The sequence below is a fragment of the Mastigoproctus giganteus genome, chromosome 5, assembly GCF_048544385.1.
Source record: "Mastigoproctus giganteus isolate SK-2022 chromosome 5, ASM4854438v1, whole genome shotgun sequence".
Taxonomy (NCBI): Eukaryota; Metazoa; Arthropoda; class Arachnida; order Uropygi; family Thelyphonidae; genus Mastigoproctus; species Mastigoproctus giganteus.
In genome coordinates, this window is record NC_143579.1 from 226,170,547 (window position 1) to 226,382,144 (window position 211,598).

The window sequence follows — 211,598 nt, forward strand, 5'->3', positions numbered from 1 at the left end:
CCCTTTCTATTTAAGTGTATCCCATCCCTGTAGAAGCAATCTCTCCTGTTAACAAGTACAGTCCAGGCTGAAAAAAATTCTACCCCTTTAGCCTTGCACAATCTTTCCAGGGCCGAATTGATTGACAAGGCTCTCATCATATACTCCCTCCTATCGTGTCTGGGCAGAATTGCAGACACTTTCAAATTCAACCCTAATTCTCGGCTTTTGTTCAACAGTGACCTGTACTTGTTAAGTAATTCTGCCGGTCTCCTACTCTTAATATTATTAGTGCCAACGTGTACAACTATATCACCTTTTGTGCCCTTAAAAGATGATATTCGCTCTACAACGTCATCAACCTTTGCCCCTGGCAGACATACCCTGGTCCTGTTCCACCTATCTTTTTTACAAAGCATATTCCCCGTTTCCCTGACAGTAGAGTCACCAACAACTACTAGTTCCTTCGGGACCAGCGCATTTTGCCTTGGGGGTTGTCTCTGTGTCACGCGATACCGAAGTGCAAGCTCTGGCGTTGATGTGGGCAGCTGAGAGCTTGATGGGCCCCTCAATTTAGTTTCTTCGAGGGCATCCACCCTGTCCTTCAAGCTCTCATATAGGTCCACAAGAACGCCGAGTTGTTGCCTGATATCGATACACTCCTTGCATCGTGCACACACACAAAGACATCCCCCTTGGCAGTATCATGTCCCGTACCCGATTGCTCAGCAAACATCAAGCAAACAGTGCATTTTATAAGGCTGTGAGTCAGAGGACAACTGCCCCCCTCAGTTCTGCTCTGAGCCACAGCGCTTCCATTAGCTTGAGCCTTTTGCTTTGCTGCTCTGGTCTGAGTCATGATTCTATTAATTTATTAATTAATTATGTTATGTTATTAATTATGTTAAATATAATTAATTATATTACGTTTGTAATCTAAGTCGTTATATGTATTTATTTAAATGTACAATTTAACTGCTAACGAAGTTCAACTAACGCTATCTAGTACGGCATACAACTATCGTATCACAATGGCGGGAAAATTTTAACAATAAGCTTACCTTTAACTTACTCGATTTTATAACTTCTATTTTATTTAGAAAAATAGATTTCATGATGAAAAAGTGGCAGGCATAATCCTTTCCCATTCCCCATGAAATGATCTTTACATAGTGTAAACTAATTACCATTTTTGATGTGTGATTAGATGCAATATTGAAGCATATCATTCCTTAGATTTAAAATTATGAAAAAATTTTTTGTGAGCAATACTATCACTACATACCACCTATTGTAGTTATAAATAAATATAAAACTTCAATAGGCACTTAACGTTTTTCTTAATATGAGATTATTTCCTATATCTACAAAAGGTGCTAAGAAAGAAGACATAAACAAGTAATAAGATTACGTTTAATGAAACAATTCATTCTTGTGTAACATTTGAAGCTTTTTTGTTTGTGAGGTAGGAAAGTGGCTTAAATTTCAATGTCCTAATTGTATTTGTACACTGACTGAAAAGAAGGATCTAAAAGTTAACATTTATTCTCATTTGGCAGGCTCTGATGTTGTTGCAGTAATATACAAACTGTTTATAGATGTAAATTGTTAACAGATTTTACATTTTTATTTCTAATATTTTACAAGCTGATTAATAAAAGAGTTATACTTATAATGAATTCATGATGTAGGCTGTAAGTTTTGGAACATTAAATTTTAAAGTCTAAGCTCAAAAGCTTTCACAATAAAAAATATATAAATTTCTTTGAAAGAAAAAAGCATCCTTATATAAAAAGGAAACTAACAGTAAAATTAGTCACAATATTAACAATTAGAAGTTAAAAAAAATTCTTATATTCTTTAGCATATCCTGTATGCATGTTTTACAAAGCTTGAAGCAAGTTTAGAGGGAAAACATTGAATTAAGTATTGCTGACTATTTATAGGAGTTTCCAGGTCCTCAGTTTATTACAGGAAGAACAATGTAAAAAATACACTTTAATCTCCTGTTGTTTCTCATTCTCAGATAGTTGATCGTATTCTAAATAAGGCTGTTTCGGCTGCTCTGGCACACAGTAGTCAATATCACAAGGGGTCACTGACCTTCAGGAAGTTCGACTAGTTCTAAATAATACGACATTCAATGCTAAAAACTAAGAACCATCGCTGTAGGCCTCCATTGGAAGACAAGTACACACCAAGTGAGTATCACCATAAATATCATCAATACGACCTACGGTTGGCCACACTTTGGTCTCTGGTTTCACAAAATTCTGAAATAAAAAACATGATTAATCTAAAAATTCCTTTGTATAAGATTTATTCAATTATACTATAACTGTTTTAACATTTGTGATTTTTTAACAAACTTGATTATTAGAGCAATCAATTCAAAATAATTTGTATTGGTATGGACAAGTGATGAACACAATGTCATTCATACTTTTCACACTGTTAAAAAATTATTACCAAATTCTGCTTTGAACTTTATCCAACTTCTGACATAGCCACCTTGAGAAAAAATTTATTACAATGATGTACAATAAGCTGTCTGATAGTAAACTTCATAAGATCCAGCTTTCTGTTGCTCCCAAACATTTTACATTTTACTCCTTTGATACTCATTGCTTCTGCCAATGAGAATATACCTCCCAGTCATTTTTCATGAGTTTGCCCACTCTTAGTAGGAACAGTTAGTACTCGTCACCAGTGTGGTTGCACTTCTTTGAACTCTAGAAGCTTTAGGTGTGGCCTCCAGGCCTGAATACAATATTCCAATATGGTCTTCCCATTGCCTAATATAAAGGAACAATGGTCTTCATCCTATTTGCAAATGTTCAATATATCAGTAGAACACCATCTGCAATAAAAAAATAAACAGGCAGATCAAGGTCACTCATAATCCTCTTCCACAGCGTTAGTAAAGGGTAGGAAGCTACCTGTGGTTTTATCTATATGAGTCATGCAGCTGATGAGCTATATGAACTAGTTATAACGGTGGCATGAACCTTGGTAGCGTGGTATTAGACATATTGTTGGTGCACATCAGTAAGTTAAATGTTTATGGAAGGGATTAACCAGAGATTTAATGAAGCACAGATTTTTCCAGCTGCACCCAATACAGCACATTTTTTTTACTCTCTTTTTATTCTCAGCTTTCTAAAGTGATAAAACTGGTCACCAGTTAAAAAAAAAAGTCATATGATGGCCACATAACTGTAATTTGCATGAGTAAGTTACGTTCACTGAATAAGAAATAGCACTAGAAGAGAGAAATTAAAAGTTATAATATAACTAAATCTATATGGCCTCAGAGAAATAAGCTGGGTTTGCAGGACTATTTTGTCTTTTCACCTATTTTAAATTGCATTGATAATGCAATGGTCTCAGCTTACATGGATGGACAAACTTACCTTTGCAATGAGTTGCCCTGGTATTGCTGTATTTTTAAACATCTTAATTACATTAATATGTAATCTTATTACATATTAATGTGATTAAGATAATTGAATTAACTTGAAAACAATAAATATAATAAACATTAGTTATATTTTAACTTTGAAATATAACTAATAAACTGATTTTGTATACTGCACAATAGCTTACTTGAACAACTTATCTTTTACATCAAATGAGCGGGGTGTGGGAGATAGGGAAACAAGCTTGAATAACACTGTCTTAACTGTGTCTAAAGTAATGTCAGGAGTGTTGTCAATAAAATGGATGAATTTGAACCCCTAGTTAGGACAACTAATGCTGATATAATAGGGCTAACAGAAATATGGTGCCACCCAGAAATTGGAGATGATGAGTTCCACTATGGTATGTATAATGTATTTAGGAAAGAGAGAGATGATAGGAGGGGCGGCAGTGTCATGCTTCTTATCAAAAGCAGCCTGAGTTCAAAAAGAGCATTTGCTGAGCCTGAAGTTACATCTGCCAGCATTGAATCTGTGTGGTGTGAGGTAATTGGAAGCCAAGGTATAATGAGAGTGCAAGTAATCTACAGACCAGAGGATTGTGAAAAGTATGATGTGAGTCTTTACATGCAAATTTCAAAATTCACAAGTGGATTCCCCAAGGATTGGTTCTTGAACCACTGTTGTTTCTGATTTTCATAAACGACATCCATGATGGGATATAAGGATTGATGTCAAAATTTGCAGATGACGTAAAGATTGGTAAAATAGTTAATGATCAGTACCAAGCAGCACCCCTTCAGGATGATCTGAAGAGGCTGCAAGAATGGTCAGAAAAGTGGCAGCTATGTTTTAATGCATCAAAATGCAAGGTCTTACACTTGGGGAATAGCAACCCCAAAATACATTATACACTTGGTGAGGTTGAATTAAAAACAGTAGAAGAAGAAAGGGATCTGGGAGTTATAATATGGGCAGACAGATATGAAGTTTTCTGAGCACTGTAAACAGGCAGCCTAGAAAGCCCATGGTGTCCTATCGATAATTTATCAAGGGGTGCAGAGCATGGCAACCAGGTACCTCAGAGGTGACCTGATTGAGGTTTATAAGGCTCTGAGAGGGGTTAGTAAAATGGATGAATGTGGAATTTTCACAGTTATAGAGAATTCCAGAACTCAAGGGCATAAATTCAAATTATAGGGGACAAGGTTTAGAAGTTTAGACAAGATTGTAGGAAGTTTTCTTTTAGCCAGTGAGTCGTTGATTGCTGGAACAGGTTGCCTTCACAGTTGGTTGAGGCTGACAGTTTGAATAAATAAAAAGGTCAAATGGATAGTTACCTAAGCAAGGAGAGAATCAAATAATTGGCATTTTCTTATCTGCTTGTTCCCCTAATTTAGCTTCATTAAGTTAAAATATTAATATTTATAGGAAAATGAAAAGGAAGACTGGATAAAGTAAACATTGATAATGATAAAAGCAGGATTAATAGTCTTTATTTATTTCTTATGAAGTAAATAATTACTTACAGCTGGAAAAGCTGCTAATTCACGAGAATATGGTCTTTTCCAATTCGAATCACAAATAACTCTCTGAGTGTGTGGTGCCATCTGAAATAAAAATTAAATTACATTTTAAATTTTCAGAAACATTCAATGTGACACAAAGCTAGTTATGTAACTTGAAATAGGTACCATTCATTATTACAAAACACTGCGTCATAATGTGGTAACAGGCACATTGATGCTACCTGCTTTACTCAGCATGATTGTCACATTTATGGGAATTATGCTGAGTATTCTTTAAGTATTCCACAGTATTGCATGTACTGGATGGGATTAAAATGAAACTGAGTGGTGATATATAAAATGCCAAGTACATTTTCTGTTATCTGGTTAGCCTGATTCATTATAAAATAAATCGAAATAATAAATAATTGAGTTAATTTTTAGTACTTAATATTTTTAATCACTGGGCTTATGATAATGTAATAATCAAGCAAAGAGGTAAGGCACTATTTCAACACAGGAATTAAATAGTTCAAGAAATAACATTCATACTCCATTTCTCAACACAGTGTGAGTATTATTTCTCAAAATGACATAATAAGCAATATGCTGAAAATTATGATTCTAATTGGAGTATATATCACATGCTTATGAATCTTATTATTTCTTTCTCAGTGAAGCCTGGATTTTTTATTTTTTTTTTTAGGAGCATTAGCAACTAAGGCCATATTACTCCGGGGATGTGCGGTGATCATTCCCTGACCTTTCCGTATCCTCCGTATTTGGTAGTCATGGGCTCGAACCCCGGTATAATCAAGAAGCGTGTGCTATGCACTGCTGCTCCTGCCCATCTGGCTACGGAGGCACCAAGCCTGGATTATATTAAAGGTGTAATCTGGATATTGCACATGCACACACACACACAATATTAGTGTTAGTCACTTGGACTAAGTTTCTAAGTAATACTGCATATTTACATTCCATCAATAACCAGAGGTTTTTTTTTTATTTTACCTCAAAAGTAGTACAGTTCCTCCACAAAGAAAGCTGTTTTCAGCAGACAGAACAGACAAACCTTTTGAGCAATACAATTTATAGATACAGTATATAAAATGGTCAATGTCCTTTAGTTGATTTTGCACTAATTGGCACTTAATCAACCAACCAACTCAGCACTTACAGTGTTAACAGCATACTTTATTCCGTGGATTTAGAAATATTATGTAGGTCAGTATTAAAAGAAGGTTGAAACCAGTGAACTAAAGTAACTTAAAATCTGAACTAACAATGAAAATTCACAAGAAGCTTGTTATGTCATTAGTACACAATACCAAAGTTCTAAACAGTTTTTTAATGCCAAGTGATAGGCAGACAAGTTTATAAGTAGTAGTTCTAGAAGAGTAGTTTATTTGCTATGACTTAAAGCTCAATAAAACCAAAAAAGGCAATAGCAAAATCTCAGCACTTCAATATGCTTTGTTTGACAAATAAAACCAAATTTCTCTAAGCTAGATATAACAGAAGCAAAATATATGAAGTTGAAAAGGATGTAATATTGAAAGCAAAGTATATTAATGGATATAACAGTGACATAGAATTACAGGATTCTGTGCAGTCTCATTGGTAGCACATTAGATTTCAATTGAAAATCAATCTATTTACAGCAGAAAGTTGCATGTTCAGTTTTTATGTGGGCCTTGGAAATTTTCCCAGTTTCTTTTGTTAAAATTTTTTTTGGTAAGTTCAAGTTACTTAACCCGAAACCAGTCTTCAGATTTTCCTACTGAAAATCAATCAACAAGAATAATTGCAAAAAGCTTAGGTATCAATTGGGGTGGAGGAACACCTGTGTACATGCAATATGAATTCATATAGCTACATAATCATATTTATTACTGAAATGCCATCTTGCAATATGCTTCCTCTGCAATCATCTAGCATACAATACCTTTGTGAGTATAGTGGCTTCACCACTTGTTGCTCATTTGAAAAGGTCTGGATTTAATTCCCATTTTTGACTAAAATAATTTCTTAAGTCATCTTCTTTAATTGAGGCTGTAGTTATCCAATCTCAGAAGGAGTAGGGTTTTTTCTGCAAGTTATATTGGGTTTTTCAGCCTATACAAAATACAAATTGACCTGTGAACACCATAACATTTCACATATACAGACAATACACAACAGAGTAATATGGTGTAAGTTGCTGACTTGCCTAAAAACCTTACATCTTTGGGAATCAAATACCAGAAAAAAAGATCGTGATCGGAGTTAAACTTAAAGCTGATAATAGTCTAAGAGAAATTAACCAAAAAAAAAAAAAAAAAGTACCTTTCAATAATCATAACAAAAATGACCAAAAAAAAATTAACTTATAATCTTTCAATCCTTTTTAAAAGATATTTCTAGACAGCGGTTCAATTCATATTCCAGATTACAATCAGCTCCAGTTCAAGTGGGCTATTATTTTCCATAAGATTAAAGGGATGGAGACTACAGATCATCTTAAAAAAAAAAAAAAAGAGAAAGAAAAACTTGAATCCTGTATGTGAGCTACCCTGAAACAAGCCTGCTTGTGGTAAATGGCAAGTTCCAATCAGCTGATTTACTATACCATGTATGGCAGGCAGATGAAACTGTGCAATGGTCTCTTTGGGTCAGATCTGGGTTTCCTGACACCTTTTGTTATAACTATTTTTGTAGCTATTAACAGAATGGCATAAGCTGCTTACAAGAGTTTTTGCTATTCATATTTAACATGAATTAAAATTAATGCTCTCAGTGATGCTGCTAAACAATTATGGCTGTTTTACTCAAAAACTCACGTACAGTTGTAAAAAGCTAAGAAAATCAAAACTTATTTCTTTCCAATGTTCTAGCACTAACATAAATAATTTAATATTTGCTAATAACAAAAAGCAGAAGCTTCCAATTTTGTATACTTAGTAAATTAAAAACTTAGCACAGGACTAAAGGTCCTGTGCTAAGTTTACAATTCTTTTCTCTGCTAAGTATTTTGCTTTGTGAAGTAAAAATTCAAAACTGGATATTAAACCCCACATTAAAATGCACCCTTTTTTTTAAAAAAAAAGCACACCAAAGCACAATGTTTTGCAAGTTTCTTCAAAATAAATGAAAGTAGGCATTTTAATATGAATGATAAATGTAAACTATCTCATGATGAGAATGGAAAAATGAAGGATACTGTCTATGCTCGTGGGAATAAGCAAGTTATAAAAACATATCAAACAATTATGGTATAATTGTACATACTCTTTTCAGAAAGGAAATGCTTAAATATGTGAATGAACACTTAAATTATGATGCTAATTAAAAATGTTTGTCTTGCTTTTTTTTGGTATTATAGTTATATAAACAGCTTGTTGCAGAGGTTATCTTGATCAAATCACTTGAAATGAAAGCACTTCACCTGTGTAGGGTTTAGAATCTATTTATTACTAATAGAGTCTAATCATATGTTTTGCAGATGTTTTCTCCTCCACTTCTTCAGTGGTTATAATCCTGCATTGTACCATCAACACCAAAGTACCAAACTGAGTTTGTTAGTTTGGTGTTTCTGTGATAGTGCAACTGCATGATTACAGTTACTGCAGAAGTGGAGGAGAAAACATCAATAAAATGTGCAATTGTTAGATTATTAGTAATAAATAGATTCTAAACCCTACACAGGTGAAGTGCTTTCAACTGAAGTGATTTTTTTTTTTTTTTTTTGGTATTGCTTAATTATTTAATAAACAATACAGTAGTGGCTATTTTTCACACTCTTGTCCTCAGCAAACTATTCTTTTAAGTATTCTTTATAAGAAAAGGAAAAATACTGCTGATGTAATATACCTTTAGAGGATTAATTTCATTATTTAGTTTTCCTTCTTCTATGTCAGCTATCTCCTGCCTGATACCTAAAATTAAAAATTTCCTTTAGAGCCAATCAAATTTATTCAGCATTTTATTAGAATAACCTGCTCAGTGCAGGAGGGGGGATAGATTACATAAAACTATAATTTTAAAAGACAGTTTATTTTATTATGTAAAAAATAAATTTGGGAAGCAAAATAATGTTGTATAATGTAGTAATTCTTGCAGTTACTATAATTATATACAGTTACAAAGTCTAATAAAATGAATTAAAATACTAACATATATATATATATATATATAAATAAATTAGAATGATGATTAAAAAAATAAAAATAATGCCAGCAGCATGGCAAGACAGAAGAGCGAAAATAGTCAAAATCAAGCATAACAATCAAACCAACAGGGAGGGAAGAGAAGGGTAACAAGAGTAAAAATACTGCAGCAGAAACTCTCCAAGGTAATAAATGCAAAGATAATAAAATAATAATCAATGAAATTTTGAATTTAGCAGCACCACCTCTGATGGGCACTAAGTCCAAATTTATGTGAAATATCACCCTGACCATTATTGGCCTTGTGGTGCTCTGTTGAGATCGGGCATAATGGTCAGTCTATTTTTGGTTTATTTTTGTTTTATTTTATTGTAGTTGGTTTACATCTCTGTTGGTGATATTTCACATAAATTTGGACTTGGTGCCCGTCAGAGGGGGTACCACTAAATTTCTATTTAATTGGCATTCAAAATTTAATTGATTATTATTTTATTATCTTTGCATTTAGATTTTCTAAATTATCTTGGAGAGTTTCTGCTGCAATATTTTTACTCTTGTTAACCCTTCTCTTTCCTCCCTGTTGGTTTGATCGTTATGTTTAATTTTGACTATTTTCGCTTTTCTGTCTTGCCATGCTGCTGGCATTATTTTTTTAATCATCATTCTAATTTATATTTATATTTCACATCCTGTAGAGGAATATGCTTTTTGCTGTCTCTGATGTTTGCTTTACCTTTTTATTATTTTTTATTATGAAAGATTCAGTTTTCAACTATTTCAAACATTATTCAAATATATGTATAATTGAAAGGGTGTCTCAAAAATACACGGCATAACTTCAGGAATGAGTTCCTCATATGTAGACAATAAAAATATTTTATATCAACATAGTTCCGGAAATGCTTGGTTCCCGAGTTATTAAAAAAAAAAACCACCTGACAGAATTTGGTGGTTTTTGGTTTTCCATTCCAACCATGTACTCAAATAAGGAGCAAGCAGATATGCACTTTATGTACGGTTTGGCGGACGGCAATGCTCCGGAGACTCGTCATTTGTACCATGAAAGGTTCCCAGAATGAAGATGTCCAGACAGGAAAACATTTGAAGGTATCCATCACTGCCTTTGTGAACATAGGACCTTTACACTTCGTGCTACCGACAGAGGATGACCAAGTTTTGACTCCTGAAGTAGAGGAGGAGATTTTGGATGTTGTGCATGCCACTCCTGGAATCAGCACACGCAAAATAGCAATGCAACTGGCTGTTCAACGTTCAACTATTTGGAGAGTGTTGCGAGAACACTAACTGTATCCTTACCATCTGCAATGGGTACAGGCCTTGTCACTAGCAGATTACCCTGTGCGAGTAATGTTCTGCCAGTGGTTCTTGCAGCAGTGTAGTACAACTCCTCACTTTCCTGCCTTAGTGATATTCACAGATGAAGCATATTTCACACGAGACAGAATCCAAAACTTTCACAATCAGCATATATGGGCTGAGGAAAACCCACATGCAATTCTTCCATCACATCACATCATCAACAGCGGTTCAGCCTCAACATCTGGGTGGGTGTTTTTGGTGATAAGTTATTTGGGCACCACGTACTTCTAAACAAACTCACAGGGCAGGCGTACAGAAACTTTCTGGAAAACAACATGCCTGATTTCTTGGATGACACGTCACTGATCATTCGTCAACAAGCACACTTCATGCACATGCTGCTCCTGCACATTTCAGCCACCTAGCCCACAATTACCTGAATCGAAGGTTTCCTAGTCAGTGGATGGGTAGAGGTGGACCAACTGCCTGGCCTCCATGCTCACTAATTTAAACCCACTAGATTTCTTCTTGTGGGACCATTTAAAGTCATTGGTGTATTCAACTCCGATAGCTGATGTGGAAACTCTCCACAATTGAATTGTGGCAGGTTGTGAGACAATACGAAACATGCCAGGAATTTGGCATCATCTTTGCGAGTCCATGAGACATCGATGTGAGGCCCGTATTCAGGCAGAAGGTGGACATTTTGAACAATTACTATACGGTGATGTGAACAGTTAAGTTTCATAGACAGACCTTCAAAACTCGGAAACCAAGCATTTCCGGAACTATGTTGGTATAAAATATTTTTATTGTCTCCATATGAGGAACTCATTCCTGAAGTTATGCCGTGTATTTTTGAGACACCCTGTATATTAGTAGTCTAAGAGACTTCAGATAAATAATGAAAGAGTTACTCTTTATCAGCAATTCCTTCGATCAATAAGAATTTATACATTTAAAATATTTTAATATAAAGAAAAGAATGTCACTTTATTTCAATTTTATTGAAGTAAAGTTGAACATTTTATTTAATCAGCTACTATAATACAAATCAGTTCCATAGCATTAGTAGGGCATATGATGCAAGAAAGCAAGCTTATATAGCATCAGCCAAAAAAAAAAACCAAAAAAAACACCCTTCACATTTCACCAATCCATTCACTCCAAATGTCTGCCTTGAACTTATTTAAGTTGCTGACTTCCACCACAACAGATGGAAGTTTGTTCCAACTGTCAACCACCCGCTGGCTAAAGGCAAATTTCCGCACATCTATTCTACAATTGTCTTTTCTCAATTTCAATTTATGCCTCCTCAGGTGAGTAATCTGAGCAAGAGGAAGAATCCCATTAGCATTGAGCTTACTCAATCCATTCAAGGACTTATACGCTAGATCACCTCGCAGGTGCCTAGTCTCCAGAAGCTGCAATTTGCAGAACTTAAGCCTTTCTTGATGAGAGCAGCCCTTCGTTCCCCTCACCAATCTTGTTGCCCTTCTCTGTACTTGTTCCAGCAGCTCTACATCTTTCCTAAAATAAGGCCTCCAGACCTATATACAGTACTCAAGGTGTGGCCTGACCATTGCCTTATACAAGGGGACAATTCACCCCTTATCCCTGCTAGCAAAATTCCTGTATATCATTGACAAGACACCATGAGCTACTCTTGAAGTCTTTTTGACCTCCTCAGAAAACTTCATATCTGACTGCACAATTAATCCCAGATCCTTTTCTTTCTCCACTACCCTGAGTGTAGTACCACCCAGTTGATACATTATTCTGGGGAATAGTATTTGAGTATCAATTATTATGTATTCCTTTGTGTCAGTATAGTAGTTTTGCCACTTGTATTTAGTTGTTTGGAGAGGTTTGAATATGAATCCCATCATTGAATGGAGGATTGCTTCACCATTTTTTCAATTGTAATTAAAGTAAGTTGATCTCAGGTGAAATAAATAGGGTTTGACTCACCACTTATAGAATTACTGATGTGTTGTAAAAACCAACGCATAACAGTTACCATGTAATCTTTTATACTCAAATATATAATATAGAGTCACGTTACTTATCGCGCAGCTAACTCTATGATTTTTTTAATAATACAGTGACTTAAAGAATTATAATTCAAACACCAAGAAATGAGAATGTATTATATATTTATTGTATTTAAAAATGTCAAAACTTACCAATCATAGCATCACAAAAATTGTCTAGTTGTACCTTGTCTTCAGATTCTGTGGGTTCTATCATCAATGATCCTGTTACAGGCCAAGACACTGTAGGAGCATGGAAACCTAAAAAAAAAAAAAAAAAAAAAGTTTTTGAGCAAATTTATTCTACAGGTATAACAAGGTATTTTAAAAATATGTATTATGGCATCATATATTCATATAAATGCTTTCTAATATTTTAATTACTATTAAGTTATAAATAGAAGATTCCTTTACCATAATCCTGTAATCTCTTTGCAATATCCATTGCTTCAATATTAGCAGTTCTCTTGAAATCTCTAACATCTATAATGAATTCATGTGCGACCATGTCTGGATGGAATTTAAAAAAAAAAAAAAAAAATCTCAAATATCTAATAATACAGTCTTAAAAATATTTTCAGAATAATGCAACAAATTATATAGATAAATATAAAATCCATTTCAAATATATAACAGAAAAACATGATATGAAATAAATTTGTATAGGGAGACATCTTGTTCTACAAATTCAGCAGCAAGCAGAATTTCACTGCCATAATAATGCTACGGTATTAGCAGGCAAAACAGAATGAACTTTCTTAACCATGAATTTCCAGTATTTTGCAATAATATGTCCAATGCCAAGGGTGGCCACAATGTCTTGTTATCTCTTGTAGAAATGGTAGGGTTTTCCTCATGAGTTATGCTGGAATTTTCAGCCTTTACAATATGCAAATTCTGTATAATAAAACCTTAAATAGTCCAGTCGGTCTACTTGTAACCAGTGATTCTCATTACAGAGAATCACACACACACACACACACACACACACACACACACACACACACACACACACACACACACACACACACACACACACACCTGGAATTAAAGAAAGGAAGGTAACATGACATGCTGGGTAACAAAGGCTTGACATATTTTATTACACATTGTAATATGCATGACAGAGAACTACCATTATATGGTAACCATTTATACAACAGAGCAAAAAGAACATTGCAGTCATCCTGTATACAGTAAAAAATTTTAATACATTTAAGTCATCTTTACAATTACAAAGCTAATTTGAAACTGATTAAAATAAGATAAAATCCTTTTTCTTTATATTGAAAATAAAAAAATCTGGCTTTTGAGTGATTCTACTAATCTTTATCAGTAATTTCTTATGGGAAGGGAGTGTTAGTATTTTAATCCATTTTACCTGACTAGATGTATAATAACAGTAATTACATAAGTTGAAGATAATTGCCATGTATAAGGTGCAAGCAAAAAGTTTCCGAACTGGTTGAGTGGAGCACTAACACACATAGTATAGCAGCACACTGTTAAATTATAATGAACTAATTCATTGGGAGTTAGTGTGACAAGTTTTGCGCCAACAGGATGTTGGGCTTTTATGCAATTAGTGTTGAAGTGTTTCTGTTGAGAGTGCATGTCTTGTGATTTTTGTAGCCAAATGAGATGGCAGATGCTAATGAACAGTGAATTCACATCAAATTTTATCACAAACTCGGAAAAACAGCTTTTTTTTTTTTTTTTTTGGAGACACGAAATACTTAAACAAGCATCTGGTGATGATGCTATGGGTTGAACAAATTTTTAAATGGTATTCGTCTTTCCAACACGACCAAACTTTGGTTGAGGATTTTTAACACTTAAGTTGTCCGCCATCAAAGTTGGACCTGAAAATGTTGAAAAAAGTGCATTATGTGTCACCTGAGAAAGAGTAAATATGCCATCAGCATTCAGTTTACTCAATCCATTCAAAGCTTTACACATTTCAATTAGATTTCCTTGATGCAATTTACAGCACTGAAGCCTTTCTTGGCCATAACTAACCCTTCTGCTCTTCTCTGTACCTGTTCAACAAGATCATCCTTCCTACAATGAGACCTCCAAACTGTATGCAGTATCCATGATAGGGCCTTATCATACAGTGGGATTAGCATTAGCATTAGCATTAGTAGAGGCATTTGATGCAAGAAAGCAAGCTTATGCAGCATCAGCCAAAAAAAAAAAAAAAAAAACCCACTTCCACTTCACCCCTCTGTTCGTTCAAAATACCTGTCCAGCTGAGCCTTAAACTTATTTAGGCTATCAACCTCCACCACAAGGGATGGAAGTCTGTTCCACCAACCAACCACCCGCTGGCTAAAGGCAAATTTCCGCACGTCTATCCTACATCTGTCTTTCCTCAATTTGAATTTATGCCCTCTCAGGTGATTTTTCTGAGCTAGAGGAAGAATCCCATCAGCATTGAGCATGCTTAAACCATTCAAGGCTTTATACACCTCTATCAGATCACCTCGCTGGTGCCTAGTCTCCAGACACTGTAATTTGCAAAACTTAAGCCTTTCTTCGTAAGAGCACCCCTTTGTTCCATTCACTAATCTTGTTGCCCTTCTCTGTACTCGTTCCAGCAGCTCTACATCTTTCTTGAAATGAGGCCTCCAGACCTGTATACAGTACTCTAGGTGTGGCCTGACCATTGCCTTATACAATGGAATAATCACCTCCTTATCCCTGCTGGAAAAATTCCTGTATATCATTGACAATACTCCATGAGCTACTCTTGCAGCCCATCTGCACTGCTCAGAGAACTTCATATCTGCCTGCACAACCACCCCCAAGTCCCTTTCATTCTCTACCACTGTCAGTGTAGTACCACAGAGTTGATACGTTGCCCTGGGGTTGCTGTTTCCCATGTGTAGTACTTTACATTTGTCAATGTTAAACTTCATTTGCCACCTCTCAGCCCATCTGCTCAACCTTTCCAGATCCTGTTGCAGCAGCATAGTGTCAGTAGTGTCCTTGACAACCCTGCCAACCTTTGTATCGTCTGCAAACTTGGACATTAAGCTTGATATACCATCATCAATATCATTTATAAATACAGTAAACAATAATGGACCCAACACTGAGCCCTGAGGGACTCCACTAATAACATTAGTCCACGATGAGCAGTGTCCATTGATTACCACTCTCTGTCTTCTCCCCCTCAACCACCCCTTTATCCATAGCAGCAATTTGCCTCCAATGTCACACTGCTCCAATTTGTGTAGCAGTCTTCCATGTGCAACAGTATCAAAAGCCTTTCTAAGAACCAAGTATATAATATCAAAGTTATTCCCTGCATCCAGTTCTTTTGTGACTGCATCATAGTATCCAATCAAGTTGGTCAGGCAAGACTTCCCCTTAACAAAACCATGCTGTGTCTGAGCTATAACTGAAGTCTTGTCTAAATGATCCTGCAGTGCTTCTTTAACCAGTGCCTCCATTAATTTTCCTGGAACAGAAGTTAAGCTCACAGGTCTATAATTACTTGTGTCAGCCTTTGATCCTCCTTTGTGAATTGGGGTCACATTTGCACATTTCCAGTCTATGGGTACCTCCCCTGAGTCCAAGGAAGCTCTCATAATTATGGCTAAGGGTTTGCTTACTTCCTTTGCTGCCTCCTTTAATATAACTGGATAGATCCCATCCACCCCGGGTGCCTTTCTTGTGTTTATCTTCAACAGTTTCTCCTCCACTTTACTCCCAGTTATTTCAAGATTCTGTAGCTTACTGCTAGAGTTGAATACACCTCTGGCATTCCCCTTGCTGAATAACTCCTCATGTGTGAATGTCGATGCAAAATATTCATTTAGTTTGTTAGCTACCTGAGCAGGATCATCAACAGTTGACCCATCAATATCAAGTGGACCAATCTGATTCATCCCCTTCCTTCTAGAGTTTACATAAGTAAAGAACTCTTTGCTGTTTTTCTTTGCGTCCCTTGCCAAGGATTTCTCGTAATCTGCCTTCGCCTGCCTAACCTCCTTTGTAACTTGGTTGCATATCAACTTGTATCTATCATAGGCTTCTGTGTCATGTGTTAATTTGTAAGTATCCCATGCATTTTTCTTCTCTGCCATATGCCTCATTAGTTCATCTGACATCCATTTTGGCCTAAACCTTGAACAATATTTCTTAGTTGGTATGTAAAGCCTAGTAGCTTCCAAGATAAGTTCTTTGAATGCTTCCCATTTTGAATTTGCTGTTGGTAACATCATCAGTTGGTCCCACTGTATAGAATTTAAATACTGTCTCAGTCCATCGTAGTCGCCTTTACGGAAGCAATAACCCTTCCCTTTACCCCTAATGGTAGTTATCTCTTTGAGTAAATCCCACTTCAGCACACTGTGATCACTGCCACCTAGTGGTTCATTTATCTGCAGATTCTTAATGCATGAAGAATCACTGCTGATAATCAAATCAAGAATATTACTCCCTCTAGTTGCCTCCCTAACATGCTGATGTAGAAAACAATCATCCAATAAATCCACAAAAGCCCTGCTAGTGCGTGAGTAACCAGCCCCCAAATTCCAGTCAATATCTGGGAAATTAAAATCTCCCATTATAAGACTCTCTGATTTACTGGCCCACTCTATTTCCCTGTACAGTTCCTTATTATACTCATCAGAGTCATTAGGCCTATAGCACACTCCTACTCTCAATTTTGATCTCCCAATGCTTATGTCACACCAAATTGACTCAACACTGCACTGTCCAGCGATGTCGACTGGCTTCACTTCCTTGGATTTTATGTATTTCTTAACTAATAGCATAACCCCTCCCCCTTTCCTATCCTGTCTATCCTTTCTGTAGACGTTGTACTCCCCAAATTGCAGTTCTGCATCCCTTATATCTGTGTGACACCACGTCTCTGATATCCCAACAATATCTGCCTTTGATGTTTTGAGCAATACCTCAAATTCATCAAATTTATTTACTAAACTCCTAGCATTGGTGTACACACAAGTATACCTGCACCTGTTTCTATTCTTAGCTACCCTAACACAACCCATGTGTTTACTTGTACCGCAATGGCTCCCAGCAGTCTCTGAAATACCATGCATCTTGTTTTTCAGGCTTCTGCTCATTCTAATAGAAGCAGTGCAAGAATCTCTTTCACCTCTGCCAGTGGCTACTGTCAATCTATTGGTCTTTGTCTCCCCCCAAGCTAGCAGTTTTCCGACCCACCTAACACTGCCTCGATAGCATCAGCAAATATTCTTGCACCCTTTCTATTTAAGTGTATCCCATCCCTGTAGAAGCAATCTCTCCTGTTAACAAGTACAGTCCAGGCTGAAAAAAATTCTACCCCTTGAGCCTTACACAATCTTTCCAGGGCCGAATTGATCGACAAGGCTCTCATCATATACTCCCTCCTATCGTGTCTGGGCAGAATTGCAGACACTTTCAAATTCAACCCTAATTCTCGGCTTTTGTTCAGCAGGTGACCTGTACTTGTTAAGTAATTCTGCCGGTCTCCTACTCTTAATATTATTAGTGCCAACATGTACAACTATATTACCTTTTGTGCCCTTAAAAGATGATACTCGCTCTACAACGTCATCAACCTTTGCCCCTGGCAGACATACCCTGGTCCTGTTCCACCTATCTTTTTTACAAAGCATATTCCCCGTTTCCCTGACAATAGAGTCACCAACAACTACTAGTTCCTTCGGGACCAGCGCATTCTGCCTTGGGGGTTGCCTCTGTGTCACGCGATGCCCAAGTGCAAGCTCTGGCGTTGATGTGGGCAGCTGAGAGCTTGATGGGCCCCTCAATTTAGTTTCTTCGAGGGCATCCACCCTGTCCTTCAAGCTCTCATATAGGCCCACAAGAACGCCGAGTTGTTGCCTGATATCGATACACTCCTTGCATCGCGCACACACAAAGACATCCCCCATGGCAGTATCATGTCCCGTACCCGATTGCTCAGCAAACATCAAGCAAACAGTGCATTTTATAAGGCTGTGAGTCAGAGGACAACTGCCCCCCTCAGTTCTGCTCTGAGCCACAGCACTTCCATTAGCTTGAGCCTTTTGCTTTGCTGCTCTGGTATGAGTCATGATTCTATTAATTTATTAATTAATTATAATTAATTATGTTATGTTATTAATTATGTTAAATATAATTAATTATATTACGTTTGTAATCTAAGTTGTTATATGTATTTATTTAAACGTACAATTTAACTGCTAACGAAGTTCAACTAACGCTATCTAGTACGGTATATAATTATCGTATCACAATGGCGGGAAATTTACGAACGGTAGCGGAGTTGAAACACGTGGAAACCCTTACTGATACTTTTATGCAATTACAAGGCCGAGTAAAGAATAAATACACCAAATTAATCAGAAAATCACAAAATAATGTTATACTACTAAATTTAAATCAAAAGTTTTAGAAAAACAATAATTTCAAATCAATAAATAAGAAAAATCCACTTAGCGGCTTTGAACACGACCGTCTCTAGTAGCCTCGTCAGCAGGACAAAGAGGGATAATCACCTCTTTGTCCTGCTGGCAAAATTCCTGTATATCACTGAAACCCATAAGCTGTTCTAGCAGCCTGCCTGCATGATTTAAAGAATTTAATGCAAAACTGTACAATTACCTTAGGTCTTTTTCATTCTCCACTACCTTTAGTATGATCCACCAAAATGGAAAGTTATTCTGGGATTATTGCTATTCAAATGAAATATCTCGCATTTATTGATGCTAAACCTCAAGTGCCATTTTTAAGCTGATTTCCTTAATTTATTTGGGTATTATTGATGCAGCACATCTTGATTTCTGTCATTATGAAGCAGGGACATCCCTGCTCACCCTTGAATCATCAGCAAACTTAGATATTAAACTTGATATGCCTGCATCAATATAGTTAATAAGAACATAAACAGTAGTGGGCAAAGCAGTGGCCATTAACCATTCCCTACCACTCAGCCATCCCTTTATTGAGAGCAGTAACTTGTCCTCAATGGCACACTGCTACAGTTTGTACAGCAGTCATTCATAAAGACAGTATCAATAGTTTTACTGAAATCTAGGTGTATGATATCAAAATTATTTTTATCCAGTTCCTTTGTGACTACCTCACAGTAACTAATTAGATTAGTCAGACAAGATCTCCCCTTAACAAAACAATATTGTGATTTCCATGCAACTGCATTCCTGTCATGATGAGTCAGCTGCAGTTGTGTGGTTAGTGAGTGTGGTCACAAGTAAGGAGGTAAAGGTTCAAACCCTTAACACTGCCAGCAAAAATGCATAGCACAATGTGAACTGTGGCAGTAAAAATTCTGCTGCCCTTAGTAATTCAATAAGTATGCAATACCAATGAAATTTGTAAACTCTTTAGCTCTTAGCTGTATAGAGAATAAAGGAAACTTATGATCCTTTATCATTACTTCTTTAACCACTAACTATTATTTTTCCTGACAATCCATACTTACAGGTCTGCAATTACTCACTTTTTCTTTTAAGGGTGAATGGGAGAGACATTTGCATATCACCAGTCTGCAGGGACATCCCTGAATCCAAGGATGCTCTCAAAATTGATGGTTAATGGTTTCCTTACCATTAATCAGTAACAAATTGGTAATGATAACTGGCAACAACATTGTTACCAATTAGTAATACAGCTTATATTATTTTAGCATTAGCATTAACAAAGGCACATGATGCAAGAAAGCAAGCTTATGTAGCATCAACCAAAAAAAAAAAAAAAAAAATCTTTTAATTTCACCCATCCACTCGCTCCAAATGTTTATCTAGTTAGTCTTTTATGAACTAATTTATGATCATTTCCTACCTTCTTCCATTTTTAGTCTTGGTCACTACATTGCTATCTTTCCATTCTTTTCACAGGTACATATTTCATTTTTAAATTACGAAAAAGACTTCAGGGCAAACAGGTTTGGAACTGCAAAATACGTGCAATAGCCTTAATTCTCGCAGCAGTATGAACTTACTGTTTCAAGCTGCCTTAGTATTTTACTAGTTTTAAACATGTAGTGATGGAAGAGGTTTAAAGTCACCATGACAGTAATATTTTATTGTCATCATTTTTCTTGTTATAATAATGCTTTCAAAACAAATAATGCACAGTTGATAAACTGAGAAATATTATCATTTAAAATGTAATTAATGCAATAAAAGAAACTTTACCATGTTTCCCCCTAAATAGCACCTTATAATGATTTTCAAGTCTCTTGCTCATATAATTTGCATTCAGAATAGCTACTTCAGTGGCACGTCGCAATCCTTCAGGACCCATCATTTTTATATATGCCCAGGAGATGGGAAGAATTGCAGAGGATCCCCATGGGGCAGCACTGACAACTCCAAATGACTGGGCTTCCTTACCAAGTCCTGCCAATGGATTTACAATGGGATGTGAGGGCAAGAAAGGTGCAAGATGTGCCTTCCTAAAGCAACAGTAAATGAGAAAAAAAAACACTACACTTAGTGTGTTTCTTAGTTTTATTATTCTTTATTAATTTCAACAAAAAGGAATATTTAAAGGAATTTTAGTTTTTGTATAAAACTTAAATAAAATATTATAGGATTATAATTTATTACTAGTACCACTGACAAATCCTTGGATTAGAATCACACCCTGATTTATTTAAAATGGATATACAACTAATAGAAAATGCATTTGGATGAAGATGGCTAAAGATAATATTATAGGTTCACCACCTGTGAATAAATCAGAAACCTTGAAAAGCATCAAGCACTTTTGTAAGCATTACTTCTCAAATGTTTCGGATGTAAGGTATGTTCCAAACTATGAACAAAGTATAGGTGAATTCAGTTCAGTTCCAACAGAAGACTGCAAGAATCAATTTCACCTCTGCTTGCAACTACCATTAATCTATCAGTCTATGTATTTCCCCGCCCCAAACTGGCAGTTTTCCAATCCACCTAACACTGCCTCTATAACATCAGAAAATATTCTTGAAAATATCCCCCTGTAAAAACAGTACTTCCTCTTAACAAGCAGTCCATGCTGAGAAAAATTATACTCCTGAATCTTGCACAATCTCTTCAGAGCTAAATTAATTGACAAAGGCTGAAATCATGTTCTTCCACCTATCATGCCTGGGCAATGAAGGCATATCAAACTTATTATTTTATTATGAAGCTTACAGATGATACAAAGATTGACAGGGTGGTTAATGATAGGAATCAAAGAAAACTACTGTAACAAGACCTAGAAAAATTGGATATATGGGTTGAGAAGTGGTAATTGAGATTTAACATTGATAAATGCAAGGTGCTTCCTAAGGGTAGCAGTAATACCAGAATAACATACCAACTGGGTGGCATCATACTCAATGTGGAGAATGAAGAAGTAGGGGTAATTGTACAGTCTGATGTGATGTTCTCTGAGCAGTGCAGACAGGCTGCTAGGACAGCTCACAGGGTTTTGTAAATGATATAAAGGAAATTTTCGAGGGACAAGGAGGTGATTACTCTTTTGTATAAGGCAACAGTTAGGCAGCATTTTGAGTACTGTATACAGGTCTGGAATCTCTGGAAGAATTGGCTCCATTGAAACAGGACAAAACAGAAGAAAAAGAAACAAGGATAAAAAAGGGTACTCTTCTCAAGAAAGACTTGAATCCTTTAAACCATAGCATCTGGAAACTGGGTAGCTGTGAGGAGACCTGACTCGAGGCTTTAAATGGATTGGGTAAACTAAATGCTGTTGGCATCCTTACTATCCTTGGAAGATGCATAAGGAGAAAAATTTAAACTGAAAAAGAATGGTTGCAGGATACATGTGTGAAAATATACTTTTAGCCAGAGAGCAACTGATTATTCGAATAAACCTTCAAACATAAATTTAAGAAGAAATTAGACAATATTAGAGGATATAGACAGATTAGGCGGATAGGTTTTTTTTTTTTTTTTAATTAATGCTGTATAAGCTTTCTTCCTTGCATTGTCTGCCACTACTAATACTAAAATATCAGATGCTTTTTAACTCCTGGCTCTTGCTCAACATTTTCTTATACCTGTTAAGTAAATTCTCAGATAATCTATTGTTAATATCATTACTACCAATCTGTACAACAATATCATCCTCTGTGCTCTTAACAGATAAGTATTGACCCTGGCAGACATAAAGGAAACTCCTGTTCCCATCTATCCTTTTTGAATAGTGAATTTTCCTACCAACAATAACTACTTCCTGTGGGACCAGCACCTTTGCCATTGGAGATTCCACTGTGCCATCTCAGTTGGGCAGTTGGGGGATGTTTAATGGGTTCCTTGTTTTAATTCCTTTGAGTGCATCAACCATTTTCCTCAAACACTCAAATTTGCCTGTCAGAACTGAATTTTTGCTTAATCTCCTCACTCTTTACATTTAAAGTAGCACACAATGGCATCTTTCTTGGCCCTGCAAACATGCCACAAGCAGTATGACCAATAAAATCCTGATTCATACAACATGCCTTGCAGTTCCACTTGGCACTTCACAATTTGTCACAGAATGAGAAAAAAAAATTTAATTTTCACCATAGCTTCTATTGGGCATGCAACAAAAGAAATTTTGTACAGCTCTTAGAAGAAGCTATGGCTTAAAATTTTGGACAACAAACATGACAGAAGACAGTGGAGCTCAATAATAGTAGTAGAAGTACTTCTGAGGTCATAATGTTGCTCCAGAAATAAATCCAATTAAAGTTGTAAAAAAATGAGATAAGAATGACTGTAGACAAAAATACAGCAGTTATGCTAATCAAATACAGTGTGCTTAAACCAATACAAATATCAGTATATTAATTTATAAGTATATACAACTTTATGCACGTTTAAATTAAGCAATTTAAAATAACGCGTGGCAACCATATTTACAGAAAACACCACTGGAGGGGGAGTACATATAATCAGATATTCAACTTTGATGAAACAGGTTTATATTAGGAAAAAATGCTTGATTGCACTTATATTTCCATTGCTGAAAAGACTGCACCTGGCTTTAAGGTGGCAAAAGATCGGCTAACGCTTCTATTTGGTGCTAATATGGAGGGTCAAACTGAATCCTGTGTGCATTTACCACTATGAAAGCCCTCATGAACTTAAAGGTTATGAAAGTCGTACATGCTCATGTACTGGTACTCAAACCCTAAAGGGTGGATGACTGCTGTTATTTTTAGATGTTATCTTGAATTTCAGTTACAACCAGAATTGGAAGTGTATTGCAAGACAGAAGGAATTCCATGCTACATCTTAATTATTCTTGATAATGACGCAAGCCATCCACCCAGTATTATTGTTGTCTGTTCCGATATCAAGATTGTTTTTTTCCCAGCAAATACAACTTCAGTACTCCAGCCTATGGACCAAAATGCGATTAAATCTTTTAAGGCTCAGCATTTAAAGTGCATTCTGGCTGATCTAATTGACAAGCCTGACCACAAAGAGATGAGTGTGCAGCAATATTTGCAGCCTTCAATATAAAAGATGCTTTAAAATTCATTGATGCTGCATAGCGTGAAGTTCCACATAACTGTATTCAAAGTTTGTGGCATAAGTTATATCCAGATCTTAGCAACTCCTTCAAAGGCCCAGATTCTGATGAAGATTATGCATAAACTAAAGACAAATGTGTGAAACTCTCTAAAAAGATAGGGTTCACTGAAGTGGAGGCAACTGATATCGATGATTTAATTGATTTGCATCATCAAGAATTGTCAAATAAAGATCTGTTTGCACTGGAGCAGCATCGCAATCAAGAGGAGGAGGCAGCAGCAGAAAGTGAAAGTCCAGAGATTAAAAGACGGATCCCTGGCAGTGAAAGGAATGTCAAAAGCATTAAATCTTATAGATGAAGGCCCTAATCTTGAAAAAAGCTCTAAAGTGCAACATAAAGTTATGCTAGAACTTGGTTGCTACTATGAGTTGTTGTGTGAGAAGAGGCAACGTGCAAAGCAACTAACTCTGGATTCCTTTTTCAAGTGCTCAAGGGATCAGTCAAGTGAACCCTCCACCTCCCGGGTTAGCATAACACCCTCACCTAACTGGTCTAAATCAGAGAGAACAGACTCTGACCATGACAATCCCTCTCATCAATATGCCTAAGGCCACCCTCCTCCCCAATCTCTCTCAATTGTTGTTTGTGTAACATCCCCACCTATCTGGTCCAAATCCGAGAGAACAGACTCTGACCATGACAATCCCTCTCATCAATGTGTCTAAGGCCACCCTCCACCCCAATCTCTCTCTCTTAATTGTTGTTTGTGTTGTACTGTATATGTTGGTAATAGTGAACATACTTTTATTTACTGTACAAAAAAAAAGTAAATCAATAAAGATGAATGAATCTCTTTGGTTGCTCATCATTTTCTTTAGAGTGCCCAGTCTTCTAACCAAAGAAGACGAATGGTATGTACTGGTACTGGTAGCTAGATGCGAGAGTTACTCGCATATGCCTTTTATCGCATATTTTGGTGATTGTTTACATTACGCATGAATTTAAATTGCACAAGACATTCTGGAATGTAACCCTCATGTAAATTAAGAAGTCACTGAATAAAATAATTAGTATAATAATTTTTATATTTTGATTACACACACACAATGGCAAGGTGGTATAGTACTACCTCTTGTTGAGCTAAAAATCTGCAGTAAAATAAGTATATTAGATTTCCTTATACTTACACCCCAATTGGGCCCATTCCAGGGCCACCACCACCATGTGGAATACAAAATGTTTTGTGAAGATTAAGGTGGGACACATCTGATCCATAATCACCAGGTCGACAAATTCCCACTTGAGCATTCATGTTTGCACCATCCAGATATACTTGGCCTCCATACTGGTGCACTAAGTCACAGATATCTCTGAAATGAGAAAAAAGTCAATTAAGAAGAGAAAAAAAAAGAAAACAGTATAGCACTAACATTATTTAAACTATTAATATTTAATAAAAATACTAGCTAGTCACAATGATTTATTTATTTTTTTTTTTTTTTTGCTTTGAACAATTTAAATAAACAATCTACATAATCAGAATTTCATCTAGATATAGAAAGATGGCTAAGCCAGCAATCAAGGCGAAACCAGTAACACTAAGGGAGAAAAAGTGAAAAATTAATTTCATGCAAAAAAAAAAAGAAAAATTGAAGGATCCCTAAGGCCATTGAGATGAAAAATATGATTATAGGATGTGACAAAAAGGTTTCTGTTTTTTACAGATTTAAAAAAAAAAATTTTTTAACCCAAATTTCTTTAACCTTTTTTTTTTAAATTTCAACCCCCTAGGAATTATTACACTTTGATATAGTAATAGAGGCATGTGATGCAAGAAAGCAAGCATTATGAGCTTATGTAGCATCAGCCAAAAAAAAAAAAAAAAATTCACACAACCATTCTCTCTAAAAGTTTGTCCAGTTCCTCCTTGAATTTATTTAAGCTATCAACTTCCATCAGTTGTTGTGGAACTTTGTCTCTTAAACCTATATGCATAGATTTAAGCATCAACATTTATGAAAATTAAGTTGTTTATTTTCCTGTTAATAATACTATCATGTTGTTTACAAAACAAATATCTTAGTAATAATCACAATAGTTACTTAAAAAAAAAAAAAACACTTGAAGCTGGTAAATAGTTACTTAAAAAAACCAAACATTTGAAGCTGGTTTTTGGAAGTTCATAACACAGCCTCTAATAGAAAATTTTCATTTGAACTTTGTTATTAAGTCAAATAATATATCAAAAAATGGTTGTATAATAATACAAACTTACACACACACACACACACACACACACACACACACACACACACACACACACACATTTTTACAAAAAATTGTTACAATATATATTATAACAATAAAGTGGTGAGATATCCATCTGGATGCCATGTAATATTTATAAAAAAAATAAATAAACAAATTAGCAATCTTACTTTATTTCTTCTTCAAAAATTCCATTTGTGGATGGATAAGTTATCATGAGGCAAGCAACTCTATTCTTGAACTGTTCTAGCTGAAATAATAATTTAAGAATTATTTCAACTGAATTATAAATAACTGCACAGATATCACAGGGGGAAAAAAATAACAAAATGGCCTTACTGCTCTGCCAGAATGCAGACAGCAAAACAAGTAAGTATATACAAGATGTCCGTAATTGTTATCTTGTGTATATGTATACAAGAGTACTATTGCAGTTATTTTGTTATGCTCATCATACTAAGCAAATTGGCTGTAAATTAATTTATTTTCAGTGGATCCAGATGATGTTTATTTAACATCAAGTAATCGTTAAAATGTGAAACAATACTTTACTAGATAAATAACAGATTAAGAAATGCTGAAAGTTACATTAGTTTAGTAAAAACATAATAATAATAAATGAGAAATCATTAATGTAATCACCAGTGTAGCCAGGGATTTTGAACTGGAGGTTGTGGAGCTAAAATTACAGTGGCCAATGGTGGGGAGGTAAAATAGTTAAAACTATGTATCCTTTAACATGATTGTTAATGTGTTAAAATACTTTACTTGAAAAAGGAAAATTATTCCACTTCATATTAAACAGGCAAATTATAAAACCATTAAAATATGCAAGAAATAATTTATTGCTTAATTTTTTCAGCAGCTTAATAATAAACTTAACCTGTTGGCAAGTGTGTGAAATCACATACAAGACATGACCAATTTTGTAGCACATTTTAATGATTTTTTTCTCTATTAAACAGTGAACTCAAATTTTTAATAAGAAATTGTGCATAAAATTAAAAGCAATTAATTTACTCCAGAGAAAACAACAGTTTGAATGAAGTGACAGCAAAATTGAGGGGGAATAAAAAGGTCAAAATTATCCCTATGACCAACAGTGGATTAGAATGCATATTTCAGGGACAGGATTTGCTATTGGTTCTGCCATGTCATTAATTTTGGCATTCTTGTGAAATTTAACTGTTTTCTTAGTTTGTGAGAGATTAAAATTGCTCCTTTTTTCAGTGATTAAGTTAAATTCTGTAGCCGAGTGGTCAGGAGCGGGAGTGCAGTAGCACACGCTCCTTGAGTCGGCCGGGGGTTCAAGCCCCTGACTGCTAAATATGGTCAATCTGCCAACCTGCACTGGATCAGCATGATTATGGTCCATTTCCCTCAACATGAATTGTTGAGGAGGCTTCCACCCTGCAGTGGGTTGATAATAGCTACAATTTACCTTTTTTAACTTCATCACCAAAAGGGAATATTTTTGGTATGTGGATAATCTGGGTAGTTTTCAATGATCTCTAATAGGTGAAAATTTCTGAACATGCAGGATACTAAATCCCAATGGTGATTTTTGGGCATAAAATGTGTCAATTATTTTAAAAAACAATTTATGTCAACTCTCCACATAAGTAGTATGTAGCATCTTGGTTTTCTCTTGTCATCAACTATGGTGTACTATTGAGATACTGTCCCAGCAGTACCCCAGCCTAATATGGAGAATTGATGTCATTTATTTTTATTTATTTTTTTAATGACAAAACTGTATCACAAAAAATCTGTCATCATTTTCCAGTTTCATCACTTCATCTTCATCACTCCAGGTCTTAACTGTGTTTTTGCACTTAGCAAAGAACAGAGGCTTGTATGAATAAGATCACTGTGCCAGTTATGTTTATGTAAAAAGTGATACATTTACTAGGAAGATGTTTTTTATATCATGGGTGAAACTTCACTGAAGTTACATTAGGAAATCTTAATTGTTCAAAAGAGCAAGGTGCACTGTGCTTATTCTAATCTGATGAAATTTGCTATTTGTTGTTTACATTATGTGCACACTTTAACTACCATCAAAACTCATAATTACTAGTCACCTTCTAACCATTTTGTACCAAAACCTCATTTATACAAAACACATACTTATTAGAGCAATAGCCTGTTCATGTAGTCAAGTGATTTTTTTTTTTTTTTAATGAATATAAATCCAATGGATAGAGTTTACACCTGAACCACTCATTTCCATGTCATTCTTCATTTAAAACTTATACTAACAGAACTTTACATTTTTAAGATTACTGAAACTATTATGGATATATTCAGCTACTAAGCCAACTAATGTTTTGATTTTCAAGGGCTGATTTTCAAATGAATTACCATTGAATTATTCAATTTCCTGAATTGTTAAATGACCACTGGATTTCTTTTGGAACTCCACATATTACAACTTTACAGTCCTTTATTTTCAATAAACCTTTCTGTTATTGCTTACCTCAAAAGCTAATATTTAAATGTCTACAATATAACATTCTTTATAGACTTAATTTTTGCCAGTTATGCAATTTTCTGGATTTTTTATTCTTAAAATGACTATTAGTTGAAATTATATACATATATATATATATATATATACACATACACACACAATCAATAACTTGTATACTATGCAATACCATTTTTTCTTCTTCAAATAAATAAATTAAAACAGCTTAAGTAAAAAGTTAAAAAGTTAACCTTAGCTTTCAGGTGTCCAATATCTACATTGCCATATTTGTCAATTTTTATAGCCTGCACAATCATGCCTGCCATTTGAGCACTTGCAGGATTTGTACCATGGGCTGAAACGGGTATTAAACACACCTAATGGAAAAAAAGGAGAGTAGGGATTCATTAATAGATAAAAAAAAAATTCATCTGTAAAATATAAATGAATGAAAATTAAAAATTTTATTCAGAAAATTTTAATCAAAAAGAGTGTCTACAATTACTTGAAAATGCATATATGGGGGTCATCTGTTTGAAGATTTTTAGAAAATTTGTGCATAAATGGGCACATTATTTGATACCTTGAAATGTATATATACTTGACTGAAAACATATGCATTCATACCACACACACAACACAATTAAGAAACCCTTACATTTCTCTTTTCTTCTCCTTTACTTTTGAGATAAGCCATAATTGCTCTCAGTCCAGCATATTCTCCTTGGGCTCCACTAAAAGAAAAAAAGATCTTTGACAAAAAAGCATCCCCACCTTTAGAATTAAAGGGAAGGACTAAAGAAATAGTCAAATTATGTTCCTCTTTTTGTATAAGCAGCATGTCTTAATTTTATTTTTAATCAAAGAGTTGTAGTAAATGCAGTTAAGCAATACGTACATAACAAAATCTTTTCATAAATTTAAAATGACAATTTAGAATACCTCTCAACCTTCTGAAGGATAAGGTGAACCACTGATATATCATTTTTATTTTAAATTTTGTAGAAAGTTATAAACTTGTCCTGTTCTTGCTGTTACTCTAATGAAAATTTAGAGAGCATTCAAGTATATAAATTTAAACGAAAGGGGTGTTTGTGTTGTAATATCATTCCTCATTTGTCAAGATAGTATTTGTACATCCAAGCAGTACAGACACCTACAATAAGATCATGAGAAACAATCATTGCAGAAAATCAACAAAATTCAAAGTTGATTTACAACCCTCAGCTGAAAGCAGTATTAGCAAACCATGAAACAATTTCTGACTTAAACTATAAATTCCCGATTGTTGGGGTTGGGCATTTATAATTACATATGCTATTCTTGCCAACAATGACCAAAGAGGAAGTGAAACTTGAAAAGTCAAGCAAGATGGTATGTCTCTCTAAGTCAACTTCAAGTTTGGAAGCCATTCAAAACTTCTAATAATGCCAATTTTTAGAGAAGTAAAATAAAATCTACCTAATTTATGTAAAAAGTATGTAGAATGATAGGAATAAAAAGGTAAATAAAAAAGTATGCAGAATGAATGAAATAAAAAGGTAAATTAAAGTCTTTGCAAAATTAAGCAGAGAGTTGCCTAGTGGTAATGAACAGGCCCATTGACAGAGCAATGCTAATCTTGTTGAGTGTTCCTCTCCTGAGAGGAAGACTATACCATCTTGATTGACTTTTCAACTTCCTTTCTTGTTTGGTCAGCACTGGAAAGAATATCACATGAAAGTGATATTCTTTCTGATGCCAGTAAAAATCTTCATGAAGATTTTTACCTGTGGCTATATAAAATTAAACTGTTCAGAAACTTGAGAATGCAAATTTGGAAAATGGCTGCTTTTGCAAAATGGGATGTGGTAAATAAGGATGTGAGTAGATGCTTAGGGACAGTAGCTATTATCAAATGCAAGCACTTGTAGCATGAATGTTTAGGGATATTTATATTCAATTTTTCTTCCTAAATAGTAATGAAATGATAACAATGTTTTTATTTATTTATTAATTGCAGTTTTTAATTCTTAAACTTTCATAACAATGAAAGTTTTATTATTTGAAATTACCATTCCATATGCACTGGCATATTATTATACTGTTACAAAGTTACATTATTCTGTAGTTATTAATAAAAATCAAATATAAAATATGTTTGAAAACTCATGAGCAATAAATTAAGTCCTTGTCCTGAAAAAAAAAAAAAAAAGTGAAGAAATTTCATCATGCATGTTATCTGCACTCAATTTCAAATACTGCATTGAAATACCCGAGGAATCCTATAGTATTTTTAAAAAAAATGTGAAAAGATATTAAGAATGAACTTAAGCTATGCTAATGTATATACTAATTAACATTTAAGATATTGCAAGAACTACATAAAATAACTGTTAAACTATTAAAACACTATTTATAGGACTCCCAACTTTGAAATAAAATTAACAGCTATAACTGAAAAATGTATAGGTTATTGATAAAATTCAATTCATTTGCAAAATATTCTGACCTATTGGGCTGAAATGAAATTTTGTCATAGCCAGTGATCTCACACAAATCCCTCTCCAGTTCTTGAAAGAGTTGATGATATCCTTCAGCTTGATCCAAAGATACAAAAGGATGTATATCTGAAAAATAGTGCCAGGAACAGGGCTACCAAAAGAAACAAAAAAATAAATAAATAAACTTTATACCCCAATGTAACCCCCCCACCAAGTTAAATATAACAGAAAGCCTTAATTAGTTTTCTCTAATGGTAAATTCCAACATATAAATTAACATAAATAAAGAGCTAAATTCATATAGCACTTAGTATTAGTAAAATTATGTATGGAAGCAAAGCTTAAACACCAGCAAAAAAAAAAATGTTAAGTTTATTCAAACTACCCACTTCCATAACATTAGCACTGGATGGAAGCTTATTCCAACAATCAATTACTCTTTGGTGAAAAGCACATATTCATACATCTAATCTGTCTTTTTTCAATTTATCTTTTTTTTTTTTTCTTTTTCAATCTTTTTTTGATCTAGGTCTCCTTGTGTGTGTGTCATCTGAGGAAAATTATGTCCTTCCTAATATGAGGTTTACAAATGTGCGTGCTATATTCCAGGCATGGCCCAAATATTAGAAGTATTAATAGTAGTAATGGCAAATGATGCAAGAATATATAGCATCAGCCATATATATTCTGAGCTTATATAGCATCAGCCAAAAAAAAAAAAACCTACACAGTTCACTGATCTGTGCCCTCCAAGAATTTGCCTAGTTCTTCCTTGAATTTATTCAACTCATCCACTTCCACAACAACAGATAGAAACACGGATGGGATCTATCCAGTTATATTGAAGGAGGTGGCAAAGCAACTAAGCAAACCCTTAGCCATAATTATTAGAGCATCCTTGGACTCAGGGGGAGGTCCCCATGGACTGCAGATGTGCAAATGTATCCCCAATTCACAAAGAGGGATCGAAGGGTGACACAAGTAATTACAGACCAGTTAGTTTAACTTCTGTTCTGGGTAAAATAATGGAGTCACTGGTTAAAGATGCATTGCAAGATCATCTTGACAAGACTGCAACAATAATTCAGACACAGCATGGGTTTGTTAAGGGAAAGTCTTGTCTGACAAATTTGACAGGATATTATGATGTGGTTACAAAGGAACTGGATGCAAAAAATAATTTCGATATCATATATTTGGATTTCAGGAAAGCTTTTGATACTGTTGCGTATGGAAAACTATTATACAAATTGGAGCAGAATGGTATTAAGGACAAGTTGCTGCAATGAATAAAAGGTGGTTGAGTGGAAGGAGACAGAAAGTGGAAATTAATGGACACTGGTCTTCATGGACTAATGTTATTAGTAGAGTTCCCCAGGGTTTAGTGTTGGGCCCATTGTTGTTTTGTATATTTATCAATGATATTGATGAAGGTATATCAAGCTTAATTTCCAAGTTTGCAGATGATACAAAGGTTGGCAGGGCTGTTAATGACAGTACAGCAGTCTTTTATGTACAACAGTATCAAAAGCCTTCCTGAAATTCAATTATATAATACCAAAATTATTTTTTTCATCCAGATCTTTGGTCACTGCATCATGATAACCTACCAGATTGGTCACACAAGACCACCCCTTGACAAATCCGTGCTGTGATTGCAGTATAATTGCATGCCTGTATTACTTCTTTAACAAGTGATTACATTATTTTCCAGGAAACAGACATTAAGCTAAGGTCTGTAATTACTCATGTTGCCTTTTGATCCTCCTTTATGAAATGGGGATACATTCACACATCTCCCGTCAATAGGGACCTCTCCTGAATCAAGGATGGTCTCATAATTATGGCTAAGGGTTTGCTTACCTCTTTTTGCAAACATCCAATGCATTTTTTTTCTCTGCCAGTCTAATCAGCTCAACTGACATCGACATAGGTCTGAACCTTGAACAATATCTCTTTAGTTTGTATAAAAAGCTTAGCAGCTTCTATGATTACTTCCCTGAACATTTCTCATTTGGCATTTTAATTTCAGTTGATCTCACTGAAAAGAGTTTAATAAATATCTTCTGAGACATTATAATTGGCAAAAAAAAAAATTAGCTCTCTTTACCTCTGGCAGTAGTTATCTTTGAAACCTTTGAATACACTATGACCACTGTTGCCTTGTGGTTCATTCCTCTATCTGAAGACTCATTTTCATCTAAGTATTCAAATTTCAAAATTAAAAATACACAGTCTATTAAGAAATTTTCTTGCATGATGTTCCTTTCACATATATATAAATATTTTGTTGGCAGATTGGTCTGCTCTACAGTAAGCAAATGGATTAAAGCATTCAATGTTGAATATATTTTAACCCCAGGGGCTCACATCTGGTGAGTATGGGCTTGGCAAACCCAGGGTCCTGAGCCAGATATCATCATTCTTCTCTTTCTTGGTGATTCCTTTCTACTTCTCTCTCTCTCTCTCTCTGGGTAGCTCGGGAATTTTTTTTTTTTTTTTTTTTTTGGCTGGTGCAGTATAAGCCTCAGGCTTCCTTGTACCATATGGCTAATAATAATAATAATAATAATATGGGCATGATCCAAGGGGGCAACTTTCAATTTGAGTTTATTAGTAGTAATTAGCCAAATATGGTTTAATGTATGCATTAAACCATAATGTATGCAGTTTATGCAGTTTATTATAAACTGATGAAAAACTTCACAACATCTAAAATAATGACAGCTACTTGCTTCTAGGATGAAAAATCTCAATACTTCAGTCTGCTGAACCACTATAGCTGATCACATATACAGAGTGAAGTTTAAATCAAAGAGATATTTCAAATCAAAGTTGAAAATTATTAAACAAATGCAATGAAACATGGGCAGTTAAAAAACTAAACCCTTACAAAAAGTTAAACTCTTACCCATGATTTTTTTTATTTTTCGGAAAAAGGGTCAACTTTCCTAAACTTTTCACAAAGTCTTTAAAAAATCAAAACATTTTCTTTGTAATAATTTGTGAATTGTACATATTTAAATTTCCATCTTGGAAATTTAAACTTGTGTACTTCGTTCGCTAAGGCATGATCCTTTTAAAAAAAAGGAAATTTGAGTCATTTTCATCCCTCCAGTGAGTGAGACTTTTGGCCTTTCAGCATTTATACTCACATTGGAAAAGAACACATTATTCACAAGTTGGAATAAAAAAAAAGTACATTATATTTTTCCTCAAGTTGTCTCAGGGAAGACAGTTTTATTGCTAAAATAAATGAATTTTATTTTAGCAATTGAAGACATTATTATTGCTAAAATAATAGAATTGAAGACATTACTGAAGACATTATTATTGCTAAAATAATAGAATTGAAGACATTACTGAAGACATTATTATTGCTAAAATAAAATAGTAAAGTAATTATCGAACAATCTGCTATTTATTTAAACTCATGGTACAGTTGTTTCAAGATTTACAGGTCTTTTGCCATATGACGAGTAGCCTCTATTTGCAACTTATGCAGACCTACAAATAATGTACAACATCTCCAGAATAATGTGATAAGCTAAGTGGTACATGGAAGAAATATCCAATTAAATACATATGTTTAATTGGATATTTCTTCTCTAATAACCTCTAATAGTGGGGCCAAGTTTGGCCTAAGCAGCAAAGCTAGAGTGATTAGATTTAAATACAGGTATTAAAATTTGATAATTATGCACTTCTGTGTTTAATCAAAAGTTTCTTCTGTATAATACTTGCCTATTTGTGTAGAAACTGTGCATTATTCACAAATTGCTGTATGAAGTGTTATCAAGAAGTTCAGGGACTAACTGATATTTGGGAAATAACAAAGAATACTGGCTATTTGGATGGATCTAATTCAAAGTAATCTCCTTGGCAGTATATACATAGATTCCTATGCTTTTACAACTTCTGGAATCAATCCTGCCAGGCTTCTTTTGGAATTGCTAATAGTTCCATGTTGCATTCAGAATAATTTCTTCAGTTATTGCAAGTCTGGGTCCTTTCAAGGTGGCTTTAAACATAGGAAATAAAAAACATGAGCTAAATCCAGTGAGTACACTGTTCTCCCCAAACTGCATATCACAATCATAGCAGAACTATTTTTTAGTATTACTGGTAGAAATGGCACTAGCATTTGTGATGCCCGAAGCAAAACCTTGTCACAGTGCATAATTCATATTGTATCTTAACATGCATATATAATGCAAGATAAATTCATAACAAATGATGTCCTGAAAGTCAAAAAAATACAATAAGTATGATTTTCGCATTAGAGAGAGAGAGAGAGAGAGATTGTCTTGCTGTTGTGTGGCTTAGAAAAGACAGTCCTCCATATGTGAGCAGAAAGAAAAAAGACTGTCACCAGAAGAAACAACTGGAGTCTAGTGCGAGTTCGGCCCCCTCATCCAATGTCATTTAGAAAATACTCAGTTGTATGTCTGGAAAATGACCAAAGCAGAAACAGATGCCTATGATTTAAATTATTTCAGTACCTATATTGAAATACAACTTACACCTATTATAACTTTGCATTTTCTTTACTTTTTTTTTAAATTCAGATACCTATATGAATTTAGTTAATAACCTAGGACCAGAGGCAGACTGGCTCATAGCAAATTTGGGTCATCAAATAGACATGACATAAGTGATTCAGAAAGGGCCGTAATTGTTGAGAGCTGCCAAGGAAATTGCATGTGCTTATAGACTAGTCTGTCTGCTAGAGGAAGATCTAAAATATATATTGGGGTGGGGGGGAATAAAACAGGTGACATTAGCATTAGCATTAGCATTAGTAGAGGCATTTGATGCAAGAAAGCAAGCTTATGCAGCATCAGCCAAAAAAAAAAAAAAAAAAAAACCACTTCCACTTCACCCCTCTGTTCGTTCAAAATACCTGTCCAGCTGAGCCTTAAACTTATTTAGGCTATCAACCTCCACCACAAGGGATGGAAGTCTGTTCCACCAACCAACCACCCGCTGGCTAAAGGCAAATTTCCGCACGTCTATCCTACATCTGTCTTTCCTCAATTTGAATTTATGCCCTCTCAGGTGATTATTCTGAGCTAGAGGAAGAATCCCATCAGCATTGAGCATGCTTAAACCATTCAAGGCTTTATACACCTCTATCAGATCACCTCGCTGGTGCCTAGTCTCCAGACACTGTAATTTGCAAAACTTAAGCCTTTCTTCGTAAGAGCACCCCTTTGTTCCATTCACTAATCTTGTTGCCCTTCTCTGTACTCGTTCCAGCAGCTCTACATCCTTCTTGAAATGAGGCCTCCAGACCTGTATACAGTACTCTAGGTGTGGCCTGACCATCGCCTTATACAATGGAATAATCACCTCCTTATCCCTGCTGAAAAAATTCCTGTATATCATTGACAATACTCCATGAGCTACTCTTGCAGCCCGTCTGCACTGCTCAGAGAACTTCATATCTGCCTGCACAACCACCCCCAAGTCCCTTTCATTCTCTACCACTGTCAGTGTTGTACCATAGAGTTGATACGTTGCTCTGGGGTTGCTGTTTCCCATGTGTAGTACTTTACATTTGTCAATGTTAAACTTCATTTGCCACCTCTCAGCCCATCTGCTCAACCTTTCCAGATCCTGTTGCAGAAGCATAGTGTCAGTAGTGTCCTTGACAACCCTGCCAACCTTTGTATCGTCTGCAAACTTGGACATTAATCCCGATATACCATAATCAATATCATTTATAAATACAGAAAACAATAATGGACCCAACACTGAGCCCTGAGGGACTCCACTAATAACATCAGTCCACGATGAGCAGTGTCCATTGATTACCACTCTCTGTCTTCTCCCCCTCAACCACCCCTTTATCCATAGCAGCAATTTGCCTCCAATGTCACACTGCTCCAATTTGTGTAGCAGTCTTCCATGTGCAACAGTATCAAAAGCTTTTCTAAGATCCAAGTATATAATATCAAAGTTATTCCCTGCATCCAGTTCTTTTGTGACTGCATCATAGTATCCAATCAAGTTGGTCAGGCAAGACTTCCCCTTAACAAAACCATGCTGTGTCTGAGCTATAACTGAAGTCTTGTCTAAATGATCCTGCAGTGCGTCTTTAACCAGTGCCTCCATTAATTTTCCTGGAACAGAAGTCAAGCTCACAGGTCTATAATTACTTGTGTCAGCCTTTGATCCTCCTTTGTGAATTGGGGTCACATTTGCACATTTCCAGTCTATGGGTACCTCCCCTGAGTCCAAGAAAGCTCTCATAATTATGGCTAAGGGTTTGCTTACTTCCTTTGCTGCCTCCTTTAATATAACTGGATAGATCCCATCCACCCCGGGTGCCTTTCTTGTGTTTATCTTCAACAGTTTCTCCTCCACTTTACTCCCAGTTATTTCAAGATTCTGTAACTTACTGCTAGAGTTGAATACACCTCTGGCATTCCCCTCACTGAATAACTCCTCATGTGTGAATGTCGATGCAAAATATTCATTTAGTTTGTTAGCCACCTGAGCAGGATCATCAACACTTGACCCATCAATATCAAGTGGACCAATCTGATTCATCCCTTTCCTTCTAGAGTTTACATAAGTAAAGAACTCTTTGCTGTTTTTCTTTGCATCCCTTGCCAAGGATTTCTCGTAATCTGCCTTCGCCTGCCTAACCTCCTTTGTAACTTGGTTGCATATCAACTTGTATCTATCATAGGCTTCTGTGTCATGTGTTAATTTGTAAGTATCCCATGCATTTTTCTTCTCTGCCATATGCCTCATTAGTTCATCTGACATCCATTTTGGCCTAAACCTTGAACAATATTTTTAGTTGGTATGTAAAGCCTAGTAGCTTCCAAGATAAGTTCTTTGAATGCTTCCCATTTTGAATTTGCTGTTGGTAACATCATCAGTTGGTCCCACTGTATAGAATTTAAGTACTGTCTCAGTCCATCGTAGTCGCCTTTACGGAAGCAATAACCCTTCCCTTTACCCCTAATGGTAGTTACCTCTTTGAGTAAATCCCACTTCAGCACACTGTGATCACTGCCACCTAGTGGTTCGTTTATCTGCAGATTCTTAATGCATGAAGAATCACTGCTGATAATCAAATCAAGAGTATTACTCCCTCTAGTTGCCTCCCGAACATGCTGATGTAGAAAACAATCATCCAATAAATCCACAAAAGCCCTGCTAGTGTGTGAGTATCCAGCCCCCAAATTCCAGTCAATATCTGGGAAATTAAAATCTCCCATTATAAGACACTCTGATTTACTGGCCCACTCTATTTCTCTGTACAGTTCCTTATTATACTCATCAGAGTCATTAGGCCTATAGCACACTCCTACTCTCAATTTTGATCTCCCAATGCTTATGTCACACCAAACTGACTCCACACTGCACTGTCCAGCGATGTCGACTGGCTTCACTTCCTTGGTTTTTATGTGTTTCTTAACTAATAGCATAACACCTCCCCCCTTCCTATCCTGTCTATCCTTTCTGTAGACGTTGTACTCCCCAAATTGCAGTTCTGCATCCCTTATATCTGTGTGACACCACGTCTCTGATATCCCAACAATATCTGCCTTCGATGTTTTGAGCAATACCTCAAATTCATCAAATTTATTTACTAAACTCCTAGCATTGGTGTACACGCAAGTATACCTGCACCTGTTTCTATTCTTAGCTACCCTAACACAACCCATGTGTTTACTTGTACCACAATGGCTCCCAGCAGTCTCTGAAATACCATGCATCTTGTTTTTCAGGCTTCTGCTCATTCTAATAGAAGCAGTGCAAGAATCTCTTTCACCTCTGCCAGTGGCTACTGTCAATCTATTGGTCTTTGTCATGCCCAATGACAAAGTAGATAAAACAAAGAGTATAAAGGCCAATAGAAATTCCTTTGGTGGTCAGCAACAAGAAACTGAATTCAGACCTTTTTTAAACAGATAAGTACCATATAGTTAATATGCTGCTACAAACAGGTGGACTTAAAAATTTTAAAATACATAGTTACAAACATAATTTCATAATAAATATTAATGTTTATATATTATATTTATAGTATAAGTAGAAATTAGAAGGGTACACATTTATAGCAATACTCAAACATAAAAGATCATAAAATATTTATTACATTTATTTGCTTGGTAAAAATGAATAAAGGAAATTTTGGAAAGGAATACTAGAAATGAAAAAGTTTCAATGCATAAATTCAAAATGAATGATACATAAGCAAAAAACTTACCATCATTTCTGTAGTACTGTTGAGTTTCATGGTGCAAGAACCCTAGTTAGAGATTAATAAAGAAATTTTAACTGAAGTTCTGAGAACAAACTGTTGTTTAAAATATGGTGAACATTCCTTATAATAACAAGGAAAAATCTCTCCTCATATACTAGTATTTTAAATCATTTTAAGTTATTTGTCAGTTGTTTCCTATGAACATCAAGGAATTAATGCCAAAGAGAACTGCTGTTGTCACTGCTTTTAGCAGCAATGATAGCAGTACTGACCAACTTGTTATTAACTGCATTCCATAATATTTTGAAAAGAACCCATTAAACTTAAACAGCAGCCTAATGAAGTATATTTTATTCTTTATACATTCAATAAAGAGATCTAACTTAATTATTACACCTTAACAAATTAATCTGGCTTACCAGCGGTATCATGGAATGAACAAGTGAGATATCCTTGTTTTCTAAAACTTTCATGTAGCGGACTAGTCTTGTCTCTGAGTGGTGACTGTAACAAAAAATACTGCATTTTAAAATAAACTCAAAATGTACTTGTACGCACGCACGCACACACACCATGGTTACAACATGAAACAACTGGCAAACAAGGAGTTGCTTCTTCACTCATAGGTAACTCTACATGAGTTAGTGGAAACAATTAGGATTAAAAAGTTAACTCTAAGAACAATTCTGCATACTGACTGATTTGTAAATAAGATATATACATAGCTTAACATATCAGAAGCTACTTCAATTCCTTCTTTGGAGGCAGAAATAAAGTTCAAACTTAACTATTTCTTCTTACAAATAAGGAAATAAAGTAGCTTCCGATATGTTAGGCTATGCGGAATTACTTAGCAAGTACAGGTCACTGTTGAAAAAAAGCCGTGAATTAGGGTTGAATTTGAAAGTGTCTGCAATTCTGCCCAGACACGATAGGAGGGAGTATATGATGAGAGCCTTGTCAATCAATTCGGCCCTGGAGGGATTGTGCAAGGCTCAAGGGGTAGAATTTTTTTCAGCCTGGACTGTACTTGTTAACAGGAGAGATTGCTTCTACAGGGATAGGATACACTTAAATAGAAAGGGTGCAAGAATTTTTGCTGATGCTGTCGAGGCAGAGTTAGGTGGGTCGGAAAACTGCTAGTTGGGGAGGATACAAGGACTAATAGATTAACAGTAGCCACTGGCAGAGGTGGAAGTGATTCTTGCACTGCTTCTATTGAAATGAGCAGAAGCCTGAAAAACAAGATGCAGGATATTTCAGAGACTGCTGGGAGTCATTGCGGTACAAGTAAACACATGGCTTGTGTTAGGGTAGCCAAGAATAGAAATAGGTGCATGTATACCTGCGTGTACACTAATGCTAGGAGTTTGGTAAATAAATTTGAAGAATTTGAGGTATTGCTCAAAACATCAAAGGCAGATATTGTTGGGATATCGGAGACGTGGTGTCACACAGATATAAGGAATGTGGAACTGGAATTTGGGGAATACAATGTGTATAGAAAGGATAGACAGGACAGGAGGGGAGGAGGGGTTATGCTATTAGTTAAGAAACACATAAAGTCCAAGGAAGTGAAGCCAGTTGACATCGATGGACAGGGCAGTGTCGAGTCAGTTTGGTGTGACATAAGCATAGGGAAATCAAAATTGAGAGTAGGAGTGTGCTATAGGCCTAATGACGACTCTGATGAGTATAATAAGATATTGTACAGGGAAATAGAGTGGGCCAGTAAATCAGAGAATCTTATAATGGGGGATTTTAATTTCCCAGATATTGACTGGAATTTGTGGGTTGGTCATTCGCACACTACCAAGGATTTTGTGGATTTATTGGATGATTGTTTTCTACATCAGCATGTTCGTGAGGCAACAAGAGGGTTATTTGTTATTTGTTGTTATTTGGTTTTTAGGAGCATTAGCAACTAAGGCCATATTGCTCTGGGAATATGCGGTGGTCATTCCCTGACCTTTCTGCATCCTCCGTATTTGGTGGTGACGGGCTCGAACCCCGGTCTACTCAAGAAGCGTGTGCTACGCACTGCTGCTCCTTCCTACCTGGCTACGGAGGCGCCAGGCAACAAGAGGGAGCAATACTCTTGATCTGATTATCAGTAGTGATTCTTCATGCATTAAGAATCTGCAGATAAATGAACCACTAGGTGGCAGTGATCACAGTGTGTTGAAGTGGGATTTACTCAAGGAAGTAACTACCATCAGAGGTAAAGGGAAGGGTTTTTGTTTTCGTAAAGGTGACTATGATGGTCTGAGACAGTATTTAAATTCTATACAGTGGGACCAACTGATGATGTTACCAACAGCAAACTCAAAATGGGAAGCATTCAAGGAACTAATCTTGGAGGCTACCAGGCTTTACATACCAACTAAGAAATATTGTTCAAGGTTTAGGCCTAAATGGTTGTCAGATGAACTAATGAGACATGTGGCAGAGAAGAAAAATGCATGGGATACATACAAATTAATGGGTGACATGGAAGCCTATGATAGATATAAGTTGGTCTGTAACCAAGTCACAAAGGAGATTAGGCAGGCAAAGGCAGACTATGAAAACTCCTTGGCAAAGGATGCAAAGAAAAACAGAAAAGAGTTCTTTACCTATTTAAACTCAAGAAGGAAAGGGATGAATCAGATTGGTCCACTGGATATTGATGGTTCAACAGTTGAGGATCCTGCTCAGGTGGCTAACAATCTAAACGAGTATTTTGCATCTACATTCACGCATGAGGAGTTATTCAGGAAGGAGAATGATGTAGGTAAAGTAAACATTGGCAGTGAGCTGGATGATTTTGTAATAACTGAGAGGAAAGTGGAGGAGAGATTGTTGAGGATAAACATAAAAAAAGCACCTGGGGTGGATGGGATCTATCCAGTTATATTAAAGGAGGCAGCAAAGGAAGTAAGCAAACCCCTGGCCATAATTATGAGAGCTTCTTTGGACTCTGGGGAGGTACCCATAGACTGGAGATGTGCAAATGTAACCCCAATTCACAAAGGAGGATCAAAGGCTGACACAAGTAATTATAGACCTGTGAGCTTAACTTCTGTTCCAGGAAAATTAATGGAGGCACTGGTTAAAGAAGCACTGCAGGATCATTTAGACAAGACTTCAGTTATAGCTCAGACACAGCATGGTTTTGTTAAGGGGAAGTCTTGCCTGACCAACTTGATTGGATACTATGATGTAGTCACAAAAGAACTGGATGCAGGGAATAACTTTGATATTATATATTTGGATCTTAGAAAGGCTTTTGATACTGTTGCACATGGAAGACTGTTGCACATGGAAGACTGCTGCACAAATTGGAGCAGTGTGGCACTGGAGGCAAATTGCTGCTATGGATAAGGGGATGGTTGAGTGGCAGAAGACAGAGAGTGGTAATCAATGGACACTGCTCAACGTGGACTAATGTTATTAGTGGAGTTCCTCAGGGTTCAGTGTTGGGTCTGTTGTTGTTTTCGGTGTTTATCAATGATATTGATGATGGTATATCAAGTTTAATGTCCAAGTTTGCAGATGATACAAAGGTTGGCAGGGTTGTTAAGGACACCACTGATGCTATGCTGCTGCAACAGGATCTGGAAAGGTTGAACAGATGGGCTGAGAGGTGGCAAATGAAGTTTAACATTGACAAATGTAAAGTACTACATATGGGAAACAGTAACCCCAGAGCAACGTATCAACTCTGCGGTACTACACTGACAGTGGTGGAGAATGAAAAGGACCTGGGGGTAATTGTGTAGGCAGATATGAAGTTCTCTGAGCAGTGCAGACGAGCTGCAAGAGTAGCTCATGGTGTCTTGTCAATGATATACAGGAATTTTTCTAGCAGGGATAAGGAGGTGATTATTCCCTTGTATAAGGCAATGGTTAGGCCACATCTTGAGTACTGTATACAGGTCTGGAGGCCTCATTTCAAGAAGGATGTAGAGCTGCTGGAACGGGTACAGAGAAGGGCAACAAGATTAGTGAATGGAACAAAGGGTTGCTCTTACGAAGAAAGGCTTAACTTTTGCAAATTACAGAGTCTGGAGACTAGGCACCGGTGAGGTGATCTGATAGAGGTGTATAAGGCTTTGAATGGTTTGATCATGCTCAATGCCAATGGGATTCATCATCTTGCTCAGAATAATCAGCTCAGAGGGCATAAATTCAAATTGAGGAAGGACGGATGTCAGATAGATGTGCAGAAATTTGCCTTTGGCCAGCGGGTGGTTGGTTGGTGGAACCAACTTCCATCACTTGTTGTAGTTGATAGCCTAAACAAATTTAAGGCTCAACTGGACAGGTATTTCGAGCGAACGGAGGGGTGAAATGGGAGTGGTGTTTTTTTTTTTTTTTTTTTTTAGGCTGATGCTGAATAAGCTTGCTTTCTTGCATCATATGCCTCTACTAATGCTAATGCTATGTAAAAATCTTATTTCCTGATTATAAGTTAATAAATCCTGTTCAGTTGGCATGCAGAATTATGTAATTTTCAGCTTTAATACCTTCATTATCTTGGAACAATGTCCTTTTGCTCTTTACCACAATGTCAACTAGTCCACACTAGTCCATTTGGTTGTTAGGTGCCGAATAAACAACCGAAAATGAATACAGATTGAGCAAAACCACTCCTGAGCAAAAGTTATCATAAGCTGTCATTTTATTAACAGTAATGATGATATCAATTGCAGTCAGGTGTGATGAAAATTGAAAGTGATCATAACAAAAAAGATTGTGTAAGTTCTGTGAATAATGATTGATGTTGTTGTTGTTATTTGGTTTTTTAGGAGCATTAGCAACTAAGGCCATATTGCTCCGGGAATATGCGGTGGTCATTCCCTGACCTTTCCGCATCCTCCGTATTTGGTGGTCACGGGCTCGAACCCCGGTCTAATCAAGAAGTGTGTGCTACGCACTGCCGCTTCTACCCACCTGGCTACGGAGGCGCCACGTGTGAATAATGAAAAGGCCATAATGTACCAAGTCCTTATTTATAAAGAATAATTAAGGTAAATGTAATGCTATGAAGTGGGTGCCAAGCAAAGACAAAACTACAGATTCTAACCCCATCTCCAGATCTTATTGGCCATTCTATATGAGCTATATGTTCCCTCTCCTTCTGATGGTATTTGTTCACTAGGGGGAGCTCAGCAAAGGCACACATTACCAGCTGTTAAAAGAATTTGGACCATCTGCTCCTACAAAAGTGCAAGCACAAGGATCTTATTTCAATACCTTAATCTGTAACCATTTGTACAGCAATTAACAGTTATTCCAGTTCACATCATAAAATTAATGCCACCAAATGCCTCCTTCTGTGATATTTAAAACTACCTTCACTACACAGCAAAGAAGACTACAGTCCAATGCTCCTAGATCCGGTCAACATGCTATTAGCACTAATTCAAACATGATGTAAGGGTCAAGGAAACACAGCTGGTGTGCATAAGATACCTGTCATGACACTTTCTACAGGCAGAATGCATGGATATAAACCCTCTTGTAGATAGGGGAAACTCTAAAGAAAATTTCTGTCATGATAGATATTCAAGAGAATCCGAATGTTTTGGAACTGTTCCAATCTGTTTACAATACTGTGAAGTGTTCAACCATTTGTGGCCACTTCAGCTTGACTCTATCGAGCTTTCATTCCTCCTATTACTCCAGCTCAAAGATCATCCCAAAGGTGTTTTGTAACACTTCACAATGATGGATATCTTGATAATGATAATGCAAGCAATATGAAATACTTCTAGTAACAGGTTGTTTTTTGCTGTTACCCAATTTGAACATTGTAATAAGTTATGTGAGAATTTTTTTGGTTGGAAATCTCTTTTAAAAAATGATGAATATTCAGTGTTTGTGTCTTTTTTTTTTTTTATTTAAAAATGTATTTGTTTCTGTTTTTGTTCCTCTTTTGAGTATCAGTAATGTCAAAATACTGTTGTTGATTTTATACATCTGGAAGTGAAAATGAAAATCTCAGCATAAGACATTCTCACAGACTACCACTTGAAATTTTGAAAAAGAATTTGCTTATAGAATCTGTGTTGAAATGGGAAGTTTGAAAGGGCAGGTTAATGGGATTGAAATGTTTGGTACAATGCTACCATAGTTTTATTCCTCTCAGTGTTCTCCACACTAAACTACAACCTTCACTTCTCACTCAAGCTACTGATAATTTATTCAATTTCACCTTTTCCATTAAGAAAGATTTTGCAAATTTTCAGATTCTATACCATGAATTAGAAAAATTTGCCAAAAGTATTAAACAGATGTATCCTAAGATCAGATATCTATCTTAACAATGACTATTGGAAACTTTCTTTCAAAAGGAAAGAATCTAAGAATGAAGGACATTCTCAAAGAAGACAAAAATATGTGAAACTGTAACTTGACACTTACCTATTAAATATAGGATGTGTTAGGTATGGGGATTTTCTGTGGAATAAAGAGCCAATCAAGCTTCCTTCCAAATGCCCAGAAAACATGTTAGCTAGATCTGCCTGCAAAAAATAAAAAAAATAAAACTGCAACTTTAGAAGTGAGAAATGAAAGACAAATTGCTTTTCAGTCCAAAAATAAAGGAGAGAGCAATCCATCAATATCCTCTCACTATTAATAAAAATATCATGGTTTTGAGTATGGCTATCAATTTGTATAAACCTCTAATTTTATGCCTTGCACAGTAATAAAAAATAACAGCAACATTTTAGGATGGATAGCAATGAATAAAAATGTGGTTAAAAATTCCAACTTCATTTTTAGGCAGAATGATTTTCAGAAATGCCATTATTTAATTATTCTGATATCAGTGACACTATTTCTCTGCACTCAGCACATTAGCAATTTGGTTGTGGTTGCTCTTCTTCCACTTCTCATAATGTGCCCACTATATGGGATTTATTTAAAGATGTAACTACTGTCAGGGGCAAAGAGAAGGGCTATTGTTTTCATTAAGCAGTGTGTGGTACTACTCAGGATAGTGGAGAATGAAAAGACCTGGGGGATAACTGTACAGTCAGATATGAAGTTCTCTGAGCAGCACAAACAGACTGCGAAGACAGCTCATGGGGTTTTGTCAATGATGTACAGGAATTTTGCCAGCAAGAATAAGGGGCTAATTATTTCATTGTATAAGGCAACAGTTTTTCCACATCTTGAATACTTGCATACATATCTGGAGGCCTCATTTTAGGAACAACGTAGAGCTGCTGGAATGAGTACAGAGAAGGGCAATGAAATTAGTGATGGGAATAAAGGGGTGTTCTGCAAATTTAAGCATCTGGGCACTGGGCACTTTCATGATGATTGAAGGTGTCTTAGTCTCCTTCAATCATCTTGAAGATGCCTCAATCACACCACCAAGAAAGCACTTTCATGGTGGTCTGATTGAGGTGCTTAAGGCTTTGAATGGATTGCACAATTTCAATACTGACAGGATTCTACTAGTTGCTTAGACTACACATATGAGGGGGCATAAATTTAAATTGAGGAAGGATGGTTGTGGAATAGATGTGTGTAAATTTGCTTTCAGTCAGCTGGTGGTTGACGGAACAAACTACCATCTGCTGTTGTGAAAGTGGATAGTTTGAATAAGTTCAGGAAGAACTAGACAAACTATTAGAGGGGGGGATGGACAGGTGATGTGGGAATTTTTTTTTTTCTGTATAAACTTGCTTTCTTGTATCATTTGCCACTACTAATACTAATACAGTGGTCTCAGAAAGTTTTTAAAATCTATTCTGTAGTACCAACTGATGTTAGCATTACCATTAGCATTAGTTGAGGCATATTATGCAAGAAAGTAAGCTTATACAGCATCAGCCAAAAAAAAACAAAAAAAAAAAAAAACTCTTCCCATTTCGCCCATCCAGTCACTCCAAATATGTTAAATTTTTAATTTAGAATTCATCATTAAACTGATGTTAACAATGAATTCTAAATGGGAAGCATTCAGTGTAGTAATTTTAGAAACCACCAGGCTTTTTATACTAACTAAGAGACTGTTCCTAAATGGATACCAGATGAACTGATGGACTTGTGGCAGGGAAGAAAAATACATGGAATTGATATAAATTATCAGGTGATAACAAAAGCCCACAGTAGATAGAAAGTAGTCTGCAAAGAGGTCACGAAGGAGGCAAACTAAGGCAGATTATGAGATGTCTCTGGCAAAAAAATACAAAGAAAAGCAGCAAAGATTTCTTTACTTATGTAAACAGCAGAAGGATGGGGATGAATCACACTGGGCCATTATATATATATAAATGGTTTAACTGTTGATGATCCTGCTCAGGTTGCTGACAAACTGAATAAATATTTTTAATCTACATTCACACATATAAGGAAGTCTGGGGATGCTAGAAGTGCATCAAATTCTAATAAGGAACTAAACAATCTTGTGATAACTGAGAGGAAGGTGAAATTATTGAAGATAGAAGATAAACATAAAAAAAGCACCAGGTGTGGATCAGATCTATCCAATTATATTAAGGGAGGCAGCAACAAAAGAGGAAACCTTTAGCCATAATTATAAGAGCATCCATGGATTCAAGGAGGTCCCGCTAGAGACAGGAGATGTTCAAATCTGTCTCCTATTTACAAAGGGAGATCATAGGGTCACATGATCAATTGTAATCTTGACTTCTGTTTCAGTGAAAATAATGAAATCACTGAGTAAAGTATTGCAGAACAAGAATGCAGTTATACTGCAGTCACAGCTTGGATTTGTTAAGGGGCAATCTTGTCTGAACAATCTGACTGGGTACTATGATGAAGTAACAAAGGAATTGGATGCAATAAATAATTTTGACATTATGTACTTAGATTTCAGAAAAGCTTTTGATACCACTTTGCATAAAAGAATGCTGTACAAATTGGAGCATTATGGAATTTGGAGGCAAGTTACTGCTATGGATAAAGGGATGGTTGACTGGGAGAAGATAAATAGTGGTTATCAGTGGGCACTGCTCTTTTTGAACTATTGTTATTAGTGGAGTCACCCAGGGTTCAGTAGTGGGCCCAATGTTGTTTTCTATATTTATTAATGATATTGTTGAAGGTATGTCAGGCTTAATATCTAAGTTTGCAGATAATACAAAGGTTGGCAGGGTAGTTAACAACAGTCATCAGAGTGAGCTGCTGCACTGCAACAAGATCTAGAAAAATTAGATGTTGTTGTTGTTGTTGTTATTTGGTTTTTAGGAGCATTAGCAACTAAGGCCATATTGCTCTGGGGATATGCGGTGTTCATTCCCTGACCTCTCTGCATCCTCCGTATTTGGTGGTCACGGGCTCGAACCCCGGTCTAATCAAGAAGTGTGTACTACACATTGCCGCTCCTGCCCACCTGGCTACGGATGTGCCTAGAAAAATTAGACAGATGGGCTGAAAAGTGGTAATCAAAATTTAACAATGACAAATGCAAGGTACTGCATATGGGTGGCAGTAATCCCAGAATAACATACAAACTGTGTGGTAGTACCACACTCAGGGTAATAGAGAATAAAAAAGACCTGGGGATAATTGTGCAGTCAGATATGAAGTTCCTTAAGCAGCGCAGATTGGAAACTAGGACAGCTCATGGAATTTTGTCAATGATATACGGAAATTTTGCCAGCAAGGATAAGAAGGCAATTTTTCCACTATATAAGATAATGGTTAGGTAAAATCTTCAGTACTGCATACAGGCCTGGAAGCATCATTTTAGGAAGAATGCAGATCTGTTGGAAGGGGTGCAGAGAAGAGCAAATGAGATTAGTGAGGGGAAACAAAGCTGCTTTTACCAAGAAAGTCTTCAGTTCTGCAGACTGCGGAATATTAAGAATAGGCACCTGTGAGGAGATTTGACTGAGGTGTTTAAGGCTTTCAATGGATTGAGTAAGCTCAATGCTGATGGTATCCATCCTCTTGCTCAAACTACACACATGAGGGCTTCTTGATCAGACCGGGGTTCGAGCCCGTGACCACCAAATATGGAGGATGCAGAAAGGTCAGGAAATGACCACCGCATATCCCCGGAGCAATATGGCCTTAGTTGCTAATGCTCCTAAAAACCAAATAACAACAACACATGAGGGCAGATAAATTCAAATTGAGGAAAGATGATTGCAGAATAGATGTCTGGAAGTTTTCCTTTAGTCAATGGAGTAGATGATTGTAGGAACAGGTTTCCATCTAGTGTTGTGCAAGTGAGTACTCTGAATAAATTCAAGGAAGTATTAGACAAACCTTTAGAGGGGGATGGACAGGTGGTGTAGTAAGAGCAAAGTTTCCGGCATCCCCCTCCCCCCATACTTCTCCTCCAACCCATGCATGGTACTAAGTACTATAGGTTTTGATACCTTTCGTGTTTTGGGTTTTCATAAAAAAAAAAAAAAAAAGTGTTATTATTGTTTTTTTTTTTGACTGATGCTGCATTTGCTTGCATCATTTGCCATTCCTAATACTAATCTTAAGTGACACTTACTATCCAGCATTTATAGAAATTTTAATTTTCTGCTTTCTGTTTCCTAAGTAGAGTTAACTTTTTTTGTTAACTTGACAGTCTAGCTCAAGCATTCTGTGGGTGTGTGATAAATGAATTTTTAAAAAATAAAAGATGGAATGATTTTAAAAAAATATTGTAAAAGAAGAGCATATTCTCATTTTATACAAAATGAGGCAAATACCCTACCTGGAAAATGTTCTAATAGATCATGAGGTCCTTGCCCTCAATTTATTTAAATTTAAATAACTTACTATTTCATTTATAAAAACGAATTTTGTACTTGTAAAACCAATAAAAAAGATTTTTTTCTGCAAACATTTAAAAAAAAAAAAAAAAACACTCAAAAACACTATAGTTACTTATATGATATTTCAATTTCCATTACAATCCAGCAAAAACAAACAATAAATATCTACTTACAGCTGCACTGCAATAATTAAAAAGGTGTTCTATTTAGAGTCACTTAGGTTAAATTTTTTTTTTTTAACTACTAGGAATATGATAATGATATTTTAGATTTTGAATCTATATGGTAAAAAAAAAAGGGGTAAGCAGCAGCCATTATCAATCCACTGAAGGATGGAAGCCTCCTCAACAATTCATGCTGAGGGAAATGGACCGCAATTTGCCACACTGTTCCAGTACGGGTTGGCAAATCGACCATATTTAGCAGTCAAGAGCTTGAACTCTAGTCTACTCCAAGAGCGTGTACTATTACACTCCTGCTCTTGACCACTCGGCTATGGAGGCATATGGTATTGTTGACCAATTAAAAAAAGTGAAAAATACTCAAGATTGACCATGCTTTAACCAATTGAGCTACTAAACTGGAGGGCAAATATTATGCAAAAGACTTTTTCACATTTGTAGTATACAATAAAAAAAATAAATAAATACTGGCATTCTAAACAAAACAGTGAATTTTCTTCAAGCCAAAGCATAGCCACATACAACATATCTAGCAAAAGAGATGTAAGTAACCATCAGTGGAACACCCATCCTACTGGATAATTCAACATTTTGAATTAATGTTGAATTATCCAATTTCTCTATTAATCAGATTTAAGTTTTTTTTTTAATTCCATTACTTATTTGAAAGTAAGTCAACTTAAAAAAAATTACCACTGTTTTCTTTGTTTCAAATATCCAAAGAAGATCATCTATATCCTTTGCTTCCACTGTTTCATCAAGTGATATTCCCACCTAAAATGTAAAAAAAAAAAAACAGTAAGAAAGATAACAACACAATATCTAATTTAAATAAAGTATAAAGATCAAACCCATCTATCACATATCTATAGAAATTTCACATCTATTAAAAGGATGACAGGGCACAGTTTCTTATTTTACACACTAATTTTCTTCTTTCTACCAGTTGGTGTCCAAGATTCTGAGATTTGTTGACACTAATCAGAGCTGAGCTTTACAGCCAAATTCCTTTCTAGATACCAACCTTGATATGGTTCCTGAAAATAATTTTAATCTATCATATATTATGTACTGTCTGATAAGAATACACAGATTTTTTGTTGGAATGTGCAAAAGACAGTAGTAACCTGGAACCAACTTGCAGGTTTACACAACTAGCAGTTTTACTTTTAGTTGAAGTTTATATATAATTATATATTTTAATTATATGGTACTCTAATATAATCTGTTAAAAGCAATATTAGTTACTCCCACACACAAGTGAACTGGCAGACATGGTGCACTGAGCATGGAGACCTATGATATACCATGCGTGCACAGAAATCCAAGCAGGCGTCAGAGCTATGTAACATGGTTCAGTAGAGTGTTTGCAACTCAGCTCATTAAAAGTTCTATTAAACATTTTTTGAAAATAAAAATGTTTCAAAAATCAAAACCCAAGTTACAACCTCCACTTTTTAATACCATGAGCTGCCAAATGAAAAAAAATAAATATAAATAAAAATAAAAAATGAGCAGCCTCACAGAAAAATTATGCTACATTTTTCATCAAGGCAATATCAGGTCATTACCACACTCTTGTTAGTCTTTTATTGAAACACAGCAATAGTTTGTAGTGAAGACAGTAGTGGGGCACCTGACAAGTGTCCATTTTATTTTTAAAATATGGAAAATGTTTTGAGTTTTTTTGAATTCTGCTTAAACAATATCAATATTTCATTTCTTCTTAATGGATTTCAATACTTATTGTGTGTAACTAAGTGTTAATAAAAATTAATTTTAATTAAAATAAACAAAGATTAATTCTGCTGGAAATTACGAAAAAAAAGCATTTTAAACATAAAACAGATATATATCAGTTGATTAGTTCCTTCCATTTTCTAGTGTTTAAAAGACCATTAAATGAATGGAATTTCAAACATGTATATATATTTCTGCACTTTATGTATATAAATATTATTAAAATTTTAAAAATCATATATATTAGATACTATTAGTTATTTCTATTTTCAGGTTTATTTCAAATTTGGCATACTACATAGTGCCTCCCCCACCGATGGTAGTCAGACTATATTTAGGAGGGTATAAAAAGCTTTAGATTTTTAATCATCGATTAATGGTTAAGATGGGAATATTAATTTTAGTGATAGTCAGGTAACCCATCACTACTGCCAAGTTAAGGTGTCATTATTTTCATGACCATTATTCTTAATCCAGTCATATCATTTAGTACATTTAGTATAATCTCTTAATCAGAAATGACAAAGCCTTAACTGCTTCTAGTAAGATGTTATCTTAGTGACATTATCAACCTTAGTATTTGTAATCTTGTGGAAAGTTTATTTCATTTGTTATTCCTAAATGTTTTTATATCTTATTTGCTATTCATGTACATTTATGAACTCTTTACAGAGTATATTTCATTTGTTATTCCTAAACGTTTTTATATCTTATTTGCTATTCATGTACATTTATGAACTGTTTACATTCTGTTATCTGAGACTGTTGCATTTCTAGAAATAGTTTCCATAGTTTCCAATTTTTATACCATACACTTGTAGAAAAAAATAAGTTTCTAGAGGACACTATGGTTCCCAAATCTGTGCATACCCAAGGGAGCATTCATTCACTGGAGCGTATTTCTTTTTAAACTATGATATTGTGTTGTTTGATCTATCTACATATCATTTTATGTTATTTACTTAATATTACATGATTATGTGTTAATACTGGCCTCTATGTGTGACACTATAGTGGTTTCATTGCTTGTTGTTCATTTTGAGAGGTCACAGTTTGATTCCAATCTATCACCGGAGGAATTTCTAAAGCCCTCTTCAATTGAGCTGATCCCAGGTGGATCGAGTAGGGTTTTCCCCTGTGAGTTATTCCAAGTTTTCCAGCCCACACAACATGAAAATCAGTCCCTATGTGTGTGCACAAGCACACGCACGCAAACACACACACACACGTACGCGCGCATGCACACACTTGTACAGACATAATATACAATGCTGCAATATCTAAGTTATTGATGCACCTAAAACCCTACAAAAACAAGTTTATAGTGAAGATAACATAGCTAAAATGTATTTTGAATGATATTTTTACTGCTAATTGCCAGCACTGTTGGAGTAAAATACCACTTAAATGATTGTGTGCATAACACTAGAGGCACAAGACTGGAGAGAGAGGGAAGAGAATATGTTCTGGTATAGTTGTTTCTAAAGTAAGGCTGGCTTTAACATATAGTCTAATTGAATCATCAGAAGGATTGGATTTAATTAATTGATAAAGAAAAGGCATCTTTTAGACCTTTTTTTTTTTTTTTTTAAAGTTGATTCTTTTCAAAGTCTGCTAAAATTTGGAATACTTTGTAATAATTTATGTATTTTTTCTGAATTTTTCTCTAGAAATGGGATGCAGTTTTGTGATACAAATGAAAAGGAAAGCAAGTTGGATAAATTGTCATGTTCTTATGATTAAGAAATCAGGATCTAAAGATGAAGCCAATTTTTTTTTAGCCAATATGAAGCCAATTAGCCAATATTTATTTAGCCAATATGAATAGATGAAGCCAATATTTTAATGTAAGGAGAATTATTTAATTCTCCTTACATTAAAATAGAATTGAAAATATGTTACCAAAACCAAACAGGATAACAAATCATACTAATTAAACAATTTCACAATGTATACAGTTGTATCCCTGTAATCTTTCAAGACTACAGAGATATAACTTTGGTTGTTTGTTTTCATTGTCCCAGTTTGTTCCTTTATCTGGTAATATGCAGATGGTTTTGCTGCAGCTAGCAAGTAACTTAATCATTATAGGGTTTATAATCAGTTTCTTTGTTATAATTACGCATCTTAATTTTTTAATCATTTAGAATTTAATTTTTTTTTTGATTTCAAAGAACTTTTTTTTTGGACTGAAGATAAAATTATGCAGATGATCCAGAAATGTAGTCTTTTATTGTGGATAAAAGTTTTCCCTTACTTACATATATTCTTCAATATGGAAAGACAACTGAAGCTATACATTTATCTGAGCTTTACCTATTGAGGCAACTTAAGTGATGAATCTAAAAAAAAAAAAAAATTTTGGAAATTAATAGGTGATGAACAAATTCATCATAATTTATTAATCCACTCTTCTTCTAGTAAGAAAGCTCAACTTTACTTAGAAAGGAGTTGGAAGCTTTTTTCATCTTAACTGAAATATTCCAATATTTCTGCACAGAGATAACCCAAGAATTATTTTGCATGTCTCATCTTTATTATTCTTTATATTATTTAATTCTATAATAATTATTATTGTTTATAATGAATGATATAAAAATTAACATATATTGATTTTTAAAATCAGTAATCACAGACAAAAAGAAAACTCTCCCATAAATTGGTATGTCTATACTTACACATCCATCCTCATAATACCGAAGATTTATCTCCTTCTCTACCGCTCTTTGCCTGATACTATCTTGGCCAGTGGATGGTTTCACTTTAAGAGTATCAAAAAATATATTATGTTGAAGTTCATGACCAGAATTTTTGAGACCTGGAAAACAAAATGAAACAATAAAGAATCTGATCAAATTCTTTCTTTAACATATGTAGAATGCTAATAAACAAAAATAAAGTATTTAATGCATTAACATGTTTGCTGCTGCTTGATGTACATATCCTGTCTAACTTGGTCACATTATGAACCTCCCCACATCTAAATGAGATTAACCAAGGCTTCTTCTAGAGTTAAAGAACAACAATTATAGGCAGCAGTAAACATGTTAAATTTAGAATTTAACAATATATTTTTTCAAATTTAACTTAACTATATCAATTTTGACAAATTTTTACTTCTTTGCAGTGAATTATTTTATCAAGGTTAACTAGTAAAGGAAACAATTTTAATATGGTGAATGCTAATTACTTCAAATTTAATATATGCTTTGAATTGGAGCAATTTCAACTGAAGCCTATCAGGCATGCTATCAGAAGTTGCAGAAGCATTGGAATCTGTGTATACAGCATGAAGGAGATCCATCTGAATAGTTGGTCAGCTTCATTTCACAAATATTAGTTCAGTCCCTGAACTTTTTGATCCAACTGTGAACATTCTTAGTAGAGCATGTGATATCAGGATACTGCTGCCAATTAAATTTGAATCTAATTTATATACAATGCTATACTAGTAGCACTTATATTTAAGCATACTTTACTCTGGTTCATACTGTTAACCAGTAATCAAATTTACTGAAATTTTCTTCATGACATTGTAGTTAACATTATTATTTGATTTTATTAATTCTTTAATCTGCCTGGTACTTATTGCAGAATGTTCATATTTTTTAATTTTATAAGCTAATGATGATGGAACAACATTATCACAATAGCATTTCAATGAATTTTTTGGAAACATTTAGAATTAATTTTCAAAAAAAAAAAGTTTTTTGTTGAAGATTTTCAATAAACTTTTGTTTTTCAGTAGTATATAAAACTTTCTTTCATAACTTTCTCATATCATTCATTAATGATTAATTTGATTTATCTACTCCAAATATTAATATAAATCAATATTTAGTAAATGAAATTAATTAACTTAGTTTATAATCATACCATGACTAAGCAGCAATGTGGCATTGTGTATTCGTGTGGCAATATCTTTAAGTCCCTCAGGTCCATGATAAACCGCATACATTGCAGACATATTGGCAAGCAGAGCCTAGAAAAATAAGAATTCAAAATACATGCTCAAAAAAATTAATGGTTAAAGAAATTTTAAATAATAATGAAAACATTTTCAATCATTTATTTAAAAGATAATTTAGATCATTGACAAAAAACATTGATGTAATTTAAGTGTATATAGATCAAGTCTAATAGTCTCTTAATTTAGAGCAAATCATTTCATTGATCAATTTTATATTTTTTTAAAAATATAATATATATTTTTTTAACTTTCCACATGAACTGGTGCCAGTGAGTGGCATAGTATTACCCATATACTGCAAGGACACCAGAGACTTTTACTGCACCAGCCAAAAAATAAAATAAGATAAAATAATAATACAAAATAAACAATAAATGTTAAACCAGTGTTCAAAAACCTGCAACAATGAAAAGCTTTCATTATTTCCATAAATATGGGGCATCCCACATGGAATATAAAATACACATTCTAACATTTGTGGAGTATCCTCAAATTATAAAAACTAGCTTGAGGCCAATTCAACAATGTTAAGTATAACACTGGCTGTTCACAATAAAAAAAAAAGAAAAGAAAAAATTAATTCCACATTTTGACAACTAGATTATCTGAAGATGTAGCAGCAGAAATAAAATATTCCATAGATATTAATGAACATATTTAATGTTCTAAATTCAAGAAGGCAATGTCAACAAAAATACAAACCTGTGCTGTGCAAATATTACTTGTGGCCTTATCTCGCCTAATGTGTTGTTCTCTGGTTTGAAGGGCTAAACGATAAGCATGATTTCCAGAAGAGTCCCTAAAGGGAAAAGTTTATATATTAAGTTTACTATATGTAATAACATAAATATCTGCTCAGTGATCATAAAATAATTAAATTAATGAACTTTGGAGTTAAGCAAATTAAGGTAGAATTCATACTGGATTTAAAATATGTTTAGTTTCAGTAATGCATACAACTGGACCTTCATATCATTGGACTACTGGAATAATTGTTTATAAACATATGCACAGAAATTAAGAATTAATGGTAAAGGGGACCAGCTCATTTGATTTAGAATTTAAGAATATATATATAATACAGTGCAACCTTTCATCAACCGGTGAAATACCACCACTTTGCTTATTGGAGGCTTGAAGTGGTGAAACCCATGTTTAGTCTCTAGAGCAAAGTTTCCGGCATCCCCCTCCCCCCCATACTTCTCCTTCAACCCTAACCCAAGCACGGTACTAAGTACTATGGTTCTAATACCTCTCGTGTTTGGGGTTCACATAAAAAAAAAAAAAAAAAAAAAAAAACCTTAATATGCTGTGTTTTACACCATAGTTTTGGATAAATATCAAGTATACAAGAAGTATGATTGTCTCCTGAGAGAAACTATGGCAAAACAATTTCACAAAAGAAACTTGCATAAGTAAATATCTATACAGTATCTCTTTTAGAGGGAAACTAGCTACTAAACTGGTTTCAAAGCATTGGGCATATCTCCCCATCTGGGGGAGGAGCCATGTATGTTCACATTAACAAATTCAATCACTGTGAGCCATCAAAGTTTGGTTTTCAAACTTTGATGGCTCACAATGAGCTACTGCACTATTTTGTGAAGTACATTCATTTAACAAAAACTTATGTGAAACTGCATTTGAAAATTTCTCCTCTACCTGCATCTCCTCAAGAGGTGCAATAAAAAAATGCATCAATGAAACACAGTTATTGTTGTAAATTTACTGTGCATGAATATTTATTTCAGAGGGAAGCTAGTTATTTGTGGTATATTCAGTTAAAGTATTGTGGTATATTCAGCTAAAGTAAGTTTTTTTTTTTTTTTTTTTTTTAAATAACAGCACATGGCATCCTTTTTCAAGGATGCCATGTGCTGTAAACATATTTAGAATAAGAAAGACTGCTAATGATCCAAGCACACAACGTATTCACAAACTGATAGTGGTACATTTATTTTAGTTTCTGTAATTACAGTTTATTGTGATATTAGTTTGTTACTCAAACTGAACAAGGGGGAAAAAAGTGAAGTACATCTGCAAGAAAGTACATCTGCAAGGGGGAAAAAAGTGACATCTGATCTGGAACATAACTTGACCTTGCTTTATTTTCTAAGGAAAGTGAATAGCATAACTTGAGGGACACCTACCAGGAAAAAAAAAAAGTGTTTTCCTGTGATATCTTTGCGAATTTGAGAAGCATACGTCTTTTTATTCTTTCTTTTATAGTTATAACTCAATTTTACACAGCTGTTCATAAGGAATAGCTGTTCATATTAATGAACAGCTGTGTAATATTACACAGCTCTTTATTAATACGGTGCTTCCTGAAATTCCTTTATGGAAGCACCATATTAATGTTAAATAGTCTGACTATTTAACATTAATATACTAAAACAGTAGTGTTCAACCTATGGCCCATAAGCAAAGGCTAGGCCAAAACTCTTAATAAAGAGTTTTGCTATGGTCTCGTGACCATCTTGAGGAGCCTTTCTTTCAGACTTCTCTTCACATCCACAGCAGTAATGGGTAGATGTATATCAGTATTTGTTCTGAAATTACTGTGTGTGTGTGTGTGTGTGTGTGTGTGTGTGTGTGTGTGTGTGTGTGTGTGTGTGTGTGTGTGTGTTGTTTCTAGATACATAAAAAGATATAAATTTCTGTACAAATTCCCATGTTCATGCTTATCAACCTATGACTTTTATCTAATCCCATTCCCATATGCATATACAGCCTACTCCAATTTAAATGTTTCAATAAAATTATGATTCACAAAAAGGCTGGCCATCACTGCAACATAATTCATTTTAAGAATATAACAGTGTTTTTTGAAAGAAAGAACCACAGTATTGAATACTGACATTTCATTCTTATTAAACTTTATCGGTATGCAGTAAAAAGCACAGATAAGCTTAGTCTGTGTTTAGTTATGCTAAACATAAATTAAAATATCTACCTTATAATTACATAGAGAGATTTTTAACAGCAATGCACTGCTAAAAATAAATTGTTTATGTGGGCTCTGCTATAACCCCAGTGGATCAGAGAAGTAACTGTAAAGAAAGTGCCAAGAGTAATGAAGTCGCCATACTTCTTTATGAAGCCTATGGAAATGAAAACCTACAGGAATGGAACCACGTAACATGATTCTTATTAATGCTACATACATACATATGTGCAAGACTTTATATAGCTGAGTCATTCCTTGTTGCCTGTTTATAACACTAATGTAAAGTGGTTTTCCTAAAAACGTCACATTTTCAGCTATGACACCGTTAGCTTATAACGTGAGTACTAAAACTATTCATTAAATAAAATCAGCATTATATACAAAAATACAAATTAGTCCTGATGAAATGGACATATTTTAATTACATTTATATGAAATGCATACCTTGTAACGCCTACCATTCGTCCTGGCATTAACCTTGTTAAGGGACTGCGAACAGCAAAAAATCCAGCATGGGGCCCACCATAGTTCAAAGGAACACCCAGCCTTTGACTAGTACCCACTGCTATATCCACTCCAAACTCTCCAGGAGGTTTAAGAATTGCAAGAGGTAAAAGATCAGTTGCACAGATTGCCAAGGTCTGTCAAAATGAAAGATAATGATGAGCTTTGTTATATTCAAGGCAAAATTAAATCTCACTTTATAATAAGAATTCCTTTCATTGAAGACTACATATTTCCTATGTGAAATGTGTTTGTTGTTGTTTGTTATTTGGTTTTTAGAAGCATTAGCAACTAAGGCCATACTGCTCCAGGAAATGCGGTGGTCATTCCCTGACCTTTCCGCATCCTCCGTATTTGGTGGTGACGGGCTCGAACCCCGGTCTAATCAAGAAGCGTGTGCTATGCACTGCTGCTCCTTCCCACCTGGCTACAGAGGCACTTCCTATGTGAAATATAGATATGATATAGACTAGAGACACTGGTGTCTATAATAAGCAGGATTAACTATAACAGTGCTTTTATAGCAGTGCTAGTCATGAAATTTGAAAAATTCTTAGTTTCTTTCTAAAATTAATATAATATTTATATATAAACTTACATTGTGCTGCCACTTTATTAGGTACACCTACCTAGTAGCGTGTTGAGCCTCCTTTAGCCTTCAAAACAGCCTGAATTAGTCTAGGCATGGATTGAACAAGATGCTGAAAACGTTGGGCAGGAGTGGAGTACCATGCAGATATGAGTGTGTCGTGCAGTTCCTTGAAATTCGACAGAGGTATAGGCCTGCAGCGAACAGCCCTTTCCAGCTCATCCCAAAGATGTTCAATAGGATTGAGATCCGCATACTGAGCAGGCCACTGCAGCAAAGAAAAGTCATTATCATGTTCCTGGAACCATTCCATAGTGATTCGAGCTTTGTGCACCGCCACATTATCCTGCTAGAAGTAACCATCTGATTGAAGATAAACTGTCAACATGAATGGATGCACTTGGTCAGCAACGATGTGGCATTCAGACGTGAATCTGTGGGTATCAATGGACCCAACATGTGCCAAGAAAACATTCCCCACACCATAACATTGCCCCCACAACCTTGCACAGTAGTCGTCAGACATGACGGGTCCATAGATTCATGTTGTTTTCGCCAAATTCTGAGCCTTCCATCAACATGATGCACTAAGAACTTCGACTCGTCAGACCACACAACTGTTTTCCAATCCTCGATAGTCCACTGCTGGTGTTGCTGTGCCCACAGGAGGCATGCTCTCTTGTTCTTCATTGATAACAAATATACGCGATGTGGTTGTTGTAGCCCATTCGCGACAAAATGCGACTAGTGGTCCGTTGTGATATTTTGTTCTGCACACCAAGATTGTATTCTGATGTGATGTGCGATATTGTGGCCCATCTGTTTGCTTGCACAATTCTAGCCATCCTCCTCTGACCTCTCTCATCAACAAGCGATTTTCTTCCACAGGAGTGCCGTTGAGAGAATGTTTTCTGTTTGTTGCGCCATTCTTGATACACCCTTGAAACTGTGGTTCGTGAAAAGTTCAGGAGAACTGCCGTTTCAGAGATGCTTTGTCCAGCAAGTCTTGCACCTACTATCATGCCATCTTCCTCAGTTAAACTGACAGTTAAGAATGGAGCATGAGGGCATGTACATTGTTATACAATACAATGTAATAATTATATGATTAAAGAGGCCTGTGTGCTCTGGATTCATTATTAATATCAAATTACTGTTGCTCAGAGCGAAATGGATACAAAAATAGATTGTGACAAGTTTAATAATAGGAAATATACATATATTAGATTGGATACATACAAATAAAAGCTTTCGGTTGTTTTGTCAACCTTCCTCAGTTAAACTGACAGTTAAGAATGGAGCACGAGGGCGTGTACTGCCAATCTTGTACGTGAAGTGCGTGATTGATTGTTGGATGTTGAAGCCTGTGGCTGTGATGTATGCGGACGTTTCCAGCATTTGTCAATGGACAGGATTGCTGTTTCAGTGATAGGGTGGACTTAACATCCACTGTTCCTGTTCACTGAGGTATTGGAGCATTTGATGTATTTTTGCATCCGTTTTGCTCTGAGCAACAGTAATTTGATATTAATAATGTAATAATTATTTTTACAATAGCCAATTATTGTGAGACAAGTGAAATTAGTGCACTCCCTACCCTATCCCTTAAGATTTTCTTTCTATTAGTCTCTTTAGGTTTAATATTTTCTTTAAAAACTGAGACCGATTACTTTAGGTCTATATGTCCTAATCATTATAAATTATGGTATAAATCAGTGTTTCTCAACCTTTTTTTTGCTTGTGGCCCATTTCTGAGTTTCATTCACCTCTGTGGCCCACTCCTCATATTGTTTAATTATAATAAATGTAATATTTATAATAAATATGCACTTTATCAACTGCACTTTTTATTTATAACATGTATTATTTGTTTATAATATAAGGAATACTAATAATAAAAAGGGGATTATTAACTACTATTGTGAGATCTTTATTTATAATAGAATTTTTACTCATATAATATTTTGTTTATTCACAATATACAATTATGATGCTAACAGAAAATATTACAATAATATTACTGTCTCTTAGTTTAGTGAGATTCTTGCAGATCTCACTAATTTCGTTTTTATATTAGTAATAATTTTATTTTAGAAGTGAACTTTTTGTGGCCCACTTAAAAGTTTCCATGGCCCCCAATTTTATGACTTTTACCTAAGGCCCCTCAGAAATACGGCCCCTATTGAGAACCACTGGTATAAATAGCGGGGGAAAAAATCAGTGCCTGTTGACTGGATAATAACATATAATTTGTGACCTTCATTAAAAGTTAAATTTGCATATATGAAATACATAACCTTGCAACAGAAATTAGAAATTAAGTTAATTTTAACTGACAGCACATTCTTTGTAAATAACATAAGTATCGTTCTACACTCCTCCATTAACTTTCAGTTGGAGTTTTTTTTTTTTAATCAACTAAAACTAATAAAAATCTTTTTAGTTTATTTGAAGTTAATTTTGGCCAAAAGTCTATTGCAAATTTGCAATAATTATATAGTAGAATATATATTCTGCTACAAAAAATGCACAGCTCATTTAGTTGTGGTGCTAGTTTATCAATTTCATATGTAATTACAATGAAAATACAAACTCCTCTAGCCCCTGATGGGCCATACTGAAGTATAAAAAGAAACATGATTAATTACAATAATTCAATAAAGGAACAGTATAACTAATTTCTGCTCCCCAACAGATATCTAAGTCATCATACTGAAATCTTCTGGCTGGGACATAATATTACCCCTTGAAACAACAAGGTCCTTATAGTATAGGGTTGTGCAGTACAACAGTTACTGCTTACATGACATGAAAGTCAAGTATACTTTATGGTTAAATCTAAACAGTCCAACAAACTAGAAATCTATTCACTAATAAATATGACTGGATGCTCAAATGTTTAAAATTGTTATTATAATAATGCTGAAATATTTTGATGAAATGCTTGGAATCAATTAGCAATACAGTCAAACCTACAAAATCAAGCAATCCATTATCTAGCACCATCCATTTTCTGCCAATGTTTAGAAAAATGAATGAATCTGACAAGCTACCAAAGAATCAGCAAATTTAGTTCTTGAATTGCCTATTCACAATAACAGTAGGTTAGAATTGATTGTGCTGGGTGAAGATTTAAAAGTTAAAAATATTTTTAACACTTCAGAGTTAAAAATATTTTTTTTACACTCTAATGGCATGGAGAGGAGAAATTTGTTAAATCAAGGAATTGCATAATTCCTATTTAAACAAGATTGGCAACTCACTGATAATAAGCAGTAGATTATCCAGTCTGAATGTGTCACAATTTGTATGCAAGTCTGATTTCATGATTTGTATAGAAGCATTAGACTGAAAATTTATAAAACATGTTGACTGTTAGGGAATATTTTTAAAAACTTTTAGATTGATGTTTGTAAACAACAAAACAACTTGCAACCATTTTTATTTGCCTGTATGCCACCTAAAAAAAATTAAGTAACTCAGAGGATTTTGGCTATTGAACACACAAACACGTGCACACACAAAAATGATTGTGATAATTTACATTAGGCATAAGATTAAATCATTACTCATTTGCTTGAATCACTTTTTTTTCTTTTTTTTTAAACTAATTCTTTTCCTTGCTTGTTTTTTTTTTGGTGGTTGTTGGCGCATAGGCTTCTGTGGCCATAATGCACCTCCCAAGGTTTTTGTAGTACTTTGATCCAAGCCCAAGGCAGGAATTGAACCCGCAACCTTTGGGTTGCCAGGCAGGCACTTTACCCACCCGGCTAGCCCGGTCGGCTCCTTGCTTGTACAGCTGAGAGTCAGTTGGTGTCTCCCCTTTGTGAATAGGGTAGACATTTGCACATATTTAATCTGTAAGAACCCACCCTGAACCCAAGTATACTCTCATAATGACTGCTAAAGGTTTGCTTATCTCTTTGCTGCTTCTTTTAATATAATTTGACAGATTCTGTGAATCTTGGGTGGCTTATTCATTTTCAGCTTCAACAATTTCTCTTCCAATTTCCCTTAGTTATCACAAAATCATTTAACACGAACTTTGTGTGTGTGTGTGTGTGTGCGCGTGTGTGTGCGCGTGTGTGTCTTCAGTTTCAATATATGGTATATTGATAGCCTATGTGATATATACAGGGAATGGGAGGATAACAGATTTCTGTTGGTCCAATTTAAATTAAATTCAGAATGGCTAGACAAATCTTTCTAAAAAAAATTTCATGAAAATTCATTCACTGAGATGGAGTTATTACATGCAGATGGACAGACAGGAAATAATTGCTGGATTTCTATTGGTCTGATTTTAAAGAAGTTTGAGATGGCTTGACAAATCATTCTAAAAGTGCTGAATATAAAATTTTATGAAAATCCATCCACTAGGAGTCAAGTTGTTACATTCAGACAGATGGAGAGACATTGTGAAGATAAAATGAGCTTTGTGCATATATGCTAATGTACTTAAATAATTTATGATGTGATCAGTTACAATATATGCATGTATCAGTTATAGTTTTCAATGATGACACAGTGGTTTGCCACTTGTCACTCATTTGGAAAGATTTGAGTTCAAAATCTGGAAGGAATTCTTAAAAGGAGTCTTAAATCATTAGTTAGACCAGCCTTGATCGAAGGAGTAGAAGCAGCAAGGTTTCCAGGTGTTCCAGACACACAACATGCAAAACAAACCCAACACACTCATATGAACATAATACACAGTACACATTGCAATTGACATATATTTCAATATATCAACTGCAGCACATACAGTATCAACCAAAACTAAGGACAAATAATTGATCATGTCTAACATTCTTTGAGAGCCTCTTATTTCTTCATTGGTGTGCATGCACAACTATAGCATGACTAACTTGTGAAATAAACATGTACTTCTCTTTCCTTCTACTGTTAACATAAAAATAATTCTTTGACACTTTTCTTCACATTCTTTGCAAAAGACTTCTCAGTCTGCTTTAGCTTGCCAAACCCCCGTAGGGACTTGATTGCAGATTAGTTTATACTTACTATAGGCTTCTGTGTTCTGTAATAATTTATAATCATCCCATGCATTTCTCTTCTCTGCCACTAGTCTCATCAGTTTGTCTGACCTCCCTTTAGGTCTAATAAACCTTGAACAATATCTCTTAGTTATAAAAAAACTTAGCTTCTACAATTACCTCCCATTTGGCATTGGGAAGTTAATGAATTTAAAAACTGTCTAGACCACTAGTCACTTTTTAGAAGCAAAATCCTTCCCTTTACACTTGACAATAGTTATATCTTTAAGTAAATCCCACATAAATATAATATGATAACTGCCTCCTTTATCTGGAGATCTGATTGCATGAAAAGTCACTACAAAATTATGATAATATTATTTTTTTAATAAGAAACAGTTTTACAATCATTGCAGTGTTACAGAAAATTCATATGAAATTTCATATCAACCAGACCATTTTGTTTAAAGTTACTTTGTTCTTCATAGGCCTCTCCTTTTTTTTTTTTTACTACTCCACAGAAAAAGTATGGAAAATTTATAATCTAGAAATATGAACATACCCCATATTTGTGGGATTCCTTAACTAGTTCAGTAAAATCTTGAATACTACCCTCTGTATCAGGATATTGGAAGAGAATTCCAGAAATTTCTTCTTTACTCAAATCAACTTCTGCCAGATCAGTGACGACCACAGATATGCCCATTGCACTGGAAGGAGAAAAACTCAAATTAATAAGAATCCTAATGTACCTATAAACTGAATCTAGACTTTCCCTTTAGTTGCCAAAAACACACAGCAAAATATTTCCATTTATAAAACAAAATAGCTACAAATTTGTTTAACATTAATTTGTGTCAAACTACTTCTTAAAACCATTCATGCTTTAAAAGTTCAGAAGATGATTACATTCTTTTGAGGACTTTGTGCATTTCAACCTTTAACTTCTTTATACCACATGACAACTCAAATAAACTGCTTCATAAGTAACATGTGAGGCCACTCACTATATAATGAGAAAACCAGAAGCCATTGAAACAGATTGTCATAGTAGAATCTGATATTTTAAACAAACAGAACAGCCTTTCAGTAATATTGTTTTAAACAGTAAATTTAAGAGGCCACTCATGGATACAGAAAGCTGTTCTATTATGAGCATTGTAAAAAAAAAAAAAAAAAGTATTTATTTACAGGAGTCTAAACTCAGCCAGCTGCAAAACAGAGTGAGATGATCCTCAATTTATTTTCTAAGGCCATATAGATTTGCTATATTAAATACTTTATATCTAATGGTAATTTTTGTGCTAAAATATACATTGCATGACCAATACACATTAAAAATAATTTATTTCAGTTCTATCACTTATTTTTAATATGCATGAAAAAGATATTAGTACATTTTATGTATTAAAATTTGACATTCATTAATGTAAAAATGTGAGGGTATTACAAATGACATTTTTTTCAATTTAATTTTCAGCTAAAATATTATAATTATACATCTATTTTACATATTTTTTTAAAATAAACTAACCTTGCTCTTGTTTCAACTACAGCAAGAGTCTGTGGGTGCACTTTATTTGAGCAACAAAATATTTTCCGTTTATTCTGCCTGAAAAAATAAATATTTTCAAATTTGATAAATATTTCTATAGCTCAAAATAATAGTGGATAAATTACTTTAAAGATATGAATTTAAATAGTTTCACAATATTATCTCATTTAAAAATACTATGCATCTGTGTTCAGTGCTTTGATCCTTCCATTGACATAGGTCAACATTCAACTATCAAGGAGACTGAGCTTACACTCAACATTAGAGATGACACCATTATCAACAAGTCTACCTGGCGCCTCCATAGCCAAGTGGGCAGGAGCAACAGTGTGTAGCACATGCTTCTTGACTAGACCGGGGTTCGAGCCCGTGACCACCAAATAGGAGCATGTATGCTTGCATGTATACCAATGCTAGAAGTATAGTAAATAAATTTGATGAATTTGAAGTGTTGGTCAAGACATCAAAGGCGGATATTGTTGGGATAGCAGAGACGTGGTGTCACAAAGATATAAGGAATGCAGAACTGGAATTTGGGGAGTACAATGTGTACAGAAAGGATAGACAGGACAGAAAGGGAGGAGGTGTTATGCTGTTAATTAAGAAAAACATAAAATCAAAAGAAGTGCATCCAGTTGATATAGATGGACAGTGCACTGTTGAGTCAGTTTGGTGTGACATAAGCACTGCGAAAGCAAAAATAAGAGTAGGAGTGTGTTATAGGCCTAATGACTCGAATGAGTACAATGAACAATTGTACAGAGAAATAGAGTGGGCCAGTAAATCAGAATGTCTTATAATGGGGGATTTTAACTTCCCAGATATTGACTGGAACTTGTGGGTTGGTCACTCACACACTAGTCAGACTTTTGTGGATTTATTGGATGATTGTTTTCTGCAGCAGCATGTTCGAGAGGCAACCAGAGAAAGTAATACTCTTGATCTGGTTATCAGCAGTGACCATTCGTGTATTAAGAATTTGCAGATAAAGGAACCACTAGGTGGCAGTGATCACAGTGTGCTGAAGTGGGATTTACTCAAAGAGGTAACTACCGTCAGGGGTAAAGGAAAGGGTTTTTGCTTCCGTAAAGGGGAGTACAGTGGTCTCAGACAGTTTTTAAATTCTGTACAGTGGGATCGCCTGACGATGTTACAAACAGTAAATTCTAAGTGGGAAGCATTCAAGGAATTAATCGTGGAAGCTACTAGACTTTTCATACCGATGAAGAAATATTGTTCAAGGTTTAGGCCTAAATGGTTATCAAATGAACTAATGAGACTCGTGACAGAGAAGAAAAATGCATGGGATGCATATAAATTATCAGGCGACGCAGAAGCCTGTAGCAGATATAAGCTAGTCTGTAATCAGGTCACAAAGGAGGTTTGGCAGGCAAAGGCGGATTACGAGAAATCTTTGGCAAAAGATGCTAAGAAAAACAGCAAGGATTTCTTTACTTATATAAACTCTAAAAGGAAGGGGCTGAATATGATTGGTCCACTTGACATCGATGGTTCGACTGTTGATGATCCTGCTCAGATAGCAAACAAACTGAATGAGTATTTTGCATCTACATTCACACGTGAGGAATCATTACAGTTTGAAAATGGAAGAAGGTTATCAAATTGTAGCAGTGTGCTTAATGATTTTGTAATAACTGAGAGCAAAGTGGAGGAGAAATTGTTGAAGTTAAACATAAGAAAGGCACCTGGGGCGGATGGGATCTATCCAGTTATATTAAAGGAGGCGGCAAAGCAACTAAGCAAACCCTTAGCCATAATTATGAGAGCATCCTTGGATTCAGGGGAGGTTCCCACGGACTGGAGATGTGCAAATGTATCCCCAATTCACAAAGGAGGTTCGAAGGGTGACACGAATAATTACAGACCAGTTAGTTTAACTTCTGTTCCAGGTAAAATAATGGAGTCACTGGTTAAAGATGCATTGCAGGATCATCTAGACAAGACTGCAGCAATAATTCAGACACAGCATGGGTTTGTTAAGGGAAAGTCTTGTCTGACAAATTTGATTGGTTATTATGATGTGGTCACAAAGGAACTGGATGCAAAAAATAATTTTGATATCATATACTTGGATTTCAGGAAAGCTTTTGACACTGTTGCGCATGGAAGACTACTGTACAAATTGGAGCAGAATGGTATTAAGGGTAAGTTGCTACAATGGATAAAAGGATGGTTAAGTGGGAGAAGACAGAGGGTGGTAATCAATGGGTGCTGCTCTTCGTGGACTAATGTTATTAGTGGAGTCCCACAGGGTTCGGTGTTGGGTCCACTGTTGTTTTGTATATTTATCAATGATATTGATGAAGGTATATCAGGCTTAATGTCGAAGTTTGCAGATGACACGAAGGTTGGCAGGGTTGTTAATGACAGTAATGGCAGTGTGCTACTGCAACAGGATCTAGATAATTTGGGCAGATGGGCTAAGAAGTGGCAACTGAAGTTTAACCTTGACAAATGCAAAGTACTGCATATGGGTAGAAGTAACCCCAGAGAAACGTACCAACTGTGTGGTACTACACTTAAGGTGGTAGAAAATGAAAAAGACCTGGGAGTAATTGTGCAGTCAGATATGAAGTTTTCTGAGCAATGTAGACAGGCTGCTAGGGCAGGTCATGGGGTTTTGTCAATGATATATAGGAATTTTGCTAGCAGGGAAAAGGAGGTGATTGTCCCTCTGTATAAGGCAATGGTCAGGCCACGCCTTGAGTACTGCGTACAGGTCTGGAGGCCTCATTTTAGGAAGGATGTAGATTTGCTTGAGCGTGTACAGAGAAGAGCAACACGATTGGTGAGGGGAATGAAGGGATCCTCTTACCAAGAGAGGCTTAAGTTCTGCAAATTGCAGTGGCTGGAGACTAGGCACCTGCGCGGTGATCTGATTGAGGTCTATAAGGCCTTGAATGGGTTGAGCACGCTGAATTCTGATGGGATCCTCCCACTTGTTCAGAATACGAACCTACGGGGACATAAGTTCAAATTAAGAAAGGATAGATGTAGAATAGATGTGCGGAAATTTGCCTTTAGCCAGCGGGTGGTTAATTGCTGGAACAAACTTCCATCTGTCGTTGTGGAAGTTGATAGGTTAAATAAATTTAAGGAGGAACTGGACAGGCAATTGGAGGGTATGGTGTGATTTTTTTTTTTTTTTTTTTTGGCTGATGCTGCATAAGCTCCTACCTTGCTTTCTTGCATCAGGTGCCACTACTACTACTACTACTAATACAGAGGATGTGGAAAGGTCAGCGAATGACTACCGCATATCCCCAGAGCAATATGGCCTTAGTTGCTAATGCTCCTAAAAACTAAATAACAACAACAACAAGTCTACCTAAACTGTTAATATCATTTTAGTACAGTGGATATATCTCGTCACTGGGATATTCAGGTCTTCAATGCCTAACTATACACTGATGAGATCACAAGCAGGGTCAAAACCAAAGTTGAGATAGTGGCATACTCCTTCCTTAAATAAAGGGCATATTCTTCTCCATCGTAGCAGTGCAATACCAAGGCAATTCGTGGAATAGTGCCTGCACAATATTAGTATTAATAGTGGCAAGTGATGCAATGAAGCAAGCTTAGATAGCATCAGCAAAAAAAAAAAAAAAAACTGCCTCATCTGTCCATCCTCTCTAGTAATTTTTCTAATCCTTCCTTATTTTTATTCAACTCCGTTTCCAAGAGACCAGATGAAAGCTTATTCCAACAAACAATTATTCTGACTGAAAGCAAATTTTCACACATCTATCCTGCAATAAATCTTTTTCAATTGAAATTTATATTCCATTATGTGTGTCATCCAAGAAAGTAAGGATACCTTATGCAAATTCCAGTGCCTGGCAACAAAAACAGGTGCCTAGTTTGCACAAAAGGATTCTCTTTCCGGGTAAGTACCCCTTCTGTGTTCCTGACTAATCTTATTGCTCTTCTCTGCACCCATTCCAACAGATCTACATCCTTCTTAAAATGAAGCTTCCAGACATGCACTTGGTACTCAAGGTGTATCCTAATAAATGCCTTATACAATGGGATAATTCTTGTACATCACACAGAGCCCCATGAGCTGCTCTGCCATTGCTGTATAACCGCATTCCTGTCAAGGGTACTTCTTTAACCACTGACCCCATTATTTTCCTGTAAAAAATGTTGAAGTCAAGCTTACAAGTCTGTAATTACCCACTCTGCCATTTTCTCCCCCTTTGTGAATAGCAGAGATGTTTGCACATCTTTAATCTGTAAGGACCCACCCCAAACCCAAGGATACTCTCATAACGATTGCTAAAGGTATTATTTATTTAATTAAAGGTTTGAGTTATTTCAATGCATGCATTGAAATATCCCAAAAACCTTTACTATTTTGCATTATTCACTGCACTTATGAAAATGATATTAAACACATACTTTGCTATCGTTAACATCCATTGGTACACTCCATTCACATAATTACGTTATTGTGCTTTAGGTATTAGCAACTACTGTCGCTATCTCTAGATGATTCGAATGAGATATATTGTATCTGTGCTTTTTTTTCAGTTTTGTATTTTCTATTGAGAAAAAGTATCTAAGTGATTTCAGATGTACAGACTCAACTAGATTTGTGAAAGCCCCAATAAACATGTATGATGATAAAGACTGCCAATGAATTTATTTTAAATGTGGGCTCAACTGTATAGATTCTGTTATAATAATAATAAGGAAGATAGACAAGCGGTATACTCCACTCAACCTAAGCGAGGAGTCCCCTCCCAACCAGGAGGCACAAACGAAGCTAGAAAGATGTTATTTGTTATTTGGTTTTTAGGAGCATTAGCAACTAAGGCCATATTGCTCCGGGATATGCGGTGGTCATTCCCTGACCTTTCCGCATTCTCCGTATTTGGTGGTGACGGGCTCGAACCCCGGTCTAATCAAGAAGCGTGTGCTACGCACTGCTGCTCCTTCCCACCTGGCTACGGAGGCACCTAGCTAGAAAGAAGGGCAGAGAAGACACTCCATGGCAGACACTACAATGATCTCCATCGAGATCACATAGATAAAATTGCTTCCAATGCATGGCTCACGAACGGGATGCTCTTCCCCGAGACTGAATGATTCATGCTCACCATCCAAGACCAGGTAATCAACACTAGAAACTATAGAAAATACATTGCCAAGGAGCCCAGAGTGTCCGATGACACGTGTTGACGATACCATCTGGCCTCAGAAACAATCAAACACATTACATCACCGTGGGATGTAAGGTGATCACCTAGACTGAGTACACTCATAGACATGACCAGGTAGCCAGGATAATACATCCGAGGCTAGCAAGAAAATACCAGTTGATCAAAGAAAGTGTACCATACTACAAGTACAAACCCCAGGCAGTATAAGTACTGCCCAGTAATTCCGGGCAGTACTACAGACCCCAACCCACAAACTGTACTGGGACCACGCCATAATAATGGATAAGACAATCCCGCACAACAGACCGGACATAACCCTTGTCGACAAGAAGGAAAAGGCTACCTATCTGATTGACATAGCGGTACCCAACACTGGCAACCTGCAGAAAACCCATGGGGAAAAAATCATGAAGTACACGAACTTAAGACAGGAGATTAAAGAGATGTGGCATATGCAACAAGTTACGACCATCCTGATCATCGTGTCAACCACAGGTATGGTGCCAAAGACCCTACATAAAAGCCTAGCAGCAATAGGTCTCCCAGCAAACACCTACAAGAAACTTCAGAAAGTTGCAATCCTGAACACCTGTAGGATAGTCAGAGAGTTCCTCGACCAACAGTTTTTTTTTTGGCTAGTGCAGCATAAGCCTCAGGCTTCCTTGTACCATATGGCTAATAATAATAATAATAATAATAAAAAAACACCAGACATAACAACAACCAACCTGTGTACTTGGCAGCAATACCTGTCATGAGGTGGAACACCTAATCAGGGAGAAATAATAATAATAATAATAATAATAATAATAAAAGATTGCAAGCAAGTGCTTCAATCCACTGGAAATATTAATGAGGTCATTTGGCTTCAGGACAATCCCCTTGGATTGGAACAGCACAATTTTCCCCAGTTCACAAAGGAGGGTTTTTGAAAGTGATGAATAACAATAGACTGGCAAGTTTGACTTCTGTTGTAGGCAAAATCATGGAGGCTATGACTAAGAATACAATAAGGACTATCTCAATAAGAATGGTTTCCTTAATAACTTGACCAATTTCATTATTCACTATCACAAAGTCATAAAATAGCTGATATTATTTACCGTGACATTAGTAAGCCTGTTGGTATGATTTTGCATGAAAGCTATTGTACACTGGAGCTAATTGGGATTACTGGTAAGATCCTTCATTGGATCAATCTGGCTAAAAACTTTTATAGAAGACAGGGTAATTATAAATGGGCATTTTTCAGAGTGGCCTACCACAGCAAGTGATAGGCTCTTCATAGTTCAGTGCTGGGGACCCATCATTTGAGGTAGTACAGAGGAAGCTGTCAAAAGTAACTAATGATCTGAAGGTAGGAAGAGTGGCTAATGACCAAAACCAGGCAATGTTATTTCAAATGACTTAGATCAGTTGCAGACATAGTCTGAAAAGTGAAACTAAAGAGTTAAATACTTCTGAATATAAGGTTATGAACCTGGCAGAAAGAAATTGAGAAGTTCATCACAAAACTTTAGGATTACGATACAATCAAATATATTTACCATGCAGTGTAAACTAGGAAGGCACATGGTATCCAGTCTATGATTTAATAGGGCCTTTGCAAGTAGGAAAAAGGATGTTATTGTTCCTCATTATAAGACTATGGGCAAGACCATAAGCGACTCACAAAAAAAGCTTTTTAGGAATGAATCAAAAGGATGACAAGATTGGCAAGGGATGCTAACTGATGTCCATATGAAGAACAGCTTAAAAAGGTGCACACGCACACGCACACACACACACACACACACACACACACACACACGCACACACACACACACACACACACACGCACACACACACACACACACAGCCTAGGAAGATCTGATTGTTGAAATTAATTTAATAATGCAGTGCAGTGAAGTTCATCTGTGTACATTAATTTTCATTAATCTTTGGAATAATGAAAATTTCATTATTCTTTAATTAGTGTCAAGCAAATGAATAAATAAATACAATGGAAACTACCTCCACAAAATTAACGAATTACAGAAAAATACTACAAGTAATTAATTAATACTAATGTATAAACATTTTGGACAATGCAAGTTATTATCACCTTTTCTTACCTGGTACAAACAGCCATAGCTTCAGCAGCAGCAGTACCTTCATCTAATAAAGAGGCATTAGCAATATCTAATCCTGTTAAGTCTGTTACCATAGTTTGATAGTTCAAGAGGCTTTCTAGTCGACCTTGGGATATTTCAGCCTGGTAAGGAGTATACTGAGTGGTCCTAACCAAAGAAAGTTCATATAATTTAAGTATTCCAATTATAGAATTTTACACACAAATTGACTGAGTAAATTAAATTATAAGCCATGTCGATATATTTGCAAAGCTCAAATTTTTAAGCTAAGATTCAGGTTAGAAATGTCAATGAAACATTAATACTATTAATATTTCATTGACATTTCTAATATTGGATTAGATTAGATTACATTACATTCAATTTTCTGGTATTAATATTAGTACAGATAAGTCACACAGCTACTTTGAATACTATATTTCAGCACCTCATATGTGTTAAGGATACTTCATCTTTACCTTTCCAATGTTCTTTTTAATGGCTTTTATGATTAGTACCCCCTCCCTCATCCAAGCCATACCATGAATATCTAAACTGAATATCACCTTTTCAACAACAATCAGCAGCAAAATGCAAAGAGATAGATCCCATTACTAAATGGGATCTATCTCTGCACCAACTATCATTCAAGTGTACATTCAAATGATACAACCATAATAAACTCTGAGAAAAGAGGAGGGCAGAGTGAATGCATCATTCCTCTCTTCAAAGATGTGATAACTTCTGGTAGTCAAAGTGTTCTCACATGTATTAAAACCATTAAAAAAAATCAAATTTTCTTTGATGTTTATTTTGAAAAATAAAAATTTAGCAAGGAAGAAAAGCATCCTTATTCCATAAGGATGCTATTTTCTTGCCCTACATTTTTTGCTAATTTTTAAATGAAATTAACGTTCCCTTAGAGGTAGAGAGGTTGATTTCTATTTCCAATGGATATTCTAATTATGAGAATGTCTCTGAGAATTTATATTAAATTAAAAGGACAATTCCTATTACATATGTAAATTGTATAGTATATTGGTACCAAATTATTGGAAATTAAATTTTCTACAATAAGCAATCCTATACAAGTTTATTATTGACTACAATTCCAAGAACACTCCGAGGTTCCATTATTGCCTCGAGTAACAAGAAGAACAGCTAAATCAAAATTCTCAGGCTGGTTGCAATTTTGTACAACAGGTGTGATTAATGCCCTTATGCTAGGTTGCTGTAATGAAGATATTTCCAAGAATGCCATGGTGGAGTTCCCATTATCAAGTCTGAAGTAATGAGAAAGGTCCTAATTTTGTCTTAATTTTAATTTAACATAATGGAATACCAATGTAATGCCTTTTCTCCCAATATTTAAAGAATCAGTTGCCAATATTTTAAAATTATTTTATTTGATATCCAAAATTATTTCTAATTTCACATTTCTGTTGCAGGTTTATGTACAATTATGAAGTGTAAAGAAAAAGTGTATTTGAGCTTTCAGTATGTATTTTCCAAGTATACATACTGCAAGTTTAATGCATGAATATTTTGTCTCTTATAACAATACATATATATACATATGGACTACTAAATTTAACAAAAATGTCATAATATTACTACTACTGAAAACCAATATAAAGATTTACAGTAGTAGTAAACAAATAGTTTCGAAAATGAAATGCATAATAAAACTACTTGAAACAAAAGACATCTTAGAATTCAGATACTGAATATTTCCTGAAACAATATAATTGCTACTTAACTGTATTCAGTGTTTTAATTACATGAAGGGTCTTGCCTTCTTGAAATCATACAATGATTTTCTTAATTATATACTACTGTACATTATATGTTAATTGAAATCTGATAGTATAAACCAGAGCTATGATGCGCAATACATTCTATGTTGATTTTAATAGTTGTAAAAGAATAAGAGAAGTTTACCTCAATATGATACGTAGAACACTTCTGTTTGATACTCTCCAGAAATTAAAATGAATAAAACATTAACACAAAATGATTACAGTAAATAAATTGAAAGCAATTAAAAAATCAATTGAATGCAATTAAAAAATAATTTTAAATTAATTTTTAAAAAATTAAGTTAAACTTTTTTTTTAATTTTTGAAATTAATTTTTAATTGTGTTCAACTGATTTTTTAATTGTTTTCGATTTATTTACTGTAATCATTTTGCATTAATGTTTTATTCATTGTGATTTCTGGAGAGTATCATATGGAACTGTTCTACTTATCATATTGAGGTAAACTTCTCTTATTCTTTTACAGTTAATTGAGATCATTTAAGGTTACAAGATGGCATTCAAATGACAAATTTATGGAAATGATTTAGATCTTTGACATAGCACAAAGAATGTATTGTTTGGATTTGCACCCAAGCAAATGCCAGTAAACTAATTGTTCTAAGGCTAGTTTACATATTTAGAATAAAAAAAGGGAGTCAACCTGAGGAACCTACAATCTCTGCTGAGAGAAACAACATTCCTCCCTGCCAACTTGAAAAGGCTGCAATAAATTCTATTAGCTGTGGGGGGTAAGAGGAGACAAAAACCCCAGATCTTTCCAAATTCAAAAAATGGCAAGGACCTCAGCCCCAGAACAACAAGTAAATTTACTTTGGTTTGTCAGTAATCTGAGAAGCTTTAAGATTTGTATTTCAGTGCATATATTTAAGCTTTGAGTAGGCATGTTGGTACTACAAGAACGGCACCTCCGTAGTCAGGGGCAGCAGTGCGTAGCACACACTTCTTGATTAGACCGGGCTTTGAGCCCATGACCACCAAATACAGAGGATGCGGAAAGATCAGGGAATGACCACCGCATATCCCCGAAGCAATATGGCCTTAGTTGCTAATGCTCCTAAAAACCAAATAACAACAACAACTACAAGAACCAAAATCACAAAAACTTATAAATTAAGCAAATTTTAATATTTCTGAAATATGATATTTGCCTTGTGATCTGCATTTAAAAAAAAATTTTTTTTTAATTGAAGATACACTCACAAGCCAAAATATTATGACCACCTGCCTAATAGTGTGTTGGGCTGCCTTTTGCCATGATAACTGCTTGCATCTGGTGTGGTATCAATTCCACAAGACTGCGGAAGGTGTCCTTGGGTATACTGAACTAGTTGGACAAGACAAAGTCCCACAGTTCTGCAATGGAGCGAGGCTAGCTGGACTGGCAAATGCTGAGTTCCATCCCATAAATGTTCAATAGGATTAATGTTGAGAGATGGCTAGGGAAGTACATGAAATGCTTGGACATGATCCTTGAGCCATTCCTGAACAATTGCAAGCTTGTGATACAGGGCATCGTCTTTTTTAAAAAAGTCCAATACCATCTGAATACACAGTTACCATGTAAAACTTGGTAAACCAAGGTAAAACTTGGTCCAAAACAATACTGAGGGTATGTTACATCATTGCAGATGTTCACCTGCTGCCTGTTGAATATGCACCTGTCCATCGGCATGATGGAATTGAAATCTTGATTCATCAGATCAGACAACTTTTGCAGTCATCCAATGCCCATCAGGAACAATGCTCTTGTGCCCACTGCAGGTGTTGATGATGGTCAGTCAACATGAGCACAAAAACAGGTTGCCTACTCTGTAGGACCATTTTCAAGCGTGTCTGATAGATTCACAGAAACATTTCTCTGTGCACCCTGGTTGCAGACTGCCATTAACCGAGGGATCGGTGCAATATGGCCTGAGCAGCCCATGCGCCAAAAATAACAATAACAACAACAACCGAGGGATCATGAACCATCCGTTGTCCCAGAGAGCACGTGCCAACCACCATTCACTTTGAATGTCAACCAGTGGTGGTCTCCCCATCCCAGCACATTGGGCACTTGTGTCGCTCTTCAGACCATTCCCACCATAACTTCACTATGGCAGCCCTCAAAAAGCCGAAAATGGCTGTGATTGCTGAGATGCTTGACCCTGCTTTCTCAGCACTGCAAATCACTTCCCTTTCCCCACTGAACAGGCTTTGCACTGATGAACTGACAAGCACTATCTATGCCATCACTATATTAGCATTAGCATTAGTAAAGGCACGTGATGCAAGAAAGCCAGCTTATATAGCATCAGCCAAAAAAAAAAACATTCTCATTTCATCCATCCACTCGCTCAAAATGTTAGTCTAGTTCTGCCTTGAACCTATTTAAGCTATCAACTTCTACAATGACAGATGGAAGTTTGTTCCAGCAATCAACCACCTGCTCGCTAAAGGCAAACTTCTGCACATCTATCCTACAACTGTCTTTCCTCAATTATTCTGAGAAAGAGGAAGAATTCCATCAGCATTGAGCATGCTCAAACCATTCAAGGCTTTATACACCTCAATCAGATCAACTCGCAAGTGCCTAGTTTCCAGGCACTGTAATTTGCAAAATTTAAGCCTTTCTTCGTAAGAGCAACCATTTGTTCCATTCACTAATCTTGATGCCTTTCTCTGTACTCGTTCCAGCAGCTCTACATCCTTCTTAAAATGAGGCCTCCAGACCTGTATACAGTACTCAAGATGTGGCCTGACCATTGCCTTATATAAGGGGATAATTACCTTCTTATCTCTACTAGAAAAATTCCTGTATATCATTGACAAGACACCATGAGCTACTCTTGCAGACCGTCTGCACTGCTCAGAAAACTTCATATCTGCCTGCACAATTATCCCAGGTCCTTTTCATTCTCTACCACTGTCAGTGTAGTACCACACAGTTGATATGTTACTCTGGGGTTACTGCTTCCCATATGCAATACTTTACATTTGTCAATGTTAAACTTCAGTTGCCATCTCTCAGTGCATCTGCTAAACTTTTCTTGATCCTGTTGCAGCAGCAAAAGGATCTAGAGTCATTAGTGTCATTAACAACCCTGCCGACCTTCATATCGTCTGCAAACTTGGACATTAAGCCTGATATTATTGTTATTATTATTATTAGCTACATGGTGCAAGGAAGCCTGAGGCTTATGCTGCTGCAGCCAAAAAAAAAAAAAAAAAAAATTTCCGAGTTACCCTGGGAGAGAGAGAGAGAGAGAGTCAAAAGTAGAAAGGGAAGAAAGAAAAGAATGATGATATCCAGCTCAGGACCCTGGGTGTGCAAAGCCCATGCCATCATCAATATCATTAATAAAAACAAGAAAACAACAATGGATCCAACACTGAACCCTGGAGGACTCCATTAATAACATTAGTCCATGAAGAGCAGTGTACATTGATTACCATGTTCTATCTTCTCCCACTCAACCATCCCTTTATCGATAGCAGCAATTTACCTCCAGTGCCACACTGCTTCAATTTGTGCAGCAGTCTTCCATGTGCACCAACCGGGCTAACCGGGTGGGTAAAGTGCCTGACTGGCAACCAAAAGGTCGCGGGTTCGAATCCCGCCTCAGGCTTGAATCAGAGTAGAAAATGCAAAAACTTTGGGAGGTGCATTATGGCCACAGAAGCCAATGCTCCAACAACAAAACAAAAAAAAATAAAAAATCTTCCAAATATATGATATCAAAATTATTCCCTATATACAGTTCCTTTGTGACCACATCATAGTATCCAATCAAACTGGTTAGACAAGACTTCCCTTAATAAACCCATGCTGTGTCCGTGCAGTGCTTCCATTAATTTCCCTGGAACAGAAGTTAAACTAACAGGTCTGTAATTACTTGTGTCACCCTTTGATCCTTTTTGTGAATTGGTGTCGCATTTGTACATCTCCAGTCCATGGATACCTCCCATAATTATGGCTAAAGGTTTGCTTACTTCCTTTGCTGCCTCCTTTAATATAACTGGATAGATCCCATCCACTCCAGGTGCCTTTCTTATGTTTATCTTCAACAATTTCTTCTTCACTTTGCTCTAAGTTAGTACAAAATCATCTATCTCACTGCCACAGTTTAATTCACCTCTGGCATTCCCCTCCCTGAAAAACTCCTCATGTGTGAATGTAGATGCAAAATACTCATTTAGTTTGTTAGTTACCTGAGCAGGATCGTCAACAGTTTAACCATCGATATCAAGTGGACCAATCTGATTCATTCCCCTTCTTCTAGAGTTTACATAAGTGAAGAATTCTTTGCTGTTTTTCTTTGCATCCTTTGCCAAAGATTTCTTGTAATCTGCCTTTGCCTGCCTAACCTTCTTTGTGACTTGGTTACAGACCAGCTTATATCTATCATAGGCTTCTGTGTCACCTGTTAATTTATATGTATCCCATGCATTTTTCTTCTCTGCCACCTCTCATTAGTTCATCTGACATCCATTTAGGCCTAAACCTTGAGCAATATTTCTTCGTTGGTATGAAAAGCCTTGTAGTTTCCAAGATTAATTCTTTGAATGTTTCTCATTTTGAATTTGCTGTTGGTAACATCATCAGTTGGTCCCACCGTATAGAATTTAAATACTGTCTCAAACCGCCATAGTCACCTTTACAAAAGGAAAAACCCTTCCCTTTACCCCTAATGGTACTTACCTCTTTGAATAAATCCTACTTCAGCACACTGTGATCACTACCACCTAGTGGTTCCTTTATCTGCAGATTCTTAATGCATGAAGAATCACTACTGATAATTAGATCAAGAGTATTACTCCCTCTAGTTGCCTCCCGAACATGCTGATGTAGAAAACAATCATCCAATAAATCCACAAAAGCTTTGCTAGTGTGTGAGTGACCAACCCACAAATTCCAGTCAATATCTGGGAAATTAAAATCCCCCATTATAAGATACTCTGATTTATTGGCACACTATTTCTCTGTACAGTTGTTTATTATACTCATCAGCGTCATTAGGCCTATAACACATTCCTACTCTCAATTTTGCTTTCCCAGGGGTCCCTGTTTATAATGCTTTCTCACTTATGGTGCTCTTTGAGAACTACTTCAAAAGTGCTACAACAGGAGTTTACGGCACTTGAAATAGAAGCAATTCACCTGTCTAAAAGTTAAATTCTATTTATTAATAATAGAAACTAACAATCATATGTTTCACAGATATTTTCTCCTCTGCTTCTTCAGTGATTGTGACCTTGCTGTTAAACCATTACAATTGCTGAAGAAGTAGAGGAGAAAATATCTGTGAAACATATGATTATTAGTTTCTATTAGTAATAACTAGATTTTAAACTTTACACAGGCAAAGCGCTTTTATTTCAAGTATTTAACACTTCGGTTTCTCATTTTTTCAACTATTTGATGCGACTGCTGATCTCCTACTACCTGAAGAGGTAGCAGGAGATCAAGCAAATGATGATGCAACTTGTGTTTCAAAATGGTTGTAGAAACTGTATCGAGTGCTCCTTAGATGCTATTTTCTTCAAAAAAAAATTATTCTCTCAGGCGCAAGATATGCAACTTCAATTTGTATACCTTATTCAATAAAATAACATTTAAATTATCCAAACTATACCCCATACTTAATTAATTAAGCACAAAACACTAATATTAGGAAAGTATAATACTTACCAGCCAGGATTTTCGAATATGTTCCTTAAGATAGTATGTGACACATGGCAGTTGTAATAACCCATACCTATGTATGACCTCCATTTTTTGTTCTTTAATGCAATTGTCCATAAATAATCAATTAATTCTTGTTCCCCTTTAAAAGGAAATTTATTTGTAATGAGAGTGCCAACATTTTATTACATCATTTATTCATATAAAAAAGCAAATTAAATTATGATTTTATTAAACAACTATTCAGAATTTATATAATTAATCATTTCAAATTAATACCCATATTCATGAGCCTTAATTATTTATTTCATTATTCCTTCTATTTTAAAGAAGTATTCATGCATATATCTGCTCAGATATTCCTTACTTTTTAATCTACAGCAAATCACAGTAAGACTTTCTTTGGCTGAAAATTTATAATTCTGTTTCAAATTCATTTATGTCCTTTATTAGTCACCAACTCTGAAAATCATCCAGAATTTGGGCTAAGATTTCTCAACCATTCTTTTCTTGAACTTTACTAAGAGAAAAACCGTCTTCTTTAGTCAAGTGGTTATAATGCAGTTGCTTCCCTTTTTTCAGCAGTATAGTGACAAAGTCATCCACACTAAATATACAGTAAACCTTTAATTTAAGGGATTCTCATTTTAACAGACTTCAGAAATAAGAGTAAGTTCACGAAATCAGGCATTTCACCCATATGGGACCTAGCAATGTAAGTGCCTCATTCTGATGGTATTTACCACTAGCTAAACATTTCAATTAACAATAAAGAAAATTTACCTCTCAGCTAAAGAGGAGTTTGGTATTTCTTTCATTAGTCAATATTGTACAGCAGGGGCGGGCCAACTCCGGCCTGCGAACATGAGTAATCCAGCCTGTAGTCATTTTAAAATACATATAATAAACAGTCAGCCATTTATTATACATATTTTTGAATTAATGGAATTTCTCACGTAAATTTAGAAAATACTCTGCACACTGCTACGACAAATATTGATCCAGATATCGATTCACTGATAAAAATAAACAGTATCAAATCTCTCATTAAATATTATAAAAATAAAAAATACTACAATTTTTGTTACTAGAATTGTATTTGGAATTGTCACTATAATTGTATTTTTGTAATTTTATTTTCAGTTTGCATTTCATTTTTCTTATTAATAAAATTAATTATATGTAACGTGTATATATAAATATTAAAATAAATCATATAAAACTTTTATGACAATTTTTTAATTATATACCATTTTAATAATCCTAAAAATCATGGAAAGCTAAAAAAAATTTGGTCCATGTGTACTTCAGAGACATTTTATTTGGCCCACCATTTATAAAGGCTGCCCTCCCCTGCCGTACAGTATAGGATAATCAGACAGAAAAATAGAATATCATATGAAGCTTTTGCCCTCCTTTACAACCACTGAAATTGTTATTGAAGTGTGCCTAACTTGAGTCTACGTGTTGTTATGATGTAACAAAAAGCAAATCATGTGTCCTGCAGCTTTTAAAAGATTCATATTGTTGAGAGAGTCAGGATTTTCCTCATCATCTTTTATCAACCTGCCAAGCATGTCAGGCCTCAGTAGAGTGTTATCTGGAATGTCTAGCTAAGGCACTTTAGTGGTCTTCAGTCTTTGACTGAAGACCTCTAACATACCTTCAGTCTTTAGTGGTCTAGAGGTCTTCAGTCTTTGACTGAAGTCTTTGACTGAAGACCTCTAGAGTGCCTATTTCAACCTACAGAGGTGGACAAAAAACTGTATCACTTGTGAATTTTGCAAATAATGTGTTTTGCACTGCATTGTGAGTGGCGGAAATGTTCAAAATACATTTGTTAGATGGGATATATATCTCTGTGAATGAAATCCAATAAAAATATTCCACCTGATATACCTAATTACCATAAATATCTTCCCAAAGGGTAAAATGCGTAATTAATAGAAATATGAGAAATCATGCAAATGGCAATCATGACAAACAAAAATATATTTTATTGCATTTACACGTACAAACTGAAATAACAAGTTAACCAAATAGTATTATGTACTGTAAATCAGCAAAATAAGTCCTCAATATTTTGTTGTTCCTCCTCAAGCTGCAATTACAATGATCTGGCATAGAGTTAATCAACTTCTGGATATACGGTTGCCCAATTTTGTGGTACCATACCCTTACAATGCTCTCTTGCAGCTGAATCTTACTTGTTGGCTTCTTCTGAGCAATTTTAGATGACATGATGTACCAGCAATTTTCAATAGGGTACAAATCTGCACTGTTGCCGGGCCAGTCCAAAACTGTAATGCCAGCATTTCTGAGGTATGACTGCACCTTAAGGGAGAAAAACGAGGGAAAATATTGGTGTAAATATGTTTTAAGCCTTGTGAGACAAGAAGACAAACTCATCATTAAATCTAAATAGCATAAAACTTACCAATTTTTCTGTGTGGCAAGGTGCTGAGTTGTGTTGAAAAATGCAGTTTTTGGACATCTGTGGTGATCCCTAATAATGGGTTTCAGGCACTCCTCCAAGATAGCAATATAAGTTTCTGGATTCGCCAATCTGTTAATAAACTTAAATCGCTCCACCCCTTTGTTTTTTTTATGCATCGACAGACCATCTGACCGGCGGGAAACTTTACAGTCGGTGTTATGCAGTCAGGATAGTATGCCTCCGATTTTCATCTTCTGACATATCACTTCCCATCCGAGCCATGCAGGCTGAATTTCGATTCGTCAGTAAAGATGACGGTGTCCCATTGCTCTTTTGTCCACGAAACATGCATTTTAGTCCATGCAAGTTGTTTCTTCCTCATTTGTTGGGTCAACAAAGGCTTCTTCTTGAGCCAATAGGCATGCAGACCACATTCCGAAAGCCGTCTTTGGATAAGTCGTGCACTTGTTTCAACGCCAGAGGCCACCTCAAAGTCCAGTTTTAGATCAGGAGCACCTAGCATGGCGATTACAAAGGCATAGCCATTTCAAATATCAATCTTGGGAAGGCATAGTCACTCTCTTATGGTCTGATCCAGGTCTTCTCTTCACATCACCGGTTTCATGCTTTAATTTCAGCACCCGGGATACTGTTGACTGGTGGCAGCCTATTTTATCAGCGATAGCACGCATAGAAAGCTCTTCCTGGGACAGAGCAACAACTATGCTTTTTTTCTTGGTGTCAACCGAACATATGGCGTCATGCTTACACCTCCGAAAAACAGAGTACTAATAAATGTGTATACTCTTCCAACGGCGTATTTATAGAAATGGTTGATGCAATACCCTGAAATTACTGTCTGATGCAATAGAAGCATTATCTGATGTAATACCTTTGCTTTGCGACAAACAAAATGACTGTAATCAAACAATATCTTATACGTTTCACTACAAATATTACATTTTTTAAGGTGATGCAGTTTTTTTGTCCACCACTTTAGATTCCTGTACAAATCTCAAATCGATCTTAATTAGAATACTGGCATTTCCATATTTAGGAAGAGGTCCCATACTTCAAAATGCCTAACAATCCTAACGGGTATGTTAGAAAGGAATCACTGCTTAAACTCAATTGTTCTTTTTCTCTATCACTCATTCTGAATTGGAATTCTACCATAAAGGCAAATAACTAGCAACCATTCAGAGTTCACCTCCAAACAACTGTTTTTTTTTTTCCATTAATTCTTCTACTTTTATTGTCTGCAATGATCATATTTGCTAGTCTACCAAAATATCACATGGGCAGTTGCTAACTGCTGGCTCTGTATTCTGGACTTTAGAACTATAACTGCAATGATTCAGAAACAGCAAAGTTGGCCTATAAAATTGAATTATTTGAATGTTTTGTAGTTTTTTTACTTTGCATCTATTTTGATAAACTATCCTTTTTTTTTACAAAATTTGCATGGAGTGCATTTTTTTATTATTATTATTAACCTATAATTAGAATTACTTCATTTATTTTCTGGAAATTACAACCTAGGAATTCTAGCACAATGTGAACAACTTTTTTGTAACTTTCTAATCAGTACATCCAAGGCCACAACTTTTGCTTAGAATCTTATTAAAAAACCTAAATTCCATTAATATCCTACCCTAATTAAGTATTTCACATGGCAAATGAAGTAAATGCCTGCAGACATGGTTTAAAGCACACTGAGGACAAAAAGGGAAGCACAAAAAGTACCCATATCCAAAACCACTTACTGGCAACAATGGAAACTACATTAGTATTCAGTTTTATTAATATTAAACATATATATAAAATTTTAAAACATTACCTTTTGGAGATTCTACATTTAATGGACGATTTAGCCTAATATTTGAGGGTACTGACTTTTCTACAAGTTCTTCGATGCTCTGAAATACATTACAAATAGCTTTTATTAATATGTGTAAAAATACAGTTCTTAAAATATTAAAAATTAGCATTAGCATTAGTAGAGGCATTTGATGCAAGAAAGCAAGTTTATGCAGCATCAGCCAAAAAAAAATAAAGTAAAATAAATAAATAAAAAATAACCACTTCCACTTCACCCCTCTGTTCGTTCGAAATACCTGTCCAGCTGAGCCTTAAACTTATTTAGGCTGTCAACTTCCATGACAAGGGATGGAAGTCTGTTCCATCTACCAACCACCCGCTGGCTAAAGGCAAGCGGGTGGTTGCCTTTAGCGTGGTGGTGACAAGCGGGTGGTTGCCTTTAGTAAAAATCAAGCTAATATAGAAATATAATTTATAGCCAGTCTTGTCTAAACCTCTCACATATGCAATTTATTTTCTTAGAGTGAAAGAGGAAAAATTTCTGGAGTACTTATTATTATTATTAGTCATATGGTGCAAGAAAACTTGAGGCTTATGCTGCACCAGCCAAAAAAAATTTCCAAGTTACCCTACCCTGAGAGAGAGAGAGAGAGAGAGTCAGAAGAAGGGAATCACCAAGAAAGCAAGAGAGAGAAGAATGATGATATCCAGCTCAGGACTCTGAGTTTGCCAAGCCCATACTCACCAAATGTGAGCCTTATCCTTACAAGATAGTCACTTTTCACAGCAGGGATTATTATAGTTTAGCATAACTAATGGTAACTGGGTGAAAAAAAAACAGGCTAGCATGAAAATCTGGAACATAAAAATAAAAATTCAACAATGCCAATCTGCAAAATTCATTTGATCAGGCAACAGATTAATCGCTAATTAAATTTAAGGATTTCTAAGAATTATAATTCAATAATTTAATTAGGCTATGCTTTGTTGATTTAGATTCAATAACAAAATATTATGTGCTAAATTTGGGCATAAATCAAATAAGCCTTGGTTTGAGCTTTACTATCCAAGGGGGCCCTTGCTGTTTTCTTTTGTGAAGATATCTGAAGATTTTGTGAAGATTTCCTTTTGTGAATAATCCTGTAATGATGTAATCTGGCACCTCTTCGCATGCTTTGTGCTTAATGTCTCATATCATTATTTCAAAACTTTCATATTTCATTAAAATGAAATGGTCAGGGAAACAATTCTATAAGATTAATCATACATTGACAAAAATATAGTATACTAATAATGCACATAAAAAATAGAACTATACATATTATAAAAATAAAATACATAACAACCTATAAGTGATATAAAATCACAATCTCTCAACCATGGTTTTCAAAACCTAACAATATTTTCTTTATCAAGCAAAAACTTGTTGACAGCTGATATACTATATTTATATTAGGGTTGCCAACCCTAAGAAAATACAACAGTATTATTGTTATAAACATCAGGCCCAACCAAAAATGGACCATCTCAATTTACAAATGCAAATCCTATGTTCCACTTTATGTTAAATGGAGCAATCCTGATTTCAACCTTTTATTTCTTAGAGCGAAAGAGGAAAACTTCTGGACTACTTATCCTTACAAGATAGTTAATTTGATTAACTTCATTCATTCTATCAAATTCATGCTCTAATGCCATGACTGAGTGAATCTTCAGTTTGAAGAATATGTGACGAAGTGGACAGAAAAAAAAAAAAAAAAACATCCTAATACATTGGAAGGGAAATTAATGGCAAAAAAATTTTAATTTTACTTGTATATAATTAATGAAATTGCCACATACATGATGAAAAAAAAGCTAAAAAAAAAAAAAGGAAATGTATATATATAATAAACAAAAATTACATTGTAAATAAGTGTGAACAGCATTATTGTTATAACTATTCCTTTTTGCTGAAATGATTTTTTTCCTTTGTTTTTTTTTTTTTTTTTTGTTGCAAGTATTCATTAATATGTATAATATATATTCGAAAATACATGATATTTATGAAATATAGTAAAATTAGCAATTTTTTTGGGTTGGTGTGGAGGATTGCAAAGTTTGTCCCAATTTGTCCTTCATACATTGGCATCATGATCTATGTATAGCAATACTTTGCATGTAATCACTTTCACAATGTTCTACAGAGTTCTGTTGCCATATCTCCAAATGTGTCCCACAGATTTGAAAATATGACAATTCTAATTTATATATTTTTTTTTAAAGAAGAATCGCTCTCTAATTTTAATTTTGTCCTAAAATTTGGTACACTATGCGACATTCTAGTTCATATGCATGGCCTGACCATGGCCATGGCTCATTTCGCATGAAAAAAAAAAGTGCAACACAAATTTTATTTATTGTACGATAGTAAAATGGCACAGCCACAGTTTTGGGTCCTTTCAAATGAATAATCTGTCTGAAAGTATCATAGTGGTTGTCAAACAATGAAAAATATAAACAGAACTTGGTGGCTCAAAGTCATTCACTAGTCTTCCTCCCTCATACTCTAGCTACTGGAACTGAGGGGAGCTTAGTGATTGAGCTTGAGATGCTAATTAACCTGTACAAAAATTACTGCTTGTTTGAAAGCCCTACTAATGCCAAACTGCTTAATACTTGTACAAAACTTTTACTGTACCTTGTCTGGAGATACATGCAGCTAAATTCTAAACACCTTACAGTTATTTTTTCCACATCATTGCTATGTGAAAACTCCCATTAAACCTACAGTACTGTTTTATTGCAATAAAAAACTCATGTGCTGCAATCTGTTCATTTGAAATGAGCCTAAGGGCCATTCAATCACCTGTGGTATCACCGACAGTCTGGAGGGTGATACCACAGGTGATTTGAATTTTAAACCAAATAAGTACTGTAATGTACATAATTTCATACCATAAAAGTAAAATCAAAGAACAAAAACTACAAGTTGTCAAATCTGGATAACTCAGGTCCGACATATGAGGCCCAACCCAAAGCATGTAAAAAGCCCTGATATATGTAATTTATAATTTATACTCACAAAAGGAAACTGGGAGAGGTCCCCACCTGGGCAGCAAGACCCAAATTATGGCCGATGACTAAATCCAGTCCTGGGATAATCCTTTAGTTTTTTGTTTAGACAAGATTAAAATGTAACAATTGTTTTGTTAGTTTTGTGATGTAAATGTAAACCTTTAACACTTTTCTGAACAGAAATACTATTTACACAAAATCTGGCGAGTATGGGCTTGGCACATCTAGGCCCCTGAGCTGGATATCATCATTCTTCTCTTTCTTGATGATTCCTTTCTACTTTTGACCCTCTCTCTCTCTCTCTCTCTCTCTCTCAGGGTAACTCGGGATTTTTTTTTTTTTTTTTTTTTGCTGGTGCAGCATAAGGCTTCCTTGCACCATATGGCTAATAATAATAATAATAATAAGTGTTATATAAATATACTATATAAAATTAAAACGTCGAAATCGTATAGCGAATGAGTTCAGATATAGGTATTTAGTTGCTTATATATTTTTCTGGGATGCTAATTTTTTATTACCCGACAATATAATTTTAGTAATAAAAAATTATGCAACTGTCAAATTTCTGATTTAACATCAGATCGAATTATTGTTCAGAAAGTAGCCGGTAGTTTGTGGTAACTTTCTGTTTGTGGTAACTTCAGTGCTGTTCCACGTGTTTTACTGACCTCTAGTCTCATACGTAGAATGGTGAGACGTCCCGTTTTTCGGGTATTGTCTGGATTTTGAGCATGGCGTACCCCAAAAAAAACTTTTGTTTGGGGAAAGGGGTCTGTTGTGCCGTTCTGCATCCAAAACTGTTTATCTGTCAATCACTTGGTATCTCACAATGAATGTTTCTTCCTCATTTGTTGGGTCAACAAAGGCTTCTTCTTGAGCCAATAGGCATGCAGACCACATTCCAAAAGCCGTCTTTGGATAAGTCGTGCACTTGTTTCAATGCCAGAGGCCACCTCAAAGTCCAGTTTTAGATCAGGAGCACCTAGCATGGCGATTACAAAGGCATAGCCATTTCAAATATCGATCTTGGGAAGGCATAGTCACTCTCTTATGGTCTGATCCAGGTCTTCTCTTCACATCACCGGTTTCATGCTTTAATTTCAGCACCCGGGATACTGTTGACTGGTGGCAGCCTATTTTATCAGCTATAGCACGCATAGAAAGCCCTTCCTGGAACAAAGCAACTATGCTTTTTTTCTTGGTGTCAACCGAACATATGGAGTCATGCTTACACCTCCGCAAAACAGAGTACTAATAAATGTGTATACTCTTCCAACGGCGTATTTATAGAAATGGTTGATGCAATACCCTGAAATTACTGTCTGATGCAATACCTTTGCTTTGCGACAAACAAAATGACTGTAATCAAACAATATCTTATACGTTTCACTACAAATATTACATTTTTTAAGGTGATGCAGTTTTTTTGTCCACCACTTTAGATTCCTGTACAAATCTCAAATCGATCTTAATTAGAATACTGGCATTTCCATATTTAGGAAGAGGTCCCATACTTCAAAATGACTAACAATCCTAACGGGTATGTTAGAAAGGAATCACTGCTTAAACTCAATTGTTCTTTTTCTCTATCACTCATTCTGAATTGGAATTCTACCATAAAGGCAAATAACTAGCAACCATTCAGAGTTCACCTCCAAACAACTGTTTTTTTTTTTCCATTAATTCTTCTACTTTTATTGTCTGCAATGATCATATTTGCTAGTCTACCAAAATATCACATGGGCAGTTGCTAACTGCTGTCTCTGTATTCTGGACTTGAGAACTATAACTGCAATGATTCAAACAGCAAAGTTGGCTTATAAAATTGAATTATTTGAATGTTTTGTAGTTTTTTTACTTTGCATCTATTTTGATAAACTATCCTTTTTTTTTACAAAATTTGCATGGAGTGCATTTTTTTTTTATTATTATTAACCTATAATTAGAATTACTTCATTTATTTTCTGGAAATTACAACCTAGGAATTCTAGCACAATGTGAACAACTCACAATCGCCTTGCGAAAGGAATTTTCCCTGATTCTTGGAAACAGGCAGTGCTTCGACTCATCCTAAAAGGTCCAGATAAAGATCCTACTCTACCCAAATCTTACCGCCCCATTGCTCTTCTCGCGGTCTTGGGAAAGGTAATGGAGCGGCTGCTTCAATCCAGATTATCCACCTACTACCAGACAGCCAACTTAGACTCTCCAAAGCAGTATGGCTTTAAGCCAGGATGCTCCACTGAAGATGCTATGAACAATCTCCTCAACACAACAAACTCAACCACAGAAAAATATCTACTGGCTATCTCCATTGACTTTGCTGGTGCCTTTGATTCCATCTGGTGGCCCAGCATTGTCATTACAATGCTGGGCCACCAGATGAATTGAGATTACGTCAACTCAATATTCCACTCAACCTCTACCGCTGTCTCCAGAACTACCTCTTCAACTGCTCAGTAACTGTTCAAACAAATTTTCAGAAAACCTCCCGACCAGTTGTTAGAGGGTGTCCACAGGGCTCAGTTCTTGGGCCCTACTTCTGGAACTTGATACTAGATGAATTCCTTCTTATGGATCTAGGTCCTGTGGACTGCATGGCCTATGCAGATGACCTCATCCTTCTTATCAAAGCTGATTCTAGAACTCAGCTTGAGCAAATTGCCTCCCCTGCCTTAACGATCCTCCAAAATTGGGCAAACAACCACAAGTTAGTCATCTCTGGGGAAAAAACGAAGACTATCCTCCTCAAAGGATCTTTGGACATAAGAAGACCGGCCCAAATTAAAATCTCTGGGCAGACATTGCAACTCAAAACAGAACTAAGATATCTAGGAGTAACCTTCGACTCCCGATTAACATTCTTACCTCATCTTAATTACCTCTCCAACAAAATACGTCGTTATACTGCCATGATCGTAAGAATTAGCAGAGCAGACTGGGGTTTGAAGTGGAGGACTCTCATGCTACTTTACAAAACCATCTTCTTACCAGCTGTGTGCTATAGTGCAGCCATATGGTTCCCTCGTGCCATCATTGCCCGTAATAAAGCAAAGCTACATACAATTCAACGCAATATCCTACTCACTGTGACCAGAGCTTGCCGCACAGTCAGTAATCCTGCCTTGCAGGTCTTAGCAGGTACTCTTCCTCTGGACCTGGAGGTTATTCGTCGCGGCCTTGCATACCGCATAAAGAGAGGAATTCCCACCACCATTCTGGATATAACACTCGATCTAGCTAATGATCCAAAAAACGAAATGAAACAGATTTACTCTAAGCTATTCCAGCATTGGCAAAGATCTTGGGAGCAAATAACCAAAGGTGAAACAACTAAAAGATTTCTTCCACAAGTTATGATAACTGTACCAAAACCTCCTCCATGGTACTCACCAGGCCTTCACGTCTCGTTCTTCCTCACTGGTCATGGATCGTTTCAGGCCAAGCTGCATGCCCTGGGTCTCACCGATTCTCCTCTCTGCACATGCGGCGACAATGAAGACTGGATTCACCTCATGTATAATTGCCCTCTTTATGATTTACCCAGAAGTCTCCTAATTACCAGAACTGGAAATATACCCAGTGGGCAGGAACATCTCTACATAATTGACGAAACCAACTACAAAGCCTTCACTACTTTTGCCCAGACTGTATTTGAAATACGTCAAATTCACCTACAGCAAACTGTTCAACGCACCCCCATCTTATAATGAACCCAAAACTCAATTCACAGAACATATCCTGAATGGAATCAAAGAAAACACAAACAGAATATTGATCTTTATCCTGACCTAACAGGAATCTCTCGACATTCACAAAGGAAGCTATCTGACAAACCCATGAACCCAAAAAGGACTTTTCTACAATAGACACAAGAACTCCAAGCAATCCTCGAGCTTCATGAATCCATGTGCCTCCTCTCATCCCCTAAGAGAAGGTTATCCAAGTCCTCTACCCAGTGTGGGACACTGCTCATTGCCCACAAGTCACCCTTGGATGAAGAAGATTAAATTGCTGACACTGGGCCCCTTGTCCAATGTGGCACCCACTCACTTGCCGGCACCTCCTCTCTTCAAGGTGTGTAGGACAATATCTGATTTTCCTACTTGTGTAGGAACTCATATAAATACTCCTCTGGGAGTGGGACTGGCATTTGACATCAAATGCAGGGTCATACTATTAGGCAATCTGACTTTGTGGGTCACTTGACCTCACAATCTTTTCTCTTCTTCCTGAGGCAGGGTGGGCTTCCCCCTTTGGGGGGGAGCCCACCCTATCTCGCCCTCTTTCTTCTGCTTACCTTCTTTCTTCACCTCAATCTCTCACCCCTTCTCCTATTTCAAAAAGAAAGAGAAGAGGAAGAAAAAATTTTATTTTTTATTTTTATTTTTTTATTATTTTTTTTATTTTTATTTTTTTTTATTATTATTTTTTAATTTTTTTTATTTTATTTATTTTTTTTATTATTTTGTTTTTATTTTATTTTATTATTTTTTTATTTATTTTTTTTTTTTTTTTTTTTTGGCTCTCCCTGGGAAGCTCAGGCTAACCCCAGGGTCGGCCAGCCAGAGTTCTCTTCCCACATACCTGGTCCGGCTCCCAGTGCCAGTGACGGTAACTAGCGGTCTGTGGTGTTCCACGAACCCTAGGCTAAGCGGCCAGATGAACAACATAACCCGCACTAAGCAAACATGAACATACACTAACATATGCTATCTGGCCTTGACAGTACTGTACTGTCTTACTTCACAAGAGATTCAAATGCGGAGTTGTGCGAAAGCACCGGTGTCGCTTGTCAAAAAACACTATGTCACTATCTCACAATGATAGATCGGAAGTGGAACCATGTTGTAAAGACTAACCGACTAACCTAAACATACACGCAGTTCAAACTAATAATATATAATTTTATTAATTTAGCATGGTCATTAACATTATCGTAACAAAATAGCAACATGCGTATATTCTACATCTGCCATTATCGAAATGCGGACATCATAATAAAGCAGTGTGAAGTGCTTTATTACAAGCTCGATCCACTTGTTCATGGGCTACTATTGATATCCGTATCATGCTATTTTTATGCCTAAAATAACCAGTAAGAAAAAGCATTTTATAATTAATTTTTGATAAAATAGGGCATCAAATATTTTATTTTCTCCACATTCAGAAATTACTATGCGTAACAATGAATATTCGAAGGAATAAATAATTCATTATTGCAGCATTGAAATATTTACATTAAAAAGGATTACTTCTCTCCAGACGAGCAAAAGATGAATACAAAGGGTGCATGACGGGGTGGTGGGGGCGAAGAGCCATACGGATGCAAATGTTCAATTAAGAAGAAAAGAATAAAAATTTTGGCTGCAGCAAGCCTGTGTCAAGCCTTTTAAGTCTGGATGGAAACAGGAAAAACCGTCTCGCACTAGATGAAAAATTACCAGAAATACTATTGGTCTGCAGCCACTGAGTTGGTTACACTAGTTAGCACATTGATTATATCACATTAGTTGCGATCAGTCCTTTCAGACCGTGTTGAAAAGATTCTAGTTCGAATCCCGTCTCAACTTGTGGAATTTTTATGGCTTTTTTAACAAAAACATGGCCGAGTTAGTTGGTCTGAGACGGGTCTCATGGGAAACTTCGGCTTTTCACCCAGCAAAAAAACAAACAAATCAACCACCCCAGGGGCTCACATCTGGTGAGTACAGGCTTAGCACGCCCAGGGTCCTGAGCTGGATATCATCATTTATCTCTTTCTTGGTGACTCCTCTCTCTCTCTCTCTCTCTCTCTCTCTCTCTCTCTCTCTCTCTCTCTCTCTCTCTCTCTCTCTCTCTCTCACACACACACAGGGTAACTCGGGGATTTTTTTTTTTTTTTTTTTTTTGTTGGTGCAGCATAAGCCTCAGGCTTCCTTGCACCATATGGCTAATAATAATAACCAAACAGACGCTATTGCAAATATAACATTAACCCTGCAGTCTTAGCTGCTTCATCATCATTTCACACACTTATCACCATCGTCACCCATGAGAACTTGTGCCTGAACACAGTGACTTCCAGGCTTTTATGTTAACATGGCCCTGACTGCTGGTTTTTCAGAATCAATCACCTCTTTGCTGTCAGCGTTCATACTTTTGACTGACTCTCTCTCTCTCTCTCTCTCTCTCTCTCTCTCTCTCTCTCTCTCTCTCTCTCTCTCAGGGTAACTTGGAAATTTTTTTTGGCCGGTAAGTTGTACAAACTTTTGTACAACTTATGGATTTAGTGCTTGTGTTTCTTTATTCGACATGTTGTCTGTCAATTTCAACAGGACACCAAAATTGAAAAGTTCACTGCTGGGGACCAGCAGTGCTGGATGGATTGATAGTCTTCTTGTTCTAAGAGCACAGTTTCAAGAAAAGATAAATAAAATAAAATAATAATAATTATTTTTATACCGGAAGTTTTTTTCAATCTAATTCTCCCCTTTGTTCCCTTGGCCACCTTAAGGACTGGAAGCATGCAGGGCCGGTGCTATCATTAGGCCAACTAAGCAGTCGCCTAGGGCGCAGACTCAGAGGGGTACGGTACTGACCTCAGCCTATACTTCCCTTGGAGTTTTGGGGCACTGACTTTATGATTTGCCTAGAGCGCCAGTCGCTGGCGGCTTATCTAGCGCCGACCGTGGAAGCATGTTCTGTTCTTCTGTCCACACTTCTCAGATTTTAAGCAGTCTTTTACTAACATTTCTCATACTTTTTCTCCTGGCTTTAATCCTCTCTCTTCAATCAGAAGAAAATTTCCTGCTTTTAAGAGACTTTGCTGCTCAGAAGACATTTAACAGAAAAAGACTATTATAATCTCTACCTCCGGTTCCTGCTCCAGAAATCTTCAATTTACTGTACACTTACAAAAAAAATATTAATAAATTTCTGGGAATAAATTAAAAATGTAGGCTATTTCATAATTGCATTAGGCTGCCGTAGCCAAGTCAGGTGCGAAGGTACGTAAGTACACATGCCTTGAGTGACCGAGGTTCAAGCCCGTGACTGCTAAACATGGTGCTGTTCTTTGTATTCTCTCTATCTTGTGAACTCCTCTAACCGTATGATTGTCCCGGAGTATAAACACAAAACTTATTATAGTTGATCAACGTTTTTCGTAGGGTAAACGGTTATCGTAAAAGAAATATTATGTCAAACGGTTGACGTAATATTTCTAAAGAAAGAATAATACATAATATACTTGCTAAAATATTGTTTAAATTTGTATTATAATACAAAACATTGTTTCATTTATTTTTACTAATAACCAATTCTTCAAAATTCAGTGCTAAGAATGACAGTAGCAGACCAATCTAAAATATCTACTAAAACAAATCCGGGCGCCTATTTCCTAGATTGGACCCATTGAGTATCTTTACAATAAATGTACATGAAGACAGTACTTCATGCACATTTATCATGTTTGACAAAAGATATTAACTTTTAAAGTTAAGTAAAGTTTAAAGATCCAATTTGGGCAACTTTCCCTATTAAAAATGGTGATGAGAGGACGTTCTCTGCAATGGGACAGCGATCACATGCAGCACTTGCTACCTTAAATAATGAGTGAATGGGAAGAGGTCTGTGCTAAAACAGTTCATCAAATAAACAGCAATTCTAACATTGCTAGTTATACAGTCCAACGTGTTCTCTGAGCAGATAAGCTACTAGGCAAACACATGAGGTCTGTCAATGATATAAGGAATTCTGCCAGCAGAGGTAAGGAGATGATTATTTCATTTTATAACGCCGCATCTTGAGTACTGCAACAGGTCCAGAAGCTCATTTTAGGAAGAATGTTGATCTGTTAGAATGGATATAGAGAATGCAGAATAGTGAGTGGCACAGAAGGGTACGCTTACCAAGAAAGACCAGGTTTGCAAACTGCAAAGTCTGGAGACCTGAGTGAAGTGTTGGTTGTTGGCCTTACACTGAATTGGCTTTGCATTAGAAATAACATCTTCTGCAACAATGTACTGGTCTGAGACGCTGGTGAATACTCAAAGTCGGGAACGGCTGATATAAAATTGTAATTCGCACACGTGGCGATCAGTTTTTTGAGTGTCTGCAATGAAGAGTTGGTCGTCGGCGCCCAGATATTTCCAACTTCTAAAGTGGATTTATTGTGGGGGCAAGACGTACAGATGTCAGTCTTGGCAACAACCAACATGGTTAAGTGCTTCCGTTTTGTGTTGCCAAGAGTTACCCTCCTTTGCAAGTTTAATCGGCACTGAAATACTTTAAACAATATTTTCCTGTTGGTATATGAAAGAGCTATTTGACGCTGTGCTATATACAGGGTGATTCACTACCAGTGCGACAAACTTGCAGGAGGTGTAGGGGCCACAAAGACGAATCGGAATCACATAGCATTGCAGGGTCCGAAATGCCTTCGTCATGCGGTAGAGGACGTTGAACGGGAGGTCGCGTGAACAGCGATCCCGCTGGAAGTCAGCATTTGCGAACCGGTTCCCGAGGCAGTAGGATGGACGCGTATTCAAACGTTGAACTGGCCGACATGCACCTCGCGTATGGAGCTGCGGACTGTAACGGGCGCGCCGCTCTGCGCTTGTACCAGGAACGTTTCCCGCATAGGCGTGATCCTCATCATACGATTTTCGCACGTGTGCACAGAAGGTTACGTGAGACTGGTTGTTTCACGAGAGGTACCATGAATCGAGAGCTAACGACGAGGACGCCAGACAATGAGGAGAATGTCCTACGTCTTGCAGAAGGCAATCCGAGTACGAGTACTCGAGCGATAGGCCAACGATTGGGTATTTCCCAATCCACTGTATGGAGGATACTGTCAACAAACCAAATGAGCTCATACCATCTGCAACGCGTCCAATCATTGGAGCCTGCTGATTATCCACTCTGGAGGGCTTTTGCTACTTGGTTTCTTCAACAGAAACGGTCCGCAAATGCTGACTTCCAGCGGGATCGCTGTTCACGCGACCTCCCGTTCAACGTCCTCTACCGCATGACGAAGGCATTTCGGACGCTGCAATGCTATGTGATTCCGATTCGTCTTTGTGCCCCTACACCTCCTGCAAGTTTGTCGCACTGGTAGTGAATCACCCTGTATATACCGCCTACAACTATTTTGAAGGCAGAGTTCTTTATATGAGAGAGTAGGCATGATTGTTTTCTAATACAAAGTTTGGTTTACTCACTGCAACAACTTCTGTAGACAGACTGTGCTCAGTATGACAGATCCATGCTATTTACAGAAAGTGGACCGATTGGGCAATATGGCAGATGTATAGAAATTCTGGGTTCATTTGGTGATCATATTAAAGTGGCTAATTTTGAAGAGTTCGTTTGCTATTAACTTACTTTATTAGATAATTTGGGCAGATAGGCTAAGAAGTGGCAACTGAAGTTTAACCTGACAAATGCAAAGTACTGCATATGGGTAGAAGTAACCCCAGAGAAACGTACCAATTATGTGGTACTACACTTAAGGTGGTAGAAAATGAAGAAGACCTGGGAGTAATTGTACAGTCAGATATGAAGTTTTCTGAGCAATGCAGACAGGCTGCCAGGGCAGGTCATGGGGTTTTGTCAATGATATATAAGAGTTTTGCTAGTGGGGAGAAGGAGGTGATTGTCCCCCTGTATAAGGCAATGGTCAGGCCACGCATACAGGTGGTCTGGAGGCCTCATTTTAGGAAGAATGTAGATTTGCTTGAGCGTGTACAGAGAAGGGCAACAAGATTGGTGAGGGGAATGAATAGATCCTCTTACCAAGAGAGGCTTAAGTTCTGCAAATTGCAGTGGCTGGAGACTAGGCACCTGCCCGGTGATCTGATTGAGGTGTATAAGGCCTTGAATGGGTTGAGCACGCTGAATTCTGATGGAATCCTTCCACTTGTTCAGATTACGAACCTAAGGGGGCATAAATTCAAATTAAGAGAAGACAGATGTAGAATAGATGTGCGGAAATTTGCCTTTAGCCAACGGGTGGTTAATTGCTGGAACAAACTTCCATCTGTCATTGTGGAAGTTGATAGGTTAAATAAATTTAAGGAGGATTCAACCTGCATGGCTCTGTACAGGCATTTGGAGGGAATGGTGTGATTTTTTTTTTTTTTTTTTTTTTTTGGCTGATGCTGCATAAGCTCATACACTTGCTTTCTTGCATCACATGCCACTCTACTAAATATATAAAAAAATATATGCACTAAATGGCCACTTTATTAAGTACATGAAATTAAATGGAGCGATCCTTCAGTATTCGCGATATAAAGCAGGAGCTGGGGTGTAGATAAGTACAGATGTCATATATGTGCAATTCAGGTCGAGAATAAGCAAGACAAACGATTTAAGTGAATTTGTACGTGGCAAGGTAGTCTGAGCTATGTACTCCAGTACGAATTTTGGAAACAGCAATCCTATTGAGATTTTCATGTAAGACTGTGCGTTGCGGGATGGGTCCAATAACCAAACAACATGAAGCCAACGGCGATCCTGATGTTGGAAACAGTTCGTTGATGTAAGAGGCTAATGGAGGCTGATAAGACTAGTGTAGGATAACATAAAGGCAACAGTCAGCCAAATAACTCAGTAAAACAATGGCAACCAAAGAGAATTTCAAAATGCCCGACTCATCGTAGCATCGCAGCCCGACGGAAGAACCGGGTTCACTCTTGGCAGCAAAATTAAGAAGGGGAGTTTACGGTGGTTTTGGGAACATCAACACTAGACACTGGACGATTGAAAAATCGTTGCCTAGCCTGATGAATCGTGGTTCCTGCTGTTTCACGCTGATGGGATGACCAGAACATAGCGAAAACAGCATATCCTTCCAGGTGTTAACAATGCAGGTTAGTGGTGGCGGTGTAAAGGTGTGAAGAACGTTGTCGTGGTGCACACTGGCTATCTGGAAATTGTTTCGACAAGAAAAAAGTATTACAAAAAATTATGTGAATATTATGTTGCTAGATATAGAAGACAATTATAATTTCTACTTTTATACTGCATGTTATTCACTGGCGTTCAAAGAAAGTGCATCAACCCTTAAAATTGTAATTGTCGTCCGAATAATGTAGTTATATGACAATATTTCTTAGAGACTGCATCAGATAAGATTGACACGAGTAGGTGATGACATAATATTGCATCAGCTGTTATACTTTCAGCTATATAAGCACACTGCAGTCATTCCTTGCTTGTGTCAGGATGACGAGTTACGTGCAGTTGACGCCTCGAAGAAAAAGTGCTATTGTTGCTTTACGTGAGAATGTTCTAAAACTAATTTACAACAAAAATAAAATAAAATAAGTAAGTAAATAAGTTAAAATGCACAAGGAGAATGTTCCATTACGGCCTATAGTTTCCTTCATTGGTAGCCCTACGTATGCTCTATCTAAATATCTGGCGCAGCTGATTTCTCCAGTTGTGGGTCGGTCCACGTTGGTCATTGGAGATAGTGTGGATTTTGTGAACTTTGTAAGGAGTCAAGATATAGGGGAGGACGAGATGATAATGTCATTGGATGTCGTATCATTATTCACGTGTATCTCCATAGCACATGGGGTAGAATGTGTGAAGTTGGCTTTACAGAAGGATAATACCTTAAGTGCTAGATCCCACCTAAACATAGAAGATATATGTTGTGCTGTTGAATTATGTCTTTCTAGTACAACCTTGGTTTTCCAAGGAGTGATGTATAAACAGGTTCACGGCACAGCCATGGGTTCTCCAATCAGCGCCATTGTCGCAAATCTGGCTATGGAGGAATTAGAGAATAGGGTTTTTGCGAGATTGGAGTTCCCTATGCGTAAGTGGAAACGATATGTCAATGACACGTTCACTATTGTAAAGAAGGGAAGAGAGGAAGATGTGGTCTCGTTTCTCAATAGTTTCTCCCCCTTTATAAAATTCACCTCGGCGGTAGAAATAGATGGCACCCTCCCATTTCTGGACATAATGGTATATAGGGAAGGCCCCCGACTTAGAACCAAGGTTTATAGGAAACCAATGTGTAGGGGCCAGTATACACATTATAGGTCGGCATAGACTGCTCAACATAAAAACAGTGTGGCTAGAGCACTTTTGGGTAGGGTGAGGACACATTGCAGTACCTCTGAGAAGGAGGAGAAGGAAATTAGGCAAATTAAGACGGATCTTATGAGGTGCGGTTACCCCCAGAGGGTCATTGATAAATACAACAGAGAGGAAGAGCCTAATCGGTAGTTCCGCCTGTACCGCTTACCACAGTGTATGTTCCCTACTATCCGGGCCTGTCAGATCGTATTGCGAGGATGCTTCGCGACTTTCAGACACGCTGTGTGCAGCTCCCGGGCCGGAGGTTGCACACAGTAGTGTCACAGGTCAAAGACCCCATTACTAGGAATGCTAGTAGTGAGGTCGTATATGAGATCACCTGCCCGGATTGTGGGGGAGACAGGACGGCGTCTCAAGGACCGTCTGGGGGAACATTCAAGAGCGATATGGACCGCAGAGCTCAATAAATCCGCCATTACCGAGCACTATTGGGAAAAACAACACCAGATCTCCCCCGACAACGCTGTCATCCTTGACCGGGCGCATAGATTCTGGGATCCCAGGTGGCTGGAAAGTCTGTGGATTGGATCCTCTGGCAACAATAGCATGAACAGAGACAGGGGAGTTAGGCTTCACCCCCTTTTTGAGGCGGTGGTTTTTGCCAGAGATAAACGTTTTAGTTTTCCACGCCCCCAGACCACTTCCGGTTCTGGTACACGTGAAAGGAATACCGAGTATGCGCCTGGTCATCCAAGTGTCCCGTGAACCTGGATGTGTCGCTTAAGTTTCATTATTGCTGAGGAAGGAGGCAGACACCTCCGAAAGCTTCAATAGTGTTTTTATCGCTTTTAAATTTATATTTTAATGCATTTTAACTTATTTATTATTTTATTTTTATTGTAAATTAGTTTTTTGTAAATTATCAAATTTTTGTAAATATTATTTTACAGTCTTTTGTATTATTTTATTTTATTAAATCAGTTTTAAACGGTTGGCGTATCTGTTTAAATTTGTGGTATGAATAATCCCAATCTTAGAGGCCTTATTGCAGATATCTGCTTCTTGTCATCGCTTTTCTTGTCAAAGCGATAAAAAAAATCGAGCGAAAAGTGTAAGTAGGCACTTCTGTAGTTACTTTAGCTTCATTTCTGCATTAGAGATTCGACAGTAATTTGTTACAGGCGAAAAAATGGTTGGAAGAACAAGTCTCTTAGCTGGCCAGGAAACAGCCCGGACCTGAATCCTATAAAGAACTGTTGACATCGCGTGGAATCTGCAGTTGCCAGAAAGAAACCAAAGACCTTTCGTAAACATCAGAAAGCCATAATTCGTGTTTGGAACCATGAACTGTCAGTTGATTATCTTCAGAAATAGATCTTGTCAATGCCTCGACGGTGTGCTGCTGTCATCAGGGCCAGAGGAGGTTCAACTAAATGTTAGTTTGCACCTGGTGAACTTTTCATTTAGTTTTCCATTTAAAATGATAAACTGAAGCAAATTGAGGGCTTCTGATAACATTTCAGCCATAATTGTCGTGTTTACCAAAACTGTTGTATAAAGGTTGCAAATGTTTATTTTAGAATATTTTGAGAGCACCTGTCAAATATTACTTAGCTTTGCCTTAACTATTAATAAATATCTTTTGTTTATATTTCTATTTGTGATGCTAGTCATTAACGTAACATACCATCGCGAAAAAGGGTTAGAAATGTGAAATTCCTAGGCGATGCACTTTCTTTGAACACTAGCGTATGTACAAAATAGTTGATCAATGCAAGCGATGAATTTGTTTCATTCTCATGACATGTTTCATTTATTTGACTTCAAGAAGGAACACGACTTTTAGCAGCTGAAATTGAGAAACTTTTGTTCTTAAGATCGAAAGATTAATTATATCCTTGATCATATTTTTTTTTTTTTTTTTTTTTGTTTGGTAGTTGTTGGCGCATCGGCTTCTGTGGCCATAATGCACCTCCCAAGGTTTTTGCAGTACTTTGATTCAAGCCCGAGACGGGATTCGAACCCGCGACCTTTGGGTTGCCAGGCAGGCACTTTACCCACCCGGCTAGCCCGGTCGGCTTCATATTTGTGATATTGTATCAGAGCGGCGCATATGTACCTCACAGACAGAAAAAACAAATTACTTTTAAAAAATTGCAATATGTTTTTTAAAATTGTAAAATTAAAAAAAAAAAAAGCGTTTGCTTTTGTATATATATTTTCTGCCGATGAGTTTCTAGAAATTCCAGGTTATGCCACTGTTAGTTGCATCGATTATTATTAGCCCTATGGTGCAAGGAAGCCTGAAGCTTATGATGCACCAATTGTCTTACATCCAAGAACTTATCTAAGATTTCGTGAGCCTTAAAAGCATCCTCGATGAGCAAAATTAAGATAAAATAAATATGAATTATGATGTAAAAATCCCGGGGGGGGGGGAGCGAAGAATGTTCTCTGGAAAATTTATATTTTAATAAAATAATTCTGGAATAAAAAAGCGAACTGAGAATTGGGCGCTATTATATTAATGAAAATAATAATAAAGAAATAATATAATGAATTGTTTCATTTGTTGAGAAAGACTGTGCATTTGCTATGATAATGGTGGCTTATTCAAATCGAGAGAGGGTAGACACGCATGTCATGTATCAGCTTGCTAGATGCAATGCAGCCAGTCAAGACATCTGTATGCAGAAAACTTCCCTAATCGTCATGTGCCAAATAAGAAGAGTTTCCAGAGAATGCATGAACGCTTTGTGGAAACTAGTTCATTTAGAAAACAAGTTTCAGATGGTGGTAGACACGTGTTCTTCCAAATCAACACCAGAACTTAATTTGAAGAACGGATTCTCAATCACGTTGAAGAAAATGATGGTGACAGCCAGTGGCGCGTTATACCTTCATAAGGCACAAGTCAAAATGGAATTTGGGGGAGCCGCCATCTAAAGAAAAAAACTAAAGAATATTTTCAATTTCATTTTATTGTGACAACAAAACAAACAAATTATATGACATAAGAACTAAATAAAAAATTTTATCAAAATCGGTAAAACCATTTTTGAAAAAAAAAACGTAATTTTCAAATTAATCTTCAAGTAAAGTTCATTCAGCATGAATGTATGGACAGGAATAATTGGTGACAATTTAATCGGGCCTGGAAGAATAACAAGAGCATCCTACCGCGTTTTTTTTAATGAGTTGTTAGAAGTTACACTTAATGTCATTTGTTGCATGTGGTTGATGCACAATGGTACGCCGCCCCATTTTATCCGTGTCGCTAGAAACATTTTGGATGAGCGATCCTTAATAAATGTATAGGTATCAAGACCCCTATTGCCTAGCCTGCACGTTGTCCGGACCTGAATCCACTCGATTTTGACTTTTGGGGGCCACCTGAAAGCCATTATTTATTTTACACCAACTGATAACATCGAAATGCTTCTCCGTGTAGAACAAGGCTGTCAGCAAATCAGACAGATACCTGGAAATTTTGAGTGGATGAAGAGGTCGGTCTATGATGAGGCGTTTACAGGCTTGTATTCAGGAGCAAGATGGTCATTTTGAGCATTTCTTGTAAATGTAAGCAGATAATTGCAAGAACACAAAAATGGCCACAACTAAGGAAAAGGCGAAATCAGACCTATTACATGAACTTTTTTTTTTTATTGTTGTTATGTCCTAAATCCATTCCTGAAGAGGATCCCACATGTTATGAGCTTCAAAAATAGTATCGTCTCATATCGGCACACTTTCTTACTCAATTGAAGAGGCAGGAAAAAAATACATCAGCACAACTTATGAATAATACATCACTTTTTTTTTCTAACTGAATGTCTCCATAAATAAGATAACCGACCTTCACTTACACGAAGGTGCAGATTACCTCTCAGATTAGCGTCAATATACGAGGAAAATACTGCAAATGAACGGTCGTAACGCTATTTAGCAAGTCATTTCATCGATTATAAATGAAGCTTATCATCTCAAGAATGTTTTAATAGCTGCACCTAAGTAGACGATAATGTGCTATCCGAATAAAAATGCCTACAGTAGCACGTCCAACAAGGCCATTTAACAGAATTGCCCAACAGAAAAACTCAATAGCAATTTTAAGCATGGACTCCACTAATAGAGGTAAATAAGCTAAAGAACATCAGGTTTATTATTTAAACTATTCCACTGCCTATATGGAACAAAAGTATCTTCACTAAATTTTTTTTTTTTAAATCGTCTGCATCAATTAAAATACAAATTGTAGAGGGCTAGGGAAATAATTACTTTAAAAAGACATTAAATATAGAATTAAATATAGCAAAATACTGAAACTTCAAATAGTTTAATATGAAAATTAAATGCCAGAGCGCAGCTGACACTGAGATAAGACATATTAGGAGAAACTTAAGAGGAGAGGAAAAACAAGATGTTATCGGGGAAGTATAGAGATAAACTGTTACACTGGAACAGCAGACGATATCAATAAAGCTCTACAAAGTGCATTGCGAAAGACAAAAAACACTATTCTAGCAGTTAACACCGATGCGCAATAAGCAAGCTGAAACCATAAGAATTTCAATAATTATTAAAATTAATTTGTTTTTGGCTGACGCTCTATAAGCATTGTTCCCTGATATTCAAGTATGGATATTCAGCACTAATCAGCGTTGAATTTGTGCTTCACTGAGATTTATGGATTGTGGGGGAGTAAAGGCCAGCAGTACATTTTCCAAAATATAGATTATACTGAGAATACATTAACTCCCTCCTTTGGGAGATTTCATTCTGATTATAATCCCAAGGGATCTAAAATATTCTAAGTTGTATCTACTTCTTCAGCAGATGTGGTACTGGAAATTAAATTGTTGTCAAAATAATAGTCTGATGTTCTTCCCATCTAGGGCATGGATATTCAGAATCCACCGTCCAATGTTCTATATTGTACTCTTCTTGGATAAAGAGATTCTATATGGTCATAAGTAGAACTATTCTGGAAGTATTTAGAAACAACTCAACAGTTTGATTGCTTCAGTTAGCTAAACCTTCAGATGTTTTTTGACAAGATGGAAAACTTAACTGTGGCTGTTGTGCCAAAGATTACAACAGAGATTTTCCAGAGATATTTTCATTTTAATATCGAACAAGATATTGCCATAAAAGTTGCGAAAGACAGGTGTGTCGGTGTTCCAATTTAATTTAGTGAAGTCCACTAAGTGTGTTTGAATACCCAGCAATCTATGTGCAAGTTTGGAATCATGCAGAGGATGAATAATCAGCAAACATTAATCACCGTGAGCACTTCAACTTGCGTGGAGTGTAACTTGCCATTAATTTCTTAAAGAATTAGGTGTTATTTTCGTGGTACGTCTTGTACCATTCTTCACTGACTGTAAAAACAGCAGAACTGGTATTGTAGTGACTTCATTTACATAGAGTTGGCGCGCAGGTTGTAGTGCTCATCATTTCACCAATTTCCATTTCTTTTACCATACCACTAAAAGAATAGTTAAGAAACTAGTGTTTCCCAGATCTAGAAAGGGGATGTAAAAAGACGTGATGGGCAGCGCCATCTCGATAAGAATGGTATCCTTAATGTTGTAAAGTTTTAGGCGCATCAGCAATAATAGTCAGTAAATTGCGTGTGTTCGGTCGATTTGCTGTTTGCTGGAGGAAAAACCCGCGTTTTTCCTCCAGCAAACCTACCTTTGCTTGAGACCGACTAACTTTAGAAACAGATCTATAAAAAATTCCTTGCATCATTGACGGGATTCGAACCCAGATCTTTTCTTCTCAACTGTACTACACACGAGGGCAGTCTTACAGGTGGTAGATGACTTTCATCGACCGGTGAAATACCACCACTTTGCTTATTGGAGGCTTGAAGTGGTGAAACCCATGTTTAGTCTCTAGAGCAAAGTTTCCGGTATCCCCCCCCCATATTTCTCCTTCAACCCATGCACGGTACTAAGTACTATAGGTTTTGATACCTTTCGTGTTTGGGGTTTTCATAAAAAAAAAAAAAAAAAAGTCTCCTTAAGGGATTACAGCGTGGGTTTGTGAAGTAGTCTTGGCTGCCCAACCTGTTTAATTATTATGGAAACCTCTACACAGTTGAATGCAAGAAAAAATTTGACATTATTTACCTTGAGTTTCGTATAGCAATTGATATGGATCCTCGTGAAAGGCTATTATCTAACTGGAGAAAATTGGGATTAACGATAGGAGCTTCGTTGGATAAGGGGAGGAGAGATTAGTCATAAATGAATATCCTCAAGTTGGACCAGTGTAGCAAGTCGGGGATCGCTATTCGGGTTATTTTTTTGTCATCATCCCAAATGACGAGGGAAGTTCAGAGAAGTTGTCAAAATTTACTGATAATATAAAGATATGAAAGATGGTTAACTGAAAAAAGAAAGCCATTTTGCTTCAAGATTAAATCGGTTACACAAATGGCTTGAAAAATGACACTGAAGTTTAATAATATTTCTAAATATGGGTTTTGCACATAGAGAATAGAAATCCAGGAATTACTTATAGGCTAGGGGGTTAAAAGTTTAATGGTTCATAACGAAAGTGCTTTAATGGATTAGTCAGTCGTGATTTTTTATGCAGTACAAACAAACGGCTAAAAAGGCACGTGTGTCCTGTCTAAGTAGGGAGATGGATGCAATTGTTCTTTTATAAAACGATGGTAAGACTACAGTTAGAATATTGTCTTCAGGTCTGGAGGTCACACCTAAAGAAAAGCAGCTTTCAGATAGGATTCAAAGAATGGCAACCAGATTGGTGAACGATCCTAATCGATGTCCATATGAAAAATGGCTTAGAAGGCAAAGACTGCAAAGTTTGGAAACTAGACATCTCAGGAGAAACTTGATAGAGGTATACAAAGCTGTGGAGAGAATCAGTAAAATGATGAAGAAGGTATATTTTCTCTGGTAGAGGAGATAAACAGAAGACACATAAAATTCAGGAGTAACAGCAGGCAGAATTTCATGAAGTTTACCTTCCGGTAAGGTGTTATAGATCGTTAGAATAAATTGCCTGCTATATGAGGCGCCTCCGTAGCCAGGTGGGAAGGAGCAGCAGTGCGTAGCATACGCTTCTTGATTAGACCGGGGTTCGAGCCCGTCACCACCAAATACGGAGGATGCGGAAAGGTCAAGGAATGACCACCGCATATCCCGGAGCAATATGGCCTTAGTTGCTAATGCTCCTAAAAACCAAAAACAAACAAACAACAAGCCTGCTATATGATCGAGGCAGGAAGTTTGGTGAAATTCAAGCGAATTCAACGGCCACTTTTTTGGCAACGGGGAACGTATTTGTGATTGAGAATTTGAATTTTATTTATTTGTAGGCTGCATGTGCTTTCATGCATAATTTTGCCTTTATATTACTAATTAGTCTATATTCACTTTATGAAGGGAAAATAATACAGTAAAAGTTCAAGTAGTCCAGAATCTGGTTGTTCTGAAAATGTAACATGATTCCACCATTCAAAAGGAAAAAACAGCATATTATTGGTTTTTTCTCTTGAATACTAGTATGCAGGATGAAGGTTTCGCCTCAGTGCAATAAAAATTCTTAACTTCATGCAAACTTGAAAATGAACACACTTAACTTACAATACAAACGGTTTTATAATTTAAGGCACGTTTGCGCTCTACTATTAATTTATGGTATGGGGATTTCTTAGGTAATAGGATTAATAATTGATTAATATTTCTTAGTAATTGGATAATTAGACTTTGTCGATTTAAAAAAAATATTTCCAAGTGAGTAACGTCGTCTATCACTGTCGACAACTATTCGCGTGACTGCACTCTAGGCTATGTTAAGATGGTGGCCTGGAAACGACTGCATTCGTGAACAAACTCTCATGGCTGGCTGAATGAATAATAATCAGTCTGCTGCTGCTATTTGTGAACAAAATTAGAGATAGCTAATACTAGTTTCTCAGTCCAACAAGTAAAGCACTAGGCAGACATTGCGCATTTCGATTGGTACGTTTGTAAACAACATCGATACAGCAATCCTCATTCATTCATGATAGCGTTATACTGCAACTTCATGGAACTTTGTCCGTTGGAATGACATTCACACTCTGGTGGGTAAGAATTATGTAAACGAATTCAACACTACAAATAACTTTCCCTAGCTTTCAAAACAGGGTCAATAGCTCAATAATCTTGCTGTATAATGTCCGTCTCAGTAGTTTCTACTACTGATCATGACTGAAAACTGTTGTCAATCAAGCTATCATTACCGGCAGCTGCCACATCGAATTTGTTGTCCTACGCGATCGCCTTGATCACTGATATGGACGAACCGCCCCTATGTATATTATATGAAATGCAATAGCCCATATTTGCAAATTATTAGCTTTTTTTATATATTATAGACTCACAGTTCCCTTCTCAATTACGTATAACTGACTATTGAAAACTTCACGTTCCAGAAAATGACTTTCAAATGCATAAACTTAAACTTTAGTAAAACAAATGATTTCCATTAATCTTATAAAAAAATCGTAAAAGATGGCACATGTGATGCTATCAGTTACAATAATGTTTTTATTTACAAATTTAAATGGTTGATTTTCAGTGCTGCTAAAAACAGCTTAATTTTTAATATTTTAAAAATAAAAAACCATAATGTATACAGGATTAATGAAATTAGTGCAAGTGAATACTGTTATTTTCAGAATGCAAAAATGTGAAACTTTATACAATCTATGGATTTATTAAAAAGGAGTGCTGAAATTGAATTCCCATTTCATTGAAGAAGGGTGACATTACATTAGCTACAAAATTTCATTGGGAATGTTATCAGTCGATCACATAGCTTATGTTTTCCTTCCGTTCATTCACCGTTTTCGGATTCAGTGAAGACAACGTCTTTCTGATATTCCCAGATAAAAATCAGGTGGCGTGAGGTCTCTAGAATGAAGAGTATAAAGGCCTTCACTGATAAAAATTTTTGATCTCCAAAGAACCATTGAAAATAAGCAAGTCACAGCAGGCATATGTCCTGTCTCCTTGAAACCATGCTCCTTTGATTTTCTTCTCTGTAAGCTTCAATTATTTGATAAAGCCACCGTACGTAGCAGCCGATGTTAAAGTTTCTTCAAGATATAAAACGCGTGTCTGCATGATGACAGCCCAAATTAGAACTTGATCGGGCTTTATCGATTTAAAAAGATATTTCCAAGAGCGTAACGTCGTCTATCATTGTGGACAACTATTTTCGTGATTGCACTCTGGAATATGTTAAGATGATAGCCTGGAAGCGATTGCATTCATGCACCAACTCTCATGGCTGGCGAAATGAATAATCAACAGAGAACTTTCATGTAGTGGGCGGAGGGGAAACAATTTCTTTTTGCATTATGGAACTTGAAAGTCTTGAGACTGCTTTGATTGCACTGTTTTTCGCGAGAACTTTTGAGTGACGTAACCTCAGCAATTTTTCTTCAAACTGCTGAAGTTGAAGGTGTCCGATGTTAAAAGTAAATCGTCAAATAAAAGTGATATGATTTTGTTTAAATTTGACATTAAAGGTTAATCTTATTACCCTGAACTAGAAATGTGTTAGTTTTAACTTTTCAGAAAAAATAAACCACAACAAAACATGTAACATATAGTTCAGGACAGGGGTGTGTTGCCACGGTCTTGAGTGGGCCAGTTAACATACAGGGTGTTTCAAAAATGATGGTCAATAATTTAAAGGTGAAAAGTACAAACTAAAATAAGCAAAAAAGTCCCAGTGAACATCGGGCCGCCAATGAACCGTTTTTGATATAACGCACATTTTCTCAAAAAACGTCAGTATGAGACCATTCTAGGAGGGTAGTCTGTATTGCTGAGACCTTATACACGCTGGATATGGTAGGGGTACAGTAATTGGCGAAGTAAAATTCGCCACACACACTGGTATGACTCAGTACACGCTCTTGCAGGGCAACCCACCTTGTCGAAATTTGTTCTATTCTTTCTAACACCCTTTCCTCAACATCATGTGTTATGCTTCTGGGCCTATCTTCTCGCACTCCATGTGAGAAGCGCCCATGTTCTCTAAGGCGTTGATGTACCCTGATGAATGTGCGCCTGTTGGGTTGCCTTCGGCGGGGAAATGCTTCTTGGTACAAACGTGCAGCCTCGAGTGCACTGCCTTGGCTTTACCATACATGAAGTGCATGTCAGCACACTCTTCATTTCTGTAATCTCTTTCCATGTTGACTATCCTTTGACAAGTACTAGTATGGCTGCTACATCTCAGAGCATTGAGAGAGGGGAAAGGGAGAGAATGAGCATAACCTAACCTAAACAAACAAGTCAGTGATGGATCCCAACTCTGTACAGTTCACCTTGTCAGTGGTGGATCCCAACTAGAAATGTGCAATATCTCGAAAACGATTCACTTGACCCATGTTTACTAGGCTTTTTTTTTGCATATTGTAGTCTGTACAGTTCACCTTTAAATTATTGACCATCACTTTTGAAACACCCTGTATAGTGAATCATTTTTAATTAATTATGCAGCATATCGCTGAGTTGGAGCAATGGTTCTTAAAAACTTGTGATTCGTGGTACCCTGGAACTAAGATTGGAGCTGTTTTCTGCAAAACATTACTTACTGCTTGAAGGTCCTTTGCATAAATAAATTGGTCTCTCAGTTCGATATTCATCTTTGGCATGACCAACTGCCTTTCTCTTACATATGACGTTCGATACAGAGATATCAAAAATACTGAGCAGCTCCGAAATCCATCATATTTGATTCCAGGCTTTTTCAACAGTGTGGGAAAAGTTACAGGCTTCCAGTACAGTCAAGGAAACTATTCTTGTTTAAATTCAGTGCTCGAATTGGGACGGCAATGTACTAGTTTACTTCATTAATATGAACTTAATGCGTTGCAGTTATTAAACGTCCAAAAAAGTTTTCCCAAAATGATAAGATAGTCAATGCAGATTACATTTAGCACATTTGTAATCATAGCCTCCGAATTCAACGATAAACACCAATCTTCCGATTAAAAAGGAGCACAATGTTTACATGTCTTAGATAAACTCTTGACAATTGTTGTTGCTATATGGTTTTAAGTAGATCAGCATATTGCGTCGTACATACACTGAAAGGAGAGAATTCATGGGATACCTGGTTCCTGGGCAACGCGATGCTGTCACCCCTCTCGCTAGTGGATGAACCCACTACTTGGCAGGTATATAGGTACACTGCATTCACGTAGTATGGATAAACGTCGTGAGTTAACCGACTTTGAAATGGGGATGATAGTGGGTGCCTGATGCATCAGTCACTCTATCGCGGAGGTGGTACAGAAATTGCACTATCCCCGTTTACAGCATCAAGAGTGTATCGGGAATACGCCATTTTCGGAATAACATCTCATTCTGAACAGCACTGTGGGCAGAGAAAGATGATGGATGAATGTGGCCCTCGACACGTCTGTCTCGCATTGTTTAAGTCAATTGAAGGGCTACAGTGGAACAAATCACCGCCGACTTCAAAAAGGGAGGTGCCAGAAACGTTTCCACGAAAACCATCAGGAGATCATTAGCTGCAATGGGTTATGGGAGCCGCCGGACTATACGCCTCAACTGGGTGAAAGAACATCGGCACTGGACCTTGGATGATTGGAGACGGGTCTCCTGGTCTGATGAGTCCAGTTTCCAGTTATTTCGAGCGGACGGGAGGGTGCGTATCTGGCGGAAACTGCACAAAGCTATGCACCCTCCACGTCAACAAGGAACTGTTGAGGCAGGTGGGCGATCGGTAATGGTCTGGGGGGATGTTCAACTGGCACATGCTGGGACCTCTGTTATGTCTCAACGCATGTTGATTTTACTTTCATTTTCACTCCCCAACTAACAATTGATCTTAGAGCATTTAGGGAAATAGTTTTTATAGATAAAAGTCTGTTATTTCTAAATTTTCCATATCTAATATAGCGTTGAATAAATTTTTAGTTTCTTATTTCAGCAGACCTGATAGGTGTGCAGAATTCACCAATGCTCCTGAATCGGAAAAGTGATTAATATTTACAGTTTATTTCCTCACCTTTTAAAAACTTTTTTATGGGTGAATATCTAAGTTTGATAATGTAATAATTAAAAAAGAAAAGTGATCATTAGAGTTTTATGAAACTGAATAGTTTTTAAACTTTCAGATTCAAAAAGCATAGGAATGTCCATGAAAATATATTTTAAGAAGCTGTTTGATTGGATTAGAAATTAATATCAATTATGTTTAAAGGAAGTTACTTGTTCCTGTATTCTTGATTAGATTTATTCAAAACTATTTTTGCTGAACTACAAACAGATAGAATTACCCCATTTGAATATTTTTAAATTCAGCAGCATGGGCTAAAACCTTTGGGGTGAGGACTGCTTCAAAAATAGGAAGGGAAGTAGTTTTGTTTCCTTTATTTTTTGTCTCCCCTCCCCATGCAAAGAATTAAGTGCTATACAAGTGAAATAATTTTTTTGGAATTTTTAACATAAATTGCCCCAGGCAGCACTCTGGACTGGAGAGTGTCAACTCGATGGAATTAACTGAAGCTGACAGTTCTACAAAAGTATTAAGGGATATATATTTAGTTTCTCCTGGTTAAAGCCTGTTTTGTTACTACTAAGAATTGATTTTTAACTAAAAATTCAACAAAAAAGCAGTGTTTGCATTAATATGCTTGTGACAAAATTTGTCACAGGGGGGAAAGATGATTTACTCTCCTTGGTGGAAAATTTAGGGATTTGTAAATTTTACATAAATTTTACATAAATATTTACTCTACAAAAATTGCATCTCTGAACAGTCCAGGTTATGTATCCATCCTTGCAGACCATCTGCATCCTTCATGGTCATCGTGCACCCACAAGGCAATGGACTCTTCCAGCAGGACAATGCACCCCTCCCCACAGAGCCATGGTGACTATAACATGGTTGGAAGATTTTACCACCATGGATTAGCTTCCCTGTTCAACGGACACGAACCCTGTGGAACATCTTTTGGATGCTGTGGAAAGGTCTGTTCGAGCTTTGGATCCTCCACCCAGGAATGCGACGGAATTATGGACAGTGATGCAGCATGGATGGAAATACCTGCAAAACGCTTTTGTGAACTAGTGGACTCAATGCCTCGCTGTGTGACTGCCCTTATCTGGGCGAAAGTTGGGTATACCTATTACTAGGTAGGCATCCCATAATTTCTGTCCACTCAGTGTATACTGTAATATGTTTATAAACTGAGTGTGTTCTGAGAGCGATTTGCTGTTTGCTGGACGAAAAAACCTAATTTCCGGGAGGAAAAACCACGCTGTCCTCTCCTGACACCTACGTCGTAAAAACGGCCACATTACAGCTACGTCGTAAAAACGGCCCATAAAAATTCCTCGCGTCATTCGAACTCTGTATTTTCCACCCGGTGTGGGGTAAACGGAGATTATACCAACTGTGCTGCCCATAAGGGCAAACTCTTGACAAAATATCTTTAATCTTTTTGTAACCAAATGTTAGTTTTCCGATTGTTAATACTGTATTTTCCAGTTCGAGCATTATTCAGATTTTTTCCCTGGCATGGGTAACAAAAGTAGTTTTAGTACATGATTGATAACCGATCATCCACGGGTATCGAGAATGGACATGGGTCTCAGGGAAATAGTCTTATCATGCCATTCAGCGTTTCGTTGTAGGGTGCCAAGGAACTAATTTGGATCCCCCTCCCAATAATCGGCCTCGGGGAAGCTGATCCACGTGCCGATCACATAGAAATATGAATCACCAGATTTTCCATTTCTGAATGTCACCATGCGAAAGCAACTTTGTGTGCAGACATTCAAATATCGTGTAAATCTAAGCGAGTTAATTTTTGACAGTTCATTTTTTTTATTATTATTTTTTTTTACGAGGTTCCTAACTGAAGATCATGTTTGACATTTGTCATACCGACTGATTTACGCAGCGGGGCTTGCTGATTATCATAAAATAAATTAATGGTTTAAATCATTACAACCGGCCACTATTAGTTTTACTGCTGTCCACTGGAAGATACCAGGAAAAAATAAAAGAAAACAAGGCTTAGTTAATTTTGTTTTTGTTGTAGGCGCATCGTCTTATACTTGTATATGATGTTTATGGAGTAGTGCCATTGCTGTGTCAATACATATAATATGACCATAATGTAATATTTGTTAGCATTTATGTATTAGTATATGGAAGATTAGTCATAAAAAAGGAAAGATGGCACGAAAAAACGATAATATCCTTTTTTTTGTGCGATTCTTGGGGGATGACACTTGACGAGACGCCAGAATTGTTCGATATGTGACAATATGCAGACTTCTCCATTTTAAAGGGTTTTTTTTTTTTTTTTTTCTTTGATAAATTTAAAATCGTTCACCTGCAAAAATATTACTCTCTTCCACTTTCATTTATTTTAGTGCGCATTCCAACGAACATTTTATCGAAATGCCCTGTGATGGGTCATTAGTAAACTACCCACGCTCCTCTTTCCCTGTTATCTCTTGATGGGTTTTCACTTGATAATTATTGGACACCTGCTGAATTTCAGAGGGGTGAACGGCAATTCAGTGGTCAATTTTAGGGTACCTGTTCACCCGAGACTTAAAGGGATTAACGTTCCGCAATTCAGTGGCGCCCGTAAAACCTAACCCATCACATACCGAGAAGTTGCACTGGTCAGTGCTTCCTATGTGTTCATAGCCTGTGAGAAATTTAAGATGCGTGTTGCTGCTGCTGGTTCCAGGTAAGCATGCCACCTGCGTTCTACGTGTAAGCACCCTAAGGCCGTATTGCTCCGTGTACATTGTCTGTAAATTGCGCGCATTCTGAGGCGATTTTCTGTTTGCTAGACGAAAAACTCCAGTTTCCGAGAGAAAAAATCATGCTATCCTCGCCTGAGACCGATTAACGCAGCCACGTTGTAAAAAAAAGGCACATAAAAATTCCTCTCATCATCAGCGGGTCTCGAACTGATGTCTTTTATACCCGGATGTGGGTAGGACGGTGATCCTACCAACTGTGCTACCCACGAGGGTATTGCTGATGTAGCTACGTTAGTCTGCGCGTGGTATCGTCACAATCCTCCCCACACCGGGTGGAAAAGGCCCGGGTTCGAATCCCGTCGATGAAGCCAGAAACTTGAGTGGGCTTTTTTCACTCCGTGGCTGAGTTAGTCGGTCTCAGGCGTAGATATCAAGGTTCCCCCTCCCAAAAAATTGGGGTTTTTTCGTCCAGCAAACAGGCAAATCGACCAGAGAACACGCGCCATTTACGGACAAATTAAATACATGGGTAGATGTAATCATTCCCCCTCCCAAAAAATTGGGGTTTCTTCGTCCAGCAAACAGGCAAATCGACCAGAGAACACGCGCCATTTACGGACAAATTAAATACATGGGTAGATGTAATCATTTACGGAGGACCCTAATATCATAATTTGGTCCCCCCCCCCTACACCGGGTGGAAAAGGCCTAGCTTCGAATCCCGTCGATGAGTGAGGAACTTTAATGGGCTTTTTTCACTCCGTGGCTGAATTAGTCGGTCTCAGGCGTAGATAGCAAGGTTTTTTACCCCCAGAAACTGTTTTTTTTCCGTCCAGCAAAACAGGCAAATCGACCAGAGAACAGACGCAATTTACAGACAAAATACATAAACGACTATATGTAATCAGTTAAGGGTGACCCTAATATAACATTTTTTTTTTTTTTTTGTAGTTCCGTTAATTACTGCTTACTTGAGTTTAGTAGCCGTTTTATAGTTAATAAAACCGCTACTAATTTAATTATATTAATTACAGTAGAGGGTCGAAAATCAGAAGGAGTCAGCATTTATTTTTTTATGTTGGTGCCTTAAATAATTACAGTAAGCGTCGGTTTGTATTGTGATCACGTTTGAGAATAGAATTTTGATTCTATTAAACGGAAATTCCAATAAACGAAAATTGGAGTAATATTATCCGATATGAAGCACGAATTTACACTTTTATTACCTTACCAATTAAAAATTAAATGATACCTGAAAATACAAAGTAAATGATGAATGGAGAAACGATCAACAAACTGAATGCTGTCCAACTCAACTACTCTTGCTGAAAGGAGTGAGAGATCTAGCAATAACGAAACAAAGTTCGAAAATGGTGCAGCAAAAAATAAATAATTATTTTCGTTAAAGACGTATACACGTGTTATTGTGTAATAAGTTCGAAAATCCGAACTACCCCCGTCCCAATTAGTTCGGATTATCGACGCTCCACTATATTTCAATTAATACAGGAAATTTTCAAAAATTAAAATTCTCAAAGCAGCAGCGATATCTATTATTTAAAAAACAAATCTGCTGCTTTCATTAGCAGCAGATTATTTTGTGGCGTAGTGTCACGTTTGGTGTGTGGAGGGGGGGGGAAATAACTTCTGTGACATGAGCAGGAAGGATTTCCTGCGCATGTCATAGAAGTTATGGAAGGAAAAAAAATTAATTTACTTATTTAAATACAATTCATTACGAATGTATAATTGAATTTAATAAATCGTAATAATTTGTTTGTGGAAAATAATTATTCATTTTGAAGTTTGTTACATAATGAAAAATCATACTTTCAGTATTAACAACAGTAAAAAAATAATAATAATAAATAATAAAAATATCATTAAATATAACACTTAAAATGATCTTACCTTTAAACCTAAGTAATGCAACATTTCTGCTTGTTCTTTTTCTCGAGGACCAATATGCCTGGTGCTGAAATCGTCCAAAGTTGGAAGCAACCTGCTAAGTGCAGAATCGGAAGACAATTTTCTAAAAACATCGCAATTTGTGTGCGACTTTGAAGACTTTAAACTAAATATTGGTCTTGTTCCAACATATTTCACTGCCTGTAAATGTTTTGCCCTTGTCTGGAGGCAGTTCTTTTCTAAGATTTTACTGAAAGTGCAACAGCATCCACTTGTGATTTTTTGCATTTTCTAAATCAGTAAGGAGGTAGTTCACAAAAGTATTGAGTGACGAATTCAACACGACAAGAACTAAAAAGTTACACTAACTTCTAATTAACTTTCCAGTAAAACAACTCCTGCTGGACAGAATCACTGAAACCTTCCGTTACATCGGTTCGGAAAACCTGCAACCGATAGATACCCTTTGACGATGCTATTCCGTAAACCACGTGAAAGAAAGGACGAGTTTGCCGGTTTAAACTTCTTGCTCTTTGAGTAGTGACGTCACACCACGATACCAAGTTACGCAATATGAATTAGTTGTTATCTTAGCAACGCGTGGTGTTGATTACTAAGGTTACGATTAATTCATGGTGACAAAACATCTAACCATGAACAAAAAAAAAAAAAAAAAAAAATTTGATTTTAAAAGCATAGTCACCTAGTGGGAAAATTATTTCCATTGTAATCGAAAAGTTTAGAAAAAGGAAATGATCTTTCACAAGATGTGTAACGCAAATAGGGTGCAGATAAAATGTTAGGAGACGTTACGGTGTGAGGGAAGGGGGTTCGCACAAATATTCTGCAATAGATTTTTCATTAAAAAAAAAGAAAAACTGTGCCTTGAATTGGAGTGGTATTCGACCGATGGGGTCGAAATGCTCCGTGTTTAGTGTCTAATTGTAAATTATAATCTTAGCATATTCTATGTGAGTAGTACCTACACGATCTTAATGATACTAGCTACAAGAAGATGCTTTTGTTTCATCTGTGCCTTTATCAGGTAATTAATATGTTTAATTAATAGTAAAGATACAGTGCCACAAAGTCACCTAATCTCGTTTCAAGGCTATCGACTAGCCTTTGTTGAAAGTGCCCTTTGACAATATAGCCTAAGGAAACGGAATCAGAGTTCAGTCATCCCCAGGGAGTAAAATCTTAATCCTTTACTTCTTACAGCTAATTAGTTGAAAGTAACAGAAAACCACTTCCTTCTCATAACGCATATTTGATGATAATTTAATGAAAATGCAAAATACAAGTGATGGAATGAATCAGCACAATGTTGCTGGATGTTACGTCCCACAACAACACGCTAATCCAGGTTACAGCTACTCTCAAGGAGTGCAGTGCAGCCAATGGCACCAGTAGTAAAAAATCAAGCCAGCAATGTTGCCAATTTAGCGAAATTGCTTCAGATTTGGCGGATTAAAATATGTAATAGCGGATAGAGGATTTTTTAGCGGAAAGAGTATAAATGTAAAAATTTCAATTATGTTTAGCATTTTATATATTTTGACAATGTAACATTTGAATTAAGAAATATTTATTTAATAATATTTCATATAAATATTTCATAATTGATATACATCGTAACATAGCAGGGATATCTTATTTCATAGTTTTTATTTTATAAAGCGAAGAATCGGTTTTATATTATTCAGGGATTCCCCTGAGGGGAACCCCAACCATTTCAATACTGAGTTACACTCGCGTTGGGTCATAGCTTCAAACTGTTGAATCAAATCGAATTTGTGTTCCTATTAGTCGTCCTCTATTATATTTTCTTTTGAAAAATGCTGGTTCATCAATTTCAACTTCGATAGGTATTCCATTTTCTGAAATCTCCCCTTGTTAACTATCTGAATCAATTATTGATATCATGCAGATCTCTCTCAGATCTTTGCATTTTTCAATAACAGTGTTTTTTTTTGATATTTAAATCAAGAGCAATGCGATCTTGAGACCAGAAGTAGAGAAATAATAAATTTTGAGATAACAATAATCTACTATCATCAAAAAATGATTTATGTCTAATACTCTTTGTTTTACGGCAAGGTTTCTTACAACCCCATCTAAAAATATCAGTTTTACATTTACTTTTTGTAAGCCTCATTTCAAGATTGCAAACTTCAAAAAATTTTGCAAAATGTGATTTTTTGCCAATCAAGAAATCAAGTGATCAGTATTGTCACTGCATAAATTTATCAACTCCGTTAAACGGTAGTTGTTATTTTTGACTTCTTCCTCAGAATAAACTGCATTTGATATGCAATTTGGAAGTTTTTGTATGGACATAATGTAGGGGTCTTAAAAATTTTTATGGCACCCATTAATAGGATTTAACCCAAATGAAAATTTAAAAAGTTGGCAGGTTAAGTGTTAAAAATAGCGGATTTTGAGCATGCGGCTAGCGGGAAGTATTATTAACAGTTGGCAACACTGATTATACCAGCAACCATCATTAAGCCTGGCCAACTCAAATCGTTCTTCGGGCCATCTCGACGAACTACAATTTCCCGCGGGCCACACATAAAATAAAACAATCTTTTAAAATTAAAAAATCAAATGGCATAAAAATGTATTTTATTCATTCATTTTTATTATATATCTACATCAATGAGATATTTGCTTTCTTTGCAATCACTCAATTTTTTTTCTAAAATCTACTTAAATATTGGTAGTTGCACATCTCAATTGATTTTCCAGATTTTCATGTTATTGAAGCTCGAGACTTACTTTAAATAGATTTAATTTTAAAAAAAAGTTTCAAAACTTATGTGGTCCGAAGGTGCTCACAGTTTTTTTGTGCAAAAAATATTAAATTGGGATACGTCTCCAATGTCACATACGTGTTGTTAAAGTCAATTTTTGATGTCGCGGAGTGAATGTGTTTTAATTGTTGCACTGTAAATCAATTATTCCATTTGCAGAGTTTCCAATTCGAAGAAGGGAAGGAGTGGTGGTAGTAGTAGTAGTAGTAGTAGTAGTAGTAGTAGTAGTAGTGGCACTTGATGCAAGAAAGCAAGTGTAGGAGCTTATGCAGCATCAGCCAAAAAAAAAAAAAAAAAAAAAATCACACCATACCCTCCAATTGCCTGTCCAGTTCCTCCTTAAATTTATTTAACCTATCAACTTCCACAACGACAGATGGAAGTTTGTTCCAGCAATTAACCACCCGCTGGCTAAAGGCAAATTTCCGCACATCTATTCTACATCTATCCTTTCTTAATTTGAACTTATGTCCCCGTAGGTTCGTATTCTGAACAAGTGGGAGGATCCCATCAGAATTCAGCGTGCTCAACCCATTCAAGGCCTTATAGACCTCAATCAGATCACCGCGCAGGTGCCTAGTCTCCAGCCACTGCAATTTGCAGAACTTAAGCCTCTCTTGGTAAGAGGATCCCTTCATTCCCCTCACCAATCGTGTTGCTCTTCTCTGTACACGCTCAAGCAAATCTACATCCTTCCTAAAATGAGGCCTCCAGACCTTTACGCAGTACTCAAGGCGTGGCCTGACCATTGCCTTATACAGAGGGACAATCACCTCCTTTTCCCTGCTAGCAAAATTCCTATATATCATTGACAAAACCCCATGACCTGCCCTAGCAGCCTGTCTACATTGCTCAGAAAACTTCATATCTGACTGCACAATTACTCCCAGGTCTTTTTCATTTTCTACCACCTTAAGTGTAGTACCACACAGTTGGTACGTTTCTCTGGGGTTACTTCTACCCATATGCAGTACTTTGCATTTGTCAAGGTTAAACTTAAGTTGCCACTTCTTAGCCCATCTGCCCAAATTATCTAGATCCTGTTGCAGTAGCACACTGCCATTACTGTCATTAACAACCCTGCCAACCTTAGTATCATCTGCAAACTTCGACATTAAGCCTGATATACCTTCATCAATATCATTGATAAATATACAAAACAACAGTGGACCCAACACCGAACCCTGTGGGACTCCACTAATAACATTAGTCCACGAAGAGCAGCACCCATTGATTACCACCCTCTGTCTTCTCCCACTTAACCATCCTTTTATCCATTGTAGCAACTTACCCTTAATACCATTCTGCTCCAATTTGTACAGTAGTCTTCCATGCGCAACAGTGTCAAAAGCTTTCCTGAAATCCAAGTATATGATATCAAAATTATTTTTTGCATCCAGTTCCTTTGTGACCACATCATAATAACCAATCAAATTTGTCAGACAAGACTTTCCCTTAACAAACCCATGCTGTGTCTGAATTATTGCTGCAGTCTTGTCTAGATGATCCTGCAATGCATCTTTAACCAGTGACTCCATTATTTTACCCGGAACAGAAGTTAAACTAACTGGTCTGTAATTATTCGTGTCACCCTTCGAACCTCCTTTGTGAATTGGGGATACATTTGCACATCTCCAGTCCGTGGGAACCTCCCCTGAATCCAAGGATGCTCTCATAATTATGGCTAAGGGTTTGCTTAGTTGCTTTGCCGCCTCCTTTAATATAACTGGATAGATCCCATCCGCCCCAGGTGCCTTTCTTATGTTTAACTTCAACAATTTCTCCTCCACTTTGCTCTCAGTTATTACAAAATCATTAAGCACACTGCTACAATTTGATAACCTTCTTCCATTTTCAAACTGTAATGATTCCTCACGTGTGAATGTAGATGCAAAATACTCATTCAGTTTGTTTGCTATCTGAGCAGGATCATCAACAGTCGAACCATCGATGTCAAGTGGACCAATCATATTCAGCCCCTTCCTTTTAGAGTTTATATAAGTAAAGAAATCCTTGCTGTTTTTCTTAGCATCTTTTGCCAAAGATTTCTCGTAATCCGCCTTTGCCTGCCGAACCTCCTTTGTGACCTGATTACAGACTAGCTTATATCTGCTACAGGCTTCTGCGTCGCCTGATAATTTATATGCATCCCATGCATTTTTCTTCTCTGTCACGAGTCTCATTAGTTCATTTGATAACCATTAGGCCTAAACCTTGAACAATATTTCTTCATCGGTATGAAAAGTCTAGTAGCTTCCACGATTAATTCCTTGAATGCTTCCCACTTAGAATTTACTGTTTGTAACATCGTCAGTCGATCCCACTGTACAGAATTTAAAAACTGTCTGAGACCACTGTACTCCCCTTTACGGAAGCAAAAACCCTTTCCTTTACCCCTAACGGTAGTTACCTCTTTGAGTAAATCCCACTTCAGCACACTGTGATCACTGCCACCTAGTGGTTCCTTTATCTGCAAATTCTTAATACACGAATGATCACTGCTGATAACCAGATCAAGAGTATTACTTTCTCTGGTTGCCTCTCGAACATGCTGCTGCAGAAAACAATCATCCAATAAATCCACAAAAGTCTGACTAGTGTGTGAGTGACCAACCCACAAGTTCCAGTCAATATCTGGGAAGTTAAAATCCCCCATTATAAGACATTCTGATTTACTGGCCCACTCTATTTCTCTGTACAATTGTTCATTGTACTCATTCGAGTCATTAGGCCTATAACACACTCCTACTCTTATCTTTGCTTTTGCAGTGCTTATGTCACACCAAACTGACTCAACAGTGCACTGTCCATCTATATCAACTGGATGCACTTCTTTTGATTTTATGTTTTTCTTAATTAACAGCATAACACCTCCTCCCTTTCTGTCCTGTCTATCCTTTCTGTACACATTGTACTCCCCAAATTCCAGTTCTGCATTCCTTATATCTTTGTGACACCACGTCTCTGCTATCCCAACAATATCCGCCTTTGATGTCTTGACCAACACTTCGAATTCATCAAATTTATTTACTATACTTCTAGCATTGGTATACATGCAAGCATACATGCTCCTATGCCTATTCCTTGTTACCCTAACACATCCCATATACCCAACTATTCCAGGATGACTGCCATCCGTCCCTGAAACCCCCAACACCCCTCGCTCCAGGTCGCTTCTTATTCTAATAGAAGTTGTGCAACAATCACCTTCACCTCTGCCTGCGGTTACTGTTAAACTATTAGTCTTTGTATCCCCCCAAGCTAGCAGTTTTCCGACCCACCTAACACTGCCTCGATAGCATCAGCAAATATTCTTGCACCCTTTCTATTTAAGTGTATCCCATCCCTGTAGAAGCAATCTCTCCTGGTGATTCGAGGAAATACAGCTGGTCTAGTATTATATTTCTCGTGCCTAGTGCAGCTAGTGAATGATTTCCCACTGATGTAGTCAATAGTATAAAAGTCATCTGGCGGGCCGCATGTGTCCCATGGGCCGGCCAGGCCTGCTTTATATAATCAGCTGAATAACTTTGATCTAAACCAACAACAAGCTATAAGTAACCAAACTTAAGCGCTTTCACAACCAACTATGTGTACAATATCAAAGACTAGCAACAGTGTGTCAACCCCAATTATTCTACACAACAGGAATGAATGGAAGATACCTTCATTAAGCGAAAACAAATAGAAATAGCCTCGGATCTGATTCAAGAAATGTCAAAGCAAAACAGTACTTGCTTTTGTTTTATAAACAAAACATTTGTTGCTCGTTACAACAGTAACGAGCAACAAATTCGATATACTAGCTCGAGACATGGAAGAAGACAATGAAGAAGATGATGAAACACAAACAAGAAAAACTCCTGCCGTACCAGCCATCCATATAGAAATTGAGGATATAAAACCATTACTGCATTGGCAAAACTAAAATCAATTGTTCCTGAAGAATATGTGTACAAAATAGAAACCACAAAAAAGATCAGAATTATGCCAAAAGCTACCGCAGTCTACTGCTCACCAAGCTATATTAGTAAAAATGAATTAGTATTAGTATTAGTATTAGTATTAGTAACGGCCGCATGGTGCAAGAAAGCCTATGGCTTATGCTGCACCAGCCAAAAAAAAAAAAAAAAAAAAAATCCGAACAAAACAATGATAAAAACAAAAAAAAAAAAAATAAATAACTAAATAATAAATAAAAAAAAAATAGAATAAAAAATAAATAAAAAGGAAATTAAACCTATCATCCTATGTGCTTCCCTTACCCGAAAGTACTATCCAGATGCCCTTTGAATTTCCCCAAACTGTCGGCCTCTACCACCCATGAAGGCAACTTATTCCAGTAATTTATAACTCGCTGGCTAAAATAGAACTTCCTGCAATCCAATCTAAACATTTCCCCCCGTAACTTGAATTTATGTCCCCTAGTTCTAGCATCATTTATAATCTTGAAAATTTTGTCCTCATTCATTTTACTGATGCCTCTCAGAGCCTTAAACACCTCAATCAAATCTCCTCTAAGGTGTCTAGTTTCCAAACTCTGCAACCCACATATTCGAAGTCTTTCTTCATAAGGACGCCATTTAGCCGATCTCACCAGGCGAGTTACCCTTCTTTGCACCCTTTCAAGAAGCTCGATGTCTTTCTTCAGGTGCGGTCTCCATACTTGAACACAGTATTCCAAGTGTGGTCTAACATAAGCCTTATATAACCCTTTCCAAGCTTTTGGGGATAGATTTATCGCAGGAGGGGATTACAATGACAAGCATTTACAACAGGGTTCAGGAATAAACGCTAATAGCCAAAGCACTAGAAAATATATGCACTAGGGTTGTACTGTGAGATGTACACTACTCAACAGTAGCTTGCATCAAAGCTGATATAAAAAACACAACTATCAGGGTGTGAGGATCTGCAATATAAAACACAGAGTATCCAAATTGCCTCTATGTTTCACATCGATCTAATCCTAAAGCAAATAATAAAGATATATACAATATCGAATACATCCTTAATGCCAAAGTAAAATTCGAACCACCACATAAAAAAAGAGAACTAGTGCAGTGTAAAAGATGCCAACAATATGGACACACCAAAGCATACTGCCAAAGCCCATTTCGTTGCGTAAAATGCACAAAAACCATATGACAATCAGCTGTCCAAAAACTGATAGACAAACTCCAGCTAAATGCGCTTTTTGTAGAGGAGCACATCCAGCCAACTTTAAAGGATGTACAGTTTACAAGGAGATCCAGGCAAGATTTCCACCGAACAGGGTGAAACAACTGTCAACAACCCAACCAGCAACAACGACAGGCAATACAGAGCAAGACAACAACCTCAAGTCAGACCAGAATTATCCTATGCTCAAGTAACGAAAGAAAGATCCCAGCAAATACAAGAACAGAATAACCACAGAACAAGCTTTAATTAGACAAGCGGAAAATCAGGCAAGGTTGACAGAAGGTATAAGGAGGATGCTCACCCTATTGAATTTTAAAGCAAAACTTAAATAATGATTAAATCATTAAAAATTGCTCTTTGGAATGCCAATGGCCCGGATGGACATAACTAGAAGTGAAAAACATTTATTTTTGAACATAACTGAGATATCATGTTGATTACAAAAACACACTTTACAAACAAAAGTCATTTTAAAATGATGAACTATAGCTACTACGACACAAAACATCCTGAAGGAACAGTTCGGGGAGATACAGCAATAATTGTTAAAAACTCCATAAAGCACCACGAGCTAATCAAGTAAAAAACGAATTCTACACAAGCAACGAGTATTGCAATCGAAGTCTAGAAAGGTCCTAACAGTTTCCTCAGTACACTGCTCACCAAGTTATAATATTAGTAAAAATGAATTCATAACCCTATTCCAAGCTTTTGGGAATAGATTTATCGCAGGAGGGGATTACAATGACAAGCATTTACAATAGGGTTCAAGAATAACACCAACAGGACGAACGCTATAAAGAGTAATGCAAGAAAATCATTACGAACATTTATCTACTGAAGAACCAACGTACTAGACGACAGATAGGAGAAAAGTTCTCGATATATTAGCCATCTTCATAACTGTAGAAAACTTAACAACAATAATACAAGCTGCTGCCTGGGAAGCTGCACCAGAAATAAAAACACACAGAGAAAAACAGAATTTGCCAACCATCAAAAAACAAATAGCAGAAAAACGAAGGTTAAGACGAGTCCGGCAACTGAGCAGAAGCCCTGAAGACAAAAGAAATTTAAAAAGAATGCTATATGCAATAAAAAATTAGTCAATTCAGGAACATCTGGAACAGATAACCGCAACTGAAGCTACTGACTATGCTTTGTGGAAAGCCAAAAAAAAAAAGAAAAAAAAAAAAAAGGATAAAACAGCCAACACAACTAGTTCCACATATCAAAAACACTTAACAATGACTGGGCAAAAAATGACTCAAAAAAAAAAAAAAAAAAAAAAAAGCCAACACTTTTTTTGAACGCCTGGCGAAAGTTTTCCAACCATATCCAGCTGAATCTACAGTAGACGAGGAAGAAGAAATTCATCCATATCTTGCAGCTTCTTATCAGTTGTCTCTACCTGTAAGAGCCTTCTCGCCAGCTGAAGTAAGGAGTATCATACAAAGAGAATTGAATTCTAAAAAAGCTTCGAGGTACGATAACCCCTGGCTTGTAGCCGTGAAGGGTATTGTGTACGGCATGTGCGTTTTGTTTGCAATAAAGAGTTCTTCTTCTTCTTGATTACTGGTACTTTGATTACTTAGGGAACTACCTCTAAAAGGACTAATGCTTCTAACGCACATATACAATGCCATAATATGCGTGGGTTACTTCCCAGCAGCAAGGAAAGTTGCCCAAATAATAATGATGCTAAAACCTGGGAAGCTCTCCAACAGAGTAACATCATACCGGCCCATCAGTCTACTACCAATATCATCAAAAAATAATGGAAAAGCTAATATTAAAACGGCTGAAACTGATCCTAGAAGAAGAAAACTTAACTCCACCACATCGATTCGGATTTAGACAGCAACATGCTACTTAAATTGAAATTATTATATTAGGGTCACCCGTAAAGGTACTACCTCACCACTTATATATACAGGGTGTCACAAAAGTCGCTGCGTATTTTGGCAAAATCCAGTGAATTTGAGACAATGACTTAATAGCAAACTTACAAGTTTATTTTTATACGATATCCAAGTTCGAAACACAAAAAAAAAATTATTACATACGAAGGTCAAAATTTTAATTTTTTCTTTACATGTGCTCCATCAGTGTCCTTGCAAATTTCAAATCTCTCAGCCGCGTTGCTGAACACATTTGCAAGCATTTCAAGAGTAATATGATAGGTAAATCTTGAATCTTCTTGCGATAAACCTTTGATTTTATGAAACCCCAAGCAAAAAAATCAAAAGGAGTTAAATCCGGCGAATGCGCCGCCCAAGGTCTAGGTCCTCAATGCTCGATCTACCGATTCGGAAAGCGCCTGTTGAGGTATTCCTGGACAGTTCGAGCGTAATGACATGGTGCTCCATCCTGTTGAAACACTACACTTGAAATAACACCATCATCAAGAAGTTGGGTTCAAGGAACTGCTGAAGCATATCAAGGTACACAGTTTCCGTGACTGTTGCTTCTGCAAAAAAGTAAGGTCGGTAAATTTTTGACTTCGTCATCCCAAACCACACATTTACGTTAGGGGAGTCTTTGCCATTCTGTGAACTGGGATGGTTTTTGGGAAGTCCAGATACGACAATTGTGGCGATTGATTTTACCACAAGTGTGAAAAGTCGCCTCATCACCGAACAAGATGTGGTCCTTTAAGCTGTTATTTTGGATTTGATCGACAAGTTCTGCGCACACACACACTGCTGATCGACGTGAAAAATCTTCTTCAAGCAGGTCATGCAACAGTTGGATGTGATAGGGCTTTTTCATTAGTATCGAACGCAAAATTCTGTGAACTGATATCTTGGGTATGTTCAGTTTTCGAGATCCCTCCCTAACTGATAATTTTGGGTACTCTTCGAACATTTCTCGAATTGATTCAATGCTTTCACGTGCTGTCCTTGGGCGTCCACATCTTTCCTCGTCACGCACAGACCCAGTTCTTTTAAACTTAGTCACCAGTGCAGGAATCGAATTGTCTGTAGGACCGAGACTATGAAATCTCCTTGAAAATCTTTCTCTAATTTCACAAAACTCCATTCCTTTGATAGGAGATGTTACGACAAAAATTCGCTCTTGAACATTCATCATGAATTATGGGTCTGAAAAGAAAACATTAATAAGAATTATAATAACATCTCTAACACATTACAAATACTTATGTTTTATGTAAAAAAGAATAAATATAGTTGTCGTAATGAAATTTATTTGAAAATCACACTGTTTCACCAAAATGTGCAATGACTTTTGGGACACCCTGTATAATTATTAAATCATACCTCACGGAAAGATATACAATTTATTTAATTACGAAGCGTTGAGAGCTAGGAAATCAATTTGGTAATCGCATGCCTATAAAATATCAAAAGATTCAACTGTAGTGCTGCTGCCAATGCCAACACTAGACTATAATATTTCTAAGTGAAACTGAAAGGAGAACAAACCAAGTTATATCTGATACTCTCTGGAGTGCCAGGAATATCTGGGGGACAGTATTGTATACCCTGTACACTGCTGACCTCCCAGTTAACGATAACACCTTAGTAGCAATGTTTGCTGATGACACAGAACTTGTAGCCAATGAAGGTCCAATAATCGCAACACAAAGGTTACAAGTACAGCATAATCAGACACAAGCTTGGCAAAAAAAAAAAAAAAAAATGGCCCACAAAAACGAATGAGACAAAATCTTCTCTCGTTTCATTCACAATGAGACAGGAGACATGGCCACGCCACACCGCAAGCAGACGATGCTAAGTACCTTGGCATCCCTCTAGATGGATGCTTAAATTGAAGAAAACACATTGGACAAAGAGGAAACAACTTGGGCTAAAGGCTAGCAAGTTGTATCGGCTAATTGGAAGAGACTCCAAGTTATCATTGGCAAACAAGCTACTTATATACAAAGTCACTGAAACCCGTGTGGATTTATGGCATCCAGTTTTGGGGTACCGCCATAGAAATACAACAACGCTTTCAATCAAAGATGTTGAGAACCATTACCAACTCGCCTTGGTATGTCACCAATAAAATGATTCATAGAGATCTGAACATGCCAACGGTAAAAGGAGAAATACACAATTACAGCAAGAAATACCAGCAAAGACTAGAAGTGCATCTAATTACCTGGCAATGAACTTGCTGGACAACAGTGAAGTTCCCAGAAGACTAAAACGCCAACGTCCGCTGGACTCAGTGTACTGTTTAAAGTATTAATTAACTTAATCTATCGGTGCGAATGCCGTTATCAGTGCTTAAGTAAACACAATAGAAGTGTGGCCACTGCACATCTCCTTCATTCAAGACAATCCTACTGACATTTGGTCATACATCAGATTTACTTAATGTTTGTTATCCGGAACAGATTGTAAATGTGCATTATAGTAAAAAAAATAAAATAAAAATGAAAAAATAATAATAGGAGGGTAGGTTGAGCTGTTGTTAAGTATTACAAGAAGGGACGTTCAAAAAAATTAAACAATACTGTTACATAATTTGATGTTGTTATAGGAGGGTTTTTAGGGGTATCAGCGACTAAGGCCCTATTGCTCCGTGTATACTGTCTTTAAACTGCATGTGTTCTGTGGTCGATTTTCTGTTTGCTGGACGAACAACCTGAGTTTCCAGGAGTAAAAAATCATGCTACCTCCACCTGAGACCACCTAACTCAGCCACGTTGTGAAAAAGGCTCATAAAAATTCCTCACTTCATCGACGGGACTCAAGTTCAGGTCTTTTCCACCCGGTATCAGGAGGAAGACGGCAAATTTACCAACTGTGCTACCCACAAGGGCATATAATTTGTGAATAGCGCCAAAAGAAAGATAAAATAACATAAAGCAAAACCAGAATTTAAACAGATCGATTTTACGCATGTTTTCTTCAGTTGATTCTTTAAGCATTTATTATTAATTTTACTCATTTAAAATTTAAATTTTTAAATTAATTTAAATTAAAAGATTTAAATATGTAAATTTGTTGTTCCTTGATCTCTGGTACCTATTTTCTGGACGAATAAACACGAATTTCAGTGGAGAAAAAACCTTGCTAAACCGACTAACTTGGCCGCTTATGAAAAAACCCATAAAAGTTCCTTGCGTCATTAACGGAATCTGAGCGCAGAACGTTTCCACATGGTGTGGAACGACAGTGATTATAACCTCTGTTTATGCAACTTATAAAGCGGTTTGATTGTCGATTCCATATGAGTATTTTGTTGTTGCATACTACCGCAATCTATTTGAACCTTCCAAAAATTGACTGGAGCCAATGTTGTGAAAAGATGGAAGAACGAGAGTGATAAATAATCAAGACACAATCCGGTGAGTCAAAATCACATCCAGTGAGGGACTGGACAGCTTTGAAGAGGCTGATTAAGTCATTCCAACAGTCGTCACTGTAAACAGTGGGTTTGCAACTCAAGGGAGTGACCACAAGCGAGTCCACTATCCACAGGGATTTATGCAGCTTTAATTTCTAGGGCGAAAAAGCAATCAACTCGCAAGATCGACATAGTGCAGCAAATTATGAATATCATTTGGAATGGTAATATTCATCATTCTTGGAGTTTGTCAAGAGAACCAATGGAGCGATTCGTCATGCTACACACCGTTAAAAAAAAAGTCAAAAGTATGGATTTGGACAAACTCCGAAGAAGGTTATTTATCGAAGTGCAGCATCCCAATAATTAAGTTCCGAAGAGGAGGTATACTGCTTAGTTGGAATGGAAATATCAGTTGTAATGCCTAGATCCTCCCCAGACATGTTCTATGTTGATTGTTATTTTAGCATAAAATTGATCAAAGCATCAGTTATAGGCTACACTGATATATTTGTAACAATTGTTGTTTACAAATTTATATCCTTCCCTTGACCTTGGTTTCAGGAAACTGTTTTAGAGTTTACTTCTTCCTTGGGATGATCTAGAATACTGTATTAGGCCACAATTTACGTGCTCTCTCTTCGATTGTTCAAATGATGACTGAATTGAAGAAGTGGGGCAAAAAACAGTTGCCATTCATCATAAATATAACTACTTTCAGAAAGAATACAGATATCATTCTTTTCAGTTTCCTGAATAAATAATATTTTCTTGAAGGTGTTTAAATTAGCTTTGAAGTAGTGTGGTGTTGAACATTTCTGAAATTTCGGTCAATAAACGCAGTAACGCACCTAGAGGTGTGGGGGAGTTGATATGTTCCACAGTGGTGGGTTTTACAAGCGTTGGGAAGTGACAGTACAATTATATAACATAAAACAACATTCTTGAAGGGTTTAAATCCCTTAAAACCCCTCACGCTTGTGGGTGCGCTTATGAATAAAGGTACAGTACTCTAGAAAAGTCCCTCTACGATCGTTGTCCTACACCGTTTTTACGCATCAGATTAGAACAGCCATTGCCTCAAATAAAAGTCCCATCTCAATGGAAATAACTTTTACTATCTTTTTCAAGCCGAGGTCTTTACTAGAAACTCTGCACACCAACCACAGTACAGTATACCTAAAATTTATAGGTACGCTATACCAATGCCTCGTTACTTATTGGTTATAAAATTTTTATAAAGAAGATTTTTAAAATTTTCAAAACAATTTTTTTTAATGAATAAGGGATTTTTTGATCGCTAAAGAAAGTCTGGGCGCTACTGGTATAGAGAAGTGTAGTAGCATAGCGAAAAAAATCGATAACATTATACTAAAAAAACTTTTTCTTGCATGTTTATTAATGTCATGGAAGAAAACCCATAAATGAAATCTAATCTCTTCCATCATCACTAAACATTGTTTAGAATGTGTTTAATAATCCCACAAGAATCTAGACACAAACAACTATAAGATTACTGTCATTGAACTACAGTTCAATAGCTTCTTGAGAAACTCGAAATTACGTCATTTTTCAGGGAGGGCAATAAGTTATCACTTATGGAATGCAATTTTCCAGAACGATACGAATACGCTGATCAATAAAAATCATAAAAAAAAAAAAAAAAACTGCTCTCGCTGTGCCGACCTCTAATATTTGAGTTATTTTCCCTTCTCTTATTCAAAAATGCCCAGAAAAACAAGCATTGAAATTTTTCCTAGCACCTCGGTTCACATGATATTTCTGATTCAGTTGATTTTGTCTTCTTGATTGCGAAGTTCTGGAGTCCGGAGTTTTCTAAACCTTGCTCATGGTCAGTGTCCAAGAATTTCTGGACTATTCTACTCTCAGACGCGGCCACAGGGTTTTTGGCGCCCCTAGGCTAGGGTTACCAGACGTCCTCGTTTCCGAGGGAATCTCCTAGTTTTTAGGGCGTCCTCAGACGTCCTCGCGGATTTTACACTTGCGTCCTAGTTTTTTGTAATTTAAAAAATTATTTCATCATAAAATGAACTTTTATTAAATATTCTGTGCGTTGCACCTTCGGTCAATACAACAGAATAAATAAAAACAATGCGCTGATTGCATTAAGTGGACTGTATTATCCCAAAATTATAGAAGTGGACTGTACCATCATCATTTATCTAATTGAAAATCGATGGTAGTAGATTATTTGACCAATTTATGAATTTTAAGGAATTTGTTTCTGAGAAAAAGAAAGGTGATAATTGGGAAATTTAGCCCATAGAAAGTGGCCTAAATATTTTAATCAATGCAAGAGCTCCGAGGTATGTTCCAGCGTTTAAAAATTGTTCAATATATAATTTCTATTTTTGCCCATAATGAGAACGTAGAGCGCGTATTTTCATTAATTAGCAAACAGTGAGCAACATTAGAAATAAAATGGAAACAAATACACTACTGTGAATAGTATTCAGTTGGTTACTTATAATTTGAAAATGGATTGCAAAACATTTCATAATTAATTCTTACTGAAAATGATTGGCAGTAATGATAAATGTATTGTAATTTTTTAGTAATAAATATAATTTTTAAAATGTCCTCGTTTTTTCCTAGCTTTTGAATTCCAAATCTGGTCACCGTACCCTAATCAGAAATGTATTTGATGCCCTTGAGATACTTTTATTAAATATTATTATTGCTGTTTGTATACACAACTTGAATTGAATATACAAATTGAAGTCAAAATCTAGGTTGCCATATATCTCCAAAAATACACTTTCTTCATTCCAGTTTAGACTTTGAACACAGTGAACGTTTTTGGCAAGACATTGCTGTCATGAAGAAACGTTACCGTGAGGTTCCTGATTACTACAAAAGAAAACAAAAACGTAGTATATTTTTATTTTGTTTATCTGTAATAGTTGTTGAAATTTCATTAAAAATTCCAGTGGTGTAAGCTGCGCTCGTCTCTAAATCTGTGGGTGACAGGCAATATCCGACTTCGAATTTCGATTCAACTCATCAGCCCACGAGATGTACCACATTTCGACAACTAAAAAAGTCAAAAACTTCAAATTTGTTGACCAGCGTTATACGCAAGGCCGAATTTACATATAAGCTGAACAAGCCACAGCTTAAGGCCTCACATTACAAAGGGCCTAGCTCCATCTTAAAAAAATCTTTTTTTTTCTTTTTTTTTTTAATACATGTATTATCACAGGTGAATTGCAAGAGAGACTGCCATTTTTTAAAAATTCATTACAACTATAAAAATATTCCCGTACAGATGTATCCAAAATAAAAAAAAAGAAATATCCCATTTTAAGGTTATTTTGGTACTCAAGAGTACAGAAATAAATTATTTATGCAGACTTGATCGTCTCTTAATCTTCCAGCAACTGCTTTATTCTCGGAAAGAATCATATGGTGCGAGGTCTAGTACGTGACTCTAGCATATTATTTTATGTTGAATAATGGACTTAAAATGACAAATATTAAAATATTTTAATGCTGTCTAAAATTAATGGAAAACAAGAGCGATTGCAGCACTTTTTTTTTTTTTTCGGGGGCGCGGGTATAATAGCATAAGAGAAATTCAATCTTAGAAAGGAGTTAACATCATATGAAAATTGTTCAATTTTCTGATAATGCAAAAACATTCTTTTATAATTTTCAGGGGAATCACTCTATTTAATCCCTCCTGAATCCACCTTTTAAGGAGAAAGTCGCCTTCCTTTTCTTACATCTGTCAGCGTCACACTGGGTTTTTACACCCTGGATAAAAGACTGGCACTCTAAATGTTCATAAAATTTCTGTTATCTAATCATATCTAAGTAATAAAGCATAATCAGCGCGACAGTGTTGTTAGCATCCAAAGATGAGCTAATCAAAATGGCCTTGGTTACACACCATATTAGGTCGAGTATCGATTATTGGTACATTATAGTGTGCACATAGCTTTGCTTTTAGAGTTTCCTTTCAGTGGACAGTATGAAAAATAACTCAATAAATCAGTTTTCAGAAAGTCGATCAAAATTAATTGAAACGTTAAATACCGACCATTTACGATTATTCTTGTATTATCAAGTGTCACTTATCCTGTAAGTTCGTTAAACTCAATTTATTTCAGTTTGTCGACTTTTACTTTCTCTGTGCACTTATCAAGATTGGATCATTTTCCTTCTAAAATTTATTCTACCTTAGACTTTGTTTAAACAGTGACTGGACTTTTATCACCGGTAAATTCAGTTGTCATTAGAGCTACAATAGAAGCTCGCCTTCATTCTTTCAAGGTCAAGGAGCATAGTACAGGCAATCGCATTACGTAATTTGCAATGACACGTGGAAAAAACAAAAGAAAAAAAAAAGGCAACCTGATAAAATTGACTTGAATATATCATAAAATGTCAAGAAAGGTTTTTAAAGTTACATTATTGGTTGGTTAATACAGTACATTATGGGTATACATTAGAATAAGCAGCCTACAAATACTGTACATGAAAATGTTTGCATAAGCGATTGAGTTCATAGATTTTAAACTAAATATAGAACAGTACGGTAATTAAACCTGATAAATAATTCGATTTATGAGTGATTATAAATTAAATAAGTGATCATCCTAATAAATAATCGTAGTGATTATCCTGATTAATACAGTAGTTCGATTTATAAGTGATAAAAATTAAATATGATTATCATAATAAATAATCGTAATGATTAACCTGATTAATATTAATTGATAAAATTTTAATAGTAAATTTCCACAAAAATTACACACCTTTTAAAAAACATGGATGCCATCTTTTCCAGCAGTAAATATCAACATCCGTTCATATCACACAGTACAGTATTACTTTTATGACAGACGCCACCAGTGTACATAAATACTAGTTTACAATATCGTACAATAATATTTAAAAATAATTAACATTAATACAGGTGATTAATTAATTGTAACTGTTTTTAGATACTTTTTGTATAAGAAATAAAAATCATATATACCTAACATAATGCCTCATAATTATGAAGCGCACGTAGCACAGAGTGCGCCTACAGACACTTTTCTTAAATAATTTTTAAAAAATAACAAATGAGGTCAATTATCTCCTCCCCAAAAATAATATTCTGAAAGCATATTGTGCAGGATGAATAACGTATAATATTCCTAGATACTCCTATTGTAATGCGTTATTATATAAAAATAAAATGCATCACGTGCTTGTTATGTTAAAATTTTTTGATGCTCCTTCGGAAGGATTATATTGTTTTTTATTGACTCTATGGAATACAAACGGCAAGGAATTATTCTTACTTGATAATTTCTCCATACAGCACTGACATTCAATCTGTCATTGGTGAAATTGAGAACTGTACTACAGTATAAAAATTATTTTTCTAAACCACACCCTGTTTGGGCTCTCTTAGGAGCGTAGCCAGGTACTACCGAATTATTTTTAATCTGCACTTTTAATCTCATGAATACAGTACAGACACGAAAATGTCACATAAAAATACCTCAGTAATGTGTATTCATTTTCTCCCCTCACAAAATGCAAACCAGTCCATGAAAATATAATTGTACAAACATAATACATGATAAACCTGGAAAAATGCATTGGACGCGATGCATTCAGGTATACACAGAAGGGGGGGGAGAAACTTACCATGCACCCATCCCCACCATTGTACAATCCTGGCATAAACCATATGTGGTATGTGATAGGAATAATAAGAATTTTGATGGAAACAAATATAGAGATGAATAAAAATGTTATGTTAACTTGTGAATTTGCAAAAAGTATTTGATAAGGTAAATTGGAAAAATCTGATGGAAATATTGAAGAATACTGAAATATTAGAAAGAAATAAAGCAAAATTGATAAAGGATCTATTGGGATCCTTTATCAATCTTTTGATCCCAATAGATCTATTGATCTACTGGGATCAAAGGATTGTTGAGAACAGGTATGGGTAAGGTAATAAAGTACTGCAACTAGAAATAAGTAGAGAAATAGTTTCCTATGATGTTGCCTCAACAAGAGCTGGGTCTGCCGTGGTTTCTATTATTACCCACAAATATGAAAAAGTGTACTCGTGTTTGTGATTCGAAGTTACATCTGTTGCATAAAAGAACTGCTCTATCAAATTAACCACTTGAAATAATAGTTATATGATGTGAAATGGCTTTCTGCAGCACTTTTTTTTTTTTGCCTTAACTGTAGAGGAACTGTAAATAACTCTTGATATATCCCTACGTACAAAGTTGTTTTTTAAATATCTGCTATTTGGGCTGGAAATGGGATCGATGCTATTTTCTCAGTTGCAGAACAGATGTGATCCCCTATATTGATGTTACTGGGATTTGTGTCTATGTATTTTCCTATAAGGGGCATCGATAGGAAAAGCAAACGGGTCAGATTGCTTGGGTTTGGTCATGGTACACAGGACTGGACAGTGTCACAAATTATAGCAAATATGAATTGTAGGGGAACGTAGGCTCCGTAAGGCTGTTTGCCAAAAGGCTCGTGTTGGCTCTCGACGCTACTGCTTCCTGGAACCACGTAAATAAAGCGTCCATCTAGTTCTGAAAAGGCATTTCAACCCCTGCTTTATCTATACAGGAGATAACCCGTCCTGGTATGAAAAAACGTAAGCAGAGCAAGGTATTGTGCCCACACCTCAGAGAGCAGCGGGCAACCTGGGTGGCATTAGACTAGTCAAGGTCTCAGACAACTTCAAGGTCTCACATTTATACATACTGTAATGTAATTACCACTAGTAGTTTAAATGTTTAAATACTACTCTGCCTTCTCCAGCAGAGGTTAATACAGTATTCGTAATCGAAGACCTCGAAATTCTTTACATTTAATTTGAAATTTCGAACAAGCTACGGAAAATATGTTCCTCTAAACTTCTTCTTTCATTTGTAGATTACCATGATAGAATTCGCAAACTACAATAATTTTCAAAGGCAATTAAATGATCTATGTCGATGATTAATATTTATGTAAAGTTCAAATTTAACTCGGCTTTTTTACGTGGTTTCTTTTATCTAATGGGTTATTAAAAAGTGTAGTATTTATACTAGAGAAAACTATATTAAACTCGAACTTGGAATAAACAAATCCCTATAATGTTGTATTTCAGCAATGGCGAACATTTTTTTGCCTCTGTGTGATAAAAATAAGCTCAAACAAAATATAGCAATATTCGCGTTCCATAGAAAAAAATTATTATTAATTTATTTACCTGTAAGGTGCACCCCACCTTACGAGTAATAAATAAATACAGCAAATTAATTTGCTGTATTTATTTATTACTCGTAAGACAAAGCACGAAATAAATACAGCAAATTAATTTGCTGTATTTATTTCGTGCTTTGTCTTTTCTATATATTATCATCCTTATTATAGTAACATATATGTAACTGGTGGATGGTGGAAGGGGATCGCTCCAGCCCCTTGTTCAATTTCTGAGGATTATCACAGTCCATTGCTAAAATGTAATATACTATTTTAACAGAGAATATAAACATCTGGTGAGTATGGGCTTGGCACACCCAGGGTCCTGAGCTGGATATCACCATTCTTCTCTTTTTTGGCGATTCCTTCCTACTTCTCTCTCTCTCTCTCTCAGGGTACTCAAATTTTTTGTAGGTGGTGCAGCATAAGCCTCAGGCTTCCTTGCACCATATGGCTAATAATAATAGCTATTCCATTGAGTCGGTTGGTTCGTCAGCTAGTTCAGTAATGGTCATAGATGACAGAGTACAGGATGGATATAAAGTTTTTTCCCACTTTTAAAAATTAATAACATGAAAATTATAGGTCGTCTCGAAAAATTTTCTTTTTTTCATAATATTTTGCGTTATAATCATATTGTGGGACTTTTTAATTATAAAAAATAATTTTAAATTTGACTACTAGAAGGTACAAAAGGTCATTACTTAAAAAAAAAAGGTAAAATTTTCAAATTTTCAGTAATCTGAATGATCATTGATGACGTTAATTGTGCATGTCTCCACGTGTCCATCATTTCTAATAATCAAGATGGTGCATTGCGTTCCCCACAGATGTCGTCAAAATTTCCGATGAGATGTTCACAATCTCCCGACGGACTGCGTCCTTAAAATCTGAGAGGGTTGAAGGAGTCAGGTCGGGCAATCTCTCAGGACAGGGAAGTGGAAAATGGGAACTGATAGTTTACCCTACCTTGAAGGATCTTCGTAGGAGCTGTTTGATATTATAGTCAATATGGGGCTTGGTACCATCCTGCATAAAAATTATACTTCTCCGTAAACCACGTTCATTAATCTCCAGGATAATTTTGGTCCGCAATAGGCTAAGATATCGTGTGCCGTTAACTGAGCATGTCTCAAAAAGCTTTTGAGACATGTTCAAGCTTTTTATCTTGACGATGAATAAAACCACGAGAAAGTCGAATTCTCCAAGCCTAGAGTACTGCACTTTCTTTTTACAATGAACGCAAAAGCTAAGTCGTTTATCGGATTGCATAAATCGCTAATCCTTTGGTAATGAAATTTCAAACTATTTTTTACTGTTTAAGAAATTCCACATTTTGTTTTTCAATACAGCCTGTAGTTTTCGAGTTATTAATTTTTAAAGTAAGAAATGATAACAATACTTGAGTTTTCATAAGTTTGTTGCTGATAATTGTGCAATCGATTATATTTAGTTTTCATAACCAGATGTGGCCGAGAGACCGTAAATAAATGTCTTCAAATAAATAAAAAAAAAAAATTTTTTTTTTTTTTATATATGAATTATTCATATTTGTGCTGCTTGTATAATTGGTTCACCAATGCAGTAATTCATATAATTGAGAATTGCTATAAGTCCGCCCTCGTAGGCAGACAGTTGATAGAATCAACATCTTCTCCACACCGGGTGGAAAAGATTTGGGTTCGAGTAATGTCGATAACGAGAGGAATTTTTATGGACCTTTTTTATCACTTGGCTGAGTTAGTCGGTCTCAGCCGAGGGTAGCATGATTTTTTCTCCCGAAAACTCGGGTTTTTTAGTCCAGCAAACAGAAAATCGACGACAGAGTCTAAAACCCAACAACCGGTGAAAATACGTTTTACATATAGGGGCAATTTTTTTTATTTTATTATATAAAGTAGAACAAATTTTGTTATTAAATTGTATTTTAAAATTTAACTTCATAGAATCTGAAATCATAATCTTTTATTGAGGAATCCTTAAAACAATTGAACTTCACGACTGTGTGCATTTTTCGATACACACAACTGTGGACTTCAGTGAAATAGTGATCTAACGACCCCTTCAAAGTAATCGGATCAAGACCATCACCACACAGGTGCATACTTCAATTTTCTGAATTGTACAGTTGTAAACTTGAATTTGAATGTTCATTTATTTTAGATTAAAGAGAGTTCTGTAAAACTCTTTCAGTAGAATTAACTAATGCAAGTATATTTTTGCTTTTTTCAAATAACAGTTTCAGCCCAATTAAATGCTTTTAATTGGGCTGAAAATGTTATGTGACTTAAATAAACCTATTAAATATTGGTGTAGATACACCATAGATAGCTCTTAAACGAAAACTACGTTAGTAGTGTAAAGGCATCGTTTCAACTATATCTCATATTGTGACCATCCTTCACAAGTTACCACGTATTGCACTACCTCAAATAAGTAACACTTCACTGATAGAGAAGACTATTGTTACTACATATTGCACTACTGAGAATAAGTAACAACAATCTTCTCTATTAGCGAAACGTTACTTATTCGAGGTAGTGCAATACATGGTAACTCGTGAAGGATGATCACAATATGAGATATAGTTGAAACGATGCCTTTACACTACTAACATAGTTTTAGTTTAAGAGCTATCTATGATGTATCTACACCAATATTTAATAGATAATTTTAAGCTCTTATAATATTATGCCTTGTTGCATTTGGATTTATTATAGTGACTTAAATAGAGGAAACAGAGTTTAATATTCTTATTTGAAGAACTCGACATCCTTTAATCATTAAATGTGAACTATGAAAAGTGTGTGCCCCATAATTACCTTCTTTCACTTATATACTGCTCAACAAAATGTTTTTCATGAATATTTTATTGTAGTGTCGCCAAAGGAGAATATCTAATATCACAGGCATCCTGACACGTAAATTCGAGCAGTCAATAGATATCGATCTACAACCTTCCAAAGCCACATTATGCAAATTATTCATGGCCATAAAAACACACAGGTTGCAACACGCGGTGCTGTTTCTTGTATTCTGTGTATCTTGTAAACTCCTCTGACCGTTTGGTCGTTCCGGAGTATAAACAGAAAATTTATTTATTTATTTTATTTCTTTCCCGTTTTTTTTTGGCTTGCTCAATGGGAGAGCCACATCTCCAGTACTCAGGATGGCAAATCATCATCGTTTTAGATGATTCTTTGGGATGACAGGCTGTTGGACAATGTGAAGCTGGGCAGCTGCAGGTGGCATTGGCTTAATGTGTCATGCAGTATTGCCTTTGCAATATGAAAGCAGTTCCAAAAGACAGGAACCATTACAAGAGCTGGCCAAGATTGCCCAAGAGCTTCGTAAACTAGAAAAGACTTATTTGCCTCTAACAGCAAAGCATATGTCTTGTCATCAATTGTCTTTTGAGGTTGCTGTGGCCACAGGCGAAAATATTTCTAACCATACTGTGTTAAGGCTCAATTCAAGTGTACTCTATGCAAGGAAGCAATGGTTTTTATTCCATTAACCCCAAATCACCACCAGAGCTCAAAACTGGTGCTATGAACTTGGAGCCCTGAAAAATGGGGTACAGTTCTGTTCTCCGTGTCCTGTAGCTACAGGACACATCGGAGAATCTGTAGCCTATAGATTCTAGACGTTATTTCATCTCTTGACAATGAGGAATGCGGTACTATCCCTCCATCAGAGAAAGGGACACAGTCTTGTTTGGGACAAAATAATGAATGTCAGCACCCCCTTTTGTTTTTAACAGGAGTAGGTACTGTTACTGTGCAGAGGTACCGAGAACAGAAACTAGACAACTATGCACGACTTTTTAGGGATGCAGTTGGTCCAAATTTCTTTTCATGCATAACATTGCAAATAGAGTTCAGGTGGTGGAGGAATACCTTGAAATTGAAGATATCCAACTGCTTTGGCCGGCACAATCACCAGACTTAAATACGAATGTGTGGGGCACCCTTGGGCATTGCATTGCAATTTGAGAGCAAATTTATCAGCCCATTGGTGAGCTAGGATCTGTGCTGGTAGAGGATTGGGATTTTTTCCCACAGAATCATATAGACATTACATCGAGCATTGTTCACCATTGTCAGGCATTTACATTGGAGGGAATCATACGGTATACTGATGTCATGTTTATTTGAGCATTTGTATAGACTTCTGTAATGTGACTGTTTTGGTAATTCTTATAGAACCCTATAATCATGGAATATTTTCCCTAGATGTGGCAACATTCTATGGTATGGTGGATTTTGTGATTTTTACAGAGTGAACAGCTATTTGAAAGAAAAGTAACACAGAGCAAAAGAGAAAAATCCAGTTTTTTTAGATGCACAAGAAGCAATATTTGTGATGGGCTTATGCAGAGAGATTAGAAGTCAGGTAATCCCTAATAGAGATATGATCTTGTCTGAAAATACCATTGAAGATAAGCATATGAGCAGAAGAATCCATTTTGTAAGGTATAAGACAGGACTGAGTTTTAGGAGGTTTGAAATTAACTAAGTTATCTTTGCCCCACTGGAGATTAGCATTTCAGAAACTGGTAGAGGAAATTCAAGATGTTGAAACTGTTTGAGTAGGGAAAGGTTTCTCAGACTGGTAGGTGGAATGCAATTTGCTATTATCACCATAACTATGGATAGTACTTCAGGTCAATGGAAGGATGTTAAAATACAAGAGGAAAAGAATTGGAGAGTGAACCGAACCTTGGGAAACACCTGTATTAGTGGAGAAGTTAGATGACAGAGCACCTTCTACCATCACTTGTATGAAACCATAACGCTTCAAGCTAAAAAGAGAATGAAAAGAATATACAGGAGTGGTAGCAAGTGCAGTAACAGTCAGAAGACACCTCTTCACAAATGAACTTGTAGCCTGTTGTCCTAAGAAGAAGCCCCTCTTCACACAAAAAAACGAAAAAGGCCCAATTAATTTGGTGTAAGGAGCATGTCAAATGAATACCCGAGCAGTTGAAGTCGGTTATTTTCTTGAATGAGAAGAAATTCGACATGCATGGCTCCGATGGGAGACAAACTATTTGCTGTAGATGTGATGAAGAATACCATCCAGATTGTATGGTGTCTACAGTGAAATTTCCTACCAGCCAAATGATAAGGGGGTGCATTTCGTATCGCAGTTTCCTGCAGTTTATAAAAACGTTCTGTCTGGCTCCCAATGGATATCTGGCTATATTGGAAGGCAAATTGCTGCCATTAGAGACCATTACATCTTGCCAAGTAAGTGCATCTTTCAGGACGACTCTGCTTCTTGTCATCAGGCAAAAAATGTAAGTAGGCACTTCTGTAGTAACTTTAGCTTCATTTCTGCATTAGAGGTTCGACAGTAATGTGATTACATTTGTTGCAGGTGAAAAAAATGGTTGGAAGAATGGTCCATTACAACTCTTAGCTGGCCAGGAAACAGCCCAAATCTGAATCCTATAGAGAACTGTTGGCATGCATCGTTTGGAATCTGCAGTCTCCAGAAAGAAACCAAAGACCTTTCGTGAACTTCAGGAAGTCATAATTTGTGCCTGGAACCACGAGCTATCAGTTGATTTAGAAATTGATCTTGTCAATGCCTCGACGGTGTGCTGCTGTCATCAGGGCCGGAGGCAGTTCAACTAAATATTAGTTTGCACCTAGTGAACTTTTCATTTTGTTTTCCATTTAAAATGATAAACTGAAGCAAACTGAGGGCTTCTGATAACATTTCATCCATAATTGTCATGTTTACCAAATTTGTATAAAGGATACAAATGCTCATTTTGGAATATTTTGAGAGCACTTGTCAAATATTACTTAGCTTTGCCTTAACTATTAATAAATATCTTTTGTTTATATTTCTATTTGTGATGCTAGTCATTAATGCAACATACCATTGCAAAAGTGTGTTAGAAATGTGAAATTCCTAGGTGATGCACTTTCTTTGAACACCAGTGTATTTATTAGTATAAAATAATAAGACAAAGGTATTGAATAATCATTGTTTAATAGTTCTAGAAAGCAAAAACCTCCATCCATTTACTAAAAAGAGTTGTATAAATATCATTTCTTAAAACATTACAAAGATAAATGAATGAGGAACAAAAATTCCATATCTAAATTCACAGTTTACTTAAATATACAATTAGTAAAGACATCAAAATTTATGGAATACAAATCTGGTTACAAAAACAAATATCACTTCCTTTACATTACACTCAATGTTACAAATTTAAAAAAAAAATCACATTAAGATCAGTTAAGCAACTACTATCTTTGCTAAGTTGAGACAAAACTACAGTATGGATAAGACTGGAACAATTCATTTCCAAATTTAAAAATGTGAATAACAGCAACAGGCTGTGAGGTTAAGGTACCTGCTAACCAGCCTGGGTATTTTAATTTTTCCTTTTCTAGGAAATCAACAGTTGATTGGTTACTTATCAGAACGTCATGAAGGCATTTAAAACACTGTATTTATTGCACTTGGTTATGGTTTGGCAATCTGAAAATAGGAGTAATGATTGTGTAGAATTTTTTTCCCCTCTTCAAAACACCATACTTCATTTGTGAAATATAGAAAACAATGGATGCTATCGGTATTCTCCAAAAGATAGTAGCCGAATTAAAAAACTCAATGTGAATCAAGAGTTGCACTTTAACAGATTGCAAAAAAGGTACCTATTTAGAAAATGAAATTAAAGTGAGATATATTTTCAGAGAAATACGTCTCTAATATTTTAAGGCAGAAAGCCCCAAACTGTAAAATTCAGGCCATGACATTGGTTAGTGCATTAGTATCGTCACTGCATAGTTGAATTTTTTAGTCAAGCCAAAGTTTATAAATTGTACTTGTGTTGTAAGTCTGTTGTACTTATATTGACTACGATGCAGAATTAGTATTTGCCATATAATGCAAGAAAGCTGGTCTATTGAAGAAAAAAAAAAAAAAAAAGTAGATAAGAAAATACAAATATGTGCTTCCCTCCTCACATAGCTATGTAGCTACCCTTTGCATTTCTTCAAACTGTCAGCCTCAACTAATTGCATAGACAACTTGTACCTGTATTGTAAGTTTGTTGCACTTATATTGGACTATGATGCAGAATTAGTATTTGCCATATAGGCAAAAAAGCTGGTCTTTTGCTGCATTGAAGAAAAGAAAAAAAAAAAAAAGCAGATAAGAATACAAATATGTGCTTCTCTCCTCACATAGCTATGTAGCTGCCCTTTGTATTTCTTCAAACTGTCAGCCTCAACTAATTGCATAGACAACTTGTTCCAGTAATCAACGACTCGCTGGCTGAAAGAAAACTTCTTACAATCTAATCTAAACCTCTTCCCTGCAATTTGAATTTATGGGCCCTAGTTATGCAATTCTTTATAACAGTGAAAATTTTGCCTTCATTTTACTAACCCCTCTAAAATGTCTGGTTGCCAAGCTCTGTAGCTCACACAATCAGTCTTTCCTCGTACAGTCGCTCTTTTATCAATTTCCCTATGTAAGTTGCTGGTTTTTATTTGGACCTTTTCAAGTGCCTTTGGATCTTTCCCAGCACGACTATCCTCATACTCAAGATAGTCATGCTGAAAAATAGTTTTGTTTCCTGAAAGTGGTCTCTGGTAAATACAGGTAGAACAATTCCTTTAAAAAGTTTTTGTAGTAGTCACTATTAATCTTAACCCTCCATAACCTGCACCCTAAATGGAACAAATATAAAGAGGTGCCAAATGAGAGGAGTGGAGTGGAATACAGGTGACGCTGATAATTTGTTCCAGAAAAAGAATGCCAAATGAATTAGCATTAAGCGAGCACCACATTCCCATAAGGTAACATATGCATTTTTGAGTTGCAGTCTGTGCCACAGCATATTTCCTAAAATAATGGAAGAGTTGTCTTTCCTGCTGGTAAAATTAATTTTTTATAATTGTTCTTACAGTTGAACCTGCCCATCTGAAATTATTGTGCATACATCCACTTGTCGTTGACCGGAATCAATCCATTTCAAAACGTTTAATTTAATTTTCAAACTCAGCCCTTTTCTTACTTTTGTAGTCTTCGTACTGCGTCCAAACGTTGTTGCTTTTTCATTTTTATCTGCCATTATTAACTCTTCGAAAATGTAAATGTAACTGTGTTGCATTAATTACGATACAATGTTAGAGTAAACTGTTCGTTACAGACAATGTCTACTGGGTGATAACCATACTTTGGATAAATGCATATAACACAAACATTACAAGCAATACTGCACATTCATTAACTTGATTTTTCAAATGTTGATCTAAGAACTACATAACAAGTAGCTGTACTGCAATTAAATTAGGATGGGAGAGAATTTAACTGAGTGTGAGATAATTTCTCAAGTCTGCATGGGAAACGTTTTAATGCTGTTTTGCTATTCATTCTCATGCTATCGACTACATCAAATGAAACGTTTTTGTTAAACATGTGAAAATTCAATCTACAAAAGAATTCGATTCAAAAATTCAATCTGTACGCTGGTAAAACAGCGTTATAGTGAGATACAGGTTATAATATAAGAACAGCATTATAGCGAATCAGTGTAAAGCAAGCCACATTATAATGTGGGCCTACTGTATAAGAAACCTAGATGTTATTGTTCCTAGCTTCTTTTAAATGCTAAACAAAAAATATAATCTATTTCATACTATATCAAAACAAAAACATACTGTATAATCATTTAGAGTATATTGGTAAGGGAAGACACATGGAAGGACTTGACTTTATCTCAAAATCTTTGAATTTTAAATCTGACATTTGATATAAAATCGGATGTCAGATTTCCAAAAAATAAAAAAATAAATAAAAAATAAAATAAATGAAATGGTGATCTACAATTTAAAAATTTTAAATTGTAAATTATCATTTAAAAAGTGCATTCTGCTCACTTCCTGTGCTTATGCATACTCAATACTCAAACCATCTTGCTCAAAAGAAAATTTGCTCTTGGTTCAATGCAGTTAGAATAAGCCTCACTAGGTCTGCACTAAACAATGGTTCCAATCCAACCCATGGAGGTTAAATTCAAAGATTATAGATTCCCACTATTAAGCTATCTAATTTAGCATGTTCTTTAGCCCAGCTTAAATGTTTTATCCTCATGGATTTAGTAATAAGAGCTTATGAGACTGATATGATTTCAAACCACTCATGTCAAGTCTTTGTTGGAGGCTTTTTTCCCTTGCCTTTAGTAGTATATCTTCTCACATGACTTTTAGGTCTGTGGAGCTTGTATGGTGATCATGGGGCTAAGATGCTTAGTCTGTCCTATGGTCTAGTACTAATCTGGTTCAGGCCATGTTCTAGATTCTCTTTTGACGTTTCTGGTCTCATTTCTTTTAAAAGAATTCTTAGTACAGAAGACTGATTACAGCCAAATTTTTTGGAAATCAGACAAGAAAAGCACTCTCCAACAAGAGCAATAATTATATTTTTCATCCTCTGAGTTAACTGCTTGCACAGATGTCAAACTTTTGACTTTCAAAAGGCAAGAGAATAGATATTTGTAGGCAGGAGGGTTTTTTAAGCCAAAACAGACAAAAAAAAAAAAAAAACACAGGTTTTTTGTAAAAAGCAGTTCCCAAAAATCATAAGGGAAATTTTTTTCAGAAAAAAGCAGTTTTGAAAGTCTATACTGCATTAGAAATTTCACTGACAAAATACATATTTTATATTAAAATACAGCCATAGGATTGTTTACCAGTACAGTATACTTTTAAACATTGGCTTACCTAATATTTTCCTGTAAAGTGGATTTCTGTTTGGATTGTCTTTTAGACATCAACTGATTATGATTGCTTCAAAAAAAGCTACTCTAGCAGACCTTGTACTTTTCAGAAACTTTTGAAAGCTTTATTCGTAACAATGGCATTGCTGTTTAGATTTCCAAAATTGCACCAGTAAGAGATCTTAATTCAATCTCCCCTCCATTGTCATTTAATATTCTATGCCACTAAGCATTGCTATGAGGAATTATTAAAATGTCAAAAATGACTTGTTATACTTTATTACTTCCTCATTACTTGTCAGTTCCCTATATAAGGCCAATGTTCAATTCTTTCTTCCTTTATAATAATGTGAAATCAACTTGTTTCAACAAACTTACCCAAATAGTGTACCGGATGGCAAACTTAATCTTCAAATATGATTATATCTAAAGTTGAATATAACATTTAACTTAACGCATCCAAACACTCAGTTGGCAACTTACTATTTGGAGTTTTGAGCTAGCAGACTTTTGACTGTCATAAGAAAACAGGCTTCGGTCTTAGGAATTCATAGCAGAAAGTCAACTAAACGAAGTCCACGTTACCAATTTATTCATAAAGTCATACATAGCTTTCTCCTATGAATGTACTAAATATTTGAAGTTGTAACACTTCATTGAATCACATCAGCCAACAAATCACTTCAACGGTACAAAGTGTAAATTTGTACTAACTTTCTTTTTTTTTTTTTTTAAATCATATGTTAAAGTTTCATCACATCAATTTGTTTTAACATTCATGACATCATCTCTGTACTTTCCTCTCATTGGTCACTTATAGTTGTGGTTGACAAGTAAAACAGTTTTTACTAATTTATTGACAGGGAAGGGCAGTGTTTTGGCTCATATTTCTAGAATTTATTGGTAATATGAGTTAGGAGTTGAAAATGCTTAATTTATTTTCTTTGACTCGTATTCCTTACCGAAACGAAAGAAAAAAGAAATTAACAGAAGTTAATTTCCAAATAATGCAGTTTTGTTATTTTTTGGGAAAATAAAAAGGTGTAGAAAAATGGTATTTTTGCAAAAAGATGGAGAAACACTGTAGTACCAACTCTAGTACAATGGTGAGATGGAGAAGGAATTAAATTGAATCAAAAAGATAGATTCTGTCATAAACCTGGAGGGTTAGCAGAAATGTGCGTAAGCAAACTCTGAACAAAAAATTACAACACATACTAGCAGTTGGATGCCTTTACACTTACAAATCTATAGCACCTTGTGCAAATAAGAAGCATTTAACATAATGTTACAGCTTTTGGGTGATAATTTTGCATATACAAGAAAATTTTTAACTAATGAAATAAACTTAAAGTGGAGTAATGCAATTTTTGGAACTATATATTACTTTGGTACTATAAACAGAGTTGAGAAGCCAGGAGAATCTTGAACTTTAATTTCTACAATTCAATTTTCACAAATTGAGTTTGTTATATGGTTAAATTTGTAGCAGGAAGTAGAGAAAATAAATTAAGAAACAACAATGATAGTTTGGTGAATTAAGAGATGAACTGTGAATGCATACTAGCTGATTCACAAAGAGGCAGAATTATACAGGGTGTCTCAAAAATATTGGTACAAAAGTTTAGGGGAGGTAGGTAACATCTAAAGGAATGTGAATTGCATAGGAACCCATAACCGGAAACGTCAGTGTAAGTCGGTACACGGCACTGTTCATCAGTTTGCGAGGGGGAAAATTTCTGGTTTACTCATTCAAGCAGCAGTTGCCGCATGAAGAGTATGCATCGATATACAAAGGGTACTAGGAAAGTTTTGCAATATGACGCAACAATGAATCACAGGAAGCTGCTTGTTGCTGCATGTTGAGACATGTTCATACGTGCATAGTAGCCGCCGCGCCAAGTCGATGGGCTCAGTTATTCATTAGTAGTGAGAGTGTAAAGTGCTTGCAATGGCATCATGGTAACGAAATGAGATAAGGACAGTTTTGCGGTATAATTTCGTGCGTGGTTTAACCATAGACCAGTGCTTAGAAGAAATGACTCTTGCACTAGATGATGATGGTCCACATCGTACAACGATATTCGGGTGGTATAGAGAATTCCAAAGGGGAAATTTCACTCTGGAGGATTCTGAGAGGCCGGGAAGGCCACGAACGTCAGTTACGGAGGAAAACGTTACTGCTGTGAGGAAAATGCTTGACGAAAACAGGCGAGTGACCTACCAACAGATAGAGGATACTTTGGGCCTAAATGCACCAGCAATTCGTTAGATTCTGCAAGATCATTTGCACGTGAAGAAACTTTGTTCTCTCTGGGTGCCGCATCAACTGACTGAAGAGCAGATGACACGACGTGTGACTTGGTGCCGGGAGATGTTAAAAAAGTTTGATAAGGGACAATCTCGGTATGTGAACAACATCGTGACAGGTGACGAGACTTGGCTGTACTATTACGATCTGCCGACCAAGGCTCAAAACAAAGTTTGGGTCTTTGATGATGACGACACACCCGTAATTGTCAGAAAATCCCGATCTGTAAAGAAGAAAATGATAGCTGTATTTTTCAAATCGAGTGGAATTGTGGAATGTGTTGTTTTGGACACGCAGAAGACAGTCACAGCTAAGTGGTATACTGAACAATGCCTGCCTAAAGTCATTGGATCTATGAAGAACCTGAGGCCAAAGTCAAGAATGGACACCTGGTACCTCCATCACGATAATGCTCCAGCTCACCGTGCCAAAGCCTGCACCGAATATTTGACCATGACAGGACTGAAACTTCTCGAGCACCCTCCCTACAGTCCAGACCTTGCTCCCTGCGACTTTGCACTGTTCCCGCATGTGAAAATGAAGCTAAAAGGGAGGTGGTTTTTCAGTGATGAGGACCTTCTACGGGCTTGGGACGAGTGTGCTTTACTCCTAGTGAAACTTGGCAGAACTGGTTTAAAGATTGGTTTCGGAGGATGGAGAGGTGTATTGAAAGTAGAGGAAATTACTTTGAAAAAATTAAATAAACAAAGCTGTATTGCAAAACTTTCCTAGTACCCTTTGTACGAACTGTGAGCTGGCAGACATGCACCTAGTGTATGGATTAGCAGAGGGCCCACACGGTGTGTGCCCCATGCGGCACAACATCGCTTCGCAATAAATGTGTGGGCAGGTATGGTTGGTGACTGCTTAGTCGGCCCATACCTGCTACCATCCCGCATGAAATCCGCTAAATATTGGATCTTTCTTGAACAAGTTCTACCAGGGTTACTTGACGATGTTCCAGCAAATGTGAGACGCAATATTTGGTTTCAACATGACAGGGCACCTGCCCATTATGGAAGGTGTGTTCGTGACCATTTGAACACTGATGGATTGGCCATGGTGGACCCGTTGCCTGGCCCCCACGCTCACCTGATTTATTTCTGTGGGGCGGGGTCCTCAAATCTATCGTGTATGAATCTCCTGTGGAGACGGAAATGGTTGTTGTTGTTATTTGGTTTTTAGGAGCATTAGCAACTAAGGCCATATTGCTCAGGGGATATGCGGTGGTCATACCTGACCTTTCCGCATCCTCCGTATTTGGTGGTCACGGGCTCGAACCCTGGTCTAATCAAGAAGTGTGTGCTACGCACTGCTGCTCCAGCCCACCTGGCTACGGAGCCACCGATGGCAATGGATCTCGTGGTGAGACTCGTCTGCGCTGCTGCTACTGTCAAAGAAACTCCAGGTGTGTTCGACAGTGTTCACCAATCCATTGTAAGCTGCCGATCATGCACCAACACGTGATGTCGCAGTAGTATTGAAGAGCCGATCACGCTCAAGCGCGGGATTCATTAGACTTTTGTATGAAGTTGTCAACTTCAATTGGCATTGTGTTTCTGCTGTGTATAGTTGTTTCGGTGTCAAGTAAAGGGTGTAAACTATATGTAGTTCTACGTGGTGTTGAACATTTTGTTACGTGACGTGCGGAAAAGCCTTGTAATATGAGTTGTGCAGATTACAGTTTAGCAGGCCGGTCCTGCCCAAAAGAAGAAAAGTGCAATATAAAAAATCCCTTACAGATGAAGAAATTGCAAAAATGTTGGAGGATTTATCTGACGTATATCCCAGCGACATCAGTTACGACGATGACGAAGATTTTATCCCTCCAAAGGATGCTTTGGATTCGGAAAGTGTAGATGAAGATATTTTGGAAGAGGCTACACTTCCACTGCAGGATTCCGGTAAGTTGGATAACATCATGTGGGAAAATGATGTAACATCGATGAAACAGTTTCGTTTCACAAAATCCGAGTCTTTGCAGCAACCTGTGTCAGGTGATAATCCTATAGATTACTTTCGTCATTTATTGACCGACAATATCTTGGATGAAATAATCACACAAACAAATGTTTATGCTCATGAAATACTTCTTCCCCGAGAAAATAAAGAACATTCTTGAATAAATGCATGGAAGGACACCACTAGAGATGAAATGCTGGTATTTTTAGGATTAATTTTACATATGGGAACCATTCGACTGAACCACATACAAGATTATTGGAAAACAGATAAGCTGTTCGGATTACGTGTGTTCGCAGATAACATGAGCAGGAATTGTTTCTTATTATTACTGCGGGCCTTGCATTTTGCAAAAAATCCAGAAAAGAAAGAGGTATGTCCACGGGATCGCCTACATAAAATTCAAAAAATGGTGAATCTGTTCAGTGCACGAATGTCAGAAATATATTATCCAGGACGTGAGATTAGCTTAGATGAGTCTATGATATTGTGGCGTGGAAGGCTTTTTTTGACAGTTGTTGTTGTTATTTGGTTTTTAGGAGCATTAGCAACTAAGGCCATATTGCTTTGGGGATGTGCGGTGGTCATTCCCTGACCTTTCCACATTCTTCATATTTGGTGGTTCACGGGTTCTAACCCCGGTCTAATCAAGAAGCGTGTGCTACACACTGCTGCTCCTGGCTACGGAGACGCCTTTTTGACAGTACATTCAAAACAAATGCCATAAGTACGGCATCAAGTTATATATGATCACAACGCCTACTGGCATGGTTATCAAATTTCAAGTATATACCGGTATGTTGGATGATTCTGGTTGAAAAGGACATGCACAAAAAGTCGTCATGAACTTACTTGATGGGATGTTAGATGTCGGGCATAGCATATTTATGGACAATTATTACAATAGCTATGAACTCGCTAAGTGTCTCACTGACAGTCTAACCCATTGTACTGGGACAATCAGAATAGGAAAACATTTCCGAAAGAGGTTCGAAAAAAAAAGCTGAAGAAAGGGGGAACTTTATCAAGGTGTGCCCGTGGTGTAATGATTGCTAAGTGGAAGGACAGAAGAGATGTCAGTTACATATCTACAGAATACCAAAATTATATGGTGGAAATGCAGAACAAACGAGGCGAACTGAAATCAAAACCATTGCCTATAACTGAGTATAATAGGTTTATGTCAGGCATTGACAAGCAAGATCAAATGCTTGCCTATTATCCTTGCGAAAGGAAAACCATTAGGTGGCCTACAAAAATATTTATGCATATTTTGCAATTAATAATGATCAATGCACACCATATCTATAATAAATATTCACATAACAAGGTGCAACTTTATGACTTCCATTTATCGGTGATCAGATCTTTATTGAAACAGCCATCTGATCTCCCTCATACTGTGAATGATGTACCTGAACTGGAACATGTGCTCAAACCACGGGAAGAAAGAAAAGGTGGAAAGATATTAAGGAAGCAATGCAAACGTTGCTATTCCGAAGGGAAACGTAAGGATACAATCTATATCTGCAATGTTTGTGAAGGATCACCCAGCTATTGCTTAGACTGTGTGAACATTATACATAATGTAACATTCTTACACATAGTATTTGTAATATGTATTGGTTTGGTATGAAATAAAATGTATTTCTTAATGTTACCATGTTTTTTTGTTTTATTATTTACATACTATATTATTATGTTTTTGTGTCACGCGCCAGTGCGTGATGTGCCATTTAAAGCCAAATTTGACTTCCAGTGCCTATCACGTGTTGGTGCGTGAATCTCAAAATCTTTTGGAAACTGCTTATACGACACTTGAATATTGATATGGTATACCTAACAATCCCTTATTACCAATTTTCAAGCCTTTTCGTTATGGAAACACAGTCGGCTTCTGGTGACAGTCTCCTCCTTCTGTGCTGTGCTATTGACGATAGCATGCTGACTCATGACCGGCAGCAAACGTGTTAAGCTTATTTGGGGGGGGGAATTGTGGGGAACGTTCAACTTACCTAGGGGAGGTCAGGTCAAAATTCAGGGAATCATGGGTAAAAATGGGATATATAAGGACTTGTTCAGTAGCATTAAGTTAGTTGTAGAGAGAAGGAGTTATAGAGGTAGGAGTTGTTCCATAAGGGAAGGAGCTCCATGAGAGTAATAGTCAGGAAACAGCGAGAATATTGTCAGATTACGGACGAGAGGATTTGCCGGTGTAAGGGCATATCGTTCGGAGTTAACAAGTTTGGAAGCAGCAAATAAGTTAGTAATCGAGGAAAGTCGTGTTTGGGAATAGTAATTAGTTACGGTTATGCAACTAGTAGTTTCAAGTGTTAATAAGGATAAAATAAGTGGGCAGGAGCAGGAGTGCAGTAGCACACGCTCTTTGAGTAGACCGGGGTTCAAGCCCCTGACTGCTGAATACGGTCGATCTGCCAATCCGCACTGGACCAGCGTGGCAGATTATGGTCCATTTCCCTCAGCATGAACTGTTGAGGAGGCTTCCATCCTGCAGTGGGTTGATAATGGCTGCACTTTACTTTACTTTTACTTTACTAATAAGTATATGCCACTTCAAAGTGAGTTTGATAGAGGAGAGTTTAATCTGATGTGGAAACCATTAAAGAAAGTGCTAGAAGATAAAGGAACTGGTCCAAAAGGTCGGAGAAGTGAAAATAATTGTAAGTACTGTTTCGTATTATTATTTCTAGTCAAGAGAATAATCCAAAAAGGGGAAGAAAGGCATTCTGAAATCCTAACTGTGATAGTTTGAACATTCTGAAATCCTAAGGAATAACTGGATAAACAAATTGGATATTGTAAAGAACAATTGTTTCAATTTAGTAACAAGATATGTTGAATGAACTTATTGTCTTGGTTTATCCCAGTGAGGAATGTTTGTAATATGAAGAGTTTTGTTGATCAATTTTGTAAACCTTTAAGTCAATTTCTATAATTAAACATGTTAAACTTTTTAAGCATGTTTGCAATTGCCTCACTCAATTTCTAGCTAAAAATGCAATTAAACCTGAAATCTTGTAGAAGCAGTCAGAGGCCCAAGGATAACTTGATGGTTTCCATAAATAAAATTAAAGTAGGGTTTAGCTTAGTAGCCAAGGGTATATGGTTAATAATAAAAACCAAAGAATTTATGCCTACAGTTGGAGAGGCAAAGTATAAAACAATACCCTTACGATTGATGAGCCAACCAGGTTTACAACTGACAAGTCAATGCAATAAGAACTAATAAGGTAAAAGGTAACACCTACACCATGCTGTGTCGGTGTCACGCATGCATCACGTCTCATGGTGGAACCTTCGAGCATCTGTTGTAACATCATGAAATGCACCCATCTCGTACTCCATTGTTAATATTATGTCAAATAAATGTTTGCCACTAATTACTGTCTTGTGCTACTTTCCCTGACGTTTCGGGTTATGGTTCCTATGTGATTCACATTCCTTTAGATGTTATCTACCTCCCCTAAACATTTGAACCAATATTTTTGAGACACCCTGTGGATGCTAATTCTGAAGAATAAGTACATTTCACATCTGTATAAAAGGCCTGGAGCAAAAGCTGAATTCCCAAGCAATAAAGATTGGAATGAATTTGAGAGGGAGGGGTCAGGTCATGAATACTTAAGTGTTATCTTTTGGATAAATTCAAGGATTTTTATGAGCATTTAGGGGTTATCTCTCCATATGCAGAACAATATTCCATAGTAGAGCATATTTGAGATTTGTACGAGATTAAGAGTTATTCAACATAAAAATGATAGCTGTTGATAGTAAAAACAGAAAACCATATTTTTTTTAATGCAGAGAAAACAGTATTTGGATATATTTATATAAAGAAAGGTCAGAAAGTTAATCCAATTAGATGAAGTGTTCTCCCTTGAGAGCTTTCCATTCTCCATGTCAGCATAGAAAGAAAAGTGGTATAACCTTTTGTACACATCTGCTTTTATATTTAATGCTAAATAAAAAATAAAAAAATAATAATAAAAAAAAATAATAATAATAATAATAATTATTATTATTATTCCTAAATGAGGAGGATATTATTATCCTCCTCATTTAGGTAACTACCCAGGCTGATCTCTAAATTTACTCATGATGTTGGCCTCAACTACTCATGGAGATAATGTATTCCAGTAAACAACAATTTGCTGGCTTTTCTACACTGTCATTTCCCTGAAATTTGAATTGAAGCCCCTCCCAATTCTGGAATCATTTAAAAAAGTGAAAATTTCAATTTCACTTTACTCTCCCCTCTCAGAACCATAACACAATCAGGTTCTCCTCTAAGGTGTCTGGTTGCCATGCTCTGTAATCCAAATATCTGATGTCTTTCTTTATACAGGTCCCTTTTGCAGATCTGACCAAGCAGTGTGTCCATTTTTGGATCCTTCCAAGAAGCTCAATGTCTAAAGAACATTGAGCTTCTTGGAAGGATCCAAAAATGGGCATAGTATTTCAAGTGCAGGCCTACAACTGCCTAATAGAATGATTATGATCTCCCGATTTCTACGAACAAACGTGTGATAAATCATCAATAGGACCCTATGGTCCATCTTTGCCACCTTTCTACACTGTTTGGAGAACATCATGTCTATTTGTACCAGAACTTCCAAATTCCTTTCTTCCAGTAGTGTTTTTAATTCAACCCCAACAAAGTATATATATTCTTTAAGTGTAGGGCCTTGATTTTGTTGCAATGAAACACAGCTGCCACTTTTCTAACCATCCTTGAAGTAGCACTGTTTGGTGCTTATTATTAACCACTTTCCTGTCCCCACATTAACATAGAACATGTCATATCAAACTACAAATACATGAAAAAGTTGGCATTCTTTATATCAGAGCTTTCGATCTAACAGTAATACTGTTTTGGTGCTGTTTACAAAAACTTGTATAAATAACTTAAAATTAGTTATTTTTTTAAATACAGTCGATTCCGGTTATTTGGGACACATCGGGACTAGTGCATTTTGGCCCGATTAAGCGGCTGCCCCAATTATCCGAAGTTTCACGTAAGTAGTTAAAAATACAATTTACCCCCCCCCTTACAATTAGTTCACTGTACAATCAAATCACGTTACGACGAACTCACCACAGTAAAGTACCGTTCACTATACGATGTGCAGTAAGCGCCGGTCATTGTGATCACGTTTGTGAATTGAATTTTAATTCTATTAAACAGCGATTCTAATTAGCGAAAATAGGAGGAATATTATCCACAGGCTATAAAAGTAAAGATATATTAAGCACAAATTTACCCTTTATTACCTTACCAATTAAAAAATTAAATGATACGTGCAAATCGGAAGAATATACGTGATGATCGGAATAATTAATACGTACTGTAATATGTACATACTAACTAAACTAGTTGACACTTCTGTTCACTGACATTTGTTGGTGGGGGCTGAAATTTAAAACAGTAAAAAGATAAGCAATCAATAACAAAGAACAGGGCACACACAAATTGCAAGTAACACAACACGCGCAAGTGAGAACGGAGTAACAAATTAGGAAGCTTTAAAAATAGGAATGAAGAGAAGATTCTGAAAATAATTTTTTTTATATGATTGAAGATTCCATGGAAGTGTAAACACATTTTACCATAATAACCCACGGAATTCCAGCTGTCGGTATTACCGCAAATTCAATAAGATCGAGTTTACTGGCCGTTTATTGCACTAACAGAAAAGCTCAATAAACAGGTGACTGCTAATTGTTTTTATTGTTTTATGGTTGTGACCCCCAGAAATCCGACCGAACTACGTGATACGGTCGGAGACAATCGTAGGGTAATCTCCAGTGCTGAGGTCTCCTGCCCCGATTAAACGGCATTTTGTCCCAATTAAGCGAAGTAAACCCTGGCTATTTTCTCGATTGGTTTTTGTTTTTTAAGATTTGCCCCAAATAAACGGCTGCCCCGATTAACCGGTGGCCCAAATAAACGGAATCCACTGTACTTTACTTTTGTTTGCAATGCAAACAAATGCTTAATGTAAAGCCTATGAGACTGTGGGAAAAATCACTGTAGAAGTACACTAAAAATATCAAGGGATTAATGATGTTTTTCTTATAAGAAATGGCTTGAAAAAAAAAAAAAAACAAACAACAAAAAAAAAAAAAAAAAAACAGGTTTTAGGCCACAAATCATTTATACCAAAAAAAGTTAAGTTTATAAAAATGTTATCTAAGCAAATGCATGGGGTGATAGTGACACCGTATCTATTTTTGTCACTTGCTGCTTAACACTTTTCATTTACATGGGAAATTTTTCATCAGCCAACCAATCATTAGATTGTTCTTAATAGGTTTTGAAAGTTCACAACAGTGATGCCAACGTTCCATCAGTTTGTGTACTGGTTGTGATGACATCAATCTTCTGTATTGTTGCACATACTGCTATTCAGTCCAATCAATACATTAATATATAAGATCTTGTGTGTGTGTTTTTCTCTTTTCTTTTTTGGTTGCAACATAAAATGCTGTCCTTGCAGTTGATAATCTGAATTTTGTTTACACAAGGAGCCAAGATCATAGTAGAAAAGGTATATCTCTATTTTTAACACTGATCAGTATTACAGACATTTGGAAGGGGATATACACATAAAATACAAAAACAGATTATAGGCTTCTAAATACAAACAAAATTTGAATTTTCAAAACTAATAAATGCCTCTAAATTCCATTAATATACAAATTACTGCTTAAAAAAAATTTAAGCACTAAAATGACAGTGCATGAGACCAATTAGATCAATTTCATGCTTTAAAAAATATTGAATTCAACCACCATGGCTTATTAGTGGAATGGCAAATCACATATCCCTGCAGTGATATTTAGAAATAACAAGAAATGAAACGGGAAAGAGGAAACTGTGGCTCTATGCTGAACTTACATTAAATTGTCTACTTTACTGAAGTAGCAATTAAAACTTACAAGATGGAAAGACTTGTTCATTTATAACATTCGGATAAAGGAATATAAAAACTGTAAGCATTGCAATTAAAAATTTAACACGGAGATGTTATTTTTCTCTTTAGCTCGCTCACTTTCCTTTCCCCTAAATGGCATCCTTTGAAATGATATTTGTTCACTTATTTTGTTCATTTCAGTATATTTACTATATAAAACAAATTTACATGGTAAGACTATTGAATCCATTTTTAATAATTCAATTCTCTGATCTTTATACCATGAGAAACAATGTCCATACGAGTTTTAATAATTGTTGATAAATGATAGCAAAAATCTTTATAAAATGAAAAAATAAAATTATGACAATTATATGATTAGAACGTCCTTACTGTACATCACTTAAATAAATAAAAAATGGAAGTGCTCATTTTTGATGATCTATGATCTATTAAATGAGATCACTAATGCATGCTAATAATACAATATAAAAGCATTATGTACATATATCAGTTGGATGCATACCTGGTTAATAAGTGTTTATTAACCAACTAGTGAATCTAGAGCACTTCCTGTATTTTCTTTAGAAACTGTCTTCTTCCTCATAATTGATTTTGGCTTCAATGTGAACGGACCTGTTGACTTGCATATAAATTTAGAATGTCCACCAAATCCATTATATCCATTTCGTATCACAGAATCTTCTTCTTTTGAGGGTTGTGATTTAAACATACTGTGGGTAACAGATTCATTAACTGTAGGAAATCTTGAAGGTGGCATTTTCAAGCTGACAGGATTTGATGCAAGAACATTAACTCTCATATTTCTTGGCAATGGAAATTGCTATAAGTAAAAACAAAAATAATAATTATAAACTATTTAAAATGTCAGCAAATAAGATGCAATGAAACTAAAGAGCCTTCCTGCTTTGCAGAAAGTATTTTCTATAAAACAACAATGAAATCTTTTGCATTTCACCCTGCACAGGATAACTTAAGTTTTATATTTAGTCTAAATGTAAGAATGTTTGAATTCAAAAAACAAACCAGTGGTGGAAAGAAACCAACAGTGAAGATGTTTTAACCACCTAAGTATGTCCAATATGACAGATGCCAATAAATTTTTTTCTTAGCTTTTATAGAAAACAAAAACAAGGTGCTGATTAAAATCAGCACTTTAATATTTCTGTTTTAAAGTTATCATTAAATTATTACATCCAAAGCCATGCCACTATTTTGTAATTATGGCAGTTTTATTAGACGTGGTAGCATTTTAAGCTTGATCTGCCACCCAAATGGAACTGGTTGTATGAAATTTAATCCTTGCAGTTGGAAAAAAATAATACAATGCTTTTGAAACTACTGGATTAAAAATATAATAATAAAAAAATATATATTACAGGATGTCCCAAAAGTTGTATGTTACAGAGGAAAAATGTTTCTAAACTTGTTTTTTTCTTGGTGCAGGTTTAATTTCAGTAGGATGCAAAGAAAACTAACACTAGAGGAAAGAGTTGCCATAATACTTATGTTCAGAGTAGTTCCATCATCACAATGGCTATATCTAGAGAGGAAATCTTTATTCACACAAATGTCGAGTTATGATCAATTAGTTGACCACTTCAAAAGAAATGAATGTCCAGGACTGCTCCCATAGTGGTAGACCAAGAAGAAACTACTTTTCTACTAACAAAGAAAATACCAAAGATGCTTGGAGAAAGTTTAATGAGTCCTAAGAAGTTCATAAGGAAGTTGCTGCAATGTGGAACCAGATGTAGTAGTCACACAAATTCCTTCTATATAAGATTCACCTTCTATAAGAGTTACATGATGATGACCCATGGTGTTGAATTACCCAATAGGCACAGTAGACATGCCTAGCATCATCTCATTCCAAGGTTAAGGCATACCGCTGCATAGATTGATTTATAAAAGCAGTATTAGTGAAAGAAAAAGAAATAATTAAATAAAAATCCTATTTTTTTTAAGAAAGTGAAATGTAGTAATTAATACAATCTCTGCACATAATTTCTATGCCTTTTTAATTGGTGTTCATTCAATTCATGCATTATTCATCTGTTATCTGTTTGACTTCCACTGATGAAAATCCTGCCGCAACTAGCATATATGTTAAAAGTTTGTTAATATGTAAGTTCCATCATAATGTCATGTGACCACATGCTTGTGTGGCAGTGCAACCTGGGTGAGATTACCCCAGCCCTGGTGATTAGGGACCCACAGAGAGTCTTAATGTTGCTGACTATAGCACACAATTTTACAAGTGGTTTCTGAAAGATGAATATAATTCAATACTCTTTAATGGCAAGACCTTGTTTTATCTTAACAGGCATAACTTGAGATACTAGGCTGATGAGCAACCAATGTGCACTGAAGCAATGCATGTTCAACAATATTACAAGTGATGTAATATTGTTGGAAGAATACAGGATAGGCAACTATTGAAACTATGTTTTTGACAATAATGTGACAGCAAAATATATCTGGTTCCGCTGCACGAATTCCTCATGCCTTCTTCTTGACAATATTGTATTACTGAAATGCGTGGTTATGTTCTTCCAGCAGGATGGTGCATGGTGCACTGCTACACTTGATTCCATGGAGACATTGAAAGTCTTGTATATCAAGAGTTCAAATACTGTGTCCTAAGAATCAGGAAGCGTTTAGAAGTAAATGTGAAAGTTTTGAAAATCATGTCCATATGCTAAGTTATAGCTGAACTGAACAAAATAAGTATCATTTCTCAAGTTATTATATTTCATTAATGGTGCACAACTTTTGGGATTTTTAGGAGCATTAGCAACTAAGGCCATATTGCTCCGGGGATATGCGGTGGTCATTCCCTGACTTTTCCGTATCCTCTGTATTTGGTGGTCACTGGCTTGAACCCTGATCTAATCAAGAAGCATGTGCTACGCACTGCTGCACTGCCCACCTGGCTATGGAGGTGCCTTTTGGGAGGCCTTGTGCATGTTTATATATTGCAAAATAAGTACAAATGAATGAATAATATGTGAAAGTAAATGTAGAACATTACTACAAATTAATACAGGTTTAGTCCTGTTGCATGTTAATATAAATTCAATAAAAAACAGTCCAATAAAAATGTATAAAAGATACATTTTTATGTAAACTAATGTAATGAAACAAATAATATTTATTACCCTTTGTGAAACTGGTGTGACCATAATGGATTCATTATCCTCCACAGAAAGAGAGACTTTGGGTCTTTTTAGCCTTTCAGGTGTAGGGCTAAATTATTAACACGAGAAAAAAAAAAAAAGATTAAAAATTTTATTTATAAAAAAGTTAAATCTTAATATAGCTGAAATATGGTAGTTACGTGAAGAATATAATATTTTATTATACAGAATATACTCACACTAAACGGATGGTGAAATTTGGCCACCTATTTAGCGTTACGTGTGACATGCATGGAAGAGAGAGAGACATGACAGAACTTCAACGAGGCATGATCACTGATGCAAGGTGAGGAGGTGTTTCCATCTCCAAGACAGTGTCTATAGGACTGTTCCCAACCTACTTTTGAGTGTAAAAAGAGTGACAGGCAAGAGACAAAACAAACTAATTTGCATAACATTTAGTGTTAACCTGATGGTGGATAAATTGGATGAGAGATGACTGTAGCTGTTACATGCAGAGCAACTGCTGCAGTCATCAGGTCACAGCATCTGATGACTGCAGCATAAAAGATAAAACTGCAAGATAAAATGTGGGACAGTTCAGAGCACTTTTCAACACTATTTGACATTTCTCCATCAAGTGGGGTATCAGAGCAGCTGGCCAACTCAAATGGGCTGTCGTTTGACTGCAACGTGGCATTAGGGCATCTCACCCTGTGCCATAACATCACAGTCTAGCAGCAGATGACTGGAAGAAAGTGTGGTGGAAGGCAAGGATGAATCAAGTTTCCTTTTGTATCATGGTAACAGAAGGCTATGTGCATGGCAACAAGAGGCAACAGATTCCACACAGATGGTGCAGAGAGCGCAGGCAGTGTTCTGGTCTGAGGAATGTTTTGTTGGGATGCCCTGTGATAAGCACACAATTACAGTTATGGAAACCTATTGGACAGACATTGCCAATCAAGTACACAAGTTGATATTTCTGATATTCTCTGATGGTTATAACACACCGTGCCAAAGGCAAGATGTGTGCAGGAATGTTAATTTTGAAGACTGGCACAAACTATAAGATATAAACCTACTTTCTTTTTCTGACTTGGAAATATGGAGAAACATACCACCATTTTGTGTCCTTAAACTTTTGGAAATAATACTTTTTCTTAAATTCTTTCTTTTATGGACACCTGGCTGTTATACAGTAAAATCCTATTATAACAAATGCTACTTTACAAAAATTTCACAATAATGAAAATATTTCAGGGTTTTGGACAACTTACTTTTATTATTAGTACTTTACAACTCATTTCAATGAAATTAGCATTAGCAAGTGCACATGATGAAAGAAAGCAAGCTTATACAGCATCAGCCAAAAACAACAACAACAACAAAAAAAATAAATAAAAAACGCACCTCCCCATTTCACTCATCCATTCACTTCAAAACTTTGTCTAGTTCTTTCTTGAATTTATTTAAGCTATCAACTTCCACAAGACAGATGGAAGTTTGTTACAGCGATCAACTATCTGCTGGCTAAAGGCAATCGTCTGCACATCAATTCTACAACTGTCTTTATTCAATTTGAATTTATGCCTCCTCAGGCTTGTAATCTGAGCAAGGGGAAGAATGCAATCAGCATTGAGCCTGCTCAAACCATTCAAGGCCTTATACACCTCAATCAGATCACCTCGCAGGTGCCTAGTCTCCAGACACTGCAATTTACAGAACTTAAGCCTTTCTTGGTAAGATGGCCCTTTGTTCCCCTCACCAATCTTGTTGCCATTCTCTGTACACATTCCTTCCTAAAATGAGACCTGTACACAGTATTCAAGGTGTGGCCTGACCATTACCTTACACAAAGGGATTATCACCTCCTTTTCCTTAGTAGCAAAATTCCTGTATATCATTGACAAAACCCCCATGACCTGCTCTGGCAGCCTGTCTGCACTGCTCAGAAAGCTTCATATCTGACTGCACAATTACTCCCCCCCCCAGTCTTTTTCATTCTCTAAACCCTGAATGTATCACCACACAGTTTGTAGGTTTCCCTGAGGTTACTGCCACCCATATGCAGTACTTCCCATTTGTCAATGTTAAACTTCAGTTGCTACTTCTCAGCACATCTGCCCAATTTTTCTAGATCCTGCTGCAGCAGCAGCAGCATACTGCCATTACCATCATTAACAACCCTACCAACCTTTGTATCAACCTTTGGTGTCAAGGCATCTCATCTTATGCCATACCACAGTCTAACAGCAGATGGCTAGAAGAGAGTGTGGTGGAAGGTGAGGGTGAATCAAGTATCCTTTAATATCATGGAAACAAAGTGGTTTCATTGATAAATATACAAAACAACAATGGGCCCAACACCGAACTCCGGAGGACTTCACTAATAACATTAGTCCATGAAGAGCAGTGTCCATTGATTACCACCTGTCTTCTCCCATTCAACCATCCTTTTATCCATTGTAGCAACTTGCCTTAATGCCATACTGCTCCAATTTGTAGAGTAGTTTTCCATGTGCAACAGTATCAAAAGCTTTCCTGAAATCCAACTATATGATTTCAAAATAATTTTTTTCATCCAGTTCTTTTGTGACTGCATAGTAACCAATCAAACAAGACTTCCCCTTAACAAACCCATGCTGTATCTGAACTATTACTGGAGTCTTGTCTAGACGATCCTGCAATGCTTTTTTAACCAGTGATTCCATTATTTTCTCCAGAACAGAAGTTAAACTAACAGGCTGTAATTACTAGTGTCACCCTTTGATCCCCCCTTTGTGAATTGGGGATACATATGCACGAATCCAGTCTGTGGGGGACTTATCCTGAGTCCAAGGATGCTCTCATAATTAAGGCTGAGGGTTTGCTTACTTCCTTTGTCCACTCCTTGAATATAAGTGGAGAGATCCCATCCACCCCAGGCGCCTTTCTTATGTTTACCTTCAAGAATTTATTCTCCACTTTTCTCTCAGTTATTACAAAATCATTTAGCTCCCTGTTAGCATTTAATAATGCTTCTGTCCTCCACTTCCCTACAGAATTCCTCATGTGTGAATGTAGATGCAAAATACTTCAGTTTGTCAGCTATGTGAGCAGGATCATCAACAGTCTAACTATCGATATCAAATGGGCAACCTGATTCATCCCTTCCTTCTATAGTTTACATAAGTAAAGAAGTCTTTGCTTTTTTTCTTTGCATCCTTTGCCAGTTTTCTCATAATCTGCCTTTTCTTGCCTAACCTCCTTCGTAACTTGATCACAACTAGCTTATATCTACCATAGGCTTCCGTGTCATCTGATAATTTGTATGTATCCCATGCATTTTTCTTTTCTGCCATAAGTCTCATTAGTTCATCTGAATCCATTTAGGCCTAAACCTCGACCAGTATTTCTTAGCTGGTATTAAAATTCTAGTAGCTTCCAAGATTATTTCTTTGAATGCTTCCCATTTTGAATTTGCTGTTGGTAACATCATCAGTTGGTCCCACTGTATAGAATTTAAATACTGTCTCAGACCCCCCGTAGTCACCATATGGAAGCAAAAACCCTTCCCTTTATCCCTGATGGGGTAAAGGGAAGGTACCATCAGGTAGTGACATCTTTAAGTAAATCCCACATCAGTACACTGTGATCAATGCTACCTAGTGGTTCCTTTATCTGCAAATTCTTAATGAACGAATAATCACTGTTGATAATCAGATCAAGAGTATTACTCCCTCTGATTGCCTCTCAAACATACTGTTGTAGAAAACAGTCATCCAATAAATCTTGGTAGTGTGTGAGTGACCAATGCAAAAGTTCCAATTCTGCACTGCTTTTATCTGTGACAAAAAAAATTAGTTATGAAAAAAAATTCAGTACATTTCAAGTTAAAGTCATGTATGAAATTTAACTAGATTCATATAATACTATTTTGATTGTACCCAATACAGGTAACCCTAACATAACACGGTGGTTAGGATCCTATAAAATCTCATGTAGTGTGAAACTGTTATATGGGACTAAGCAGTACAAAAAAAAAAAGGAGGGGGGGTTACATTTCAAAAGATAACAAAAATATACAATTTTTTAAAATTAAAAATAGCTGATAATAACTGAACAAACGTCTTACAAACTGTAATACATATGTCAGATAATGTATGTTCATTTAATTTTCTTCCTCTTCATCACTGCTAAGCACAATCAAACAAGAATGTTTTCTCTGTTGCAGAATATCTTCACCTTCTGAACTTTCTTCTGCAACATCTAGATTTCGTGTATCTTCTGCTCTCTTTAAAAAATCAGTAATCTGGGTTTGTTTGCTTTTGCTTGATAGATCTTTGTAAATTTCATGGTCTGGAGCTAAGCATTTTTGAAGCTCCTTTCAGTTGAAGGATCTGCATTCAAGAAATAAGATTCTAATTGTTCAGATAAGTTTATGTCTTCCAGTATGCTTTTTAGTTTAAAATTTTGAACTTCGGAATTTATCTGTGCTATCATTCTCTGAATTGATATGGTTTACTTCTGATGCCATTTCCACCAAATCTGCTTTGCCGGCCTGTTTTTCTACCAGTAATACTTGAATATCTTCAGTAGTCATATCATTAAAACCTTCCCCTCCTACTGACTTAGCAAGTTCTTGCACAGATTGTTTTCTACTGGTTCGACCATATTTCCTGAATGAATCGAGTCTGGCCATACATTTTTACAACATGCACAATGGTTTTACTTCTTGGAGTGATAAAGCTATGATTCCGATACAGTCCACAACTAAAAAAATGTTTTCATGCTTCCATCACTTCAACAGATTCGAAATCAACCTTTTCCAAAATCCATTGTAATGATTTTCTGATGTAATGAGTTTTAAAGATAGATATAATGCCTCAATCTAATGGCTGAATTAAAGAAGTTGTATTAGGTGGTAGGAACATTACTTCAACGTTTGGATGACTTAAATCTTTTGGATGGCCCAGTGTGTTACTCAATAGTAATAAAACTTTGAAATCTAGATTTTTTTCCATTTAAATAGTTTCCCACAGCTGGCACAAAACAATTTAGACACCATTCTTTAAATAAATCGGCAATTACTCGAGCTTTTTTATTTGCTTTCCAATATACCAGTAATGAGTTTTTATTTACACTTTTCATTGCAAGAGGATTCTGAAACGTAAAATGATGAACTGATGTATACTCTCCACCATGACTTATGGAAGTGAAACTTGGGCACTCACCAAAAGAATGGAAGATAAGCTAAAAACTAGCAAAGAATGGAACAAATTATATTAGGAATCAGACTGTTGGATAAGAAGAGAAACACATGGATTAGGCAGCAAACTCAAGTAAAGGACATTCTTATCAAAACTAAAGAACTGAAATGGACTTGGGTAGGACACAGTTTGAAGACATGATGACAGATGGACTAAGAAATGGTACCCAAGAGGAACTAAAAGAAAACCTGGAAGGCAACAACAGAGAAGGAAAGATGAAATTCAAGAGTTTGTGGGCAGTAAACGGATGGCCATTGTACAGAACAGAAGAAACTGGAAAGTTGCAGGAGAGGCCTCCATTTTTTCATCCCGCAGTGGATTGAAATAAACATTCTGTTGGACATTTCCCTCCCCCACCAGAGCCCTGTCTCATCGGTATTGAAACTTGATGTGGGTTGTATCTGTGCTCTTCAATCATTTTTTGAAATTCCTTCTTGGCACCTTGATTATCAGCCAATGCACTTCCCCCTTGAATTCTTATGTTATGTAACAAGAAGCAGTTTTTAAATCACTCAAACCAACCTTTATTAGCAACGAACTCTGGGTAAACATAAGATATTTTCTTTTAAATGGTTATAAATTTTTAGTGCCTTTTATTTAATTACATTGATATCTAATGGGATCAGTCTTTTACTGCTATTGTCGATCCAAATACTGAATGCTTTTTCCATTTTCTCAATTATTGGTACTCTGGGAAGAGCTATCATATTTGTAGAAATTAAAGATCCTGCAGCAACAGCAGTTCTAATTTTCTGTTCATTTTTTTATGGTCCAGATTGTTGCTTCATATTAAATTTAAGCTTTTTGCAACATATGATACCTTTTCCTCTTTTATAAAATGATCCAAAATTTCTATTTTTGATTTTAGAGAAAGTTTCTTTTGAGCAGTGTTTTTTTTTTAAATTTCCTCAGGCATAATTTAAGGCTGGAATTTAATTTAGAGCAATGAAATTATTACAATATGGTTCTTAAGAACAAAGTTTAGTAACACATACCTGGAAAAATTTATAAATAATCAAATAAAAATCAAAATAATCTTATAAAAATCTGAAAGGTCACTAGCGAGTCAACAGTGGGGATTCACAAAAAAGAATGGAAATGTTGAACAATTACTTTCAATGTAATAGCAGGGTTTCCGCCGCACAAAAGCTCAAAAATAGTGTTATGCAAGGTTTGCCACAATTCTCTAAGTACATGTTGTGCGAGGATTGCCACAATTTATCAATTGTGTTAAAGCAAAACCGTATTGTAAAAATCCCATGTTATACAGGGGTTGCCTGTATTATAAATATGGTAAAAAAGGAATGAAATGCAGCAGTATTAGCTTAAAAATAATAATAAAAAATAGAAGCCTAGAAATATTTTTTTTTTTTTTTTTTTAACTAATGCATTCAATGAATGTATGGTTATATGCAGCAGGTTATATGCTTTAGTTACTTCATCAGTAGTATGATAAAATGCATTACATTAAAATTATGTGACACATATTTCAATATAACTGTAAATATTTTAATCTTATCTTATACTGAAGTCACCAAGACCCATGTTTTAATAATCTTATAAGCATTTCTGTAAGTGGTTCATTTATCCAAAATTTATTACAGTTATATTTTACATGTATATCAATGCATGTAAAATAATTGTCAACATAAAAAAATTTATTTAATATGTGAATAAAATAATAATAAATTATTTTTACATTTACTTTTATAATGCATACAGCCAGGTCTCGCATAACGCGAGTTCAATTAATGTGTTTTTCAGTTACCGCTATTTGAAAAAAAATATACCACTTTTCACTTTACATGATGCAAATTTCCAGTTAACACAATTTTTTTTTTTTTTTTAAAGTGATAGTTGAAAAAGATTTGAATCATGCGTTAAGCTTACCGCGCGTCGGACGGGCAAAAACAAACGTTTGCCTGCTGCCCACTTCAGTGTGTTCCATCAACCATCGGAAGAAGACGTGTTACTTGTTTGTCTTCTGCTAATAAAGTCAATGCTGACTTGCATTTAAAAATTCTAATTTTTAAATGAGCCAGATGAAAATGTTAACACGAAGGAGATAACAGTAAAAGAACTAGATGAAATCTTTCGTATCGCAGAGAACCTCAAACCTTTTGTTTGAGGTTCTCTGTGATATTTATTTCGCCAGGGCCCAGAGAAGATTGTTGTCCGCTACCGGAAATTGATTGATGAAAAGAGAAAGTCAACACTGTTCAAATATTTCCGCAACAGTCATTTCTTCATTGTGCATTTTATGTCAGAGGTCCCCAAACTTGCTTGGTTCATGGCACCCTTAGTGTCTCAGTAATTTTTTCACGGCGCACCCAGACCAAAAGAAATACCTAACAGTTCCATTTATTAATTAAGTAGTTAGGTCCAAACAATTTAATAAGAAATGTTGAAACTGTGAACTACCTCGAGCTAATAGTTCGCGCTGTGTCCGACAGATGTTGAGTATCACTGTGTTTCCCTCGAAAATTTTAAATATTCCGCGGTGCACAGTTTGGGAACTGCTGTTTTATGCAATAAACATTTAATTCCATAATTATTTTCATTATCTTTTACATTGTATACAGTTAAAAAGTTATTTAAAAGGTATTTTTAAAATTCTTTATGGACATTCCAGAAGGTCAAGGACCAATTATAATTTTTCCTACTGATTATTATATTCGATTAACATGTTTCCGTTTTACGCAATGCGCTCACGGGATGAATTAATCGCGTTAATCGAGGCCAGCCTGTATTTTGTTGTTTTATTTATTACTGATTTTAAAGTTAATATTTAAGTAAAATAAAGGAGAAATTATTACTATAAGTTAGGAACGTGAAATGAATTTTATCTGAGTAAATGATTTTTTAAAAGTAATTCTGAAAATAACATTTCCCCAAGGTTCATTATAATGGGATTTTATTCTATTTGAAGTGATGCAACAGTTCACAAACACAATGCACTTTCTAATAATTATGATTTGATGAACGAGTCTAGTGCATTAAGTGGGAAAGAACACCTTGCATGCAAAAAAAACAATACTTGTTCCGCAGATAAAATGAAAGTTTTTCTCCCCACTCCTCTCCTTCTGTAGTAGAGTCTGGCACCCGATAGATTTGGAGAAAACAAAGCTCAAAGAAAAATGAATTTTCAAGCAAGCTAGACAACTCCAAAAATATTTTTGGAGTTTAAACTTTAAGAATCAAGTAAATCATAGAAAATCTATAGATACCATACAATCCAAGACAAAGATGCAAAGTATTGCCATATACTGAACACATGGTTATGTTATCCAAGCTAAACATAAGTGGATTTGAAGCCCACATTAATAAATAAAACAATGCATGCATATTTGCACATTTAAAATAATTCACAAGAAATTCAGAAGAAAAATAAACTTGCCAGAAAACCATTAGACACATGATTACCAGAAATATTCCAGCAAAAAGTGGCCAGATATGAAACATACATACAGATCTGTGTGTTAAAACAAAACAAACTGTGTGCAGAAATAAATATCTTATTTCATATTTTTTAATGTCTATTAGCATTAGTAGAGGCATATGATGCAAGAAATCTAGCTTATTCAGCATCAGCCAAAAAAAAAAAAAAAAAAAAAAACACAACCACTACTCCCATTTCACCCCTCCGTTCGTTCGAAATACCTGTCCAGCTGAGCCTTAAATTTATTTAGGCTATCAACTTCAACAACAAGCGATGGGAGTCTATTCCACAAACCAACTGCCCGCTGGCTAAAGGCAAATTTCCGCACATCTATCCGACATCCGTCCTTCCTCAATTTGAATTTATGCCCTCTCAGGTGATTATTCTGAGCAAGAAGAAGAATCCCATCGGCATTGAGCATGCTCAAGCCATTCAAAGCCTTATACACCTCTATCAGATACACACACTATGTATGTAGACCTAGACATTATAGTGAATTATATAGCATATCAATATACAAAAGCCTAAAGGTTGCTCTGTATGGCCTATCAAAGGTTTTAAAACTATTGATATGAAATTTCTGACTTGGGCTAATCATAAATTGAAATGGGAGACAAAGGACACTTGAAAATCATAGTGTATGATGGATGCTACAGAATTTTATAGTGGGACAAAAACATGGAAATAATTACATTGAAAAATAGTTTTTGTTCTTTAGGAATAAAGCAGAGGAGTGAGAAAAATTGTGACTATTAAAAAAAATATATACAGAATAACAGTAAATGTTTAAGACATTACATTAGAATTATAGACTGAATTATAATTCAGCCATTTGCAAAATGCCAAATAAAAAATTTGCACTTAATAAAGCACACAATGAAGCATCTAATTTTAAAGTTGAGGAAAGAGGATTTTAACTTTTACCAAAAAATCTTAACCCTTGTTAGTTTGAGATTAACAATTGAAAATAGTTCTTTTCTCTACCTTCCTATATATTCTAGTTTTACTTTAGGTTTTTGAAGTCGCATATTTGTTTTAGACAGAGTAATAGCGTGAAACTTGTCAGGTTTCACAAGATCATTTTTGTAACTTTTTGACATTGTAGTTGCACAGCACCTCACAGTGTGCCACCCAGATTGCAAGTTGAGCAATTGCCATTCTAGCTGAAGGTTGCTCACCAGTAATGCTTTCCAAATAAAATATTCTCTTAGCCTGCTAGTTCTGCTTTCGGTGTCTTATAAACAACATATAGCTTACAAGTGTAGTTCAAAATTGGCAGATCAGTTGACATGTGGTAGAGACATTGCTATGGAAAATAGTTCCTCTGTCATGTTTAATTGTTGTAAAAAATGCGTTTTTTGCCTTAGTTATTATTATTGATGGTTCTTCAATTATATTATTATTTTTCTGTTTTTTCCTTTGTTTAAAAAAAACCACAGTAATTTGTGTCTTTTTTAAACAAAGGAAATAATTTCAGGCTCTTAACATTCCCTGAACTGAAAATGGAAGTGACCATTAGTTTCATGTTGATATCTATAACTTTGTTTTTTATATTTCAGCAGTATTAACATTTTTTGTTTTTTTTAAATAAAAAAAAAAATTTTTGTATATTTTTTATTAAACATTAAAAATATACATTCAATATAAATACTGTAATCCATTAAGAAAAGAAATATTGGTACACCATGAGCAAAATTTAAAAAGAAACTAAAAAGTTTTTTTCCAAAAACAAAAAAACAAGTTGGGCACCTATGATTCCACATGATTGTGTTTACAATCAAACTGGGAATGGAGGGTTTCACTACTTCCAAGTTAAAAAAGGATACTTACCTTTCATAAGCAACATTTGCTTTGGTGTTGTTGGAAGATTGTAATGAATCACTGGTTATTAAAACTTTATTTCGTTTTGCAAGACAGTCATTTTCCTTCTCCAAATTCTCATTTGTTTCCTTTAGTTTTACCAATTCTAAGCATTTTTCATTACATTCAGCTATTTTGCATCCTAGATCCTTTTTCAGACGTGTCACATCTCCTCTGAGTTGTTGCTTCGAGTCAGTTACATTTTGCAGTTCACTAGCAATAACAAATTTATCCATTTTCAGAAGAGATACATATCTCTCTCACACACACACACAACATATTAATTTTACTATTTTTTTAAAACATTCTGACGCATCTATACAATTAAAATCAATATACAGGATGGCCAACAATTAGTTAATGCTAAAAGAAAAAAAAAGAAAGAAAAAGAAAAAAACCTTTTCATTACAATTTTTTGCAATATTATTATTCTACTATATGGTTATTCCCACACAGAAAAACCTAGAACAGATATAGTACTGCATTTCAGAGTCCATCTTTATTAAGTGTGAATATTACAGAATATAACCATTTGGGAACATAAGTTGAGTATCTAAGACTGCTTCTTAAATGCCTGAATGGGGTCTAAATTCAGTTCATATTTACAGATCCTGAACTGGGTTTGTAAATGTCTGTTTTGAGTTTTACTGTTTGATAAATGGTAAGCAAAATAAAAACAGCATGATAGGAGGTGGTAAGAGTATTTTGAGTATTTGGTTTTGACTTACAAGTTCCAAAAAAGACAAAAATGGAAACTTAAAAAAAAACAAACAAAAAAAAAAATTTTCTAAATGAGAGAATAACAATTAAACTAGTGCATTATCAATAATGTTAAGGAGCGGATTTGTGATTAAGGCAACACAACAAGTTTCTGAAAATATACACAAGGGATTACAAAAGTGAAAAGAACAAGAACATAAGGACAAGAATTCTTACTTTGTGAATTTTGTTGAATAAAAGGATTAAATCATTGAATTCAAGAGGTTACAGTTACTGTTCAAAAAATGACAAACAGCTATCCTATTAATCTATTGCAACTTTTACAAAGTAGAAGCAGTCCTCATTTAAAAAATTTAATTGATACATTGCTCTCTATATTAACAAAAATTTTCTATAGAGTACAAAAGGAACTGTGCATTCATCCACTATTCAATAATGAGAGGGCGCTGACTCTTTAAAAATTACAGCTGTGAATTACAGGCTCCGAAAAAGCGATAAGTGTTTGCCTTTTTATTTACCAAATTGTTATTTTATATTGTACTTTATACGTAGTCTTATAGTTATAGTTATGCTGGTTATTTTTAATTTAGATAGAGTTTTTGTAGATTACTACTTAATATACGTAAAACCGTTATTTCGTTCGAATCTTGCAGCCATTGTTTTTGTATAGAGTAGTAGTGAATTCAAATTTTTAATTGTGGTAACTAGGTAGCTCTAACGTACAATTATATAGCATAATACGCTATATAATTGGTGCCAACGTAATACACTGGCACCAATGACATTAAGAGTAGGAGATCTGCAGATTTACTTAACAAGTACAGGTCAATGTTGCAAAAATGTCATGAGTCAGGGTTAAATTTGAAAGTGTCTGCAATTCTGCCCTGGAGGGAATGTGCAAGGCTCAAGGGGTAGAATTTTTTTCAGCGTAGTCTGTGCTTGTTAACAGGAGAGACTGCTTCTACAGGGATGGGATACACTTAAATAGAAAGGGTGCAAGAATATTTGCTGATGCTATTGAGGAAGTGTTAGGTGGGTCGGAAAACTGCTAGCTTGGGGGGATTCACAGACTAAAAGTTTAAAAGTAGCCGCAGGCAGAGGTGAAGGTGATTCTTGCACTACTTCTATTAGAATAAGTAGCGACCTGGAGTGAGGGGTGCTGGGGGTTTCAGGTACTGATGGCAGTCATCGTGAAACAGGTGGGTATATGGGACGTGTTAGGGTAACTAATAATAAGGATAGGTGTATACCAATGCTAGAAGTATAGTAAATAAATTTGATGAATTTGAAGTGTTGGTCAAGACATCAAAGGTGGATGTTGTTGGGATATCAGAGACATGGTGTCACACTGATATTAGGAATGCAGAATTGGAATTTAGGGAGTACAGTGTGTACAGAAAGGATAGACAAGATAGGAAGGGAGGGGGGTGTCATGCTGTTAATTAAGAAAAACAAAATCAAAAGAAGTGCATCCAGTTTATAGATGAACAGTGCACTGTTGAGTCAGTTTGGTGTGACATAAGCACTGTGAAAGCAAAAATAAGAGTAGGAGTGTGTTATAGGCCTAATGACTCGAATGAGTACAATGAACAATTGTACAGAGAAATAGAGTGGGCTAGTAAATCAGAATGTCTTATAATGGGGGATTTTAACTTCCCAGATATTGACTGGAACTTGTGGTTTGGTCACTCACACAATAGTAAGACTTTTGTGGATTTATTGGATGACTGTTTTCTGCAGCAGCACGTTCGAGAGGCAACAAGAGAGGGTAATACTCTTGATCTGGTTATCAGCAGTGATCATTCGTGTATTAAGAATTTGCAGATAAAGGAACCACTAGGTGGCAGTGATCACAGTGTACTGATGTGGGATTTACTTAAAGATATAATTACCATCAGGGGTAAAGGAAAGGGTTTTTGCTTCCGTAAAGATGAGTACAGTGGTTTCAGACAATTTTTAAATTCTGTGCAGTGGGATCAACTGACAATGTTACCAACAGTAAATTCTAAGTGGGAAGCATTCAAGGAATTAATCGTGGAAGCTACTAAAAGTTTCATACCTATTAAGAAATATTGTTCAAAGTTTAGGTTGAGGAAGGTTATCAAATGAACTAATGAGACTCTTAACAGAGAAGAAAAATGCATGGGATGCATATAAATTATCAAGCAACTCAGAAGCCTATGACATATATAAGCTAGTCTGTAATCAGGTCACAAAGGAGGTTATGCAGGTGAAGGCAGATTACGAGAAATCTTTGGCAAAGGATGCTAAGAAAACCAGCAAGGATTTCTTTACTTATATAAACTCTAAAAGGAAGGGTATGAATCTGATTGGCTCACTTGATATCGATGGTTCGACTGTTGATGATCCTGCTCAGATAGCAAACAAACTGAATGAGTATTTTGCAACTACATTCACACATGAGGAGTTAGTAAGGTTTGAAAAAGGCAGAAGGTTATCAAATTGCAGCAGGGTGCTTAATGATTTTGTAATAACTGAGAGCAAAGTGGAGGAGAAATTCTTGAAGGTAAACATAAGAAAGGCACCTAGGGTGGATGGGATATCTCCACTTATATTCAAGGAGTGGAGAAAGGAAGTAAGCAGATCCTCAGCCTTAATTATGAGAGCATCCTTGGACTCAGGGGAAGTCCCCACAGACTGGATTTGTGCATATGTATCCCCAATTCACAAAGGAGGATCAAAGGGTGACACGAGTAATTACAGACCGGTTAGTTTAACTTCTGTTCCGGGTTAAATAATGGAGTCACTGGTTAAAGATGCATTGCAGGATCATCTAGACAAGACTGCAGCAATAATTCAGACACAGCATGGGTTTGTTAAGGGAAAGTCTTGTCTGACAATTTTGATAGGATATTATGATGTGGTTACAAAGGAACTGGTTGCAAAAAAACAATTTTGATATAATATATTTGGATTTCAGGAAAGCTTTTGACACTGTTGCGCATGGAAGACTATTGTACAAATTGGAGCAGAATAGTATTAAGGGTAAGTTGCTACAATGGATAAAAGGATGGTTGAGTGGGAGAAGACAGAGGGTCATAATCAATGGGTACTGCTCTTCGTGGACTAATGTTATTAGTGGAGTGCCATAGGGTTTGCTGTTGGGTCCACTGTTGTTTTGTATATTTATCAATGATATTGATGAAAGTATATCAGACTTAGTGTCGAAGATTGCAGATGATACAAAGTTGGCAGGATTGTTAATGACAGCAGTAGTAGTAGTGGCATGTGATGCAAGAAAGCAAGTGTATGAGCTTATGCAGCATCAGCTGAAAAAAAAAAAAAAAAACACCATTCCCTCCAAATGCCTGTCCAGTTCCTCCTTAAATTTATTCAACCTATCAACTTCCAGTACGACAGATGGAAGTTTGTTCCAGCAATTAACCACCCGCTGGCTAAAGGCAAATTGCCGCACATCTATTCTACATCTGTCTTTTCTTAATTTGAATTTATGCCCCCTTAGGTTCGTAATCTGAACAAGTGGAAGGATCCCATCAGAATTCAACGTGCTCAACCCTTCAAGGCCTTATACACCTCACAACTGTTAAGAAGCAAAATAAGCAAAAAAAAAAAAAAAAAAAAACAACAAAAGTTATAGTATGTCTAATGCTCCAAACCACAAATTATATATATATATATATGACATATCACATAACTAGAAATATGTAATCTTTTTAAAGAATAAAAAGATACTGTGGAATAATAAAAAATTGTCACATTCATTTCAAAGTAATGTCAAGGGTAGGTAGCAGTCACACCTCAAAATGCCTTATTCCAATGAAGTGAAGAAATCTGAGGTGAATATTGTGCCAAAGGATCACTATGTGACAGTGTGGGACTGTCATTTTCTGCAATTTATTTTATGGTCAACACTATGGGGAAAGATTGTTCCAAAGGTTTTCCAGAATAACTCTGCATAATTCTTACTTGGTACACTGAGTTTGTGGTGAGTAATGAATCAACACTATTTTAAACTGGACATCTTTTATCAGGCTGAATCTAAAATAGGTATCCAGTATAACAACAGTATCAAATATACAAAGTCATATAAACTATAAACCCATGGGTGCATGGTTTGCACCATATTCTGTACACATTTGTAAACAAATCAGATTACACTTGTTAAATAAATCTCAACTAATAATATAATTATTTACCGTTTCAGAAGGGAACAGTATGTTGCTAACTGTCTTAGTGCCCCTTGTCCTTCTCCACATCCTTTTAAAATATTATCAACATCTTGCTGAGTTCCGGTAATCACCGTTTCCACACTGTGAAAAATTTTAAAAATATGGTATATTAGTTTAACTATAACAGTTCTTTTGGATCAAATTAATTAATCCTAAACTCAACAAAAGTGTGAAATTTAAATAGAGAATGTATGTAAAGCAGAAAATTATTCCTTGGAATTACTCTTGAGAAAAGAAATATTCCTATAGCTTTTAAACAGGGACCTATTAAGTGGCACCAGCTCTGCGATGTGGGAATTAGCTCCTGCCAGAGAGTTGAAACAATTTGAAACAAATTTGTAAGCTAAGAAACTAATCTGAGCATTATATTAATATTTGAGAAGATAGCACAAAATGTTTTGTGACTGTTACATATGATGAAATGGGAAGTTAGAGAGCATGTTGCTGTATTTACAATGAAACTATAGAACCTCTGCATCTCAAAAATTCCTAAATGTTAGCATAAAAGCTCAAATATGTTGGCAAAATCTGAGGAATCATTAAAAGTTACTTATCTAGAAAGGTGAATCTTCAGTCAGCAATTACTGCTTGTTGAGGAATCAAGAAAACAGGAAAGAACAAATAAGCTGGGAGTACAACATTAAGGAAGTCATTAGAAAGAGAAAAAGAATAGGAATAAATACACAATGGCAGTGAATGGAACTTTGAAGGAGCAGTAAAGAACTGGGGGATAACAGTATTTAAAAAATAAAAAAAAAAAAATATATATATATATATATATATATATTTAAAGTACAAATATGCATGATTAAAACTTGATTTTTTTTTTTTTTGAGTAGTTCTTGGCGCATCGGCTTCTGTGGCCATAATGCACCTCCCAAGGTTTTTGCAGTATTTTGATCCAAGCCTGAGGCGGGATTCGAACCTGCGACCTTTATGTTGCCAGGCAGGCACTTTACCTACCCGGCTAGCCCGGTCGGCATTAAAACTTGAATTAAGTATGTCTAAGTGTGGAACTGTATGTTGCACCATTAACTTAAGTAGGGTGGGTTCAAAAAATTTATGTAATCATATAAGGATGCAACAGTCCCAAAGGTTAGCATGACTGTTTTTGAATACTTCTGACTAATTTTATTATTTGCCAATGTTATATGAACTGTAAAAATAAAATGCAATTTTCACATTGTTAGTAGTCACTTTAAATTTTACACCAGCGCAAAGTGTTATGGTGTATCTACAAGAAGAAATTTCTCTTTGGCAAAGTGAAATGTAAAGTTCAAATAAATAGATGTCAAAGTTAATCCTTTCACAAGCATATATAGATTATGTTTTTCATGCGTCTTCATTTTTATTTGCCCATTTGGCCATAACCTAAAAAGTATTTTGTTTATTAATGATATTTATTAAAACGTGATTTGGACAGTTCGGCTGCATAAAGAGTTAATTCTTTCTTTCCAAAATGAACTTGTTTCCTAGTAACATGCAAGATTCATTCAAATTGTGTAATTTTTGATAGAACTGAAATGATTATAACTTCATTACTGTTTACTGCTCAGTGGAAATGAAAGGTAGTGGGACATGTTCATTTGTCATTTTCCTTTCCCACCGGTGTCTCCGTAGCCAGGTGGGAAGCAGCAGCAGTGCGTAGTACACGCTTCTTGATTAGACCGGTGTTCGAGCCTGTCACCACTAAATACGGAGGATGCGGAAAGGTCAGGGAATGACCACCGCATATCCCGGAGCAATATGGCCTTAGTTGCTAATGCTCCTAAAAACCAAATAACAAACAAACATCCTTCCCCACCATAGAAATTGCTTAACCCAATTCATGCAGTTTGAGATTCTTTCTAAGTGTGACACTATTATTAAGTGTAATCTATACAGTATTGTGTATACAATCTGCTAAACATGAGTACTAAAAGTGTGTGGTTACAATCAATCATGGTTATTGAAAAACTGAAAATAATTTAAGAGTCAGAAAAAAAATCAGAAATTGTGCTGCTGGTAGGAAAAACTTCACCCCCCCCCTCTTTTCATATCTTAAAAAATAAAGTGCATGGCTCTATAAAGGTATGGGGTATTCAAGGAAATATGGTATATAAAGAGGCATAAAGCTATCAAAATTATTATAAAATTGAAAAACAAATTTATATGCCACTGAGGAGACAAGTAATAAGTGAAAAATAAAGAGCACAAATAAGCCACAGATAAAAGGGCACAAATAAGCCACAGATAAAATGCCAAAAATAATAAATTTAGTCAGGCTACTGAAGATACTTGCTGAGACTTAAGTGTGAAATATCACATACAATAATCCAAAAAAATGTACTACATCAATAAAACAAAGCGTAGAACAAAATATAAAGACAGTGACATCAACCACTGAATCAATCTTCCTCAGAAAGCTACTTGATTAATGACTGATGTAGTATTTCAGAAGCCTGACAACTAAATGCAGTAGGCAACTTATTTCTATGGCTGTAATTTTTATACTACAAAAACACTATAAAAAAAAAAGACAGATACTGTATCATAAACCAGACCAAGAACTCACTGCAACAGGAACAAAAAAAAAAAAAAAAAAGTATAGAGAAACACTACTGTGAATGAGTGCTAATATTTATAAATGAGATAAATGGCATGAGTATCACATGAAAATATAACGGAACTGCAAAATAATTTCAACTGAAATATGGCAGCAGCAAAGATAGCAAAAAAGCACATTTATGTTTTTATGGCACTGTTATGCACATTTTAATTTCCTTTTGTGGCAATACTGTTGTCAGTGAATGCTGTAAACTGAGATGATTTGATTATCTGTTTCACAGCTTATTTCTTGCATTTCAATGGTAACCACTAGAAAGAAATCAGTTTCCAAACTGTATAGTGAAAGATGATGAAACATGGGTCCATCACTTTATTCCTGGCAAAACAAACAAGCAATCAATGGAGATACATGTCTTCACTGAAACCACAAAAATGTAAGTGCATGTACTGGCAAAAAAGGTGGTGGTATCAGTGTTTCAGGACAGCAAAGGTGTGATTCTTCTGGAGTGTGCCACATGGAATGTCAATTAATGCTAATGCACGTGGTCAAACATTACAAAGATGTCTTCTTATAACATTTCATCTTATAAAGATGTTACAGGAAGCTATCAGATAAATACAACCAGCACTGTGTCTCACGGAGTAGTTCTTCATGTTATGCAACATTGCCCATCAAACTACATGTTTATTACAGTCATTTAAGTTGGTAAGTTGTCAGTCGCCTGCTGTACACTCCAGACCTCAGACCTCCAACTATCACTCTTTTGGGCCACTGAAGAAATACTTGGGAGTTCAAAGATTTTGATTAAGTGCTGGGGTGAAAAATGCAGTTTTATTGTAGCTCAATTAACAAAAGCCTGAATTTTATAGAAAAAGAATTTTCCATCAATAAAACTGAGCTAGTATTCAAAATTTATAATATGATATATCCAAAATCCAAATACATGTTTGTTAAAAATTGTATAGCCAAGAGAACCTTACTTTTTGTTACTGTACATATGACTACTGCTCTGTACGTAAACTTTTGTGTATACATTAATGTACAGTAAGACCCCCGTATCCATGGGGGATACGTTCCAAGACCTACCGTGGATAGCTGAAACCGCGGATATAAGCAAACACCCACTGACCCCATATGTAACATGATTTTCTTGTAAATACATACATATAATACAGTTTAATTGATAAATTAAACACACAGTAAGACATTACCAACATTAAATACGGTAATAATAAAGTTCAGCAGACTCTCAATTTACTACGATTGGATTAACTGGGACACTTCAAGACTCCAAATTAAAAAAAAAACAAACAACAACAACCAGAAATCATAAAATTCAAGTAATAACTAGAATAGATATAAACAGATATTGTGCAAGTCGTAAATAAATGACAAGAACCGGCATTGGGAGATTAGTGTACTTATTATCTTGTAACCTCCGGTGTCTTCACACCTACTGCTCAAAAACAAACAAACAAACAAAAAAAAAAAAAAAAGACCAAATGTTTTAGTTTGATTTGGTGCATCGCGTCGATTGTTGTGTTCTGTCGCACCGCAAAAGGACAAATTTTGTTTCATTATTTACATCAGGGATGTTGGAATTTTTTTTTTGTTTAGAAATCGCAAAAATGATGGGCAAACGCAAGAGTTGTGCTTTCAAATTAAACATAAACTTGAAATTATTCAAAAGTTTGAAAATGGCATCCGTTAAATCTCTAAAGAACCATTATAATGTTGGTGACCAAACCATATGCAACATTGTTAAAAATAAAGGGAAGCATCGTATTGGACATGCAAGTAGCAAGAGTTAAGTTTTTCATTTTTTTTGTGTGGCTAACCGCGGGTAACTGAATCAGCAGATACGGGGGTACAACTGTAAAAACTTTTATGCATACATTAAATATTGTGTTTGGCACTCATCTTATCATTACATGATTAAATGGTTGGATGAGTGCCATTAATTTTCAACATCCCAATCAACATATTATTTTAAAGGTTTCACATTTAAATTAATAGAATGTATACATACAAACAGCGGCTTTCACTCCCCCTCTTACAGCAGCTAGAGGATTGGAGTGGAAGCAGAGGGTGCTAAGAATCTCTGGGTACGATCAGACTGCTATGCACGGAAACTGAACTTGGCCTATTACAACGTAAGATCGCTCATTGGTGAAGACAGGATATTAGAGCTGGAAAAGGAATTAGAAAATGTGAATTGGAATATCATCGGTTTGGCTGAAACAAGAAGAAATTAATCACTTATAAGTTTATCAAATGGAAATCTGCTGTACACCAATGGAAACAGTGAAAGGAGTGAAGGTGGAGTTGGCTTTCTGGTCCATAAAGATATAAAAAAAAAAACATTTTGGAATTCAAAAATACATCACCAAGGGTGTCATCAAGACTACTACTCAGGATTTCTAAGAGGTATAAGCTAAAGGTTATAATGATTTATGCACCAACATCGAGCCATGATGAAGAGGTTGAACAAAAAATGTACACCAAAATTGAGTCTTCTAGATGAACAGAAAACTCACTACACTATCATTATGGGGGATTTCAATGCCGAGGTTGGAAAGAGAAAAAACAGCACAGAAAGGGAAATTTTAGGAAATTTTGGAATTGGTGAAAGAAATGAAAGAGAGGTGAAAGACTTGTGGAATTTGCAGAATCTCAAGGAATGTCAGTAATGAACACTTTTTTCAAGAAAAGGGCGAACAGAAAGTGAACATGGAAGAGCCCAAATTGATTAACAACTAATGAAATTGACTTCATCGTCACTAACAGAAGATAAATCGTGAATGATGTTACTGTCCTGAACAAGGTAAATGTTGGAAGCGATCACAGAAGGGTAAGATGCACACTTGATATAGATGTAAGAAAAGAAAGGAATAAACTTACTCGAGCAAATAATACAAAGGTCTTTGAGATAACAGAAGAGGAGAAAAAGCAGTATGTACTGGAACTTAAGAACAAGTTTGAGCTTCTACAGACTGCTCAGGACCAAGGTATCGACAAGGAATATAAGTGATAAAGCCCAAGAAACCTATAGGTAAAAACAAATCCAAAGAAGAAAAAATTAGTCAAGAAACACTTGTCATGATGAACCGAAGACAACAAAGGAAGAGCAAGAAAAACACTGACAAGGAGAAAACTGAGTATACTGAGTTATGCAAAGCCATTAGAAAGAGACTCAGAGAGGGCATAAGAAAATTTAACACAAGAAAAGTAGAACAAGCATTAAGGGAAAACAAAGGATTTAAATCAGCAGTCATGAGCAGTAATACAAATGATACTGAAACTGAAGAATAGTGTACTTAAAAATAGCAGAGAAGGCATAATTCAAATAGCAGAAGACTACTATAAAGAGTTATACAAGGAGCGAGGGAATGATGCCAATAGTGGGATGATGGATAGCAAATTAGTAACACATACAACATACCTGATATCCTTCCTGATGAGACAGAATATGCGTTGAAGAAAATGAAGAATCAGAAAGCCCCAGGGGAAGATGAAGTTACCGTAGAGTTGTTAAAATTGGGAGGAAGAGACATGACACAAAAACTGGCAAGACTTCACAAAATGCATTAGAAAATGTGTGATGCCTAAGGAGTGGAATAATGCAATCATAGTTTTGCTGCATAAGAAAGGAGATAAATCAGAAATTGGAAATTACAGACCAATTATCTTGTTATCCCACATCTACAAGTTGTTCACAAGGGTCATTACTAACAGATTAGAAAGAATACTTGATGAGAATCAACCGAAAGAGCAAGCTGGCTTTAGGACAGGATTCTCAACTATGGATCACCTTCACATAATGTCACAGCTAATGGAGAAAGAAAATGAATATAAAACACCATTATGCCTGGCATTTGTGGATTATGAAAAGGCATTTGACTCCATACAGCATAAGGCAATGTTTCGGGCACTGGAAAGACAAGGCATAGATATCCCATATATTATGATCTTGAAGAAAATATACAAGAATACTACCTCCTTTATTAGACTAGACAAAGACAGTAGCAAATTTAAAATTGAGAAAGGAGTTCAACAAGGAGACACAATATCTCCTAAGTTGTTTACTGCTGCCCTTGAGGAAACTTTCAGAAGATTAGACTGGTCACAGAAAGGAGTCAATGTGAACGGAGAGTACCTAAACCATTTATGATTTGCAGATGACATTGTGGTCATAAGCCATGATCCCAAAGAATTAGAGGAAAATCTTAATCAGTTACGCAGAGTTAGTAAGGATTTTGGACTAAAGACGAATATGGCTAAAACAAAAGTAATGACGAACAAGTATGCCACAGAAAGGAATATAAAGATTGAAGGAGCAGTAATTGAAAAGGTGGAGTCATATACTTATCTAGGCACAAGTCATTAGCTGTAATAATGATAAATGGCTGGAAGTCAAGAGAAGAATAAATTTTGGATGGATAGTATTCAGGAAATAGTCATATACTGAGGAGCAATATCCCAATTTGCCTGAAACGTGAAATAAAGAACCAATGTATACTTCCCACCATGACTCATGGGAGTGAAACTTGGGCACTCACCAAAAGAATGGAAGAGAAGCTGAGAACTAAACAGTGAAGAATGGAAAAAATTATATTGGGAATCAGACTGTTAGATAAGAAGAGAAACACATGGATTAGGCAGCAAACTCAAGTAAAGGACATTCTTATCAAAACTAAAGAACTAAAATGGTCTTGGGCAGGACACATAGCTTGAAGACATGATGACAGATGGACTAAGAAAATATCAGAATGATACCCAAGAGGAGCTAAGAGAAAACCTGGAAGACAACAATGGCAATGGGCAGATGAAATTCATGAGTTTGTGGGCAGTGAATGGGTGGCCATTGCACAAAACAGAAGGAACTGGAAAGTTACTGGAGAGGCCTTCATCCTGCAGTGGATTGAAAATGGCTGATGATGATACATACAAAGAATTGTACATAGTTATATTTACTTACTTTTTCAAGTAGGTCAGTTCTCTTTTCAGAGAAAGATTAATTTCTGTAAGATTTTCCACCTCTGCTGCTTGTTTCGTTAAATGCTTCATCTGAATTTTCATTGCAGATATTTGGGTTTGTGAATTAAGATATTTATCTTTCACTGATTCAGCTTCATTTTCTGCTTTAACAACAAACTGACGAAGTCCATCATTATCTTCTAGTAATTTTTTCTTTTCCATATCTTTCAATTTTAATTTTGCTTTCAGTGTCTCAATTTCATTCTGCAAAGTGTCAGAATTTACGTTGTCCTCAACATCCTCAGAAATATGGAAATATAACTTCACAAGATTTTTATGAGTAATATGCTTTCTGCAGGTTGGACAGGTTTTTCCACATTCTAACCATTGTGCAAGGCAAATCTCATGAAATGTATGCCCACATGGTGTAGCAATAGTACTGTTGACCTCATCAAAGAGGTCAGAACAAATTGTACATGAAGCTTTCATTGAAGTTTTGGTTGCAGCTTATAGCCGATTTATAAGGGAATTCCTGAAACAGATAAATATATATTTTAATAATTATTCAAATTTTAAAACAAACTATTTTTAAATAATAAATTTTAATATAACTACAATAAAGTAGAGAACTTTAAGTGCACACACATACATTAACAGTAAATAAATTAAGAGATAAATAGTACTGCATGTAAGTATAGATACAATTTGTGTTTACTCTAGCATGACCATATAGGCTAGAGTTCACTACTAATTATTTTGAAAATAATATCTATCTATACATTAAAAATGTTTTCCTCCTAGTGATATTTATTTGAGCCAATGGGAGAAGAGGGCGAGGCAATTATGTCACTACAAATACAATTAATTATTGACATCTGCCTCCATAACGTTCACAACCTTGTGCATGTGATTCTCTGTCTAATATTTGATGTTCCATTGTAATGTTTTTTTGTATATTAAAGAATATTGTATATTTGTAAATACTGTGGTTTTGTATATATTTTAAATATTTGTATAGTTTGTAAATATTTCAGTTAAATATTTTAGTCTTGCTCTTTCGGATGCAAAAATATTCCTCATGTATTATGGAACCCGAAGCAAAAGGCCTTTTCCCAAGTGACCTATGTAAACGCAGGTAAATAATTACATACCGATATTGGCTGAAGTACAGGATAGTATACGTCAGCAGGTAGTTCGATGAAAGTGAGGAAGATTGCGATAATTGACAGGTGAAGGCACCTCCCTTTTCTGATTTTGTGTCATCGAGGTGGGGGGACTTAGTTTAGGTAGGGTGTTTATCCCTCCATCTCGCTGTTTTAAAATGGGAAAGCGAGTTCCTGATTTAAAAACAGTGGCAAATGTGGGGAAAAACACCCTAGGAGGACAGTGGGCGGGGAAAGCAGTAGCATCTGTCAATCACTGCTTTGTTCCTGTCCGTTTGTCGAAATACAGGAGTCACAACTTGTCAATCAATGTTTCCTACTGTTTTGCTTTGCCGCCATGTTGAAGGGTGTATACCGTTCTGGAATTTTACTGTGATATTTATTTGACCTTGAGAATGCTGCACACTACAAATGCACAGGTAAATAATTACACAGGTCATTTCCTGATTAGATATCGACAGGTGTGTCTTTTATGTAGAAAAGAGTTGACTTACTCCGTATAGCTCTACATTTTATGCTGAGCGTGTGCAGGGATGGGCAAGCAAAGAGAGCAGGGGGAAAAATCCCCTAGTTATCACTAACCATATTTAGTGTTCCGGCAAGCTTCAACCAGTCAATTCAAACGTGTACTACTGCACTGACCACTTGCTATGTCACACTTTTATACACCACACACTATGCACATTTATAGTACATTGTTGTTGTTATTTGGTTTTTAGGAGCATTAGCAACTAAAGCCATATTGCTCCGGGGATATGTGGTGGTCATTCCCTGACCTTTCCGCATCCTCCGTATTTAGTGGTCACGGGCTCGAACCCCGGTCTAATCAAGAAGCGTGTGCTACGCACTGCCGCTCCTGCCCACGGAGGCGCCTTATAGTACATAAGATGTATTAAGAAAATCAAAGAAGCAAGCACAGTACTTGCAACATCACATCTGTTACAGATATATGGACGTGTGCACATAAAGAAAAGGAACAAGAACAGACTGTAGAATAAAGTGTGACCTTAATTTTCTGGGCTTCATTCTTTGGTGGCAAATAATTGATGCTAAAGGAACATGTTTTTTTTTTTTTTTTTTTTTATGAAAATCCCAAACGAGAGGTATTAGAACCTATAGTACTTAGTATAGTCCCTGGGTTGAAGGTTGAGAAGATGAAATAAGATACTTTTAGACATTAGACTTGAACTTCTGTAGATTGTAATTTTCAGGAAATACATATGGAGGAAGATTGTTCTAGAAAACTTAAGTTGAAAAAGTTGAATGAATAAATGAGGAGGAAGAAAAGTTTTCTGTGAGTTTGAAGTTGGACAGTAAAAGGATGTTGAGTGGTTGCAGCATATGTTCAGACTACTTTGAAAGAGAGAGCAGGAATTATAGAAGCCAATCAGAAGAACAGTGCCCATGGAAGTATCTATAGAAAAGGAATACAGCAGAAACAGAACATCTATAAGACAGAGAGGAGTTGTTGTTGTTGGATTTTGGGAGCATCAGTGATAAGGCCATATTGCTCAGTGTATATTGTACAACAGAGTGGAGAGACTTCATTAGAGATGAGTCATTAATTAACCTAACTGCCCTCTTTTGAATGAAATCTAGAACCTGAGAGGTTTTGGGGGTGCCACCCCTAGATGTGGGAACAATATTAGCATAGGCATATGATGCAAGAAAGCAAGCTTATGTAGCATCAGCCAAAAAAAAAAAAAAACACCCACTCCCATTTCACCCATCCGTTTGTTCGAAATACCTGTCCAGCTGAGCCTTAAATTTATTTAGGCTATCAACTTCCACAACAAGGGATGGAAGTCTGTTCCACCAACTAACTACCTGCTGGCCAAGGGCAAATTTCCGCACATCTATCCTACATCTGTCTTTCCTCAATTTGAATTTATGCTCTCTCAGGTGATTATTCTGAGCAAGAGGAAGAATCCCATCGGCATTGAGCATGCTCAAACCATTCAAGGCTTTATACACCTCTATCAGATCACCTCGCCGGTGCCTAGTCGCCAGACACTGTAATTTGCAAAACTTAAGCCTTTCTTTGTAAGAGCAACCCTTTGTTCTATTCACTAATCTTGTTGCCCTTCTCTGTACTCGTTCTAGCAGCTCTACATCCTTCTTGAAATGAGGCCTCCAGACCTGTATACAGTACTCAATGTGTGGCCTGACCATTGCCTTATACAAGGGAATAATCACCTCCTTATCTCTGCTAGAAAAATTCCTGTATATCATTGACAAGACATCATGAGCTACTCTTGCAGCCCATCTGCACTGTGCAGAGAACTTTATATCTGTCTGCAAAATTACCCCCAGGTCCTTTTCATTCTCTACCACTGTCAGTGTAGTACCACAGAGTTGATACACTGCTCTGGGGTTACTGTTTCCCATACGTAATACTTTACATTTGCCACCTCTCAGCCCATCTGCTCAACCTTTCCAGATCCTGTTGCAGCAGCATAGCATCAGTAGTGTCTTTAACAACCCTGCCAACACCTTTGTATGATCTGCAAACCTGGGCATTAAGCTTGATATACCATCATCAATATCATTTATAAATACAGAAAACAACAATGGACCTAACACTGAACCCTGAGGGACTCCACTAATAACATTAGTCCACAATGAGCAGTGGACATTGATTACCACTCTGTCTTCTCCCACTCAACCATCCCTTTATCCATAGCAGCAATTTGCCTCCAATGCCACACTGCTCCAATTTGTGCAGCAGTCTTCCATTTGCAACAGTATCAAAAGCCTTTCTAAGATCCAAATATATAATATCAAAGTTATTCCCTGCATCCAGTTCTTTTGTGACTGCATCATAGTATCCAATCAAATTGGTTGGGCAAGACTTTCCCTTAACAAAACCATGCTGTGTCCGAGCTATAACTGAAGTCTTGTCTAGATGATCCTGCAGTGCTTCTTTAACCAGTGCCTCCATTAATTTTTCTGAAACAGAAGTTAAACTCACAGGTTGCCATGGTAAGGTGATTTCCAATTTGCACAGAGTGAACAGCTGTTTGGAAGAAAAGTAATGCTGAGAGCAAAAGAGAAAATCCAGTTTTTTAGATGCAGAGGAAGCAATATTTGTAATGTGCTTATGCCAAGAGAGAGATTAGAAGTCAAGGTAATCCCAAAAGAGATATCTGATCTTGTCTAGAAATCATAGTCATCGAAGATAAGCATAGGAGCAGGATTCTTTGAGAGATATAACAGGACAGAGTTTTAGAAGGACTGAAATCAATTAAGTTATCTTTGCCCCACAGGAGAATTACCCGGAGATCAGCATTTAAGGAATTGGCAGTGGATATTCAAGAAGTTAAAGCTGTTTGTACAGGGCAAGGTTTCTCAAACTGGAAGGTGGAATGCAATGTGCGATCATCAGCAAAACTATGGATAGAATTTTCGACCAATGGAAGAAGATCATTAATATACAAGAGGAAAAGAGTGCAAGAAAGAACTGAATCTTGGGGAATGCCAGTATTAGCGGAGAAGCTAGAAGACAGACTATTTTTTAACCTTTATATTAATTTGTAAACGTTAACTTCAGCAATGTGACTTAAAATTCTTTTTCTTCAATTTTCTATAGATGTTTGATAGTTTTACTCTTTCGGCATTTAAAAAGCAAATTGTTGACTGCTTCTTGATCTTGGAGCAATTCCGTAAGGCAGATTCCATTTTTATCAAGAACTATGCAACTACAAGAAGCTGTAACCAAATATTTCATTATTAAAATGAAATAAGTGTTTTCTTAATGACCACAAATGTTAACTATAAATAAATCACATTTGTATTTATTCCCCATTTTCACTGGACAATATTAACAGTTCATTTTAGTAACTTTTGCTTATTGCCAACGAATCTGCCAAAAATTTTTATGAATCCTGCTTGCTCCCTATTTCCTGGGAAAAATCAATTTCACTATCCCTGATAATTAAAATCTTGTTTGAATGAACATTATGTCAAAAAATTTGCAGAAAGCCCACTATCAAAATTAATAATTTCAGCCACCCTTCACCATATCAGTTTTCTAATTGCAGGCTGTTAATAATAATAATAAAATGAATTTTTTCCCATTTTGTATTCTTTTATGACCAAGAAGTCAGAGAAGTTTAGGTCTGACACAGCCATAGTCAAGTGTAAGACTACAGTAATGCACATGTGTTTGAGTGGACCATGGTTCAAGCCACATGACTTCTAAATATAGTTAACAATTATACTCATTGTCAAAATAATTGTAAGTTCCTCTGACCTAGTAGTCATGCTGGAGTATAAATAAGAACATTGTGTACATAAGCTTCAAGAGATGATTTATGGTATATGACGTTATAATTTAAACAGTGTTGAGTACTTGGACTAGTTTATTTGTGTGCAGGTGGAAAAATTTGAATTTACAATAATAAATCTCTGCCTGATGCTGATTAACTGAACTCTACTTAAAAATAAAAAATAAAAAGCTTTTTGTCTTAAGTAGTAATAACTACACATTAACTGTGGTATAATAGTTATAAATAACAACAAGTGATAACTTCTGTTTGGGAAAAAAATATTACCACTCTACAAAACTACTGATTAAAAGACTAGATTTTCCTGAAAAATGTCACAGGTTCCATGACATGGATACATAGAATCCCCCCCTTCTCCCTTCAAGGATTATACTCAATAATCTTGCCTCCACGGCATGTACCTGGGAAATGCTAAAAATTACTCAATGAGCTTCAAATAAACCCCGAGAAGCTAACCAAAAATAGAAACAAGAGGAAAGAATCTAAGATAACGTATATCACAGCCTTGCTTAATTCATAACTAGAATCTATAAGAAATTATGCCATGAAGAACCAACTGTGAAGTCCCTCCTCATTTAAAGACGTCATGGTCCCTTGCATGTATACTGTTAATCAGATAACTTGACAGTAAAATAAACTATCAGTAATCTATAAAAATAACTTAAATCCAATTTTAAAAAATTAATTATATCTGTCTATATTAATTTCATTTCATATATAAATGTATATTCGTTTTAAGTTGCTATAATAACATCCGTATAAATGTAAATATTCATATAAATCAATGAAAGAAACTGTTAATCTCACATGTAAATATTCTGTATGCACCCAAAATCTCTACAAATTTAAACAGCAATGAAAAAAAAAAAAATAATAATAAATAAATAAATAAATAAAATAAAACTATTACATTCTTTGATAGAGAGGATTTACTCCAATTAAGATTTCTCCTTTCACCTCAGTTCAGGATAGCAAACTATTCTCAGGCATTTGCAAATAACATTTGCAGCACCTAAAAATATCGTTACAGTTTCTAACTGTTAATGTAAAGCATAATGTATAGTCTCAGCTTGAGTAATAATTATTTTTCTGCCAGTATTTACTATTGAAGAAGGAAATGAAGACCTTATGTTTGTTTGCTAACTTTAATCAAACTTTTCCAATAAACCTTTTCCACTAAAGAATGCAGAGAAATGCTTTAAGAAGCTGAGGAACAGCATTAATATGCACTTAAACCATCATATCAGAGAAAACTGTACTGTTAACCCATAAGAAAGTGATCTGGGCACTTTCTTATGAGCAAAAAATCTGCACTGATGTGCACATCAGCCTAGATTTTTTGTTAGCTCATTAATTATATTTGTCCATATTAACTGCTGTCTCTTTTCTGTTTAGGGTGCAAAACAGATTAATATCTGTCTATTTTGCAAACTATAACTGTTTGTTCAGCAGTAGTCTTATGATACCTTTCGAGAAAAGATTGTGCTAAATTTTTTCTTAAAAATTCAAGACATCTCCATTCAAATAGGGAAAAATGACTAAGTAAATCTAAGCATCCACAGCTAACCAACTTAAAGGTTAAATATAAATGAAGTTAGCCCACTTACAAAGTTTTAAAGAAATAACTGACTTCTCAAATGAGCCTACTCTTAATCACTAAAAAAATATACAAATTAAAATCTTTTCAGTTTTTTTTTTTGGTGGGGGGGGGACAAAATGAGTAACAACACAATCTCAAAATTAACTTGGTCTAACTATAGTAAAAGTTATAGAATTATATTTCAATGCAGGCATTAAAGTAATTTAAAAATTGAATTCATCTCTAGGTTCAATTTCCATTTTTGGGAATACTTTTTAATTTAACTAATGATGTGAGATCAATTTTAGCTGTCAAGACTTGGTTTATGCTTACATTATAGTCTCAGACAATATCATTTCCACATGTTGACCTAAACTGATAATATCTCTTAGTACAAATGGCATCAGACCAAAAGGTGAATTTGAATGTGCCATTTATCTAAAACTCAGAGCACTATCATCACAGCTCTTTAAAGACTACTGGTCACCTTTCGCCAGACCACCTCTATTAGTGAATGCATATGAGGTGTGGCAATAAAGTTCCCAGATTGGTGCTATTGCAGCCATACCCTACAAGTTAGAAAATAAACTAAAGTAGTATGTTGTAGTTCAAATTTCCTCCAACAGATGGTAGTATTTCATTAGCAATGCTGACATTCAGTGTCACAATTTTGCAATGGAGCAACGAATGAATATCAGTTTACTTTAAACTGGATAAATCTATATCAGAAACATATGAAATGTTAAACACTGTTTATGGCAGGGGTCGGCAACCTGCAGTTCTAACTTTTAGCCCACATGAAGCACAATTTGAAGTGGAGTTAAGAGGATTTAAAACTGAAATTGAGGATTTGGAAATGCAAAAGGCTGTCCTTGCAATTCTACACAAATGCAAGGCCACAGATGAGTTGAAAAAGCAAGCCCAAATTGTGTTTGATGCGTGGAGTAGCTTACCAGACAAGTATATAAATTTGAAAATACATATTTGTGTTTGGACTTCTCTCTGTTTTTGGTTCAATGTATTTCTGCGGGCAAATATTTTCGAACATAAACTATATTAAAAATAAATCAAGACACCGTCTAAACAATGCGGGTCTCTCAGTATGTTTAAAGATGAAAATTATGGCATACTTGCCTGATGTTGAGAGGCTCGCTCAAGAAGTTCAGCCGCAAAAGTCACATTAATTCGTACCTAATTGGATATTTGTCACGTTTTATCAGTATCGATAAATAATATTTCAAAAAATATATTTTTTAATAAAACATCTTCCCACTATTCCATTTCTTAAAAAAACTCCCCCCCTCCAGCTTGAGCTGAGGCTCTTCAGATTCTCTCTTTTTTTTTAATTAGATCAAAAATGGCTCTTCACTCAAAATGGTTGCTAACCCCTGGTTTATGGCAACAAAATGTTAAATCATACCAGTGTGTTTGAATGGTATTAGCAGTTCACGAGGAAGTTCGTGTGACCCAAGCAGTGGGTATCTGTCACACATTGCCTTTTCTCAATCAATTAGCTTGTATTTGGCAATATGCTTAAATATATACCGTCATACTAAGTATTGTTGGTTCATGTGATCTCATGTGTCTGCATAACTGACATTTCTGTTGTCATCATCACATTCCCCTTCCTCTTTCAAACTTCCATCAAGCTTTGTCACACCACAGTATTACAAATTCAAAGATTGCAGCATGACAATTTTAAATTGGTATTGCTGATCATTTGGCATTACTGGTCATTCTCGTATCCAATAGTGGATGCCAGATAGGGGTTTACGTGATGTGCTCAGTAACAGGTGAACAGAAATCTGTATCACATATGGCATCTATGTGGTTTCCATTTGATAGCTTAAATAAATTAAAGGAAGAACTAGACAAACTATTGGAGAGAGAGAGAGAGAGAGAGAGAGAGAATAGATATGGATGGGTGAAATGGGATTTTTTTTTTTTTTGGCTAATGCTGTATAAGCTTGCTTTCTTGCATCATTTGCCTCTACTAATGCTATTATTAAAAACAGCAAGAGCTTTTTAATAAAGCTCACTTATCCTACTTTTTAAAGATGAGTTAATTAAAAAGCTCATGCTGTTTTTAATATTAGATTTAAAGTATTATTTTGAGGCATGACACAAGAGTAAAGTTTCAGTGAATTGCACATGCAGCTCTTGAGCTACATATTAGCCATGTCTGTAATGGATATTTCATAAGGATATTATCAATAATCACAATATAATGATATTCAATAGCTTATATCTTACATTACATTGCACACCCATTGGTATATAAAAATAATAAAGGAAACATTTTATGGCTCACAAGACGCTGGGCCACCTTGTGAATCCAGCTTTCTAGTTTTAACAAATGCAATGCTGATTGCATTTGTTAAGAAGGGAGGAGAAAACTTAGCTTTAATCCTTCTACAGCACAGTCCTGCCTTATTTGTTATAAAAAAAAAAAAAAAAGTCTATTACTATCATAATAAAAAAAAAGGCTTTCTCTACCACTCAACCTTTTCTTTTAATCAGCTTCTGACTGTACAAATCTGATAACATTCTCACATCTAGGATGGTGTCTCTAGAACATGTCTTAAACTCCTATTTCTATTCAAAAAAGAGCAATCAGGTTAATTAGTGATTCTTCTACTATAAAATTCACTGCACTTCCTATTATGCTGTTTCTGCAGCATGCCATTTCTACAGATATTTCCACATCCATTGTTCTTCTGAATTAGCTGGCATCTGTAATTATTATTATTTTTTTTTCACAAAATATCCCAAGTGCCTGCATTATTTTAGTTAGCGAGTTATAAATTACCGGAATAAGTTACCTATATGAGTGGTAGAGACTGACAGTTTGGGGAAATTTAAAGGTCTGCAGGATACCTATGGGAGGAGGGACATGCATAGGTTTTTTATTTCCTTTTCTTTTATATGCTATTTTACTTCTTTTTTTTGGCTGGCGCAGCATAAGCCTTAGGCTTCCTTGCACCATATGGCCATTATTAATATTAAAATTATCCTAAGTGACTTCAACATCCATTCACAGTTTAACTCCAAACTATCCTGAACTTTCACCCATAAAGAGTATAGGTTATTTTTCTTCATTTTTCCCTTCTGCTCTTTGGAAAAGCCATCTTTTGTATACAATTCCTGAAAATTACAATCAACAGAAACTAAAGTCCAAGGTAAATGAACGTCTAATTTCTTGACCTTCATTCAATATCAGATGTTACAATCCTATAGGTTATTATTATTATTAATAGCCATAGAAAGGTGCAAGGAAGCCTGAGGCTTATGCTGCACCAGGTAAAAAAAAAAAAAAAAATTCCCAAATTACCTGAGAGAGAGAGAGAGAGAGAGAGAGAGAGAGAGTCAAAAGTAGAAGGGAATCACCAAGAAAGAGAAGAATGATGATATCCAGCTCAGGACCCTGGGTGTGCCAAGCCCATACTCACCAGATGTGAGCCCCCCTGGGTTACCAATAACCTTTTTGTGTTTAGGGTTACCCTTAATATAGGGTGTGTGTTCTAGAGCTAGTTGGTTAGTCTGTCAACCAAAGAAATTATTATTGATATTGTTACTCTATTATTGTTATATATTATTAACAAGAGAGACTGCTTCTACAGGGATGGGATACACTTAAACAGAAAGGGTGCAAGTATATTTGCTGATACTGCTTCTACAAGGATGGGATACACTTAAATAGAAAGGGTGCAAGAATATTTGCTGATGCTATCGAGGCAGAATTAGGTGGGTTGGAAAACTGGTAGCTTGGGGGGGGATACGTGGACTAATAGATTAACAGAAGCCGCTGGCAGAAGTGAAAGTAATTCTTGCACTGCTTCTATTGAAATGCAATTGAGCAGCAACCTGGAAAGCAAGGCAATGGGGATTTCCAGGACTGCTGAGTCCTAGGGAAACAGGTAAATGCATGGGCTGTGTTAGGGTAACTAAGAGTAGAAACAGGTGCATGTACACCAATGCTAGGAGTATAGTTAATAAATTCGATGAGCTTGAAGTGCTAGTCAAGACATAAAAGGCAGATATTGTTGTGATATCAGACACATGAGCAGTGCAGAATTGGAAGAGTACAATGTGTACAGAAAGGATAGACAGGACAGGAAGGGAGGAGGGATTATGCTGTTAGTTAAGAAACACAAAATCTAAGGAAGTGCATCCAATTGATGTTGGTGGACAATGCAATGTTGAGTCTGTTTGGTGTGACATAAGCACTGGGAAAGGAAAAATGAGAGGTGTGTGTTATAGGCTTAATGAATATGAGCAATTGTGCAGAGAAATAGAGTGGGCCAGTAAATTAGTGTCTTATAATGGGAGATTTTAATTTCCCAGATATTGACTGGAATTTGTGGGTTGGTCACTCACACACTAGCAAGGCTTTTGTGGATTTATTGGATGATTGTTTTCTACAGCAGCATGTTCGGGAGGCAACTAGAGGGAGTAATACTCTTGATCTGATTATCAGTAATGATTCTTCATTCATCAAGAATCTGTAGATAAAGGAACCACTAGGTGGCAGGGATCACAGTGTGCTGAAGTGGGATTTACTCAAAGAGGTAACTACCATCAAGGGTAAAGGGAAAGGTTTTTGCTTTCGCAAAGGTGACTACAGTGGTCTGAGAGAGTATTTAAATTCTATACGGTGGAACCAACAGATGATGTTACCAACAGCAAATTCAAAATGGGAAGCATTCAAAGAATTAATCTTGGAAGCTACTAGGCTTTTCATACCAACAAAGAAATACTGATCAAGATTTAGGACTAAATGGATGTCAGATGAACTAATTAGACATGTGACAGAAGAAAAATGCATGGAATACATATAAATTAACATGTGACACAGAAGCCTATGATAGATATAAGCTGGTCTGTAACCAAATTACAGAGGTGGTTAGGCAGGCGAAGGCAGATTACGAGAAATCCTTGGCAAGGGATGCAAAGAAAAACAGCAAAGAGTTCTTTACTTATGTAAACTCTAGAAGGAAGGGGATGAATCAGATTGGTCCACTTGATATTGATGGTTCAACTGTTGATGATCCTGATCAGGTAGCTAACAAACAATGAATATTTTGCATCGACATTCACACATGAGCAGTTATTCAGGGAGGGGAATGCCAGAGGTGTATTCAACTCTGGCAGCAAGCTAGATATTCTTGTAATAACTGAGAGTAAAGTGGAGGAGAAATTGAAGATAAACACAAGAAAGGCACCTGGGGTGGATGTAATCTATCCAGTTATATTAAAGGAGGCGGCAAAGGAAGTTATTGTTATTTGTTATTTTGTTTTTAGGAGCATTAGCAAAAAAGGCCATATTGCTCCGGGATATGCGGTGGTCATTCCCTGAACTTTCCGCATCCTCCATATTTGGTGGTGACGGGCTCGAACCCCGGTCTAATTAAGAAGCATGTGCTACGCACTGCTGCTCCTTCCCACATGGCTACGGAGGCCAGGTGGGAAGGGCGCCAGGCAAAGGAAGTAAGCAAACTGTTAGCCATAATTATAAGAGCTTCTCTGAACTCAGGAGAGCTACCCATGGACTGGAGATATGCAAATGTGACCCAAATCCACAAAGGAGGACCAAAGGGAGACAGGTAATTACAGTCCTGTTAATTTAACTTCTGTTCCAGGGAAATTAATGGAGGCACTAGTTAAAGAAGCATTGCAGGATCATCTAGACAAGACTTCACTTATAGCTCGGACACAGCATGGGTTTGTTAAGGGGAAGTCTTGTCTGACTAATTTGATTGGATACTATGATGTAGTCACAAAGGAACTGCAAGCAAAGAATAACTTTGATATCATATATTTGGATCTTAGAAAAGCCTTTGATACTGTTGCACATAGAAGACTGCTGCATAAATTTGAGCAGTGTGGCATTGGAGGCAAATTGCTGCTATGGATAAAGGGATGGTTGAGTGGGAGAAGACAGAGTGGTAATCAATGGACACTGCTTTTCATGGACTAATGTTATTAGTGTAGTCTCTCAGGGTTCAGTGTTAGGTCCATTGTTGTTTTCTGTATTTATAAATGATATATCAGGCTTAATGTCCAAGTTTGCAGACGATACGAAGGTTGGCAGGGTTGTTAATGACAGTACACTGCTGCAACAGGATCTAGAAAAGTTGAGCAGATTGGCTGATAGGTGGCAAATGAAGTTTAACATTGACAAATGTAAAGTGCTATATATGGGAAGCAGTAATCCCAGAGTAACGTATCAACTCTGTGGTACCACACTGACAGTGGTAGAGCATGAAAAGGACCTGGAGGTGCAGGCAGATATGAAGTTTTCTGAGCAGTGCAGACGTTCTGCAAGAGCAGCTCATGGTGTCTTGTCAATGATATACAGGAATTTTTCTAGCAGGGATAAGGAGGTGATTATCCCCCTGTATAAGGCAATGGTCAGACCACACCTTGAGTACTGTATACAGGTCTGGAGGCCTCATTTTAAGAAGGATGTAGAGCTGTTGGAATGAATACAGAGAAGGGCAACAAGATTAGTGAATGGAACAAAGTGTTGCTCTTATGAAGAAAAGCTTAAGTTTTGCAAATTACAGTGTCTGGAGACTAGGCACCCATGAGGTGATCTGATTGAGGTGTATAAAGCTTTGGTTTGAGCATGCTCAATGCTGATGGGATGAGAGGGCATAAATTCAAATTGAGGAAAGACGGTTGTAGGATAGATGTGTGGAAGTTTGCCTTTAGCCAGCGGGTGGTTGATTGCTGGAATAAACTTCCATCTGTCGTTGTAGAAGTTGATAGCTTAAATAGATTCAAGACCGTACTTGAGAAACATTTGGAGCGAGTGGATGGGTGAAATAAAGTTTTTTTTTTTTTTTTTGGCTGATGCTATATAAGCTTGCTTTCTTGCGTCATGTGCCTTTGCTATTGCTAATGATATCAGAGCACTAGCAGGAGGTCAAGGCTTTGAAAAAACTGCCCTCCTTCTGAAGACCATCTACCTCAAGCTCCACTTGAAAAGATCCCTTTTCAGAGAAAGGTTCCTTTCACTATCAATGAGATTCAAACCTAGACCAAAGATAGTATAAATCCTAATTTGAACTCATTAGTTCAAATTAGTACCTACAATTTTTTTATAATAATAAAAAAAGACTGTCTAATTGAACAATTTTATTCACTCAGGCAAAGAATAAAGTAAAAGCAAGACATGAAAAGGGTGACCACACATGAATATTAGAAATTACAAAATAATTTCAGTCCCTTCATCCTTTCCATAATGATTTTTTTTTTGTAAAAAAAAAAAAATATATATATATTTATTTTAAAAGCATCCCTATATTCATTTTAAAACACATCCTTATATTAATTTAATACAATACTAAAAATCAGAATCGCGGAAGAGAACGAGAAGAAAGGTAAAGATATTTAACACAATATGATAATGCCTGCAACGATGCAATAACCTTTTCCAATAACTAAATTAGATATACTGCATTTATGTCGGTCTAATTCTTTTGTGGAACCTTCTCGAATTAATATTTGTATCACTAAAGTTTTTTGAGCGTTAAACTTTACGTAGAATAATGCTGGTGAGGATGGCATTGTAGAATAGTATTACAAAAAAAAAAAATACATATATATATATATATATATATATATATATATATATATATATTAGATGCAGTAAATCTCACATTACTAAAACACTATGGTATCAAGACAAAGATAATATTAAAAGAACTAATTAAATTCTTGGCAAAACTAAAATAAAAAAGAAAAAGTCGAAAAAACTAAGCCTACCCAACATTTAGCACTCCACCACATACTACGAAGGTATTAAAACTATCTGCCCGCTGGTAAACCAAACTGCTACTGACATTTAAAAGGCATTAAAGCAACTAGGTATTAGCAAGAATCAATTACATAAATGGGATTTGTGCCAAGGCCACGAGACCCAATACTACAGTCCAGAAATAAAAATGAATTATTTCAGAAATCTGGTTCAACAGTGCATGAAGCGCATATGTGAAGAGCAGCTAGTAAACTCGTGAAGGGGAGGGGGATAAGAGAAAAAGCACGAAGTCCAAAATTGCAGTAATAATAATAATAATAATAAAAAATAGGGTATAATTTCTTACACTTTCTAATTTTGTATTTTTAAACCTAAGATTCTCAGGACTAATTCGGGTATGAAACCTTTTTCCACAAGAGCAAAGATGCTTTTTTTTGAAAATTACCTAAAGCGATAGATAAAAATGTTGAACATAATAGCAGTGAATAAATTAGCAATTTCTGCAACATATTTATATATATTCAAATAACTGTATTTTCCTTTTCAACTATATAAAATGCACTTGAAATAATATACGTAAAGGTTATGCTCTATATATAAGCACTATGCAAAATGCTTAAATTTTAAGCTAGCGACAACAAGCGCTATACACTCTTATTGGTTAATCCACAGAAGTAGTACGACATTTATGACATCGTATCCATCACAGATAAAACGCCACCTGTTGGCGTCTTGCTGTTGGCAATTCACAGCTGAAAGTGTATACAGTACTAATAATACCAGGGGTTTGCCCCCCCCCCTGCCCGCACACTTTTCTACGTAAAATGTAGAGGTATGACGGAGCAAGTCAAATCTTTTCTATGTAAAATACGCATCTGTCGAAACGCACTGATCGATATCTAATCAGGAAATGACCTGTGCAAATTAATTACCTATTTGTAGTGATGTACTTCCTCGCTCACTTGTACCATACGACTCGCATCCCTCTTCTCCCATTGGTTACCCCCACCACGTGGTATTCTCAAGGTCCAATAAATATCACTATGTAATTAGTTACCAGCCTTTACATAGGTTACTTAGGAAAAGGCCTTTTGCATTGGGTTCCATAATGCATGAGGAATATTGTCGCATCCGAAAGAGCAACACTAAAATATTTACAAACAATACAAATATTTAAACTATTTACAAAATATTAAACTATTTACAAAATATTAAACTATTTACAAATATACAAACTATATCGGGTTCCTTCATCAGCATACCCGATATGCAAACCTTCATTTGTAGTGACGTAATTGCCCCGCCCTCTTCTCCCATTGGCTCGAATAAATATGACCAGAAGGAAAACTTTTTTAGTATGGGCTTGGCAGGGTCCTGAGCTGGATATCATCATTCTTCTCTTTCTTGGTGATTCCTTTCTACTTCTCTCTCTCTCAGGGAAACTCGGGAATTTTGTTTTTGCCTAGTGCAGCAGGCAAAAAAAAAAAAGCCTCAGGCTTCCTTGCACCTATGGCTAATAATAATAATAATCATAAAAAAATTCAGGGGAAAAAGCCTCAGACTGTGGGAAAATTTACCGGCATACTTTCTTTGTTGCATTAGTTCATTAGGGTTTTATGAGCATCAGTGACTAAGGCCATATTGTTCTGTGTATACTGTCTGTAAATTTCATGTGTTCTGTAGTCGATTTTCTGTTTGCTGGACGAAAAATCCGAGGTTTACGGGAGAAAACACTATGCTACCTTCGTCGAAATTAGAAATGAAACCGACTAATTCAGCCACGTTGTAAAAAACAGTCCTCAAAATAGAAGACGATCGAGGAGTTCTGGGGCAACGTATGGAGCAGTGAGGTAAGACACAGCAGTAGAGCTCCCGAGAAAGAACTAGAAAGGAAGAAAACCAAGGACCTATAAGAGAATGGGAGATTCGGGAGGAAGAAGTACAACAGTCGATCAAGAACTACCAGAACTGGCGTACCCCAGGAGTAGATAACAACCACAACTACTGATACAAGAAACTAACCTGCACTCACAAGCACCCAGCAGAGCTGTTCACACGAATGATAAGTCACCCAGAGTTTCTTACTCAAGGAATCACATATCTAAAGGCTATGGACCAAGATACAAGAAACCCGGCGAAATACAGGCCGATCACCTGTCTCCCAACAATGTACAAGATCCTACCCAGCTGAAGATATGTCCACTTGGAAAGCCAGAACATCATGGCCAAACAGCAGAAAGCAATGCAAGCGAATGAGCAAAGAATGGTAGGAGCAATTAACCAGTGATGCCACAGTTTTGGAGCAAGCCTACAAGAAGCGCAGTAACCTGTACACGGCCTACATTCATTATCGCAAGGCTGTCGATTCCATGCCTCATAGCTTGCTAATAGATATGCTGAAGATCTACAAAGTCAATCCGACAGTGACAAACTTCCTAAAAGCAACCATGGCGAAACGGAATACCAGGGTCGAGAACATCATAACAAGACCAATCCAATCAGGAAAGGATTCTTTCATGGAGATGCGCTGTGCGATGCCCACTGTGGTTTTGTCTAGCACTTAACCCGCTATTCTTCTTGCTCAACAGTCTTTTTTTAAATTTATATTCACAAAAAAATATTAAAATTGCATTCAAATCTAAATGTGTTTTATCGTTGATGCGCTTATACATATGCAAAGATTGATCAAGAAGTATCAAGATAGAATCCATTAAAACTAAATATTATACCTCCTGAAACAGGACATCAATCCTCTTTAGAGAAGGCTCCTTCACCACGCTCATCTTATTTTCTCATTCCTGCCAGTAAGTTCGGGATATGAATTCCATCTATATACTTTTTAATCAGCCCTAGTTTCATTAAGAGCATATTTTTAATTTAGAATTGGAATCTAAATTTGAATCCAAAATACAGAGCTACACATTTATAATAATAGAATAATAACAGCAATATTTAAATTAGACAGACGTTATTTATGTATAATTGGAATTTATGCTCCAGAAGATGGAAAAGAGGAAGAAACAGATTAATCAAAAAGAACTAGATAAGAATATAAAAAATGACCATGTAGTTATTTTGGGAGATTATAATGCTCGGGTAGGGAATAAGCTAATAAAAAATATTATGGGATGTTATAGAGAAAATAAAGTAAATGGATTAAGAGATTTTGCAACGTTTAATAATTTAAAGATAACAAATACATATTTTAGAAAACGTGATATACATAAATATACATGCCAAGATGTACACAATCAATAATAGACTATGTAATAGTAAATCAAAAATTAGCAAAACAATGCCGAGATACTAGGGTGTTTAGAGGATATGATATTAATTCAGATCATTTTTTTAGTGGCTTCAAAAATAGAGTTATGGGCTAAACGGAAGAAGAGAAAAGCTATTAAACAGGGGAAGGAGGAGTTGGATTATAAAGTATATCTACTTCAAGAAAGTATACCATATTTTTTTGTAAGAAAAAAGGATTAAAGACGAAATAAGTAAAACATAGGAGAGAGAGAACAAATAGAAGAAGAATGGAATAATATACGAAATATAATTCAAAAGATAGCAAAAGAAACACTAGGACAATTTAGGAAAAACTGTAAGAAGAGGGGGTAAAGATATGGAATGAAGAAATTGCTAAAGCAGTACAAGATAAATATCTTAAATATATACAAAAACAGGACAAGTGAGAATGCAGAAATATATAAACAAGAACGCAATAAAATTAAAGATATAATAAGGAAGGCTAAAGCAGAGTGATGGGATAGATTTATAAGCACAATAGAAAATGATATTCATGGAAGACAAAATTTGGCATATAAAATGATGAAACACTTGAATAAGTGTTTCATCTTGAACAGAGAAAGACACTTCAAGAATATATATAATAAAGGGAGAACAATGGAAAAAAACATTATGAAGAATTGTGGAAAGACCCAACATATCAAACAGAAGAGATACAGTTAGACCCAGGTAGTGACATACATCAGATAACGAAGGAAGAATTGGAAAAGGCATTGAAAGCTACAAAAAAATAGGAAAGCAGTAGGAATGGATGGTATAAATGCAGAACTGATCAAGTATGGAGGAAGTTTTTTTTAAAAGACAGGATACTAAATTTATTTAATAACTGTTGGGAACAATATAAAATACCAGAAGAATGGAAGACAGCAAAAATTATTTCAATATTTAAAAAAGGAAACAGAAATGATACAAAGAATTATAGAGGGATTAGCATGCTACATACAGTATACAAAAGTATAGCAAAATAATAAATAATAGAATTAAAATTATCTCTGATGAAATATTAATAGAAGAACAGGTAGGATTCAGAAAAGGAAGATCATGTACAGATAATATATTTATATTAAAACAAATAATAGAAAAACGAAAAGAGTTTAATTTAGAAACGCATTTAGCATTTATAGATTATGAAAAAGCATTTGATCGAGTAAACAGACGAAAACTATGGGACATATTGAGTAATAAAGGATACCCAAAGCATCTTACAAAAATAATACAGAGTTTATATCAAGGAACAAAAATAGTAATAGATACAGGTAATAAATTAACAGAAGAAAGTATAATAAATCAAGGAGTTAGACAGGGATGTAGCTTGTCACCAACGCTGTTTAACATATATATTGAGGATGTATGTAAATGGAAAGGATAAATTAATACAGGTATATATTTAAATACAAAGAATAGGATTAATACACTGTTATTTGTAGATGATCAAGTAATTATTCAAGATAGTGAAGATAATTTACAAAGAGCAGTATTTAAATTAAACCGAATAACAGAAGAATATAAAGTTAAAATATCAACGATGAAAACTAGAACAATGGCTTTTAAAGGGAAAAATACGGTGAGAACAAAAACAGTTATAGACAATAAAATATTAGAACAAGTAAAACATTTTAAATATCTAGGATGTGATATAACATATGATACCGAAGAAGATATGAACCAGAAATGGGCGAAATTTCAAAATATATGTGAACAATAAAAAGAACTCTGGCTAAGAAAACAAGGAAAGAAACACAATTGAAATTTTACAAAGTAATGGCAATACCAACACTTCTTTATGGTTCTGAAACATGGACACCGAAACAAAGAGACATTAATAGAATACAAGCTGCAGAAATGAAATGTTTAAGATATGTTAAAGGATGTACAAAATTAGATAAAATACCAAAAGTAAATAATAGAAAGGAATTAAAGATTTACACAATTAATGGAAAAATTATAGAATATAGACAAAGATGGAAAGAACATGTAGAAAGAAATGGAAGATAATAGATTCCCTAAATTAGCTTATACATATAGAGCAAAAGGAAAAAGAGACAGAGGAAGACCAAAGAAAAGATGGGCAGACCTCTTCAAGATCGGAACAGGCGGATCGCCTAATCCATGAAAGAAGATAAGATAAGATTTTGAATCTCACTTGAGTCTATTCGTAAGTGACTCTTGGCGTCTCCCTTTTGACCCTGGAGATAAATTCGCTTCTGGTTAAATTGTTATAACATGCGCGATAAGGCCCAGACCACTGATGCCAAAATTTTGTTACACGATCCTGTTTTCTATTAGAAAAAGCAAATTAGTCATTGGAAGCAGGAGTGTACTGCCAATTTGTTAACCGTGCTCGCTCGAGAAGAATTTTAGCTGAAGGTTGTCCCTCCCAGGTTAAATTAGTCAGTTAAAATTTATCGAACTGTTGCCCTCATTGGGCGAAAAAGACCTGAGGAGTTCGAATCCTTCAATGAGCGCGAGAAATGTTTACAAGTCTTCCCCATGCAGCCGAGTTAGTCGGTTTCAAGCGAGTGTAGCACGGTTTTTTCTCCCGAAAGGTCTGGATTTTCGTCCAGCAAACAGGCAAATGAACCACAGAACACGCTACAATATTGTCTAAATCGCTGAGCTGCTTAAACTCTACAACAGCAAAAATAAAACTTTTATTTATTATTATTTTTTTAAACAGGGTTCAGATAATCTTTACAAATTTACTAAACCAAAGATTTTAGAAAAAGTGACTTCCAAGGGATAAAAGCACTAGAGGTCACTTTGAAACAAGGGCAATGAGAATCGATGTTTATGGTGACATGTGGTTACTCTACAAACTGAAAGTGTTATGGGTTTTCGATATTTTTAGGAATGACTTATTTATTTATGACTGACTGGAAAATTTTATATAAGGCAATCTGATATCGTTTATATATATTTTTTTTCATTTTAATAATTTAATTTGAAGCGTCATTCAAAGAACCTTTGAGGTACTTTGCTGATTTTGTATGTAATATTTGGGTAGATGTACACATCAAGCTTTATTGAAATATATAAATCGATTGTTTTACGTTAATTGGAACTTTAATAACTTTTTATATAAACAAAATTCACAACCGAGTCAACTTTCCATCATTAATAATCATACATAATAGATTTGCTACCGTATGCTTGACTCTGAAAATGGAGTTGAGAAGCGTAAATTTTATATTGAAAAGCAGATATAACCAAAAAAAATTCAACTTTGGGTAGTCGAGCATGAATTAGAAGTTCAATGTGAGGATCAGTGACCTTCCTTTCGAACTTGCTCCGCGACAGTACAAGGCCGTAGTTCCCAGCCTCTTTTCTTTCGTCCCACACTAGGTTTCATTCACTCGTCGGGCGGCATACCTGTTTCTCCCTCCTCTCTCTCCCCCTGATATCTCTTCAATGCTAATTGTGATCTACTTTTTAAAAAAAAATTCATTTATATTATTTAAAGATATATATATATATCTTTAAATAATATAAATGAATTTTACACAGGAGTATAACTCCAAAGCAATATATAATTGAAATTACAATTAATAAAATAGATGGATTAAAATTTTGTACATCATACAAATAGATTTACATTTTAGCAAAACCCTTGGAATCAAGAGACATTTCTAAACTTATTTAGTGTTATTTAGTGCTTTTCTAGAAGAAGATGCAGTTTCTTCTTTTTTTTCTCTTTTTAACAGAATTGTAAAAAAATTCAATACAGTAAATGCATTCAATACTCAAAATGCACTGGTATACAATTTTTTTTTTTTTTTTTGCAAAAATATTAATGAAACTATGTAACCTGCATTGTAAATATGACTATAGAAGCATTTGCTTGGGAGAAAAAAAAAGTTTTAAAAGATGTGGGAAAGGAATTCATTATCACACCATTTACTATGTTTTTCACCTTTTTGAATGATTACACTGCTGCTTTTTTTTTTTTTTTTTTTTTTTTTTATGCCTGTGGTACTTACATATTTTTGATTGCATTAAAGTTGAATTTTTGTATTAATGTGAAAAAAAAATTAAACATTAAAAATAAAATTGACATATGTGAAAAGTAACAGTAAGTTGTGTCTATTGTACTACATGTGGTATTTCTTATAAATAAAATATACTTTTGAAATGACACTCTGAACAAAATATTTTGTTCACAAAGTACAAAACAATGTATAAAATAAGAGAACTGTGCAGTCCAGGGTTCTCTTATTTTGTGTGATGTATTTATCATAATTTTCTCTTTTCTGCCAATCACTCATTCTTAATTTGTCACTATTTTCAAAATTATTGCATTCCTAGTAATCTAGTTTAAACAAGAACTGATATACAGATGAATAACTTCATATTTCTATATATTCTTAATATTTCTTTGCGGATCCGACATATGTCAGAGAACATATGATGATATAATGTTACTAATACAATTCCTTTTAATTACTAGATCGTGGATATAGCTTAGTTGGGTGAAAGTTTTGCCACGTGCATAGTGATTAAGAGATTCTAATAACTTACGGGGATTATAAATTTAAAAACTAAGTTATGGGCTTTAAAAATTTTTCTAAGAAAAGAAAGTGCACCTTCCATTCTATGGTTGTCTAATTAAAATAAATTAAATGAAGTGAGATAAAAGCTAATAGCCGCACACGATCTAGTCATTACATCACAGCACATAAGGACTCCTTAAAATATCATCAGTCAATTCCTGTTACTATAATTTTCATTTAAAAAGTTTTACTGAACAGTTTTTTATATTAAATTATTACTTTTTTATATTAAAATTTAGCCATTTAAGTTCTGAATTTCATATTTTTGATCTTAATAATTCCCACATAATTTATTTAATTTTATTAATTTATAATTTTAGCTGTTAGAAATGTAATGCTTAATAGCTATTTATATTCTTTATCAATGCTACAGATAAACATAAGTCATAATCGAAAGTTGTTCTTATGCATGTTATATCAAACTAAAAAAAAACCCTTTTAGACAATTAAGCAGCATTTTATATATACATATAATACACCAGGGTTGTGTGTTATATGGCAGTATATTTATCTATTTTTATTTGTACATGAGTGTATATTTTGTTTTTTATAGCATTTTTTTAGTTTCTTTACTGTTTTTACTCTTTTCCATATTTCTTTGGGTAAAACTCCAGAGAACTGTACCCCTTACAAAATGGCGTCGAGAAGAAGAGGGGGAAAGCAGTGATGTACGAATCCCTCCCGAAGTTGTGTAAAAACCTAACCTTTTTTCACTAAACACAAATTAAAGTCGATTAAACACATGACCCCCTCTTAATTTTTTTTTTTTCCAACAACCGGTTTTTGCTTGAATCCCTACCAAATTCATGTAAAAACCTAACCTTTTTTCACTAAACATAAATGAAAGTTGATTAAACACACGACCTCTCTTAATTTTTTTTTTTTTTTTTTAACGACCGGTTTTTGCTTGAATCCCCGCCGAAGTCACCTAAAAACCTAACCTTTTTTCACCAAACACAAATGAAAGTCGACTAACATGTGCAATTAACAATAAAATTCCTCTTTGTATATGCACAATACGCCAATAGAATTTTTTTTTTTTTTTTTTTTTTTAAGAACATAACAACTGACACAATACTAGGTTAATGAGATGGGAAAAGAAAACTCACATCATCAGATCAAGAAACAACGAAGCAGTTTACCAGCAGGATGGAACAGGATATGCCACAAACTCAGGATGAGACGAGGAACCATGTGGCAAGCTAACCCAATATTAATTTTTGGACACTTACAGTAATTAAAAAGATGTTAAATGAAAAATATGAACAATTTATGAATATATGAATATTTCCAAGTTTCACTTTTCTTTAACTCAGGACAACACGAGGTACCACGTAGCAAGCGAACATAACCAGCAAAGCCAGCAAGCAAATATGAGTACACAACGATATTAATTTGCATTTACCCCTGCAATGACGTTGTGTCATGTGACCACTGCCTGAAATGAAGAGGGTGGATGCAGTGAGTGGTTGGAGTCACAACCTGCCAATCACTGCTTCCCCCACTTCTCGTTGCCCTTTTGAAGGGTGTACCACTCTCTGGAGTATAGCCTTTCTTTGTTCTATTACTTATATGCCTTTACTCTTTTTTTCTATTTCTTTGCTCTGTTACTAATATCACTTACATATATACAGGGTGTCTCAAAAATACACGGCATAACTTCAGGAACGAGTTCCTTATATGTAGACAATAAAAATATTTTATATCAACATAGTTCCGGAAATGCTTGGTTCCCGAGTTATTAACCGGAATGTCTTATCTCCTGCAGGTGATTTCCTTCATCACAAGGTACTCCATTTAAAACACCATCGTCCAACCACTCCCGGTGCATAAGCACATCCGTGGCTTGGATCTTCATATCATGGCATCCGAGTTCAAAAATTAGAATTTTGTTAATACAACGAATTTAAAAACGTTAAAAACATTTTAAAAAAGATTGATTGAATTTGGACCTCTTAGCTCGTCCTTAGAAATAATATACTTTATTTCTTGTATATCTTAATGAGGACGGTTTCCATCCCTGCCCCGAGGAGGCGGGTCTCGACTATCTATAATTCTTTGTCTTTTTCTAAAAACATTATCTACAAACACATTAAAACTTCTAAAATTTTCCTTATTGGCAAACAGGATACTTAAACCATCTCTAATCATCACTCTTCCTATCAGTACTTCCAATTGATTCCTGTATTCTAAATACTGATTACAGTGCAACATAATGTGTTCAGATGTCTCCACGTTGCCACACGTGCAGAGGGCAGAGTCTCTGAGCCCTAACTCATACAACTTGAGCGCCAAGCCATGTCCAGTCAGGAGGAACGTTGCTCGTAAACCAAACTGAAGCCATGGTTTAACCTTAGTATCAACAATATCAACACATGGGAAAAACAAATACGTTTGCCTGCCTTTTTCAGATATCCGCCATTTTTCTTGCCACTGTATCATAATCTCTGATATTATTCTTTTCCTTTCCATTTTTATATCAGAGCGTGTATAAATATGATTATCCAATGGACAAGATGTTACTCCCAGAATCATTCTTCTTATATTATACTTGGTATAATACATCATACCCATCTGGAGCACTTCGTAATAAACAGGTAATCTACCTGCAACCACTTGCAAGGCGTCACTAGAAACCGTCCGACATGCCCGAGTGATAGACAAAAGTACAAATCGTTGTGCCTGTAACATATGCTTTTGAATTAGAGAGTTTTCCAGTCTATGCACCCAAGCTCCAGAGTCGTAAGATATAATGGGAATGAAGACACATTTATACAATAGATTTAGCGATTGTCCTTTAATCCCCCAATCACATCTCACAATCCTCCTAAGCTTGGAGTACAATATTTTTACTTTGTTCTTTATATATTTAATATGTTCAGTGAAAAACAATCTTTCTTCAAGCATTAATCCTAAGTACTTTACCACTCTAACGTATCGAACAGATCCACCGGACAACCTTACAGTGGGAGGCCGATTCCCGCTCAACTTACCTTTTAATAGCATCTGCACTGTTTTCTCCGTTGATATTGTCAACTTATTTTGGCTACTCCAAGCCTGCAACGAGTCCATAGCAATTCTTGCTCTATTCTCAAGTTGCAGGCGAGAGCCTCCCTGCACTAGCATTGCCAGGTCATCAGCATAAGCTATAAGTTCTACTCCATCAAAATTGTTCTCCAAGAATTCATCCATGACAATATTCCAGACAAAAGGGCCCATCACCGATCCCTGAGGACATCCTCGGGTTACAACTCTATTTACTTCACTATACTTAGTTATAACCTTTACATTTCTTTCTGAAAAGTAATCTTTAAACACCTTATACAGATTTCCAGGACATTCCGCTTTCGTAATTCTTGCCAGGACGCCTTCCCACCAGAGTCGGTCAAAGGCTCCTTTAAAATCTATGAAGATTCCCAACACATACCTAGCATCACTCAATTCCACAGCCTGGGTTAATCTATATGCTGCGTCTTCTACGCTTTTACCTTTTTTAAAACCAAATTGGTTTATGGAGCACATAGATTTTATTTCATATCTAATCATAAGCCCCTCTATTAGCAGCCTTTCATATACCTTCCCCAGAACTGACAGAAGAGCAATGGGTCGGTATGTGCCGGTCTCATTCATTAATCGATCAGTGCCTTTTATGATCAATTTCACATGGGCATCTTTCCAACTCCTAGGAAAAACCCCCTGACTAAGACACATATTATATAATTTACAAAAAATATCAGGACTTAGCAGAAATGCCTGTTTCATTACTTTTACCTCGATTCTGTCCGGTCCCGGTGACTTACCATCCTTTGCCCGGTCCACCGCCATATGGAC

General features: G+C 35.9%; 2 protein-coding genes across 2 annotated transcripts; both read right to left on the minus strand.

Moving 5' to 3' along the window:
* Positions 1 to 1,988: 1,988 nt before the first annotated feature.
* Positions 1,989 to 117,718, minus strand: LOC150086180 (glycine dehydrogenase (decarboxylating), mitochondrial). The gene is made up of 25 exons (XM_090374820.1): positions 117,434 to 117,718; positions 85,642 to 85,720; positions 81,371 to 81,506; positions 73,881 to 74,045; positions 66,560 to 66,637; positions 65,588 to 65,735; positions 59,383 to 59,579; positions 56,691 to 56,787; positions 55,895 to 56,000; positions 54,697 to 54,836; positions 50,972 to 51,052; positions 45,763 to 45,863; positions 39,774 to 39,858; positions 39,358 to 39,399; positions 31,136 to 31,278; positions 29,303 to 29,378; positions 28,896 to 29,021; positions 26,345 to 26,424; positions 25,094 to 25,276; positions 20,588 to 20,847; positions 12,822 to 12,917; positions 12,561 to 12,668; positions 8,759 to 8,823; positions 4,928 to 5,008; positions 1,989 to 2,252 (listed from the first exon to the last, which is right to left on the minus strand). The coding sequence occupies exons 1-25, from the start codon at positions 117,716 to 117,718 to the stop codon at positions 2,133 to 2,135; spliced, it is 3,078 nt and encodes a 1,025-aa protein (XP_090230946.1). The 3' UTR covers positions 1,989 to 2,132.
* Positions 117,719 to 159,449: 41,731 nt separating this feature from the next.
* On the minus strand, positions 159,450 to 200,030 carry LOC150086181 (E3 ubiquitin-protein ligase TRAIP-like). Its single transcript, XM_090373765.1, has 6 exons — positions 199,923 to 200,030; positions 185,126 to 185,656; positions 177,567 to 177,680; positions 172,639 to 172,881; positions 162,139 to 162,226; positions 159,450 to 159,800 (listed from the first exon to the last, which is right to left on the minus strand). Exons 2-6 carry the CDS (start codon positions 185,611 to 185,613, stop codon positions 159,501 to 159,503), a joined length of 1,233 nt encoding a protein of 410 aa, XP_090229891.1. The 5' UTR covers positions 185,614 to 185,656; positions 199,923 to 200,030; the 3' UTR covers positions 159,450 to 159,500.
* Between the last annotated feature and the right edge of the window lie 11,568 nt (positions 200,031 to 211,598).

Bases quoted from the DNA above. Each gene is read 5' to 3' on its own strand.
- LOC150086180 (XM_090374820.1), bottom strand. From the start codon at position 117,718: ATGCAAAAAATCACAAGTGGATGCTGTTGCACTTTCAGTAAAATCTTA. The intron at 85,721-117,433 runs GTAAGATCATTT...AATGTATTTCAG, and splicing joins TGCATTACTTAGGTTTAAAG to AGCATCGAAGAACTTGTAGA. The intron at 31,279-39,357 runs GTAAGTTTTTTG...TTCTTTTGGTAG, and splicing joins ACAGTACTACAGAAATGATG to CCCTGTTCCTGGCACTATTT.
- LOC150086181 (XM_090373765.1), bottom strand. From the start codon at position 185,613: ATGAAAGCTTCATGTACAATTTGTTCTGACCTCTTTGATGAGGTCAAC. The intron at 172,882-177,566 runs GTAAATAATTAT...TGTTATTGCTAG, and splicing joins TACTGTTCCCTTCTGAAACG to TGAACTGCAAAATGTAACTG. The intron at 162,227-172,638 runs GTAAGTATCCTT...TTAATAATTTAG, and splicing joins GCAAATGTTGCTTATGAAAG to CCCTACACCTGAAAGGCTAA.